The 248,055-nt window shown below is 51.3% G+C and overlaps 7 protein-coding genes and 1 long non-coding RNA gene across 13 annotated transcripts; 2 read left to right on the plus strand and 6 right to left on the minus strand.

Annotated features, from left to right (window-relative positions):
• Positions 1–4,383: 4,383 nt before the first annotated feature.
• On the plus strand, positions 4,384–10,985 carry LOC137755378 (uncharacterized). Its single transcript, XR_011071999.1, has 4 exons — positions 4,384–4,471; positions 5,006–5,114; positions 6,337–6,415; positions 10,166–10,985. It is a non-coding gene; the product is annotated as an uncharacterized lncRNA (long non-coding RNA).
• On the minus strand, positions 4,446–17,765 carry P2RX5 (purinergic receptor P2X 5). Of its 3 annotated transcripts, XM_068531520.1 has the most exons (14): positions 17,540–17,765; positions 13,858–14,008; positions 13,151–13,222; positions 12,791–12,866; positions 12,608–12,704; positions 12,269–12,349; positions 11,876–12,014; positions 11,246–11,382; positions 10,714–10,807; positions 10,499–10,564; positions 9,449–9,532; positions 8,396–8,478; positions 7,319–7,471; positions 4,446–5,855 (listed from the first exon to the last, which is right to left on the minus strand). In XM_068531520.1, the coding sequence occupies exons 1-14, from the start codon at positions 17,674–17,676 to the stop codon at positions 5,786–5,788; spliced, it is 1,440 nt and encodes a 479-aa protein (XP_068387621.1). In that variant the 5' UTR covers positions 17,677–17,765; the 3' UTR covers positions 4,446–5,785. The 3 variants fall into 3 exon arrangements, with proteins under 3 accessions (XP_068387621.1, XP_068387622.1, XP_068387623.1); XM_068531521.1 differs by lacking the exon at positions 9,449–9,532; XM_068531522.1 differs by lacking the exons at positions 4,446–5,855; positions 9,449–9,532 and having other exon boundaries at positions 7,315–7,471.
• An 18,475-nt stretch (positions 17,766–36,240) lies between these two features.
• Positions 36,241–105,125, minus strand: ITGAE (integrin subunit alpha E). Its single transcript, XM_068531525.1, has 31 exons — positions 105,043–105,125; positions 80,705–80,825; positions 73,134–73,225; positions 71,816–71,883; positions 71,347–71,464; positions 70,978–71,124; positions 70,449–70,564; positions 69,700–69,851; positions 68,540–68,693; positions 67,801–67,951; positions 67,227–67,294; positions 65,794–65,929; positions 65,103–65,245; positions 64,600–64,740; positions 63,697–63,933; positions 62,541–62,671; positions 60,755–60,885; positions 59,379–59,542; positions 57,838–57,966; positions 54,753–54,826; positions 51,417–51,549; positions 49,473–49,571; positions 48,878–48,957; positions 48,099–48,176; positions 47,515–47,578; positions 47,325–47,432; positions 43,874–43,930; positions 43,462–43,557; positions 42,198–42,293; positions 37,523–37,633; positions 36,241–36,564 (listed from the first exon to the last, which is right to left on the minus strand). Exons 1-31 carry the CDS (start codon positions 105,077–105,079, stop codon positions 36,469–36,471), a joined length of 3,528 nt encoding a protein of 1,175 aa, XP_068387626.1. The 5' UTR covers positions 105,080–105,125; the 3' UTR covers positions 36,241–36,468.
• HASPIN (histone H3 associated protein kinase) lies at positions 44,058–47,376 on the plus strand. The gene is made up of 2 exons (XM_068531526.1): positions 44,058–46,466; positions 47,244–47,376. The coding sequence occupies exons 1-2, from the start codon at positions 44,125–44,127 to the stop codon at positions 47,326–47,328; spliced, it is 2,427 nt and encodes an 808-aa protein (XP_068387627.1). The 5' UTR covers positions 44,058–44,124; the 3' UTR covers positions 47,329–47,376.
• On the minus strand, positions 99,993–131,209 carry NCBP3 (nuclear cap binding subunit 3). Its single transcript, XM_068531517.1, has 14 exons — positions 130,997–131,209; positions 128,960–129,025; positions 126,949–127,054; positions 118,121–118,246; positions 116,147–116,275; positions 115,859–115,935; positions 115,009–115,117; positions 112,551–112,650; positions 112,148–112,251; positions 109,991–110,285; positions 108,391–108,545; positions 106,731–106,892; positions 105,673–105,835; positions 99,993–105,205 (listed from the first exon to the last, which is right to left on the minus strand). The coding sequence occupies exons 1-14, from the start codon at positions 131,177–131,179 to the stop codon at positions 105,097–105,099; spliced, it is 1,884 nt and encodes a 627-aa protein (XP_068387618.1). The 5' UTR covers positions 131,180–131,209; the 3' UTR covers positions 99,993–105,096.
• Positions 131,210–138,002: 6,793 nt separating this feature from the next.
• Positions 138,003–165,330, minus strand: CAMKK1 (calcium/calmodulin dependent protein kinase kinase 1). Of its 3 annotated transcripts, XR_011071998.1 has the most exons (17): positions 158,471–158,554; positions 157,954–158,355; positions 157,004–157,051; positions 156,118–156,171; positions 155,520–155,571; positions 155,133–155,266; positions 154,659–154,695; positions 153,776–153,797; positions 152,457–152,545; positions 149,012–149,211; positions 147,098–147,151; positions 146,396–146,469; positions 144,616–144,703; positions 144,262–144,390; positions 142,101–142,204; positions 139,739–139,969; positions 138,003–138,996 (listed from the first exon to the last, which is right to left on the minus strand). XR_011071998.1 is itself a non-coding variant. In XM_068531519.1 (16 exons), exons 2-16 carry the CDS (start codon positions 158,311–158,313, stop codon positions 139,897–139,899), a joined length of 1,518 nt encoding a protein of 505 aa, XP_068387620.1. In that variant the 5' UTR covers positions 158,314–158,355; positions 165,216–165,330; the 3' UTR covers positions 138,003–139,896. The 3 variants fall into 3 exon arrangements, 2 of the variants coding, with proteins under 2 accessions (XP_068387620.1, XP_068387619.1); XM_068531519.1 differs by lacking the exon at positions 158,471–158,554 and adding an exon at positions 165,216–165,330 and having other exon boundaries at positions 138,003–139,969; XM_068531518.1 differs by having other exon boundaries at positions 138,003–139,969.
• Positions 158,556–185,012, minus strand: P2RX1 (purinergic receptor P2X 1). Of its 2 annotated transcripts, XM_068531524.1 has the most exons (13): positions 184,876–185,012; positions 176,078–176,225; positions 175,703–175,774; positions 175,175–175,244; positions 174,829–174,925; positions 174,445–174,525; positions 174,034–174,175; positions 172,267–172,394; positions 171,746–171,836; positions 171,260–171,325; positions 170,815–170,916; positions 170,612–170,705; positions 158,556–158,593 (listed from the first exon to the last, which is right to left on the minus strand). In XM_068531524.1, the coding sequence occupies exons 1-12, from the start codon at positions 185,010–185,012 to the stop codon at positions 170,640–170,642; spliced, it is 1,200 nt and encodes a 399-aa protein (XP_068387625.1). In that variant the 3' UTR covers positions 158,556–158,593; positions 170,612–170,639. The 2 variants fall into 2 exon arrangements, with proteins under 2 accessions (XP_068387625.1, XP_068387624.1); XM_068531523.1 differs by lacking the exon at positions 158,556–158,593 and having other exon boundaries at positions 166,906–170,705.
• Positions 185,013–191,920: 6,908 nt separating this feature from the next.
• Positions 191,921–224,460, minus strand: ATP2A3 (ATPase sarcoplasmic/endoplasmic reticulum Ca2+ transporting 3). Its single transcript, XM_068529692.1, has 21 exons — positions 224,343–224,460; positions 214,870–214,887; positions 214,501–214,583; positions 212,848–212,952; positions 212,528–212,666; positions 212,183–212,263; positions 212,007–212,092; positions 209,968–210,432; positions 207,919–208,007; positions 207,650–207,752; positions 206,271–206,402; positions 205,752–205,877; positions 204,448–204,666; positions 204,003–204,338; positions 201,948–202,168; positions 200,865–201,067; positions 200,301–200,386; positions 196,515–196,648; positions 195,920–196,037; positions 195,282–195,399; positions 191,921–192,012 (listed from the first exon to the last, which is right to left on the minus strand). The coding sequence occupies exons 1-21, from the start codon at positions 224,458–224,460 to the stop codon at positions 191,993–191,995; spliced, it is 3,000 nt and encodes a 999-aa protein (XP_068385793.1). The 3' UTR covers positions 191,921–191,992.
• Between the last annotated feature and the right edge of the window lie 23,595 nt (positions 224,461–248,055).

Below are 248,055 nucleotides of genomic sequence, written 5' to 3' on the forward strand. Positions count from 1 at the left end.
ATTTATTTTATTTATTTATTTTTGGCTGCATTGCGTCTTCGTTGCTGCGCGCGGGCTTTCTCTAGTTGTGTTGACGGGCTTCTCATTGCGGTGGCTTCTCTTGTTGTGGAGCATGGGCTGTAGGTGCACAGGCTTCAGTAGTTGTGGCATGTGGGCTCAGTGGCATGTGGGCTCAGTAGCTGTGGCTCACGGGCTGTAGAGCGCAGGCTCAGTAGTTGTGGCGCACGGGCTTAGTATCTCCGCGGCATGTGGGATCTTCCCGGACCAGGGCTCGAACCCATGTCCCCTGCATTGGCAGGCGGATTCTTAACCACTGAGCCACCAGGGAAGCCCACAGGGTAGCTTCTTTGAGGAAATAACATTACAATTAGGACGCAAGGGTTGAGTAACAGTCAAGTGTGGAGAAGGGGTTACTTGCAAGAAAGTGCATGTGTGAGGGCCATTGAGAACAAAGGAGTTTGGCCTGTGTCTGAAAAGTTAGAGAGAAGAGGCCCTGAGGTAGAGCACAGTGGGAGGTTTCGCTGCCAAACTAAACTTGGGTCCACTTGTCCATGAGCAGTAAAACCAATCTACTTACACTGGGTTGTGGTGAAGGAAAGTGCAGTGCTTATTGCAGGCGCAAAGCAAGGAGACCAGGCAGCTAGTGCGCAAAAGGCCCAAACTCCCCGAAGGCTTTCAGGGAAAGGTTTTTTAAGACCGGGTGAGGGAGAGGGTTGCAGGGTGCATGATCAACCTGTGGACAGTCTTCTGATTGGTTGCTGTTGAGGTGACCAGGAGTTAACATCATCAACCTTCTGGTTCTAACGGGTCTGGGGTCTACGTGCTTGTGGGCAGCATACAGTTAACTTCTTCCACCTGGTGAGGGTTTCATTATCTGCAAAACAGCTCAAAGGACGTGGCTCAGAATATTATCTATAGCCCTTGAGGAGGAGCTAAAGGTCTTTGACTTAGTTTAGCTATTATTTGCTTAGCTATTATTTTGTGTTGCTTGACTGTTTTCCTTTCTTTCTGTGTTTTCTCACTTCTCTGATTAAATTTCTTTGGAACTGGGGGAAAGCCTAGGAAGCTAAAGGTTTTCTACAGACAAGAGGCAGGTGGAGGACATTCTGTCCTGGGAAGGCGACATAGGGTCTTGCTCAATTACAGTTTGCCCTTGATACTAATAGCAATTCGGGGGAGCCTTTGAAAGTTTTAGCTAGGAGTGATGTGATCAGATTGGGACTTTAGAAAAGAATCAGTTTTAGATCAGAAGGGGATCTGAGAGCTTGAATTCAGGTCCCTTTTTACAGATAGTAGGTGACCTGTGACCAATAGCAGAGGCCCAGGCCTCCTGAATCCCATTTTGGGTTCTGGACCAGATGTTTTCACATGAAGCCAAGAAGCGGCTGAGGTGATAGCTTTGCCTCCTTCTCCCAGTGACCACCGCTGAACCCTTTCTCTGACCACCAATGAAGATGCTCACGTTCATGGTTTACACACCCCCACCCCCTCTCCCAACCTCCCCGGTCCTTTCAGGGACTTCTCTAAGTGGGAAGGGAGGGTTCAGTCCTGATGCAGAGTGAGTCCTGCTGGGGGGTATGGGGAAAAGTGAGCTGATTTACTTAACCATTCCTCTATTGTTGGGCAGTAAAACTGTTTGAAATGTTAGTATAAAAAAGACTGCAGTGCATGTCTTCACATCTATATCATTTTGAGGGAATTTAATAAGCTACTAGAAGATAAAAACTTGATTCCAAATGCTTTCCAGAGTTTTATCAGATTATACTCATTAAATGAAAAGGACCAGTTTTATCAGTGCCTTCCTAGTCCTTTAATGTTTGCTCATTTAAAGAGTTTCCTTTCATTTGAATTTCTTTGCAAGACAATAAGGAAAGTAATATATTGCTCACTATTTGTTTCTTGTGTCTGCCTCTCTTGGTCTTGCCTTCTTTCCATTTTCCTCTAAAACACCAGGTATCCATGAAAATATGAAGGAGAAAAAATCAGGACACACTTAAAGTTAACACCTTTTATTGTTTTATAACCAAATTAAAATGTCAGAAAATACATATATTGGTCAGGACCCAGAAAATGCTTGCCATCTCCCCCCTTTAATTCTATGTGCTGGCCTAAGGGGAAACAGCTGAAAGAAAGGTGTCTTTTGTAGAAAGCATTCTTGGGTCCACTGGAGAATATGCTCTGAGGAGAGTTGTACCACTTGGGGAGGTGGGGGGCAGGTTGGAACCAAGTGGAGCCCTTTTCCAGACATGCAAATTACCATTCCAAATGGGATGATTTAAGGACTTCCCAGGGCACTGCAGACCCCAGCTGGGGTTCTCGGAGACACCTGGAGGAAGTCACATTCCCCCCTTTATGACTGGTTCCCCAGGGGTCAGCTAGCCACTGAGAAAGGAACTGATGGGGTTGGGGGGCACAAAAAGGCATCCATGACTGATCAGTCCTGACGACCACTGCATCAGGAGTAAAGGGCACTTTGAGCTTTTTTTTTTTTTTTTTTTTTTAATAATTTTATTTATTTTTGGCTGCACTGGGTCTTCGTTGCTGCGCACGGGTTTTTCTCTAGTTGCGGCGAGCGGGGGCCACTCTTCGCCGCATTGCGCAGGCCTCTCATTGCGGCGGCCTCTCCTGTTGTGGAGCACGGGCTCTAGGTGCGCGGGCCTCAGTTGCTGTGGCTCACAGGCTTCAGAGCACAGCCTCAGTAGTTGTGGCGCACGGGCCCAGCTGCTCCGTCGCATGTGGGATCTTCCCAGACCAGGGCTCGAACCCATGTCCCCTGCACTGGCAGGCGGATTCTCCATCACTGCGCCACCAGGGAAGCCCGCACTTTGTTCTTTCAATGGCTGGTCCCTATGATGTCACGTTAATAGCACCCAATTTAAAACTTTCCCATTGGCCAGCATCATGGTACTCCAAAGGCATGGAATAGGTAGATGGCTTTAGGCCAGGGCTTGAACATAAGCATAGACAATTCTTGTGATACTGAAATGTCAGCATGGAAAGATCTTGAGAGGCTGGCATGATCATCTTTCTGATGAGGGTGCATCGAGGGAAAGGGGCTTTCCCAAGTTTGAAAAGTGCTCAAATTCCTGCTTCTCTTCTTCCCACTTCAAAGCCAGTTTCTGTAAGATTAATGAGCCTCCCACTCATTCACCAAGTTTATGCAAAAACGCGGGCGGGGGTGGTGCTGTGCAAAAGCAAGGGAACTGGCTGTGTGTGACACCATCCAGAAGCTTTGCTGGGGGCCACTGGCCAGTCTGGCTTCCTGAGCATGGGGCCTCTGACATGTAGGGGAGAGGCCACCTGGAAAGCTTTGCTGGACTTGAAGAAACAATTAGATTAAGTCCTCCGTGGCAGTAAGTTTAAAGGGGCAACCCGTAAAATTGAAGAACGTCAACTTGATGAAAGCCTCACAGAAGCTGCTCCAGTGACACCGTCTGCATTCCATTTCCTCAGTTGCGCTTTCTCACGTCGTTTCTACGTGTGGTTCCCTGACCTGGATGCTTCCCCCATCACCTAGTTAGACCGCTACTAACCTTTCTGACTTCAACTTGTGTGTCACTTCCTTGTGGAAACCTGGCCACTCCTCACCGAGGACTCTCAAAGCACCCCATCCCGTTTGTGATTGATGTGTGACCCCTAGACTCTGAGCACCTGGGCAGGGACCGTTTCTGTGCTGCTCGCCACTGTGTCACCAGCATTTAGTCCAACACCTGACACAGTAGGTACTCAATAAATATTTACTGACTGAAGGAATAACTGAAGGGAGACATTTCCATTCCAATGTAAAACAGCACAGCTGTCCCCGAGTGTTATGGCTGCTGCCAAGCGATTCCAAAAACAGGTTAAAAGAAACCAGACCAACTTCTAAGCGGCCGTGACCCCTGCCCTGTTTACTCCCAAACATATAAGTAACATGCTGTGTTATCAGATCCAAGGGTTAGCCTTAGAGAGGAAGTGAAACACCACAGCAAATCACCTGGGTTTTTCTCTTTCTCTTCAGACAGCAGGTTGGGCTTGCTGACAGGTCACCTAGCAGCCCAGGGGAGGAGCTGCTCGATCTAGAAGGGGTCCTGTTCTGGGGACCACGCCCGTGCCCCAGAGGCCGGCCTTGCCAGAGACCTTTCCACCCCTCCAACCCTCTTGTCCAAAGGCCCCAGTGGAAGGATGTTTACTCCCCGCTAGAGTCAGGGCAGATGCCCACACAGCACCCAGGCTTGCTGGGTGACGGGCAGCACTGCAGGCCTTGGCTGCCAGGTGGTTTCAACAACCGTGATTGAGTTCTAGATCCCTCCCCTTGCGTTTACGCTGGGGCTCCTCCGCCAGTGCAGAGGGAGAAGCGAGCCAGCCGGCTCCCCAGCCCAGCATATTCTCTCGCATCTGACAGAGGAGACTTGGTCTGATTGCAGGCGGCAGGAAAAGTTCATTTCCTGAGGGAAGGCGTGAATAACCCAGTGGATTCTCAGCAAGACAGGTGAGCCTCTTGGAATTGGTAACACAGGTTGCCTCAGGGAACGGGTGGGAGGGAAGCTTTTCACTTCTTTTCTTTTGTACCTCTTAAATTTTGAGTCATTTAAGTATGACCTAGTCAAAATATTTTAATTTGAATGAATTGAGCATAATGCCACTTTCCCGAGGGAGGGAAGGGGGGAGTCTGCTTGGTCTCAAGGTAGCTTGCAGTAAGTCTGACCTGGAAATTGACGCCACTCACCAAAGCTGACCTTTTCAGAACCAGGCTTTGTATATCTCCTCAAGCACTGCTTCTCAACCTTTCACGTGCACATGAATCACCTGGGAGTCTTGTTGAAATGCAGGTTCTGATTTAGGGGGATGAGGGAGGGGCCTGAGACTGCATTTCTAACAAGCTCCCACATGATGCAGATGCTGCTGGTCCACGGACCACACTTTGAGTAGCAGTGCTTTACAGCCACTGAGGGAGGGGGTTGAGGGCCAACCTAGTAACAACTGTTTCCACTAGACGATTGAGCGCCATTCGTCATCTCATTAGCCCTTCAGGTGGAGCCTTAGAGGAGACGGAGGGAAGCCGAGCAAGGACACTGCAAGCCCCACAGAACAGCAAGAGCCAAACCACACAGGCAGATGCGTCTCCCATCTGGGTGAGACGCTATCCCCTGAGCTTCCCGAGGCTCTCCTTCCTCATGGCCAGCTGCCTCCTCACAGGTCCAGTCCTTTCCCAGTTGCCTCCTTGGCCACCTTTAAATTTCACCCCTGGGGGCAAGGCCAAATGTCCCCTTGGGTGTTGGCCAAGGTCTTTCTCTGAGGAGCCATCATTCGCTCTAGGGATTTGTGCAGGTCTCAGCTAGAGGCTGGAGGAAGGCCGGAGTGCTGGGCCCAGCTGTCATGTCTGTCGGCTCTGAAGGGAGTTACATGCGTGCTCCCCTCCCTGGGGGTCAGGTCAGTGTCTCATTCAAGCATCTTTTGGACAGGGCCCAGCCCACAGCAGGCATCAGTGTTTGCTGTGTGAATGAATGAATAACTGAATGCCCTACTAAGTTCTTGGGAAAAATGAAAACACTTTAGGCCCCTGGCCTGCCCTCCACCCCTCCCCTCCCCAGGGCCTCTTCTGCATGAGCCACTGTGGCCACTGGGAGGCTCCCCTCCCCACACACACAACAAAAAGCTTGTAGCAGGATCCCAGAGCGCAGGAGAGATGGCTGTGCCTGGAAGCCCCGTCCCATGGGGATGACGATGACTCTTCCCAGTTCAGAGCTGTGGGCAGTTCTGCCCTCAAATCTTCACCAAATCTGCTGTCAGCCGACAGCTCTGGCTATGCCTCCACGGTCTGCAGGTTCTGCAGCTGCTCCACATTCACCTTTCCATTCCCCTGGCGGCCAGACCTGTGTGTGGGCGGATGGGGGCACTGAGGACGCTTGGGAGCCCTGCAGGCAGGGACGGCCTCCCTAAAGGCAGACTCCGCCTGCAGAAGCTCTGGCTGGCAGCGCGGCAGGCAGTGAGCGTTCGCAGAGAGCGGCAGTCTGAGGGGTCCCTGGCAGTCTGAGGGGTCCCTGGCCGCAGCCCAGGCACGGGGAGGCGCTCAGGCCGCGGCCTCTGGAGCTGGCCCAGCAATGAGCAGCCGCCGCGGCCCCACAGCAACAGGCGAGGCTGGCCAAGACCAGCAGGGCAACCGCTCTTTCCTCTTGCAGGGGAAGGAGCTCAGGTGAGCACCCACGAAGTGACAGTCGGGGAGCATGTGGGGGGCTGCTGGCACAGGCCTACCCCAGCAGATCTCCCAGCCTCTCCATCTTTCTTTCCTCACTCCTCTCCATCCTTTGCCTTCCCTCTCCATCCTGGCTCACCACTCTCTCTTTCCCTGCCCAGGCCCAGCTCCCCACTGGAGGCTGCCAATCGCTGAGTCAGCAGAGAATGGAAGCTCGAAGCAGAGGGCAGCCAGCCCCAGGTCAGTGAACGCCTCTGACGTAGTTGACGAGAGGAGAGTCAGGGAACCCTACTCACTGAGCTGGAGGTTTCCCTGTGTCCAGCCCCCCGGAACAAAAGGGAAAACAGGCCCAGAAAGGGCCAGGCACCTGCTCAGGGGCACATAGCAAGGCAGGGAAGCAGAGCAGGCCCGAGGGCTGCCTCTTGACTCAGCCCAGGGCTCCCGCTCACGCCAGGCTGTGGTCAGGTCTACAGAAAGCGCCAGGCTGCCCAGGGCTTCTGGGCAGTGCTCAGGGAAGGGCAGCCTGCAGGTCACCTGTCAGCACAGCCACCACTGTCCTCAGGCTAGGGCAGCTCCAGAATTTCCACATCAAAGAGGAGCTTAGGGGAGGCATCTGATGAGGCGTGGAGGGATGAAGGGCTCGGTAAGGCAAAATAACCTGATGGAGACCTGGATTCTAGGAACCCATTGCCCAGGTTCAAATCCCAGCTCTGCCATTTATTAGCTGTGTGACTTGAGCAAGTTACTTGACCTCTCTGAGCCTCAGTTTCCTCATTAGTAGAACAGGGAACATTAATGTCCACCTCATTAGGTTGCTGAAAAGAGTTCACATGTACAAAGAACTCAGAGCAGTGCCCAGCAGAGTAAGCCTGAGTAAATGATAGTACTGTTACTGTCTTAACATGCGCACAGCATAGCAAGCAGACAGGTTTGTGGTCACTCAGGGGTACTGGAGAGTAACAGGCATCGTGGAGGGGCTAAAGCACCACCAGCACCCCTCCCCCCAGAGTCCAGCTTGGATGGGCTCTGCTGGGTCCCTGGCATCCTGCCTTGTGGCCAGGTCACCCAGAGCAGGGAGCACAGTAGCCAGCTGGGCTGTCTCTGCGGGCCTCGTTCCTGGCCCTTGGCTGGGCAGCCCCTCACCTGGCGGGCTGGAGGAGCTGCCTGCACACACAGCCATTCTCCTTCTGGGCGCCGCCTCCATCCTGCACCTCTGGCTGCTCCGCCAGCCCCGCCGCGTCTGGGGCCACGCTCTGCTGCGAGGACTCTGCCATTTGGGCGAGGACCTCTAGGTCCCTGGGCAGGACATGACCCATTAAACCTGGCCTGTGGGTCCCACCTCCTCCCTGGGACTGGTGAGCCACTCGCCCTGCAGGGGGCACCCCTCTTCCCCCAGCAGCTCAGCAGGGGTGGCAGGTGCAGTCAGGGCTCAGCCTGAGAACCGGGGCTGGGGTTCAGTCCAGGCAGATGATGTGGGCTGGCCCTCCGCCCCATCCCAGGTTGGGGTGGGACTGAGGGAGCAGCGCCCGGTGCCTGTCCAGAGCCCACCATCCAAGGGCTGGGCCAGAGCCCCTTGCCCCTTCCTGTGCACTCAGCCATCAGGACTTCCCACTCATACTGTTCTCCTCCTCTGAAAAAAAAAAAAACACACCCACCCACCCACACACACCCACACACACACACACACCCCACCCCCCGCCCCCAAGCCCACTGCCCAAGAGAGCCTAGAAATAGGCCCCCAGAGTGGGGGGGGGGGGATCGTTTTTTTTTTCCTTCCCTTACCACTCCAGCTTCCCTCAACCCAAGCTCACCAGGACCACCAAGTCCAAGAATCCTAAAATTATAGTTGCTGGAAGGCACTGTATGTAAACAAACACTCTCATGTCACAGAGAGAGAAACTGAGGCCCAAGGCGGCCTGGGACTGGTCCAAAGTCACCTGGGGAGACCGTGGCAGGGCCAGGCCTGGAAACCAGGTCTCCTGCCCATGGCCTGGGTGGTCTGGTCTTCTGCCAGCTGCTCTGAAGTAGAATCCAGTTTTGTAGAGCCGGTACTCAGAACATTCCGCCTTACCCAGCCCTTCCAAGGGAGCTCCCCGTATTCAGCCCTGCCTCTACACCCCAAACGCCGACATAAAACCAGGGTAAGGGTTCTGAGCCAGCGAGGGGGAGAGGCTGACCTAGTGGGCTCCCCTAGGGCCGCTGGGAGGAAGCATAACTGACCTCGCTTCCTCATATTTCTTGTCTCGGTAAAAGTGGCTTTTTTTGATGAAGTAGATGAGTACCAGGTCGCAGAAGAAAGACCCCTGCAAAAGAGTTGGGGTCCCTGACTCAGAATCCTAGACTTCCAGAGAGCACCCGGCCACTTGACACCAACTACATCCCATTTGATCCTGCAGCAACCCCTGAGGGGGGCTGCGCTCAGAAAGAGGCACCTTTGTCCAAGGCCACAAAGCTGGTCCATGGTAGAGCCAGCCTGTGGTCCGTCTGACCCCTCAGATTGAGCACCCCGCACTACCCTGATCCCATCGAATCACACCTTCAGCCAGTGTCTGCTGAGCACTCACTCACCAGTGCCAGGCACTGCCCTGGGGTGTGGGAAAGAGCAAGAAAGACAATGAGACCCTCTGGGGACTCCCCCTCTGGTGCAGGAGACGAGCATATAAATTATGACAGAGTGACAATGTCCCATGATGGGGAGAGGAGCAGGGGGAGCAGAGAGAAGATGGGACTCTACTCAGCCTGGGGAGGGACATCTGGGCCGAGTCTTGAGGCTGAATAGGATTGTATATAAGGACAAAGGAAAAAACGCTCGGGAAGGGCACTGCAGAGGACAGGCTCGTCACGCCTGGGAACAGGGCCAGGAACAGAACTGTGGCAGTGCGGGAAGATCCCTCTAGTAGGCAGTGAGAGAGGGACTGGAGGGTATCTGAACAACAGGGACACCACAGCAGCGGTCAAGGAAAGATGAGGAGGCCTGAGCCAACCCAGCGGACCGACCCACTGACGCCTGAACACAAGCTCTTCAGACCAGAGTGGACGGCGCAAATACCGGTCTCCTCCACCAGAGGGCGACTCCACCCACTGCACAGAGAGGAGGGGGCGGGGGGTGGGAGAGGGTTGGTGGAGGACCACAGGTGAACCAGGTCCTCTGACCCTGGGCATGGCACAACTTCTCCCCCGCCGCCCCAGATGCCAAAAAGGTTATCAATTCCTTGTTCCACAGAGAACACTCCTCCCACCCCCCACCCAGCCTCTACCACTTTTCCCCGTTACCTTCATTCCACAAGTGTGTCCCCAGATGCCTGTGTTCTGATTTACCCCCATCATAAGAAAGTGATGTCCGAAGGTGGCCCCTGTCTAGGGAAGTGACCTATGCAAACATGCAGGGCTCCCCAACAGTGTTGCTGCAGTTAAGAGGAGTCCCTTGGGGCCCACGTTCATCCACTGACCACCTCTCAGGAGCATGGCCTCTTTGAGTCCTGCGACAGGACACGATGTTCCTGGTCTCAATAAAAAGTCAGTCCTAGGTCCTCCTGGAAGCCCCCATGGGGCTGCTGTGACCTCCCGGGCAGAGGAACCAGGGACAAGGCTGCCAGAAACCTTGGCAAGGGGCTTGCTGGTATGGGTGTGAGCCACTCTGATGACTGCCTTGTCTTTAAAAAACTTCCAGAAAAAGAAAGGGGCATGAAAGGTCCAGAGGAAGCCTTTCCCTGCCCTCCAGCCGTTACTTCCTCTCCGGTGGCCCCTCTGCCCAACTGAAGGGACAGACCTGGACTACAGCCCGACTTCCCTGCCTCTCATCTTTTTAGCCCCATGATTCACACCCGGGGGGGGGCAGTTTGGCGATGTCTGGAGACATTTTTGGACGTCACAGCTGTGGGGGAAGGTGCTGCTGGCGTCTGGTGGGTAGAGGCCGAGGACGCTGTCAGACACCTTACAATGCACACAGTCGCCCCACAAAAAAAGTGATCTGGCCCTACATGTCAACAGGGCCGCGGCTGAGAAGCCCTGTGTATAGCCGGATCCTGCCTCTTTCTAGCAGAAGTGGAGACAAGGCTGCGCAGGATCCCGGAGAACCCCCCGCTGCAGAGCCACAGGCAGAAGCCTCTCTGGCTCTGGAAAGAGAAACCCAGGCAGTCACGGCCACCTGGGGGCTGCTGGAGGGGTGTGAAGTCCCAGAGAGCCCTCTTCACCCCCATCCGCACTGACCTCCCCAGTTCTGGTTCTTTCTGGGGCACTGGGACAACTCCCCTGGGGCAGTGTCCCCCCTGCCCGCCCCCGCAGGTGCTCGGAGGGTAAAGGGGGTGGGGGAGAGGTACTCACCACACCCATAAGCGCCACCCCTGAGCCCACGTTGATGATTGTGGGGATGATGTTGAACTTCCCTGCCTGGAGCCCAGAGAGACAAGGTGGGGTGAGGAAGGCAGCAGGACAGCGGGATCCCCAGGGACTCCACCAGAGCCAGCCTGGGGTCCCCCCAGCATGCCCCACCCTCCCAGGACCTGCCCAGCTTCAGAAGGGGAGCCTCACCCACACACCTTGCCGTTCACCATCACATCAAAGCGGATCCCATAGGCTTTAAACAGCGTGCGGAACTCCACCCCAGCTGCGTCTCGGTAATACTTGGCAAACCTGGGGGAGACACGGCTCGGGGAGCCCTCGGCCTGCCTGGGTCTTCCCTGTTTGGCAACACAGGCTCCGCTGCCTTGGAGATTTATAACCCCACCCCGACCCCAGGACCCTGGCATTCAGCAGCCCCAGGAAAGGTTGGAGACCCCCTTGCTGATGTGAAATAAAAGATTCGTTCAGATCTTTGAGGTTCTTGCCAGACGTTCCCCAAGAGGCAAGGGCTTTCCCACTACTGCTGGGCCAACCCGGGCCACCAAGGCCTCAGCTTCAGGGCAAGTCCAGAGCCATGGCCGATGCTTCTCTCCCACAGGCCCCCTGGCGGCCTCCCTGCACCTCCCACTCTGACACCCGCCTCCAGGAAGGGGTGTCATAGCGCTGGCACCCAGGCAAGGACACGAAACGTGGACAGGGTCATAAGGTGGCAGACTTAGCCCCACTTACCTGAAGTTGTACCCAGAAGAGAGAGAGTTTTCTGAAAATCTGTTGTCCAGACGGTTAAAATAATAGCGAGGGTAACATTCAGAGGGAGCTCTATCAAGGTCACAGTCCCATTCAATCTGAATTCCTATCACACCACCCTTGATGCAAAAGAGACAAGAATCAGTGCACAGAACTTTCTGGAGATAGAAGCCACAGACCAGCTCTCCATGGAGAGCTCGGGCAGGGGGTTGGCCCCACTGGAGCATCCTTCCGGGAGGGAAGTAGAAGGCCCAGGGTTCACACCTCGGGGGTGACTGAGAAAAGTGTGTCGCTGACAGCCCATATCCTCCTGCTTCGCGCTCCAGGGAGAAGGGAATGACCCGAGCGAGCACCTACTGCAGGACTGGCACCTCACACCACAGCCAGGGTGCCAGTGGGGCTCCTGGCTCGGTTTCAGCTGATGCCCCAGGACTCAGAACCAGACGCAGGTGCAGCAAGTGTGGCCCTCACCGCGTGCAGCACAGCTAATTCTGAGACAGTCCCTGGGCAGGTGACTGCAGGGCCACCGCATCCCATGGGTCCTCCTCCACACCCCCTCCTCGTTGCAGAGCGCAAAGCTCAAGCCCAGAGCCCTCCAGCCCCACCACCCACCTGCACGGCTATCTCCTGGAAGTTGCTCCCCGTCCAGCTGACCACAGACCCAAGTCGGAAGATGGGACAGTAGGGGTCCTTGGGGCCATATTTACAGGACTTCAGGAAAGCTCTGTCCGTGGTGTCCAGCACATTTGTCCTGCGTGGAGGCCATGAAGAGCCAGTGAAAGGAAGGCGAGACTTGCTGTTCCCAGGCCAGAAACCGGGCCTGACCCACACTGAGCCCTTGACTTTAGCCCCTCCTCAGATCCTGACTGCTTTCCCACCCCCAACATCCTCCAGTAAGAAAGGACACAGCCCTGCCACCACTGCACGGGAAAGGGTGCCCCCTCATCACCCAGTGGGTCATTCCACACTGCGTCACATACACACCATGCACGCGGGCCCACGTACTTGGAGAAGTTGAATTTGGGGAAACGAATGAAGTTCTTTATGTAAACAGTGAAGTCTTCAGCTTCGCCCAGGAGTGGCTTCCTGAAAACCAAGGCAGGACAGTCTGCTCAGGAGGCCCTGCCCCGCCCTCTCCATGCCTGTGCTGAGGCTGAAGCCTGTCTGCTCCCTGGGTGCCCTGGAGCCTTTGCAGAGGACAGTCAATTTGATCCTGTCGGGGTGGTCCTGGGGCCTTTGTGGGGTGTCCTGGCTGCTCCCCCAGGACACGTCTCCACCATCGGGCTGGGACCCGCTGCCCAGGGCTGGGTAACTCCTCAGGGTCCCGAGGTTACAGCCACTCACGCGGGCCTGGACTTTGTCTCCACCGGGCACCAGGCGAAGATCTCACAGGTGCCCTTTTGCTCGCTCCCCGCCCGCAGGCAGCGGCCGGTCCTCACTCCTGCAGGGGTGGGAGAAGGACAATGCCAGGAACCTCCTGGTTCCAACTCCCCTTCTGCCCCCAGCCCTGTCTACTCCAGGCCTCACCATTTCCAGCCACAACCGGCTCCCCAGGAGGGCAGTCGCTGTCCTCACAGCACAAGGCATCCGGAATGCTCTCACTCTGCCAGGAGAGAAAGGGTGCCTGGCGGGGGGAGGTGCCTGCAGGGGCCCCTTCTCAGAACCAGGTCCCACCCCAGGGTGAGGCCAGGGGTTCCTCCCCTGCCTGTGGCGGCTCACCCCTTGAGAACCTGCTTCTCCCCTGAACAGTGCAGGTATGCACGCTGGTGCACACATCCCCCAGGGCCCTTGGAGGGTGTCGAAACCCCTGCCTCAGGAGAGGGGTGGACCCCAAGTACTGCTGGCAGCTCTCCCACCCCCTCCCCGGCTCTCTGCACCAAGACGCACCTCGGCACAGGTTTCCTGCCGCTGGTTGGGGGTCACGACCAGGTTGGTGATTACAAAGAAGACATTCTCTCCCTGAGAAACCAGAGGGAGGTTGAGGAACCCCCTCCTGCCACTGGGGTACCCCCTTCCCGGGGCTGCCTGGCAGGTGGTGGGACCTCTGCATGGGTGTTGCAGACACTGGGGCCACAAAATCAGTGGATCCCACCCACGAGCCCACTGACCTCGGAGTCCCAGAGCAGGTGTCCTTAGAGGGGTCTCTTCCATGCCCACAACCCCAAACCATTCTGACCTCAGCCCCCAGGGTCCAAGCTGAGATACAGGAGGAGAGAGAGGAGAAGGGGCAGTGATGAGATGGCCCGGCCCCGGCCCAGGGAACTGCTCCCAGGGACAGCGGCCAGTATAAGGGCGGGGCTGTCGGTGCCAGGGCACCCAACTCACACTGACCTGCAAGTTCTCTGGCTCCCATTTGGTCTCAACAGGCTCAGGGTTTGATGGAAACAGAGCAGCCCCGTAAGGCACAGCTGGGGAGGGCTGGGGTTTGGCATGGGGGAAGGGACCTGGGCAGAGTCTATCTGCAGACCCTGCAGCTGTCCCAGGCCAAGGGAGACAGTGAATGGAGGTCCCTGGGTCCCCAAGCAGTTTCCCATGTCACCCACCCGGATCCAGACCCTGCCAGCCTGGGCCCTTGTGCTGGGTGGGGCTCAGACCTGGGGTGGGATGACATAGTCGGCAACATCCCAGAGCCGCTCCCCAAGCTCTGAGGTGTTGGTGAAGGTCACACCCTTGACTTTGGTGACGATGCTGCTCTGCAGGGACGAGTCGGTGTCTTGGTAACACTTCTTCACCAGGAACACCCAACTGCAGGGAGGGGCAAGCAGGCGGGCGTCAGCCTCATTGCTGCCCTCAGGAAGTTTCCCCAGGCCCCCAGGGGGTGGAGGGGGCAGGCTTGGGGCTCCACCTTTCCCACCAGCTCCTGGGCAGGAGTCACAACTCCCTCTGCCGCCTGAAAGCCAGTCCTGCAAGCAGCAGAGGTGACAAGCAACCCCAGAAGCGAGAGGCTGCTGCTCTCAGGAGCCAAGGCCCTGCAGCCGGGCAAGCTAGGGATGAAACCGGCTCACCCGCACTTGCCATGTGACCTCGGGTGAGCCAATGAACTCGGGGGGTCAACACAGGGCTAAGTGCACCTCCTTCCAGAGGGGTGAGGATGGTTAAAGGACATGGTGCACAACCTGGAACTTATCGTGAGGAGACCTCAGACAGACCCAAACTGAGGGGCATTCTACAAAATTAGAGTGCAAAATCCTGTACTCTTTGACACCCAAAACACAAGCAACAAAAGGAAAAATAGTAAGTTGGACTTGATCCAAATTAAGAGCTTTTTTGTGCATCAAAGGACACTATTGACAAAGTGAAAAGACAACCCAGAGAATGGGAGAAAATATTTGTGAGTCACATAACTGATAAGGGCCTAGTACCCAGAATATACAAAGAAGTCTTACAACTCAACAATAAAAAAGACAAGTAATCCAATTTAAATATGGGCTAACGACTTGAATAGACATTTCTCCAAGAAAGACATACAAATGGCCAATAAGCCCGTGAAAAGATGCTCAACATCTTTAGTCAGGAAATGCAAATCAAAAACCACAGTGAGATAGTACTTCACACCCAATAACACAGCTCTAATCCAAAAAATGGAAAATAACAAGTGTTGGTGAGGATGCAGAAAAAATTGGTACTTGCTGGTGGGAATGTAAAAAGGTGTAGGTGCCGTGGAAAGCAGTTGGGTAGTTGCTCAAAAGGTTACCATATGACACAGCAATTCCACTCCTAAGTATATACCCAAGATAATTGAAATCATATGTCCACACAAAAACCTACACATGAATGTTCTTAGCAGCATTATTCCTAATAGCCAAAAAGTAGAAACAATCCAAATGTCCAACAGATGAATGCATAAACAAAATGTGGTGTATCCATACAACGAGATGATATTATTCAGCAATTAAAGGAATAATTTACTGACACAGGCTACAGTATGTATAAATCTTGAAAACATTATGCTAAGTGAAAAAGCCAGACAAAAAAGGCCACATGTTGTAATGATTTGATTTATATGAAATGTCCAGAATGGGCTACAGAGACAAAAAGTAGATTAGTGGTTACCAAGGGATGGTGGTAGGGGAGAACTGCAAATGACTGTTAATAGACACAGGTTTCTTTTGGGGGTGATGGAAACGTCCTGGAATTAGATAGTGGTGATGGTTGTACAACATTGTGAATGTACTAAAAACCACTGAACTGTGTAATTTAACATGGTTAAAATGAATTACATGCTATGTGAGTTTTACCTCAATCTAAAAATGGTTTTTAAAAGATCCTGCACTCTCCAAAAAAATGTCAGTGTCATAAGATACAAAGACAGACTCAGGAGTGATTCCAGATTAAAGGAGACATGACAACTGAACACAAGGCATGATTTCGGATTTTCTTTTCCTATAAAGGTAATTTGGGGGACAATTTATAAAAGGTCTATTGCATAGATGATAATATTTTTATGTTAATTTCCGAATTTTCATGCTTGTACTTCATTAAATAAGAGAATTCCTTGTTTTTAAGAAATACACATGGCAGTATTTAGGAGTCAAGAGACATCATGCCTGCAACCTACTCAACAGAAAAAAATTGCACATGTATACACACACATAGAAAGAGAAAGGGATAAGGACAACACAAATGTAGTAAAATGTTAACATTTGAGGAATCTAGGTGAAGGGCATTAAAAAAACTGTACTACTCTTAAAACTTTTCTGTGAGTATAAATTACATCAAAATACAAAAAAATACATTTTTAAAGGAGACGGCACATGTAAATTGCTTAGCACAGCGAGTGCCAGGCACAGAGGAGGAGCTCAATGAATATAACACATCAACTTATTACTGAGGTTACTGTTAATTAGAGATTGTCCAGGTCAACCCCCCTTGGTAAAGTTGGGAAAACTGCGGCAAGGGGGCAGGAAGCCACCTTCCTGAGGCCATGCAGCAGTGCTGTGGGATGCCCTGCCTCTCCCAGGCACCAACCAGGATGCTTCCACCCTCATCTCTGGGGGCAGAGCTGGCATGTCCTGGGCCCTAGGCTGTCCCATCTCCAAGGACCTCTGAGAGGGTTGTGACCCTTGAGCCAACCAGCCATTTTAGTAGGGACACGCTGGGCCTGGCCTGGACAGAAACATTCAGCAAATACTCAAGGGACAACCACCACCATTCATTCACTCATTCGTTTCACACCTGCCCCCTAAGCAGTTAGGGGACACCAGGCAGGCCCCGCCCTCATGGAGTCCCCAGACTGACAAGGGCAGTCAGCAGGAACATTAAGCAGATGATCCCCTGAATAAGCATGTAATCACATTGTGGGAATTCTGGGGAGGAGCATCGAGAGCCCAGGTGTGAGGGATGAGTGGGCGCCAACGACGTAGGGGAGGAACGGGAAGCCTGGCTGAGGAGCAGTAAGACAAAAGGCCCTCAGGTGGGGGGCAGCCAGGTGCCTTGGGGATGAAGCCCGGCCTCCGGGTGGGAGCGAGGTGAGGTCAGGGCTGCCCTCCCTGGAGGAGCCGCTGCTGCTCCCCAGGTCAGGAAGTAGGAGGGACTCAACAGCATTAACTAAAGGAATAAAAGAGGCACATCCGCATCCCAGTTGTCTGGTGTCATTTCCTCTCCACCTGTCCCCTCCCTGCTTGGGGGTGAGGCCTCTGAACAGTGCCTCGCTGACCCCAAGGAGCTGCCCCTCAGCTGATGGTGCCAGCTCCTGCAGGGCGGGGGAGGGGGGCAGACAGGAGAGCTGGGTGCCAGGGAGGGTACAGGGTTTCGGGGCAGGACCCCCAGAGAGGCCAGCCACGGGTGGGGCGAGCTAGCCAGAAGGGAGTTCTGGGACATGCCAGGCTCATGAGTTGCCCCTGCCGGGAGCTTGGCACTGAGCTCAGTGACTATAAATAAACCACCGGGGGCCTGGGCCAGCCCGGGCTAGGGCTCAGGGGGGCTGCCATGACAGCTGCAGCCCAAGCCCCTGCAGCCTCGCCCCCTTCCCAAAGCCCAAGCACTGGGGGCCCCAGCCCTGGAGGAAGGAACTGCCCACGGAAAGCCTCACAAATGGGGGGGGACCCAGGAACCCCGGCGCATCTCATCACCTCAAGAGCCCCTGGGGAGTTGAGGGCTCCCTCCTTACCCCCCACCCTTAAGTCCAACGGTACAAGAAGGGCCGCCTCCCCAAGCAGGGTCCCAGAGCCCAGTCACAGGGCACCCCCGGCGCCCCCAGGCCAATTCCCAGCCCCCGGAGGCCGCAGCTGCGGCCCCGGCCGGCCCTTCCCCCTCCCCGAGCCCCGGAGAACTCACACCACCAGGTAGGTCAGGATGGAGACCTGCAGCAGCCGGTAGAGCAGGCCCACCTTCTTGTTCTTGGCGATGACGTACTTCTCGGTCTTGTAGTCTAAGAGCGACTGGTAGAGCCCCTTGCAGCCCGCCTGCCCCATGACGCCGGCTCACCTGTCCCGCGATCGCGTCGCCACACGTGTGCCGCATGGAGTCGCCCCCGCCGCCGCCCGGCCCCCAGTGTGGGCACCGCTGCGCCCGGGTGCGCGGCTCACCGGGCCCCGGCCGGCGGTTGGCGAGGCCGCGGCAGCGCCGCCCGAGGCCAGGCGGGGGCCTCGGACTGCGACCTTGCCTCCTCCCCTGACTGTGACAGTGACACATCCGGACCGCCGCCCGGCCAGTGGCCTGCGAGGGCCCTCCCGGCGATCGCCGCCCGGGAGGGGTGCGGTGAGAAAAGGGTCTCCTTTGGAAGCAACGCACCCCCTTCTCCGCCCCCAAAGAAATCCCGGGGGTCCTCCTATTGAATGGCCGGGGAAACTGAGGCCAGGGAGGGGGACCTACAACACAGGAAGTGGAGGCGAAGACGGGATAAAGAGCATTGACAGAAAGATACAAACAGGTTTCTTGATTTTTCTTGCTCCCTGGGGCAACCCTCGCCCTCCCCTCACAGGATGGGGGCTGGGATGAAGTGCGCGTTCCTACTGCAGCAGCTGTGGCCCGTTTAAACCCCACACTCCGGGGCAGTTGCCAGGCAGGCCCCAGTGGCCAGAGCACGGAAAACTCTGTAGGGCAGGGAGGAGGGGTGGGGTGGGGATGGGGAGACAGCCAGCCAAGGCCTGGGATCTTAAAGATGCCTGGAGAGAGGGCGGGGCCAGCTGTGGAAATGCTCCCAAAGCAAGAGATGGACCTCATCTAAGCTGCTGAATCAGCAACCCCTCACGGACACAGTGGAATTAAATTAGAGGCGGTGGGAACGGAGATGAGGACACCTCTGAGAAGATCAGGTTCAGAACGTGGGACAGCCATCGAGAGGCGGGGTCCTGGGTGAGCTCGGTGTGCGTGTGCACGTGGGTGCTGGGCTGTGCACGCTCGTTTTCTGCATTTCACTGACTGCCATCCTGCAGTCTGACCGGAAGTGGTCCTGCTCCTCTCCCTAGCCTGGCTCTCACACAGGAACAAGTTCCCTTCCCTGAACCACAGGCTCTGGGAGTTGGGAGTTGGAAGGGACCCTAAAGTTCACCAAGTGTGACCTCCTCTCAAAGTAAAAGCCTGAGGGCAGCACGTCTCCAGTTTTAGTGAGCGTGGGTATCATCTGGAAGAAAAAATGCAAATTCCTGGGCCCTGCCCCAAATATTTTCATTCCCTTAAGACTAGGATGGGCCCTGCAAATCTGTATTTTGCTCTCAAGCTGCCATTTCGGAAGCACAGATTTTTGCAACTGTTCATCAATTTCAATTCAAATGCCATTTCCTTAAAAAAAAAAAAGAAGTCCTGTTCTTACTACCACCCACCAAAAGCGCCTCCACCCCAAACACTTTCTATCCCATTACCCCTTCTTATTCCCTTAGAGCCCCTGTCACTCTTGAATATGATCTTATTTACTTATTGTCTGTGTCCCCTACCAAGACCGTAAGCTCCAGGAGGGCGGGGACCTTGCCTTTGGCCACCTCTGCACCCCATGCCCACCGCTATGACTGCGATATAATATGCCAGTACATATTTGTTGAGTGAAACTCAGGCCTGACTTTTTAAACAGGGAGATTTCAGCTGCCACCCTGTTCCAGTCATGACTGGGGATTTTGGAAGCTGACATCATCCAGGGGGAAAGGCTTAGGAATTGTCACCAGGCCTCCCTTCCTCACTCTCCTGCCAGCCTCTTCCTCAGCCCTCCCCTCACACGGCTCTCCAACACTCAAGAGGAGATGCAGCCTCAATGGAGTGACATCACGCCTTATGAGGAGGCCCACCAACCTGCTCTCGTTTGCCCTCCAGTGTGGGCAGCCCCTCCTGAACCCCCCATGGCCCAGCCAAGACCAGGCTGCAGTTTCTGACAGAACTATCCAGATGCTTTACAGACCACGTGAGGGACATCCAAAGGGGAAAGCGCTGCTCTCAGGGCTAGGGCCAGACCCCTCCTTGTGGGCTCCCTCACAGCTTCTTAGGCTAGATCCAGACCCATTAGTGGGTCAGGACATCAGTTTACTGGGTTCCAACCAGCATATTCACAAAAAGAAAATATCAGAGTGTGTTTAAGGAAGTTAAGTGTAGACAGTTTGGTGAAATGTTTGTTTGAAGTATGTGTGTGCGTATAATGACGTGTAATATATTTCTTCTTGTGGGTCATGGTCAAAACAATGTGAAAAATACTTCCCTGGAGCTGCAAACCTAAGTATCTGCAATCTACCTCCATATCACTGGGGCCGGCTCACCTCCCAAGTTCAGGTCTAACTCCCATTATACCCAAAGTGGGAGAAGGGGTCTTTGCTTTTTTACTGGCCGCACATGAAGAAGTTCCCGTTACCAGGGATCGAACCTGCACCCCCTGCAGTGGAAGCGCCGAGTCTTAACCACTGGACCGCCAGGGAAGTACCAGGGTCTTTGCTTTTTACGTTTGCATTATGAGAAGTTCAAGTCAGGGATGTTTCCAAATCCAAGATGAATTCTCCACTTGAAAGAAAACTGCCTGCTGTCTTTGAGTGGTTTTTCCAGTCTCTACCTAAACCCGTCTCAACAGGCACCCTGTTCAAATGATCTTCGCCACCACTACTGTGCGAATGCTTATCAGCTTAGCAAGTAGTAAGTCAGGGGTCAGGGGTGAATGGCTAGTCCTCCAAGTAGTCAAAGCCCCCTTCCCTCTCCTCCCCCAAAGGCATCCACGTCATGCTTCATTATAATGAGTGTCGCCCACCTTAAAGAAAGGGGCTGGCAGTGAAGGGGTTGACCAATCTCATCTGGTTCGTAAGACTGTCTCGTTGGACGATTTAAGGTAGCTGCAGTGAAGTGATGGGGAATTATAAAATGAACTCAAAAAATATTCTCCAAAAATGTAAAAGGAAGCAAAAGAGAAATAAAATACAAATCTCATAAAATAACGTGGTCCTTGGAGGAGAGGTTCAGAGGTTACTTATACCTAACGAACGAGGTTCAATTTCCCACCCCAGAGGAGAGGAGGGCTCAAGCGAGGCCTGAGATAGGAAATCTGAATCTGTCTTAGGGCACAAAAGCAAGTCATCACAAGGCAAGGAGAGCCCTCCTTCAGAGCCCAAAATATCCTGGATGACCTAGAAGGGACAAGAGTGGGAGGGGCGTGGCATGGAAAGGGTTTCATGAAGCAATTTTTCTTTTGCTCTGAGGAGTCCTGCTTTGATAAACACATTCCATTAATAGACATTACTGGTCCATTTAAGAAACAGCATTTCTCAGGGTATATGCCCAGTAGTGGGATTGCTGGGTCATATGGTAGTTCTATTTTTAGTTTTTTAAGGAAACTCCATACTGTTTTCCACAGTGGTTGTTATCAATTTACATTCCCACCAACAGTGCAGGAGGGTTCCCTTTTCACCACACCCTCTCCAGCATTTATTGTTTCTAGATTTTTTGATAATGGCCATTCTGACTGGCATGAGGTGATACATCATTGTAGTTCTGATCTGCATTTCTCTAATAATTAGCGATGGTGAGCAGAGTGAAGTAAGTCAGAAAGAGAAAAACAAATACTGTATTCTAACGCATATATATGGAATCTAAAAAAAAAAAAAATGGTACTGACAAACCTAGTTGCAGCGCAGGAATAAAGAGGTAGACATAGAAAATGGACTGAGGACTTGGGGTGGGAGGGCGAAGCTGGGATAAAGTGAGAGTAGCATTGACATATACACACTACCAAATGTAAAATAGTTGGCTGGTGGGAAGCAGCAGCGTAGCACAGGGAGAGCGGCTTTGCGATGACCTAGAGGGGTGGGATAGGGAGGGTGGGAGGGAGGCTCAGGAGGGAGGGGTATGGGGACATGTGTATGCATATGGCTGATTCGCTTTGTTGTGCAACATCAATTAACACAGTATTGTGAAGCAATTATACTCCAATAAAGATTAAAAAATTAAAAAAAAAAGAAATAGCAGATATTAATGTTGCTTCAAAGAGTCAACAGGAAGAAGGAAGCCTGTCTCTGCAGGAAGCATTTCTGAGTCCTGTCTTAAGTGATGGGTTCTTACTCATTACTCAGTTCTCAGAATGTGACCTGGGGAAAAACTCCACTGCGGTGTCACTTTAAAAGAATAAACTGTCAAATGCTGGTTCACTGGGCACTGAAAAGGATAAAGATTCAAACTCAAACCGACCAAACCCACACAGCGGCGCCAGCACGAACGCGGTACACGGTAGAGAAAGATGGTCTTGCTCCGGCTCCTGCTGCCTGCAGGGTTTTCCCCACAACCTTCATGGAACAGCCCTCGTCCATCCCCACCTCTCTCTCCTCGAGTTCACAGGATTGTAGTGATGCACCGAGAGCAAGCAGGACATCCTCGCGTGAAACCCGAGAGTGGGCGCGGCGTCCACAGCTCCTGCACTCAGCCCTCCCATAGAGTCTTCCTCTTTGTTGCAGTCTCTATCCCCACCGGCCTTTCTGGCCTCACAAGCCCTTTACGCACACCAGCTTCAGGGGAACTGACTGACAGCTTTATCACATCCCGCACTTTCCAAGCCCTGTGCCTTTGCTCAGGCGGGTCTCTCCTCAGTACTTCATGGCTTCAAGGCTCAGCCTTTACAGGGCTTTGTCTCCTTCACAAAGGCCTCCTGGATCCCTCTCCTTCTCTAAATTCCCAAAGGACAGGATGTTTCAGGAAGTTACAGCTGAGTGCGTATCTCATCTGTCCTATAGGGCTATGAAGGCAGAAAAGGCTTTACCACTCTGCTCCACTGGGTCTATAATGAGATAAGTGGTCATCCAGAAGAGAACGGGGGATGGGGGGAGGGAGGGAAGGAGGAAGGGGGGAAGGTTGATTCCTGATCATCCTGCCTCTACCCATTAGCCTGCATATTTGAAGTGTCAAGAGTAGAGTGACTAAGCCTTTATTTTTGAGTGTATATTTCAACAGAGATAATTCTACTAGAGCATTATGTTAAATTTGTCTCCTGAAGCAACTTGTTAGTCATCAAGACTCCAAGTCTGTGCTGAGCGCTACCCACTGACAAAGTGTAATCAGATGAACAAACCCTGATCTCATTAACTAGTATCTCACAGGGTGTGGGTCTTGACATCAAAGATCACCCAGAGTGCTTGCCCCAAAAGCCAATTCCCAAGCCCAAGCCAGACTAGAGCATCAGGACCTTTAGTGGGTAGAGCCTAGGAACCTGAAGAGCTGAGCTCCACCTGTGCCTCTTCCCCAGCAACGCCTGTAAACCTCCACTACACCCGAGCTGCCACTCCCCTACACCCTGCCTGCCTGTAATGAAGCTTCTGTGGAAAAACATTAGACCTGAAGATTCCTCCTTAAACTAGCTGATGGCCTCGGGCAAGTTGTTTCCTCCTGTGCTGAACAGCTAATGGTGCCTGGAGTGACTGATAGACAGCTGCAAAAGTACAAAGCCTGGGGTAGAACAGATGCTTTTTCTTAAATGACCCAGCCTAAACAGAGTAGGTCTGTGAAGCTGGATGGAAAAATATGTTACGTATTTATTTTTACTACACTTTAACTGAAATTTAACATTTCCTTCAATTATGAATGTAGGCAACAAACCATAAGAGTATTAGCAGTACCTGTATCTTAACACCCATAGAAATTACAGATATTTCCCCATTTTTCTTTCTTAATAAAGAAGTATGTATCTCCATATCGTAAAAAAAATTTTTAATATTCTGATCACTGTTTCAATATAATTGGTTCTTTATAAACTTATATACTTAAAAACAAGCTGATGGATGGATAGATGGAAAAATACGATAAAGCAAGCATAGTAAAATGTTAATGGAAGAAGCCAGGTGTTCAGTGTAAAATTCAATTTTTCTGTATGTTTGAAGATGTTCATAATAAAATGGTGGGAAATTATCTGAGAAGGCGTCCCTAAGGCTTCAGCAGATCGCCAAACGGGTCTATGGCAAACAAACAAGTTAGGAACCCCTGACCTAGAGGTACTAGTGTCCTTAACTTGCTACTCTACCCGTGAGTTCTTCACCTAGGAGGCAAAGGACCCCAAGCCCCAGTGTAGAATCCAGGAGTTAGGCTGGTAGCCTTTCCTAGACTAGGAAATCAAAAGGTTTGCAGAACCAAAGTGGGCCAGTGGTGTTTTCTCCCACCCCAGCAGTCCAACGTTAAACTCAGACCTCACAGCTCTCAAGAGAGGAAAAAATTCCTGACCACATTCATCTTTGCTCAAAATTACACCTGCTCCAATACACAAGTGGCAAAATACTATAAACAACTTAAATGTTCATCAATAATGGTGTAGTTAAATAAATTATGGTACCTCCCAAAACAGATACACAGGACAAGAAACCATCCATTAAAAAGAATAAAATAGATTTCCAGTTCATATAAAATGATCTCCAAGATAGATTAGTAAATGAAAAAAAGCAAAATACAGAAGAGAGTATACATTATATACTACGATTTGCAATTTTAAAGGATGTTTTTATATGCATAAACTCTCTCTTGAAGAATGCACACAAAAAAGAAACTGGTAATCCTGGTTTTCTCAGAGGAAAAAAAAAAATGGACAACTGGGGGCCTGGGGCATGAGGGAGACTGATTTTTGCATTGTTTGAATTCTGTTATCATGAGTATGAACCATTACCACGTGAAGAGAATAAATAAATTCACTGTTCCTGAAAAAAATAAAAAGAAAGAAAGAAAAAATTACCCCAGGGTAGGACACTAGTCAAGCCCAGGAAACAAGGCCAAGAGCTCGAGAACATCTGTCAGTGCTCTGGGCAGGGCTAGCCCAGGCCCACTTCCCAGACCCTGGAGAGAAGATGCCTCCCCAGAGAGCACACCTTCAATCCCCCGACCACTCAGGACGGCAGCTGGTTATAGGTCCTAGGAGTTGACCAACCAGACCCAGAATCCAATCCTGGGGCAGAGGGAGGGGGAGCAGAGCCGCCAGCTGCCTCTCCTGGAGGCTGGCACCCTGGTCCTGTCTTCCCTGTGATACTTAGGAAGAGTTCCTCATTTAGACAGACCGCCAGCAATACTACTGCTTCCTAATGCCCAGCAGCAAATCTGCAAGACTCAGTTCCCCCGCTTCTGGAGAGCACATTGCTCTCTAATTCTAAGTCAAATCACCCTTACTTGCAGGATACAAAATTAATGCACAGAAATCTCTTGCATTCCTATTCACTAATGATGAAAAATCTGAAAGAGAAATTAAGGAAACACTCCCATTTACCACTGCAACAAAAAGAATAAAATACCTAGGAATAAACCTACCTAGGGAGACAAAAGACCTGTATGCAGAAAACTATAAGACACTGATGAAAGAAATTAAAGAAGATACCAACAGATGGAGAGATATATACCATGTTCTTGGATTGGAAGAATCAATATTGTGAAAATGACTATACTACCCAAAGCAATCTACAGATTCAATGCAATCCCTATCAAATTACCAACGGCATTTTTTACGGAACTAGAACAAAAAATCTTAAAATTTGGACGGAGACACAAAAGACCCCGAATAGGGCTTCCCTGGTGGTGCAGTGGTTGAGAATCTGCCTGCCAATGCAGGGGACACGGGTTCGAGCCCCGGTCTGGGAAGATCCCACATGCCGCGGAGCAACTGGGCCCGTGAGCCACAATTACTGAGCCTGCGCGTCTGGAGCCTGTGCTCCGCAACAAGAGAGGCCGTGATAGTGAGAGGCCCGCGCACCGCGATGAAGAGTGGCCCCCGCTTGCCACAACTAGAGAAAGCCCTCGCACAGAAACGAAGACCCAACACAGCCATAAATAAATTTAAAAAAAAAAAAAAAAGACCCCAAGTAGCCAAAGCAGTCTTGAGGGAAAGAAACGGAGCTGGAGGAATCAGACTCCCTGACTTCAGACTATACTATAAAGCTACAGTAATCAAGACAATATGGCACTGGCACAAAAACAGAAACATAGATCCATGGAACAAGATAGAAAGCCCAGAGATAAACTCACGTACCTATGGTCAACTAATCTATGACAAAGGAGGCAAGGATATACAATAGAGAAAAGACAGTCTCTTCAATAAGTGGTGCTGGGAAAACTGGACAGCTACATGTAAAAGAATGAAATTAGAACGCTCCCTAACACCATACACAAAAATAAACTCAAAATGGATTCGAGACCTAAATGTAAGACCGGACACTATAAAACTCTTAGAGGAAAACATAGGAAGAACACTCTTTGACGTAAATCACAGCAAGATCTTTTTTGATCCACCTCCTAGAGTAATGGAAATAAAAACAAAAATAAACAAATGGGACCTAATGAAACTTCAAAGCTTTTGCACAGCAAAGGAAACTACAAACAAGACGAAAAGACAACCCTCAGAATGGGAGAAAATATTTGCAAACAAATCAACGGACAAAGGATTAATTTCCAAAATATATAAACAGCTCATGCAGCTCAATATTAAAGAAACAAACAACCCAATCCAAAAATGGGCAGAAGACCTAAATAGACATTTCTCCGAAGAAGACATACAGATGGCCAAGAAGCACATGAAAAGCTGCTCAACATCACTAATTATTAGAGAAATGCAAATCAAAACTACAATGAGGTATCACCTCACACCAGTTAGAATGGGCATCATCAGAAAATCTACAAACAACAAATGCTGGAGAGGGTGTAGAGAAAAGGGAACCCTTTTGCACTGTTGGTGGGAATGTAAATTGATACAGCCACTATGGAGAACAGTATGGAGGGTCCTTAAAAAACTAAAAATAGAATTACCATATGATCCAGCAATCCCACCACTGGGCATATACCCAGAGAAAACCATAATTCAAAAAGACACATGTACCCCAGTGTTCACTGCAGCACTATTTACAATAGCCAGGTCACGGAAGCAACCTAAATGCCCATCGACAGATGAATGGATAAAGAAGATGTGGTACATGTATACAATGGAATATTACTCCGCCATAAAAAGGAACGAAATTGGGTCATTTGTTGAGATGTGGATGGATTTAGAGACTGTCATACCGAGTGAAGTAAGTCAGAAAGAGAAAAATAAATATCGTATATTAACACATATATGTGGAACCTAGAAAAGTGGTACAGATGAACTGGTTTGCAGGGCAGAAATTGAGACACAGATGTAGAGAACAAACGTATGGACACCAACGGGGGAAAGCGGTGGGGGGGGTGGGGGTGGTGGTGTGATGAATTGGGAGATTGGGATTGACATGTATACACTGATGTGTATAAAATTGATGACTAATAAGAACCTGCTGTATAAAAAAATAAATAAAATTAAATTTAAAATTAAAAAAAATTTTTGAAGAAAATGTTGATAGATTCACATAAGTGAATATATCTATAATAGATTCAAATTAAAAAAAAAAACTGCAATTCATGGAAATATTATTTTAGGAAAGATTTATATAGCTATGACAGTAAGCCTTCCTATTCAGGAACTTGGTGTGGCCTGCCATATGTGCAGATCTTATTTTGTGTCCTTCAGTAAGATTTCACATTTCTTTTATTTAGGTTCTTTAACATTTTGTTAAGTTTAAAATAGTGTGTATTATAAGCGGTATATTTTCCCCTGTCCATTTCTAACTGGCTACTACTCATATTAAAAATAAAAACAATAAGAAAAACATAAACAAAACCCAACTTATCAGTTTGTGTCTTACGTAACTTTATAACTTCTTATAAATTCTTATACCACTTTATAAATTCTCTTTTTAATTCTAGTAATCTTTTACTAGATTCTCATGGGTTTTTGAGACCTCTACAATTACAGACAAATTATGCTTTTCTAATATTACAAAATTATTTCATACCTTTATCTATTTCATCAGACCGGATCTCGACAAACAATGAATCACATTATTAAGAGTAAGTATCTCCTGTGCCTGATTTTAAGGACAGAGCCTCAGAAATTTGCCATTTAGTATGATATTTCCTAAAAATTTTTGGTAAATGTCTTTATCATTATGCAATAACTTCCTTCCCTTCCTAACCTACTTAGAAGTTCTATTAGGAAAAGTTGCTAAGTGTTATCAGATGCCTTCGTAGCATTTTTCATATAACCTAATTGTTTTTCTCCTTTAATTTGCTGTTGTAAAAAATTCAAGTTTTGTGGGGTTTTTTTGTTTTTTTTTTAATAAATTTATTTATTTATTTATTTTTGGATGTGTTGGGTCTTAGTTTCTGTGCAAGGGCTTTCTCCAGCTGCGGAGAGCGGGGGCCACTCTTCATCGCGGTGCGCGGGCCTCTCACTGTCGCGGCCCCTCTTGTTGCGGAGCACAAGCTCCAGACGCGCAGGCTCAGTAGTTGTGGCTCACGGGCCTAGCCGCTCCGCGGCATGTGGGATCTTCCCGGACCGGGGCACGAACCCGTGTCCCCTGCATTGGCAGGCAGACTCTCAACCACTGCGCCACCAGGGAACCCCTCAAGTTTTGTTTTAATTCAGACTTCATCTTTAATACTTGACAATGAGACTGCCCTAAGACCAGAAAGCGCCAGATGCCATCCAGAAGCGACTGGAAGGACACTACATAATGCCTCTCTTTGTCCTGATGAATGTTTTGGACACTGAATTCTGCTTTTGCAAATATGAAAATTGCCACCCCTCCTTCATTTTTGTTTGCATTTTCCCAATATCTTTGTCTATTTATTTCTCAAATTGCTTGTTATCTTGTTTTACAAGTGTTTCTTCAAATAATACACATTTGAATCTGACTTTTCAGCCCATCTGACAGTCTCTGTCTCCTGAGTTCATTCACGCTTAGGGAAGTAATCAATGTATTTGGTTTTATTCCTTCCATCTTAAATACAATCTCACTTTCCTTCTTCTTACTTTTGCTGAATTAGCCATTTTTCATCCCTGTCATTTTTTCCTGTTCCTTTTTCCTCCCTGTCATTCCTCTGTTTGCCTTTCTTTCCAGTCAATTTTGAAGTCCTACTGTGCTTTAAAGATCAGCTCATGCCTACATATTCCTGAGTCATCTTCAAATATATATATTCTATCAAAAGAAAATAATAATGTTATACAATATGTGGGGGCTTCCCTGGTGGCGCAGTGGTTAAGAATCTGCCTGCAAATGCAGGGGACACGGGTTCGAGCCCTGGTCCGGGAAGACCCCACATGCCGGGGAGCAACTAAGCCTGTGCGCCACAACTACTGAGCCTGCACTCTAGAGCCCACGAGCCACAACTACTGAGCCCAGGTGCCACAACTACTGAAGCTCACGCTCCTAGAGCCCGTGCTCGGCAACAAGAGAAGCCACCGCAATGAGAGTCCCGCACAGAACGAAGAGTAGCCCCTGCTCGCCACAACTAGAGAAAGCCCGTGCACAGCAACGAAGACCCAGTGCAGCCAAAATTAAATTAATTAGTTTTAAAAAATGTTATACAACATGTATTTTTATACTATATGTATCTTTAACACACATGCACCAAGCATCTATAGCTGCTCACACCTCCCTCAACCCCAAACAGGATAGAAGCTTTAGTTCTAGGTTACTGTTAAGTTTTTCTTTAAAGGATGACTCTTCTATTTCAAAAGTCCCTACTTAGCATTTATATGACAAAGTCCTAGTCACATTATTATTATCTATTTAACTTTAATAATACATATATTGCAAGGTTCATTGCTCCCATTATTCCTCTCCTTTTTGTCTTTCCCTATCTTGGGATTTCTGTTCTGAACCAACTGTCATTTGATAGAGTATTTCCCCAAGTGTTGTCCTCAGATAAGTACATGGACAGAATACTTTTTCAATGCCTGCACTTCTGAAAATGTTTATCTTGCCCTGACAAATGAATGATATCTTTTCCTGGTTATTAATTTTGGGGCCTTAGTCTTCTTCCCTCAGGATTCTACAAATGTTGCTCCAGGAATTTAACTGTTAGTGTTGCTGATAAAAAAAAAGTCTGAAGCTAATTGATTCTCTTTCCATTGCAAATAAATAATCTGTTCTTTGGGTCTCAATACTTTAAGATTCGTCCTTATCCTTGGACTTCAGGAATTTCACCAACATGTGTCTACACATATATTCTTACGTTAATCCTGCCTGGGACTCAGAAAGACAATTACTTCTCTACTTATTTCTTTTCTACCTCCAGACTCCTTTATTTCATGTTATGACTTCTGGATCTGTCTTTTGAATTTATCTCTAGATAATTCTATTCTACATTGTCGGGCATATCTTGAGCTTCCAGATGTGACTCAAGAAGTATCATAATCTTTACCTATTTAATTTTTTAATCAAAAATTAAATTTGTTGTATACGAAAGCTGTTAAGAGTAAATCCTAAGTGTTCTCATCACAAGAAAAAAATTTTTTTTTCTATTTCTTTAATTTTGTATCTACAGATGATGGATGTTCACTAAATTTACTGTGGTCATCACTTCATGATGCATGTAAGTCAAGTCATTATGTTGTACACCTTAAACTTACACAGTGCTGGATGCCAGTTATATCTCAGTAAAACTGGAAGAAAAAAATTAAATTTGTTCTGATTGCAAAAAAAAAAAAAAATCATCTCATTTCATGGGACAATACACGGTCTTGCCGACATTAAAAAAAAAAAAAAAAAAAGGAAAGTAAAGCTACAATTATATACCCATTAAGCAAACAAAGTAAAAACAGAGATCCCAGGCTCGTTCACGCTGCTGATAACCACGTAATGTGGTTCAATCTTTCTGGAAAGCTATTTGGCATTGAAGGGCAATTACCAAAATGTGTTTAAATCCACTTCTGGAAAAAGCTTTACAAAGTGTAATGACCTACACAAATTTAAGTTACTAATTTCCCCAAACACACATTAACCCAAGGTGTTGCCTTTCCCTATCCCCCCAAACCTGCATTCAGCAGCAGCATTTTGTCTCTGACACTGGCTCCTTGAAAATGGTCATAAATTATCACAAATGGTAGAAGTTATGATCCTGTTTATGTAAAACACACACAAAACAAAACCCAAAAACCCAGGTACTTGTATATGTACATATGTGACTATTTACAAAAGCACCGAATATGGTCTGGAAGGATACATGCTAAGCCAGCTGACCTCAGCTTCTAAGGAGGGGCACAGGATGGGGCAAGGTTGTGACTAAAGCACATTTTCACTTTTCACTCTGATCTCACTCTGAGAGTGTATCTATGTATTACTTACATGCTTTTCAAACCGTCCTTCCACTAATCAAAATAAAGTCAACTGGAGTTGGGAATTGTCTATTTAGGTGCATCCAGCTACCTCCTGAACTCTTGATATCTGAACAACTGCCCTTCCTGAAGTGATTAAGATTCCCTTGATTCCATTTACTAGAGCTGTTCTTAAAGTAATGGTAAAATTCTGGCACTATTGCAAGGTTATAATTAGGGCTAGGAGACCCCAAAATACCTACAGCCTGATCTTAACCAAATATCCCTCCTTGTATGGATATTAGAGAAAATGTGCACAGACTAATATACTAGTACAGATAATTTTAGACTGCTGGGCTTGGCTGAATGGAATGCTCCTTTCTCAATGTCTAATTAGGCCTGAATAGTTTGACCAATTTAGATATTCACATCTGCTTATTTCATCCCTCCAACAATCAAATTCAAAGTTCAGATGTTATCATGAGAGAGAAAGGTTATTTGAATCAGCACTCACCAGCCTGTAGCAGGGGAGATGAAAACAAGAGAAACCACAGGGGCACTTTCCCCCATGCTAGTGTGCAGCTGGCCCCATCTTAGTCCTTTTTTGGCCGGGACACTGGCCCTGTGACATGACCCACTGTCCTTGGATCTATGCAAGCTTTGGCATGTCCTGTTCCCAGGCAGAGGAGGGTGAACAGGAAATGGGAAAGGTCTGGCACTAGACGGGCATCTTTTAGAAGAAAGACAAGGCTTTGGCCCAAGCCACAGCACATGAATTTATGCAGTGTAACCATGTCTCCATTTAAGTCTCTTCCTCCTCACAGACCGGTCCCTTACGAAGTCTCCTGACTACAGTGACACTGGTCTAACCCAATCAGATCAGCCCAGCTCAGTCAGTCAATAGCTTACAGATGGTCAATATAAGTCTTGGCTGTTACAATCAAAGTGGGATCTTATTTGCTATAAAAAAAAAAGTATAAAAGCAGGGACTACAAATCACCTATAATAATGAAAACTTGGACACAACTCCTGAGCCCATCAACAGGGAAACACCTAAGCAAACTTACTTCTTTCTTTTCCTTCAAAGGCACACCTCAGAGATATTGCAAGTTTGTTTCCAGACCACCACAATGAAGCAAATATCATGATAAAGCGAGTCATACAAATCTTTGGTTTCCCAGTACATATAAAAGTTATGTTTACACTATACTGTAGTCTATTAAGTGTGTCATAGCATTATGTCTAACAGAACAATGTACATACCTTAATTTAAAAATAAAAAACAAAAAAATTACAATAGTAACATCAAAGATCACAGATCACCATAACAAATGTAATAAAAGTTTGAAATATTTCAGAAATTACCAAAAACGTGACAGAGACATGAAGTGAGACGTGAAATGCTGTTGGAAAAATGGTGCTGACAGACTTGTTCAACACAGGGCTGCCACCAACCATCAGTTTGTAAAAAATGCAGTACCTGCAAAACCCAATAAAGGAAAGTGCAATGAAACAACATGTGTCTGTAAATAAGATACATTAATAGATGTAGCAGCATTGAAAAACAGAGAACGGTATAATAAAGGGACCAACATATAAAGGAATTCCTGAAACAAATAAAGCAGACGGATTCTGATCCACAGAAGAGCTGATCGTGCCACACAGGCAAGATAAAGGGCTCCATGAGAAGTGGACGGGACCCCAACCAAGCCCCAGGGACCGCCCAGAGGCAGAGTGGCAGGGAGTGGGACCGAGGGCAGGCTGTGAGGCAGGCAGAGGGCATGCAAAGCTCCCATGAAAGTCAGGCCCAGAGATAACTGCTCAGAGCCCCACAAGTTCCAGCCAAAGACGTAAGGATGAGAAAAAGTATATCAGAAAGACTCCAAATTACCATTATGTGCAGATAGGATTTTGAAATCAACAGAAAAGCTATTAAAAAACAGAGTCCAGTAAGATGGCAGATAAGATAAATATTCAAAACAACCAATTAAATACAAACTCTATATAATCAGTCAGGGGGAAAAAAGGTATTTTTCAGAGTAGCAGTAAAAAATATAAAAATGTAAATACAAAATATAATACAGCTGGAAAATAAAATCTTTGTAAATTAAGACCTCTCTGAAGAAAATTACAAATCTTGTTGCAGGGTGTTTTAAAAAATCTCAGCAAGTGGAGAAATGCCATACTTCTTTCTTTTTTTTTCTTCTTCTTTTTTTGATGGGTAAGAAGTGGGTTTATTTAGAGAGAAACACACTCCCCAGAGTGGGGGCCGTCTCAGAAGGTGGGAGGCCAGAAATGCCATATTTCTAAGTAAGAAGATAATACTATAAAGATAATGATTCTCCCCAACTTAATCTGTACATTTAAATTAAAAGCCCAAAAGGTTTCTTTTGGGATTCTGAAAAACTGATACTACGAACTATCTGAAAAAACACAATCAATAATTAAAAAAAAAATAAGAATGAAAATTACCTATCAGATAATCAAAATTTACTGCAAAGTTAAAAAGAAGGCTGATATCAAAAACAGAGTACCATTTCCACACTGATCAGATTAGCAAAACAGTTAAAATTTGATGACGCCCAGTGGCGGCAAGGGCACAGAGTGGCACTTATTCTAAGTGGGACTGAAAACTGGTAAACTTTTTTGGAGGTCAAGTCACATCATATGTTGAAATTTTTTATGTTTTTTAAAATTTTTAATTTAATTTTGTTTCTAGAAGCTGCACCACGCGGCATGTGGGATCTTAGTTCCCTGACCAGGGATCGAACCTAAGCTCCCTGCACTGGAAGCGCAGGGTCTTAACGACTGGACCACCAGGGACGTCCCATATATCGAAAATTTAAATGCACATAACCTTTGAGTCAGTAATTGTGCTGAGAACTTACCCATCACTATACTTGAAAAGTGTGCCAGGATACCTGTTTAAAGATGTTCATCACACCTTTTCTTTGTAATAAAAAAAGAAATGGAAATAACCTAAATATCCACCTGTGGGGACTTCACAAGTAAACTCCGACACATCCACATATAACATAGTATATTATGGAGCTGTTAAAAAGAACGGGGTAGATCTGCAGGTGCTGCTAGTGAAAGACTTTTCTAAGGTCTATGAGATGAAACAGCAAGGGGTGGAACACTGCAAACAATTCAATCTCACTGAAAACGTTTATACTGGTATATGTGTAGGAATATTTTGAAGGAATATCTGAAAAACCATTAACAGTGGTTGCTTTTGGAAAGAGACATTTAGAGGTGGGAGAGGAGAGGGAGACTGCCTTTTCATTTTTTAGATCCCTTTCTGCTGTTTTGAACTTTTTATTTGCATAATGCTAAAAACTGTGGTTCCTTCCATTGTGGTACTGGCACAGGAACAAACAGAGATCAATGAAACAAAACTAGATTTCCACTAGTGTGTGTGTGTGTGTGTGTGTGTGTGTGTGTGTGTGCGCGCGTGTGCGCGTGTGTGCGCATGTGTGTATACACACTAGTATATATATTCTAATATATATTTGAATAAATGATAAACTGTTATTCATCTGGAAATAATAATATAGTTAGACTTTAGGTCATCAAGAAAACAGAAACTGGGATTTCCCGGGTGGCACAGTGGTTAAGAATCCGCCTGCCAATGCAGGGGACACGGGTTCAAGCCCTGGTCCAGGAAGATCCCAGATGCTGCGGAGCAACTAAGCCCGTGCGCCACAACTACTGAGCCCGTGTGCTGCAACTACTGAAGCCCGCGCACCTAGAGCCAGTGCTCCACAACAAGAGAAGCCACGGCAATGAGAAGCCTGCGCACCACAGTGAAGAGTAGCCCCCGCTCACCGCAACTAGAGAAAAGCCCGTGACAGCAACGAAGACCCAACACAGCCAAAAATAAATAAATTAATTAATTAATTAAAAATAAAAATAAAATAAATTAAAAAAGAAAACAGAAACTACTCTAGGTATTTTGAGCAGAAAGGGATTTAATACACAGAGTTAAGTTTCAAATTTGTTGGTAGGACTGGAAAATAAAAACAGGAGGGCTGGTGTCACCCAAAGGTCAAGAGTTGCAAGAAGCCACTACCACTGCCTGTCCTCATCTGCTGCCACCACGCGGTCAGAAGCAGAAGGAAGCCTCCTCCACCTTCTCGTCTCATGCAAGTGCCCCTCACTGGCAAAATCCACACCAGAAGTCCACTGCAAGGGAGCCTGGGAAATGGTTAAAGCCTTCCAGCCCCTGTGATACAGGAGAGCGAGGATGAGCAGAGGAGGTGGTTAAATATTTCAGTAAGTGGTGCTGTGAAAATCAGTTACAGGACTTCCCTGGTGGCACAGGGGTTAAGAATCCGCCTGCCAATGCAGGGGACACAGGTTCGATCCCTGGTCTGGGAAGATCCCACACGCCGCGGAGCAACAAAGTCCGTGCACCACAACTACTGAGCCTGCGCTCTAGAGCCCGTGAGCCATAACTACTGAGCCGACATGCCACAACTGCTGAGGCCCGTGCACCTAGACCCCGGGCTCTGCAATAAGAGAGGCCACTGCAATGAGAGGCCCGCACACCACAACTACGATCAGCCCCCGCTCGCCACAACTAGACAAAGCCTGCGCACAGCAACGAAGACCCAACGCAGCCAAAAAAAATAAAGAAAATAAAATAAAAAAGAAAATCAGTTATGCATCCGGGGGGAAAAAAAAAACTCAGGTTAAATTCCCTAATTCACACCTTATACCCACATAAATTTTAGAAATAAATCAAAATTTAGAAGAAATAACAATGAAACACCTGAATTAGATAAAGAAGACCAAGGGATCAGAGGGATTACTTTCTACATTATATATGTCTGCACTGCAGTGTCTTTCATTACCCATGAAAACAAAGACTGTCCCACTGAAGGTTTGAGAGTGGGGAGACATGGTCAAGTTTTAACAGCATGGAGCATACAAATAAAATAAAATCAGACACTAAGAGCAAAGCCAGCCTGTAACTAGGCCCTAATCTTGGTTCCACCTCCTCCTGCGGATGAGCGAGCGCTCTCTCACTGAGGCACGATGGCCCCCTGAGCAATTCACTCAGCAGGAAGCCAGGCGACGATCGGCACAGGATGTTAAGTAGCCACTACAAAACAAAGTCCTGGCCTTCTCCTCTCCCCCCTTGTTCCTGTTTTGGTGACCTCCGTTTTCCACTTTTTACATTTGTTCTGGGGGTGCTTTTTTGTGGCCTCATTTGAAATAATAGGCCACATCTTAGGATCTGAAAATGCCAAACTAGGAGCTGCTTTCGACCACCGTCCCCCAAGATATACTTTGTGGAACACTATTTTGGAAGATGTTAACAGAAACAGCAGGAAAAAAGCTCTCTTAGGCAAATAAGGCTGGGAAATGCTGTATAACTGCATAACCTCCTCTTGGGGGAGGGGGGGGGAGTCACAAAGTATATTATATTTGCATATTAAAGGCACATCTGTAAAGAAAACAGGTTTATTTAATACCAAATGTCTCCCAAGTTTCATTTTTGCACAATGCACAGACACTTTGGGGACAATGTATGGTTAAAAAACAACATTCCACAAAACAATGTGCTAGATTCTGCTCTCGATCATCCTAAAGGAAAAGTAATCCACAGGACACCAAGTCTCTAGAAGTCTCCAGGACTGGCTGGTACTCTCTCCCAATGGATGAGGAAGCTGGTCTAATTTTCTTCTTCCAGTAGGTTCTCTGATTTCAGCTGGGTCTTCCTTATTCTCTCCAAGTTCAGTTGTTGGTATTTTCTTTTAAAAAAGCCACACTAAAACAAAGGGAGGGAACCCCAATTACAGGCCTAACCTAACCATCTGTTTTAGAAAACCATCTACCTGGTTGTTGCCAAAATAGCCCCCATGCTCCTCTGCTTCCTCTGAATCTCTCCTGATAATCCAATCCTTCAAGACCCGTCTTAAATACTGCCTTTCCACGAGCCTTTCCTGTGCTCAGTCCCCAGTCAGAAGTGATTTTCCACCTTCCTCTGAACCCCCAGAGCACTTTAACATTTTTAACTTAACTAATTCTGCAAAGTACTACAGTTTCAGCTGTACTGGGTCATATATCTATGTAAAAGTACTCAGCCTACTGGGCTGAGGGTAGAAAGAGATCAAGTACAGCCTCCTACACATCAAGAAACTCACAACCTAGTGAGAAGAGAAATAACTGGAATATAGTGTGACGACTACCCCTTGGAAGGGTTTCTAGAGAGGAGCTCAAAGGAAAAGCATAAAGCTCAGCTCAGAGGACTCAGGAATCTCTGGGCTGAGTTTTAAGGGAAGAGTGAGAGCAAGTCAAAAAGAAGGAAAGGGCTTACGGGTGCAGAGAGCCTAACTGCAAACACAGAGACACGAACCTATCTAGTTCACTGTGTTGAGAAAAAAGCAAGACTTAAGGGTGGAGAAAGTAGAGGCCAGAGTGGAAGGTCTTGAATAGCAGTGAAAGAGTCTGAACATCAAAACAGGGGAAGGAAAGGAAAGGACTTAAATAGGGGAATGACAATCAGGTTCGTTTTAGGAAAATATCTCTGTACTCCAATTCTTCAATTAGATCTTTATCTTCTTCAGACAGAAACTGTCTTACTCATTTGCCTCAACAGGCGCGTGGTTGAAGGAAGAGGGAAAGGTGGTCACGAGGCCAGGGAAGCTGCTCTAGGTCAGGGGCTGGCTGTCCTAAGGAGGACTGTGCCCAACACCAGTCCCTTTATGAACATGAGTGGAACCGACCTTGACTAGGATGACTATAATCACGATCAAAACCAGAAGGCCACCAACACTGCTTTTAATAATGAGAGACAGAGAATACGCCTCCTCATCTTTCAGGAAGATGACAGCGATCTGGAACAAAACAAAGAGATCATCCAATAAGTCAGGTAAGGCAAAATGAGAAAAAAATTTCACGTTATTTTAAGGAGCAAAATGTGAGAACTTGGCAACATACAGCGTATTGATCAAAACTGATGACAGGGGACTTCCCTGGCGGCGCAGTGGTTAAGAATCCGCCTGCCAATGCAGGGGACACAGGTTCAAGCCCTGGTCCAGGAAGATCCCACATGCCGCAGAGCAACTAAGCCCATGCGCCACAACTACTGAGCCCACATGCCACAACTACTGAAGCCTGTGCGCCTAGAGCCCGTGCTCTGCAACAAGAGAAGCCACTGCAATGAGAAGCCCGTGCAATGCAACGAAGAGTAGCCCCCACTCGCCGCAACTAGAGAAAGCCCACACGCAGCAACGAAGACCCAACACAGCCAAAAGTAAATTAAATAAATAAATAAATAAATAAAAATACTGATGGAATTAAAAAGCGTACACACCAATGGTTTTTAGTATGTATATAAAAAAAAAAAAACTGATGACAGTAAGGCAAAAAGCTAAACATTTCCTGATGCAGCATCTAAAATTATCTGATGAGATTTCTGGTTTCTGCTTCCACATGTAAGGAGCTTGGAAGTCACCACTCCATACTAACAAGTAAAAAGCTGAACAAACTGAAAAATCAACAACAATTTTTGGATCCCGAAGAGAGCGGAGGCCACAAGGCAAATTGCTGCCCCCAAGAGTGGAGCGAGAGACAGAGAGACTGACCCAGAGAGCAGAGGCTCCCCAGCACCAGGGAAGGAAAACCTGAACCGCAACTGGCGGCTGCAGGCGCAGTGCTGACAACCCCGGGGCTTACAAGCTCCAGGAAACCCAGCCGCGGGCTGAGCTTTCCTCCGGGAGCTTGACCAGCTTCCCACAGTAAATACTGGAGAAAACACCCTTCATGCTTCCAGCAGGGGGAGGGGAAGAGGAACCATTTTGAAATAAGCCAGAGAACTCTCATCTTAACAAGGCCTGTCCTCAGGGGAAACTAGTTAACTAGTCTAACCTGCTGGGTAATATCAGAGGCTAACTGTCCTGGGGGAAGGGAAGTACCCAACTCAAGCCCACTCTAGCCATCCTGTCCCACCTAATGGGGTTGAAAAAGACTGAGAAACAGGGGTGAAGCTCACAGTCCAAACGCACAGGCTCATTAAAAGACTGAGGCCTAATCACAGAACGACAGCACACTGCCTCTCCCCAACACCTCACCACATTCATGAAGGTCCGTCTACAGCAGTTCCTTTTACCTGGTACAGCGTGTCCAGCTACCAAGAGAAAATTACCAGGCATACCAAAAAGCAAAAAAACACAACTTGAAGAGACAAAGCAAGCATCAGAACCAGACACGGTGAGAATGTTGGAATTATCAGACCAGGAATTTAAAACAACCATGACGAAGATGCTAAAGGGCTCTAATGGTTAGAGCAGTCGGCACGCATGAACGAAGAAAAAGAGCAGACGGGCAATGTAAGTGGACAGATGGAAATCCTAAGAAAGAACCAAAAAGAAACGTTAGAGATGAAAACCCGCCGTAACAGGAAATGAAGAATGCCTATGATGCACTCATTAGCAGGCTGGACATGGCTGAGGAAAGAATCTCGGAGCTAGAGATAGCAACAGAATCCTCGAAAAGCAAAGAAAACAAAAACTAAAAACAAAACGAAAGAAAAAAAAAAAAAAAACAGAGCACAGGAAAATTATCTGATGACCAAAATACTTTATACAAACTATTTTGCTCTCTTATCTAGGAGAGTTAAGTCTGCCAGGAGACTGTGACCTTCTGTTTGCGAGAGAGAGAGAGAGAGAGAGAAAGAGAGAGAGAGGGAGAAAGAGAGAGAGAGGGAGAAAGAGAGAGAGAGAGATTCTATATTAAGGAGTCTCTGACAGTTTAATAGAGGGTCCCAGCAAATTAAGATCCCTAGGTTTTAAAGAACACTGAAAGACGGAAAATCAAGATTTTACATCCAGGTATGCCCCAAGCTCACCATCTTCAAAATGATTTCTAAGTCCCTTCCAACTCTGTTCTGACAACTCTTTTTGATCTTCCCTAATGACTGATAGGACATTTTCTGACATGAAATACATGACAAAGATAAGGGTCTGCTCTTCACCAGACTAACGTCAGTGACACAGTAATAAATGCAAAATGGCATCCACGTGTACTATTGAAAAGCCCTTCCATTAGAAGTCATCCCAGCATTGCTGTCCAGAGGCCCTCTCCATCCCAGGGCTCAAGTGGAAAACCCAGGGGATGTGCTTCCCAAGTGAGACCCAGACATGGCCCTTCCAAGTTGTGCCCAGCACACAGACCATGGCCAGAAGGCCATCAAGACATCTCTGCCTGCCCAAAACACTGAATTCCCTTCATCCAAGTGTTCAAGCACCAAGGTCAGGGATGCTTTGGAGAGAATTTCTGTATGGGATGGAAGGCTGGACAAATTTACCTTTGAGGCCTCTTCCAATTAAGTCATAAACACTTCCAAGGGTTGACCCTCCAGGCACTGTTTAACTCATACAAGCTGAACTTAAGTTCTGGGCCTTGGGAATAGCGAGGGAGCAACGCAACAGAGAAGAAGAACAGGAAGAGAGCTGGTTTTTTCCTTCATGGAAGAGTAAAGTGGGGGGCAGCGGGGAGTATGGGGAGAAGACTTGAGAACCTGAGGTTTAAGAAAGTAATGAAAGTCCCAAGATGACAGTAATGTAACATGTCAGGTTTGAGTAGAAGTACTCCTATTTCTCAAAGCCTCTTCCCTTTTTCCTCTTCCAAAACCACAGGTTCTTAAAGTGCCCTAAAGGTGTCCTGGTAGAGGTGAAGGGAGAAGCAGGACACAGAATACCCCTGCTTGTAGCAAACACTCTTGGTGGCCCACCCAACAGCCATTCTCTCCTTTCCTAGTTTGTTCGGAAGTCATGACTGGTCTAAGCTGATCATGACAAAGTCATCCCGCTTTGCCAGTGAGCTTTGCCAGTGACTGACACGAGATCTAGTTCTCACTAATAAGTTATAAGGAGATTATCTGCTGGGAGTTTTTAGGAAAATTGTCCTCCTTGAAAAGGGAAGGCTGGAATTCCCTGGCAGTCCAATGGCTAGGACGCTGCGCTTCCACTGCAGTGGGCATGGGTTCAATCCCTGGTTGGGGAACTAAGATCCCACATGCCACACTTAGTACAGCCAAAAAAGAAAGAAAGAAAAGGGAAGACAAATGAGGAAAAACTCCTTTTGCTACTGACCTCTTGGCTTCCTATTTTGTATACTGCCGTGTGAAAATATATCGCTGGGAGAAGTGGAAAGTGGCAACTTTGTGGCAGCCACAAGGGAAGGCGTCCCCAGCACACGGACGGTAGAGCACAAGATTCAAAGGAGCCAGGCCGTTGACACCGGTCTGCCTCCCTCACTGGATAAACAACAGAGGCCTTTATGGCACATTAGCGCTAGTGTCTTGCAGCTGAAATGTAAATACTTTGCTTGGGGTCCTGAATTTTAAAAAAGGAAAATCATCGTGGGGACTCTATGCTATAGAAATAAAAGCATCAGTAAGTAAAAGGGGGAAAATTATACATAAATTATTTAAGAATGTGCATGTAAGAAACTGTTAACAGTAATTCCCTTTGGGAAGAGGGAATCAGGGGTGTGGAAAGGGGGAAGTAAAGGAACCATTATTTTTTATTTGGGATCTTTGTGTAAGGCTTGGATTTTCTTGCTTTTCTATTTAATAAAAAAAAATCTGAGCAATGGGATAACGGGGCACTTCTCTTTCTTCCATATCATTTTCTGTATTAGAAATACTTAAAAATAAAAGGAAATGTGTTTCCTGACATGTTTGGAGAACTGCGCCTTTCCCCTCTTCCAGGGAGGAAATCAGAGGACCTAATGTTTAGCGATCCAGCCTCACCCTCTTGACATTCCTTCCAATACTGAATCATGCCTAACTACAGAGCTCACAGATGGACCATCTCTGACGCCGGCAGCACATCTAGGTGAGTGTCAACAAGAATGACAATTCAGGGTGGCACACACAGTATTCGGCCCACAGATCACAAAGGTCAGTCTGACTTGCAGTCGTACTTCTGCAAAACGAATCCAAGGGTTCTAGTACTTAGTCTAAGACTTATAAAAAAATTATGCATTCCTGAGTATTGTAACCGTGCAACATTGTAACTAAACACTGATACCACACACGAAGAAGAGAGTTGTTATATACCCCCTCCCCAAAAGTTTCTCACCTAAGAAATTTAAAAAAAAAAAAAAATTTTCAAATCAAGGTATATATAGCTGTTGATTCCAGCCTAGTTATTTCAACTGAGACTTCCTCTGCTTAGGTCTGTTATTCAGTTGCCTCATTTCAGAGACAGAAAAACTGAGGCAGAAGCTGAGTAACTCAAGGTCACGAAGGCAGTTGCTGGCAGAGTCAAGATCAGAGGTGATAAGACTAAAACAGGAAGAGGGCAACAGCCAAGTGTCTGTACGGGGGCGCGAAGGCCAGGCACAGTTTTCCCAGGACATCACCCAGAAAACAAGAAGACAGCCAGGGATTACCTTAGTTCTATGGTTCTCTGCATTGAGCCCCTCATATAGAGATTTGTTGAAAGATATTTCACCAAGGATCTGCAGCTCAGTCACATCTCTTCGTAACTATAAGATGGGGAAGGGAAAGAAAGGAAACACATTTTAGACGTGGACTTACTTTTTTTTTTTTTTTTTTAGTTAACTGTTTAAAAAGTTTTTATTGGAGTATAGTTGATTTAAAACAGACTTACTGTTCTTGGACAGCACTCATCATCTGTCCCTTTAAACGTGTCCCTTCTCCAGTATTCCTCAGCAACCACAAAGTTACCCAAGCAACAAACCTGCAGTTATACCTCAACTTCTTTTCCCTTATCCTTTACTTCATGCCACACCCTCATCGACCTACCCACACGCCCCAAGTCAGTTGTTAATGATTCTTTTTGTTTTTTAGCCTCTCTTGCACCTGTCCCTTTTTCTCCATCCTCACTGCTACTTCTTCCGCTCAGATCTCATCATTCTCACCTGGATCATCACAAGATGTTAAACTAGACTTTAGTCCCGACCTTTGAATGAGTCATCAGGGAAGGCCTAAGAGGTAACATGTGAGTTAAATACAAGAAGAAACCACATACACGGAGATCTATGAGAAAAGCAGTGTCATGCAGAAGGAACAGCAAGTACAAAGAACCTGTGGCCAGAACAATATTGGCAAACTGGAGTATAAGAAGCAGGGAAAAGGCGAGAACTAGGAGATTTAAGTTGAAGAAGCAAGCAGAGACCAGATCACAGGGTGCCTTGCACACCACTGAAAAAGACAAATTTTAATCTAAGTGTATTCAAACTTTTTTAAAAAGCAGATAAGTGGCACAGTGTCTTCTTTTTAAAACATAGCTGTTATATGAAGAACGTTTGTAGAGGGCATGGCAAAAGCAGAGGCAAGAGCAGAGAGAAGGATACTGCAATAAACCCAGTAAGAGGGGTGGCCTGAACTACAACAGTACCAGTGGAGATGGAGAGAAGTGAATGGATTTAGAATATATTGGGGGTGCAGGGGGTAGAATCACAGAGCTTGCTGCTGGAACAGATATGGGGATGAAAGAAAAGGAATCGCAAGTAATTCCTAGAATTCCTAGTAAGTAACCCGAATAAGTTACCCTAGTTAGTAACCCTGAGTAAGTGGGTAAGCAACAGGTTGGGATAGGAGGTGGATCAAGAGACCTGTTTTGGACATGTTATATTTGGAGATGCTATTATCCTTCTTAGGGTAACAGCAGGATAATCAAATCTCAAGTACCTGTTCTGATTGACTCAAGGAGACGTCTGCAGCCACGGTTACATTTTCTTTATCCGAGGTGACGTTACAGCTCACTGAATGCCATTCTTCCACATGCTGGAAGAAGGTGTGTGTGAGTTGGCACAATTCCTCTTCGGGTGGAAAAGCCGGGAACTTTAACACTTGGCACACAGAGCACCTCAAGGCCCCGGAATAGAGAGTGTGAGCAGTTTCTGCGCTCACTTGGCTCGAGCAAAGCCGCAACCCTGGCAAACGTGACCCAGTGTAGAGGCTAAGGGGCGCCTTGGGACAGCCCTGCCTGTGCTTTCAGGGGAAACCTCGGAAAAGTAGAATCCGTGCGTCTCACGTCACCCGCTTCAGGACCTCTCCCTCCCTGCCGCCCCGCCCCGGCCTCTCGGACGACCGCGCTCACCTGAACCAGATCGCTCCCACAAACGCGCTCCGGACTCTGGGTGCACACAGTGTGAGCCTGAAACAAGACCCATTCCCGCGACGCAATAAGCAAGCCAAACCGCCATACTTATCCGCCCCCTCCCACTTCCCGCGAGACCCATCGTGATTTGCGGGCGCTAGGACCCGGCGGGCAGGCGAGCCGGCGCTCGGGTCTGCGTCTCTAAGAAGTCTCGCGGTGTTTGCATTTGAACTGCCTGGCGGGTGTCGGCGATGGCGGCGTCACTCCCGCGACCCGGCAGTCGGCTCTTTCGAACGTATGGGGTAGCCGGCGGCGGGGGGCCGCGGCGGCGTCCGGGCCAGGCAGCGGTGCAGTGGTTCCCGCCGCAAGACCGGAAGCGTTTCTTCAGCAGCAGTAGCAGCGACGCCAGCGGCGGCGGCCCCTCGAAGTCTGTCGTCTCCGACGATCCTGACGACCCCGACTTCCGCGGCAGCCCGGTGGGTCAGCGGCGGAGGCGCGCTGGCGGCCGACTCTCCAAGGACCGGCCGAGTCTGATCGCGACCCCGAGACGCCTGAGGCTGCGAGCGCGGTGCCCGCAGAAGTGCAGCACCCCCTGCGGCCCGCTCGGACCGCCGCCCTTCCCCAACGGCCACCCAGGCCTCCTGAGCCCGGACCTCAGTGTGTGCGGCCAGCCCAGGGACGGCGGCGAGCTGGGCACCAGTGCCTCCCTGTTGAGTTCTCCGGCCTCTCCCGGCCCCGGGTCCCCTGCCCCAGGAGACAGCATCTGCGCCGACCCCCCCGCCTTTCTGGATGCAGCCTCTGAAGCTCCGAGCGGCTTCCAACTCCCAGAAGCCTCCCTGGACCAGGCACCTCTCCCCTCTTCCCAGGAGGCAGAGGCAGCAGGAGGCAGGCTCACCAGGTTGGCCCACCAAGCCCGTGCCAGCCTCAGGTCAGCTCTCTGTAGCTTTTTGGACTCAGGAAGTCCTGAGGATTCTGAGCCTGGGCCAGACGGGAAGAATATGCGGGAGTCCTGCTGTGACAGGGAACTGGTAGGGAGGAGGCTGGAGAGCCCAGGTTTATCCAGCACGGGTAAGAAGAGGGCCACAGACCAGGACTCCGGTCGAGAGGCTGGGTCTCAGGAGGCTGTCCAGATAGAATACGGGGAGGCCCGTGGGTGCAAGGGTGGTATGGCACCTGGGAAAAGCAACAGGCCTGAGAGAACCGGGCCAAGCCGGAAAAGGAAGCATCAAGAGACAGCAGAAACCTCCCTCGGCCATCACCACCAGTTTAAAAAAGGCCAAAAGATGGAAAAAGATTCATTCGTCACCCAGGACCTGACTCGTTTACAGAATGCCTGCTCTTGGACCAAAGCCAGGGCCTCCTTCAGCTTCCACAAGAAGAAGATGGTGACCGCCGTGTCAAAAGTGTGCAGCGTCTACACCATTGCCAGTTCTCTCTCTGAGTCCCTCATATCAGAATATTCAAACCTTCCTGTCACAAACAGAACAAACAGTGCCCTGTACCCTTGGCACTTTTCCTCCATGTATCTGCTCACCCCCTTAAAGACACTACATGCCACAGAAAAAAAGGCATCCGATGCAGAAAAGGTTTATGGGGAATGCAGTCAGGAGGGTCCTATCCCCTTCAGCGACTGCCTTTCCTCAGAAAAACTGGAATGCTGTGAGAAGATTGGGGAAGGGGTGTTTGGTGAAGTGTTTCAAACAGTTGCTAACCACACACCTGTAGCCCTAAAAATCATTGCTATTGAAGGACAGAAGTTAGTCAATGGAGCTCATCAGAAAACTTTTGAGGAAATCCTGCCAGAGATCATCATCTCCAAAGAGTTGAGCCTCTTGTCTGATGAGGTATGCAACCGTACAGAAGGCTTCATTGGGCTGAACTCGGTACACTGTGTTCAAGGATCTTACCCTCCCTTGCTCCTCCAGGCCTGGGATCGCTATAACTCAACCAAAGGGTCTGCAAATGACCGGCCTGACTTTTTTGAGGAAGACCAGCTCTTCATCGTGCTGGAATTTGAGTTTGGAGGGATCGACTTAGAGCAAATGAGAACGAAGCTGTCCTCCATCGCCACTGCAAAGAGTATTCTGCACCAGATCACCGCGTCCCTTGCCGTGGCAGAGGCATCGCTGAACTTTGAGCACCGAGACTTGCACTGGGGGAACGTGCTCTTAAAGAAAACCAGCCTCAAAGAGCTCCACTACACCCTCAATGGGAAGACGAGGTCCATCCCCACCCGAGGGCTACAGGTCAACATCATCGACTACACCCTGTCACGCTTGGAGCGGGACGGGATCGTGGTTTTCTGTGACATTTCCATGGACCAAGACCTGTTTACAGGAGAAGGTGACTACCAGTTTGAGATCTACAGGCTGATGAGGAAGGAAAACAACAACTGCTGGGACGAATATCACCCTTATAACAACGTGCTCTGGCTACACTACCTCACAGATAAGATCCTGAAACAAATGACCTTCAAGACCAAAGGTAACACCCCTTCCTTGAAGCAAATGAGGAGAAAGATCAAGCATTTCCATCAGACTATGTTGAACTTCAGCTCTGCCACAGACCTGCTCTGCCAGCACAGTCTGTTTAAGTAAGCTGGGGTTGCTGACCACCCCCAAAGGAGAGGGCACAGGTCTGGAAGCCCCTGATGCCGTTTTTAACCTCTATCCCCACAGCAGGGTGGGATTCCTGTTCTTACAGGTTTCCAGTCAGCTTTTCAAACAAGAATTTTGTTTCCAAATGGAAGCTGAAATGTTTGTTGAAATGTTTAAACTTAACAAATATTCTTTAAAAATAAACTATACATGAGAACAAGTGTTTACAACTGAAAAGCCCTCTTTCTGTCAGCAGACTCCATTTTGTAAATTCCTTTCCACATTTTCCTTTTTGAGCCTTGACACTTTATGTAGCCTGAGCAGGAAAAAAAAAAGGAACGCCCAAGGCCTCAGCTGTCACACTGATCAGAGCCTGTCGCTGTAGGTGTTGTAAGGCTGGCTTTGACAGACGAGCCAACTGAGAGCAAAGAGTCTGTAGCGGAGCAGAGTCCTGGCAGACAGACTGCAAGGCAAGCGGGAAGGAAGATGGTAGGCAGTTTATAGGGGGACGTGCGAGAAATGCCGCATGTTTATCAAGCTCATTTGCCAGGCACAAAGAGAAGCAGAATTTATCGATGATTTTCAAATGGAAAATAAATTTCTCCATGGCTACTCAAAAGGTTTGAATTTTGCTTATTTTTTCATCAAGGGAAGAAAAACTGGAATGTCGCTTTAAGGGCTGAGTGGTTAATATTCCTTGTGAACATGACTTTGGTAATTTACTCCTAAAATGTGTTCCCAGGTTAACTAATCTTTTTCTACTCCTTTTCTAGAGTTCTAGTTTTTATACCTTTGAGAATCCACAGTCACTCTGGAAAGAGATGTGATGGTGATATAGAACCGCCTCTGTGTACCTGAGTCTTGGTCAGGTTCTTCACTCTTATGACCTGGAAACCTTGTAATTTAACTGGAACACAAATTTGCAGCTGGAACTCGGCTCCAAAGAGGTTCTCCCCATGTATCTGCAAAATAAATCAGAGTGGGAAGTCACGGCTGGTGTTGCTTTGCCACCTGTGGCTTTGCAATGACAAGCACGGCACTTACATTGAAGAGGAACTCTTTGTGGTGGGAAAGCCCCTGGCTTGTGTTCATGTACGTCACCGATGGTCTGCATTTGAGAGGACATGGGTTAGGCCTCAAGGCCCCTTTCTCATTTTAAAAAACCTCAGTGCTACCAATTGGATACACTAGGACAGAGGGCACCTGATCCTTAATAGGGATCAAAGCTGAATATCAAAATGTAAGGTGGTGGTAGGGCAGGTGGGATCAGGTTAGAATATTCGAATTCTGTATATTTGGGCTGGTTCTGTATCTAATTATAATGCCTTAGAGTGGCCTTACTTTTTTCCTTCCTTTCTTCCCAATCCCATAGCCCCTCTCTTCCCTCCTTAGCATCACATCAGTTCCCTTTTGTATCAAGACCAGTTGGCACTGCTCCTCCTTTGATTATGACCATGGGGTTTCTAGGACCCAACTGTAAGTGCCCTAGACGTCATTGGGCGCCGGGGTTCTAAGCAGCCTCCTCTCAGGGAAGGGCAATGCCCACATCTACCCTGACCACAAGTTCCACCCACAAGAGAAAATGCCTGAAGCTGTCCCGCAGGTGTGGGCCCCTTGGAAGTACTTACTTGGGAAGAACTGCAATGAAGGCATGTTTGAAATGAAGGCTGTGGGTCTTACTGACCAAAGACCTTCTTTCATTGGAACTAGGAAATAAGAATGTCAGTTTATAGCACACCTGCTTTGTACACATGGCTTCTTACCTTGGCTTCCTGGGATCACTGGGGGTCAGATAGAAAAGACTCTGGGAGATAAGCAATTAGAGTGCAGAAGACGCTCTAGAAGACCATACTTAGAGAAACTGATTTTAAAAGGGTTTCTCAACCTTGATAATATTGACATTTGGGGCCAGATAAGTCTTTGTGAGAGGCTGTTCTGTATATTGTAGGATGTTTAGCAACGTTCCAGGCCTCTACCCACTAGATGCCAGTAGCACCCGCCCCAAGTGGTGCCAGTCAAAAGTGTCTTCAGGCGTTGCCCCTGGGGGCAGAATCACCCCTGTTTGGGAATTTTCCCAACACCGTACCCGACTCTACCCCAAACACAGAGGTTTTGCAGAAGACAGAGCTTCTCCGAAGTTAAATGAACCAGAATTAGAGCTCCAGTCCAAAGCTCATTCTTCCAGACCATACCATAGTTTTACTTTGTCAGTAAAAGAACATTTTAAATATCTTCGGTAACAAGAAGGGAAAGCCAAGTCACAGCAGGGACACACATGCCTTCTCAGGGCTCACTGAGGTTCCCCTTCCTGGGCAGTGAGGGAGCCAGAGCCATTACGCACGCACATGGGAGGGAGGCTTCTTGCAGGGCCACAGGCTGGGCCTGCTGTGACACAGGCATTACTTACTTGGTGATTGTCACAGCGATGTCGGCTGTCCTGTTTGGAAAGGCACTCTCCTCCAGCTGCCAAACTAATGAAAAGTTTGCCTGTTTAAACAAACAAAAAAGGTCACTTGATTCCCCTTTATACCACTCACAACTCAAACTGCTTCCTACTAACTAAACAGACCTGGGAAACATAATTCATACTCCTCATGTTCTTGTAGCACAGCATGCTTCAAGGTCCGTTATTCCACGTTAAGCCTCACAATGTCAAGATGGAGTAAGTGGGGCAGACAGGATTATTCCCCTTTACAGTTGAGGAAGCTGCTTCAGAGATTTCCCACAGCACAGAGATTATCAGTGGCAGATCAGGGACTCATAACTTCAGGTCTGATGCTCCTTCCATACTGCCCCCAGCTTCACTCTGCTGTACTGGGGTGCGTCAACCATTTATCTGTGGCTGTATCCCTCACCCCCACCACTCCCTACTTTCAGGGCACACTTGGCCGCTCTGAGCACTCTAAGAGTGGAGACCGCAACTGAGATTCTAATGAGACTGGGAAGTAGAAGACACCAATCCCAGGGTAGTGAGAAGAGTCAGCCAATCAAAACAGACTCACAGATGACCTCTTGAGTATGGGGTGACCGATCTTGCAGTTCATGACCAGGACAGAAGCAGTTGGTTTAGGGTCATCGCACTGAATGTTTGGAGAAGGAGGCTGTTAACATAAAAGACGTTGTTTTTGTTTTGTTTTGTTTTTGACATTGATTTTAAAAGGCAAAAAAAGGAGCAGTTTCCTTACACCAATTCAACATGCCAGACGCCCTGCCAGGAGCCAGGGACACAAATAAATTAGACTTTGTCCTTGTCTCCCTCACAAGCTGGGCAGAAGGGCTCAATACTAGATGGTTGAGGAATTTAAATACAAGGCCTAAGGAGTGGTTCTGTGAGAGCAGTACAGAGAAAAGCAGTAGAGAAAGATGAGGTCCAAACAGGAGGATTCAAAGTCTTCATGGGAAAGGAGACATTTGAACTGGGCCTTGGACCAATGCAGATTTCATGTACTGAGCCAGGCAGGAAGGCCAGCATGAGCCCAAGCACTGCCATGCAGCCTTTTTCAGCCACGGTTCCTCATCCAGACCACTGAATACAGAAAATGACTTGAGTCATTTTCTTAATTTCTTAACTATTTTCTTAATTCTCCCAAGGATGTTGCATCTAGTTCCATTCTAGATGCTTAGGAGATCATGGCATTCTTCTCATGTATTGGACGCTGTCTTAGCCCAAATAGCCTCAGACCACTAGGGACACACTCGTAGTATGACGAAGCCAGGTTTGTTGGCTCATTACAATGAGGAAAACTGCACTGTGGTGTATCTCACCAAACAAAGGAAAAGATAGTTATTAAAGGATTCTGGGGAAAGGTGGAATTCGGGGAAAATGTAAACAAAGCAGTGTTTTGATAGGCCCAAAACAAAGCAGGGCTGTGTGTAAAAGGGCCACTCAGCATCAGGTCTGGACTGCAAAGTGGACTCAGGGACCCATTTCCTTGGAAACTATTAAGGTGAATGTGAAAAGTTATGTCCAGAAACATTTTATCTGAAGCTCCAAGCCTCAGATGGAAAATGAGAGTGCTTCTCTTTGTCAAAGTGGCTTAGACTCTCCAGGCAAGAGTAAGATGGTTTCATAATTACAGATAAAACTTCAAACAGCAAAGTTGCTGACTGCCTATGATTTTAGGGAACAAAATTTCTCAGTGTTACAATACTTTACAGCTGCAGGGTGTCCTTGGGAGAAATACTGTTTCCTAGTATTTTGCAGCTGGTTTTGAGTCTGTGCTCCCAAGCTGATGAAAAGCTGAGCAGACTCTTACTTTCCAGTCCAAGCTACTTCATTAGAGATTATTTCTCTCTCAGAACTCTAGTTAAGAAAGGCTGCAAGGGGACTTCCCTCATGGCGCAGTGGTTAAGAATCCACCTGCCAATCAATGCAGGGGACACGGGTTCGAGCCCTGGTCCGGGAAGATCCCACATGCCACGGAGCAACAAATCCCGTGTGCCACAACTACTGAGCCTGCGCTCTAGAGCACGCAAGCCACAACTACTGAGCCCGCGAGCCACGACGACTGAAGCCCGCGCACCTAGAGCCCAGCTCCGCAACAAGAGAAGCCACCGCAACGAGAAGACCACACACCGCACGAAGAGTAGCCCCCGCTCGCCGCAACTAGAGAAAGCCCGCGCGCAGCAACGAAGGCCCAATGCAGCCAAAAATGAATAAATAAAATAAATAAATTTATTAAAAAAAAAAAAAAAGAAAGGCTGCAAGAAAAAGGAGTGATTGGGCAGCAAAATAGCACCACTGAAGATTTTTAAAGCAGAGAATGACATGATTGGATCCACGGCATATAGTTGGATTAGAGGGGGGGATCCATCTAGTTAATAATCATTTACTGGATGGACCAGGGTGAGGCCGGAGGCAGAGTTAGGAGGTTGCTGTAACAAAGCAAGTATGCCGGAAGGGAAAGCCACGAGCAGTGTGGTTCCCAAACTGCTGTCATAGTTACCTTTTGTATCCTCTTAAACTGCAAGTTTCTGGGGTAATTCAAAGCCATGCTTGTCATGTAGGAATCTTCCCCAGAGTTAGTTAGGCTAATGTTCATGCTCAGCTCCTTTGTGAGACCCACCACCAATTCCTGCCTGCACAGGGTAGGCAAATAGATAAATGTTACCAGTTTAATCTGTACAAACCTCAGTGCAATACAACAGCACCTTTTTAACTAACTTCTTAGATAAATTGCTTAAAGGATACATTTAGCCTAGATTTTCTTCCCCTCAACATAAGCAAACATCTGGACTGCCATACCTCAGCTGCTGTGTGACATGACCATTTATGTAATGTTTACCATGTGTCAAGGACTGTGTTAAATGCTTCACACGCTCAGTCAATCCTCGTAATAACCCTATGAAATAGTACGGTTGCTCTCTGTTCTACAGAGAAGGGAACAGAAGCCAAGGGAGGCTAACTAGCTTGCCTGAGGTCCAGCAGCCTCAAAAGGGAGTTGGGAGAAGTGGGTCTAAATCCTCTTTCTACCACCAACGCACTGTGACCCTAGGCAACGTACTTTGTGACACAAATTCATCCATCTCACATACATTTACAGAAGACTTTCTCTGTGCCAGACACCCTGCTCGACATGGGAGAAACAGCACGCGGGGGACAGACGCTGCCCCTGCCCCTGTCTTGGCCTCAGCCTTCCCACCCACAAAATCATCCCGGCCCTTCCAATTTAAAGGCTGTGGGTTAAAACATGAATCTGTTCAGCCTGGAGAAGACTTGGGGACATGTAAGTGCTTCTTTCCATCCGCTGAGGCACCATGGGGCCCCTCAGTAATTGAGACCTACAGGGAAACATATTGACAACAAAGAAAACTTTCTAACCCTCTGAAAGGTTCAAAGATGGAATGTGCAGCTCTCGAGAGTAATGCGACCTGTGTCTTGTTGTGTTGTTTTTGTTTTTATCACAGCTGAGAAAAGGATAGATTGGAGGGCTAGAGGGGGCAGAGGCAGAGCCTGTCTGGGAGATGATACAGGCCTGAAATCAGACAGTAGTAGTGGGGATGGGGAGGGGCTAGAAACCAGAGGTGATAAGGCCGTGCTTGCAAGCAACACAAAAAAGAGAGAGGAGTCGAGGATGCCTCCTGAGTTTCCAGCTTGGATGACCGAGTGGGGCTAGTCACGAGGGAGAGAACACAGGGGGAAGACCAGAGGGCGGAAGTTGATCAGATGGGTTCAGTCCAGGGCATGATGAGAGGTTCCCAGAGGATAGGAAGGCAGAGATGTTGAAATGTCAGTAAGGTATCCTGTTCTAGAGCCCAGGAGAGAGATCTGAGAGTCACTGGAATATTGAGGGGTTGAGGGGTTCTCAACCTGAGGGCCGGGGCAGTTTCAGAGGGCCCCAAATGCAAACACCAATGTATGCAAGTGTGATCTTCTAGGGAGAAAGCTCTGTAGTCTCCCTTAGATTCTTTAGGAGATCCACGTCCACAAAAAAGGTCAAAACCATTGAGACATTTGGATGCTAAGGATTAGGTTCAATACTTCTGAAAAAAGAAGAGACTGCTGGCTGTGAACACTAGGGGGTGATGTAGGGCCAGCTGTTTCACTGTCTACTTCACAAGGACGTGGCTGGGCCGGCTTTCTTGGCTGTAATTAATTCCGTTAGAAACAACGGCAGTCTCCTTGCTAGGCTGGCTTCCAAAGCACTCAAAAGCCTTGAATTGGATCCTTAGTGACTGAGAGGGGCAGCGCTAAGCCATCCACATCTGAAACGCCAGTCCTGCAAATGTCTACGAGAAGGCTTACCAGGACTCAGAGAACAGTGCTCTTCCCCAGAGATGCCAACTCCGGCCAACTGGCCATCAGTGCCATGTTACACACACAGCACTAGGAGTCAGGGAAGGCATTTTAAGACCATCACACGTCCAAAGCCAAACTCATGATCTCTTCCTCCCCACCCTGCCTTCCAAAACAGTTCTTCCAAAAGCTGCCCTAATTCAGTTCTTGACATCACCATCATTCTAGAATGCAGTGTGGTCCGAAAGAACTTCGGCAGTAATGAAAATGACCTGTGCTGTTCAATACCACTAGCCATATGCGGATACTGAGCACATGAAATGGGCCTAGTGCAACTAAGGAACTAAAATTTAATTTTAATTAATTTCAGTTTAAATAACCAAGTGTGACCAGAGCCTATTGTATTGGACAGCACAGTTCTAGATGCTCAGGCTGAAGTGTTGAAAGACTTCTCAGACCCCTCTCTTTCTCTCACTCCCCACATCCAATCTGCCATCCAATCCTTTGGGCTCTAAGTTCAAAATATAACCACCTTCATTGCTACCACCCTGGCCTAAGTCACATCACTTCTCACCCGAGTTACTACCATAGCTCCCTACTATTGCCCTGCCTCCTCCAATGTAGGAGCCTACAGTCTACTCTCAACACAGCGGCAAGAATGATCCTATTGAAGTGCACGGTCATGTCATTCCTCTGACTTCTCAGCTCGCGGTAAAAGTCCTCATGGAGATGCAGCCACGTATGACCTTTCCTCCCCTCACGTGACCTCTCCCTCCCTCATCTACTGCAACTGTGCTGGTGTCCTGGCTCTTCCTCCCATCTCCAGGGCATTTGCAGTTGCTCTTCCTTCAGACACCTGCAGAGTTCATTCCTCCACCTCCTCTTGCATGCACCCAAAGGTCACCTTCTCCATGAGCATTCTCCTGACCACTCTATTCAAAACTGCCACCCCACCTCGCCCCGGCATTCCCTCCCACCTTCCCTGCCTTCTTTCTCTCCATAGTGTTGATACATCTCATCAACACAAAGTTGACTTACTTATTATCTTCTCCCCCTAAAAGCACCAGGAGGGCCGGGATTTTCGTGAGTTGCTTACTGATATATCTCTAGCACCTAGAGTGCTGGGCACAGAGGAAATGCTCCACAAATATGCAATGAATTAAGTAATTTGGTTAAGACGTGAGCCAGGGAAGAGGTTACCTCTAACTGAGGTGGTCCCAGGAGTGAGAGACACTGAGTTACGAAAATAGCGCTGTCCAGGGTGTCCAGCGACCTGGGTGGAAGGTCACCCAGTGATCATGTGACCCCACACAGGCCCTCAACTACTGAGTCTGTTGCCTAATCTATAAAATAGGAATACAAATGTCTGCCTTTCCTCCCTCCTTGGGTGCGTGGGGAAGCAAGAGATAATAAGTGCAGAAGCCCTTTGTGGGCCATGAGGGGAAGGGGGAGGAAGTGAGCGATCCGTCCTGGTGAGGGGTTTGCCCAGGTAAGCCTTACAGGAGGAAGTTAACTGCAGAAACCGTGACGACTGGATTCAACTCACTGAGAGAGGGTGGTGGCCAACTGTAGCTCAGCGACACAAAACAGCTTATTCTTGCAGGCCTTCTCGTAGGGCAGCTGTAACCAGACAGAGAGGGGCAGGATCAGCCCAGGGACCCCGCCATCCCCGCCTTGCTCCATGATCTTCTCCTTAGGACATTCCTGTCCCTCCTGCTGGCTCTGAGAAGTGCAGGTAAAGGTTGACAGGCTGGGGTTGTGTCCACATGGCCATGAGAGCTGTGATTGTGACATTCCTTGGCTTGTCAGGAATGGGGATGTGCTTGGTCCTACGACACAGGTACCATGCGTCAGGCCACTGGCCAAGGTCAAAAATGGGGTGACCTTTGTGAAACGGTGGGAGTGCCTGTCACTTTCATATTATGCTAATTAAGCAGCAACACTCACAACTCACTATTCTGAACATTTGGGGGAGGAAAACCCAGGTGAAGAAAAGCTTCCTTAGTCCTCTTAAGTAGAGCAGCAACAGCAGGGGACAAAAGGGGGTACATAACCAAATATTGTCAAGGTCTAGTCCCGTGAGGTCCTCTACCCCCATGGCTAGTCTTCTCTGTAGGTTAAATATTCCCCCTTGCAATCTTGCCTACACCAAACAAATTCAGAAAGTCGCACTGGGTCCAAAAGGCCCAGTCAAGGTTGAAAAGCTCCAGCTCAGGCTGAAAAATCAAGTTTTCTAAAGGAGCTGGTCTATTTTTTATTCTGAAGGAACCACAGCCAGCTCTCTAACCGGGGAATCTCTGCATTTATCTTCCCAGCAGCCAGTGACCATCGCAGCAGCTTTATTAAACAGCAGCAAGGACTGTTTCCATGACCTGGAGCTAGAGTGGGAGCCCAGAGCTAGAAAGAAAACCTTCTGCTTCCCAGAGAAGGGAGATGCAGTTCGCAGAAGTCAGAGCTTGGCGCTCTATCTGACTGGGTCAACAACTGGGGGCAGGCTTTTTTAGTTTTGTTTTTAATACAGCCGAGCAGCCTGCTCTCTTTCAGCAGGATCACAACACCCTAAGCTCCCAGCTAGAACTCATTCTCTGGAAACATCTATGTGCCTAACCTAACACCAAATCATTTCTCCTCATCCATTTTATCAGTGGGATAATTTTTTTTAAATCTCTTTGCCAAACCATCAAACTAATAATTGATTAAGGTAAGAATCCTGAATGGATGTTAAACAGGATATATGCATAATCTCAAAGCATCTCCCCATAAGATACTTATTAATTACAAAGGGAAATAGCACCAGGAATGGAACAAATTAACATGATGTGCCTCGGATACAATGCACTTGGAGGGATGAGACTTCATTTCTGGGATATTCCTGCCCAAAATGCATAACCTGAATCTAACCATGAGGAAACATCAGACAAAGTCAGGCTGAGGAACATTCTACAGTATAACTGGCCTGTACCCTTCAAGAATGTCAAGGTCATTAAAGACAAAGAAAGATTGAGAAATTATTCGAGATTAAAGGAGACTAAACAAAAGTAATGAATTATCCTGATCCAGAAAAAAAGTTTTTTCTTTTGCTAAAAAGGACATTAATAGGACAACTGGTGATATTTGAATAAAGTTTGTAGATTATAGTATTTCATCATTGTAAATTTCCTGATTTTGATCATTGTACTGTGGTTATGTAAGAGAGTGTCCTTGTTTTTTAGGAAATACATACTGAAGTATTGGGAGTAAAGAGGCATCATATCTGTAACTAACTCTCAAATGGTTCAGAAATATAAATTTCTGAGACTACATATGTATATATGTAAGATATATATGAGATTTTATATATATAGAGAGAGAGAGACAGAGAATATAAAGCAAATGTGATAAAAGGTTAAAATGTTAACCTTTGGGGAATCTGGATAAAGGATGGGAATTCTTTGGACAATTCTAACTTTTTAGTAAGCAAAATATTTCAAACTAAAGTTTTCTTAAAACAGAATATATATAATTAGTGATAACCTACTTATTGACAAAACTTTATTATATTAGTTCTCCCAGTCTTTTCTGAACCATCTAAGTGTCAATGCCAAATTTTAAAAAATTATTTAGAAAATTAATATACTATATAAATTTAAAATAAATTTGCCTAAAAAATTAAAATGAGAATCTGCTCATCGGGAACCTGATTCTCCCTCTTCCTGGGCAGACGAGCAATAGGAACAGTCACCCTGATAATGTTGTTCTCTTATTTCTATTTACCATTTGTGATTGATGCATTGGGTGTTAACGAAAACTGGAGCTAAAGGCTTATATAACTGAATTAATATAGAGCATTCTTGTACAAATATTGGACAGTTGTGAGTGTCCTATGATTACCTAGAAATATACTTCTGCTACCTGAAGATTTTCTGTGCCAGCATGAACTACTCTTGGCTTATTTTTATTTTTGGAGATTCAATGCATTCCAGCTAACTGTAATTATTACTTTTCAATGCTCATGTTATCACTTCTTTGATCCTGCTGATTTTTCTGTACCCCATAAGACTGTCTAAATGAATACTGACAGAATACCCCAGGGGGCCAGGGCCTGAGTGGGAACAAAATCTCCTTAGATATAGAATCAAGAAATTTTACTGTTTTTTTTCCCTCTCTGATTTCCTGTAGTTATGAGAAAAGTTTTTTGTGACACTATCCATCTGCTAGGGTATAGGTCTGGTGGGCCATTCAGCCTGAAGGCCTGGGCAGGACCTGGGCAGGCAGGTATGCCAAAGGGCATCCTCTCTGCAGCGCGGGGCAGGTGGGCTCCAGTCCAGTCCCCACACAGGACCCTCACCACACCGTTATCAGAGACTCTTGCCAAGGTGGGCAATGTATTCATATGCTTCATTAAATATGTAGCAGGCACTTTTTGTGAACATAAAAGAACTAGCCTTGGGGGTGGTTTGGAGACGTGTATTACCCACCAGTGAGGTCCTGGGCAAATTAACACCATCTCAGGAACTCTATATCCCCATTTGTACAGTGAGGGGCCTAAATGCTGTCTGAAGACCCTCCCAACTTTAACATTCTTTGAAGATAGGGGAGCAGGTACTTTTAGGGGGATGGATCCCAGGAGAGTCTGGTCCTAGCTGAGTCACCTGGAAGATGGCAGAGGGCTCAGCATAGAAGTCCAGGATAGGCTGGGGATGGTCCCTCCGGCCCTCGGGGGTCTGGAGTTGGTAGCTGACCTTGACACTGATGTTGGAGAAGCAGTCCTCCTGACAGAGCTGCAGAGTCACCAAGGAATGCAGGGTTGGAGTTGGATGTGGGGGAGAAGATGACAAGGAGAATACTTTTAACTTTGATGTAGTCACAATAAGAAATAAACAATGAAAGTGGTAAGCCAGGATTCCTAAGCCTCTTCCAAATAAGTCAGGCTGCCAAGAGCACTGGGAAAATCTCCCTTGATCTGCCCATGGCCTCAGGCATCATAACTCCTTATGGTTCCTGCCCCAATCACAAAGGGATTCTGGCCATTGGGAGTTAAAAACTGGCCCCGGCTTTATTCAGAGTACAAAGGGGACCCACGAAAGGGAAGAGTCATGGTCACATCTGTGTTTACAAAGATCTCTCTCCAAGCAACACGGAGGATATACTAGAGAAATAAAAACTGAAGACCAGGAGATGGCCTGGGATGCTGTTTGCCATTCTCTTTGTTTATTGAGCCTTTTTGCCAGGTGGGAGCTTTGAACACCTGAGAGTAGGTGAGCACGATTCCCAGGTGGAAAAGGTAGTTATGCTTGTATTTAAGGAAGCCATAGATTTGCTAGAAACTCGTTCTTAATCCATTTAACAATCAACAGACGTGGGAACAGATGTGTAGCAAGAAGCATAATTTACGAGTTTATTGGAATAAATGATCCTTTTAGGTCCACAACTCTGGGTCCTGTCAGGCTCTGGGTTCTGACAAATACATTTTTCATGTCTCTAGGCACATTTGTCAGGAGTAAACTTTTGTAAATCACAACTTTTGTCTTTCTATTTCTACTTTCTCTCATTCAGGTTTTCTGATGTTGACTCACGCAAGGGCCCTCTGCCCCACTTTTATTATCAGGTGAGGGAGGGAGCCCTGTTATTCCCAATTTATTACCAAGAAAAATGTCAGCAATTAGAGAATTTCCCTTTTTGTCCAGTTTCTAGGAAGCTCAGAGATCTACTTAGTGTTCAATTTTGGTAGGTTTCTTTTTTTTCTGGCCACTCTGCACAGCATGCGGGATCTTAGTTCCTGACCAGGGATCAAACCCATGCCCCCTGCAGTGGAAGTGAGGAGTCTTAACCACTGGACCGCCAGGGAAGTCCCTCAGTAGGTTTCTTTAATTTGGATTTCTGGTACCATAACTCCCACCTCCCATGCCATCATGTGGTTCTTTTTTTTTTTTTTTTTTTTGGCCGCACCGTGCCGCTTGTGGGATCTTAGTTCCCTGACCAGGGATCGAATCCGGGCCCTCAGCAGTGAAAGCACAGAGTACTAACCATTGGACCGCCAGGGAATTCCCCCATCATCTGGTTCTCAATCTATTATGATTATTTCAGTTGCCTCATTTGTGTGTATGGGTATGTGTGTTTCAGTGCATGCACCTCAGTTCTTTTCTCAACAATACAGACCCCTCTAGACTTTTCTGGAAACTCCTCCACTTACCTGTCCCTCTGTGGGAACCAGCAGGAAGGGCTCACAGAGACAGGGGCCCGTGCCCCACTCCCTAAGGGAGCTCTGACACAGCCTCTCATCTGAACACTGCAGCCTTTTCCTCTGCTTCACCACATCCACGTCCACAGTGAAGTTCAGAGAGGTCTCTTTGAGGCCTGGGAATGAAGACCAGGTCTTCCTGATGAGACTGGGACGGGCAAGCCCCAGACAGAGGGCCCTCCCATGAGTCCCTCCTGAGTGGTGCCCCCACGTAGGCACTTCCCCAAGTTTCTTCTTCATTTCAAAGGTACTTTTCTCATGTCTTCTGGCACCCAGCTAGGGTCCCTCAGTGCACCAGCCCCAAACCTGGAGCAGCACATCCCAGGGGCTGAGTCAGTCTTCCCTAGGGGAAGAAGCGCTTGGGGGGACGCAGGGATTGAGGGGGAAAATGAGGAGGAGCAAAAAGTCAAGGAATGGAGAGAGAAACCATAGAGTAAAGCCTGAGGATAACAGAGCTGGAGGCACCTTGTAGACTACCTGGGCCAGCTCCCTTACTGTGGAGAAAAGAAACCAGGGCCCAGAGAGTGAAAGACGCCCTCCCAGTGTCACACAGCCACCCAGCAGCTGCCATTCGGGCTCTGTGGCCTGAATCTTTCAGCCTATACAGCTGGAACTGATAGGCCTGCCCTTTCCTAATTAACAGATTTGATCATGGACTCTTGCAGTAAAGCCAGCCCACCTGGGAGAGCACATTCTGACCTGCAGGAAGCAGGGAGACATCTCCAGGATTGTTACTGAGAGATTAAGCCCTGGGGACGGTTGCTGGGGGATTGTTCTGGCGGGGATCTCTTGGGTTGGCAGTAAGTACCTGGGTTGTGAAAGCCATGCCTTCTGGAAGTTCTCCCAACCAGTGCCAACTAAGGGGATGGGAAGGGAGGCCAGGCCTCCGGCAGGTTATCCAATCCCCCTGGGCCAGGGAGACACGGTGAGCAGGGAAGGGGAGAAGATGTAAATCAGGGAGAAAGAGGACAGGCACTTCTCAGGAGCCCTACACACATGCACAGGCGTGGGCACAGTAGGTGGAGATGGAGAAGTGCCGGCCTTTTTCTGAGTCTTCTTTCAGAAACTCAACCCTTCAACCCAAGGAAGGGATCCAGTGCCCCTTTTCCCAACAGGGTCAGAGAGACCCCTTCAGAGTGTAGACTTGACAACAGATCACCCTTTTCTGGGGCGGTTCCCATTAAATTGAACCTAAGGTCAAAGGAGCTAAAGTCTAATGGAGGGATTTCATAACACCCTGCCCCCACCCAGCCCTCTTTTCCTGCCCCCCACTGAAGCCAACAGGGACTGACTACAGCACCGGACGGGTCAGCTAGGTTGCCTGTTACCTGACTCAGCAGCTGGCGACACATAGCTGACTTCAAAACACAAATTCACATTCACGCTGCTGTGGAAGCCAACGGGCAGTGCCTTGGGGGTGAAGGTCATGGACAGCTTCAGACGAACCACAGGTCTTGAGCTGAACAAGATAGCAAAGAGGACCATGAGAAGGGACCACAGGACTTCTGAGACCACAGGACCATGAGAAGGGACCACAGCCCATCAGTGCCTGGGCTCTTTCCTTCATTCAATGAATATATATTGAACACCTCTCTTATGCCAAGTGCTATTCTGAGTCTTCAGGGTACTACAGGGAAAGAGATAAGGCCTGCTCTAGTGGGAAAGCAGACAACAAGCAAATAAACAAGAAGAAACAGGAAAATCCTATGTACAGGAAATGCTATGATAAAAATAAAATAGGATTGGGACTTCCCTGTCGGTCCAGTGGTTAAGACTCCGTGCTTCCACTGCAGGGGGCCCGGGTTCGATCCCTGGTCAGGGAACTGAGATCCTGCGTGCCGCGCAGTGTGGCCAAAAAAATAACTAACTAACTAACTAAATAAATAAATAAAATAGGATAAGGTAATAGAGACTGGGGGCTACTTAGCTGGTGGTCAGGGATGGCCTCACAAATGAGGAGACGTTTAAGTTGAGCTCTGTTACCGAGAAAGAGCCCGCTCTGTGAAGATCTAGGGGAACTGCATTACAGGCAGAAAGCACAGCTGATACAAAGGGCCTGTGGTAGGAATGAGTTTGCTTTGTTTGAGGAACACAAGAGTCAGCATAACTGGGGCGCAATTAGTGAGACAGAGAGTAGACAAGTGGCTGGGATGGAGGGGTCTGCAGGGCCAGGCCATGGTAAGGAATTTCGATTTTACTCAAGTGGGAACCACTGAGGGGTTTTGAGCAGCAGAATGAAGGGGTCTCTCTGGCTGCTGTGTGGAGAACGGAGCACAGGGAGTGGAAGCAGGGAAGGACGCCATGGCAGTGGTCCAGGCGAGAGGTGACAATGTCATGAACTACTAGGAAGTACTTTGGAGGCAGAGCCAACAAAAACTTGTTGATGGGATGGCAGGGAAAGGAAAAAGAGGAATCAAGGATGACTCTTGGGTTTTTATCCTGAACAAATGGCACCCTTTGCTGAGATGGGAAGCCCGGGGAGGGGCAGGTGGGTAGAATGAAGGGTGGGTGGGAATGAGTGGTTTTTTTTGGCCGCCCCATGGGGTTTGGGGGATCTTAGTTCCCTGACCAGGGACTGAACCCACGCCCTCTGCAGTGAAAGCACCGAGTCCTAACCACTGGACCGCCAGGGAAGTCCCCTTTTTTGTTTTGTTTTTAGACATGGTAACTTTGCAATGCCTGTGTTGAATAAACAGCCGAGTCTGGAGCTTCGCGGAGGGCATAGGGCAGATTGGTGCCCCGCCAGATTATTTATAGCCATGGGACTTGATCACTCACTTACGGATGGAGCACAGAAGCTCTGAAATGAATAATAGTAATAATAGCAGCCATCACTGAGCACCGTGCTAAATACTTTGCATAGATCCTCTCAGTCCTCATAACTCTGTGAGGCAGGCGCATTGTTATTCCCATTTATAGATAAGAAAATTGGGACTTAGAAATTCTGCCCAAGGGCACACCGTTAAGAACAAGCTGAGGTTCAAACCCAGTTGGGCAGAGCCGGTGCCCTTAACCACTGCACTTACTCCCTCCCATCAGTGCCTGGTGTCTTCATGAGGTCACTTAGGGCAGGGCAACCGGGTGAAGCTGCCAGAAGGCAGAGCAGACCCCTACCGGAGCACAGCCGCCTGGCCCAGAGCGCCCACAGTGATGTCAGCAAGGCCGTCGCCACTGAAATCTAAGCCACCTGCCACCGATGTGCCGAAGTACTGGAGTCCTGGGGCCACCACTGAGGCTCTGATCCTCTGTGGATCGAGAAACACAAGGTGTCAGGGAGGGAAGGGGGTTTCCTTTTGGTTTAATTCAATCAGCAGATTAGCCTTTGTCCCCACCCCAGGGAGCCCTCAGCTGAGGAACTGGAAAGAAAACGTCAAGGTTCTCCCAGAGAGGCTTGAAGGGGGGTGGGGCTTGACAGGGAGAGTAAGGAGAGCAGGGGGTGGGGAAGAGTAGGGTCGTCCCAGGAAACAGTCAGGGGTCAGTGCAGTGGGCACAGGGAGTACTGGGCACGAGCAGTCCTCCCGTGGGGCTGAGGGGAGAGTGGCTCTGAACTACGTTTCAGAAACACCACTGAAGCCCAGAGCGGACGATGGGGAAGAGGAAGGAGCCAGGGCAGGGGTGGTGGGGATGGAGAGGAGGGGCTGGGTTTGGGAGAGAGCAGGATCTTTAGGAGGCAGAGGCCGACAGGCTGAGCTGAGGTCTGGGATTAGCCCGGTTTCTGCTGTGAGCAGGGGAGGGGGAGGGCCCAGAGGAGCAGCAGGTCTAGGGAAGAGGATGCTTTCAGCTGGGCATCCTGAGAGTGAGACGCTGGAGGCCGTCCAGGGGAGGGGCTCAGGAGCAGCTGGACACACAGGGCTGAAGCCTGGAGAGAAACTGCAGCTGGATGTGAGTGAAAGTGCCCATAAAAGATGTAGCGTGGAAGTTGGCAATGGATTCCTGGGGGGTGAGAGCTAGGCTTGGGGTGGGGGGAGGGGCTGGGTGGGAGACAGGAGCCAGAGAAGGGACAGAGAGAGGAGAGAGGACCTGAGGCAGGTCCATGGTCAGGAAAGCCAAAGAAGGAGGGAGTCACAGGTCAGGAAAGTACATGGATGTTGCCTCCAACCTCTAGCCCCACTGGCAGGGTCTGAGCTGAGAACCTCCAAGTGACTTCTGTCCTTCAGCGCCCTGGGACCTGCCTGGCACTTAGGACTGGAGCTGGCTTGGGTCTCAGGCCATCATATCTGGGGAAGGTCAGAGTCCCAGAGTAGAGGCAAGAGAGAGCCCTGCGGATCACCTGTGGCTGGTAGGTAGAGAGGTCAGCCAGCTGGTTGGTAGAGTGTCCATTGTAGATGTACACGCTGCCGAAGCCTACACCATCATCTGCCCCAAAGTCTTCCAGGGGGGCCCCGATGGCCACATCTATGAGCTCATCCTGACTGATATCCCCCACTGTCGCCATGGCAAAGCCAAATCGCGCATAAGTTAACCTGGGGTGCCCACTCAGTGTGCGTACCAAGGAGAAGGAACCATCCTGTAAGGCAGAGAGGCAGCTCAGCCCTCAAGACAGGGATGCGGGGTGCCCACCCCATTGCCACCCCAGGAAGCACGCTCAAGGACTTGTTGATTCTGATTTTCCAGCAGGGAGGGAGTCTGTGGCTCAGAAGAGGCAAGAGACCTTCCCAAGTTTGCACAGTGAGTGAGTGGTGAAGCTGGAGTCCTCCTGCCTTGCAGTCCAGGACCAAGAGCTGCACCCCTCTGCTCCCATGATTGGGGTACTGGACTGGCAATCAGGAGGCCTGGCTTCTCGCCTTGGTTCCACCACACACTTGCTCTGTAAACTGGAGCAAGTCTCAACATCACTGAGCCTCAGCTTTCTCATCTGTAAAATGGGAGTAACAGCTACCTCCCATAGTTACTGTGAGAAACAAGTGAGATCACAGACAGGATGTGCTTTGTCAACCGTGCAGCTATTTGCGATGTCATCATCACCAACATGAGATGATGGGGTGGGGAAAGTAAGAAAGTGGGGGAGGGGACGGAGGGGAGCAGTCAGCCCACCAGGCTGCCATCCACCCTGAGCTCCCATCACCGCCCTCTGGTGCAAGGCAGGGCCGGGGCGCTCCCAGCCTCTGTCACCTCAGCCCCAGGCTGAGCAGCCACAGCCTCAGCCAACTTGCGAAGATGGTGACTCTCCCACCTGCTTGTTCACACGGTACACATAGACTCTGCCCTCCTCGCCTTGAACGTGGTAAAACGGGGCAGCCACCAGCAACAAGTCTGTGGTCCCATCCATGTCGACGTCCACAGGGCACAGCTCAGAGCCAAAGTAGGACCCCATCTGCAGGCCAGAGAGAACGCAGCTCACGGGGAGTGCCGGGGAGGCACGTCCCCACCGCCAGACCCCTCAGCAAAGCTAGACCTCTGCTCTTGCTCTTCCTGGACCACCAAATTTGGGTCAGACCAGATCAATCTGTTCACCAGAATAACACAGGAGACTGGGTGAACAGCCTGATCCCCCACGACGGGGGAAACCAGCTGGCGCTCAGACACACAGAGCCGGGGCGGAGGCTGAGTTCTGCCTGAGTTCTGCCCAGGCTGGGTCCCCAACCCACTGTGTGCCCTGGAGCCCACCCCTTTCCCTCTGGGACCTCCAGATCCCCATCTGTAATAACGGGGGTGGGGGTCCTTCTCCAGCAGTACCTGCTCGCCCTCCAGCACTGGTACAAAGTTGGTCTCTTTGCCCTCCTTCCGGAGCTCAAACACAGCCCCTCGTTGCTTGTGCCGTGGAGCCCCTGCCACATAGGAGAGGCCACAGGCCTTGTGTAGCACAGCCACCGAGTAACCTGTGGGGGGTGGGGAACTGTGATCAGGACCTCCCACCGGGCCACTCCTTTGCCCCCCCTCCCCCACCTTCTCAGCCAGGACTTCGAAGCAGCTTGGGCAGGGAGGCAGAAATGGAGAGACTATCCTTCTCATCCTTTTAAAATCATCAGCGGTGGCTCCACTTACCCATGAGGCTGCTCACACACATGTGCCCCACTACATAGATGGGATAGACACACACGATCATACATACAGCTTCACTCAAAATACACTCCACACACATTCATCACCCACGTTCATCACAAACGCAGTGCATGAAGACTGAGGAGGGGTGAAGGGTCACCCACCGCCATTACTAATGGAGAGGCCCTACCTCCCTAGGCAGCTGCCGGGCCCTGGCGCTTTGGTACCAAACAGGCCTAATTCTCAGCCTCAGGCTCCCTAAGTGGGGCCTGTCCCTCAGTCCATGTGACCGACCTGGGCCCTCCCCAGCTAGGAAGCCCACTGCAGCCTGTGTCCCTGTACAGGCCCCGCCCACACCCAGGTAGCCTCCAGGCCCCGCCCTCACCCAGGTAGCTGTACTGCACAGCCTTGGCATCCACTGCCGTCTGGTTCAGGAAGCGGCCCTTGCGGCTGCTCATGTTGTAGAACAGCGTGCCCCCCGACCAGTCGAAGGCCCCTACAGCACCGAGCAGCACCTGCCCCTGCAGGGGAAAAGGGTTGGCGGCCATCTGAGCGGGAGGGACCCAGGGCCAGCCAGGGTGGCCTTGGGTCTACCTGCCAGCACAGCAAACCTTGCAGGGGGGATGAGGGGCATTCAGTGCACCCGGACAGAGACGCAGGAGGAAGGTGAGAGGCAAACACTGGGTTCCTGCCTTGTACCCATGACCCTGTCAGGGCAGCTGTCCTTGCAGTACCAGCAACCCCTGGGGCAGAAATCCAACCCGGGGCCCAGATGTTGAGCATTTAAAAAAGTATGACTGAGGGACTTCCCTGGTGGCACAGTGGTTAAGAATCCGCTTGCCAACGTAGGGGACACAGGTTCGAGCCCTGGTCCGGGAAGATCCCACATGCTGCGGAGCAACTAAGCCCGTGCACCACAACTACTGAGCCTGCGCTCTAGAGCCTGTGAGCCACAACTAGTGAGCCCTCGTGCCACAACTGCTGAAGCCTGTGTGCCTAGAGCCCGTGCTCTGCAAGAGAAGCCCCCACTCGCCGCAGCTAGAGAAAGCCCGCGTGCAGCAACGAAGACCCAACACAGCCAAAAATAAATAAATTAAAATAAATTAAAAAAAAAAAAAGTATGACTGAGCAAAATGGGGCTCATGTCCTCCGAGGCTGCACAGCCTGAGTCTGGCACCCAAGGCCCACCTGTGTCGAGTGACGTGCTAACCGCGCTTCCACCACACGCAAGGACGGTGTCCTCACTGCCCGTATCCCTCCCCGTCTGTGGGGAACAGGGCCTCTGGTGGGGAGAAGTACCCGGCTTGGTAGGCAAGCCCACCCAGGCCTGGGTGTTACCAGTCTGTGTTAAGGAAGCTGCTTAATCCTTGAGCGCAGGACGAAATGACCTCCTGTTATAAACAGGGCCATTCTCTCCTTGACCTCAAAGGTCCAGGTTAGGGCGAGCACACAGAAATGTTTTCCTTTGTCCTAAAATGGCTCTTTCATGGGACTTCCCTGGCCGGCGGTCCAGTGGTTAAGACTTTGCCTTCCAATGCAGGGCGCACAGGTTTGATCCCGGGTTGGGGAGCTAAGATCCCACATGCCTCGGGGCCAAAAAAACAAAGTATAAAACAGAAGCAATATTGTAACAAATTCAATAAAGGCTTTAAAAATGGTTCACATCAAAAAATCTTTACGAAAAAAAAAATCTTAAATTGGCTCCTTCAGAGGCCTCACCACAGGAGGGCACTGAGAGCCAGGGGACCCTGAGTCCCTGGGAGTCGCCAGGGCCCCTCCTCTGTGGAGAGCCTGCCTGGTGCTGAGTCGGCCACGTACCTCGTCCAGGATCTGGGCACTGAACCCGACCTGTGCCAGCTGATAGTGGAGGGCATCTCCGACCGTGCCTGGAAGCCAAGACGCCCAGTGAGACTGCTGTGGGCCGAGGTGAAGGGAGAAACCAAGTCGGGGAAGGGTCCGGCTTGGCTTCCTCCCAGAGGGAAGGATGTTCTGGTAGGATGGGACGAGCATCAGGTTGGAGTAGAGATCTGGGTCCTGCTTTAGCAGCTACTGGCAGCATAGCTGGGAAGAGGGCCGTCCCCTCCCAGTTCCTGGGCCTCAGTTTCCTCACCTGGGAGCTCCTGGGAGCAGGAATCATGCCCCAGTCATCCTTCTTCCTCCAGCACCAGAAAGAGCTTCTCATCAGAGTTTCATGGAATTTGGGGGAAGTGAGGAAGGCTGGGGATATTGTTGCCTTTTTAGAGATGGAACAGCTGAGGCTCAGAGAAGTGACAGGAGTTGCCAGCGTGCCACATGGAGGGAGGACAGGAGCGGGGCTGGAGCGCGGGCCTCGGGCCTCCTGCTGAATTGCCGAGGGCGCTGCCACAGGGCGGCCAGGGACCTGGAGCCTCACCTTCCACGCTAATGATGCTCTGCTGCAGTTTGCTCAGCAGCCCATCCAGCGCTGAGTAGTTGGTCACCTTGAAGGCATGGTCCTCATCGGGGTCCGAGGCGATCAGCTTCAGCTCGTTGTACGCCCTGGTTTTATTAAATGCATCTCCCACCTGCACAGAGGCCCTGGGTCAGTGGGCCAGCACCACAAGGGCTCTCCAGGCCCGGAGAGAGAGCTGAGCCCCTCCGTCTGGCCTTCAGGGCCCCCCATCACCTACCTCCTCCTTTCCCTGCTCCCTGCTCTCCCACACACTCTACGTGTGTTTTCCTGAACACACCAGGCTCCTCACCTCTGCCCGTGCTATTCCCTCTGCCTGCAGAGCCCTTCCTGCCTCCCCTGTGCCCTAGGTCAGCTACTCCTCTTTGTCCTCCAAGACTCAGCTCAGCACCAGCTCCTCCTGGAACCTTCCCTGACATCCCTCCTGTGGGCTCCCAGGGTGTCCACTGCTCTCCCCATCACTGCTGGGCGAGTGAGCTGTGACCACCACTGGGAAATGAGCCGTCTGGGGGAAGACCCTGAGTGGGGTGGGGGGGTGCGGGGTGCATGGGACACGGGGGCTGAAAGAAGAGAAGTTGGTGAGTGTTTGTGACCGCAGCAGGGTTTGGGTAAGCTGCTTACTGAAGCCCTTCTAGGAGCCCTGGCTCCTCCGCACCCCAGGCTGTACAGGGTCACGAGGTACCCCCCAGCTCCTGGTTCTTACCCCAATGGCAAAGCGCTCAACACCCTGCATCTTTGTGGAGTCGATGACAGTCGTGAGGCTGAGGGGGTCCCCGAATATGTCCCCATCAGTGAGCACCACCATGACCTTGGATGCCTTTTCTCTGGAGCCATGGCTTGGTGTGAAGATGTTGTCTCTAAATCGGCGAGAGTAAAGGGAGAGAACTTTGCCAAAGGGATGACTGAGTCCTGGGGAGATTTTATTCACTGACCTGTTTTAGAATTGAAGAGGATTAAGGAGCCCTCCTGGGAGAACAAAGGCCCAAAGAGGGGTGGTGATGTCCCTGGGTGCACAGCTGCGCGGGTGGAGGTGAGGCTGCAACACAGGTGTTCTTACCCCTCACCTGCTCCCAACAGAAAGGTGCTGGGCAACTAGAGAAAGCCAGTGCACCGCAACGAAGACCCAATGCAGCCAAAAATAAGTAAATAAATAAATTTATTTTTAAAAAAAGAAAAAGAAAGGTGCTGGACAGCACTGGAGTCTGTTCCTCGTGTGTATGTGTGGGAATAATAATGATATTAAAAACAGTGGCTAAGATTTACATAGAACTTAGGTGCCAGGCACTCTGGTATGCACCGTACATATTTTAAGGCAAGTACTATTGTTATTATTATTATTATTATTATTATTATTATTATTACTGGCCACACCCTGAGGCTTGCAGTATCTTAGTTCCCTGACCAGGGATTGAACCCTGGCCCCAGCAGTGAAAGCGCCAAGTCCTAACCACTGGACTACCAGGGAATTCCCTATTATTCTCATTTTAAAAGTGAGAAAATTGAAGCATAGAGAGGTTAGGCAACTCGCCCAAGGTCTCACGAGTACAAACCGTAGCTGGGATTGAACCCAGGGAGCTGCCCACTAAGCCCCTCTGATAAGCACTGTGCCCTACTGCTGCTCGCAGGAGGAGTCTTTGGAAGAATTTTTGGAGGACTGTCTTGGGGTGTCATCTATCAGCCAAGGCTGCGTTGGAAGACCTCACAGTGTCCCCTTTCAGCCAAGGAAGAGCCTGAACCCTGACCCTCTCCTCTACACAGTCTGTCCAGCCACCTTCTCCAGGTAGGATGCCTCAGAGCCTCTGGGCAGGGCCGTAGACTGGCACTCAGTAGGTGTACAGGTAATTCTGTCGCCCTCACACTCACAGGACGTGCTGCATGGCAGAGGCAGTCTTGGTGACACTCCCCACTTGAGTGATGTTCTGGACTCTGGCGAGGGAGGCTGTAACGTCTTGGCTGTCCTGAAGGTCAAGCTCTGTCTGGATGACTTCCCCATATTGCACCAGGGCAAAGCTGCACTGCAGGGGAGGGGCCGAGAGGGAAGGAGTTTGGCAGAGTTGCCCAAGGCCACCCCTGCCCCTTAGATGGCTCCGCCTGGAAGCAGTGGAAGAATCCACTCATTCCTCCTAGTCTCTGGGCAGGAGGAGATGCTCAGGCAGAGGGAAATCTCTAAGCCAGTGGGGTGGAGGAAGGTGTGATAGTAATGGCTCCCAGTGAATCACAGACTTCTTCTTGAATCCATGTCCCTGTGTAGTCCCCCTCTTCCACACTGACTCCGGGATAGGCCAGGTGACTTGCTTTGGCCAATGGGACATCAGCAAATGTGATATAATCAGAGGTTTGGAAAGTGCTTGCCATGAGAGAGTTGGACTGGGCTGCTGGAGACACATGGTCCAGACAAGCGAGGGCATCTTAGGGTCCAGTCGAGCAACCAGATGTCTGCAGCTGCAGGAATAACTCTAGGCAAGACCAGCAAAAGAACCACCCAGCTGAGCCCAGACCGAACAGCTGACCCATAGAAGGAGAGCAGATCACTGGTGGATGTTTTGAGGCGGTTTGTTCACAGCGGTAGATAACACACAAGCTGTGTGAGTCCAGCTCTTAGGGAAGCCCACCTCAAAGCACTTCTCATAGATGTTCTTCATCATGTTGGAGATGAAGTCTTTGGCTCTCTGGAAGTCTGGGGGATCAATGCTTCCTGAGCCATCCAGGATGATGGCGATCTCGGTGCCTGGGCCAAAACAGGGAACAGGTCAGGAGTGGGCTTGGCATCTGGGGCAGGAGTGAGGGCAACTCGTCCTGCCCTGAAGGGCACCCACCCAGTTCAAGCCCTGAGGGCTCAGTTCAGGGAGGGCATCGGTGCCATTCCCAAGAGTGAAGCCTCTGTCTCAGAGGCAGAGAGAGAGCCAGAACCTGCTCAGGCTCTGACTTGCTGCGTGAGTCACTCCCAGCACCCCCACTCTCTGGGCCTCAGTTTTCCCATCTGTAAGATGGAGAGAGACAGGGCTGGGACTGGCCAGGCCTGTAGAATCCAGCCACTGCTCTCCATCTCTTGGACCTAGGCACGCCTCACCCCTAGAGGTCGCCAGCCTAGGGAGTCAGCTCTGACAGCTCTAGGAGCAACCCAGATTTGCCTCTTCTCACCAGCTGCCTCCTCGTCCTCGTCCTCTGTCTCCTCCTCCTCCTCCACCTTCAAATCCCGGCGCTGCCTGGCTGTGTTCTCCGTGCTGCCTTTTTTGTTCCTGGAGCAGTCTCCAGCATCCACAGGGGCATCAGGGTCCAGTAATTTTTCTTTAAAAAGTACACATGGAAGAGCTCAGAGTCAGACGGCCTCCTCGTTCACCTCCAGGTAAGCCTGCCCTTAGCTCTGCCCTGGTTCCTTCACATGGGGCCTAAGCCTGCCTTGCCCTCTCTGGGCCTCTGTGTCCCTCCGCATCTACCACGGGCTGGCGCCTCTTCTTGCAGACCCCAGGATATCCCTTCAGAGCTGTCCAACGAGGGTCCAGTCCTTACCAAGGTCGGAGAAGTAGACCTGGGCACGGGGACGGAGGTCAGGGGCCAGCAGGATGCAGTTGCCTGTGAGCTCTGAGCTGAGGCTCTGGGGCCACCGGGTCGGCACTTGAATGCAGATCTAGAGGAGGGGGAGAAAAGGAGGGGAAAGCCCGGGTCACCCCCAGCCCAGGCCCCCTCGTTGCAGCCACACCCACACCCCCACGTCAGAACCCAGTGGCTCAACCAGGCAGGGGACGCAGGAACAGCTTGCTCACCCCTCACCAGGGGTAGGAGTCGCTGCCAGGGTCAGTGTGCTGGGTCACACAGAGTACCCAGCTCAGAGCCGCTGTCAGCCCTGGGGCTGCCGGGGATACCGTTGGGCTCAGCCCTGAGAATAACACGCCAGTCAAGACTGGTATCCACACGGTCAACCACAGGGGTAGCACCAGCTCCCCAAGGCCCTCCACCCTCTCTCGCCACACATACTCACCAAAACACCATGGTGGTTCCGGACAACTGTCACTCCACGGTACCTCCTCTTTGGGATGGGGACATTCTCTGAAACAGTGAGGCCCAGGTAAGGAGGGAGGAATGCTGGGAGGCAACCCAGGAGTCAAGGTCAGAGGGCACAGGGCCATCTTGGTCAAAGCCCCATGAGGAAGAGCTGGCCACTCAGAGCATCCTCTGGAAGCTGGATGGGGGGGCCTTCAAGGACAGGCCTCTCTCCCAGGCTCATTCGGTGTCTCAGTCAACATAAGCCCCGTGATGTCTGCTCTGTGCCCGGCCTGTGACAGATGGTGATAGGGATCCAGAAACACTGAGACCTGGTGCTGGTCCTCCAGGGGCCCCTGGGCTGGTGGGCAGGCAGGCAGAGAAGCACCAGCTGGCAGGTGTGTGCAGCACCAGGGAGGAATGGCAAGAGGCTGAGGGAGTGGCCCTAGAATCCAATGAACTCTCCCCTCTCAAAGTCCCGTCTCCGGGGAATCTTACCACCCCACATCCCCAGGGGCAGAAGTGTAGCTCCTTCCCCTCCCTCCCCACTGTGGGCCTCAGGCGACTTGCATTTTTGAGTCCCAGGACCACTCAGTCGCCCTGCTGGACCGTGTGCCCTTCTGAGGCAGAGATGGAGGCTGTTCAACACAGCGTCTCCCACAGAGACCAGGACCCCACCTGACATGGCCCAGCGGTCGTCAGCAAAGTGGGCCTTCAGCTGGGCTGGGCGGGATAGGGAGAGTTTGGTCACCGAGCGAATTAGGTCCATTCCTTTGTTCATTCAAACAGCATTACTGAGCGCCTAATATACGGCAGACCCCATGCTAGGCGCTAGGATGGCCACAGTTAGATTGCGGGGTGGCGGTGGGGGGGGAAGGGTTGGGTTCCATTGAGGCGTGGTGAGTTGCGGTAGGTTGGGTTTTGGAATCGGGTGGAGTTGGGTTTGCATCTGCGGTGCTGCTCAGATGCGTGACCTTAGTCATAGTGGAAACCAAAGGACTTCTCTGAACTGTAGCTTTCTCTTCTGTAAAATGGTGTGGTTTTGAGGATTAAAAGTCCACGAAGCACTTAGCAGTGTCAGGTGACTCCGTAAGCACTCCATCCATTTTAGGTTTCATTTTTGTTGTTAGGATTGGGTCCGGAAAGGTGGGTTGGGGGTCAGGGTTGGGTAGGGATGGGATTGGGCACCAGGATGGAAGGCTTGCTGTGGCTGGTGGTGGAGTCTAGGGCGGAGAGACCGGAGTGGTTGGGCTGGATGAGTGGGATTCCTAGAAAGGAGGTCCTGGGAGCATTCCCGGGAGCAGGGACTGACTTACCTACTGGCTGGCAATGGAGCTGATCCTGAATGAGGGAACACTGATACAGGGGCCCTGCCGTCCTTCTGGTTCTGGGGCTGGTGACCAGGAGCCTGAGCCAAAGAGTAGGCAGCAAAGTTGAGCTGGTCAACGATTCCCTTTTCCTCCCTACCTGCCCAGACACAGTCCTTCCATTCCAGGCCCACAGACCCACAGGTTCCCTGTGGGGAAAACTATGGAGAAGACCAGACCTGGAAAGGCGGGCAGGCTCCCAGCCCAGGATGGTGGATCTGCATTACGAGGGAGGCATGGGCTCAACCTTCGCACAGCTCCAGGCAGGAAATGGCTAAATGCATCCCCTCTCTGCCTGCTGGCCCACCTTGACAGAAATGGGGTGATACTGGTGGTAAATAAAGACTCGCTGCTCCTTGATGGCGGTGGGGGGAACCAGGAAGCCACCAGCAGCACAGTTGCTTCTGTTGGTCGCAGTGCTGCCTTCCTAGTGGCTGCAAGGGCGCCTGCCCCACCTGGCCCCAGTGACAGCACTTCCTGAGAAGAGCACACTTGTGCCCCTCTCCTAGGGGCAGGTCAGAACTGGAGGTTCTGGGCCCCTCAGCCTGGTTAAGGCAGCCTCAGGAGACGTGATTCCCAATGGCAAACTCTGCCCCCTGCCCAGGGAGACAGCAGAGAGCCAGCGTCAGCCTAAACATTCTCAGTGTGCATGCTGCCCAGGGAGGATCAGGGCTGCCCCGAGACAGGGAGAGAGCTCCCCATCCTAGGAGCTGTGAGTAGGGGGTGTTGGGGAAGGGGCCCGAGGCTGAGCTTGGTAACAGTGAACCAAGTCCAAGGTTTTATGCTGAGGGCAGTAGGAAGCCACAGAGGACTTTATAAAGGGGAAGCTTTATGAAGGGGAAGCTTTATAAAGGGGAAGCTTTATAAAGGGGATTAGACAGGTCACGATAAGTTACAGTGGTTTGGGGGCCAGGAACGAGGTCGTTTCCACTTCCTCACCTCCCGTTACTTGACATTTTAAAAAATTATGAAATATATCATTCACTTATCTCCATGGGTGACAGGATAATAATAAAATCTACACCTGTGTGTGTGCCCTACCCAGCTTACCCCACCCCAAGCTGACTTCCACCCCTGACAGGGTTCCTGTCAAGGTCAGCGGTGGTCCACACATTGCCAAATCCAAGGGACACCTTTCTGCCCTCATCTTTCTCAACCTCTCAACAGCCTGGGGCATAAGTAACCATCTCTCCCTTGAATCACTTTCTTTTTGATTCCCCTGACCTCTCTCACTACTCCTTCTCAAACTCCTTTGCTTGCTCATTCACTGTCTGACTTCTAAATGTCACTGGTGTCCCGGTGCTGGGTCCCTGTTTTCCTCGCCCACACACTCTCCCTGGTGATTGATCCCCTCCAATCCCTGGCTTCAATACACCTATCAATGCTGACATTCCCACCTTTATATCTGCAATGCTAGCATCCCTCCACCAGAAGCCAGACCAGCACAGCTCTAGAAAGCAGAATGATGACCTGCCCCGCCCAGAGAAGTCCATGTCCTAATCCCCAGAGCCCATGAATACGCTACTTTTTATGGCAAAAGGGACTTCGTAGATTAAGTTAAAGATCTTGTGTTGGGGAATTTATCCTGGATTATCTGGGTAGGCCCAATGTAATCACAAGGGTCCTTATCAGACCCTTTAAAAATGGAGGAAGGGGCCACAAGACAAGGAATGCAGGCAGCACCTAGAACCTAAAGGAAGTGAGGAAACAGATCCTCCCCTTGAGGCTCTAGAAGGAACACAGCCCAGCTAATGCCTTGATTTCAGCTCAGTAAGACCCACTTTGGACATCTGACCTCCAAAACTGTAAGATAATAGTTTGTGCTGTTTTAAGCCACTAAGTTTGTGGTGAATTGTTACAGCAGCCCTAGGAAACTAATAAATAAACAATGCCCATTGTCTAATAGGCATCTCAAACTTAGAATGTTCGAAACAGAACTATGGTCTTGTTCTCCCTTGCCTGAACTGAACCGTTCCATCTTCCCTGACACAATACATGGCACCACCAACCACTATGTTCTGAAGTCCAAAGCCTGGGGGCACCCTTGCTTCGTCTTTTCACTCATCCCCTTCATCAAATCCATCAGTAAACCCTGTTGGGTTTTCCTCCAAACTATATCTAGAGAGCATCTCTTCTCTCTGTTTCCCCTGCCACCGTCATCTTGCCTGGTGTGTAGTAATAGCCCCCCGTTATTTTTTTTCCGTTGTTTGTTTTTTAAATTTGCTCTTGGGACTTCCCTGGTGGTCCAGTGGGTAAGACTCCGAGCTCCCAATGCAGGGGGCCCGGGTTCGATCCCTGGTAAGGGAACTAGGTCCCGCATGCATGCCGCAACGAAGATCCCACGTGCCTCAGCTAAGACAAAGCATAGGCAAATAAGTAAATAATAAATAAATATTTTTTAAAATAAAATAAAAAATAAATTTACCCTTGTAAATTACACCATGTCACTCCCCCGTTTCAGCTGCCTCCCATGCACTTAGGCAAAGAGTCCACACCCCTTGCCGCAGCCCACGGGGCCTTGCACGATCTAGCACCTCCCCACGGCTGAGACTCCCCTCCTGCTCCTTTGCTCTCCAAGCTCTAGCCCCACACTGGCTGGCTTCCGTTCCTAGGCTGCCCCCAGCTCTTTCCTGGCTCGGGCCCTCTGCCTTGCTGTGCCCCCTCTCTCCCCAACCTGGCTCATTCTCCTTCCTTGGCCTCACTTAACTGTCACCTCCTCACAAATGCTTTCTCCAACCAGCCTCACCTCACAAGCCAGTTACTCTGCTTTGCATCGTCCCATTTATTTCCTTCCCAGAACTTGTCCCCGTTTGATAGCACCCTGTTTACTTGTTTACTGTTTATTATCTGTCTCTCCCCCTAGACTGTAAGTTCCCCAAGGATCTTGTCTCTCTTGTTTGCCATGTTATCTCCAGCACCTGGAACAGTGGCTGGCACAGAGCAGGGGTCTGGTAAACATGTGTTAAATGACGACTGAACAACAGCCAAGGCAGCACATGAGGGGGCTAATCTGGGGCAAGGCTGAGGGGCAGAGGACCACGTGCAGCTGAGCTCTGTGGGCTTGCAGCTGAGCCCCTAAATTAGGTCGCCTGCTCAACAACCTTGCCTCTTTCCCCAGACCCCTCCCAGCCTCAGCCTCAGCCCTGGGCCCAGCACCTTATTCTCTGCTCCCCCGCAAAGGTGGGCTCAGAACTGGGATCCAACCCGACCACGTCTTGGTGGGGTAGGTGCAGGCCTGGAATAGCCTCAGCTCTCCTTCCTCCTTTAGGCCTTGGCCCAAGCTGCTTCTTCCGCTTGCAATGCCTTTCAGCTCCTTTTCCTGCAGAACAATCTTCCCAAGCGCCAGCTCCTCAGGAAGCCTTCCCAAAAGAAGGAGCACCTTGACCCCCTCCAAGCCCTCCAGGAAGCCCTCACTACTGGACACCTACACTTATCCCTGGCTTTTGTTCCCACCTAGACTGTGAGTTCTGGAGAGACTACCATGTACAGCTGCACAGGCTGTTCACTGCAGAACCCAAGGTTGCCACCCATATCACAGTCACGCAATGCCGGGGGCCCGGGGCCCTGTCTGAGCTGCCTCTGCCGCCCACCCCTTTAACCACCTCCACCGTGGTGGGTGGTCTCTTGATCTCCAGGTTTATCGACTGAGTGGCTGGCAAACTAAACTATAACTGAGCTCACCATCAGCTGACAGCCCCAGGGACCCTATTACACCTGGGCTGAGTGCAGCCCAGCCCCTGGCTTCACCCAGCTGTAACTAATCTCTGTCCTCAGAGTCTATTCCCATACCGCCCAGGGGGAAGGCCTTCGTTATATTCCACTCCACCCCACTGCAGCGGCCAAGTCCATGATGCTGCCAGCCCTCGCTGTTACATCTTACGGAGAAACAACATGAGGGAGAGAGAGGCACGTGTCATCCTTGCACGAGGAGCCCAGCCTGTTCCTCTGCGGCCGGGGCGGCCAGAAGCGCGTTTCCTGCCCTGTGCAGCAGCCCGTGGTCTCAGGCTCCAAGGTTTGAGGCAGGAACCCAGAGGTGCCTCCCACCACATCCTTCTCCCCTGCACGTTCAAACCCGTGAGACCCTCTCTGCTTCAGCAGGTGTTCGGGGAGGTTTTCTTGGGCCCAAGTGGGCTCTTCACCCCCCCCGGGGGACTCGGAGCCTTCTGCAATGGGTACTTCAAAGTCCCCTCCTCCACTGTGGCCTTTCAGCTTGGCTTTTTTTTAATATATAAATTTATTTATTAATTTTTGGCTGTGTTGGGCCTTTGTTGCTGCGCGCAGGTTTTCTCTAGTTGCGGCGAGTGGGGGCCACTCCTCGCTGAGGTGCGTGGGCTTCTCATTGCAGTGGCTTCTCTTGTTGCGGAGCACGGGCTCTAGGCGTGTGGGCTTCAGTAGTTGTGGCACGTGGGCTCCATAGTTGTGGCTCACAGGCTCCAGAGCTCAGGCAGTAGTTGTGCTGCACGGGCTTAGCTACTCCACAGCATGTGGGATCTTCCCAGACCAGGGCTCGAAAAGGTGTGCCCCGCGTTGGCAGGCAGATTCCCAACCACTGCGCCACTAGGGAAGCCCTCGGCTTGGCTTCTGAGGGAGGGGGGTTAAAGTCTGTTGGGTCTGAAGCTGGAGTGGTGAGGGCCCTGCTGGGGTACGGGAGGGAGGGGGCTGGGCAGGAGGTGGTCACAACATGGCTGAAACCCGGCCTTGACCTTGACGAGTGGGGGGAGTGCAGAACGCTCACACATTGCAAACCTTGGTACAACTGAATGCTGACCCAGCATAGAAGCCACGATCCAGCAATTCCACTGCTGGGCACCCTGTGCCTGATAAAAAGAAGTGCATTCACCCAGTGAAAGAAAGTGCAGAGCTGGGCCGGGGGTGGGAGCGGGGGTTAACTCTCGCCTGGGATGCACATGGAAGGGAGCACATGCCTGCAGGGGGCTTATGCGAGGCGCGTCCTGTTCTGCCTCTTTTTTTTTTTTTTTTTTTTTTTTTTTAAACATCTTTATTGAAGTATAATTGCCTTACAATGGTGTGTTAGCTTCTGCTTTATAACAAAGTGAATCAGTTATACATATACAATATGTTCCCATTTCTCTTCCCTCTTGCATCTCCCTCCCTCCCTCTTGATCTGGACGCCGCTTACGTGCGTGGCTCACTTTGTGAACATTCGCTGAGCGGCACTCTGATGACGTGCAGTTTTCTGTGCAATAATGCAGCAATGAAACTTTACCAAGACAAAACACAGCAATGCTTACCTTTAATTCTTCTTCCTGTAGCCAGAACATTCCTAACAACCTTCTCACCACCCTTCAAGCCATTCAGGCTCCCTAAACCTTTGTGCCGGGTGACAAAGCATGGCCCACCTGCCCCATCCAATGTCTCATCACGCTCAGTTTCAGCCACCGACACCTTCCCAGCCCCCCAACCTGGCTCAGGCTGGCTTCCAGACTTCTGACCAAGCGGCTCGCAGCCCCGACTCCCCCTCCCATGCCTTCTCACACTCATTCCTATTCAGTCCCTAAGTCCCAGTGTCGAGGCACATCCTTTGGCTGAAGGACACACGTGCCTCTATGTCCCCAACGCACCCTGGACGTCCCCACAGAGCAGTCTTCACTCCTCCTGTCATCGACCAACGTGTCTGTTTCCCGCAAGAGCCTGGGAGCTCCATGAGGGCAGGGACTGTGTCTCCTTTAGTATCTTATCCCCCTAGCTTTGCCTGGCACTGAGTAGATGCTCCATGAATACTGATGAATGAATGAGTGAGTGAGTGAATGGGCCCTGCCCTCACCACTCAAACTTAAATCTAATGGTCACCAGCCCCTTCACTGGACAGCGAGGAAATCAAGCACGGGGTCTGAGCCCACTTGGCTGGCGTGGTCATGGCCCAAGTCCAGGGCTATGAGGCTGCCTCGGGAGCCACCACTGCCCACCCATCTGCCACCAAACAGAGCTCCACTCAGCCAGGAGCCCTGAGTGCCTCACCTGGCTCTGCCCCAAAGCTATCTGGACCCTGGGCTCATGGCTCAGGGGTGCCGGGTCTGAAGGAAACCCCTCACCGTGGACCAGAAGCAAAGCAGCGGCAGGTAGGGGGTAGGGTAGGGAACCAGCCAGGGGCAGCTGGGCAGTGGAGCAAGCACAGAAAGAGCCCTGCCACGAACAAGACAGGGAGAGGAAGGGCTGCTCTAGAGTAAGGGAGACTAGAGAGATACAGCCACGACACGCAACACAGGAACCTTGACTGAACCCTGGCTTCAAAATGAGCAGCTCTAAACGTCATCTTGCTGACAACAGGGAACGTTGGAGTGTGTGTCGTGACCCTTCACTGCAGAACTTCTCCTAAAACCAAAGACATGTCTCTAATCAGCACACCACCACTACCTCCATCTGATAGAACCTACATTTGATTTACTTGCTTCTTGTCTATTTCCCCTGAGCATAAGGATTTGTGCCTGCTTTGCTCACCACTGTTCCCTCAGGGCCTGGCACACAGTAGGTGCTCTTGTATAAATGCCTGCGGAGTGAATGGCCATGGTATAAATAATTCTACAACTTGCCTTTTTCATTTTACAATGTGTTTCGAGACTGATCCGGTTCATAACCACTGCACTCAATTTGTTCATTTTACCTGCTTTCAGTGTCTCATTGGATGATTCACACCTTATGTCTTCCATTTTTCCGACGATGCTTATTTCAAAACAATGTCACAGTCAGTATCTCTAGGTGTGCCCCAAAAGTTCCCTAGGGTTGGTATCTGGGGGTGGAATCTCTGAATCAAGGGCCGCGTGCATCCTCAGCTCTACCTGATACGGCAAAATGATTCTCCCAGGTGGTTAAACCAACTCACATTCCTACAAGTTCCTGTTTCACCACATCCTTACCAGCAGAATGCTATCAGACTTAAAATGTTTTACTTATCTAATGGGTGGGTACAGATGAGAAGTTTAAAATACAAAGTAATGCGTATTGATCTTAAATTTGGCCAGAAATTGTGCCAAACACTTTATGTGCATGAACTCAAATACCCTTTGCCACAACCCTGTGAGGTAGGAAAATATCACCCCCACTGCAGAGATGAGAAACTGAGGCTGGGGGTTGTGTGCCTTGCTATAAACACAGAGCGAAGCTGTCACCGAACCACGGCGACCAGATGCACAGCCTCCTGGTAACCACCACGCCCACCTGCCTCATATTTTCCATTTAAAAGAAATATTTTCCGTCACTGTCCAAAATTTCTATGTTGAGCACGTTACTTTTGTAACAGACAAAAGAGCCTTGATAAATTTTATTTTAAAAGTTTTTTAGCCTCCCCTCCCCCACCCCCGGAGAGGCCAGGGTGAGGAGAGGGGCCGGGGCTGGGAGAACGGGCCCTGAGCTAACGGCCTCTCCCCTGCATGCCCTTCTGAAAGGGGGTTCTCCCCAGGCTGGGGGGTGGGGTGCCGAGGCCTTGTCTGGGGGCCTTCTCAGGCTCCCGGAGGGCTCCTCAGTCCTCACGCACACTGCCCCGTGCGCCAGGCCCCACTCACCAGGTCTGGTTGGTGCTGGAGTCCTGATGCAGAAGTGAGCTGAGCACGTAGGGGACGTCTCCCTTGGGAGTCACCCAGGTCCGGACCATGTCCACGTTGAAGGCGGCCAGGGGAGCCAGGCCTGAAGAGAAAAGAAGAACATTTAAAAAAAGAGGCACCGTTATTCCATCACATCCTGCAGTGCCACTATCCCCATTTTACAGATGAGGAAAGCAAGACTCCCAAGGATTTTTTTTCTTTGGATGCACCGCATGGCATGTGGGATCTTAGTTCCCTGACCAGGGATCAAACCCATGCCCTGTGCAGTGGAAGTGCGGAATCTTAACCACTGGACCACCAGGGAAGTACCCCCCTACTAAGAATCTTTTTCCATGGGAATAGGACTGGAATGCAGGCGTGTCTGACCCAGAGCCCCTGGTCCTCCTACTAAACCAAGCTGTGTTGGCACCAAGGCCCCCTCCTCCAGGAGGCCTTCCTTGGTTCTGTCCCAGAGCACTTGCTACCTTCTCACACCTCCCACGGTGCACTTTCTATACCTGCCACGGAGCACATGCTCATCACCGTGTCATGTACCAAAGTTAAAATAGACTATGGGCCCCAGGGTGAGGGTCTGCATACATTCTGTCTACGTACCTGCCCATCCAGTGACCCAAGAGAAAACACGTGTCCTCAAAAATACCTCAGAAAAAGAATGTTTATAGCAGCTTTATTTGTAACAGTCCCAAACTGGAAACAACCCAAATGTCCATCAACTGGGGAATCGATAAACTGACATATTCAGACCATGGAATACTACTCAGGAGTAAAAAGGAACGAACAATTGACACACACAGCAAGATGGGTGATCATGAATATCATTATGCTCAGTGAAAGAAGTCTTACATAAAAGAGTATCTACTGTATGATTCCATTTACATGATGTTCAGCAAAACTAATCTATAGCAAAAAAAAATATTGCCTGGGCTGATGCGGGATGGGGATTAACTGGGAAGGAGCAGAAAGGAGCTTCCTGGAGTGATAGAAATATCCTATATCTCTATAGGAGTTTGGATTACAAAGGTGTGCATTGTCAAAAATACATCAAATGGTCCACTTAAAATTTGTGTTTCACTGTAGGTAAATTTTACCTCAAAAAAAAAAAGGAACCATAAGGAAATACTGATCTCTAGTTGATATGTATGATGAAATGTTTAGGGATGAAGTGTGCTGATGTCTGCAATTTACTTTGAAATGCATCAAAATATAAGACGGCTTGATGGATGGATAGATGAATATATATGGATGGATATAAATAAACATATTTTTATATATGTCAATTACAATTGTCAACATTTTGTTATATTTGCACTATCACACATATTTTACATATATGTAATATACAAAAAAATACATATTGTAAAATCTATACATTGTAAAATCTAAGTGTTGTATGTGGTTGTCCACTGCACAAGTTTTTCAAATTTTCTGAACGTTTGAAATTCTTCACTAAAAATTTTGGGGGCAAAATTGATATAGACAGATTGTCCCCCAAAGAGGCTGTGCCAATTCATATTCCAAAAACAGAATGGAAGGCCTATTTCCTCACAGCATCGCTTGAGCAGACTGTGCGGACCTCCTCATCCTTGTTTTAAAAGAGTATCTCATCATTTTGTTCCCAAACTATTTTTCAGGGCTTCCCTGGTGGTGCAGTGGTTAAGAATCCGCCTGCCAATGCAGGGGACACGGGTTTGAGTCCTGGTCGGGGAAGATCCCACATACCGCGGAGCAATTAAGCCCGTGCGCCACAGCTACTGAGCCTGCGCTCTAGAGCCCACGAGCCACAACTACTGAAGCCCACGTGCCACAACTACTGAACCTGTGTGCCACAACTACTGAAGCCCACGTGCCACAACTACTGAACCCGCATGCCACAACTACTGAGCCCACGTGCCACAACTACTGAGCCCACGTGCCACAACTACTGAAGCCCGTGCACACCTAGAGCCCGTGCTCCGCAACAAGAGAAGCCACCGCAACGAGAAGCCCGCGCACCTCAAGGAAGAGCAGCCCCCCGCTCACCGCAACTAGAGAAAGCCCGTGTGCAGCAACGAAGACCCAACACACAGCCAAAAAAAAAATTAATTAATTAAATAAATTTTTTTTTAAAAGCCCAGCTCGTTAAAAAAAAAAAAAATTTGAAAAAAAACCTATTTTTTACATTATGAGTAAAGTCAAGCCTCTTATTATAAGTTTGTTTCCTGCTTATTCATATACATTACCCATTTTTATGAGGTCTTTATTGTTTTCTTACTAATTTATATGAGCTTTTTGTCCAAAAGAAATTGTCAATGTGTTAGAGACTGTTTCTCACTTAGCTGTTTGTTTGACTGGCTTATACTTTTCCCCACATCTACATTTATTATGTAGTCAAATTATTTTTCCTGTATGACTCGAGTTTTGTGTCATGCTTCCCCACTCAGAGATTATTTAATTCACTCATGTTTTCTTTGATATTTTCTTTGTTTCATTTCTTATGCTTGAGTCTTTGATTCATCTAGACTTTATTTTTCCATATATCCAGCTTTACTTTTTCTCCCCCCAAAATGAAATTGTCTCAGCGTTACTTCTCAAATAGCTCATATTATCCCCGCAGATCTGAAATACCACCTTTATCATTCTCAGAATTCTCATGTGCATTTTGGCGTCTCCAGGGACTCAGTTCTGCCCCATTGACCTTACTGTCTCCTGCTTGGACACATTCGTTAGTCTCCTGACCTTTCTCTTCCAAGACTTCTCCCTCTGGGTACATCCTTTCCGTACCAGTTGCCAGAAAGAATTTTTAAACGCATGCTGCTCCAGTGCTTAAAATTCTAACTTCTTGGAAATTAAGCAATGTACTTCTAAATAACCTAGAGCCAAAGATAAAATCATAATGGAAACTTTAAAATATTTTGAACCGAATGAGAATTAACATAGGACAAATCAAAACTTGTGTGATACAGTTAAAGCAGTGTTTAGAGGAAACGCAGAGCCTTAAATGCATATGCTAAAAAAAAAAAAGAAAGGCTGTAAACCAGTTATCTAATATTCCATCTCAAAAAGCTAAACGAATAGCAAATCAAGCCCAGAGAGAGTACAGGAAGAAATAAAGACATGAGCATACACCAGTGAAATAGAAAACTAACCTACAGTAGGGAAAATCAACAAAGCTAAAGTTTAGTTTTCAGAAAGAGTAATATAACTGATAAAACCCCCTAGCAACACTGATCAAGAAAAAAAAAAGGCAAACACATAAATTATCAATATGAATGAAAAGAGGACATCAGAACAGAGCCTAAGACGTTTATGAAATAAGAAGAGGATAGTATATATTTTATGCCAGTAAGCTTGACAATTTAGGTGAAAAGGACAAATTCTTTGAAAAATAAATTTACCAAAACTGACAAAAGAAGTGAAATCTGAATAATCCCAAATTTTAAAAACTGAATCCATTAACTCCAGGCCCAGATGGCTTCACTCGTGAGCTCTCCCAAACACGTAAAGAAGAAATACCAATCTTACATGAACTGTTCCAGAGAAGAGAAAATGAGCAAACACTTTCCAATCATTTTGTGGGGCCAGCATGACATTGATATTAGCACCTGACAAGAGTGACACATGAAAGGAAAATTAGCAATCTCTCTCTTGAACGTAGATGCAAAAATCCTAAACAAAACATTAGCAAATCAAACCCAGGGGTATATAAAAAGCATAATACCTTACAACCAAGTGGAGTTTATTTCAGGAATGCAAGAGTGGTGTGACGTTCGAAAAGAATCAATTTATTCATCATGTTAACAGAAAAAAGAGGAGGAAAAAAAGTCATATGATCATTATGATAGAGGCTGAGAAAGGTATTTGATAAAATACAATACTGATTTGTAATTTAAAAAATTCATAGCAAACTAGGAATAGAAGGGAATGTCTTTAATCAAGAATATCCACAAAAATCCTTCAGCAAACATCATTCTTTTTTTTTAATTTTTATTTTTTTAAATTTTTGGCCATACCACGTGGCATGCGGGATCTTAGTCCCCCAACCAGGGATAGAACCCCCGCCTCCTGCGGTGGAAGTGCAGAGTCTTAACCACTGCACTGCCAGGGTTATTTTATTTTATTTTTATTTTATTTTATTTTATTTTTTTATTTTATGCCACGCAGCTTGTGGGATTTCATTACCCCGAACAGGGATTGAACCCACACCCTCGGCAGTGAAAGCGTGGCGTCCTAACCAACCACTGGACCACCAGGGAATTCCCAACATCATTCTTATTGGTGAGTTATTGAAAGCTTTCCCCCTAAAATCAGAAAAGAAACAGGGATGCTCACTATTACCACCTCTATTCAACATTTTACTGGAGGTTTCACAGCAGTAAGAAAAAAGAAAAAATACAGAGCACAAAGATTAAAAAGGAAAAAAATAAAACTGTCATTATTTGCAGATGACATGATTAAATAAGTAGATTGAAAAATCCAACAGATCCACAAACACTGAGAATTAATGAGTGCCTTAAGCAAGGTCATGGGATACAGAGGCAAAATACAAAGAACCGTTGTACTTCTGTGCACCATCAATGATCAAATGAAGAATGAAAAATTTTAAAAGACACCGTTAACAAAAGCCATAAAAAAACCAAGTGTCTACACCGGGCTTCTGCCTCGAAAAATTATGTGTCCCAACCCCAGAGAATTTGATGAGGGGTTTTATAATAATATATAAGTCCTCTATTCTTTATACACTTAATAATTCTGAATATACTCGGTAATTATTTACTGAGACTCTCCTCTCGAGTTTATACATCAGAGATTTAACCTTGTTGGGGTCCAGGGCAGGCAAACCCAAAGTATTTCTCAGTGGGATATTGATTATTTTGAATTAAAATTACTTAAGAAACAGTTGGTGCAAGAGGAACACTTTCGATCCTCCTCTCTGTTTCCCTGAAAGCAGGAAATAAATCCCTTATATGAAAGGTACCCTCCCTGCACGTGGTAGAAGGATGCCCTTATGGCCAAAGAGTGGGAATTCCGGCTGTGAAGTCTGTATAAACAAACCTTGTCACTTCTTTAATTTACTACCCAAAGCCCAAACTCTGTTTAGATTTTTCACTAATTATTAATTAATTAATGAATTTCACCTAAAACCTAAGTTTTTTTTGTCATGTCAGTTGCTCATAAATTTATTGTTTCTTTGTCTAAAAAGTATAAAAGCTGCCTGCTCTGGCCACATCTTATATTCTGTTTCTATGAGATCTTTGTGTGTATGAATTAAAATTTGTTTATCTCCTATTAAAAAAAAAAAATCAAGTGTCTAAAAGTAACTCTAACTAGAGATACGCAAAACCTCTACACTAAGAACTATTAAAAGACTGGAAAGACCTACTAGAGAATGGACTTGAGGATATGGGGAGGGGGTGGGGTGAGATGTGACAGGGTAAGAGAGTGTCATGGACATATATACACTACCAAATGTAAAATAGATAACTAGTGGGAAGCAGCCGCATAGCACAGGGAGATCAGCTCAGTGCTTTGTGACCACCTAGAGGGGTGGGATGGGGAGGGTGGGAGGGAGGGAGATGCAAGAGGGAAGAGAAATGGGAACATATTGTATATGTATAACTGATTCACTTTGTTATAAAGCAGAAGCTAACACACCATTGTAAGGCAATTATACTTCAATAAAGATGTTTAAAAAAAAAAAGACTGGGAGAGATTAAAGATCTAAAATGAAGGAACAGATGATGTTTATGAATTAGAAGATTCCGTGTTATTGTCAGTTATCACTATATTGATCTATAGCTTCAATACAACCACAATCAACATCCTAGCAAATTATTGGGGGAAGGGTGATGTTAACAAGCCAATTTTTAAAATTTATATGAAAATGCAAAGGGCAAGAATAGTCAGGCACTCTTGAAGAAGAATCACAAAATTTGGGGACTTATCATTTATCAAGATTATTATAAATTTATAGTTATTAAAACAGAATTATATTGGCACAAGGATAGAAAATAGATCAATGGGACAGAGAGTCCAGAAACATACATAGGCACCTGATTTATGACAAAGGTGACAGTGAGGAACCGTGGTGAAAGAATGCTCTTTTAAATAAATGGTGCTGGGTCACTTGGATATCAATACTGAAAAAAAAAATTAATCTTGACTCTTCCCTCACATCATACACAAAAAGTCAGTTCCTGATGAACTGAAGATTTAAATGTGGACTTAGATAGACCATATATCTAAATGTGAAAAATGAAACAATGAAGCTTTTAAGAGAAAACAAAGGACCTTGGGGTAGACAGATATTTTTTAAACAGGACACAAAAAACACTAGCTATAAAGGAAAGAATTGATAAGCTGAACTTCATTAAACTTAAGAACTTCTGTTTATCAAAATACATCATTAAGAATGAAGAGGCAAGCCACAGAGAGAGAGAAGATGTTTGCAATACAAATATCTGACAAAAGATTCATATCAGAATCTGTAAAGAGTTCCTACAGATCAATAAGAAAAAGGCATGTAAGCCAACAGAAAAAGGACATTTCACAAAAGAGATTATCCAAATAGCCAGCAATCATATGAGAAGGCACCATTAGACTTCACAGAAAGGCAAATTGAGATCACCATGTGATACATACCACTACACAACCACCAGAATGGCTAAAATGAAAAAGAAAACACCAAGTGCTAACAATGATGTGGAGCTACTAGAACCCTCAAATACTGCTGGTGGGAATGTAAATCGGTACAATCACTTTAGAAAACCGTTTAGCAGTTATCAACTAAAGCTGAGCATATGTATAACTCATGACCCAGCAATCCTACCCTAAGGCAAAAACCCAATAGAAATGTGTTCATATATTCACAAAAAGACATGTACAAGAATTTTCATAGCCTCACTATTCATAGCAACCCCAAACTGGAACAACCCGAATATCCATCAACAGTAGAAAAAATATGCTGTGGTATATTCACCAATGGAACACTCTACAGCAATGAAAATAATCAACAACAAGGTGGGTTGGATCTCATAAATACAGGAGCAAAACAGAACATACTGTATAATTCCATTATTTCAAAGTTCAAAACAGGCAAACTAACCCATGGTATCAGAGGTCAGGAGAGTGGTTACTCTTGGGGGTAAGGTAATAACTGGAGGGGGCCATGGGAGGTACTTCTGGGATGTTGGTAATGTCCTCTGTTTCTTGAAATTGGTATCAGCACGTGGATTTGATGTAATCTGAAAATTCACTGATCTGAATTTGTCCATTTTTGCATGTGTTGTCTTCAAAAAAGTTTACACTAAAAAATAATAATTGCGGGGAGGAGGGAGGGATAAATTAGGAGTTTGGGATTAACAGATACACACCACTATATATAAAATAGGTAAACAACAAGGATTTACTGTATAGCACAGGGAACTATGTTCAATATCTTGTAATAACCTATAATTAAAAGAATATGAAAAGAATATATATGTATATGTATGTATGTATAATGGGATCACTTTGCTGTACGCCTGAAACTAGCACAGTACTGTAAATCAACTACAGTTCAATAAAAAAATAATAATTGCAAGTGTCTGAAGCACACTGAGTACACAAAAATTCCAGGGGTTCATAATGATACTTAAAAGACAGAAAGAAAACAAAACACTGCCTTTTTCACCATTGGAAGTAATGAGGGCATTATGCCCTTACTCTGAAAATTGACTATTAAAGGGAAAGCATTAAGCAATTTTTTTGCCTTTCCTGTATGCGCTGCATTTCAGGGTCACCAAATGGTCCTAGCTGACCACAAAAAGTTCTTTACAGAAGAATCGTTACTAATGAATGTGGAAGGAATAATACAACCATAAAAACACAATTTTGCAAGTCATAATGAAATACAACAATTAAATCAGGCCATGATCATCAATAGATGAAACTAGTTAGATGAAATTTTGATAGCGCACTTCACAATTAGGCTGACCCCCCCAGCCCACTAGTTCATCTCAGCGCAGCTAAGAGTGGGCCCCCCAGGCATGTGCGCCTCCTAGTATGACCCCCTAGGAAGAATACTGGGGCCCAAGATACTGCATTTCTAACAGCTCCCATGTGATGCCCAGGCTGCCAGTCATCAGACCACACTGAGAAGCAACTCTCTAAAATACGTCGGCAAAGGAAACAGAAAAAAGGGAGTGAGATAAATGCAGGACGTATGGCAAAATCCTCCCGATTGTTTAGAGGATGCTCGCCAAAAAATTTAAACCTGAATTTAATGAAGGCATTAGCCCTAACTTCCAAGTTTCAGGTGATGTAGGGGATTGAAGGACCAACCACATCGAGAGGAAGCAAACGCACAAACCCTGAAGATGTTCCGCAAGACAAGCAACTGAGCTCTGCAGTAAAGTGAAGATTTGAAAAAGACACACAAACCTCAAAAATGAGCAAGGGGGACACTCTAGACTAAGAAAGGCATAGCAACCACACGTGATGTGTGGGTCTTGTTTGGCTCTTGATTTGAACTGTTAGAAATAGACATTTTGAGACAGTCAGGAAGATTTGAGTTAAGAACTGGGTATTAGATGATACCAAAGAATTACTGTTAAATTTGTTGGGTGATGACATTATGGCTGTGTAAGAAAACATCCCCAAGTACTTCAGAAATGCATATTGAAGTACTGAAGGGTGAAAAGACTGATGTTGGGGATTTTCTTTCAAACAATGCTTCCGAATCATTAATGTGCAAATGAATCACCCAAGTATCTTCTTGAAAATGCAGATTCTGATTCAGTAGGTCAGGGAGTGGGGCTAAGATCCTAGTCTAACCGCCGCTAAGTGATGCCAGGCTGCTGTTGGTCCCCAGACCAAACTGTGAGCAGCAAGGCTTTAAAATACTTTGGTAAAGGAAACAAAAAGGGACAGTGAAATACATAAATGCAGCAAGTGCGGCAAGATCTTGATAGCTGTGTCATCTGGGTGATGGGTGTATTGGGTTTATTAATATTATTTGCTTTATTTTTGTACATGCTTAAAACTTTGTTAAAAACCAACCTTCCAGGGACTTCCCTGGTGGTCCAGTGGGTAAGACTCTGTGCTCCCAATGCAGGGGGCCTGGGTTTGATCCCTGGTTGGGAACTACAATCCACATACATGCCACAACTAAGAGCCCGCATGCCACAACTAAAAGATCCTGCGTGCCGCAACTAAGACCCTGTGCAGCCGAAATAGATAAAACATTAAAAAAAACCCCAAAAACCAACCTTCCAAAGGCTGAAGGAGCAGGCACCCTGTGAGAGGGTAGTGTCCACTCTCTCCTCTCAATTCCCAGCCCCCCTCCCCAAGCCTGGCACAAAATAGGCATCTGTACTTTATTCCTTTCCCTTTATACCTCTGCCTTGCCTGGAGTGATTGGTGGTGACTCATAAAAATATACCATGTGCTAAAATAAAACTTGTTTTAAAATAATGGGGCAGGTCAAAAAAACTAAAAAGGGAGAACTACTCACTTTTTACAAGGGGCGACCGGAAGGCATTCTTTCCCCTTTTTACCATCTGTGTGACTTAACGGACATGAATTGAAACCCCTGTGATAAGTCCAGTCTCCTCCCCCGGCATCCATGGTACCTCCCTGCCCAGCCCAGTGCCCCCCCTGCCAGCTCTGCTCTCTGGCTCCTCGATACCCCACTTCCTGAACACCATCTGCATACCTCCCACCGCAGGGCCTTTGCACAAGTGGTTCCCTCTGCCCAGTGTGCCTTCCTCGTCACTCTCCCACCTCTGCCCCATCCTTTGGGGCCCTGCCCCAGGAGCCAATCCAGATTCTCAGCCAGAGTACCCCAGTGGTCCCTGAGCTCTCTCAGCATCCTGTGGGGTCTCTGTCTGGCTCTGGCTGAATCGTGTCTGGGTCAGAGTGATCTGTGATAAAGTCTGTCTCCCCAAAACTGTAATCTGATTTGAGTCATCCATGACACACCCCTAACCACAGAGTCCGGCTCAGCACAGTGCCAGGCCCAGATGAGGTGTCCTGGAAACATCAAAGAGGGCCAGAGATTCCTGATCCCCTACCCCACGCCCCCATCCCCATTTTTGGTTTGTTCAACGGAGGGATCTTGGTGCAAGATTCTTGAGGGGTGGGAAAGGGGAGGAGATAAGCAGAGAGACCATTACAGCCACCTTCCTGGACCACCTGCTGTCTTCCAGGTACCATACTCAGGTGCTGAGGCTCAGAGAGGTCGGGTGATTGCTCGTGGCCCATCAGCAAATTGAAATTTGTGTCTGGGGCCCAGGTCTGCCTATTTCTAAAGCCTTTAATAAAAGCTGGAGGCACTGCGGGGGCGGCGGGGGGCGGGAGGGGTATGGTGTAAACAGAGACCCGGCTCCCTGTCGTGCCAGCAGCTCAGAGCTGGGGCAGAGCTCTGGGTTATCGAGCTGGTAATTAGGTCAGTGAGAACACATTTATGTGTGCGTGTGTTCAGGAGTGTCACCGGGTCCGCTGAGCTTTCCCATAAGGCCAGCCAGTGCCTGGGGTCCACCAGGCGTGGGCCGCCTTGCTGGGGCAGACTTCCCCCAGGCCCCTGTCGTGGCCCCTCTGCTCGGACTGTGCCTCCGTCAGGGGACCCCCTCTCTTCCCACTTCCCACTTCGACTCAGAGAAGAGAGCATGAGCCCAGGAGGGAGACAGTCCTGAGTTCAAATCCTCGCTCTGCCACGGAGTCCCTGAAGGACCTTGGGCTTGTCACTTCACCCCAGTCTCCCCATCTGTGATGTGGGACCGTGCAGACTAGTGGGGCAAGGGCGGGCGCAGCATCTGACATCTTGCAGGCTCAGTATGTGGGTGCTAACGTCAGTGTTATAACCACAAGGGAGGCCTGTCACGTTCTCTGACAGCCTTGCCCTCCAGCTCAAGCCCCCCTCTCGGGCTGCCAGTGGTGAGAGCCCTGCTGAACCAGAGTCTGTCGCCACGCCGCCCACAGGGCCGCCTCTCCAAGCTGTCCCGGCCACACAGGCCTGCTGAGTCAGAGCCCCCTCCATCCTGTCAGCCACCACTGCCCGCACCCACCCCCTCTCTCCCCCATCACGCCGGGCACTTTACATACACATTCTCACAGTGCTGTTCTCGGTTTAGCAAACTGACCCCAGAGGGGTGGATGCAGGGCAGGGAACGGTTTGCACGCACTTATACAAGGAGCCGGGCCACAGAACTAGGACCAGATTCAGCCGTCCTGACGTCCAGTCCAGAGCACCCAGAAAGGCCTGCAGGCCGCCTGTCCTGTGGGGCAGCTCACCCTCCACCCACCCACCTGGGTCTTCCATGTTGAGCCTCATCGTCTCAGCCCCAAACCTCATACCTCGGTCCCCCACCCTGGCCCCCTTCACAGGCTACGTAATAACCATGGCCGACAGGTCTGGAGCAGCCAGGGCTGTGCTCTGTGCTAAAGTGCTTGTGGATTTTCCTCTTCAACATTTCTCGTAAGTGTCTCCCCCTCCCCATGCCCTCCGGCCCCAGCCCCCCCCAGGGGACCTCGGCAGCGGCTCCTCAGGGGCCTGTCTGCCTCCCCTTTCTCCAGGACTCCGCCTTCTACACCACAGGCACGTCCCATTGTCACCTCCGGGCTAGGGGCCTGCTGGCCTTCCCACTGCCCTCAGGGTGTGGCCTGAGCTCCCGCAGCCTGGCACTCTGGGCCCCCACACTCTCCACCAGCACCCTGACCACCCGCATGGCCCCCAGCTTCTCCCCAGGCCAGCCTCCCAGAGAAGGTCGGAGGCGTCTGGCTCCTGCGTGGACCGCTCTCCACACCTGGCTGGCCCACGAACGCTGTGCTCGTCTCACCTCTGCCTGGGACGCCCTTTCCCCATCCCCTGTGTGTCACCTGAAGGCATTCTCAGTGGGCCCTCCGGCTGGGGACAGAGGGTCAGGGTCATGGTGTGCGTGCGGCCTGTTTCCCCCTTGGGCCCAGCGTGTCCCGGTTGTGGGGCGCAGGCAGCGTCAGAGCAGACAGCCTTCTGTCCCCACTCAAGCCTCACCCTGCGTCTCCTTAAACACACTCCTTACACCCGGGTCTCTGTCCATACTGTTTCTCCTGCACAGAAAGCCTCCCTCTCGCCCCGCACCACCTGTCTGCACTTGCTACGCACCTCCCCCATCCTCAGGGCCACCGCGGACACTACAGTCCCCCATCCTCAATGGCCAAGGTTTCCCATCACACACTTGCACTCAGGTCTGGGGTTGTGCCCCGGGCAGAGGCAGGTCTGACACCTCCCCACTCCCCCAGCAGGACCCAGCAGGGCCCCAGGCCCCAGCCTGAAGTTGGTGCAACAGCAGAGCCGGCCCTGGACTGCTGGCTTGTGTACCACTGTAAGGTTTTACAGGCCACTAGCACAGTTCCCTTCCTCACACGAGCGATGTAGACGCAACCTCTGAGACCCTGGGGGGGAGAAGTGAGTGGTTGTGGTCACAGAATGAGTCAGGGTGAAGACTGACCTGGGAACAGCAGGCTGCATGGTCGCAGGATGAGATGGGCAGCTCCAGGGTTTCAGTGTGTTTGTATCTGCATCTGACTGTCTCAGACAACTGACGTTATCTCATCTGCTCCCACTGATGAGAAGTGGGCATCACCACAGTGGGTGCTTGGGAAGGGTGGAAGGTCAGGCCAGGAACAGTTTGGATTCTCTCCAGCCTAGGGAGGTGCAGCCAGACACAGGATGCAGGGCCCTGGGCCTGGGGTCACTGTCTGAGGGGTTCCTCCACCCTCCCTGGCATCTCCTCGTCACTTTCTCAGACTCTCTCCAGCCCTTAAGACTCAGCACCAATCTCACTTCCTCCAGGAAGCTCTTCATGATTGGTCCATCCCTAAATCTCAGGACCTCACAGCTTGGAGCAGGACTGTCACAGTTCCACTTCTCCCACTCAGACTGGAGCTGCTGGGGCCCTGCTCTTACCCCCAGCCCATAGCATAGCCAAGGTGCGGGGTAAGTGATCTCATTGCAAGTCTGCTCCATCTTGCTCTCTGCTGCCCGTCAGCCTGGGGAGTGCCTTAGCCTCAGAAGGGGTTTGATAAATGTCATCTGGATTGACATTGCTGAAAAAGGTGCTGGGGTGATAACTGGTCCTTCCAGAGGCCACAGAAGACAGAGACAAGCAGGAGACCAGAGTGACACCAGGGTTAGTGTCCCAGGCCACGGGGTAGTCTAGAGCTGGGAGGCAGGGAGAGGCTTGGGCTTGAGCCCCGTTTCTACTAGTACTTGCTTGTAACTATGGCCAGTCATTACCCCTCTCTGGGCCTCAGTCACCTCCTCTCTACTGGGATGGGGTGGACCAGGGTACAGACACAACTTGGTGATGGGGGATCAAAGCCATAAGCCATAAAAAGCGTGAGACCTTCTCCACACGCCGCATGTAACTGAAAGTAAAGGGAAGTCTAAACTGCAAAGTAAGGAAAAGGAAGTTCAACAAAGTTTTGATCTTTCCACGATGACTATTTTGATGTTTTTTAAATATCAAATATTAAAAGGTATCCAAAAATGTACGCTTTGCTCGTGCCCCATGCATGTTTGGCCTGCCTCTTGGGTGATCTGGCCCCCTGGTGGGTGCTAATTCTGAGCCCCCTCCCAGCCTGGCCTCAGCTCTCAGCCACCGTCTGGTGTTCACTAGCTGGCCCCCACCCATCCCTTAGGGAGAACTCAGGCTCCCAGCAGCCCTGACACTACACCTGCCTGATGTCCAGTCTCATTCTTCTGACCAGCTCCTGGCCAGCGCAGGAGGCCCCCGGGAAGCCCGCCAGATCACTACACAGGACCACCCTCGCCTCAGGCTTGATCTGAGCAGCGCCCAGGGGCTCACTGGCCACGCTTATTCTCATCCCTGGGGCCTGGTAGCTGGGTGTGCTCCTGGCTTGGCTTGCCCCAAGGGGCTTCCATAGGAGTTTTAAAGGCCATATGGGACCCCAGGCAGTGGAGAGGGAATGTCCCCTCCCCCATACGGGTTCTCGTAGGGGCCCTAACATCAGGAACAGGAAGCAGGCTCCCCCCACGCGTTCGCCGCACACAGGGTCCTCACCCTCCTCAGCTAAACCAGGGGGCTCCGCTGGGCGGGTACGCCGCACCAGCCTCCACACTCTGGGGACAAGCTTGGCACAGACCTGAGGGGCTGCCTGGAGTGGGTTCCAGGGGAGAGGGCCTGCGTGGGGAGGGGAGCTGGCGGGAGGAACAGGAGGCAGAGCCCTGGAGTCCAAAGCCCCATGCTGTCAGCCAACAGAGCCTCAGAGGTCCTTCCTAGCCTGGGGGTCTAACCCACGGAGCAAGACGGGCTTCCAGGTGGGGAGTCCCCAGACTTTCTCTGACCTCGGGCTCTGAACCCCACCAGACACACAGATGGACAGGCTGTGCAGCCCCTCGGGGCAGGGGGTGAGGCTGACTTACTGGTCATGCAGAGCAGAGCGTGGAAGAGCCACATCCTGGCTGGAGCAGAGGCAGCGGCGTGGGCCTCGACTTGCTCAGCTTCCCTCCTCAGCTCCAGGGCTCGGGCAGCCAGGAGGCGGGGACAGAGGTGCACACACAGGCAAGGACCACAGGCAGACAGGCACTTTCAAGTAGACACAGACGCTCCACTTGTACACGGCTGGCTGCGTGGCTTCCTCAGCAGTTGTGGGCTGGGTCCTGGGAGCTTAGAGACACCTGCCAGCCCTGCCCCATCACCCACGCTTTGGTGGAACAGTGAGCCGAGGTTTGGCCTGGGAACAGGGCTGGATGATCTCAGCAGATGTGCGAGGTGCAGGAGCAGTATTAATCCAGCCGTTTTTTATCATCCATGTGGGTGGCTCCCAGCCCCATGCCCTGCCCCGGAACCCGCCACTACACACCTCACCCCAGCGCCCGGCCCAGGGTCCTTCCTACAGAAAGCACCCTCATAACTCGGGGCTCCGGCACTCCGCCTGCACACGCGAGGCCCTGAGACTGCGGAGGGTCAGGTGAGTGGAAAGACCCACGCGCTGCCTGAATCGCTGCCTCAGTGCAGCTTTGGCTGCATTCTCTTTAACACCTGACTACAGCCCATGATGTGGAACTAACCTAACAGAGCTCTGGGCTACCAGAACAACGGAAGAAGTGAAACTCCATGCATCTTTCAGCACACCTTTGATCCAACCCAGCAGCCCAGAGGACGCACTGCCAACGGCCCGCAGTCATATTTAAATGCCAACTTCACGATCTGTCCAATTTTCCCTGTGTGACCACGTCTGTCGCAGAAGGAAGTCTCTCCCGCACCTCTGCTTCCCAGACTGTTGGCCGTGCAGAGCTGCGCTGTCCAACAGAACTCGGCGATGAGGGTCTAGAGCCGCACGGTCCAACATGGGAGCCCCTAGCCACATGTGGCTACTGAGCCCTTGAAATGTCACCAGTCACTGAGGAACTGAATTTTCAATTTTATTTAATTTTAATTAATTTACAATCAAAAAGGCAGGGGACTCTATGTCTCTCTCACATGAATGTCTGCATCTCCAGGGAGAGCACTTTGAAGTGTTAATATAAGTGTTAAAACACAGCAGACAATGGTGTTGACTTAATGACTAGATGAAAATCAATTTTATCTTGTTTCTCACAGTGAAAGCCTGCTTGGCCAAAGTTCTGTAAAGACTGATGTCACTTACAACATTCTTGCATTGTTTGCTTCGGTCTGACAAAATACCTCCAACTAGCACGATAGTTCCCTGATGTTACACGGTTGTTTGAATAGAGATTACGATTCACTGTTTTTCACAGTATATACCATCCAACAGAGAAGTTAAACAGATGAAAAAGCAAAGCTCCAGGTCTGATGAGTCGTCTGCCAGATCACAACGAAGATCATCCCAAGTTGGCTTAACCTCGTCATAGGCCAGGGTGCTGGTTGTCTTCCCACACTCAGGGCTCAGTGACTCTTTCCCTCCCTGTTCCCAGTGCCAGGGGCACTTGGCAGAGCAAGGAGGGGCTCCCCTCCCACCACTGGCCCAGAGCGGGAGAGAACAGACCCAGGCCGCAGAGCAGAGCAGCAGTAAGGACAGGCTGGAACCCACGACTGCAGCCTGCTGGAGGTTTCTGAGAGAAAACAGGACTTTAGTTTGGAGTGTGAACTTTAGGACATCTCTGGAGGCCGGGCAAAGTTGATGAGTGGATGCTGGAACAGGTGCAGGGCCATTTTCTGCATCTTTGGAGACTTCCAGAATGCTGACTCATCCTGCATCCATCCGAGATGTATTTTCCAAGCTTGTTGGTGCCAGCACAGCAGACCCCTAATCACGAGCACGCAGGGGCCCTTCAAGCCCTTCTGACAGTAACTGCTGTCCCCACAAACCCAGACTTAAGGTCCCAAGTCAGAGCCAGACTATATAATCCTCCCGGTTCACAGAGCCTAATGCAAGGCTGGGCATTTCAGTAGCTACATCCAAAAGCAATGTGAAAATGGCTTCTTAGCTCATTTTACTTTAAACAAATGTTAAGGGACCAACTTGAGGGAATTCTACAACATAACCGGACTGAACACTTCAAAAACATCAATATCATAAAAGGCAAAGAAAGGCAAAGGAATTGCTCCACATTATAAGAGACTAAAGACAGGATATTAACTGTAGTGTGTGATCCTGGATTGTATCCTGGACCAGAAAAAAACATTATTGCGACAGTTGGCAAAATTGAAGCACGAACCACGGATTAGGTACTACTGTACTGATTAAAATTATACATTTCCTGAATTTGATAACAATACTCTGGTCATATGAGAGAATGCCCTTGTTCTTAGAAAATGTACACTAAAGTATTACATTTAGGGAGTAAAGGGACGCGATGTATGCAAATAACTCTCAAACAGTTCGTGGTTGGTGGGGGACAAGGGGGTGAGGAGGGAGGGAGGGGAGGAAGAAAAGAATGAATAATGAAATGTGGCAAAATGTTCTTTGTTCTACCCTCGAGACTATTCTGTAATTGTTAAATTATTTCACAATAAAAAGTTTTAAAAGTTAGGGGATGGAGGACACATGTTCAGCCTGAGCTAAAAGGACTAACTGCTTTGTCTGGAGAGTGAGTGGAGAGCACAACTCACCAGGGGATGGGGGCTGTCCCCACAGGCCTGCCTCATCGCCCCCAGACACAGGAAATATTTCTAATTACCCACTTGCCTTCTGAGTCCTAGGAGGCTGGGAGGAGGGCATTTGGAAGAGTGAGGATGTTACTGAGACTAGACACGGGACTGCAGTGGAGGACAGAGCTGGCAAAGGGGCACCGGAAAGACTGAAAAGCAGTCGTAATCACTCCCATTGACTGAGCGTCAGGAGGGGACGCAGACTCAGTGCCAAGGGCCTTCCACGCAAGCCCTCATCTGATCCTCACAGCCACCATACTCGGTTATCCCGATTTTGCAGATGAGGATGCTGGCTCAGAGGTAGAGCTTAAGTAATTTGCCCAAGGCCATATGGCTATTAAGTGGCCGAGGTGGACTCAAATGGGTCTGTTTCCTCCAGAACCAGGACTCTGAACTACAAACCCTACTGCCTTCAGACCCATGGATCAAAATCCCTCCCACTCTGTGAGCTTTTAAAAAGCAGTGACCTCATTCCACAAACACATACTGGGACCCTTGCATTACTGGGTGCCATGGACTGAACTGTGTCCCCCTCCCCAAATTCATATGTTGACACCATAACCCCCAATGTGACTACATTTGGAGATAGAGCCTTTAGGAGATAATTAAGATCAAAAAGGTAGGGTCCAGGACTTCCCTGGTGGCGCACTGATTAAGAATCTGTCTGCCAGTGCAGGGGACACAGGTTTGAGCCCTGGTCGGGGAAGAACCCACATGCCATGGAGCAACTAAGCCCGTGCGCCACAACTATGGAGCCTGCGCTCTAGAGCCCGCGAGCCACGACTACTGAGCCCGCGTGCCACAACTACTGAAGCCCACACGCCTAGAGCACGTGCTCCACAACGAGAGAAGCCACCGCAATGAGAAGCCTGTGCACCGCAACGAAGAGTAGCCCCCGCTCACCGCAACTAGAGAAAGCCCGTGCACAGCAACGAAGACCCAAGGCAGCCAAAAATAAATAAAATTAAAAAAAAAAAAAAAGGTAGGGCCCTAATCCAATAGGCTTGGTGGCTTAAGAAGAGGAAGAGACATCTCTCTCTCCAAGCGCACGCACCAAGGAAAGGCCATGTGAGCACACAGTGAGATGCTGTCTGCAAGCCAGGAAGAGAGGCCTCGTGCGAACCCAACTACTAGCACCCTGATCCTGGACTTCGACCTTTAGACCGTGAGAAAATAAACTTCTGTTATTTAAGCCACCCAGCCCATGGCATTTTGTTAGAGCAGCCTGAGCTGATTAAGACACTGGGCTACCTCCTAAAAAATCTCCCAAGTAAAACACAGAATGGTGCGTGTGCGCACTGGGGAAGGGGGGCCGAGCAGGGAAGGGAGCAAGGGAGAGGATCTCCTTCTCCCTTCATAACGCAGGGCTGGGGAGGGGGTGTTGCACTGGCTCATGGAACCAAGGGTGCAAGGGCTTAGGCCTCTTGCTTGCCCCCAACTCCTTCCCGTCCAACTTACACTCCTGATGCTCCTTGGGAAAGCTCAGCAAAGATCCTAGAACTCACATTAGCACTAGAAGGAAACCTGGAGGTCATCCCACTTGAGCCCTTCATCTGACAGGCAGGGACACTGAGGTCCCAAGAAGCGAAGGGACTCGCTTGGGTTTTTTTTCAAGTCTGCAGATGAGATAGAACGAATCCCCAAGGCTCCGGGCCCAGCCCCAGGCGTCACCCCATTTGACCTCCCCACAAAAGACATTCTACCTGAGCAAAAAAGTGCCGTCTCCTGCTCACGGGCCCTCTGAGGAACTCCTGCCACTAAGAAGAGGTGACGCATTAAACACATGATAGCCCCAGGAAGGGACGGGAAGGCCTCGTCACCTCTCCTGTCGATGGTGTGGTCTCTTGCTCTAACCAACACTGGTCCCGAGGCAGGGGTGACACAGTCTGAGGTAACACAAAATCTCAACTACTGAAGACTCTTGTCATCCAGAGGGGGGCCTCTGGAATTGCTCCAACAAAACCAGGTAAGAACCCCAGGTGCCGGGTGCTGACTTTGGTGGGTTAAAGACCACCCATACCCTAGAGTTGTATTTATAGCAGAGCAAAAGCCCACTGCAATGCCTCACAACTATTAGAAATACGCTTTTGAGCCAGCATTTCCCTAACCGCTCCCAGGAACATCCAAGTTCTGCGAAACGTTCATAGCATTTCATTTTTTAAAAAAAGGCTACAGTATTATTTTTCTTCTAAGATTTATTTTATAAACATGTAAGAAAAGTTCTACATTATTATTGGTCAGACTACACAACAACAGTCTGCCTTGAAGCCAGTATGCTGTTCTCAAGATCATCAAAGACATTCTGTCCTTTTAGTTCTTCAAAGGAAAAAATGGTTTGACTTCTAATTTACTTCTTATTGTGTAAGATTTAAAAGCAAATACTTGTACATCAACTTATTTGTGCAGCAATTAATTAATCTGTGAAGCCGTCATTTGCTGTTAACTTTAATCCAAATTGCCTGTTAGCATTTCACCACAACTTTAAAACCGCTCCGCGTGACAGTGGGAAGCCTACTTTAGGCAAACGAGCTGTTGCCAGGAACGAGTTCTGTTTCTTTGTGTCTTCTTTGGGCTGCTGTCACCTCCTCACCAATTGGATCAGATGCTAAGAATCGGCCCAGCAGTCTCTCTTTGGGGCCTCTGATCCATCCGCCGGCTTCCTTTCTTGGTCTCCTGGGTGCAGATGAATGCTTTCTAAAAAATATTCTGGATTATCTACATGACTCTCCAGCAAATTCTTTATAAAGCCAGGTAAGCTTCAGCTCAGATATAGCCAGATCATCAAAATTTGAATTTCATGGAGGTCTACTTGATGAGATTCTTTCTTATGCAAGTGCAATTTATGCACTTGTGAACAACCGTCCTCTTTTTTGGAATCGGGTAGTCTCGGCTAGAAGCAGACTAGCCTGCAGACAAGGGTGCCAGAGCTGGGTTGGGTTCCCACAATTCATTCATTTGCCAAACACTTTTTAGGCACCATTTACCCTGGACTGGCCTGGTAGGAGGAACAGAGATAACAACACGAAGAAGCCTGCTCACAGGGGCTGCTAGCAGGGAAAACAAAACATGAAAATAAAGTGTTGTGTGTACAAGGCAGAACCACGAGGACTAGCCTGTAAGAGGATGCCGGGGCTTCAGAGAATGGAGCTGTTCCGGCAGCTGGGGAATTTACACATCCAGCTATGTGTATAGGGGATCTGCCAGGTGCCAGGCACGGCACTCGGACTGGGGAACCCCATGACCAAGCCAGATGTGGCCCTGCTCTCACGGAGCTCACAGTCTAACAAAAAGACAAAGTAGGAAGAGGGAACTGCGATCCAGTGTACCGGTGTGCTGACTTGAGGGGGTACAGAGATTTGGCATTACATACATATTTCACTTAGGCAAACATAACGGCATTTGTCTGAAAAAGTTAGGAAAAAGAAAAAAGACAAGGAAGACAATTTTAAGCCATCTGGGCCATTCCATCTGCCCCTCCGCTCCCGGAGCAGACAGGCGTGGGGGCCTGAGGTGAGCCTGTGCCCCTGCTGCTCCTGTGGCCTGTCTCGGTTCCCAAGAGCCTCTTCAAAAGCGAACTGCTCGCCTCAGTGTGAGTCTAACACCTACAAATAAGTGTTGCTTGCATAACACGGCCCTACTTGCAGGCTAACCACTTCTCCTGGTGCTCAGCTAAAGAGACTGTGACCTATTCCCGCACAGGCAGGAACCAGCCGCACTGCACCTCGCGATAATGGTCTTCAACACGGCGCCTTCCTCAGGGTGTCCGAAAGGAGTTTTGATTACACTCAAGTTTTATCCTAGGCATGACTTTATAACCTAACCCTGGAATGTAACAAGACTCCTTCGTGGCAGTACCACGGGACACATAACAGGGCCAATAACCTGGCTCCGGAAGTTGCAGGTAGCTTCCTGGAGAGGTTTGTAAGTCCTTGAGGATGAGGGAGAGGAGAAGGCAAAGCTGAGGTGGGATGAGGAGAGGACCAGCGGGGTGTGTCACTGGGAGGAGGAACAGCACTGAGCAAAGTCTGGGAGGCTGGTGAGATCAAGATGCCTCCAGGAAACCAGTAAGCAGAAAGTAGGGGAGGATGGGGAGAAGAGGCTAGAGATACTGCCAGAGGCTAGATCTTGACCAGCCTTGTGAGCTATCAAAGGAGTTCAGAATTTATCCCATTGGCAATGGTGATGCTTTTAAGCAGGAGCAATAGGAATAACCTTCTTACGAATGTTCATCCTGAAGCACATGAAAAGATGCCCAACATCATTAGTCATCAAGGAAATGCAAATCAAAACCATAATGAGATACCAATTCACATCAAAAAATAACAAGTCTTGACAAAGATGTGGAAAAATTGGAACCCTCATAACGTTGCTGGGGGGAATGGAAAATGATGCAGCCACTTGGAAAAACAGTCTGGCAGCTCTTCAAAAGGTTAAAGATAGACATACCAGAGGACCCAAGCAATTCCACTCCTAGGTATATAACCCAAGAGTAATGAAAACATGTCCATGTAAAAACTTGTACATGAATTTTCACAGCAGCATTATTTATAACAGCCAAAAAGTAGAAACAACCCACCGGTCCATCAACTGATGAATGGATAAACAAAATATGGTATATCCATACGATGGAACATTACTCAGCAATAAAAAGAAACGAAGTACTGATATATATTACAACATGGATGAACCTCGAAAATATGTTTAGTTAAAGAAACCAGTCACAAACAGCCACAAAGTGTATCATTCCCATTTATATGAAATGTTCAGAATAGATAAATCCATAGAGACAAAAAGTAGTTAGTGGTTGCCAGTGGGGAAGAGGGAATGGGGTACTGCGAATGGGTACAGGGTTTCTTTTTGATGATGAAAATATTCTAACATTGACTATGGCAATGGATGCACAACTCCGTGAATATACTAAAAGCCACTGAAGTGTACACTTTAAATGGGTGAACTGTATGCTATGTAAATTACATCTCAATAAAGCTGCTAACAACACCGAAAGTTCATCCCAGCTGCAGTGTGCAGAATGGAGAGGGAGAGACAGGGGAGAGGAACCAGTAAAGAGGCTGCTGCGGGGATGGAGTGGGAGAAGACAGTTTCTGACCTAAGGCGAGGGACTCATGGGGTCAGGCTAGAGGAGGCCAGGGGAGGAGAGGTTCCATTGTGTGCTGGGCTCCACAAGCTCTCCTGGGTAGTTGGCACCTCTCCCAAGGCGGAGAGTGGAAAACAGAAATGAGGTATCTGTAAGTATTATCAAGCAGCAAAAACGTATCTAAAATCTCATATGTGTAAAGACTAAACCGACTGTCCATCTTTGCTCCCCAACTCCCAAGAAAGGGCCTGGGCTTCCAGAGCACGTGTAAGATGCTGTAAGATCTGGGTGCTTGAGTGGGCTGGAGAGTGAGAGGCTAAGGCCAATAACTTTGGGAAATAAAACTTAACGTCTTTAAAGGTAATTTTCTGGGCTCTGCGTGTTTGTGAGCACTGCAAGGCTGCTGAAGTAGGCATTTTTCTTGGTCACATCAGTTTTAACTACACACCACTGCCCTTCCTGAAAGTCTTCCTTGATCCCTAGCAAAAGACTGGTGAGGGCTGAAAGGCCATGGGACAAGTGGGCCTGAACTACTGGTGGGAAAGGGTCATGACTGGGAAACACAAGGGAAAGTCTGAGAAGGGGAGTTTTCTGAACACTGCAGAGAGCATGTCAGTGGGGACCCTGACCACGGGGACCTCTTTGTCTCACTAGTGGCCCAGAGACTGGAATGGGGTGGGGGTAGTCCCGTCCACAACCTCATGCACACCGTCAGTTGTCTCGCTGACCCTCCCTGCACCTGCCGCAGACAATGGTGCTGGCCAGCCCGCTGCAGCCACCGCTCTGACACAGCAAAACACGATTAAGACGCACCAACGAAGCCAGCAGCTCTGGTACCAGCCCATTCATTTGCTAGAAGGGGAAACTGAGGCCCAGGCCTACGGAGCAGAGCCAGGGGTCGGCGTCTCTGACTCTACAGCCCCTGCACTTCTCACTTGACCAACCGCCCAGACCCTGGCCCCTCCTCAAGAACCTGGTTCTCAGCTGTGTGCTTCATGGGCAAAGAGCTGAGAAACCTCAGAAACCTTAGGTCTCAACTGGCAGAGAAACCCGAACCAGCTCTTTCCTAGAATCCCACTAGGAAGCTGAAACATATCATGGTTACATGCTCTCATCTTTCTACAGGGAGGGAAAAAGCAGGTTAACCAACAAAATATGGACAACACAGTTCTTGTTGCAACTCTCAAGTCTCCCCGCCTTTCTTTATTAAACAAAGCGTTCGTTCCGCCCTCCATCGCACCACACTGCAATCAACTAATCATGTGACCATTAACTCAGGCACGAGCAAAGATCTCTAGAACCCTGAGCTGCACTGGGTGCTGGACATTCCAGACAGGTGAGGGGTTGTAACACCGCACAAGCAACACAGGCTTTATTCTCTTTAACTCCTAAGCTCTGCTGAATTGAAGTAAAACACTATTTTTAAGCCTGCAGAGGAATACAACACTAAATACTTCAAAATAAAAATCAGACAGGAAGACAAAATAATCTACCACCTTCTCATGGTAAACTAATCTGAAAGGAGTTTAGAAATAAATGAACTAAAATTTCTATAACTATTATCTTATTTGCCAGTTTTGAAGAAGTCTTCAAGTGCCAGAACTTGGAGACAGAAAGAATAAATAACAGTGTATCACTTCTGAAGTGATAATAAATGACAGGTTCCCATCTCAGGTGGATGGGTATTTTTCCCTACAGCGGCCAAAAAGCAAGTTAAACTCTATGTACAACAGACAGACTATACACTTAGGATCATTTAAAAATAATGAGGCTCCCCTCTTTGCCTTCTTCCAAAGTATATAATATATATTTAACAGCACATAAGAAGACACCACTTGAGCTTCCCTCGTAGCCAACAGGAAGTATTTTCACATATAAAAATTAAAAATTTTAACTTTTAAATCATTAATATTTTTTAAACATAATACAGACTTAAAAATTGTTCAACATTAACCCATGACCCCACCCCTAGCACAAAAATCCACCCCAAATCCCAAAGTCACAGTTTTTTGTTCCTAAAAATCCCACAGCACTGAACTTGATCTTCACTTCAAGCTGATCGCTAACAAGGCCCCCTAACAGAAATCCCCAGGGAGGAACGAAGGGCGATCGACGCTGCGGCTCTTATCTACCTGGGCGGCACGGATGCACCTCTGAGGTCAGGTCCATGAGATTCGGCCCCCACACTAGGATCCTGGAAGGGTGAGCTGGCAGCTTCCCTCATCTTCCCCCTCGAAGGCTGTCCAATAAGCACCTGGGAATTGACTTTTCTTGGGAAAAGGGTGCTGGTAACAGCTGTCAGGGCCAAGGCAATAGTGAGAAGTTCAGTCCTCTGCTCTTTGGATGAACTGTGTTAAAACATTTCTTTCAAAAGACACAATGTTAAAAATATTAAGAAAAATGTCTACAAAATCTGGAGGGCTGCCTTTTCCTCAAAGGGTAAAGCTTGTGGGGTGGTGGGAAAAGAACTGAGGGCCCAGAACTATAACTCTGCAGCAAAAGATTAGATAGATGCCCTTCAAAACATGTCACATTCTTAAGATGTCTTGCTGAAGTAGCAAGAGCGGAGGGTGACTGCGTGAGCAAGAACGGGAGGGGCGCCAACTCCCGCATGGGGGGTTCCTACTGTGCACCCCACCCTGCACAAGAATGTCAGGCTTTAGGGCAGCCGCCTTGGGCCCCAAGGGCATCAGGACTCTGCCTCTGAACCAGAGCTGCTTTCCCGACTAACTTCAATCTGGAGAGATGGTAAGTTATCTAACCGGCTCTTCTTTTGGCGAGACTGTTCTTTCTCCTTAATCAGAGCCCCCCATGCCCTTTGCAGCTCGGAGTCATCTTCCTCTGTGCCGGGCGCCCTGTGATCCACTTTCTTCGTGTTCTTTTCTTTGGTCTTGGGTGCAGATCCTAAGCGAGTCCATAAACTACCTGTTTGGGTGAGAAGGCATTTCAGCTCTGGCAGTCGATGCTGAGAAACAGGGGCACTGGCAACACCTGACGTGCAGGAAGCACGGGGCGGGGGGCGGGGAGGGGGGCGGCGGGGGGTTGTCCGTGGCACCTGCAACCATGGTGCAGCCTTGGGCAGATCCTCTCCTTTCCCTGGCTGCAGTCCCCTGCCTGCAGACTGAGAGAACTGGACCCAACGGGAGATTCTCTCAGCTCGGGGATATGTGCCCCCCGACCCCACCCTACCCTGTGTTAGGCACATCAGAATCACCTGGAAGGCTGCTTATACTACACCTGCCCCTGCCTGGTGAGACTCACCATCCCGTCCGTGTACAACTTCATTCTGCCAGGACTGGGCCACTCCCAGATCTTCCCAGCCACAACATTCTGCAAACTGATGGGCCTGCTACACTGTCAACTTCCCGATTCTGCCCACTCTCCATTAATTTTTCACATATTAATATTTAACAAGAGAGAAATACATGGAATTTCATAAGATAGCCACTCTGTAAGGCAATTAAAAGTTTTATTTATAAAAGCTATAACAATGTGGAAAAATGACTATGATAAGATGCTATACGAAAATAGTAGTATATGTATATGGGCAAAGACTGGAATAGCATGAAACTAAAAAGTATTTGTGTTAAACAGAAAGAATCAGGGGTGAGTTTTTTTTCCCATTTTCTAAATTTTCCACACTGTTACCATTATGATGATGATGATGATGATGATGACGACGACTATAATGAAAGAGGAAAAATAATTTATTTTTGTCATAGGCTATTTCCTGCCTTCTGCTAACAAAGTATTTCTGTGCTACACCCATTGTCTCTGCTCTTACCAATTCCCTTCCCCATCAGTTTTCAGCATTACCAACCTGATTTCTTCTCCCGAGTATCAGAGTAGAGGCCTTTAACATCTTGCCTGGGAACACCTAGCCTACTATGTACATCAGAAAAGGGCTCTCTCCGAACGACTGGGTTACTACTAAAAGCCTTTTCCGGAGAATGTGGTCTTTTTCCTAATCGCTGGCGTATATCTAGAAAAAGAAAAAAAGTACTACCGTGACCACGTGCATATGCTTTGCTATCTGTACTGTCAACCTGAGATCTCTGCAGGACCTGGTACCAAATCTCCCCGAGATTTGGACATGTGCTGGACATGGGGCCCAGCACAACCAGGCTTCTAAGAGCCTTCCCTCTACAGAGTCTGGATTCTCTGGGAAAATTCAAATGAGAATCCCCAGGGGCTCGCAGGGGTAAAAAACCTTAGCTGACTGCTCCAAAAAGGAACTTCTGAGGCAGAATTGTCTGCTTTGTGTTTTCTGTAGTAGAATCAAGCAGAGCAAATAATTTACGAACATTTCGGCTGACAAGAAATACTGCAAGCTCCCTGAGGACAGAAGCCGCAATCTCTGAACATATAAGAAGCTCTCAATAAACTATTACGTTGAACAATACATGTAATGAGACTGACAAAAAGCAAAGGATCAAGGGAAAATGTCCCAAATCAAATGTTTTTCCTCCAACCCCCGCCCCCCCAGAAATCTGCCTGTCCTCCTGAGCTCCCTCTCACAATAACAGCAACCACAAAAACACATTTATTAGCAAGTCCCTGGGCTGGGTTTTCACCCACCTTGCCTATGCTCTCTGAGGACAGCACCCCCATCTTTCAGCCCCTCAGGCCTGAGCCCCTTGGCTTCTCTCCCTTTCCTCCCGCACTTCCCAGTGCTGAGTCTTCTTCCTCTCCAAGGTTGACACTGTCATCAATTCTGCCTCCACTGTCCCTGATCTAGTTCAGGCCCGTGTTACTTACTTAACTCTCTATCACACCCTACGCCGCCACGAAGTTATCTTTCTAAAATAGATATAAGATCAGGTTACTTCCCACCTCAAAAAAATTTGGTTTACCAACTGAGATCCTACTTCCGGTCCGAGGCCTCACTCCACAGCCACGTGCTCTGAGAAGCATCCCACAACAGATCCTGCCCCAACAGACCCACCTCCCCTCTCTGCTCCCACAGCCCACTGCTTGCAGTGCCCTATCACAGCACTCACTCCATTCTGCTTCAGGTGGAATTACCTGAATGTGTGCCCTTATGTTTTCCATCTGAGTTCTATGATGACTTTGCATCCCCTGCAAAGACTTCTAACACTCCCAGCACCTAGCCCTGGCACATAGCAGGCTTGGCCAAGTGCCCACTATACGCGTGTTTGCACATATAAACTAACCAGTTCAAACTCTTAACCATTTATACAACAACCCGACTTAATTTCTATTATCCTTATGTACAAAGTATACCAATGACATACAGAGTAAAATAATTGTTTGGGACAAAAATATTGAAAATGAGTATTGCAAAAGTCTGATTAAATTTCATGTCCTAAAGTTCCAATGCCTAACACAAAATTTAGAAGTGATGAATCAGGACAACTAAATTGGTCCGTAAATGACAGTGTTTTATCCAAGAACCTATCCCTGTCTGCATTTGCTTTCTGGAACTCAGAATGAAGCCCAGATACACAACTCAACAATACCTGTTTTAGTACTGCTGCCAGGTGGCCGTGGACGTGTGTGTTGACGTTTTTCATCTAACAAATGTCGGACATCTGCAAATTTCTCAGGTGTTAATTTGTTACCAATTCGGTTTTTTATATTGCTTGTAGATAGAGTATCTGCCCTCATGGAGTTCCTTTAAAAAGGGGGGTGGAGGAACAGTAAACCAACTTGAACTGTGGGATAACACTCATACAACAATCTCATACACTCTGGAAAAACAATTTAAGAAACCCGATCTAACATGGCCAACGTTCACTTACAACACCATAAACCAGTAATTATTTGCTTACAAAAGCCACGACCAGCCTGCTGTAAAGAGGCTGCTTGGGGCGAGCAGGCCCCTGAGTCTTCCAGGGTGGTTTCCACACACGGCATCTGCGAGCTATCGCAGAGCACGTACCTGCGAGCCCCCTCCTCCTGGGACAAACGCTAAGTAGAGGCCTGCAGAGGGCTGGAGGGCTGGTTGTTGTCTAGACACAACAGAGTCTAAAACCCCTTTCGTTAAAGGACAGACGTCTCTGTCAAAGACCTCTCCCACCACGTCAGGGGACGAGTTCCATTATTCTGGCAGCATTTGCCACTGGAAAGTTCTCTGAAAACTAAAAATAAGGATGTGAACAAGGCCATACAAACCAACCAGCTTAAAAGTTTTTTCTTCCCTTTTCCCAAACACACCATCAAGAACTCTTAGAGAGCACCCCAGCCTCCAGCCCTCTCTGATCCATGCATACGCGATCTGCCCTCAGGAATCTGCTCAGCTCCACTGGTCATCAAAGAACGCATATTAAAATAACTGTATTTTTTCGTCCATGGATAGCAAAAATCAGAGTGATAATACCTAAGGTTGGTGAATTATGTAGGCAACAGGTGGTAATTTGAGTAAAACCTTTTTGGAAGGAAATTTAGCAACATCACATTTTAAAACACGTGCCTTGTCTTATGCAGTAACTAGAATTTATCTAGTTGGTGCAACAGTAAGAAAACAGAAATCCAGGGAATCCCCTGGAGGTCCAGTGGTTAGGACACCGCACTTTCACTGCCGAGGGCCCAGGTTTGATCCCTGGTTGGGGAACTAAGATCCTGTGAGCCGCATGGCGCAGACAAGGAAAAAAAAACAAAACAGAAATCTCCGTCAATAAGGGATTGGTTAAACAAACAATGACACTTCCAAACAATGGACTACATACAGTTGAAAAAACAGCAGATGTCTACACTATATTAAATGGAAAAAGCATATGTCAAAACAATATAACTTAATTTTTGTACAAATATATCTATAATTTCTCTATGTGTTATGTATACACATAAAACTAGCAGGAAAGTAATTCACCCAACTGCTAACAGTCGTTCTCTTAGAAGAGGATGAGATTACAGGTGACTTCACTTTCTATATTGTCTATAGTTTTTATAACAAGGATCACCTCTTGTACATTAAGAGGAAAAATCAGACGCTACAAAGGACTGAAATTAGAAAAGATAAAAGTGGATATAAAATTAAGAGGTATTAAGAAGAAGTCAGTAATTGGTATTCGAATCAAATTAAAAGCTAGCACTGATAAAAAGAGAAACTATTTTTACCTGATATTTTTCAACTGCGATTCCACTTCGTCAGCATACATCGTCATTTTCATGCTCTTCTTTGGTGAAGGAGTGGAAATCATTTTCAGCTCTAGATCATAGTCCATTTCATCCGAGTCTGAGCTGCTGGCACTAGACCGCCGAGATGTGCTCCGCTCCCGGGTCTGCTTGAGGGCTGGGAGCTCCTCGTGGTACTCCACCACCACCCTGTCATCAGCATCCATGTCCTGGTCCTCCTCTTCCTCCTCCTCCTCTTCCTCCTCTTCAATGGGTTCCTCAGGAACATTCACTAGTCCTAAGGAATTTAACCAAAAAACATTAGGAAAAGCCCTAAAACTAACAAATCCAATTTTCTATTCTACGTCAGTGACCTTTTTAAAAGATGGGATTCCCATCGTTAGAGTTTATTGGGGCATTATCTATAATAGTGCTAATCTGGTTACCATTCTGATCCCTGCAACAAAGAATGTCTAGGTAAAGTATGAACTAGCAGCCTGATGCAATATTACAAAGTTGTCTAAAATACAGACCCTCATCATTATTCACAGATTCTGTATTTGTGAATTTGCCAATTTTATTTGTAACTCCAGAATCAAAACCCATGGCACTTTCGTGGTCATTTGTGGACATGCATAGGAGCAGCAAAAAATTTGAGGCACCAGCCATGCATGTTCCCAGCTGCGGGCAAACAAAGCCACATCCTTTTTGTTTCATCTCTCACACTGTAAACAAGTGTCTTTTTTGCAGTCCAGTGAGTGCTAATTTTTAACACTTTTGTGGCTTTTATTGGTGATTTCCCTGTTTAAAATAGCCTCTGAGCATAGTTCCAAAGCTGTCTAGTGTTCCTAAACACAAGAAGGCTGTGATGTGCCGTATGGAGAAAATACGTGTGTTAGATAAGCTTTGTTCGGGCATGAGTTACACTGCTGCTGGCCTTGAGTCCAATGTTAATGAATCAACAGTATGTAGTAAATAAGGTGTCTTTAAGCAGAAACACAGATCAAACAAGGTTATATATTGATCAGTTGACAAAAATGGTGTGATTAGAGTCTCTGAATGGTTTTCAATGATCACGATGACTTTCTAGAACATAACCGCCATGAATAATGAAATGTACCTTTAAAGGTCACGGAAAAATGCTTGTAAGTGGAATGCTTGAAGCAGAATATAAAATATATGTCCACAACAGTTATTACAGTATTTATTGTGAAAAGAGACAAAGGAAAAATGTAAAATGAAATCAGTTGTTAATCTTGGAGTGCTAGAATTAGAGGCAATTTGTTTTTTTAATTTCTTTAGTATGAATATAAAGATTATATAATGAAAATATCTTAAAGTAACTGAAATTGGAAAAGCCTAACTGTGTATCAGAAAAGTATGTGCGTTAACATGCAGATTTCAAATATACAGGTTTGGATATTCACATTAAATTAAAATGTAGAGATTTCACCTCTCACTGTCCCTATTACAATGATAAATGTGTATGCGTGTTATTCTGTGTTTGTATGCTGACTTGGCTGGTTCTACAAAGCATATAGAAGATTTTCACAGATCAGATTCAATATAAAAACAAATCTTTATAAAACATAATGAAAATGGTTCTTTCACAATAAGCACCAAAAGGAAGGAAGAAAGGAAGGGAGTAAGGGAGGAGGGGAGGAGGGGAGGTAGGGAGGGGGAGAGAGAGGAAGAGAAAAAGAGAAAAAAGAAGGAAGAAACAAAATGAAACCCAAGTCATGATGTCGCACTTTACTGAGGCATTCACGTGCACAAGCCAATAAGCACAGAACGCTAAACACAGCAGCTTATTTTCATCAGACAAAGGAACGATAAAATGAACTCATCCAACAAAATAATTAAATTTTTTTTTCACGCAGCTTTTGATATTAATAGGAAAATTAGATTCCTAAGAAAAGTTTTAATTTTTCCTACAGCTTGCCTTTATTGTTAGAACAGCTTTTATAAAATCATTTGACCTCTTTGTATGGGCAATTTCAAATTAATTGTGACTTGACTTACTTTCCTATATGTTGGCAGAGGGTGAGGGCAAGGAAGAGAGGATGATAAAGTTTGGAACCTTAAGAGACTGTATTAAGAATAAAAATATGATTTCAGGAGCCAAACATGTGTCTACCCAAGAGCTGAGCAGGCAACTACCAGAATGTCGGTGTTTATAGGATGTCAAGCCAACGTCGTCCCCAATCAGGGCTCTCTTCTTGATCACATCCCGCTGAATGCGACGGGAATGGTATCTTCGCTTCCTGTAACATTGCCAAAATAAGCACATAATCAAAAACCAACAGGAAGGGCCTTGAAATCCACTAGTTAATTTCAACTACACCCTGACACAATGTTAGGTGCTGAAACAGAGATATTTCACAGGAAACTGAAAGTCAGCATTCTCACACCATTTACCACAGTTAAAAATCTTGAATTCTTTCTTCTTGTCTTCCTTCATGTCCACACATGGTGTTGACATTCCACTGCAGAATACCAACTGAAGGATTATGAAAAGCTTACGTACTATTTAAACTATTGTATTTTAAGGTTTTGGACTCACCAAGAATTACTAAGAATTCCTTTCATGCCTCCGTAATTTGGATTCCCATATTTCATGTAATACTGACTTCTTCTCGCTGCTCCAAGTTCCTTTTTGTCATCTAAAAATTAATTACAACAGTTACCAAGGATTTCCTGTGAGTGTGAAGACAATGTTGAATGGGTTTAAAAAAAAAAAAGAATGTTTTTCATGGCTGGGATCAGATCAGCACAATCTGCCAACAAAAGGGAAAGATGCACTATAAACACTCACTCTCTGAATGCCTCCTAACGCAGTGCCTTGTGGAGGGGGTGGAGTAAAATTCAGAGATGAGGGAGGTTAAGCTGCTGTTAGGGAGCTGACTTCATAGAGAAAATACCACTAACAACAATACGATATACTAGGTTCCAAGAAGCATAGGAGAGCATCAGTTATCACCAGTGTTCAGGAATCAAAAAGGCTCTTAGAAGAGGTGGCATTTTCACTGCCCCCTGAAAGATGATATTCATTTCTGAATGACAACACTCCAATAACACAGAATCAGGGGCAAAGAAACAGATTATACATAGGTCCATATATTTGGCAAACCATTTTTTTTCCAGTTTACCGTGATGTTCCTCAAAATGGCTTAAGGAAAACAGCACAGCACCATATAACCAGAATGCACACAAATGGTCCCTCGAATAAGTAAATGAAGAAAAGACCCCATTTATCAAGTTAAAATGACAGGTAACAGGAAGAAAAGGTGGTCAGTGAGCACACATATTTTCATAATATAAAGGTCTCTTGACAGCTCCCTGAGCACTCACTGAACGCAACGGATGAACACCAATGAGAATGTACCCAGTGCTAGAGATAAATTTGGTGGCACAAACCAGAATGTGCACCCTACAAAAGACATGCCCACCAGCTCCTTGGAGAAATGGCTGATTCCAGATCTGGGGCAGGGAAAGTACAAGTTGAGTCTGGCAAAACAAGATGTTTTATTGTGCCATAAAGTAAGAAAGAACTCAAAGAATCATGAAGGCGTGTCAAAAGAACACAGTTTGAAGAGGCTCTACTGGCCAAATCCAAAATAATTTGTGAATCAAAATAATGATAGAATGGATGATAACCCATTGAATAAAACTCCATGAATCTAAACTGATATAAGTAAGTAAAAAAGATAAGTAAATACGTAAACAAATGGGTAAAAAGGGAAAGCTCTTCCTTACAGCAGACTGCCAACTAATAGATGAGAGAGTTAAAAAGTCATCAATGGATCTAAAGCTACTGCATGGAAGTTGGATGAGGAACAGGCTATTTACATAACCTCAAAGCATCTCCCCACAAACCTTTAAATTATAAATGGAAAAAGAGTAACTTTATAGTGGAGAAACCTGGCGATCATTACCTTAACCAAGTGATAAAAGCTAACATCCTCAGGAAGGGGATAAATAAATACAATGTGCCTCCTGATATGATGCACTGAAAATGACACAATGTCACTTCTGTGGTATAAACGCACAACCTGAATTTAATTAGGAGACATCAGACAAACTAAGGGGCAGCCTATAAAATAATGAGCCTGTCCTCTTTAAAAATGTCCCAGTCAAGGAAAACAAAGGAGTAGTTCCATACTCAGGGAGACTAAGGCCACATGGCAGACTTAAACACCCAGTCCTGGAGTGGATCCTAGTTCAGTGGGGGAGTAGGATACAGAATAATCCAAATGTATTTGATAATCATCACCATTGTCAGCAGCAGCAGCAGCATGAACTGTTAACACTTACACAGCACTCACTGTGTGCCAGACAGTTTTTTTTTCCCCCAGGTAGTTTTAATATACAGAGCTGGGAGCTGGTACAATCTGAATGTGGACTCCGAATTAGGTAACAGTATTGTATTAATGCTAAGTTCCCTGATTTTGATAACTGTGTGTAAAACAAAGTCCTTGTTCTTCAGAAATACTTACTGAAGTATTCAGGGGTGAAGAGTTGTCATTTCCAATTAACTCTCAACTGACTCAAACCACCCCCCCCCACACACACACACACATTATTAATGCGTACGAAAATCATTATGTGTAAAAAGCCTTATGAATTGTTAAGAGGCTTTTAATTTAATTCTTTAGAGAATTAGAGTTGAATGGTACTACTAGCAATGTCCAGGAAGATATTGCTGTGATACATAAAATACAATTTTAAAGTTTTCATAGTTCAGATGATAAACTGGCTGAAAAGCACATGGGACAAACCAGCTTTGACAGAAAATAACTTACTTTAGCTAGAAACCACAAAAGTATACAAATAGCTAATATTCACTTTCAATGTCTGAAATTCCAACTCAGGCAGCAAGTCATTGATTTTATAAGCACAGAATATTATAGTTTGAAGGATCTTTGAGATTACTTGACCTAAGTTCTGATTCAAAAGAGAAGGTGTCACTCAATAAAAATCACTTCGATTAAAAATAAAAATCAATACCAATTATCATTTACCTTTTGTAGCAAATCTCATGAATAATCTATTTCCTTTAGCAAGTTTGTTAGCTGGACGAAGATCATTTCTTAGCAGAGACTCTTCTTCTACCTGAGACAACGTGTCCAACTTAAGAAAAAAGAGCATTTCGACATAAAAATTAAAGCCTTTTTCATATTCATTCAGCAGCAAAGTTACCATTGATTAAGAAAGCAATCTACCTTTAATAATACCCATCAGCATTACAGCACCAGTTCCTCTGCAGGATGTCTAAGTCAGAGGTCTTCCCTGACCACCTTGCCTAAAAGAATCGTCTCCATCATTCTCTATCTGCTTACCCTTCTTTACTTTTCTTCACAGCACTCATCACCTCCTGACATTCTATTACATATCTGTGTATCAGTGTATTGTCTGTCTTCCCCACTAGAATGGAGGCTCCAACAGGGCAAGGACTTTGTTCTGCTTGACGCTATATCCCCAGCACCTAGAATTTGGTATATGGTAGGCACTTAATAAATAATTTTTAAATGAATACACTTTAATATTTCCAACAATAGTACATACGCCATTAGGAAATATGCCATTACTTGCTATTCCTTAATTTTACTGATTCGATAGCATTTCAAAGGATTTCTCAATAAAACCATTTCCTTTCATACAGAAGTGTGAGTACTAAGATCTCAAGATGAATCATTCATTATAGCCACACAAACTTAAAGGCCAAGAGCCTGGTGCCCCCTCAGGAGGTGTAATGGTGAAAGCCAGGGGAAGAACACAAAGTACTGTATTAAGTCTTTAAGGCTTAAATACCAAGACAGTAAGCAATTGTTTACAGTGAAACCTTACAGACACTTTTGCCCTCTCACTGACCTCTACATCACTTGCGTTCTCATCTTCAACTTCTCCTTCTTCAGCCTCATCGTCATCGGAACTGTCGTCTTGCTTGTCTAAAATGGAACATGAGGGACAAGATGAATCTTAACTCCATCTCATACATGCTAAGTCTAATATTTTCTCCTCCTCTTTGCTAATGATCCAAAGCATCATAGCTTATTTCAGAAATAACTGGCGATGAGATACTATATAACGCTGCACAGAAACTCAAGTTGTAAAGGACAGGACTTTTAGCCCCAAAGTCCCTCCTTTGCGGTCAGTTACCTTTTTTACTTTTCTCAGATGACTTGTCCTCATTGGCATCCTTGCTTCTTATCTTATCCAGGGCTGGCAGGGAACTCATATTGATAAGGGCTCGTGTGGCTGTCATTTCATCCAACCAAACCACGTTACCTAAAATAAGATAACACGTTACATCACATCCATAAGGTTAAGTTTCTTGAGAACAGAGACTACATCATATTCATTGCTAAAGTCTCATTCAGCTATGGACTGGCATCAGTAAATGTACACCAACTAATGAACGGAACTATAGAACCTGGTAGTAAAACTTCTTTGATAAAATCAACCTAGAGCTGCATTCCCAAACTGGGTCCCACAAAATAATGGTCAAGTACTCCATGAAAAAGGGTTCTGTATATTAAAACTGCCTGGCATACAGTGGGTGTTATACATAGGTGTTAGCAGTTCTTGATGATGATGATGGTGAAAATTCTCAAATAAACTTGGATTACCCTTTATTCTACTGCCCCCTACATGGAAGCCCTCTGCTGTTCCTTGTTATCCAGACATGCTAAATGATGTTTCCCTACTGTGAAGTGTGGGTGATGATGGCATCCATGGGATATATAGAATGGAGGCGTGACAGCCACCTGGCTTTGCAGCAATCAACTTAATTTGCTTCTTTAAGAGAATTTAGCAAGAAAAGGTTTTTGAGAAGTTTAACTTTAAAGCAGCATTTCTCAAACTTATGTTACTCCTGTATCTCAGTTTGGGAAATGAAGGTCTAAAGATTCTCATCTTTGTTAATAATATGCCACATGGTCTTGAGCAAATAATCTCCCAATTCTGTTTCTCAGTTTCTGATGTACAATACGAGATAGTTGAACTGGATGATTCTAAGGGTTCCTCTGACTCTAACATCCCTTAGCTACAGTTTTAATTAGCTAAATCAGGCGTTAGCAAATCCAGCCCACCACCTGCTCTCATTGAGTCATTCATCCATCTATCCATCACCCATCCATTTATCTATTTATACTTGTACCGGCTTTATTTAGTTATAACTAACGTACGATAAACTACACACCTGCCACCTGTTTTTGTAAACAAAGTTCTACAGAGAACAGCCAGGCTCATTCAGTTATATTGTCTATGGCTGCTTTCACGCTACAACGGCAAAGCTGGGTAGATTCCACAGAGACTGTATGGCCTGCAAAGCCTACAATATTTATCATCCAGCCCTTTATAAAAAAAGGCTTGCCATCCCCTGATTTGGATGGTCTAAGTTAAGAAAAAAGAAAAAAGGAGAAAAACTTTTACTCAGTCATGCTTCTTCTTCTTTCAATGAATTAACATCTAAGAAAGCAGCCGGGAAAGCCAGGTCAGCACACTGGCAGAAAGTAAAGCCAGACTAGAAGTGAGTCAAGACAAGAAGCCAGCAGAGTGGGTACCAAAGGTCAGGCCAGACTTGGAGAGGGGCCGCAAGTTAAAAATTACAGTTAGCTCACAAGTGGAACAGCCCCCAGATTAGGGCCAGCAGATGAAGCTCCAGAAAACACGGTCCAAAGCAAGCAGAGATGAGAGGTCTGGCACTGTGTCAGAGGGCTCTGGTCTAGTTCTAGGTCAGAGATAGCCCTCTGGAAAGCTGTATGGCAAGCTGCAATGACAAAGTCTAAAGCCCTGAAAATGCAGCCCCAAGTCTATGCAGTTGGACCCACCCCTTTGTTGGGAAACTGTGGGTGTTAAGAGAGGCCTCAGTCACGTACCCCGGACTCAGCTGCCAACAACCAACCTCCTAGAGGCCTGATCACCACCTCTGAGCTGACCTAGAACACGCATGGAGTATGACCTGGCAGACTGGTTAACGCACTCTGGTTCTCAGCAGTGGGCAACTTTTCCTCTCCTGGGCTAAAGGCAGAGGTTAGCCATAGTCTGGCCAAAATCATTCACCATTTGAGATGGCAAAAATTCTTTTAAAATCATAAACAAAAGCATATTCAAGTAACTTGGGTTACTTACAGGAGGTATCATCCAACCACTCAATGTGGGCCGGAGGATATTCTTTAAAATAGGAAAAGACATCCTGGGTACTCATCTCATCTACGCCGCAAATGTAGATTGTCTCCAGTCTCACTTTGGGGATTGCTAGAAAAACAAGACACCTGCTGTTGCACAATCCACCAGGAGCCCATTGTAACAGTTCAGATAATAGGTATTTTTCAAAAGAAACATGCTGAAAGAGATGATAATTATTTCAAAAGAAAATGAGACTTGACAGTAAGGTAAACTATTTTAATTTTTATCACACAGCAATAGCATTAAACAAATGACTATTCAGAATGGGCTTATTAGGCTGAGAAAGATTAAACAAATGGTGTTGATAATATACATGATACCTCCTATCAAAATGACCTGTAATAATAAAAGCAATACAGAATTCAACAGGATTATTCATTGAACTTGATACACTGATTCTAAAATTTTTTAAAGATATGTCAATGAGAAATGTGCGATAGTCAAGACAGTTCTGAAAAGAAGAAGAGACACTGCCCCTAGATGTAAAGCAAAGTATGAAAGTAGAGCAAAGAAATCCTACAAATCAATAGAAAATGACAGCCCCAAATAAAAATGGGCAAAGGATATGAGCAGGCAATTCACACAAAAAGAAAGAGAAAAGGCCAATAAACATGAAGAAATGGTTGACCTCACTACTATCAGGATAATCCACCTTAAAACAAGATATCAGTTTTCATTGACCAGGTTTTTTTGTTTGTTTGTTTTTTTAATTTATTTATTTTTGGCTGCGTTGGGTCTTCGTTGCTGCGCACGGGCTTTCTCTAGTTGCGGCGAGTGGGGGCTACTCTTCATTGCGGTGCGCGGGCTTCTCATCGTGGTGGCTTCTCTTGTTGCGGAGCACAGGCTCTAGGCGCGCGGGCTTCAGTAGTTGTGGCTCATGGGCTCTAGAGCGCAGGCTCAGTAGTTGTGGAGCACGGGCTTAGTTGCTCCGCAGCACGTGGGATCTTCCCGGACCAGGGCTCAAACCCGTGTCCCCTACATTGGCAGGCGGATTCTTAACCGCTGTGCCACCAGGGAAGCCCACTGACTATGTTTTTAATTCATGTCTTTTAGTATCAATTGGATGCAGTGTGGAGGAAAGAGCCGCTCCCTCTGCTGGTGGGAGTGTGAACTGGCACAGCCACTCTGAAGGGCAACTACGAGTGTCTATTACAAATGTAATTTAGCACATGCCCTATAGGCATAGGAATTCTCTTCAGTATCTATCCTAAACACACATGGGTTCACAGAGTGGTTCACACAAAGATGTTTGTTGCAGCACTATTTTAATAACCCAGTAGCTATCAGAGTAATAAATTATGGTTTATCCACATTAAATGAATCATGGTTTATCCATATTATAGAATATTAAGCAGTTAAAAACAATGAGATAATTTATTATATACCATGGAAAGATTCTAAGACACATTACTAAGTGAAAAAAAGCTGCAGAAAAATACATACATTAAAAAAATTAAAACATAAATATCACCATATATTTTCTAAGGGTATACATTTGTGTACACAAATACATAGAAGAAAGTCTGGAATAATTCACTCCACACTGATAAGACCTGTTACCTCTGGGAAGGAAGAAATGTTGAAGGCTGTGGTCTAAAGGAACCTCAGCCTTACCAGAATTGTGTTAATTTTTTACTAAATACTTTAAGCACATTATCTCATTTAATCTTTCTAATTGTGAAATATGCAAATATATCAACAAAGAAAAAATATTTTTTAAATACCTGTATATCCACCACCTAGCTTTACGCCTAAATTCTTAAAAAGATTTGAGGCAAATAAAACACTACATATAAAACTAGGGCCTGGGCTTCCCTGGTGGTGCAGTGGTTAAGAATCCGCCTGCCAGCGCAGGGGACATGGGTTTGAGCCCTGGTCTGGGAAGATCCCACATGCCGCGGAGCAACTAAGCCTGTGCACCACAACTACTAAGCCTGCGCTCTAGAGCCCGTGCGCCACAACTACTGAGCCTGCGAGCCACACTCCTGAAGCCCAGGTGCCTAGAGCCCATGCTCTGCAACAAGAGAAGCCACCACAATGAGAAACCCATGCACCGCAGAGTAGCCCCCGCTCACCTCAACTAGAGAAAGCCCGCACACAGCAACAAAGACCCAATGCAGCCAAAAATAAATAAATAAAATAAATTAAAAAAAAAAAAAAAAACACCCTAGGGCCTGTGTAAGCTCTCCACGTCTCTTCTCTCCCCGACTTCTCCAAAGTAGTTCTGTCAAGAAGTCAGCATCTGGGACTTCCCTGGTGGCGCAGTGGTTAAGAATCCGCCTGCCGGGCTTCCCTGGTGGTGCCGCAGTGGTTAAGAATCTGCCTGCCAATGCAGGGGACACGGGTTCGAGCCCTGGTCCGGGAAGATCCCACATGCCACAGAGCAACTAAGCCCGTGCGCCACAACTACTGAGCCCACGTGCCACAACTACTGAAGCCTGCGGGCCTAGAGCCTGTGCTCCCCAACAAGAGACGCCACCGCAATGAGAAGCCTGTGCAACCCAATGAAGAATAGCCCCCGCTCGCCGCAACTAGAGAAAGCCCTCGCGCAACAACGAACACCCAACGCAGCCAAAAATAAATAAATAAAATAAATTTATTAAAAAAAAAAAAGAATCTGCCTGCCAATGCAGGGGACACAGGTTCGAGCCCTGGTCCAGGAAGATCCCACATGCCGCGGAGCAACTAAGCCCGTGCACCACAACTACTGAGCTCGCATGCCACAATTACTGAAGGCTGCGCGCCTAGAGCCCGTGCTCCGCAACAAGACAAGCCACTGCAATGAGAAGCCCGTGCAACAAAGAGTAGCCCCTGCTCGCCGCAACTAGAGAAAGCCCACATGCAGCAATGAAGACACAACACAGCCAAAAAAATAAATTAATTAAAAAAAAAAAAAGAATTCAGCATCCATTACTCCTAAATATGTTTTTATATGTCATATATTTTATTTAAAACAAATGAACTTGGAAATACATGTGAATACTTTCAGATAAAAAAGTTTTTTAATTTTTTTTTTTTGTCATTTTGAAGAGTAAAAGATAGGTTTAATGGGAGCCCATTAGGTGTGGCCAGAATAAATCAGGTAAGTATCTTCCTGCCAACTCAGATTCATGAAGACAGAGATACCATCAAGACTTATGAATCCTGGGACTTCCCTGGTGGTCCAGTGGTTAAGAATCTGTGCTTCCACTGCTGAGGGGATGAGTTCAATCCCTGCTCAGGGAACTAAGATCCCGCATGCTGCATGGTGCGGCCAAAAAAAAAAATAAGATTTATGAATCCTTAGCAAGTCCTTATTAGTGACCAGCAGTGCAACAATGAACAAAACCCCAAATGAGATGAACGTCCGCACTGGACATGCAGAGTAACTCTACCACGCAGGATGGGAAACTGAAGAGGTAGCCCAGGGGACCTTCTCAGTTCTTCAAGCTAAAAGCCATGATTTTGGAGGAAAAAGTCCTATGGGAAGTAAAGAGATGGTTTTGAAGAGGGTAAACAACAAGGAGAGCTCCTGGTGAGGGTAGAGGAATCAGACTGAGGAGCAGGCAGAAGAAAATCTTGTAGGAGATGCTGATATGAAGGATTTAATCATATATGAGACAAGCTCAAGATCTGATGGAAGCCTGCCAATGTCACTGCTTAAAATAAAACAAAGCAACAAAGAAGGCGCCTAGATTTATGCCCAGATGATGAGAAAGGACTAATTGCTGAGGTGGCAGTGAACAAATGAACTGGGGAATGAGAACTGGGCATTTACTGAGTGTTGACTACAAGCAAGGTGGTGAGGGAATCATCTCGGATTTTCCAGCAGGAAAGAAGACAATGAATGACAGGTCGTAGGACACAAAACTCAAGTCTTTAGGAAAGCAGATTTCTGAAAATCCAGAGAAAAAGTAGCCAGTTTCAAAGCCTCAGATTAGAATGACCAAAAAATTTGGAAGACACTAAATACAGTAACTCAGAGTATGAGAGGTGATCCCAAGAAAAGAGAAAGCAGCAAAGCTTAGGTGAGCACAACTCACCAAAGAACACATATGGGAGACAGATAAAGGGTAAATTACCAATATAAGAGAATAAATGTAAGAAATGTACGAATCTGAAAGACTACATCAGGCTCTATAATAACATGGAAAATGCTGATGACAGACTGTCAAGTGAAAAGGAAGAAAGCAGTAGGACTACAAAGGGAAAAGCAAAAATAAAGTCCATACCCAGAAAAGATTAGAAGGAAATGCACAAAATGCTGACAATGACTGCATTTGGGTGGTGCACTGTGGGCAACTTTTCTTCTTACTTTACTTTCCAAATTTTCTTTGGTGGACATGAATTGTTTGTCTAACATCTAACGAAGAAAAGGTTACAGTCCAGAGCAAATAGGCTCATCAAAAATGCCGATGGGGGACTTCCCTGGTGGTCCAGTGGTTAGGACTCGGCGCGTTCTCTGCCATGGCCCCGGGTTCAATCCCTGGTCGGGCAACTAAGATCCCACAAGCCGAGCGGCACGGCCAAAAAAAGAAAAAAAAGCCAATGGTTGTGTTTTTTTTTCCCAAGTGTTTGGAGCAACATTGCTTTGGGAAAATGATGCAGGAAAAAGGGCAGAACTGTTGATCTATTTTGCTGTACTACTAAAGGACAGTAGAATAGCTATCATTAAGTAAGAACTAAAACCCAAGATAGGTGACAAGGGCTTTAGAAATAGTTTTAATAGATTTAAATCTTCTAATCTAGAATTACACCCCACTGTACTAACCAAAACACAAAGCAGTGATTTCAGAATTAGGTAGTAATCTCTAGAAAGTTGCAGGGAAGGAACGAGGTACCTTAAAGCCTTGAGAAGGACTAATTCTGTACTGATTATCAGAAAAGAGGAAAAGAGAAGTTCACAAACGATGCAAAAGATTGTCATTCTCTGAAATTTTTAAAAAATAGCTTATCAGACAGAATCTCTGATCCCTTAAGAAACCAAGTCTTTCCCACAGGAAATGACATGAGTTCACTAAGAAGCAAGCCAGCTAACCTCTTTTCTTTTTTGATTGGATTAGCAGGCAAAGAAATTCAAAGAATACCACAGACACAGACTCAAGTTTATTAAGGCATGTAATCTAGTTCCCCATGACAATAAAATGATAGGTGGGCCTGATAACAGAATAAGACTATACTTCATGGATCTGTGTGTCATGGCATGATACGGGATCATCCTGTTTGACATTTACCAACAACTGGATAAAGATGCAGAAGCCATGCATACCAAAGTGAGGAGTGCAGCTAAAATGCTGAAAGGCAGAGTCAAGACGAAAATTAACTCCGTAGCCTGAAATGGAGTCTTGAAATCAAGATGCAATTTAATAGGGATAAATAAAAAGGCAACTTTCTAAAATGTCTCAAGTACAAGATGAGAAAGACTGTTTTGATAGGCGCAATTCCTGAGGGAAAGAACTGGTGCTTTGGTTGACTAGAAGATGACTACTATGAAATGGCTGGGACAGAAACCGTGGTCAGAGTCCTGCCATGCATTGCACGAATCCAACCAAATCTGGAATCTGTACCTCATCTGATGAAGGACATTTAGAAACTCGGAAGGGTCTAAAGGAGGGAGACCAGAAAGTCATGTCATATAAGAAAGTTTAGGGAATGGGCTGTCCATTCCTTCACCTGAAGAGTTACTGTGTGAATGAGGAAAGGACTTAATGTTGTTCTAAGAGTTACACAATAACTAATAGACAGAAATTACTAGAAAGCAATTTTTGTTCAACATGAAGAAGTATCCAAAAACAAGACCGTGGGGACTTCCCTGGTGGTCCAGCGGTTAAGACTACGTGTTTCCATTGCAAGGGGCACGGATTCGATCCCTGGTTGGGGAACTAAAATCTCACATGCCACAGGGTGCGGCCAAAAAAAGAAAGAAAGAAAGAAAAATAAATAAACAGTGTGCATGCCTTAATTAAAACAAAAACAAAAACAAGACTGACTGCTTCATAAATAGTTCTCATGCCACCACTAGGAAATGTTCAGGCAGAGGCCATGGGGAACTTTGCCAAAAGGCCTGCAGCACTGGGCAGGAGGTGGGATCCAGATGACCTCTAAGGTCCCTTCCAACCATGAGAGCTTTGATCTTGGAGATAAAGAGAAGCTGCTTGACACTGTCACTCAGAAGTAGCGAGTTACTCCTGCTGAGGACTGGTCTAGTGCAGCGCATCCCAAACCGCATCCCTGAAGCTGGCAGAGAGGTTAGGAACACAGGCTTCAGTCAGACCAGCCTTCGAATCCCAGCCTTGCTACTTACTACCTGTGGGACCTTGGGCAAGTTTCTCAACCTCTCAGCACCTTACTTTCCTCACCAGTAAAACAGAAGTGACAAATACTTTCCCTGCAACAGGGTTGTTGGAAGGATAAGCTAACCACATAGCAGAGTGATTGGCACATAGTAAGCATTTATCAAATGTTGTATTTTATTACTGTTGATATTAATAAGAAGAAATAACTTGACACCTACTGTGGCTGCAGGAATCAAGATGCTTACTCCAATGTCCCCATTCTCCCAAGAGGCTGGACCACTTAGATGACTGTTTGGAAGATGGAGAATGCCAGATAATAATAATAACTAACATTTACTATATGCCAGACACCACTCTAAGAATCATAACATTTTGTTAGAGCCTCCCAACCACCCTATAAGAACTAACGTTAACCTGCCTTTCCAGATGAGGAAACTGAGGTTCTTAGAGGCTAAACAACTTACCTAAGGTCAAAGAGCTAGAAAGTGACAAGTCAGGATCTGAATACAGGCAGTCAGACTTCAGAACCCATGCTCTTAACCACAACACCAGTGGTTCTCAATCCTGACTGCACATTAGAATTACCTGAGGAGATATAAAAATAATAACTATCTCTGAGATCTGTCCAAACCCATTCCCCCACTCTAATTTAAATTGATCTGGGAAAGGCAGCAGGGTTCTCTGGAGTTCAAGAACACACTCCAAAGCCATGCTGCCTCCTGGATCAAAAACAGCTTGTAATGAGCAACTGACATTCCAGGCAGATCTACTGTTTTTAGGAGAATCTTTAAAACCATGAGATGGGATTACTTTTCAAAAAAACATTTCTTTAAAAACTAAAATTTAACCCCGAAAGTGATCATTTTCAGGAAGGTATCCTATTCCCATTTTACGACAAGGAAAGTGAGACCTAAAAAGGTTCACTAACTCGCCCGCATTCACTAAGGAACTGAGACTAGATCCCAGGAGGGCTCAGCACTCTAAAGAGCCCCAACACAGGTGGGAAGAGAGGCTGAAGTGGGTAATTAGGGATGCTTCACAGAGGCAGTGACATCTGAACCAGACAGAGCATGGGACAAGGAAGGGCAAATCCACAGAGTGACAGGCATGAGCAAGACCAGAAGCAAGATGTCACAAGGAATGCTTACAGGACTAGAAGTAAACAGGTGGGGTGCTTTCAAGGTGGAGTTGTAAGAGAGGCCTCAGACATCTGCTTGGGTCTAGACTGTGCAGGCACATGAATGTCAAGCTGCACAACTGGCCTTGGCCTTCATAGGACTTTTCCTGAAACAGAAATCCACTCAAGCAGATGCCTGGACGCCTGGCCTGTAAGGGAAGCAAGGTCATGTTTCCAAATTGAACTCATTATGCAGAAAAAAGGAGTAACGCAGCACCCAGAGTTGAGCTCTGCATCCGAGCTACTCTGTCCACTGGCATGGAATGAGGTTTGGGTCTCTGGTATCATATCACATATTGTAAGGCAATAGAGCAAAGTAGTTAAGAGCAAGGCTTTAGAGTCAGATAAACCTGGGTTCTAACCCTGACTCTACTTTTACTAGCTGTGTAAACCTGGGCATTTATTTAACTTCTTTGCGCCTGTTTCCTTTGTAAAATAGGGATAAAAATACATTCCTCATGGGGCTGTCGTGAGAAATGAGTACGAAACAAATATGTAACCTGCTAATTAACACAGTGCCTGGTAAGAGAGCAAGCTCCCAACAAACAGTCGCTATTCTTTCATTCATTCAACATGTTTTTATCAAACAAGCAAGCCTAGAGAAACTCACACAGCAGAGCACAGACCTTTAACATGCATTCAGAAGGCTGCCTATTAAGCCCTTCACAAATCCCAAATTTGCAAATACAACAGAGGGCGATCATTTGCATTTATGGAATAATAAACATGACTGTGAACTCACTAAAAGGGTAATAATAATTTTCCCCTCTATTTATAAATTGCTTGCGAAAACTGGGGTAGATTACTAGATATGATAATTCAGGGTGAGTTTCAGGAAGCATAATACTTACCCTAACAAAACACAAAAATAAAATAAAATCACAAGCCTGTATCAACCGAAGTATTAATGGTATACCCCCCCCCCCAATCTGACTCCCCTAAAAGAGAGTCTCACTGTGATACACTCCCACTACATTTAAAGGCAAAGAAAAGTTAACACTTCTATGTTAAAAGCAGAAAATGAGTAAGAGTCCATAGAAGCACAGTTCTAATCTCAGCTCTGCCACCAACTAGGTGACGTTCTCTGGGGCTTCTCAGAGAAGACAATCTCCTTTTTTCCAGCTCTAACATCTGAGACACAGCTAATGCAGCTCAACTTTAACAGGTCACCTCAGAAATGGGGAATTCACAAGTTCCTTCCTTTGGCAGTATTTGGATGAGGACTGGACATGCAAGGCAAGGCCAGAAGCATGAGGCCATGGCAGGGAAAAGTGATTCTCTGGGAAAATGTGGAAAAATTCCCCCCAAACACCCTGTACCTTTCTTCATCATGTCTCGGTCCAAGGCTACATTTCTTTGGGCAAGATTTACTTCTGATCGAAAATGGAAGCGCTTGGCTCGCTGTTCTTTCTTTTCAATTGCTTCCTAGAAGGTACAGAAAAAGCCAAAGAAGTGAAACATGGAGGAGGAAAGTTAAATCACAAACACAAAATGATGCATCAGTGACAAGTAACTTAGAAGAAATAAGCAACATTGTGCCTTTAATAACTATTGCAAAGAACTAGATATTCACAGTCAATGATTGGGAGGGTGTACACTAATAGTGCTATAATTTGTAATAATCTCTACAATGATTCAATGCCTATCACTGTATCTGGGACATAGTAGGAATTCAATGAATATTTGTTGATTCAGTGAGTAATGAATAATAGTTTGACATTTATTATTAGGAATCATGCAAACAAATTGTAACTAAACAATCTTAACACTCCAATTTTCCAGGTGCAGAAACTGAGGCACAAAGAAACTTAAAAGGTTTGCTAGAGGCACTTCAGCTAATAAGAGGCAGGTCTTCTGATCTCAGTGCTATTTCTAGAAGCCCCACCACCACCCCCATTTCACAAAGTCTGTGTGCATGGTAATCACACCTATCACATTATGTCTGCCTGAGCAGTCCACTCCCTAAAGCTTTTTCTGCATTTGAAAATAACATTGAAGCAAAGAAACTCTCTCCTCTATTCTAAACTTGTGTCCACGGAATTGCCAGTTTTCATCTATAAGTGACAAGAAGCATTGATGCTCTCTAAAAAACAAAACAATCAGTTTCCTACATTTTTTTCCAAGAGGTAAAATAAATCCAGGTCCAACTATGGGTTTCTGATAGCTTTTAGGAACCTTCACTAATTGTATATTGACTTTGCCACACTAATTGAAGGTCTGACTATAGAAAGCTTGTGGGGATTGGTAAAGCAGCAACACTTCTGTTATTTCCCAACAGTTATGCTAATTTCCTTCACTTAAGTTTTCCCAGTGGAAACAACTCATCTACCTTCCTTTAGTAAGACTGAAGTACCAATTCTTGGCTACCACCCTTTCCCCCATATATTTGTTTCATATAATGGTAAACGGTGTAGGCTTAAGAATACTGTACACTTCTTTTTCAATTACAATAAGAAAACATCTTCACTTTATTCTATTTTCTTGTCAAAAAAGATGATCAGTTCTTTCTTTTGGGCTTTAGGCAATCAGAGACAGATTGAGACCCAGATAAAACACAAAAAAGTAAGCATGACATACTTATTTTTATTTTTGCTTTCATACATCCAATATAGTAACACAGTATTATTTATTCAGAATTGTAACTTAAACTCTGTTCGAAACTTAATTGCACACATTAAAATCAGAAACAATGTTTAAGCTGAATATCATCAGCAATTAAAGCAACAAATAAGTATCAACTGTTTATTGTAAAGAAAATAATATGTTTGGTTCTGTGAAGAGTTACAGTGAAGCTGGTAATCTAGTAACAGCAATCACTAGATAAAAGGCAATACTCCCAGGTACTGAGAATAATTCAGTCCACTTGGCCTTCAAAGTTTAGCCACACACACACATTCAGGAAATCCAATTTTTCTAGGCCTCAACCAGTGAGGAATAAAGACATTTACTAAGGGCCTACTATGTGCAAGGCACTTTCATGTTTTGCTTCATTTAAAGTGGAAACAGTTTACACATTTTTAAAGAATGGACAGCATAAAAAAAGCACTCCAGTGCAGAACTTTTTCTTGGACATGGTTAAGCACAGGCATCTAGGTACAGTGATTATATCTTCTCATGGATTCAACAACACACAAATGCTGTCTGAATGTTTTCAGGATGCATGAAGGCATCACTGTATAACACAAAACTTAAACCTAAAAAAAAAGTTTCAGTCCAACAACAAAAGAAAAAAGGAGGTAAAGAATAATTGCTGTTCTACAACTCCTAGAGCTTTGTTCATTAAGTTCACCCGCTTCTCAAAATGAATAAATTAATCATGGTCTGTCTTACCTTGGAGGTGACATCAATTCCAGTGATGAAGCTGCCAGCCTTGTTTTCATATCTTCTGCTTGTGTCCTAACACGAAGGGGATGGGTGAGAATTGCTAACGAGCAACTGATGACAAGCACATGATAAACAACAGCCTGACAACCAATTCCTTCTGGATAGTCGTTCTTTTCAGCAATCCTTCCCCCGCCCTGACAACCCCATATTACGGGGAAGCCTGTCCCAGTGACTCCATGTAGCAATCAACCACTCTACCAAGAAGGCTTTTCTAGGCCTATCCACAACCTAAAGTAATTCCATCTACTGAAGGTATCCGTGTAAATGAAAATCTAAAGGCGTTCGTGAAAAATATCCAAGATGAGCCACAGTCACTTATCTCCTCAACCCAGACTGGACAAATTCATTGTGCCAGGCCACCAGATGAAGCACAAGTCTTCACCAAAATGCAGAAAGTCAGGACTCACCTCGACCTTCTGGGGAAAACACAGCACAGTGCAATGAAAATAGGATGGGATTTGGAAGCCTGGGGACTCAAATCGCAGCTCCGACGTTCACTGATTACATGACACTGTACAATTCCTTTGGCCTCTCTGGGCCTAGGTTTTCTCTGTGGTATCTGCCTACCTTTCTGACCTCTTTTAACTGCTCTCCCACTTGTGCTACAGAACTTTACCTTCCTCCAACAAAACAATCTTGTTCCCATCTCAGAGCCTCTGCACTTACTGTTGCCCCTGCTGGGAACGCTCTCTTCCAAATCTGCACATGGCTGGCTCCTTTTTGTCACTTAGGGTTCAGCTTAAATTTCACTATCTCAGAGGACTTTCCCGACCATCCTATGCCATTCTGCTTCCTTCTCTGCACACCCTCCCTGCCCTCTGCACGCTTCCATCCCATTAACATGCTTTATTCTCTCCACAGCACTCACCACTACCGTAAATTATTAGTTTACTTGTGTCCCCCCAACTGGAACATACACTCCAGGACACAGTCTGGTCTTGATCTTGGTCAAGTGCCTAGGACTGTGGCTGGCACTAAGTGGGGGACGCAGTAAGTACATGTTGAACTGAATGAATGAAGGGATGATAACACCTACTTCACAACCTCAGTGATATTTTAAATGATATAATGTACTAAATGGTAAAATGCCACTATGTTAATTGTTGCCAGAGTCATTATAATTTACTGTCTTTAGTGCTCTTAACGTTCTTTTTTTTTTTTTTTTTTTTACCTTTTTCCATAATCTTAATTTAAAAGCAAGACTAACAGACATGTGCTAAAAAGTAGTCCCTGTTAGGTGAGAAATTAAGTACATGAGAGGAGCCATGCAGGCCTGAGACCAGCCCTAAGAACCGGACACAAGACCACCAAACCACAAGCAAAAACACGTCTCAGCATCCCCATTGTGATAAAAGAGGGACCAAGGACCACTGCTGGTTCACTGATGTTGTGTTTTCATTAAGGGTGAGATGCTGGAGCCACGGTGTAACAGCGGAGCCGCGCGGGGACAAGATGACCCCCAAGTCACAACAGAAACACTGAGTTTCTGCAGCTGACAAGCCCAGCTCTCCCAAGGGAAACCGCGAGTGCTATGTTTAACAGACACCAGCTCCACCAAAGCAGGACCCACAAGGAGACCGGGATGCCCGCGCCACTCGACAGTTCTTTCTGGGCCGCTCCTGGTTCTGTTCCCGCCCGGGGCTCGCCCTTTATCTCAAGCCCCCAGATAAGCCCAACCCTTCCTCATTCACCCTCTTGCACAGACTGACTCGCAGGGGCAGCGAAGGGGGTGTCCTCAACTACCCCCAGCTCTTCCCCACCTCCTCCAGCCCCCTCAACACCCATTTCCGGGCGCCCCAGCGTCCTTTCTCTCGCTCCCCGTCTCTGCTCAAGCCTGGCGCCCCCGCCCCCCGGGCGCTCGCCCCCCTCATCCCTTCCCCAGACTTCCCCCGGCCCCGGCCACCTCCCCTTCCGGCCCCCTCCGGCGCGGGACACTCGCTCAGCGACCTCCTCCTCGCCCTCGCCCCCGCCCCCCGCCCGTACCGGGATCAGTTCCTTCAGCGAGCGCCGAACCGGCACGACCTCCAGCTCGCCCTCCTCCACCTCCATGGGCTCCGGCTCGCCGCGGTCCAAACCTGACTCCGCTTCAGGCGACGGGGGCCCCAAGGCCGGCCCCGCTGGGACCTCCGCCTTCAACGACACTCGCAGGCCCCGTACGGCCGCCATCGCCGCCCGCCGGCCGCACCACTGAGAGCTCGCCCCGCACACCGCGGGCTAGAGCGCCACTGCCACGGGCCACAGAGCAGCCGCTACCTAGAGCGTCGCCTGCTGCGGCTAGAAGGCTCTCTGCAGCGCCGACGCCCCCTGGTGGTGGGAGGAACCCTGGACGGCTGGAGCGGGATCTGGTGAAGAGGAGGCGGGACCGAGTGGGAACGGAGGCAGGGCCTGCTGGAGGGGGCGGGGCCTGGAGCAGTTCGCTACAGTCTGGGCTTAGAAAATAGCTACACCTTGAGCAGTAAGCTTGTAATCAAAGCTAATCTTACTGAATTATCATTACCTGCCAGTGACTGTTCCAAGCGCTTGAATCCTCACAACAACCCTATGAAGTTACTACTATTACTATCCCCATTTCACATTTGAGGAAACTGAGGCATTGAAATTTACCCAAGGTGACAGGCTATTTAAAGGACAAAATCCGGATGCAAGCCTTGGCAACCAGAATGAGCCTTGGTCTATCACTTCTGGGCAAGTCTGTGGGTTTACAATGCACTTGCCTTGACAACCTTTGTCTCTTTCAAGTCTCCCAATAGTTGGCCCATTTTACATACCGCAAAATTGAGACTCCAAGAGGGTAGTGAGCTTGAACGCCAATTTCGTGTCTCCCAAGGGCTCGGTCTACTGGAGACTTCTGAGTATGGTTTCTTACGGACGTTTCTAACAAGAACCTGGTTGGGAGAGAGGGAGTGTCCTCTAGGCTTCCAGAGGGCGCCACTGGTCAGTTTTTGCTTTGAGTCCTGATTTCGCACCTTCCTCCCTGTGTTACCTTGGGCTAGTTCTGACCCCTTTCTGGTCCCGTCTTCCCATCTGAGGAGGGTGGAGGTGGGATCCTAGGGTCTCCAAGGCCTTACCAGCTCTGACAATGGAGAAGCAAATAATTATAAACCAAGGGAGAACATGATCAATATCAGACACACCTGGGTCTCAAGCTGGCTGGCTCTGCTCCTTACACCACATGTGACCTTGAGCAAGCTACTTAACCCTTTGGGATTCAATTTCTTCATCAGTAAAATGGGTCATTACCCACCATGGGAGGTTGTGAGGCTTAAATGAGATAATTATATGTAGATACAGGATCAAACAGAAGGGGTACAGTACATCATAGTTTTTTGTTTGTTTGTTTTTGCTTTTCTAAAAATATGGTCTAAAACAGAGCAAACACGAGATGGAGCTCTTTAGAGGGCTAGTTTTCCTTGATGAAAGGGACACATAGTAGTTACAAGATTGGGTTAAACGCATGGAATGCACTTGCATGAATTTTAAAGAACATTTCAAAGAAAGTTTGTGCTTAGCTGGCCAGCTTTGGGCCACAGTCACAGACCGTGCCATTACATGTATTCCATAGGCCTGAGGGGGTGGGGCATGGGGAGAGGAGGAAGCAATCCCTCCTCAGCTATGGACATCAGGAGGCCAGCAGAGAAGGTTGGGCAGGCCCCTCTCCCTGCAGGGTAAGAGCCTTGAGGACTCAGGCATTGCAATTCAGCACAGTTCAGAGGAGAACCACCTCCCTGGGGGACCTCTGGCTGGCACGAGAATCAGGAATCCAGAGCAAGCCAGGGCATCCAGCAAACACCAGGGGTCCTAGACTCCTGTCAGAAAAGCCCTTGATGACTGTACCTTTCTGTTCACCTAACTCACCCCCACCACCCCTTCCTTTCCTCAGTGCAGCCTGCTGAGGTGAGGTCACAGCACTAGTAGTGGCAAAGAACAATTTTCAAAAAAGTTAAAAAACATGACTCCCAAATATTAAATGAACACGTCAAAGCTTTTAATCCTCATTAATGAATGAGGACATCAGTAAGATTTTATAAATTTATTTACTTATGTATTTATTTTTGACTGCATTGGGTCTTCATTGCTGTGCGCGGGCTTTCTCTAGTTGCAGCGAGCAGGGGCTACTCTTCGTTGCGGCGCACGGGCTTCTCGTTGCGGTGGCTTCTCTTGTTGTGGAGCACGGGCTCTAGGCGCGCGGGCTTCGGTAGTTGTGGCTCACAGGCTCTAGAGCGCAGGCTCAGCAGTTGTGGCGCACGGGCTTAGCCGCTCCGCGGCATGTGGGATCTTCCCGGACCAGGGCTCGAACCCATGTCCGCTGTATTGGCAGGCGGACTCCCAACCACTGCACCACCAGGGAAGTCCCCAGGAAGATATTAAGACTAGTTCAAAAGAGAATTTGAGCATGAATACCAAGTTGGTCAATCAGAGAAATATTGAAATGAATTTAACCACAGAGGTTAATGCTCTACAAGGCAAGAAACTGTAACCTTTGGGGTTCCCTTTTCTACCAGACAGAAAATATTTGCATTACTATTGGACAAGAATTATTTACTCAAAAGAAATAAATTTTAAAAAAGAATTATTTGCTTATTGTGAATTTTCTATAAATTAACCTCTGCCCTTACAGAGTTGTAAAATACCCTAATCAATAGTAAATCGGAAGTCAAACCAAGGTACGCATCCCTAGAGAATGAGATGATCCCAGGTGGAATAGGCATGTTAGATAGCAGCTGGCACTATACTGAGACAACATCAGTGTGGCTCTTTTTCCTTTTCCTTTTTCTTATTTCCAATGTCTGGATAATTTTCTATTAATAGAAGAAACCAGGAGAGTGGAATACTGAGACAGACTGGAGAGTTTCATAAAAGAAGTGATCAAGTGTCACATACAGGACTTCCCTGGTGACGCAGTGGTTAAGAATCCGCCTGCCAATGCAGGGGACACGGGTTCGAGCCCTGGTCCGGGAAGATCCCACATGCCACGGAGCAACTAATCCCATGCACCACAACTACTGAGCCTGCACTCTGGAGCCCGCGAGCCACAACTACCGAGCCCGCGTGCCACAACTACTGAAGCCCACACGCCTAGAGCCCGTGCTCCACAACAAGAGAAGCCCCCACTTACCGCAACTAGAGAAAGCCCACGCACGGCAACAAAGACCCAATGCAGCCAAAAACAAATAAATAAATAAACAAATAAATAACATTTTAAAAAAATACATAATGTCATATATCCACCTTTAAAAAAAAAAAATGTACCACACTAAGGCAAATGTTACTAACAGGGGAAACTGGGGGGCGGGAGAGGCGGGTGAGAGGGTACATGGGACTCTGTACTTTCTACTCATTTTTTCTGTCAACCTAAAACTGTTCCAAAAAATAAAGTCTGTTTGTTAAAACAACAACAACAACAAAACCTTGACACCCAGACTACATCCCAGACCAAAATAAATCAGAATCTCTAAGGGTGGATGAATTTTTAAAAGCTCCCTAGGAGATTTTAGCATGTAGCCAGGTTGATAACTGATGTCTACGCTGAACTGGGAATGGGAGAGGGCAGACTACAGCTGGGAGCCCTCGCTCAGCTTTCGGGTGCATTTCCCAGGGAGGTGGGTGGATGTTGGCGAGATTACCTGAAAGAAGACGAGAGCACCTGAGGGCATGTGGATCCTCTCCCGTGAAAGCTCCGTGCCTCAGGGCTGATCCCCTGCACCTGGGGGAGACCGAGGGCGAAGGAGTTTAACTAGCCCCTTCCCATGTTGCGGTTCCCCACTGTTGTGGCTCCATTCCTTCAGTGTGGACCTGCGCCTAGGCCATGGGGAAGGGAGGGTCTTGGGGAGACCGAAGGACGGGGTGGGGAGGGGTTGTCAAAGGGCTCCCAGTGCGGAGAGCATCAGCCAATAGCGCAGACCGTGACTAGAACAAGCAGGGGCCAGCGCTGCTGCGGACGGGACTGAGCGAGCCAGGAAGTAACAGGGAAGAAGGAGTCCGCGCAGAGGGCAACTGAGAGAGGAGCCAGGAGGGGTTCTTCCTGTGTGCCTGGGAGTGTGGGACAGCAGCCTTCAGAACGCCAAGGGGGTGGAAATTGGGAAATAGTTAAGGGAAGACCTGAGCTAGTTTGCAGGCTGAGGAGCAGGGAGGGAAGACCAGAAAAGGCCAGAGATATACAGGCCAGGGAAGAGGCTTACGAGGGATCAGGTGGAGAGAATGGGGTTCCCAGAGGGAAGGTCCCACTCTTGCGATTCAGTTGAGAGATGCTTTCCCAATGGTCTTCATCATGGCGGATCAGTGAGTGGACAGATAAGTTGTGAAAGTGACTCAGCCGGTAGGGAAGGCTGCAATCCCTGGGCCCTGTTTCCAGTCTTATAGGAGATGAACCAGACACCAGATCACATGCCAAGGGTGCCTCTGGGGCTGTGGACCAGGGAAGGCTTCCTGGAGGAGGTGACTTGGAGATGGTGGGGGCCTAGGCAGCGGGGAGAGCATGGAAGTTGACCACAAAGCTGGCATGGGCTAATGATAAACTGTCAGCCCGACCTGGGTGGGAACTGGCAACTGCCCTGGAGAGTGAGGGGTCCCAGACTTTGTTCCCTGGGTCATGGTAGCTGGAGAAGTGGATGTATCTGAGACCTCAGAGGGCAGATCCAGGTCAGTCTGTGTGTGTGTGTGTGTGTGTGTGTGTGTGCGCGCGCGCGCACACAGGAAGGGACCAGGGACAGGAGGTGGCCATTTAAGCCATGGACACCCAGTCCATCAGGAGGCTGAAGCAGTGCAGGGAGCGGCCAGGGCTTTGTTCTGCAGGTGAGACAGAGGACAGTCTCCTCCCAGCCCCTCCTGGTCTCCTTCTGGGCCTCAGTTGACCCCCAGGGCCCAGTACCACCCACCGCATGGGCCCCAGCCTCCCTCAGTGGAACCCCAGTGGCCCAGGAGGCAGCCCCATAGATAGGCCTGCTTGTTTGCCCAAGGGGAGGTTGCGTAGGTGTGCCAGCCTGTGGGGGGGAGGGAATCCATAACCTGTGAGGTGTTTATATGAGTCCCAGTGCATCTGGGTGTTCCCCTGGGAAAACTGGAACCCTCAGTGGCCCTGACCACCCATCCCTCCTCTCCTTCAGGCTGACACCATATAGGATGATAGAGGTTGGGGAGAGCAGAGACCAGGCAAAGTTCCTGTGGGATCCGGAGCCCAGAGACATTCTCCACGAGGAACCAGGACCTCCCAGGGCAAACCTCGGATTGCCCCGAGCCTTCAGCTGGACACCCTGGCCTGGGCTCAGCTCCCCCATGTAGTTAGGCCTGGGAGTGCAGCCTCCATCTCCGATCTTCCCAGGTGTCCTTCCCCATGTGCAGGGCTCTCGGGTTTTCCCAGCCGCTGACGTGGGAACCTGGGCGGGGCTGTGGGCAGGAGGCCTGGGCTCTGGCCTGGCTCTTCCCTAACTCGCTGTGTGACCCTGAGCCTCAGTTTCCCTACCTTAGTGTGCCACGTAGAGTGGTCGTCCTCGTGGCGAAATGACATCGTGGTCCTATTCGAAGCTCCTGTGCGTGACAATCTGTACTGTCAAACCCAGGCACAAGGTTTGGTGACCAACGCCTGGGATGAACCAACCTGAGGATTGTTCCGACTGCAGAATAGGCCTCGGAGGGTGGGGCCGACACTGATGAACAGAGGCAGGGATGGGGGACAGCCGTGTCTGGGAGGAGTGGGTGAGTCTGAAGAGCCGTGGGGAGCAAGGAGTGGCTGGAGGGAGGGTGGGCGGGGCATGGGCCAGGAGAGCGTCCAGGGAGGCCTGCGAGACTAATGGCAATGGCCTCAAACCCCAGGCCGAGCACTGAGAGGGGTGGGCGTGGTCAGGTGGGTGCCCAAAGACCTCTCTGGCAGCTTGTAAGAGGATGGATTGGAGCACTGAGGACCAAGCCAGAGACCGGTAAGGAAGTGAGAGGTGGTGGGTCCAAAATTGAGGGACAGCGAGGGTCGGGAGGGAGTGGCATTTGGGGAACTTCTGCCTGGCTGCCAGGACCCCCTCCTGCAGAGGGCTTGGTGTAGCCCTCCTGGGACCTTTGCAGGATGACCAGGAAACAGGCAGGAACAGCTTTGGTCTCCATTTCTCAGATAGAAAAACTGATCACCATGATGGGCAGCCTCTGGCTTGATCTCCTTCTGGTTGGTCTCCAGTAGCACCTGGTGAGGAGCTCTGCAGATGAGCAAATACCAGTCATGCAAGACGTGTTGAGCTTCTGGTCTCTAAGGCTGGCTTCAGGCAGCCCCAGAGGCAGAAAGTTCTTTGGGTTTTTTTTTTTAAGGGTCTCATTTGCTGAGTACTTACTATGTACCAAGCACTACGTCAGATGCTTGGCACAAATACCTCATTTAACCTCGCAAGAACCCCATGAGGAGGTGCTGATATTGTCTGCATTGTACCAATAAGGAAGCTGAGACTCCTCTGATGACCTGCAAAGGGCACACAGCTATTAGATGGCAAAGCTTGGATTCGAGATGAAGGCTATCTGACTTCAAAGATGACTTTTCTCATCATGGCCATAGAGAGGCCTCCTATGAGCAGGGAGCTGCCGGGTCCAAACAGTTGATACCAGTGCCCAAGGCTAAGGGGGCACTGGGAGGACACTGGCCCGTATCACAGGGACTCCTGTGAGGCTTCACTTGGCACTTCTGCCCCATGAGGAGTAGCACTGGCTCCCAAGGACCAGACCTTGGCCTCCCTGGGCCCCTGCAAAACAGGCAGGATGCCCTGATGGGCCACCCACTGGCTCCCAAACACCCTGTTCTTCCGAAGGAGGGGCCACAGGACCTACCCAGGAGACTGAGCCACATCCTGGACTGTAGTCCCTCACCCTCCAAATCAACCCTCCCTCCCTCCCTCCCCCACCCCCAGAGCTCCTCCCACTATTGTCCTACTCAGACCCCTGCAGAAAAGTTAGCAAAGCCAGCTGGTGGGAAAGAACACATCCAGATGCAGAAAATGTACATACCAAGTTTTGGGGGTTTGTTTTGTTTCGTTTTGTTTTAACTCAAGAAAGGGCTTTTATTGTTTTTAACTCACTTCCTAGGAAGTTAATTTTTAAAATGCTCTTATGGAGTTTGTCCATCCCTTGTGCTACATTCAGAGACAATGATCCAACCCAAAGGCTCAGTGAGGGGGTGAGCACGGGCAATGAAGCCGGGCCCACCTTTGAGCCCTGCGAGCGGGGAGCGTGTCCCTGGAACCCCTACCCTCCAAGGCCCCAGTGCAGAGAGGCTCAGGGAAAACGTGCTGATCCGTGAATGGCCTCCCATGAACTCTATAAAAGTGTTCTTAAGAACAGTACCCAATTATTGTATAAGCCCTGGGTTACAATGCCTTAGTGCAGAGGAGCAGGGAGAAATGTGGACCCAGTGACAACTGGCCGCGTTCTGCTCAGAGCCTTAAATAAACATAGACACTATATTACAGATGCACGTGCCGGTGCAAGACATGCCGTGTGCAGCAGATGGGCACGCACGGGCGTGCGTGCACGGAGAGGCGATGTACAGCCGCAGGCACAGACACACGCGGGACGCGGCCTTCCTCCAGCCGCACCTCCTTCCCTTCCGAAGAGAGTACTCCCGCAACAGGAACCCCGTGAGGGCGACTGAAATCCTGCGTCTGGCCCATGTTTTCAGGGCAGGTATTTGAGTCCTGCTTTATTTTCCGTTGGGGGTCAGTCTCTTCAGCATTTGGTCAGTCAAGGCCAAGCCAGCCAGCCAGGCACTGATCCCAGAGAGAAGTCGGCTCCAGCTCTGAGCAGGCGGGATGACAACTGTCCTGGGGCGAGCCAGCGACAAAAGGCCCACCTCTCCGTGGCCACCTGCCAGCGTGCACACCCCCCAGGGTTCCTGCTCTAGCGAGGCCTCCAACCTGGGCAGTTGGTCCTTCGTCATTGGAACACGAGGGCAGCTTCCGGGACCAGATGGGGAGGCCGGTGCTGGATCGAAGACTGGATTTCGGTTACTTCAGCATCTGCAAGGTCACAGCCCTGTGAGTCCAGGGCCCTCGGTCGATGTCAGCCCTGGTATCTCTGGCAGCCACGGCTCTGGGGAGCCACGGGGGGAGGGAGGGAGGCGGGCAGGGAAGGGTGGTGCTCCTGGTTCGGGCCTCTGCTCAAAGCCTCACTCAGCCCATCCTCCAGAGTGTGAAACACAATCCGGGAAGGCCAGTCCAATCCACTTGGCTGCCAAGTGATGGTGGGTATGCTGGGAACCACCCAAAGCTGGAGGAAAGCTCGATACGTGTTCCCAGGCAGAGCTTTGCACCTGCCTCCCCCACCAAGTTACCAAAAAAAAGATAACAAAAACGGAATCTGGATTCTCCAATACTGGCCCCCGCCCCAGTGAGGCCCAGGAATACCCACCAAGGGCTCAGAGCCTCCACGTCAGTGTTCTCAGTAGACAAGAGCTCTGGCAGCGCCCCCCTGAGGAGGGCAGGGTACACCCCTCCTTGTGCAGGTGGCAGCTGAGCCACGCCCGCCCGGCCTCTGCAGTGGTAGCAAACGAGGCTTCCACCTGCCATCTTGGTTTCCTGCCTCCTGCCCCTGGGCCTTGCCAACCAGCCGGTGAGGTTTCTAAGGCACCACGGGCACCCAGTTTCCCCAAAGAATGGGTCCCGCTAGGGAGAGCCAGGACGAAACAAAAGGCTTTGTGGGAGCCCTACCCCCCCCAAACCCCAGGTGACACACATTCCGATCCTGTCCCTGGACACGCACTTGCGGAGGTCATGCAGCACGACAGGGGAGGAGGGCCGGGAGAGGGGCCGCAGTCCCCAGCCCCCTGCCCGCAGCACCGGCTGTTGGCAGGAGGGCAGTGGGCCTTTGGAGGCGCAGGATGAGCGTGCTGCCAGGCGGCCCTGGGCGCATGCAGGGGCTCAGGACGCAGCCTCATCTTCTTGGACGCCAGGGAGCTCCGGGCTTTTGCCTCCTTCACCACACCCGTCTTTCCTGTTCAGGGGACACCAGAGGCAGAGGGACCTCAGGGGTCAGAACATGCACGCACGAGGACACTCACACACACAGGCATTTATATCCACGTCTCTCAAATCCCCCCTCACCTACTTTCGAAGCTCATCTCAGTCTCACCCTCCCGCACTGTGGTCCCTTGCTGGTTTCCTCACCCCTAGTCTCAGCCCACAACCCTCCAAGTCTCCCTACTGCCTGGAGACGAAGTCTAGATTTCCCAGCCTGGCTTCCGGAGCCTCTCCAGGTCTGACCTTCCTGAGCTGACTTCCCTGCATCCTCAAGGACCAGCCAGGTCACAGGCCTCCTAGGTTGGCCTAGATCAGCCCCCATGGTCCTGGGTCGACGGGCTTTGGTTTTGCATTTTCTCTTCTTTGTTCACAGGACAGATTCTACCTGTCGGTCTCAGGATTCTGTCACATATCCAGTAGATTCCTGTATCTGCTTTTTTCCCCTAAGACCTTTTTTTTTAAACATGATCAATGAGTGGATGTTGATACCTTTAAAAAGGATCAATCCCATTTAAATCTACTGTAGAGTTTCAACAATTATCCCGAAGCATAAAAAACAGAGACAATCAAGGACAAATGTTGGGACTCTGATGAGGTAAAACCTGCTTTTCAAAATTAAACTTGAGTCACAGAACTATAGAATGTTATAGCTGGGAAGTATTAAGCCCAATCCCTTCACAGTCCAGATGAAGGAACTGACCTGTCTCCCCATTAACATGTCCATGAAAGGACAACGATTGCCTTGTTCAGTTGTACTCTTGATGCCCAGCCCTGCGCCCTGCGTGGATGCGTCCCTGGCCTGTGACTGGCCTGAACCACCACTAGGGGGCGCCGAGTCACAGACACTGAGCTGGAGACCAGCCGTCCAGGTTTGCGCCTCGTGGTCCTAGTTTCTGCCTGTTGTCCCCGGCATAGTTAGTAATAGCTTCCTCTTTCGCTCTCCAGAGTGGCTCCATTTGAACACAGAATATGTGGTCCCCTACACTATGCCCAATTCCAGCATCGCAGCCCGCAGATCTAAAAGAGCCCAGGGAACCCCTTCCCTAGGCCTGGCCACCTCACAGAAGAGACAGGGAACAGGAAGTAAGCTTTGGACAGTCGAGGCCTCTCCCAGGCCCCAGAGCTCACCCCACTTAGGCCAGGGGGTCTGTCAAGAGGAGGGCAAGAGGTTGGCACATGGACCTCCCTGGGTGCAAGCAACCTCTGGCAGGGAGCAGACACCAGCTTGTCCACTATGATGGGACCCCGTACATCTGAAGAGGGTGGTCTCACACAGACGAAACCCACATCTGGGCCCCTGGACGGCACAAGTGAAACTGCTCCTTCCCCAGAGGCCGACGTACCTGGACGGCGGCCGCTGCTCACCTCCCAGGGGGGCACCTCTCCTCCGCAGAGCGGGCTGGCTGGCACAGCCCGTCTGTCCCGCAGCTCCCTTCACAGGCTAGAGGAAGGCGACCCAAGTCCCAGGACCACATTCTGGTCCAGGACCCCCTTACTGTTTTCTCTCTGCAGGTCTGTGCGCAAACTCCAGCAGGCCTTGTCAGCATCCCAAACTTTTATTTCAGTGGAAGAAGGTGGAAACGCTGAGGGCAAGGCCCACGGAGGTCTGGGGAACTGCTTTTCTGCCCTCCCCCGGGAGGTGGCGAATGTACCTGCCGGGCTCTCAGGCGGGAGCCTGCAGCACTGGGTGTTCCTCTTCCCTGGCCCATCATCGTCGTCACCAGTCTGCCTGTCCTTACTCGCTGAGCAAGCATTTATGAAGTGCTGACTGGGTGCACGGCCTCGGCAATGGCCGGATGTACAGCACAGGCCACTCAGGAAGGCAGCTGACCCACCCCGCCCCCAGACCAGGAAGAGTCAGCAGAAGTGTCCTTCCCTCCACACACAGACCAACCTTCTACAAAGAGGTCTGCCTGCAAACCTCGACTAGGCTGCCGTGGGCTGAGAACAGAGGTGCAGACAGGGCCCTGCTCTGAGGCCTGGCCGAGTCCCCAGGCTCCGGGCTCAGCCTGCACAGCCTGGTGATGCTGAGAGTGAGGGGAGGGGCCACAGGCCTCACCCCACCGCAGGGAGCACCCTGCAGGCCTCAGCCCACCAGTACTTACGACAATAAGCTTCCCGGGGCAGACATGGATCGCTCTTCCCTCCGCGCCTGGGGCTCAAACGGGTTCCCAAAGGAACGCTTTCTCAGCATGGACTTAACCAGGATCTGGGGAAGACACATCAGCGTGAGGGACGCAGGCCCCCGGGTTCCCACACGCACTGGCAGCCTCCACCCTGCCTCCCGGACGGGGAGGCTGCTGGGTGGGCCCTGCTGAAGCTCCCTTTCCTTGGGCAGAGCAAGGAAGAGCATCCCAAGCAGAAGAAATGGCAAGAGCACGGAGGGGAGGTGGTTGAGGGTGAATTCCGGGAACGGCGAGGAGCCCGGTGCATCTGGTGCGTGGCGGGCACAGAGGCCAGGAGCAGACCAGGAAGGGTCTGGAATGCCAGGCTGAGGGCATGGGGAGTGCAATTAGGAAATGCCTTCTGGCTAAACAGGAAGGATGGAGTCGAGAAGAGGCTGTCCCAGGGGCCAGAGAGGAGCTGCGCAGTGGCCTGGGGGGGGTGCCAGGAGGGGACAGGCTGCTGTGCCCGAGCTCTCTGACTTTGTCCCTCCTCCCGCTACAAGGACAGCTCCATCCTCCTGCCCACACGCACGCAAATTCTCACACACCAGCATAGCATCGGGGTGCCTTCACTTCTTCCCTCCTTCCTTCTTCCTTCCAACAGAAAGTATTTACTGCGCGCCTACATATGCCAGACACTATTCGAGGCACCGGGACCACAGTGAGACAAAAATTCTTGCCCTCATAGAGTTTATATTCTAGTTGCAGGGACAGGCAATAAATAAGACAGATCAGTAGAATATATGTTAGTTAGTGGTAAGGGCTCAGGAGGAAAGAATAAAACAAGGAAGGGGGATAAGGTATGACAAAGAGGAGGTTGGAATCTTCGATAAGGGTCCGGGAAGGTTCACTCACTTCTCACTGAGAAGGTGACTGTGGAGTGAAGACCTGAAGGGATGAGGAAGCAGCCCTGCGGACATCTGGGCCAGAGGACCCCAGGCGGAGGGAAGGGATGTTCAAAGGCACTGGGGCGGCAGCTTCCGTGGCAGGTGGTCGGAGTGAACGGAGGGAGGAGAGGAGGTGGGCAGGGGAAAGGGGGGCAGGCAGGCCATGCAGGGTCTAGCAGGCAGTCAGGCGTGTGGCTCTTACTGAGCAACATGGGAGCCTGAGTGAGCAGAGTCTGAGCTGAGAAGGGACATGACCAGGTCACTGGACCACCCTGGCTGCTGAGTTGAGTGTTAACTGTAGTGGGGGCAAGGGTGGAGGAAGGGCAGGGGGACAACCTGGGAGGCGATTCCAGTGGTTTAGAAAAGAGAGTATGGTGGTTAAGACCAGGGAAGTGGAAATAGGGACCCTACGGGAGCTGACAATTCCAGGGACCCCACACAGCCCTGGAGCTCTGTAGAGCACAGGACTTTAGCCCGCTGGCCCTACTGGACCCAGTAGGGAGGCATGAAGTGCACAGGCCAGACCCCATGCCAGGCACAGGCCCCAGCTCGCTCTCCTGGCCTTGTGCTCACCCCGACTCACTGTGAAACCTCAGCGCAGGGAAAGCCATGGCTCTCAGTGTCCCCCCCCAAAAAAAACAGATGGCCATCAGGGGCTACGTTAATAACTTCCAACTGTTAACGTGGTAGATGTCCAGAGGAGGATGCGAAAAGCTGGAACATGAGAGGAGAGCGGAGGGAGCACACAGGTGGTGTCTGCCTGACATGCGGGGGGCCCCGGGACCACGTCTCCAAATCAAAGGCAACCTAGGCCTTTTCCCTGTCATGTCCTTGGCACCTAGTCCAGTGCCTGGAAAATAGCAGAAGTTCAATAAACGTTAGGAAGGAAGAAAGAGAGGGAGGGAGGGAGGAAGGAAGGAAATGCTTCTCCGGTCGGTCGTGGTGAATGTTGACACTCAGTGAGGGCAGTATACTTAAATCATTCACTCTCCTCGCCACACCTCCTGGTCTCCCTCCCACGAGGCTGAATAATGTGACCTTGTTCCTGTGGGCCTCTAGCGGAACGGTGGCCTCAGGGGCCCAGCATCGGGGCTGGCCAACCAGGAAGCCCTCTGCCCCCCACAGGGCCCAGCACAGAGCTAGTCTCAGGCAGCAGCCTCGCCTCCCCCTCCGGCCCTCCCAGGAGTTGGTGCCTTCCACCCCCATCCTCTTACCACCGTGGTCCAGCTGGGGATGAGCTTGACTGAGTTCTTCACCTCCTCCTCGGTCACCTCCACCGCGGTGCAGTGCTCCTCCTCCGAGGGAAGGGGCTCCTCCCCATTCTTGGTCACCCAGGGATGCAACTGCGGAGCAGAGGGCAGGGAGGGTCAGGGCCACAGGCGACCGACGTTGGCGAGCAAGGGACCCAGGCATTCCACCAGCAGTCGCCTTGAGGGTCCAAAGCCCAAAAACCCCAAACCCCAACCCAATACACAGATGTCCCCGGTGTAAGGCTCCCCAGAAGGGGAAACCGAGGCCTGTTTTCTGTGGCCCAGCCCAGCCCAGCCCAGCACCTCTGGTTCCCCAACCTTGATGTCTGGCACCCCAATTCTTGTTTCAGGGTTCTTGTCTAGCATCTTCAGGATTAAGTCCTTGAGCTCTTCGCTGACCTTTGGCCTAAAGAAGGGGAAGGAAGGAGATGAGGGAGAGACAGCTGATGGTCCTTTGCTTCCCACCTCTCCATCCCACCCTGCTCCAGGCTTCCCTGATCAGTGCACAGCAGGGCAGAGACACCGCCGACCCTCCTTCTCAGAGAGCAGGAGGGACACCCCCAAAGGTACCAGGGTGGAAGGAGAGAGTTCCAGAACAAGCATATGGATATCCTTCTCCCCTGAGTATGAAGTAAAGCAGTCTCCCTCAGGGGGCAGAGGTCACAGACACAAACGGGGTCCCATGGGTGCTGGACACCCCCTGGGAGGCAGAGATGGCAAGGATAATGCAAGAAGAGTCGCTTTATGGGACCCCCAAGAGGCCTTCGCCCCCACTCACCAGCTTATCTTCTCCTCTGCCTGAGAGGCGGCCAGGGAAGATACCCATTTGACAGAGAAGGAAACCGAGGCTCACCGCCACCCAGAAGAGGGAGGGCAGGGGTGAGACTCAGGGGGAGGAGAGCAGGACTCAGCCCCGCATCAGCTTCGACTGTCTCTGCTTAAACTTCAGGCTTCGTTGCTACTTAAATTCTTGGGAGAAGGAACCTACTCTCAGGGCTATGACCTTGGCTCCCTCTGCTGTCCTAGATACTTAATCCCTTTTCAAACTCCTGGGCTGGGGAGAAGGATATACCGCAGCGGGGGCGGGGTGGGGGGGTGAGGTGGGGGGAAGGCTGGGAGACAGGCAGTCACGGGAAAGGGGAGGAAGTCAGTGCCGTGGGGATGGCGGCAGGGAGCGGGGAGCCGGTGGCAGGTGAGCAGGTGGGGGGACCCAGAGGTCCTTGAATGCGCGGGCCAGGGCGTGCCTCTTCTTGTGGGCTTTGGGAAGCCTTGGAAAAACTTTCAGCAGGCGGCATGGTGAGATCTGTTGCGCTTCATCAGGGTCACTCTGGCCTGACTGCGGTAGTTGGACAAGGCAGGGGCCTGAACGAGGCAGGGGGTGCCGTTGGCAATGGAACCAAGAGAAATGTAAGAGATGGACTCAGCACGGCTTGGGGCCGGACAGGAAATGGGTGCAAGGGGCAGGGACACCGAGGACAACTCCCAGGTTGGTTTCCGACCTGGGCACTCTGCGCAGATGGTAAAAGGGCCCTGAAAAGTGAGGCGCTAGGGGACTCCGGCTGGCTGCCATGGTAACTGGCATCATAATTGGAAGAACCGTGGATGGGTGGGGAGGCCTCTCCAAACAGTCCTTCTGGGCTCAGAGACCTCAGTCACAAAGGAAGGGGCAAGGGGGAGGGAGTGGCTTCAAATCCCAGACCCACTGAGCCTCTACTTTTCCATCTGTGAAACGGGGGAGCGCACTGGCATCGTGAAGCTCCCCCACCCCGTGTGGAGAAGGTGGAGGTTCCCCGCGGGTGCAGGGTCTGCATGGGGTTGATGCCACTGGCCTCCTGGAGGCCTTCAGTGAAGCAGCAGGATGAATGTGTGACCTGGGGTCATCCCTGCCCCACTCCCAGCCTCAGAGTTCCCATCTGTTCAATGAGATCCAACCCAGATGTCTGAGACCCCGCTCACATCTCCCTCCATTTGCTCCCAGGGAGCAGCACCCCAACCTCCAGATCTGCAGGCTGGGGTGGGGCCCGGAAAGGACGAAAGCTCTGCTAAAACCCAGACACGCCTCCCTGGGGGTGGGCGGGGCCCGTGGTGGACAACTCACTCCTCCGGGAACACGATGGCCTCATTCTTGATCTTGCGGTGCAGGGCCAGGATGAAATCATCGATGAATGGGCACTGCGGTGGGGAGAGACAAAGGATGCGGGGCCCAGCGCCTCAGCTCGCTGGGGGCAGCTCCGGGCTCCTCGTGAGATGGGGGGGACCTCGTCTAACTTGTTCAGGTCCTAGCCCACAGGAGATGCTCAACAAACGTGGGCTGAATGAATGAGTGCATGACAACCACTCGCAGCAAGGCCTGCACTGCCGGGGCCTGACGTTTGGGAACATGTCCCCTGAGATTCCCTCCTGTGCCTCAGCACGGTCCCTGGAGTGGGAGCACCTGCGGACAGGGATCTCGGCACGTCAAGGTTGGGTGTCCGGCCTGACCCAGAGCAGAGGTCAAGGACAATTTGTTGAATGAATGAATGAGTGAATATGTGAATGAATGAATGGCACCATCTATACCTCCCTTGGGATGTCTGCTGTCCCAGGACTCCTGCACATGAATCCATCCCCCCAAGGGGACACGAGGAGAACAGAAAAGTCCCTTTTCCTTCCGTCTTCTTTGAGCTGGGTGGGCTCTTTCAAAAGTCACTTTACTTAAGGACCCAAAGGCAGGGCATGCATCTGTCATGCATCCTGGCCCATGGTGCCCAGCCCATGGTGCCAGGGCTGCCCCAGCTCTGCCAGCCCACCCAGCACTCACCTTCCCATAGACAAAGCAGTACAGCGTGACCCCTGTGGCCCACACGTCCAAGGCCTAGAAAGAAACAGCTCTTATCAGTCCCCCAAAAGGAATTGACACCCTTTGGTCACCCAGCTTCAGTGGGCCACGGGAGAGGGCAAGTGGGGAACCTCCTTCCTCAGTCATGTATTCACTCAACAAACACTCTCAAGCCCCTGTTCCATGCTGGACCCTGTGCTGAGCACTGGGGACACAGGGACAGCCAGACCAGGGCCCTTGCTGTCAAGGGTTTCCAAGTCTCCTTGGAATGGGCCCAAACCAGACATGTTTCCAGCTCAACAGGTACAAAACCCCCTTCATCTACAGGGTCGCATTTGCTGTACGCACGACACAGACGCGCCCCAGAAACAACAGTATATGTTGAACTTATACTCGCTAAACCAGCTCTGGCTTCGAGAAGTCATCCCTCTTCCTGGTGATCCACTGGAAAAGCCACCATCCACCTTCTTTCTGACACCAGAACAGCCCCTGGCCCTCAGCTACCTCCACAACCCCTTGGGGCTTCCCTGCACCCTTGAATGTTCCCTCTCTCTACAAGTTCCTCCTCTGGAACCCCACCTCCTCTCCTGGTATCCACTTTCTCTCTTATGTGAATGATTCTCAAATCTTTGCCTACGTATTCCTGCCACAGATGCCTCATCTGAATCCAATCAGGGAACACCAGACAAATGCAAACTGACACCATTCTACAAAATAACAGGACTGTTCTCTTCAAAAATGTCAAGGCCAAGCCACTTTTCCAGATTAAAGGACCCCAAAGAGACGTGACAAGTGAATGCAGTGACTGACCGTGAATCAGATCCTGGACCAGAAAAAGAAAAGGCATTAAAGGACAGTATGGGGACAACTGATGAAATCTGAATAAGGTCGATTAGATAACAGTCTTTTATCGATGATAAATGTCCTAACTTTGATAACTGTACTGAGGTTATGTAAGAGAATGTCCTTGTTCTCAGAAAATATCTCCAGAAGTATTTAGTGATAAAGGGGCATAATGTCTCCAACTTCTATAAATATAGGGAGAGACAGTGAAAAGGTAAATGGGACAAAATGTCAATAATTGGTGAATCTGAATAAAAGACATAGGGGAGTTTTTTGTATTATTCTTGCAATTTTTCTGTAAATTTGGAATTATATCAAAATTAAAAGTTAAAAAAAAAACAACATCTCTATCTACAGCCATCTCCTGAGCTCCACACTCACACACGTGTCCAAGTGCCTCTCGACCATTTCCTCCATGGCAGGACCACAGTGGGGCAGCCAATACTTCACAGGGTAGAGCAGGATGTGCCCGGGGACACACAGAACCACAGTCCCTGTTCAGAAAGCTTTGCCACTGCCTCTGTCACGTAGGACAAAGCCCAGACCCTTAGGACTTCCAGACCCTTTAAACTCTGCCCAAGCCCCGCTGTGCCCCTCAGTTCTCTTGTCTGTTCTCTGGGCTCCACCTCCTGCTCAAATTCTCCCCATTCTTCAAGGCCTAGCTCAAAGGCTGCCGTATCCAAGAAGTCAGGGGAACCTCTGATGTCCCCCCAGACACGAGCTCTCCTGCCCTGGCACCATGACCAGAAGGGCAGGGAGCTGGGCCGTCCAGGCTCCGTCTGTTCCACAGCGCAGCCCAGAACTCAGCACAGAGCAGCTGGCGGGAAGTACCTGCAGGGAAGACTTGGGGCCGTTTTGCTGGAGAACGAGAGGAGGCCCAAGTTGGGGGAGTTTGTCGGACTCCAGAAGGAGGCAAACGTGAGGGAGGGGACCATGTTCGGTCCATCCTGAGACATGAGGACCCTGGCACCCTCAGGTTGGAAATGGGACCCCGTGGCACGTACTCCCACCCCTCCACCTGAACCCCAACCCAGCCCGGGTCCTGGGAGCCACCTTCCCACTGAAGCTCTGGCCGGACTCAGAAATGGCCTCAGGGGCCATGAACGCTGGGGTCCCGGCCGTGCTGGACAGCCGAGCGTCGTTCCCCTCAAACTGGTTGCTGACGCCGAAGTCGGCGATCTTCACGTGCCCATCGTCCCCCAGGAGCAGGTTGGATGGCTTGATGTCCCTGTGGATGATCTTCTGGTAGTGCACTGCAGAGAGAGGCAGCTCGAGCGCTGGCCTGGGGCCCTGCCGCCCAGACCCCCCACCTGCTCTCGCCTGGCCGTGGAGGCTGCTTCAAACTCCAGGAGAAAAGGAGCTGGGACTTCCTGTCCTCCGCACACATGCAGCTCTCGAGGACCTCGGAAGAGGACTTCAGGGCCCCCTGCTCAGCTATGCGGTGAAGACACTAACCTAGGCTGTTAGTAACAGAGCCAGGACTGGACTCTTAGGAATCTTTGGACCCCAAGTCCAGTGCTCTCTCCATGGCAATCAAGGCACCTGCCACTGAGGGTGGACGTCAGAGGAAACTGGGGGAAGGGGTCCTCCATAGGCCATCCCTGGCCCTCCCATGTGAGTGTTGTCTAGAGGCTTGAAGCCCATCAAAATCTTTCCCCAGTTCCATCCCCCCACCCAGCCTGTCACAGCCGTCCCTGTTCCTCGGACTGAGGGTGGGATTGTGGGGTATCCTGCAGAGGTACCGCCTCAGCCCTAGGGACTCTGGGCTGATGCAGTTTTGGAGAGGGAGGGCACCCCAGGCCTTGGGACTGCCGGGATCAACGTGGCCGGGGTAAGGGTCTGCCCTCTCTAGTAGGCTGAGCGCCCACCCTGCTTCCTGGGTCCAGCACTGCCGGGAAGAGACGGGCAGCTCAGGCTGAGACGGCCAGGGATGTCCCAGCAGAGAAAAGGCACTGACCTCATCCCACAGCCATCCACTTATGGGCTCCCTGCTCAACAAATACGTTCCCCTGGACCAACAGACCCCAGGATGTTGGAGAGGAGGGAAGATGGAACGGGAAGGAGGGAAGGGGAGGGGGAAGGAGAAGGAGAGGAAGGCTGGGGGCAGAGGGAGTGAGCATCATATATTAATAAGAATAACAACAGGACCCATGGCCCTGTAGCGATTGCCTCCTATGTGCCAGGTACACACAAAGCATTTGACACACACCCATCAGAACACAGAGGCTCAGGAGGCTGTGTATTTGACCATGGAAAGTGGGCTCAGATTCTTATCTCAAACCCTGGCATCTCACTTGAACTCCCAGCTCTTTATCCACATGGATATCCCATAGACATCTCAACATATACCTCAGTATTTGTCAATCACATATTTAATTGAGAACTTGATTTCTCTTGTCTGCAACCCCCGCCCCCCCGCCTAAACACACACACACACACACCACCACCGCCAAACAAACAGAACAGAAAAGCTCTGCTCCTCTTCTAGTCTTTCCAATTCAGTTAATGGCCATATTATCAGCTGCTCAGGCCAAAAATCTCAACTGCTCTCTCCTTCAGACCCCACATCCAATTCAGCAGCAAGTCCTAAGGACTGGACCTGTGAGATATATTCCAGATCCGACTGCTTCTCCTACCTGCATGGCTGCACTTGCCCCGTCTGTAAGAATCAGGCCTGAGCCTCCCCGACCACAGGGCCTTCCCCGGGCAGCCTCAGCTCTCCCTTCTGGGGGCCAGAATCACAAGGCGGGTCTTCAGCACCGGGTGCCACCATTTGTCTGCCTGTCCAGTCCCTGGTGCTGACCGGATCACTCCAGAAAGCCCTTCATCATGGTTAGCTGGGTCTTGATGAGGCTTTACCGAAGAGCCAGATGGGATTAGCTTGTTTTTTCTGCTTTTTTGTTTTGTTTTTTTTTTGCAGGGAGAGAGGATGGGAGACAACAGGCCCAGGACAAGAAGTGGGTGGAAGCCGAGCTGGTATAGGGTTGTGTCTGCTGCCGACCACACCAGGGTGAAATGCCCCCTTCTCACACCTCTAGGCCCTTGTTAGGACTTTCTGCAAAGCGCTCCCCTCTCTGTGCCTCAGTTTCCCCATAGGTACAAAGACAGCATTAAAATGAAGGCACTGGAGTGGCTCAAATGAGATAAAGACAGTCACTGCAGGTCAAACCTCAGCTGGTCCTCACCTGTCCCCCTAGGGAGAGAATATGCTTCTGATAAACCAAGCTGAGATTTCAGAGGGATGGGCTGTGTCCCACTCCCCAAACCAGGCCAGAACCCTAGGTGCCTGCGGGCCCTCTTCTCCCCACGACCAGTTAGTCACCCAATGCTGCCCACCCCACCTCGTTCACATATGCTCCCCGCTGCCACTGCCCTAATCCAGGCCTCACCATCTGTCAGTTGGGCTGTAGAACCAGCCTCCTCCCTGACCAGCTGGTGGCCTCTTGCCCTCCATCCAGCCACCATACGCTGCCAGACAGAGCTTTCCAAGACACAAATCCTATCACTCTCTTCCCCTGCTCGAAGCCCTCAGGGGCTCACAAGGCTGACAGGATAAAGTCATGAAAGTCCTCTATGAAGGCATTCCCAGCCCTCGCGTGCAGCCTGGACAGTGTTTACAGCACCGCCTTTCCGTAACCCTGGCTCCCAGGTTGGACTTAACCAAATCGAACTTCTCCCAGTCTCAAATAGTACTCCCCTCTGTGCCGCTGTCATGCAGTTCTCTCCGCCTGGTGTACTCCCTCCCACCATGCCTCAAACTAGCCAACGAACTCCTACTCATCTTTCAGGACCCTGCTCATAAGTGGCCTCCTCCAGGAAGCCACCCCTGGTCCCTTAGTGCTCTGACAGCCCCTGTGCCTCCCCAGCCTTGGCAGGCACTGCTTAGGTTCCGGTCCCTCCCACTAGGCTGCAAGATCCTTGAGATCACTTCTGGGTCTTTGGCATCTACACGCCCCCAGCTGGCACTTAGTAGGTACTCGTAAATGGATAAATGAATGAATAAATGAATTCCACAGATGATAGAGGCTAAACTAACATCCTCCCTTCTGAGCTCTCATCACCTTAGGACCCCTCACAGTAAACCGACTCTGCTACCACCCACCGGCTCCATGACAGGACAGACTCTTCCTCGAGCCGCTGGACATAAATTCCTTCCCACAGCTCTCAAGGCCCAGTGGAGAGGCTAAGCTTGGCTAAGAATTCAGCAGAGGTGAGATACATGCTGAACATCCAAGGCGCAGGCCGACGCGGTGATGACCAGGCGCCGAGAAGGACCTGGCGCATGCCCAGTGAAGTCTGCCGCCACCCTACCTGTTCAGGGAGTTTCGGCCCCGCCCACAGGCCCATTTCCCCACCCCCAACTAAAGATGATTGGTAGATCAGCACTGACTGACAGGAACTGCTCAGAGGCTGCTCAGCCTGGGCTCCGTCTCCTCTCGTGTCCCCTCCACTCCCCCCGGGTCTCCAGCCCCAGGGGGGCAGGCAGCCCCTCACTCACAGTACTCAAGACCCAGGATGATGTCCCTCAGGTAGAGACGAGCTTGCTCCTCGGGGAAGGGCTTGTCGCAGGGCACTTCCATGACCGGCCTATGGGGAGGGCGGGGAGGAGGGATGTTTAGCCGGAATCAGGATGAGTAAAGGCAGAGATGTCAGGTGGAGGGGAACAGGGGCTGGGCCGTACAGACCCCTCGGGACCTTTTGGGAGCCGTCTATGCTCGAACGGGTCCCTAAAATCCAAGATAGTAGCTTCTTCCCCCATATAATGAAAATTTGAAAACACGCATAGACGCAAATATCCCTTTTCAATCACTACAATTTCAAATTAGCTTTATCTTAATTTCTGATTGGCTTGGTATTCCTTCTTCTGATTCTACTTAATTATCTATAATCAAACAGTTGTGAAGATGACATTTAGGGCAGTGTTTTCAAACTGTAGGTCCAGGACCAAGAAGGTCATGAAATCAATTCAGTGGATGCCTACTGCTTTTTTTTTTTTTTTTCCTAATGAAGTAGAATATATCAGAGTACATCACATGTAATACACTGTTTTATAAAACTTTGGCAATGTAAAACTTGTATTTCTTACTTTTTAATGGAGGTCAAAAATGCTGAAAGCCCCTGAGTCTTAAAAGGACACCACTCCCTGCCCCTTCCCCAAACTGGTCTTTAGGTAGCCTCCCAGGCAGAGAGACAAGTCACAGCCTGTATTCAAGGCCTTGGCAGTTAGGGCCCCCAGTCCACCCAGCCCCGTGCCCTTTACTGCATGTCTGCTGTTCTGCACATACCCCGAGAAGGTCAGACAAGGCAAACATGAGTTACAACCCTAGATTTCATCAGTGACTTGCTGTGTGACTTTGGGCAAGCCACTTACCCTCTCTGAACCTCAGCTTCCCTTCTTGTAAATGGGAGTGAATGGGGTCCCAGCCACCCAACTCACAAACTTGTAAAACTGAAAGAACTCTTTGTGATTTGAATACAGATGAGAGTTGTGTTCCATCTCTGTACTTTTGCTGGAGAAATATTCCTTTCTTCTCCCTCTTCTCCATCAAAATCTTCTTTCCAGTTCTTCAAGGCCTGGCTCGAAACCCACCCCCTCTTCCTGAGGCCTCCCTGGCTATTCCAGTCTCACTGACCCCACCGGCCTTCAAAGAATCATCCTCTTGGTCTCTCGTTCTGCCCCCACTTCCCAACCCAGACCACAGCTCCCTAAGGACAGAGCCTGGAACTCTTTTTTTCACTAGAGTAGCTGACCCCAGGACTAGGGATACAGGGAGAGAAAGGAAGACTTGACCTGCCTGATCGGGATGGGGAACTCACCCCTTTCTCAGGAGGTCAAACACTGAAAGAAAAGAGAAGAAAAGAAGAGTAGGTAAGGTGCAGCCAGGCTGAAAAAACAGCCGATGCCAAGGTTCCTCCCTGTTCTGGAGGGTGGGAGAGGGGGCAGGCATCCAGGCATACTTGAGGGAGGGATAGGACAGGGGTCCCAGGGTATCAGAGGAAGTAAATGAGAGTGGGTCGACTATGGACCTGCCTCACTAGATTCTCAGGTGCCGAGTGAGGACCATCAACATAGACCCCTTTTATAGGGGGGAAACTGAACCTCAGAGAAAGGGCAGGAATTTTCCTACAGGTCATAGCAGACAGGCAGGTAGGAGAGGGAGTGGAGGCTAAAGACTTGGCCTCTGATTCCTAAGCCAGTGTTCCTTCTGGCCCATTCCCTGAGAGCCGCTAAGCCCAGCCCTGAATCAGGCACCAAGGACTTAAGTAATAACAACAGCATACTATTACTAATAATAGCTAATGTGTCTTGTATATAATAACTCATTTACTTCTTACATCAACACTATGAGGTAGATACCATTATTATCCCCATTTTACAGGTGAGGAAACTGAGGCACAGAGTTATCAGATGGGGTCTGGGAACCCACATCACATAGCCTACTTCCTGTATCTATCTGATCCACCATCTCTCCGATCAGTGGAGTGGGGGCTTGGGAATATTTGTTGACTCTAACTGGATATTCTGAGCCTGGCTCAGCAGGGCTGGGCAAGAGAATCTGGGCCTTGAGAACATGTGTTTCCTCCCTGCCCCCAGGAGGTCAGTGCATTGCACACGGCCCAGCTGAACGTCAAGTGTGTCCCCGGGGAGCACTCAGACCCACGGGGGTAAGCTGCTTTGGGGATGAGCTGGGTCACTCACCTAAATAGAGATTGTCCTCAGCTGGGTCATCCAGGACCTGGTGAGAGGGAGCAGACATGAAGGTGAGTCTTGGGGAGTTATGGGGTGGGCATCCCAGGCTTCCTCATCCTCACCAGCCCCAGGACCCGTAGTGTGCTCCGCAGCCACCCTGGACGATGGAGCAGGAACTATGCAGGCACCAGGCAGATGAGGCCTCAGAAATCACTGGCCCCGACGTGGGTTCACCACATGGCACCCAGCCCCTCTTCCCCTCCTGCCTCCCTCACTTCTTGCCTCTGGGGCAGCTCGTCCCCCTCCATGAGAACTTGAGAACATCCCAGACCAGCCTGAACTGACCCCAGAAGCCTCCCGGCAGTCCCCACCCCAATTCTGGCCCTGCCCTTGGCATATTTCCCTCAGCAGGACCCCTGGGTCCGTGCCAAGCGCCCCCTGCACCAGAGGCTACTCCACAGGCCTCACTGACTCACCACCTACCTCGATCAGCTTGACCACATTCACGTGGTCCAGCTTCTTCAGGATGGCAATCTCCTGGTACACCCGCTCCAGGGGCAGCAGCTGCTTGGCTGGTCCTCCCTGGGCAGCCTGGGACCCTCTAGGGGGAGGGCGACCTGTGACCAGGAAGGGGGGGTCCAGCCAGTTGCAGAAGGCTGGGCCTCACCACGGCCCTGCGACCAGCCTCAAGCAAGAATCTTGCAAGACCATGGCCTTGGCCTCAACCCCCCAAGCACAGTCCCACCACCAGGCCTTTGCTCACGCTCTCCCTGTCTACCCCCAGTCCTAACAAAAACTAGCCTCCGAGGTCTCCTCCCCCTCTGCCCCCAGGCCAGGAGCTCCCAAGCCCAGGACCAGACAGATACGTACGTGGAAAGCCATACTGCTTCAGTAACTTCTTCTTGGAAAGAACTTTCATTGCCTGAGGAGGGAGGGGCAGACATGTCACTTGTGTGAAGCCACCAGGGGTTAGAACAGGCTGGTTACATGTGGACTGAGGTCCAGAAAGGCACACGAGCATCTGCCACTGGCACTGAGGCTATGGACTGGCTGCAGTTATGCTGGGATAGGAGGTAGCCATACCTGAACCTAGGCCTTACCCCTATTCCCCCCAACAAGCCTTTCTAGAGCTCTCCCCTTGGAGGCATCCAGCCTCTGCTTGCATATTCCCAGGGTCAAGAAGCTCATTCCCAAGAATTCCCTGGTGGTCCAGTGGTTAAGAATCTGCCTTCCGATGCAGGGGACGTGGGTTCGATCCTTGGTCAGAGAACTAAGATCCCACATGCCGCGGGGCAATGAAGCCCACGCACCACAACTAAAGAGCCTGCATGCCGCAACTAGAGGGAGCTCACTCCGTTCACAGGCAGCCTTGTCCTCTGTCTTAGCCCAGCTTCTGCCCACCCCCCAGCCTCCTAGGGCCCAGCTCCTAGGGCCCAGCCTCCTAGGGCCCAGCTATCCCCAGACTCACATAGTGCCTGTCTTCACTTTCGTTGTAGGCCAGCCTCACCACGCCGTAGGCACCCTGCAGATAGACACAGGTCAGCCCCCACTGGACAGGACAGCCTCCCCCAGGACTAGCCCAGGAGAAGGAGAGCCTGAACGGCTCCAGCCCCCTCCTCCCGCTTCCCATCTCCACCCCTGCCACCAGTGGGCATAAATTTCAGGCGGGCAGGGAGAGGGCTCCTATGCCCTGGTCACTGCCCCGGCCGGGCTCAACACAGCTCTATGCCTTCCCCAGTCCCTTCCATCAAAAACTCTGGGGAGGGGACTTCCTTGGTGGCGCAGTGGTTAAGAATCCGCCTGCCAATGCAGGGGACACAGGTTCGAGCGCTTGTCTGGGAAGATCCCACATGCCGCGGAGCAACTAAGCCCATGTGCCACAACTACTGAGCCTGCGCTCTAGAGCCCGCGAGCCACAACTACTGAGTCCATGTGCCACAGCTACTGAAGCCCACGCGCCTAGAGCCCGTGTTCCACATTAAGAGAAACCACCGCAATGAGAAGCCCGTGCACCACGACGAAGAGTAGCCCCCGCTCACCACAACTAGAGAAAGCCCGCGCACAGCATCGAAGACCCAACACAGCCAAAAACAAATAAATAAATAAATTTATAAAAAAACAAAAAACAAAAAAACTCTGGGGAGTCAGGAATCAGGAGTCATCTCCCACCCCCCACCCCCGGTGTTTCCTATAGAGGACAAAACTTTCCTCATTTCCAGGCTAGGACCTTCTTGGCCCAGCCTCACATTGCCAGAGGAGGAGAGGGGATTTTGCCAAGCAGAGGATCTGGACAGGCTGCCTCCGCAAATCCCCCAGACAAGTTCCCACTGCTCCTGGCCTGCCCCCAGGCCTACCTTGCCAATCTCACTCTGCAGCTTGTACTGGTTCAGCTGCACACAGTCCTGGTGGGGGAAAGAGAGAGGACATCAGGTAAAGCTTGATCCAGAAGCAGCACCGCTCCCACTCCAGGAGCACGTCCAGGGCCCCATCCTGGCCCCAGGCCCCTTGCTCCCAGACCCTGGGTCTCACCAACCTTTCAAGTTTACATAGGCAAGTGAGGTGGTGCCAGTGCCAAAAGTGATGCCGAAAGTGACAAGGAGACTTGGACAATGTTTGAAAACATGAATGATGAACCACGCCTATGCTTTGCTCCCTAGGAAGTGGCGGAAAAAATGCACTGATTCCTACCTGGATGCTGGGGGCTGGGAGACCCTGATGGGAGAAACCCATGAGCAAGTATTTCCAGAAGCAGCTGAATGAGGAGACTGCATGGACAAGAAAGATGCGGAGAGCCTTGGGGACAGGAGACCAGAGCCCTGGCTCAGGCGTGAAAAGCTCAGCTTCTGAAGCCTGTAGATTGCTCGTACTTGGGTTCCCTTTCAGATCTAAGTGGCAAGGACGGAGCCCAGAGGCTGGTAGCATGCTGGCAGCTTCTGAGTCAGAGCAGACTCTAAGAGGCAGGGTTAGAGGTGGAAGGCTCAAGCTGGGGAAGACTTGGGGGACAGGAGGACGCACTGTCTATCTTCAGATCTCTAAGAGGACTTCTTGGGGGAACAAGGGAGGGACCTATTTCCTAGGCCTGGACTGGGGGTGGGAATGGTGAGACTTACAGGAGGCAGCAATTGGCTCAGATGAAGTTCCCCTGGGTGGGAAGAGACCAGGTAGTGAGGTAGTGAGCTCCTCAGCTCTGGGGGTACGCAAACCAAAGGCTAGACAGCTGTGTGGCAGGGATGGGAACTGCAAAGGGTCTTCACTGAGGACTACTGAAAAGCTCGTGGGCACCCCCTAGCTCTGCCCCACCAACCTCTGCGTCCGAGATGGCCACGTGGTGGGACTCGATGGTGGGCCTGCGCCACGCCCGTGGGGAGATGTGGCTGGTAGGCCCTGTGGCGTAAGGCCCAGCCTGGGCCTCCAGGCAGCTCCCCGCTGGCCGCTCCTGCAGGGAGAACTTCCTAGCCGAGAGGCTGGGCCGGGCGGCGGGGCATCTTGAAGTACCGCCGGGGATCACGGAGGCAGCTCTGGCCCGTGATGGAGGGTCCACACAGTTCTTGGTGGGCTCTGGGCTCTCATCCGTCTCCTCCAAGTGGGCCACATCCATGGCTGCCACTCGCTCCACCAACTCTGCCCGAGGGTCCGGGCAGCAGACCGCTGGGCCCCCCTCCATTGCCACAGTCAGGGGGTTCCTCTGTGCAGCCTTATTGGGAACCTGAGAAAAGAGGGCAGAGAAGCCTTCAATCCTGGCCACAGAGCAAGAAGGTCAGATTTCCAGGCCCTTCTCCCATCGTAGCCACAAACTGTGAGTCCCACCTCCATGTCTTTACCTGGCCTGTTCCCACTGCCTGGGTTGCCAGCATCCAAACTCAGGTCTCCCTACTAACTAAAGGAATTCCAGGAACTCATCTGGCTCTGCTGCACACCAGCCCTCTAGACCTCAGTGTCCGCATCTGTAAAACAGGCACAGTCACATCAGCCTTCCTGGCTTCACAGGGAAGCAGGGAGAATCTGATATTCTGGAGTCAGGACAGACAGACATGGGCAGAACACTGGAGGCCCAGCAGTACTGGGAGAAACAGAGCCCCAGGTCAGCTCAGGCTCCCATCCAGCAGACAGCCCAGTGACTCACAGCCCCACCCCCTGACAACAGAGCATTCCAATGCTGCTGCTGTTGCCGCCTGGAAGCTGAGCTGGGCTCCTGATTCTCCAGGCACCCCCCTCCACCCGTCACTGCTTCCAGGAAGACTTCCCTGGGTCTCCAGCCTCTCCCACCCGTCTCACCTCCTCCAGGAGACCTCTCCAGGGCCACAGCGCAAGTCTCCCACTGCTCCCTTCCCTGCCCTAGCAGAGCCGACAACCCAGGACAGGGTCCATTAGAGGAGGGGGCTGCTACTTTGGTGACTGTGAAGACAGACTTCACTGCACTTATTTCTCCTGGTTTTTCCTTCCAGTTTATTCATGTGGCTAAAATGTTCCCCACATCTGTTCAGGCTGAGGTGCTCCCCCTGGCCTGGCCTTATATCCACCCTGGCCCTATTGCAGTCTGAGCCCCCATCTAGGCTCCAGGCCAAGGACTAACTCCAGCTTGAACCCCAAACCAACCTCCAACATCCAGCCCCAGCCCTCACACTTGACTACAACTCTGGGCTGAACCCTGACACAGGGCTGAACCCTGATACTCAGGCTGGGACTCCATTTCTGCCCCAGGCTGAGCACTGGCCCCACCCCACTCGATGCCCCTCCCCTTTCCTGGACCAGACTCAGCATCTTCTCAGGAAAAGGAAGTAAGTGGACTCCTGACCCTCTGCCCTTCCTGTCTGGTGGTAACTTGTGCTGTCACCACACAACAATTTTGAGAACATGGTCTCCGTTACACCCCTTATTCCCCCATCACCTTGCTTTGACAGATGTCAAGGAGGCAGGGTTCACTGGAGTCCACTGGCCACAGAGGAGCCTGGGCTGGGTTCCAGTCCTGCCTGCCAACCTACTGTGGGCCCTGGGCAGCTCCTTCCTGACTCTGAGCCTCAGTCTCCCCATCTGTACCACAGATGCAGGACCTTCCCAGATTCCTAGGGCCACAGCAAAACTTGGAGATGGATTGTGGGTAAGGGTGTGCCAGATCCCCTGTGACTGGCACACAGTGTATTGTATGAGTGGAAGCCTGGTGGAGCTGATGTTGGCATGCAGAAAGGAAGGGAGAAGGGAATTTAGACTGGCAACAGGAAAAGACATGGACACTGGACCTAAAGGAGTGAGGGGAGTGGGGGTTGGTGAGGCTAGAGCATCAGGGAGGCCTCCCTGGAGGAGGTGAGAGTGGCAAGTAGGAGTAGAACATTGGGGAGGACTCTCTGAAGTAGGTGAGGAAGGGAGTAGGGCTGGAGCATCATGGAGGCCTCCTTGGAGGAGGTGGAATGGGATTAGAGCATCAGGGAGGCTTTGGGAACCAGATGGCTGCAGGAAGGAAGAAGCCAAGGCTAAAGGGAGCCCTACAAGCCTGGCCCACCCTGTAGGTGGCTCACCCTGCCGCCCCTCCCCCTCACTCTGTAGGCCCTTTTTCTCCCACCAGAATATAAACTCCACAGGTTAGGGCTCTTGTCTGCCTCGTCTCCATAAGATTACTGGCGTCAGCAGCAGTGCCTGGCACAGAGTAGCAGTAAATATTTTTTGAATGAATGAGTGGTTGCCATAGTGATCATTACAGTCCTGGCCCCATTAGACAGATGGAAAAGCAGAGAGGGGAGAGAAGACCCCAAGGAGCCTAAGCCCCAGCCCATGGCAGGGAATGAATGGCAGTGTGCGGAACTCCTGTCCTCTTGTCCACAGCAGTGACCGAGGGGACTGAGAGTCACCACAGGCAGAGGCCACAGGCTGCCCTAGCCCATCAAATTTGCATAAGATTTCCCTGAGGCTGTTACCCCAGCCACAGGCCATCCTCCTTCAACTCTCTTTCCCTCTTTTCTCAGATTGGGAAAGTAGGGCCCAGCAAGGGGCAGGGATGGGTCTGAGGTCACACAGCAGGTCAGGGCAGAGCCTTCCTGCTCCAGTTTGGGGCCCTGTTACCTGGTTGAGGACCCAGGCTCTGAAGCCAGGCTGCCAGGCTACGCTCCTTCCTGGCCATGTGCCCATGGGCAGGTGACTGCACTCTGCCTGGGTTTTCCCCATCTGCAGAATGAGGTTAACAGCAGTATCACCCGCCCGCGGGGCTGTGAAAAGGAGTGAACACCCTTCCCGGGCTCAGAACCAGCCCTGCCACTAACGAAGCCCCGTAAAACGGAGTTGTGCTGCTGTTGTTGTGATTGCCTGGGACACGCGGTGGCCCAGATGGATGCGCGGGCGGCACAAGACAGCTGTGAGGGCTGACGTCAGGCCCTCCACCCTCCCTCCCGCCTGGATCAAATTCAGGTGACTAAGCACGTCTGTGCAAGAGGCGCCCCGGGGAGGCCCCAGGTTCCTGCCTCGTGTCCAGGCGACAGGGCCGTGTGTCCGCGTGAGAGAGTACATGTAAGCAGGGCTGTAGGCTCGGGGTGACAGCGTGTGTGGGGGGTGGGGGGCGGGGGCGGCGGAACACACACAGGAGGGCATCTGCACGGAAACAAAAATCTATGGGTGTGGTCTATACTCGTGGATAAGTGTGTTCACGTGCATTGTGTGCCTTTAGGTCTTTGTGTACGTGTGCCCCAGAATGGGCGGTGGGGCCTGCGCCCCCGGGGGCCATAGGAACCTGATCCCACAGAGTCACGTTTGAACTTCCCACATGGTCAACAGTCTACCAGCCTGGGGCTGCCTGCTGGGCTGGGCTGTGTGTCTTGGGCAGGACCCACCCCTCTCTGGAGGCTCACCCAGGGGGTCTCTCAAGGCCCTCCCTAAGCTGAGGCCTCCGTGCACACTACGTAGAAACTGACTCAGCAGGTGGCTGGGAGCCACATGGGCAAATAGAAGGACAGACAGGCTGGCACCCAGGCCCAGGGCAGAGCAAGGACTCCTATGGGCATAGGGAGCCTCCCAGGGACCAGGCTGGTCCGCAGCCGAGAATGGCCAGGCTCAGGCCCTCCCTCACTGAAAACTGCCACCCCAGTCTGTCCTCCCAGCCTGTGGCTGTGCTGTCTGGACAAATCACTGAACTTCTTGGAGCCTCAGCTTGCTCATCTGTGAATTGCACAGATAGCCACCATCGTGCTGCCTCCCAGGGCTATGGGAGGAAATGCATGAGACTGTGAACGTTGAAGCGGATTGTGCCTGAGCGACGTGGAGCTGGGACAAGTCTGTGGCACAGCTACCGAGGGCGAGCCCTGATGTACATACAAAGCACAGCCCCATATCTGCCCCCGCTCCCAGGTGGCCTGGCGCATTACCCCCTCAGGCTTCTCCTCCCAGGCTATGTCCCTCATCCGCAGGTGTCTGGCTATTCCCAAGGGATGCAGACCCTGGCTCCAGACCCTGCTTGGCCAGGCCTCCCCCTCAGGATGTGCCTCATCACCTGGGTCCCTCGGAGGAGGCCCAGCGCAGGACAGAGCAGGGGTATCCTGCTCTCATCCACGCTGGTTCAAGCAGCCCCTCCTGGGATGACTTCAGGGACTAGTCAGGCCGCACCCTGAGTTCTGGAAGGCTGCTGAGAACCTCAGGACAAGGTTGAGCAGGGGACCAGCTATCATCTAGGCAAGACAAGCTGTGGCCCTGGCTGGCAGAGGGCAGGCCAGAAGGGAAAGCTGTAAGGAGGTGGTCCAGTCACCCGGGCCAGACACAGAAAGTGGCCTTGACATCACTGGGCTGCCTCACAGGAGCCATGTTTATGCTCCTGACAAGTGTCTGGATGGCCCTGACAACGGGTGGCCTCTGTGGCTCCCACCCCCACCCGGGATGACTCAGTCCCCTCGAGGGAGGCCCAGGAGTCTGGTGCCAAGTCATGCTCGAGGACGCCTGCTGTGATGACACACCCCGCCCCCCCACTCCCAGGGAGGTCCCAGGCACCGAGATGGGCTCTGTGCCTGATTCAGCACGGCAGCCCTCAGCACATCCTGAGCGCCCTTGGCTGATGGTCTCCAGGCCTCCCCCTCTCCCTCTGCCCCTCCGCATCCTCCATACCAGGTCTGCGCCTCCTCCCCTCCGTGTTCCCTGGCAGCTCGGTTCCAACGAGGCTCCAATTCAACTCAGCATTTCCCCGAGTCTGCTCTTCCTCCTCTGTCCCCATTGCTGAGACGAGTGCCCCCCCCCCCACCAGTTCTCCCAGCCCAGAAACCCAGGAGCCCTCCTTATCAGCCATCTTTTCCCTTTTGCCCATCCTTATCCCCCCTAATCCCACACTTACTCTCCACTCTGGCTGCAAGTCCCAAACTGCAGACTCTGTTCTGCTGCCAGGCCTTTGTCCAAGCTGTGCCTTCTGCCAGAACACACCTCCCTCTCCTTTGCCGCTGGAGGGCAGTTCAGACATCTCCTTCCTGATCTCCCCACTGCTGTGCTGGATGAGGTCACTGAGCCCAACTCCTTAAAAAGTCCAGACGCAGACCTCCACTTTCCTTCCCCCCTGTTTCCGCCACACAGGCCACCCGCCTCCAGGCTCACACCCCAACCCCACCACACCCCATCCTCCAGACCAGTTGCTAGAGGGAATATTCCTAACATGCAAATTTGGTCTCAGTTCTTCCAGACCTGGCCTTCCGGGATCTTGGAATCTGGAGGACAGAAGAGCAGGAGACCTAGACTCAGACTGGGGCTCACAGGCTAGGGAGCAGCCAGGGACACAGACTTCTGGGACGCAAACCCAGAGTCATTCATTCATGCAAGAAAAACTCATTGAGCACCTGCTGTATGTGCCCAGGCACTGTGCTAGGTGCCAGGAAATAAAGCAGCGAACCAAAAAGACCAAGTCCCTGCTCTGATGAAGTTTAATTTCTAGTGGGGCAAGAAGCAACAAACAAGAAAGCCAGGAATTAATAGACGGTATGTCAAACAGTACATGCTATGGAGAAGAAATACAATCGTGTCAGGGGAATCAAGAGTGAGGCACTGGGGGGTGCTATTTATACAGGGCAATCAGGAAAGGCCTTTCTGATGCAGGATTTGAGCAGAATCTGAAGGAAGCGAGGGAGCGAACAGTGTGGACATCTGGGGAGGGCATTTTAGGCACAGCAACCGCAAAGGCTGTGAGGTGAGACGGTGCTTGCGCTGTCTGAGGAACAGCAAGGAGGCCGATGTCACCAGAGTGGGGTGTCCACGTGTGAGAGCAAGTGGACCTGATGGCAAGCAGAGTTACACCTGGATGACAAGGCCCAGTCATTCACTGTGCCTGGCCTCAGGGATGGCTTCCTGGAGGAGGTGGCATTTAAGCTCTTTCATGATTGCTGAGTACGGGTTTCAGAGGAGAGGATAGAAGTTCACACTGTGCATGACAGAGAGCCACTTCCTGGCTGGGGCTCAGGGCTTGGCTTTGGGGGTCTTTTTGGACAGAGACCAGGAGGCCTCGAAAGCCAGAGGAAGGTTTTGAGTAGGGGAGTGACTCGATTTGGATGAGGTTTTAAAAAATGATCCCTCTGCCTTCTGTGGGGACTGCGGGTAAGAGGCCAAGGAAGGGGCAGGAGTCCCCAGAGTCTGTGGGCCTAGGACACGGTCTGGCACACAGTGGGTGCTCAGTCTGTATGCACTGAAGGAAGGAGTGAGGGCTGTGGGGGCAGCCAGTGCACCCTCAAGGACACAAGCTGTGTGCTCCTCCCACCCCCACCCCCCCCCCCCCGGCCCACTTGGCAGATATACAGCCCCATAGGAGCCCACCGAGGCACAGTCCTGTGACCCGGGACGCAGCCTTCTCTACACACCCCTGCACCCTCAAGATACACACAAACACACACACACACACACACCCCACTCCCGGAGCAAGCGCACGCCGATGTCCGCGTGACCCGCCCGCACACACCACTCCATCCTGTAATGCACACAGGCACGCTCCTGTGCCCACGTGACACACGCACACCCGCCTCCAAACACCACACACAGGTCCCTGTGCACGTGTGCACCCTCCGAGCCACCAGTTCTGTGCCTGTCGGGCCGCCGAAACCGCAGCATCCACCTCCGCCGCCCCTCTCCACCCCCGCCCCAACCAGGGAGGAGTGCGCAGCTAAAGCCACGCGCGTCGCATCTGTCCCATTCATCCCCCCGCCCCAGCTCCAGCACGAAGACTCGGAGGTGGGCAGTGTGGGAGAAGCGCTCCGCGCAGATCCACACGTGGGTTCACCTGTCTGGGCCCACTCCGCATAGACACGGCCTCCCACCAAGAGCTGGGGCGGGGGTAGTGCGCCAAGTATGGACGCGGTCCCGCAGACCAGAGCTGGGAAAGGGACGCAGACGGCGGGGCGCCCTCATAGATGCGGTCCCGGATGCCGGCGCAGACAGAAGCAGGCTCCGGGAGGCACCTCATAGACTGGGCCCCGCAGACCGAAGGGGGAGGATCCCCTCATGGACTAGTTCTCGGCTGTCCTCGTAGACGCAGACCATCCTTCTCGCCTGCAGGCTCCGAGCAGACGTTCAGGCGTTCGTCCCCTCCCGCTCCCCTGCCCCGGCCCCCTCCCAGCCGACCCCTACCTCGGCGCCCAGCGACAGTCTCCGCGGCCCTGAGGATGGTCAGGCTCGCTCCCGCGGCGCGCACCCCGCCCCGCCCGCCTATCCAGGGCCGAGATCACGGAGCTCAGACCGCCGGCCCCTGGGCTCCAAGCGGCGCTCGCTCCCCAGCCAGCCGCCGCGCTCGGCGCGCGCTCATTGGCCTGGCCGCGCGGCCCCCCTCCGGCACCGCCCAATCAGAGCCCAGGACTCCCGCCCGGCTCCTGGAAGGGAGGGGCCGCGGCGGGCGGTGGCTCTGGAGGGGTACCTCCCCCTGTGGCTGGACCGGCCTCGTCACGCCCCCATCGCCCCGCGGCAGGGTACCTGGGGTTCCCCGAAATCCCTCCAGGCCGCGGCCTGGGCCCCTAAGCTGGGCCTGGAGGGTACGGTTGCTTCCGCCCCAAAACCCTTTGTCCCCCAACCATCTCGGCCTGGCAGGGGCAAGGGCGCACCCCCTGCCCCCGGAGTGGGGGGCGGGGATGAGGCGCAGTGAGTACTAGGGGAGGGGCGAAGCGAGATCAGCAAAGAGATGGGGCCCGGGCCCAGGGCCAGGGAGGAAGGCCTTGAATGGTAGACTCAGGAGTTTAGCCTTCTGCTGCGTGGGGGGTAGGAGAAATGGGAAGCGGTTTTAACAGAATGCTGGGGTCATAGTCGGATTCTCATTTGGGGAAGGGCTCTGTGAGCAGGCAGCAGGAATGGCGAGCTGGGGCAGGACGTCTTGACCTTCGCGGTAGCCCACCTCTCCCCTGGCGAGCTCATCAACTCTTGGTTCAATTACATTCTACACTTGTGTATCTATCCTCTGGCACCTCACCCCACCACTTGTCCAAGACAGAGCCCCATATCACTCCCCCAAACCTGGCCTCTTATGTCCCTGTCTCAGTCTGGAGCCAGACACCTGGGGGGAGTCATAGCCTACCGCTTACCTGTTCCAACCAGTAGATCACCAAGTCCTGCCCATGCTGCTTCTTAAATATCCCTGGAATCCATCCACTTTTTTCTGCTTCTCTGCCCCTCCCTTGGCTCAGGTCACTATCTTCTTGCACCTGAATTGCTACAGCAGCCTCCTCATTGGCCTCCCAGCCCCGTGCAGCCTCATTGCCCTCCCGCAGGGCCCCCACCCTCTTGCTTTTCTCCACCTGGTGGCCAGAGTAATATTTTAGAAACACAAGTCCAACTGGTCAGCTCCTGCTTCGGAATCTTCCATGGCTCACCAGTGCCCTGAGAATAGATCTAATCAGGCCCTCCATGACCTCAGTCCTAATCACCTGCCTCACTCCTTTCAGGACTTGGTTCAATGCCCCTTCTGCCAGAAACACTCCCCTATGAGCTCACTGCCCAGCATGGGTTAGCAAGTCCTCTTAGGAACTTCCTTGAAGTGAGCATCTGTTTACCTGCCTGTTCCTCCTCTGGACTGGGAGCTGCTTGAGGGCAAGGACCATGCCTGATTCATCCAGCACAAAGCCTGACACGTTGCTTAAAAGATGTTTGTCGAATGAATAATTAATTGGATATGGCTATTAGGGGGTTGGATGTGTGTGGTCGGAGCTCAGGAAAGAGGGCTGGGCCAGTGAGACAGTTTTGGGAGCTGTCCGAAGGGACCCATAGTAGGGCCATGGGAAAGGCTGAGATAACTTTAGGGTAAATAAACAGGGGCTGAGGACAGAACACTTGCTTTTAGGGGGAAAAATTTCTGTACCAGGTAGGATCAGTTTTGACTTAGATAACAGAAATTCCATGTAAGAGCCTCAGGGAAGACAGTCCTGGGCTGGTATTGTAAGCAGATGGGGTAGGGGGTCCCCGAGGAAAAGAACCAGATGTAGCATTTTGACATAAGAGAAGCCATTTTTGGCCTAAGCCGTTTTTGTCATCTAAGCCTGGCCACAATGCTTGTCCTTGAACAGGTCTCAGTAATTAATGATCATAAGGGAACAAAAGAATGCAGGAAGAAACAGCTGTTATCAGGTGGAGAAATAACAATAGCAAAGATAATATAGCAGTTGTAAAGACTCCCAGTTCTCTTTGAGTACTTCAGATTAGCCTGAAGTACTTTCTTAAAAGAGCTGTTTTGCAGAATTTAAACCCCCTTCAACCACCAGATCAACTAGAACCTGAGGGATGATGTTGATCTTTTCTGACCCTTCTGTCAACCTTTGCCCCAATTCTATGATGTGTACACTGCCCAAGCCTCTTCACGAATATGCATGTACCCGTAGCTTAACACTTCCCCAATTTTGCCATTCGGGGAGACACTGCTTTGGGAAAGATCCCCAGTGTTCTCCTTACTTGCCTCAAGTAATAAGTGCCTCCTTCTCCCACTCTTTGGCTTGGTTGGGTCTTTTGGCTCAACACCCACCAGCAGGTGAACCCAGTTTTGGGGTAACAGTATGGCAGCTGTGCTCCACAAAGACCTCCCAGATGTGGCTCTTTCCACTCACTACTCCAGCCACTTCTGGATTTGACTCTTGTTCTCGTGATTCAGGATGGTGGCTAGAGCTCCAACCATCACATACACATTCCAGGCAGTGGGATGGAGACAAGGATGAAGAAGAAGAGAGCAAAGGATCTGCACCAGCTCTCTTTTAAGGAAAGTTCCCAGAAGGCGTCACATGACACTTCCACATACATCCGATTAGCTATAACTTAGTCACATGACCAGACCCAGAGGCAAGAGGAGGCTGGGAAAATGCAGCTTCCATTCTAGGCAGCCACATACCCAGCCAAGAACCTGGGGACAGCTAGCTGACTCCGCCATTGAAAGAGAGGATAGAGGCAGGGGCAGAGCACTATGGTGTGCCAGGCTCTGTGCTAGGTACTTTACGTATCTTATCTTACCCCAACCTGAGTAGAGGCTATTATTATCCCTGACTCACAGAGGAGGCTTGGAGAGTTAAGCAACTTGCCCAAGGACACACAGTGACAGAGCTGCAATCGAAAACTATCTTATCCCTACACCCCAGGCTGGCTGGAAAATCTGGAGAGGGTGGGTCCTAGGAGCTGCTGGAAGGAAATCTTTCAACAAAGGAGGGCTCACCCAACAGTGTCAGAGGCTGACAGGCCGAGCAGGATATGGGCTGAAGTGTCTGCTTGGATTTGGCAACAAGGATGCCACTGGTAACCTTGGCAAGGGCACCTAGAAGTGGGGGTAGAGGCTGGAGGCCAATTGTAGAGGGTGGGACCCAGAGGGAAGTGTAGACTGGTCTTTCTGGAATGGTGGTGGCAGTGAACGGAGAGCAGACAGAGCAGCAGGGAAATGTGGGCTGCGAGGAGGCAGAAGAGGAGCGGGAGAGAGGAGAGGCGGCCTCCAGGCTGGGTGAGGTGTGATTTCCAAGGAGGAATCCTCTGCTCACTCGGGAGGGAAGGGGACAGGAGGTGCACAGGCAGGTAGATCTGGAGAAGGATGGGAGGGAAGAAGAGGGAGTTCCTGTCTTGTAAAATCCGAGGGATGGCTCTTGGCGGGGAAGAGGGCAGGAGGCCAAGGGCCTGAGGGAGAGGGGAGGGGCTAGCTTGTGATGTTCAATATGGTAGCCACTAGCCAGCCACACCTGGCGAGTTAAATTCAAATGAATAAAATAAAAAATTCAGTTCCTTGGTTGCATGAGCCACATTTTAAATATTTAACGTCCACATGTGAATACTACATTGGACAACACAGTTAGAGAATGTTCCATCACTGGTGTTGGACAACACTGGTCTAGACGGAGCATGGTGATGGGGGTGCCCAGAGACCCTGCTTGGCCGGAGGGTCATGGCCACAGCAGGGTCCCTGGAGGATCCTTCCACACTGTCTCCAGTCAAGACCTCCCTCCCCTCTTTGGGATTCCATCCGATCTCCCAGCCCCTTCCTCACCCCTGCTTTCATGAGGCCACTCCTGGGGTCTCTGCTTGTCCCAGTGCCAGGCCTTTCAAAGCGGGGGGAGGGGCACGTGGAGGATTGGGAAGAGCTCCAATGATCGGGGCTGTGCCAGGACAGCGACCTGTGGATAGAGGAGAGCTGACGCCCAGCACTGCCTCTGCATAAGGGTCAGCTCACCACCTCCCACGGAGAGACCCAGAAGGATCTCAAAGATCGCTCAGCTTAGCCCCGTGTTTCACAGCTGCGGACACTGGGTTTCAGAGAGGGCTGGGAAGAAAGGGCAGAAGGCAGAGGTTTGAACTCATTCGCCAATCCTTTTATTATACTCCAGCCCTTGATTTCCCAGACCTTGTGTTCAGACAGAGCCGGGCAGGCCTCGGGAGCTGGGGCTGGCTCACAGGCAGAGAGCCCAGGATTCGGCTGAGGCTCCCACCCTGACCAGAGGTAGCTGAGTAAGGATTCATCACTAGAAGGGGCTGTCCTGACCTGACACGCTTGAGGAGAAGCACATCCCCACAGAGGCGGGGTGGCATGCACCATGAGTCTGTGCCTGGGGGTGTAGGTGTGTTCAGATGGTTGTGTTTGCAGGGCCCAAGCTGTTCAAACACACAGTGTGGATGGGAGGGGGGCTGTGCGTGCGGGTGAGTGTGCACGTAGGGGGGGAGTGCATGAGACACCGTGAGCACACCACACACCTGCTCAAGGCCCGCACCTGCCAGGGGATGCCGGCCCCAGCTAAGTCTGATACCTGATCAGGAGCGGTTCTAAAACTTAGGTCCTGAAAACGACCTGAAGGGTTTGCTATGCTTGCAGACCATGTGACCAGACGTGGAGTTTCTGGTTCAGGAGGTCTGGGGTGCACCCAGTTGCTGGCACTGCTTTTCTTTTTTTTTTTTTTTTTCCTTTGGCCTTGCAGCTTGTGAGATCCTAGTTCCCCGACCAGGGATTGAACCCAGGCCCCTTGGCAATGAAAGCGCAGAGTCCTAAACACTGGACTGCCGGGGAATTCCCAGGTGCCAGCGCTGTTGATAAGCATCCCAGGGAAATCTGGGGCCAGTAAGAAACAGGGTTCAAGCAGAGCTCCAACAGAACTTTCTGCGATGCTGGAAACGTTCCATGTGGTTCAATAGGGCAACCACAGCCATATGTGTGTATTCAGCAGTTGTAATGTGGCCATTTGAGGAACTGAAGTTTTAATTTTATTCAATCTTAATTAATTTAAATAGTCACTGATGGCTAGTGGCTGCCATATGGGAGAGCAGAGGTCTGGAGACATGAGGGAGTAGGATGGATGGACAAGGGCCCAGAGGGAGAAGCATAAAACCCCGGGCCAGGAGTGAGTGAGGCTGGGGTGAGGCTCCCTTGGGGGCTGCAGAGTTGGAGCCAGAGCCCAGAATTGTGCAGGTCTCTCCCAGAGTCCACCCTGAGCTTCCGGCAACCTGGTGTCTGCCTGGCTGAGAGGGTGGGGGCGCTCCTGGGGAGACCCCTCCGCCCTGGCTGAGACCCCACCAGGCTCCCCGCCTACTGTGTCCAGTAGGAGTGGGGGGCGGAGGTCAGGACGTCTTCATGTTCTCCTGCAGGACCAGGGTGGAGCTGGTGGCTGCAGGGTCGTGCTTCCCCTGTGTAAACATTGGGGGGATGGAAGTCATCCCCGGGGAAGCAGCTGGTTCCCGGCACAGACACGCAGGCCTGGGGCCTCTGAAGGGCTGACTCAGGGAGTTCTCTTACCGTCCCTGGCCCCATGTCCTCCGCGTACTTGAACTTCTTCTGCTTGTAGTAGTGCCTCCTGGGCAGGATGTGGAGCAGCAGCAGGTCACAGAGAACCGTCGCCTGAGGGCGGGGGCGGGGCGGAGAGCGCAGGGGATCTGGGGGCAGCGGCAGGACCCTCCACCCCCCCCCCCCCAGCCTCTGCTGACCGCGGGGGCCAGGCTGAGTCCTCTCCAGACCTCAGGTCCCGGTGGGGACGAGGCACTGCAGGCCCCATCCCACCTCTGTCCCGCCCCAGCTCTGGGCCCCAGTTTCCTCAGACATACTGTGTGTGGGTCTAGGGAGGTGGGGTGGGCTCAGTAATAGGGAACAATCTCGGTCAGGTCTGGGGTGGGAGACTTGTTGCTGAGGCGTGGAAGGGGAGGGCCTGACCCCAGCGCAGTGACCCCGTGTCCTCAGCACTTACCACCCCAAAGATGCCAATCCCAGAGCCAATGGTGGTCATGGTGGGGATGATGTCAAACTTGCCAGCCTGGTGGCAGGGCCCAGGGGAAAGAAGGGTTAACAGTCAGAAGGGTCTGGTGGAAAAGGCCTTCCTCAGGAGCCCTGAGACCAGGCCGGGGGCCAGGGGCCTTCCCCACCCCCCACTGGTAGCTGGTCCCACAGCCTGCTGCCCACGGCTCTGGCTCTGCATGGAGACCCAGCTGCTGGTCAGGAGCCCTGGGTTTGGACCTTGGCTCTGCCCTCCCTGGACACAGGGAGACAGTGAGGGAGGTGTGGTCACAGGCTGGAAAGCCCTGCCCTCAACAGCACCTGGGTCCCCTCTGTATCAGATATAGAAGTGCTGAATGAGGCCCAACCAACTTCCTGTCGCCTCTAACCACAGACACCCAACAAGCACCGGCAGGAACCGAGAATGTGTCTCTGGCTACCCCTCACACTGGACACTCACCTTGCCGTCCACGAGGATGTCAAAGCGAATCCCAAACACCTTGAAGAGGTGCCGGTAGTTGGTCCCATTCTCCACGAAGTGCCTGGCAAACCTTGGGGAAGGGGAAAGGTTGCAGGAGAGGGTGATGGTCTTGGGTCTTGGGTCCAGAGCTCCCAGAGCATCAGGGATACAGGAGCCCTTAGAGGTCCATGAGGACAGCCCCATGCCCCCCAACATTATATAGAAGGGGAATCGCAGGCCTCATTCCAGGAATACTGTATTCAACCGCTGCCCTAACTCCTGACGTCGGCAATTTCCCCAGCCCGTCCTGGCCAGGTGGGCCTCAAGGGAACCGAGAGCCAGGGGCAGGGCTCAAGCCTCTAAGCTCATGCTCCCTGCTTGGCCAATTCCAGGAGAGTGGGAGTTTCCTAGGATCCACTGCTCCCCTCCCGGGGACACTTGCTTGGCCTTAAGGGGTTCTGGGAGTAGAAAAGCCCGCAGGACCCCAAGGAAGGAGGCACTGGTGGGGGCCCGGCAGGCACCTGAAGTTGAAGCCTTGAGACAGGTTTTTCTCTTCATACAGCCCGTGGAACTCATAGACGGGTTTGCAGTGTCGCACATGCCAGTCCAGGTCACAGTGCCAGTCGATGGTGATGCCTACCACCCCGCCCTACCAGGGACACAGGCCCTCAAGATCCAGGGTTTAGGATCAAGAACTCCTGCCTTACAGCTGGTGCAGCTGTTTTCTGTTTGTTTGAGAAGAGACACTGAGAAGCTGCTTCAGGGTTGAGGTCCCGTCACCCTCTCTGGTCCTGCCTCCCACCCATCACATTCCAGCTTTCTGACAGTTTCTAGAATACACCAGGTTCTTCCTATCTCAGGGCCTTTGCACATGCAGTCACTCTCCCCCCGCCCGCCACCATTCCCCACAAGGCTGGTTCTTTCTCATCCTTTGGTCATTTCTCCTGGGAAGCCTTCCCTGACCACCACCCCCAGTCTAAAATATGCCCTTGTGATTCCCTCTGTGTTTTCTTCTAGAACACGTGTCACTTTGTAACCACACATTTATTTTGTGTGATTATTAACGCATCTCTTCCAAGACTGTCAGCTCCACAAGGGTGGAGCTGTCTGTCTCATTTGCACTGATTCCTGAGTCACAGCGCAGGAGGCAAGTAAATAGCTGTTGAATTAAAGAGGGAGTCTGTAAAGACATGGGCTGGGAAGAGAAAACCTGAGAAAGTGAAGCTCCTCTGGGCAAGGCAAGGATCAGGGATAGGTGGGCTGAGCAAGAGGAGAGCTGGGTGTGGAGCTGGGCAGCTAGGCGGGAGGCTAGATGCCTACAGACAATGGTGATGGGTGAGAAGTTCCTACTGGGGGTGGCAGGGAGATTTTTAGGAACAGGGGAAACTAACGTTCAGCTTTCTGGTCCTGTATGTTGCTACCGTGTAAACCCCCTCCAGGGGTTGGCAAACTGAGGCCTCAGGGCCAAATCTGTTTACACATTGCCTGTGGCTGCCTTTGCCCCATAGCAGCTGACCTGGGTAGCTGGAACAGAGACCATGTGACCTGTGGCCCATACTTATTCTCTGGCCCTTTAAAGTTTGCCACCCGTGTTCTCCATAAAGGGCACTGTGGGTGAGTTGTTTTGGTGTGTGATGTCACAGAGAGGGGCTGATTCCATCCCTGGATCCCACAGGAGTGTATGATAAGGATCACGAGGGAGCACGTACCTAGGATGCCTTGGGCCAGGTCACCCTGAAGTGCTGTCCCGTGCCCTCAAGACAATCCCGAGAGACTTGTACTATTATTGCTCCCACTTTACAGGTGCAAAAGCTCAGACACACTGAAGGTAAGAGACTTGTCTGAGCCAGGATCTCAACCCAGTCACACAGGTCTGTGCTCCTTATAAGGTTATCATTTCTCTGGGAATCCCATGTGACTGTGTGCATCTCAGCCTCCAGAATTCCCAGGAAACCTGGGCAGGCACAGGATTTCTCAGGGCCATGGGCCATGGGATTCAAGCTGCTTGTGTCTAATATTTAAAAAACAGTGGGCCCTCGGAAGACACCCAGGTGACATCTGCCTATGGCCATTCATTCTGGGCACCTCCTCTGTGCCAGGTCCATGCCAGGCCCTGCTGAGGACACAGGCCTGAACCACAGGGGCCCCCAGTATTAGAGGATAGATCTATATATATGCTCGGCCCACGCTAGGGACTGGGTGGGGTGCGGGGGTTAACTGGGCCTGAAAAGTCTTTTTTGGCCTGATGATCTGGGGGCCCAGCCCTCCCCACTCGCCTGGCACCATACCGTCTCGGCCAAGGCGCTAAAATTCTGGCCTGACTCTTGTACCACGTAGCCGAGCTTGAAAACTGGGCACAGTGGGTGCAGGGTCTTGTGATAGAGGCAGGTCTTCATGTAGGCGGCATCTACCTCCTCCACCAGGTTGCGCCTACAGGGGCAGAGGGCACTGATGGTGGCAGCATGCCAGCTGGGAGGGCACCCACCATGCCCAGGAGCTCTGGGGACCCCTCCCGGGCCCTAGAGATGCCCCTTCCCTAGCCCTTGGAGACTGAAGGCAGCCCACCCCGGGGGCCCAGCCCAAGCTTCTGCCTCCAGAAGGAAATCAGCATGAGTGCAGGGTGACAGAGGTGACAGGTTGAGACCAGCTGGAGCAGCCTCCGAGAGCCGCCTGCATGTCTGCCCGCTTTCCCCACAAACCTGGTGACCTTGAAGCGTGGAAAGCTGATGCTGTTCTTGATGAAGAGAGTGAAGTTCTCGGCCTCTCGGAGGAGGGCAGGGCTGGAGGAGACGGCACTCACTCACTGCCCCCTCCCCAGGAGTCCTTCGTGTGCCTACCAGAGCTGGGCTTGGTGTATGGGGCTGTGAGAGCCTATGGGATCTTCCTGAGTCATTGGAGGGGTGGGCATGCTGTAATGTGGACTCTCAGACCCCTTGAGCAGAGGCTGGGGCGTCTTTGGCCTGAGCTGCACAGATGGGGTGAGGGTGGGGTTGGAAGAAGGGGGGACAGAGCACAGATCCAGATGCCCCTCTAGTCTGGGCTGGGGACCCTGCTCCCAGCTCCCTGGAAGGACAGGGCATTACCATGGGATGTTGTCATCCACCTCCACGGGGCACCAGCCAAAGATCTCACACGTATGCACGATGTCGTTGAAGGCCACACACTTGCCTGTGCGGATGCCTGGAGCAAGGGTGCAACCCCTGGGTGTCCACCCCAAGCTGGGGGTGCAGAGGAGAACCCCCAGACCCCACTCCTAGGAGCCCCCATTGATGGGGTGCCCAAGAGCAGAAGCCTGGCTGGTTCTGGGACAGGGGAGGCCAAGGTCAAGGTGGCGGGAGGAGAGAGAGCAGGAAGGACTTCCTGGTGGAGGAAGCCTGGAGCTGACAGGCTGTGGAGGGGGACAGGGGGACAGGAGGAGGCCGACCTTACCTTGGGCCTTCCTTTCTGCCTTTCCCGGGGTGCAGCCACTATTATTCGTGCACGTGCCCCCTTCCGGGTTCTGGGGAAGGGGAGAGCTGCTGACCCCAGGCCCCCTGGGTAGGGTCCTAAGAAGATCCCCCCCACCGCATGGCCCTAGGGTGTGGGGCAGAGTCTCAGACCCCTTTGGAGTGACCCTTACTCACAGCCTCCTTCCCCCAGTCCCCCCCCCCCAGGGCCCTCTGGGCTCATGCCCAGCTGCCCCAGTGCTGCTGTCAGCCAGCAGGGGTAGGGGAGGGTGGGGCTTGGGGGCTGGGCAGGCACTGAGGCTCAGCATCCTGCTTGGCACACAGCTGGGAGGGAAGCCTCAGCAACTGCCAGTGGTGGGCCATTACTGTGTGTGAACTTATGCCTGAGATTCCACCACTGTGGTGCCGCAGGAAGCCTATCTGGCTTCCCCTCCAATGCCCAAGGGGACCTCCTCTTCTGTGTTATTTTTCACTGTGGGTCCAAGAAGGGGGGATGGGCAACAGTCCTCACCTCCGCACAGTGGCCTTTGGCCTGCCGGGGGGTCACGATAAAATTGGTCATGACCACAAAGGAGCTGTCCCCCTGGAAGTGAGAGGCCGGGGGAGGGGAGGGCAGGGCTCTGAGCTGGGAGAAGAGCCCCAGGAACCCAAGCACTGCCCTAGCAAGCCCCCAGAACCCACATGACACCCAGCAGCCTCCATAACCCATGACACCAGACCGGGGTGATGTTACGAGGCTGCTTCCACCCCCCCGTTCACAGGGAATCTGAGGCCCACAGAGAGAGAGGAGCTAGGCTGGTCCCACAGGGAGGTGGGACAGAGAGCCTAACCCAGCTCTGAGCCAGCAAGCCCTGTGGGCGGAAGGTGCACCCCCGAGTCTGCTCACCTGGGCCGGGAAGACGTAGTCAGCCACATCCCAGACCTGGGGGCCCAGGCTCGGGAGTTTCGTCACAGCCAGGCCCTTGAGTTTCACAGAAACGCTGCTGATGAGGCCACTCGAGGTCTGGTAGCCCTTCTCATAGACGAACACCCACCTGCAGGGGGATCAGGGGGGCAGAGGGGCCAGAGTTGGCCGGGGCCATTCAAGGATGGCATGAGGCTGTGGGCCACCGCCCCTTCCGGCACCAGCTGGACGTGTCAAGTCCTTTCCCTTCCCCTCCCCAGATGCGCCTCTGAGCCACTCTCCGTTCCTAAAGCTGCATCTTGGACTGGAGGCTGGAAATCCTCACCTGCTCCCCCTGCTGGCCTGCGCCTGGAGTTCCACCATTCTTTTCACTATGAAAATACTGTTATTGGTTGGCCAGGGAGCAGAGCCCCTGAAGGTCTCTTTCAGAGCCTTTTCCAAGAGTAGCATTCGTTGGAGGCCAAGCTGCTTGGACTCCAATCTTCATCCCTATCTCCTTCCTTCCTGAGTTCTTCCTGCTGAGAAAGAGCAGAGTATGATGATGGCCAAGAGCCTGGCCTTTGGTGCCCAAGAGTCTGGGCTTGAATTTCACAGGCTGTATGATCTGGGGGTAAACTAGTCTCTGTTTAGGGCAAGTCCCTCTCTGTTTCAGTTTCCTTGTAAAATGTAAACAGTAATAGTACCAATACTACTTATGTTGTGAGTTAATGCCTGTGAAAGCACCTGGAATGGAAACTGGCATGGGCTAAGCACTATATAGACATTAGCTACTATTATCTCAGCCATGCTGGGAGCTCTTGGGGAGGGGGACTGACTGGAAGGGAAACCAGAGGGGCAAGTGGCCCTTTGAAGGGCTCACAGCATCTGGCCCCAGATGAGGCCCTTGTGGGTGTGGGTCAGGCTGGAGGCTTCCCAGGTTTCTCAGGAAATTCTGGCCTTCCCCTCCCAGCATCTAGAACCCCTGTTCCTCTGGGTTCTCCACTTTCAATCTGGGAGGTTTAGTGGGGTCAACCTCCCTCCTAGGCCCACAGTGGGGGGCACATGATCAGGGTTTGCCAATCAATGTTCCATTGCCCTAGCAACAGCAATGGGTCTAAGGATGGGCTCACAACCCCGAGGAGTTTCAGCAGTGCGGCCAGAATTTTTCTGGGAATTACTGGGAAAGAGACATTCTCTCTGTTGGGTAGCTAAGCAAGGTGTGGTTAGTCATCTGTGTTACCTCACGGAGAGAGCAAGCCTGAGAATGAAGCCAACTTAGAGAAAAGCCAGGCCAGTAGATGGAGAGGGGCAGACTCCTGACAATGATGCTTGAGCACCTGGATCCTGCCATACCTGAAGCATGTTGAAAAGTCACTTCTGGACTTTTCAGTTATACAAGCTAATAAATTCTTTTCCTTTATTTAAGCCAGTTTGGGTTTGGTTTCCGTTGCTTACAAGTGAGAGTTCTGGATAATACTTCTCTCCAGGGTGTGGTCCCCTTCCTTCAGGAAAGAATCTTGGCGATTCATTGTAACTCTGTGTGTGTGTGTGTGTGTGTGTGTGTGTGTGTGTGTGTGTGTGTGTCCATGGTATCCATCAGAGTGTGTAGCTGTGTATCTCCAGGGCAAATCTGTGAGCACACTTGTGGCTGTGGCTGACTGTGGGGAGGTGTGTTTCTGCCCCTGTCACCCCTCACCCTACCTTTAGCCCACCCGTCCAAAGCAGAGCTCAGAGCCCCTCTTCTGTCCCTCAGAGCTCAGGACCCATGACAGAATTCTCCAGGCCTCCTATTCCCAGTCATCGCTAGCTCTCTGGGGGCTGTCTCCCTGCTCCAGGCTGCAGGAAGGCAGCCCACCAATGTCATCCTCTCCCCTCCTATAGTCTACTCCTCTCCTTCTCCAAGCCCCCTCGCCCCCCAAAGCCTGGTGCTGGGGCCCAGACAACCCCTCCCAAGCTTAAGCGTGGTCACTGCTGCCCCCTGCAGGTCTCAGATGGCAACAGGTGAGGCATGACAAAGGCTCCCGATCCTCAGTGTCCTGAGCCTGCCTGCTTCCCTCCAGCCCCATCAGGGAGGGTGGGGCATCACCTATCCCCCCACTCTCCTTAGGTTCCTTCCTCCAGGAAGGCCTCTGGCTCCACGCCCAAGTTTGAAGTTGCTGTTGAGGGGGATGATGGGGAGCTGCTCCGTATTCTGAACACCCTGCAGGAGAGAGAGGTCCCCGGCCTGCCTCTTGGGCGCCCCCCATCCCTGACATCCTAGTAGCAGCATTTCTCTCTTGCTCAAAACCACCTCCTCACCGTATAGATAGAAAAACTGAGGCCTGAGGGAGTGTCCCTCCCGAGTCAGAGGCAGACCCAGGCTCGAGGCTCCCCAGCCCAGGACCCCGGCCCCTCCACTGAGCAGCCTGGCATCAATGTGTCTGCCAGGAGCCACACGGAGGCTGGGCCCTGGGGCTGATGTAGCCATTCCAGGCTGTGTCCGTTCCCAGGGGCTGTCAGTCCTGTGGCCCAAATCTGACATCAATGACCTTGGTTCTGATAATACCAGGATGACCACGGCGCCAGGCCTGTCCCTCCAAAGCCATGCTCACCTTGACCTGGTCTTGTGGCCAACACCCCAGAAAGGCCACCAAGGGGGCCTGATGCCAAAGACACCGGCATCTTCAGAAGCCCCTCCCCTTCCAGAAATTCTCTTTCCCATTCTCTCCTCCTCATCCTCAGTAGTCTCTCTTCTTCAACAGCCCCTTGTGGAAGAGGTCACATGGTGGAGTGGCTGAGAGTGTGGCCTCTGGAGTCACAGAGGCCGAGGTTCACATACCAGCACCGCCACTCACCAGCTGTGTGGCTTCAGGCTGAAGACTAAACCTCTCTGAGCACTAGATGTCTCAGTAAAAGGAGGTGAAGGCACCTACCTCAAAGATGCTGATCGTTCAACAAATATTTACAAGCAAGGCCCTACCCCTCACTGAGCCGTGGGCTGGGCTCCAGGAAGAAAAAGAGTCTAGGTGATTGTTTGGAGGATGTTCCCATGAGTTCTTTTTAAGGAAATTAACACGGTGCTTGGCATGCAGCAAGCACATAATAAATAATCCTATTTATTTACGGTCTCTGGTCCTCCTTCACCAATTCCTCCTTAAATGTTGATCTGCCCCCATCCTCTGGCTTCCATTCTCAGCCCAGGCAGAACCCTCAAAGGCACACTTTGTCCCCGATTTTTTATCTCCACTTCTGCACTCTCCTCCGAGATTCAGTTCCACACATTCAGTCATTCAACAGATATTTATTTATCGGACCCCTATATGCACCAAGGAAAAACAAACCAAGATTCTGCACTCAAAGAACTTATATAGGGGCTTCCCTAGTGGTCCAGTGGTTAAGACTCCGCGCTCCCAATGCAGGGGGCCCAGGTTCGATCCCTGGTCAGGGAACTAGATCCCACATGCCAACGAAGATCCTGCATGCCGCAACTAAGACCCGGCGCAGCCAAATAAATAAACATTAAAAAAAAAAAGAACTTATATAGATGTTGACTCTCCAACCGTTTGGTGACACAGATTCCTCCCCCCTGCCCTGCCTACCCTCCCACCCCCCTCCCAGACATCTCATAGGTACCGCCAACTTAACTTGACCCTTTGGAAAACAGTCTGGAAGTTCCTCAGAAAGTTAAACATGGAATTACCATTTGACCCAGTAACTCCACTCCTAGAACCAAATACCCGAGAGAACTGAAAACATGTCCACACAGAAACTTATACACAAATGTTCACAACATTATTCACAAGCAAAAAGTGGAAACAACCCAAATGTCCAGCTAAGTGTGGAATTTCCATACAATGGAATATTATTCAACCATTAAAAGGACTGAAGAACTGAAACATGTTACAACCAACGTGGATGAACCTTGCAAACGTGGTGTTAAGTGAAAGAAGCCAGACACAAAAAGGCCACATATTGTATGATTTTATCTACATGAAATGTCCAGAAGAGGCAGAGTAAGGGGTAGGGAGGCACAACGGGGAGTGATTGCTAAGGCGTATGAGGTTCCTTTTGGAATAGTGCAAATGTTCTGGAATTAGATAGTGGTGATGGTTGCACAACTTGGTGATTATACTAAAAACCACCAACTTGTGTATTTTAAAAGGATGAATGTTATGACTTGTGAAATCCATCTCAAAACAAAAATTCAACTGGACCAAACTGAATGCCTCATCTTCCCACAGAACTTGCTCCTCTGGTGCCCTCATCCTGAAGGATGGCGCCATACTTACCCGAACCCCCAGGCTCACAGCCTGGACATGGCACCCTCCCTCTCATGCCCACATTCTTTGCATCCCTCCATCCTTCCCATCTCCCCTTGGCTTTCATCAAAGAACCCAGAGGGCTTCTTGTGGGGAGGCTGAGACACAAGAGGAGCTGGGGCAGATGCCGGGGCAGCTCTGGCGTGGGGCAGGGAGGACAGGTCGTGTGGCTGGTGATACAGGGTATAGCCTTGGGCCACATGCTATCGGGCAGAGCATCTTTGGAGAGAGGCAAGACCAGACTCCGGGCCCAGGAGGGACTGAGTTCGGAGCTGGGGCCCACACTGGGGCTCAGAGGTTAAGCAACATGCAGTCTGCAGACAAGTCAGGCTGATGATTTATGTCTTTAAGTGTTTTGACTGAATCACCAACCTCTAAAACCAAGAGATGTTCCTTTCACCCATAATTTCCAATTTCCCGCCGCTCTTGAGAAGTCAGGAACTCTGGCCATGCTGGGCACATGTCCTGATGCAGCAACGGTGGGCAGAAGCTGAGCTGTGGCCACCCCCAGTGTGGGGCCCGCTGGGATGATGACCTGTCTTCCATGTTCGCTGCTTCTGCCTTGGCCTCACCCTCTCCTCTCATCACTGCTGCCTCTTCACAGCTGTTCTGCCTCTGGCCTCCACCCCCTACCCCAGCACCTGCCTGCCCTGGGCCTTCCCCTGTTAGACACCCTTCCATGGCTCCCCACCACCTGCAGGAGAAAGCCCACGTCCCTCAGCTCAGCATTGAGAGGCCTGAGCCAGTGGCCCTGCTCACTCTTCCACCGCCTCTCCCTTGTCTCTATTCATGCTCCCTCAGCCTAGCCCTAGTGACTCTTTGGGTGTTCCTTCCCTGCCCCAGGACCTTTGATCACACTCTGCTTTCCAGCAGGAGTGGCTGGACCAAGGTGGGTACCCAACCAGGCTCCACCAGTCAGGACATTCCCTTTCCCTGGCCACAACGACTGGTTCTGGGATGGGCACATGACCCAACCACAGCCAATAAGAGCTGGACCTGGGACTTTGGCTGGAACTCTGGAGGAGAAGACACTTTTGTGCCCCAGGGCTGCTGGTGGCCATTTTTCCACTCTGAGGGCAGAGAGCCTGCCTGAGAATGAGGCCTCCACAGAGGAAAGCAGAGCCGAGAAGATCCTGGCTAGCTTCCTTGGAGAACCCAATGGGACCAACCTGAATTCCTCATCTTCCCATAGAATGTGCTCCTGCACCCTCATCAGGGAGGATCCAGCCAGGCCTGAAGCCCACATTGATTTTTCAGTTACACAAACCAGTTAATACCTTCATCCTTCCTTTTAAATCCATTTTGATTGGATTCCTGTCCCTAGGAACCAAGAAGTTCCAGCTAATTCATCCTCAGCTTCTCTCTCTCCCCCTGCCCACTCTGTACCCCACCTCTGTCCCAGGGAACCTGACACAGGCCTAGGCACAGAGAAGATGCTATGGAAGTGTCCCTGGATGTGTCTCTCCCAGCAATAATTTGTATCTCTCCTTATCTCTGATTGGTGCACTCCAAGATCAGAGGCATGTGATTTCATGAGCTCTGTGTAGGGGCGCACAGGAGGCCCAAGGGAAAGCCAAGAGCAGGACGGCCTGGACTAGAGACCCCAGGCCTTTGCTCAAGGCTGGTTCCACCACTGTGCCACCTCCTCCAGGAAGTCTTCCCAGGCTCCCCTCCCCAAGTGGCATCCATAAATCCCCTTGAGACCCCCCTGTGTGTGCAGCCAGAGCCCCCCAGGCAGGGACATATCCCAGCACACCTCTTGTATGGGCCTGCGAGGTCATGGATGACAGCCCACTGCCTGCACACCTCCAGCTACAGAGAGCTCATCACCTCCCAGGAGACAGCTCTAACGGCAAATTAACCGTCCCAATTTGAGATAAAAAGAGTGACATCTTAGCTCAGGCCGCCAGGGCCTCAGGTTTGCTCCCTTCACTTGCCCTCAACTTCCCGGAAGATTGTGACTGACAGAGAAAACAGCCTCAGTTTCCCTCCTCGGAGTCTGTTCGGGTTCTCAGCATCTCAGCTTCTCTGTCTCTGTCTCAGTAATTCCCTCTCCATATCTGAGCCTCAGGGCCTCTCTCTTCATCTGAGTGTTGTGTTCCAATGTCTGTCCCTCTGTCCAGTTCTGTCTCTGTGTCTGCCCACCCCCTATCTGGACTATCTCTCTGTCTCTGGGGTTGGGGTGTCTGGCTCTTCTACGCTCCCCTCTGTACCCCTGCAATGCCCACAGGACCAGAGAGTCTGACAGACAGTGGGGGCCTTGGGAAGGGGGGGTGGTAATTAAAGAAAGGCCATCCCTCCTCAGGAAAGGGCAAATTATTGAGCCTGCGGACAATGTCTTTGGAGGGGGTCCCCTAACCCCTGCTCCGTGGAACAGCTGGGAAACCGAGGTCTGAAATTGTAAGACCAAGTGCAGGCTGGGTTTGGTCAGCAGTTGCGGGCGCCTAGCTGAGCGGTCAGTGCAGCAGTGGGCAGTGGCCAGATGAGGGCACCAGAGACAGCAGGAGTGGCAGCCCCAGCTGGAGTCTGGGCGTTAGTGGGTGTTTCCAGGGACTCTGCCTTCCTCCCTCTGCTCTGTGACTTGGGCAGGTCAGTGCCCCTCTCTGAGCGCGTTTCCTTTCCAGGATATCAAGACCAACTTTGGAGTCACACAGCTGGATTCAAATCCTGGTTCAGCCTTTTTCTAGCTGTGAGAACCAGGCTAAATCATCCAGTGTCTCTGAGTCTCACCGACACTGAGGAGGCCACGTCCATTTGGAAACTGAGCGCACTGTCTTGGGAAAGAGGAAGGGAAGGAGGGAGGTCGTGAGGTCCCCATCACTGGAGGCATGTGTTCAGGACTGGATGGTGGCTTGGGGCATATGCTGCAGCTGGGGGTGGGGTGGGAGGACTGTCCCGTTCCCTCTGACAGTCTGTGACCAACACACAAAAGGAGGTCTGACGCCGCTCCCAGTGCTGATCCGAAAGCAGAAACAGGGAACCATAGGGGCCACGGTGAGGACAACATTCTCCCAGCCTCTTGGTGGGAGGGATGGGCTGAGCCTGGGTGGGCAAGCTCTCTCTTCCCTGGAGGGTCAGGAGTGTGGCTAATGGTGGAAACACATCGGGGCCCCATTAGAAGGGTTCTCAGAGCCCTTGTGAGGAGGGAAAGAAGAAGGCAGAGTCAAGGCTGGGGATCAGGAGGCCCCAGTTCTAACTGGGCCTGGATGCTGACTTGCTGTGTGACCTGGAAACCCCACTGCTCCCCGCTCTGGGTCTCTTTCCCTCACAAGCTCAATGACACCGCAGATATCAAATTGGTTTGTGAACAGTAAGGAGGCAGAGTCCGAAAGGTGTCGGAGGGCTGGGTCATGGCCCTGGCTCCACCCAACCAGCTCTGAGGCCTCGGGGGTGGGATGGATGGGGCAGAGGGTAGGTTGTTTTGGATGCCAGAGGCCCTGGGGGAACCAGGTGGTCACTGGCCTCCTGGTCAGCCCGCCCTAGTTTGGTCTCATAGCAAAAACGGGGACATGGATACCAGAGGGGCAGAGCTGCTGGGTGCCCCAGACCCCCCAGCGGGGGCTGAACCCCCTTCAGTGGCCTTGAGGCCTCCAGGACCCCCCTGTGGAGTCACTGTAAGTGGACGTAGTGTCCCTGACACGGGGGCGTCCAGCCCCAGGGGCACCCCCAGGAGCCACACCCGATAGGCTCGTGCCCAGACACACGAGGGCACGTGCAACCCACACAGAGCCCTGGGTACGACGCACACGCATCCACACACCACACACACGTGTAATCACATAAGCACCTACCCAGACAGCCAGACCAATCTCAGGAAGATGGCCTTTGCACGGGTCCCAGAACAGCAGCCCACAGGGGAGTCCCACCTACTTCTGCCCCTGCACCCCTGGGATGGTGGGACAGGTCCCCCGATGCCCAGAAAGGAGCTGTCATCCCCAGGACCAGAATGGACCTCCCACCTCTGCGTGACATGCCACCCTTAAGGCACCAGGTGTTCTGAATTTGAAGGTTTCTCTGCTCAGGTTCTGGAATAGACCAGGATGCCTTTACTTTAGGCAGGGCAGGTGAGAGCAGGGCCCGTCCCACTCTGGCCTGTAAAGTGGGGTGCGGCCTCCATCTCTCAGGAGCTGCGTGGCTTGGCTGGGAGGTCAGAGGTGGAAGGGCTCTGGCTGGGGCTGGCTGGGGCCTTGGCCTCTGACGCCTCCCACCCCTTGAGGGAACCGTTAGCAGTGAGTCAGTTCCTCAGAGCCCAGAGGCTTTGCCTCTTGTTCACCACATGACCGGAGGCAGGGCTGCCCCTCGTCCCAGTGTCCCCATCTAGGCGGCGGGTTAGCAGGCTTCTCTTCCTTCTGAATGGCACCAGAAGGGCTTGTCAGGAAGCATGACAGGCCATGGAGAGAAAGAGGGGCTCTTTGGGGTCATGGGAAGCATCGCAGAGCCTGGAGGACAGGCCCGGGTTGGGGGCTGGTGCAGGAGGGCAGCAGGGAGGGGGTCCAGACTCACCCAATGACGTAGACCAGAACCACGAGCTGGATCAGGCGGAAGACGACGCCCACCTTCTTGTTGCGCACAAGCACCATTCGGGGGGTGTCGTACTCAAAGAAGAAGGCGGCCAGCTCGTCCTGGAGCCGCCGCGCCATGGTGGCCCAGCTGGGGGCTGAGAACCGAGCCCCCTGCACGGCCTTGGCTCCCGGGGTGAGCCAGGCGTCAACACCCACGTCTACAGCGAAGCTCCTAGGGGTTTCCCAGCCCCTTAGGAAGAGCAGGGTGGGACAGGTGGTGCCAGAGGTCAGGAGTCAGAGGTCAGTTGTCAGCATTTGAGTTGGGAGGGAGAGTCCTTGGGTGGTCAGAGCCACTCTTGGCCCCTGGCAGGCAATGAACTGTGGACCAGCTGTGCCTGTGGACAAATAAATTCCCAAAGATAGATGGGGGCGGGGCCGGGGGAGCCACCCAGGCCCGGCCCCACTGCCCCTCCTGGCTCTGGCTGGGTCCTGCTGGGCCTCCGGAAACGGGAGCTGTTGGCAGGAAACCATGGGCCACCCGTCACAAGGCAACGATAAAGCTGTCAGCCCCCCACGAGCTTGGTAGAACAGAGCTGGGGGCTCAGGCCAGGGCCTGGGTGGAGTAGCCTCAGGCTGGAGCCCTCCCCAAACCAGGGACCCATCTCGTATCCAAACATCCTCCCCACCCTACCTTGGCCCCCAGGTGGAAAGCTCAGTCCCTGGGAGTCTACAGCCAGGAGGGCAGAGAGGAAGGAGGGCTGCTTCCGGTCCAGCTGCCTGACACTTCCTGAACCTGTGGCAGGACCCCCACCCCGCCCTTATAGACCACCTTCCATCCACCCATCCCTTTGGGTCTGAGCTTGGCCCGTGCCCAATCAACCTCAGTGTCGGGCTGGCATCTCCATCCCCCCACCTCTCTTGTCCTGGCTGCCCCTCCACTACCCTGAAACCAGCACAGGGTGCAGGAACCCAGACACGGCGAGGGTCGCGTCTGTTACACATCACTGTCGGGCTCCCAGAGCCCAGCAGGGAAAGCCTGACATCAGACTGCCTCAGTGAACACCCCTGGCTGTGCTGCTTGCTGCGGGGGCCTGGGTACCTTGCCTCACCTCCCTGAGCTTGCTTCCTCATCTGTGAAATGGGGCAATAATGGGACTTTCCTCATAGGTAGAGGCCAGGGAATGGGTCCTGACAACACTGAGGACAGAGAAATTGAGGCCGCTCCTGCAGCCCCTGCCCTCAACCCCAACCCAGGCCCTGAAAGCAGGGGTCCTGGGGGCTGGGCTGGGGCAGGTCCTGTGTTAACTCTCCGAGCATCAGAGCTGGAGGCTAACTCCCAACCTCCCTCTCATTTTGCAGGTGAGGAAACTAGAGCTCAGAGAGGAGAAATGAATTGCCCAAGCTCAACCTGCACGGTACAGGAAGCCCCCGCTTGAAGCAGGAAGGTCTCCCTGGCCCTCCCTCCACCCAGGCTGGGTGTCCTCGGGGCTCCCTGCCTCCGCCCGCCCCGTTCCAGGCTGCCCCACCCTGAAGGCTGATGGGAGTCTTCTTCCTGGCAGGCCTTTAGCTGGGAAATCACTCTGGGCAAGGAGCCAGGCCCTGGGGCTAGGAATCCCAGCCTCCTGTCTGAGTAGAGCTGCCTTCTAGACAGCAAGGGGCCCCCAAAGAGGGCCCCTCCAGCACCCCAGGCCAATCCCCCCATCAAACAGATCAGCCTCACCCAACACAGAGTTCCCGCCAATCTCAGGCTCAAGGGTCTGTCCGGTGATGCCGCCTTCAAGAGGGGCTGGTGAGTACCACGTCCTGGCTTTTCTAAGGAAAATCCAGAGATGCTGGGAGGCAGAGCGGAGGTAGCCACATCCCCTTGGCCTGGTCTTGACCCCAGACAAATGGGCCTGTCCTCTTCCCAGCTGACCTCATGGCCCTTGGAATAGCAGGCGCTGGACATGAACTGTTTGCAGTGGGGGTGGGGTGGTTGCTGACACTGTGTCTGAGCCATCTCTGTGCCCCCCTCCACCCACCCTTCTCAAGACAGCACATCACACTTGGGAGGGTGGCAGGCAGTAAATTGGGGGGGGGGGGGGAGGAAGGGGAGGGGGAAAGGAAGGAAGGAGGGAGGGAGGTGTGGAAGGAGGGAGGGAGGGGGGATGAAGGAAGGGAGGGAGAAAGGGAGGAAGGGAAGGAGGGAAGGAGGGAGGGAGGGAGGAAGGAGGGAAGGAAGTCAGGCAGTCCTTCTCCAGTCTGTGTCTGTGCCCTTCACTCCGTCACCATGTTCTCCTTCTCCCCCGCCTCCTCCTCCTCTTCCTCCTCCAAGGAGCTAGGCTTGCTGACAGACAGATGGACCAATGGACAGACAGACTTGCTTGGAGCACACACATGTGCTCCTGTTATAGCCTCGGTTCTGACCCTGACACTCAGAAAACAGGATGCCCCGGAGGACAGTCTCATTTGGGGATGTTATCATAACCAAAAATGTGCCCAAAACAAGAAGAAATAAAAGCAATTACATTTCTTTCCCCAAATACCTTTTCTTGTGAATCACTCTGCGAGAGTAAGACAGGCAGCTGATAGGGTCAATGTCCCTTTCACTGGTTCTAAAGTGCATCTTTCCATTGAGGCCTGTGCTTTCCTGCCCTTGGCCCCCACTTCAGCATCCCCAAGGACAGATATCCGTGTTCGTTCTAGGCATTTTGGGAAGTGAAGGAAACCTAGAATTCTGCAGGCTTTTCTTTACAGCAGCCCCGTGATGTAGGCTCAAGAATTGCCATTTTACAGATAAGGACACTGAGGCTCTGGAAGCTAAGGGCCTTGGCCAAGGTCACACAACGATTAGCTCCCATATCTGCTGGTGGCCGGGAAGGAAGCTCCCCAAAGTCTGAGATCTTGGCCCAGAGCCCACCCTAAGACTCCAGCCCTTCAGAGACGCCAGACCTGCCTTATAAGCCCAAAGGCCGGATGGCCTGAGCGGGTACTGGGCCGGGCCTTGTAGGGAGGCAAGGCAGTGCTGCCAAGCTTGGCCCCGGGATGGCCTCCCCTGCCTGGCTAAATTTAGCCACTCTGTGAGGGTGGAGGGGGCCTGTGTGCCTATCCTGGAGGCCAGCCCGGGCCCTCAAGGAGGTCGGCACAGGCTCCAGTGGGTCTCCTTGGCCACTCAGGGTCCCAAGGTTTCAGGGGCCACGCCTCTGCCCGGAGAGGAGGTCGGTCCAAGCTCCCACACCAGCTGGTCCGGCCTCAGTGTCCACACAGCCTCTCAGACGCTGGCTGGAACAGGGCCCTGGACTGGCCTAACTGGACAGTCTAGGGGAGGGCGGGGGAGGGCGGGCATCCATGGGGAGGCCACTACGGGGGTCCCCAGGCTGGCTTCTCCCCACTGCCCAGATCTTGCATGGCTTCTCTGGCCTCTTCGTCCCCTACTAAGGGCCTCGATCCGGCTGGAGCCCCTCTGCCCGAGTGTCCGAGGCATCACAACCCCCTGGTTCTCCTCCATGCTTTTGGGCCGTCTCCCCTTGGTCCTCAGCCTCTTCCTGCCCCTGGAATGTGGGGACTCTTTGGGGCTGGCCTGGGCCACTGCCCCACAAACACTGCGCACACACCTGGAGGCCCGCCCCCTGCCGACGCTGAAGCCGCTACACCTACAGCAGCCGCGTGCCCGCCACCTCCTCTGGCTCCCACCTCTTTTCTCTTTCTTCTAAATCAAACTGCACTAAGGTAAAATACACATGCAATAAAATGTACCCATTTTAGGCACACAGTCTGATGAGTCTTGACAAATGCATGGAACTCCCCTCCCCAATCCCTCACCCTTGAATGTTCCCTCCTGCCCCTTTGCTGTCAATCTTCCCCAACTCCCAGCCCCTGGCAATCACGGATTTGCTCTGTTGCTACAGCTTTGTTTTGCCTTTTCTAGAACTTCATGGAGGTGGAATCACTCAGTATGGGCTCTTTTTGGTTCTGGCTTCTTTTCCTCAGCAGCAGGGTTTTAAGCATCATGCATTCTGTTGCATATATGGGTACGTTGCTTTTTATTGCTGAGGCATATTCTGCTGTATGGACATGCCAGTTTGTTTATCCTTCCCCTGTTGATGGACATTTGGGCTGTTTTCAGTTTGGGGCTACAATAAATAAGCTGCTGTGGACACAGGTTCAGGTCTTTGTGTGGACACGTCTTCATTTTCTGTTTTTGCCCTTCCATTTCTCCCAGTGCAGCCCTAATGGGCATTCATCCCTCCTGGGAGGGGTGCAGTGTGGGGGGCCGTAGGAGCACAAAATCCTGGCCTCTGGAGGGGGCAGGGGGAGGCCATGGGCATCTTGGTCACTGCCATCCACGAGCCAGTGCGAAGCGTGCAGGGGCTTTCCCCGGAATTCCCTCTTGGGTCAGCGGCCGTGAGGTAGGAAACCTCTGTTTACCTTGGCCCATCGGGCTCCATGCTGTGGGCTGGACAAGGCCGGACTTGGGCAGGGCTGGGTGGGGATGGAGGCAAAGCAGGCCTGGCCACGTGCCCCAGAGGCTGCCAGGAGCGCTGGAGCTCGCCTGCCTCCTATGTAAGCCCTCCAGGCCCATCTTAGCGCCGCTCGCTGCCTGTCAGGATGAGGGCCAGCTTGATGGTCAGACTTTCAGAGGGCCTCAGGCTCTTTATCTGTAAGACGGAGCCCTACGCCCTGCCGGGCCCATCTTATGGAGCTGGTTGAGGACCCGGAGAGGAGGTAGATGAAAAGGCTTTGTGATCTGAGATGGACCTTGTTCAAGGGGGAATCCTTCTGCCCATCCCCGGCTCCTGCTGTGCGCTGTGTGTCACATCGTGTCTCCTAAATAAAGCCTGGGAGCTCCGAAGGGTGGGTCCTGCCTGTCTCCTCTGGTCACGGCCTGCTTCCTGGACGTGCCACCCTTGCATTACACGGGGCCCTGTGCTCAGAAGGGACCTGCACTTGGTGTATTGTTCTGCTGCCACTGTTAAGAAATTCTTAATTTTTGAACAAGAGGCTCCCCATTTTCATTTTGCACTGAGCCCCACAAATTATACAGTTGGTCCTGCCTCTGGCCCTGTGGGCAGGGCCTGAGTCCCCTTCCGAGGGCAGTGAGTTCTCCTTTCAGAGGAGGAAATGAGGGAGGCAGGGGAACACGGCTCTTCCCTTTCCAGAGCTCCCACTTTTGGAGGGCAGGGTCACCTGGGCGAGTCAGGAGTTAATGTCAAGCAGCCTCACAAGGCCCTGGGACAGTGTGAGCCCCAGGAAGCCTCGGGGAGGTGCATTCGAGCTGGGCTGGGAAGGACAAGAGATGGATGGTACCTCAGGGAGACGCAAGACCCCTGGAACAGCCAGGGCTGGGGGCCCCTCTGTGGGGAGCAAGTGACCCCTGATATTCAGGCTTCAGACCCAGCCCTGCCCCAGAGAGTGCCGTGCCCCTCCCAGCCTCATTTCCCTGTGAATCGTGTGTAAGGGGCTTTGATCACATGCACAAACTTTCAAGTGCTGTACACAGTGAGGAGAAGGCAGTCAGGCCTCTGCTACGGGGGCGTGGCTCCCCGCCCCCTGTCTGAGGATGAGATCTCCCTCCGGCTGGCTGGCGTCGTCGGAGCCCCAAACCTTCACTCACCGCTCCTGGGAGAGGGGGCACAGGTGGTGGGAGCCCCCAGGGAGACACCGAGGGGGCAGAGGGGGGGCCGCTCTCCAGGAAACACGCTGATGGCCCTTGTTGCCCCAGACACTCAACCTTTATTTCTCTACCAGACTGCACGTCAGCAGGTGGGTACAGGGCCCTGCTCCCTCCCCAGACCTCCCTTCCCCCAGCAGGAAAGATGCAGAGAATCTCTGGGGGCTCCAGGAAAGTCCCACCCGACTCTGATTCTCTCACTTTCGAGAGCGGGGAGGGCGGGAGTGTGGGCGGAGAAGCCACTGAACGTGGAGCCCATTTGTCTGCAAGGCAGGCCCAGGGGGCCTTTTGATTCTGGGACCAGGACAGGGATGTGGGTCTCGATTTACACATAAAATAATCACTTTGTACACTCTCCAGGAGGGGCGAGGACGCGCGGTCGTTTACTCACTGCTTCTTCTGCTCTTAGCTAATTTTCGCTCGAGGGGCAAAAGCTGAGTGAAGAGAACACTTGTGTCCCGCAAACGCTCTTTTCCCATCATCGGAAGTGAGCCACTTGCACGTTCGTCGTCACTCCGGCAGGGAGGGAGGGAGCGGACGTGCCCTTGGGTAGCTAACCATCCTTCGGGACGTCCTTTCGGCCCATGGGTGTGGGGACTCAGGATCACGCAGCCGTGCAGACCTCGACGTGGCCAGGCGCTGGGTCAGGGTGGCAAGGCTCAGTGGTCAGGGACCCGAGGATGGCTCGGGTCTCAGGTGCCAGGGACACAGAAGGTGAATCCGTCCTCCGCTTGGCAGAGCAGGCAACACCAAGACGGCGTGTGCTTTGTCGGCTTGGAACAGAGAAACCTGAGTCTGGGGGTGCGCGGAGCTGAGGCAGGCAGGCTGGCCATCTCCCAGGAAAGGGGGTCCTTGCTCCGCCCCCCTCCCCCGCTCCCGTGTCCCTCTCTCTGAGCCTTCCACCCCCTGCACACATAAACACAAACAGGCGCAAGCCCTTGGGAGCTGACTCCGTGGAAGCAGAGTGGAGGGGGCCGTCCGCCCTCGCTGTGCACAGTTGGGCCTGGCTGTCCCCCCTTCACCCCGGGCCAACCAGGCCCCAGCCCAGGCACTGAGGGAGAGGTCAGAGTGGCTCCCAGGAGAGCTCTGTCTATGCAGAGACGCAGGTCGCCAAGGAAATGCCCTGCCTCCAAGGAAGGGGAAGCGGGCTCCTGAGCGCACTTGTGGATCTGGGGAGGAGGGCTCTGCTGCCAGCTTCTGGGCAGGCCCCTCCCGGGCTGCAGCTCCTGGGCCAGAGCTTCAGGGATGAACTGCCCAGGAGAGCCCTAGAGACCTGAATTACAGAGCCCCCAGAGAGATGGGAGTGGGGACAGAGACCCCGGTACGGGCCTGGAGGTGGCCGCCCCGACCTCAGCAGGGCCCAGTGAGCAAGCAGGTGAGCGTGCAGGCAGGGGGGGTTCGGGGGGGCGAAGGCTTGGGCACCATCACTCTGAGGTACACACTGGAAACTCCACTCTGCTCCCGGCACTCACTTCTGGCCCTTTTCTTCTGGAAGAAAACCCGAGAGTGTGTTAAGATGTACGTATGAGAGCACACATCCAGACTGGTTCCTTCTGGCCCCTTCTGTCCTCCTCTTTCCCTGGGATAGCCCCACTCTCCCACGGTATCCCTCGGTCGGCCCCCAGCCCCGCTACACCCCCTGGATGTCCCTGGCGCTTCCATCACCCCACATATTCCATCACCTCCCTCAGAGCATCTGATGCACATTCTCCTCTTGGTTTCCAGTTTAGGGAACCACTACCTACCATCATGAGGTCCAGAAATCCTGGCCATCCTTTACTCCTCGCCCATCCCACATACCAGGCCTGCTATTTCACCATCTTCATCTCTCTTCCTCCGCTGCCCCCACCAGGACTCAAGGCCTCTCAACAACACCCTCCTGTCCCTGGCACCACGCTACAGACCTAGTCCATCACTCCCTTCAATGGCTCCCCAACTGCCATCAGAATAAACTCCAAACCTGCCTCATATCCTGAACCCTCCCAGATTGGTCCCCATTCAGTCTCTCCAGGCCTCCCCTCCCTTCAGCCTGGCCCACAGGCCTCCCCTCCCTTCAGCCTGGCCCACAGGCCTCCCCTCCCTTCAGCCTGGCCCGAAGGCCTCCCCTCCCTTCAGCCTGGCCCGCAGGCCTCCCCTCCCTTCAGCCTGGCCCGCAGGCCTCCCCTCCCTTCAGCCTGGCCCGCAGGCCTCCCCTCCCTTCAGCCTGGCCCACAGGCCTCCGCCTGACAGCTGCTCAGCCACACCTGGGCAGAGCCAGGTGGTGGGGTAAGAGGACCCTGCCCCCGACCTGCCGGGACTGACCCAGCATCCATAGTTCTTCCCAGGACATATCTCTCGTAAAGCATGGGGAAGCCACAAGCATCAGGCCTCAGCAAAACTTCCCTAAAAGGCCACCAGGCTGGCCTGGGAACGTAACAGGGTCCCCTGTCTCACCCCCGCCCTGTCTGCCTTTAGGAGGCCCGAGGGACTGCGGCTGCACAGGGCATAGCTGTCTGGGCTGCCAGCGGGCACACTCCACCCCACCTCTCAGATGTGGCCACAGATACCCAGCCTGTGTCCGTCCTGCGGGTCCCATGGCCGCTCCTGAGAGCAGAGCACCACCCTTACAAGCCGAGCTTCACCAGGACCATAGTCAACATCTCAGGTTAATGGTGGAGGTGGAGGCATCTTCCGGGACCAGCTCACCCTGGGCTGGGCCTCAGCGTCTCCCTCCCAAACCAGCTTAACAAGCCCCACCAGCCTCCCTGCCCTTAGTCTCGCCCCCATCTACCCTCCATGGTCACCCCAGTCCCTCCCATGCTTCCACCCTTCTATGGCTCCCTCTTCCCTGAGGATAATGTCCAGGGTCCTTACCTTGGTATCCGAGGCCCCTGCCACACTCTGGCCTCAGCCCTCTACCCTGCACTCCAAGCCCCAGCTCCACTAAAGAGGCCAAGTCTCGCGAGCCCAGCCTCTTCTCCACCAAGTTCAATCCTCCCCTTTCAAACCTCTGCCCAAACCCCACCTCTTCTAGAAACCACCCCCAACCGTGGCCCAGTAGGGGCTGCTCCCTCCCCAGTCCTTCCAACCTACCCGGTCCTGCTAGGGGCCTGCTCCCCTCCCCCACCCAAGCCAAATCCTCCATCATCCAGTAGCCAGCACTGGAACAGTGCCCAAGACATAGGCTTCTCCCATTGGCTGAGAAACGTTCTCACTTTTCAGCTTTCTCGAGAAGACACGGAACCTCTTGGCTAGGGAAAGCTCTTAAAGACGAAGCTGCCCACATCCCCCGGAGGATGTGGGGGACTTTGCAGGCGAGTTAGTGTGGTCAAGGTTGGCCGGCAGCCTTCCTGGTGGACCAGCCCTGTGCTCCAGCCAGAGCTGGGGCTCCTGCAGATGGAGTTTCAGATGACAGAGCCATTTCCCTGCCTTCACTGCCCCAGAAGCACCCAGAGGGTGGGCCCAAAAGAACCATGCAGGGGGCAGAATGCCTTGTCTGGCTTGGCTCCCCCTTCCCCCCCGGACCTGTGGACTCCAACAGACCTTGCTTTGACCGAGCAGCACCCACCTCTACCCTCGGCTGAGCCCCCTTCCTCCCCACCATGTGTCTGGTCACCCTCTGGACAGACCTGTAGTGGGCCAGTTTCTCCAGAGAGAGGAGGCCAACTTGTTTTGGCCTTTTTAGTAAGACAAAATATTGGCAGTGCCTGGGAGGGCTGGCCAGCATGGGAGATGGGGGCTGCCCTGGCCCCTGCGGAATGGCAGGCACATGATCTGTTTATGGGCCCCCACCCCGCCCCGGCACCCTCCCCTGGGCCTGGGATACATTCCTGCCAGAGGTGGCCCTCAAGGACCCAGCTGCTCCAGAGCAGGCCTCAGCCATCTCTGGGCCTAACCAGGGGCTCTCAACAGCAGCCTGGCCACAGACCTAGAGCCTTGGCTCAAACTCCCAGGAACAGGGACTTTCTCACCCCTGCCTCCTCCCTCTCTGGGCAGCTCGGGCAGTGAGAATGATGCTACCTCCCTGGCCCTTGGCAGGGTCAGAATCACCCACGCTCTGAGCCCCTGGCAGAGGCAGGCAGGTGGACACCGTGCCCCAGCCTGCTCCTCCGCTCACCGCCCCCCACCCCAACCCTGCCATCTGTCCTCCATTTCCGGGTTAAGGCAGACCCAGAGCTGTGAACTCAGAAACAGAGAACTGCCTGGGAGACTGTGCTGAGAACGCCTGCATAAAAACAGGCCCGGGGCTTCCCTGGTGGCGCAGTGGTTGAGAATGCGCCTGCCAATGCAGGGGACACGGGTTCGAGCCCTGGTCTGGGAAGATCCCGCATGCCGTGGAGCAACTAAGCCCGTGCGCCACAACTACTGAGCCTGCGCATCTGGAGCCTGTGCTCCGCAATGGGAGAGGCCGCGACAGTGAGAGGCCCGCGCACCACGATGAAGAGCGGCCCCCACTCGCCGCAACTGGAGAAAGCCCTCGCACAGAAACGAAGACCCAGCACAGCCAAAAATAAATAAATATTAAAAAAAACCAAAAACCAAAAAAACAGGCCCGGTTCAGAGAAGTCAGAGGCCAAGGCCCAGAGGAGGGCACAGCAGGCCTGGCTGTGCAGGGCTGGTAGCAAGCGAGGGGAGCGAAGCCGCGTGGCTCTGAGCAGTGCTCCCGCTGGCGGCCCAGTGAGCCCAGGGCCCCAACCCCTGCAGCCTGGAAGCAGGGGCGGGCGGGGAGGCGGGCTGGAGGCGAGCAGGGTGGGGAGGGTCTGGGGCCTCTCACTCACCATCCACATGCTTCCGGGACAGGTACTTGAGGGCCTCATCAAGCAGGACGACAGGCAGAGATATCTGGAGCACCACCACCCACTGGCGCCCGCTCAGTGGGGTCACTTGGAAGATAAGCTGGGGCAGGGTAGTTTTGGTTAAAGGAAGGAGTGCCCTGAGCCCCCCAGATCCACTGCTTCATACACCCAGGCTACAGTGGACTCTTCATGAGCACGTCTGAGATGCCTCTCAGGGTCCCACCTCCAGATCTGTGTCCCCCTTTTTCCTCTGCCTGAGGTGCCCTCCCCTGCCCTCACCCAGAGGACTAAATCCTTCTGTTCTGTTGGGGAGTGGGAGGGATTCTGCACTGGGAAAGGGCATCGGCTTTCCTCCTGCCCCAGCCTGGGGAGATTCCCCACCTCTTCTGTTCCCCAAGTCTGGGGGCAGGGTCCCAAAGTGGGGGACACATCTGGAGGACAGTGGCTGGCCAGGGTCCCCACACAGGCTGCAGTCACAGAGCACCATCAGACCTCCCCCATCACAGCCCCCAGGCAGTTTCCATCACGAACAGGCCCAGAAAGGCCTAGCATCAGAGGAGAATGAGGACCCTGTGATCCCAGGAGCCCGAGAAGGTGAGCAGGGCTGGGTGGAGACTCACGGGCAGGGGCGGCACAAGCAGGATGAGGAAGTGCAGGGCCATGGACATGGCCACAGCCGCCAGCAGCCAGGGGTTCAGCCAGGGTGGCATCCGCAGCAGTGACTGGTTCTCTGAGACGCTGCCAAGGGCACAGGGCGCTCACCTCAGGCCAGGATGCGGGCAGGCCCCGCCGTGGTCACCCACCCGCCCCCCCATGTGGGATGCAGCAGGTGGTCTGGGCCTCGGCATTGCCCTTTAAGGACAGGAGAGCTTTTGGGAGGCCAGTGCCGCCAGGAGGTAAATGTCGCTGCTGCCCACTCAGCCCCCAGGGGCCTATGCTGGGTCTTGGACGCCCTTTCGCTGCCCCTCAGACCCAATCCTGGCCCCTCTAATTCCTCAGACCTCCATCACGTCTCCCTTTGCCCCCTGGATCCCAATTTTGGCCCCCATTGGTTCTCAGAGCCCTCTTCTGGACCCTTCTGACCCCCAGACCCCAATCCTGGACCCCCTAAACCTCAGACCGCACTCCTGGACACCTCTGACCCCAATTCTGGGCACCACTGACCCTCAGCCCCCATCCCTCAACCCCCGCTCCAGGCCCCTCTGCCCAGCCCACCTGTTAAGGGCGTTGCACATCTCAATGGTCACCAGCACAGACAAGGCCATGGTCGTGGGGAAGCGTGACTCAAAGACCTCGCATTCAGTGCCGGCAAAGAGCGGGTTGTCCTCTGAGCACTTCAGGAAGTTCCTCTGAGGGCCCCCAGGTGGGGTGGGGTGGTGGCGGGGAGAACAGCGGTCAGGGGTGGGGCCAGGGCGTGGGAAGAGGGAAGCCTCACTCCGCCCTCACCCTCGGCTCACATCTGAGGACTCAAAACAGCCAGCGCTGCTGCGGGGAGGGTCCAGGGAGGGGTGCTCGCTCTCCCAGGATGGGGACAGAGGGGCTGCACTGGGCCAGGGAGAAGGGCAGACGGTTCTGGGGCAGGGGGGTGGTGGGACAGAGGGGGAGCAGCTGGCATTAGGCTGGGGATGGACGGCAGGGGGCTCTGGAATCAGGGGGTCGGGGGGGCCTGAGTATCCGAGGTACAGGAGTGCGGGCGGTGATTAACTGAGGCCACCGAGTAACATGAGTAAACGCACATGAAAACTGATCAGTAAAATTATACTTGAACAGAATTCACCTTTGGTGGGTAGAAGAGGAAGGTTACTGGGGCCCTAGTCATGATTATTAAATAGGATTCCATTCACACCTCCCTCCACTTCTGCTGCTGAAATCGAGCTCTACCAGACCTGCCCTTTGCTTATGACGTGGCCTAACCCATGGCCAGGTGCAGGCTTGCTGCATGGCTTCTTCATAATTAACAGCGAGCTCTTGGGGCTCAATAAGGGAAGTGGCCCTCGCCCCTGCAGCCCCAGGGGAGTTTTCTTCCTGCCCATAAACCTGGCTCACAGAACCTGCTGTAATAACATGCTGAACTGAGGACACGCGTGAGAACTTCCGTCTTGTTCTCTTCCGCACCACGGGGATAAGCATGAACGTTCATAACCGTTAAACAGCTCTGTTCTCCAACAATACAAATCTGGCCTCTGGAATCTCATCTGAACACAGTGATCCTTTAAGCTAAAAGTTCAGAAATGGGGGTGGGGCCACGTGCTGTGAAAATAACCCTCAAAGAGAAATCTGTAAAGTGACCAGCCGTCTGACTTCCTGTCCAGGAAATCCATCCCTCATTTCCCCCAGGGCAAAAATGCAGGTAAGGCGATTCTGTCAGCCAGAAGGGGCTGCTGGCACTTCCCTCTCTTGTGCAGGATGCAAAATTATAAACGACTATGGCTTGGCTAGATTTCTTATTTTAACAAAGAGATGGAGAGTCTTATTTAAATGAACAGTGGGAATTTCTCCAAACACCAAGCTCCAGTATTTGGGACAAGTGCACGTTTTTATTTGGCACTGATTACAGGGCAGAGAAAATGTCCTAAACTTTGAACCCACCCACTGACCAAGAGGACCAAATGCTCTTGCGAGTTGTGTCACCACTATCAGACCTTAATGGTAAGGACCTTGCACATGCATGTACCCACAAATGCAGTGCACACACCTCCCACTCGGGCATGTGTGTGTTTGCATCCCTATGCTCGTGCACGGGAAGAAAATACAAACAGGATCACATGGAGGTGTTTCAATAGACAAACACTCTGCCCAGTTCAGACCTCCTGGGTTTCAGCAGTGAGCACCGGCCACGCACGCATTGTGCCCAGGTCGTGGGTCACAGTGTGGCCTCCTACATTGTTTATTAGAAGGTGCTCAGGGCTGGAACTTCTCTGCCTCACAGATTCACGGTGAGCAGCCCCCGAGGGGTGGGGAGGCTGTTTCTTTGGGGGAAGCCACTGTTCTGCGTACTCCTTCCCTTTGCCTCCCTGGCTATTTCCTATTCACCTTCACCTGCAAGGCCCCCTCTGGGTTTCATTAACTTTACACTTACATAGCTCTTGCTATGTGCCAGGTGTTGGTCTAAGCACTTTGTAAGTACTGAATCATCTTAGCCCTATGAGGCAGGGTCTATTATCCATTATATATGGATGAAGAAACCAACAGAGAGGTTAAGTAGCCTGTCCAAAATCACACAGCTAGTGTGTGATGGAACCAGGGTGGGAACCTGGGCAGCCGGGATCCAGGATCCACTCTGCTGCTTTTATTCAGTGTTCCTCCAGGATCTGGGCACTTCTCCTGAAATTCCAGCACCTGGAGCTGAAAGTTCTATCTTAGGTCTAACTCTTGACCATATCTGAGTTCCACAGCCACCTGCCTTTTCTCTGCTGAAGCACTTCTCACCGTGAAATGTGACTGCCCATTTCCATGGCTCTCTCCCCCACCAGACTCGACACTCTTTGCAGAGCCTTTCCCGGCTCGGTCACTGCCATCGCCCTAGCAATTTGTGCCTGGCACAGAGTCAGTGCCTAATAGCTGTTTCTTGACCAAGTGGATAAATGAGAAATGGAATGACCTGAGGACAGTTGGGAAGGTGGCACCAAGGGGACTGGGGACTGACTGGTAGTGGGTATGGGATATGTATCTAGCATGACCCCAGGGTCATGGGTGACCTGCTTGGGTGACCAGGCAGGCAGTGGAACCGAGATGGGCATGGAGGAGGGGATTGTTTGGGGGAAGGTGACAGATTTTGACTTTGGACTTGGTGAGTGCACAAGGGCTGTGGGGCATCCCAGAGGAGGTATCCAGCTGGCTCTATGGGATTGGGCTCAGAAGAAAGGTCGATATGGGGGGAGGTCTCTGGAGATTTGGGATCCACAGCACAAAGGATGGCAACAGAGACAGGGCAGGAAGGAGGCAGCAGCAGGATGGTTGGCACATCCCCACTCTCCAGCTGCTGCCCCCACAGGAGCTACAGGAGCAGGTGCCTGAGGCTGGCCTGAGCCATCTGCCAAGGGCTGCAGACCACCAGCCTTTGGGACAAGGGTCTGGGCCCATGCTCTTCATTGCTGCCAGGAGGGAGAGCCCCATGTGCTTGAGGGCCGGTGGATGGAGGAAAGCATCTCCGGGCTGCCTCTACCTAGGTGTGAACCCCTGAAATAGCCCTCACGCTGCCCTCGGGGTGGGGAAGACTGTACTCCTCTGACACTCCCAAGAGTGGCCAGGAAGTCAGGGTCCCTCTCTTGAGCTCTTCTACCTACAGGAAAGTGGCAAAGTCAGGCACAGTCAGAGGAAGGAAATTCCACATCCCCGCCGCTCTCCCCTTTAAATGAGAAACCCACAACTGGCTTTGCCGGAATTGCCGCGAAGGTTCTTTCAAGCAAAGGAGATGCACTGGCTGCTCAGACAGAAGGACAGACTGACAAGACAGCAGCTGAGGTGGGGCTCCCTGCCTGCTTCCAGAGCTTTGCTGAGCTAAGCCCGGCCCGTGGTGTGCACCTGCCAGCCAGGTGACTTCAAGAGGTCAGTGGGTCCCTTCCCCGAGAAACACGTTGGTTATGAAAGTGGGGAGCCTGGCAGATTCCTTCCCTCCACTGTCGATTGCTCCAGTTTGACCCTCTGCCATTTAGGGGCTCCTACCTCTGAGCCCTCAATTGTTCGGGGAGTTTCCCAGTAAAGGTAAGACACTTCTGGGCAGTTAAGCCCCTTGGTCCCCCTGTAACTAAATGATTGGGGGAGGAGGTAGCCTCCTCTCCGGCTCGGGGGCTGTGCTGCCGTCTCTAGGCTTCCTGTGGCTTCTGAGCTCATCTCTTTAGGTGGTGGATGTCTATGCGGGGAGTTGGGGGGTGGGGAGGGACAGCCACTGGCACCCGTGGGGTTCTGGACTCCTTTCCCCTGGAACTCCAACAACAACTTGGGCTGTGAGTTCTACCTCCCAGATGCCCCCAACAGGCTCCCTGGCCATCCCTTGCTCACCAGCTGGTAGAAGGTGACCTGAGGTCCCTCGGCATCATACAGGAACCACCAGGTGGCAGCAGCCACTGTGGCCAGGCCAACGTACACTGTGGGGAGGGCAGGAGAAAACTGGCTATAGTGGACACCTCTGGTTTTCTGGCATCCGTTTCCCCTTCCTAATAATTTGCTGGATCTCTGTCAGGGAACCACTCTCTCCCTTTCTGAGCCATGTGGTTTGTACACTACTGCGGGAGTAATAGGACAAAAGGCTCTTTCTTCTGCTTTATTTGAGGTTGTAACGGGGCAAGTACGAGGGCTGGAGCTGCGGCAGCCATCCTGCCACCCCAAGGGGCACCTGCATGAGAATGGAGCTGAGGCAGAGCCAAAATATGCCAATGATACTGTCTGAGGGCTGGGTCCAGCCATGCTTGAGGCATGATCTAATCTCTTCAGTTACACGAGCCCACACAGTTTCGCTTGGCATAAGCCAGGCTGAGTCATACTGGTCTGTAGTTTGCAAGTGTAACTGATACAAGGGTCTTAGGAAGCTCCAGGAACCGCAATGAAGACTGGGGCTCCACTCACCTCCAACAGCCAGATATCGGAAGAAGAGCCAGCCACTGATGAGGGCCTCCCGAGGGTTCCGGGGCCGCTTCTCCATAATATCCAGGTCTGGTGGGTTGAATCCCAGGGCCGTGGCAGGTAGGCCATCCGTCACCAGGTTCACCCAGAGCAGCTGCACAGGGATCAGGGCTTCCGGCAGGCCCAGAATTGCCGTGACAAAGATGCTGGAACCAGAGTCATGGGCTCTAGCCCCCAGCAAATGGAGGGTCCAGCTCCTACTCTTACCCCAGGCCCGGGAGCTCCCGCACTGTCTCCACAGCAGCCCCGCCTCACACTGGGCCGCCCCTGCCCCCCCAGTCCCAGCTCTGGCGCCTGGACAGACCTGCCCTTTAGGCCTCTCCTCTTGAGGACACAAGTCCTCTTTAGGACACACACACACACACACACACACACACACACGTGGACAGTGCATGCCTGAAACATATACACATTTGTTCACAGATGTGTGCAACAACCTAGCACAGCTTACACAATCCACAAACACAAGCAAACACCTACATGCTTGCCCCGACGTGCAGAGATGCAGAATTCTTACATAGCCAGGCAAACATGTTCACCGTTCTCCACAGGGATCACTCACATGTGAACCTAAGTGTGTACACAATTACACACTAGCACAAATCCTCATGTGAAAAGATGAACAAGAACTCACATGCACACACGTACACACACCTCTCACTCAGGCACACACCCTATGTGCACACACACACACACACACACGCACGAACACATTACTGCCCAAAGGTGAGGCAAGTTCTCCCATCTTGCAGGACTCTGAAAGTGGGAAGAAGGTCACGGCTGGAGGGATGACAGGGGACTTTTCAGGCACCACCAGGGGCTGAGGTGCATCAGGGCCTCTGGAGAATGATGAGGCGTCCCCATCCCTCCCCACCGTGAGGTGGGACTCTGGAAGGCCCCAGCCTTCCAGGGCAGGGCACGGGGTCCCTCCATCCCTGCAGCCCCACCCCAGGAACAGGCATTTCCCCAGTCTTAGGGATGCAGAGCTGGTCCAGAGGGCTGGGAGGAGGGAACACAGGGCCTCACCAGACGACCTCGCCAACATTGGAGGAGATGAGGTAGCGGATGAATTGCTTCATGTTGCTGTAGATGGCCCGGCCCTCCTCCACTGCAGCCACAATGGAGGCAAAGTTGTCATCTGACAGTACCATCTCTGCCGCTGACTTGGCCACGGCTGTGCCGGAGCCCATGGCGATGCCGATCTCCGCTTTCTTCAGGGCTGGGGCATCATTCACCCCGTCTCCAGTCTGAGGGCCAGGTTAGGTGGGTTCATGCCTGAGAAACTTCCCTTCCACCTCCCTGACTCCCCTCAACTCAGCCTATCACCAAGTTTAGGGGATGTCCCCGAAGAAGCAGACAGCTGGACAGAACAAATGGTGAGGTCATGAGCCTAGAAACTGATCTGGGGATGAGGCTAAGGGGAAGGCAAGGAGTGCAGATAAGGACAAAATTGAGGAGAAGATCGAGTCAAAGATCAGAGAGGATGGTGAGGTGGGGACAGGGATGAGGGTGAGTCAATGCCGAGAGCAGGGATGAAATTCAGGTGGGATGTGGGGTAGAAGATGAAACTGAGGTTAAGGACAAAGTTAAGCTCAAGTCAGGAATGAGGTGAAGGTCATGGCCCAGGTCAAGAGTCAGTTAGGTGCTGTAGTCAAGGTGAAGGCTGGAGCCAAGGTGAAGGGCAGGGTCAAGAATGGACTCGTGTTCAAGATAAAAAAATTAGATTAAGGTAGAGGTCAAGTCAAGGCTATGGTCCATATCAGGAATGATGTCATGGTAGAAGTTGGAGTTGAGGTCAAGGTCAAGACTGAAGGCCAGATCAAAGTTGAGGTCAACATAAAGTATTGGATTGGGGGGGGGGGATCAATATCAGGGATCAGATCAGGGCCCAGGTCAAGACTGGAACCCATATCAGGGTTGAGCTCAGAATAAAGAATCAGTTTAAGATGTCAAGGTCAAGGTCAGGGACCAAGTCAGTGTGATGATCAAAATAAGGTCAAGAACAAGTTTACAGTTGTAGTCAAGTCAAGGCTGGTGCCCAGCTCATTATCCAGATCTAGGCTGAGCCACAGGTCAGGATTAAGGTCAAGGTAAAGGACTGGGTTAGGCTGGAAGTCAAGATTATAAACTGAGGCCAAGTCAGGGTTGGGTTGAGGTTAAGAATCAGATCAGTGTTGATGAAGAGGTCAACAATCAAGAATGAGACAGAACAAAAACTGGGTCCAAACCAAACGTCCATCCAGAGGTGAGTGGATAAAGAGACTGTGGATGGGACTTCCCTGGTGGTGCAGTGGATAAGACTCTGCACTCTCAATGCAGGGGGCCCGGGTTCAATCCCTGGTCAGGGAACTGGATCTCACATGCATGCTGCAACTAAGAGTTCGCATGCCACAACTAAGGAACCCTGGAGCCGCAACTAAGGAGGAGCCTGTGAGTCGCAACTAAGGAGCCCGCCTGCCGCGACTAAGACCCGGCGCAACCAAACAAAGAAGCAAATAAATAAATAATCTTTAAAAGAGACTGTGGTATATTCATGCAATGGAATGCCACCGAACAATAAAAAAGCAATCATGTAACTGATACCTGCAACAACATGGGTAAACTTCAAAGGAAAGAAGCCAGACACAAAAAAGCACATGCTGTATGATCCCACTCATATGAAAATCCAGGAGAGGCAAAACTAACCTATGATGCAAAAAAATGGGAAGGAGCATAAGGGAACTTCATGGGTTGATGGCAATGTTCCCTATCGCGTGTGGGGGAAAAGTGCACTGATGTCTGCAACTTACTTTGAAACACATTTAAGATAAGATGGATGAAGGATGGGTAGATGGATAGGTACGTGATAAAGCAAATATAACTATGTTATTTATAGAATATAGATAGTGGATATTTATAGGCATTCACTATAAAAATCATTTTGATTTCTCTTTGTGTTTGAAATTTATTGTAATAAAATGTTGGGAAAAATAAGAATGAAGCAGAGGCAGCAGTCGCCCGGGTTGCTCTTCCCAAGGCCTATGGCAAGTGCTTCACCACCACCCGCGCCACCTCCCCCAGGCTCCCGTCTAGTGGCCTCACCATGGCGGTGATCTCGTTGAAGGACTGCAGGTTCTCCACGATGCGGGACTTGTGGGCAGGCTCCACCCGGGCGAAGCAGCGGGCCGTGCGGCAGGCGTGGCGCTGCTGCTCGGGGCTGAGGTCATCAAATTCTCGGCCCGTGTAGGCCTTGCCCGCCACGTCCTCTGTGTCCTTGAAGATGCCAAGCCGGCGGCAGATGGCCACAGCCGTGCCTTTGTTGTCCCCCGTGATCATGACCACACGGATGCCCGCCTGGCGGCAGCGTGAGATGCAGGCAGCCACCTCGGGCCGCGGAGGGTCCAGCATGCCCACGCAGCCCACGAAAGTCAGGTCCGTCTGCAGGGAGGGGGCAGATGCGAGTGGGGCCTGGGCCCTTCCTCAGCCTGCCACCTGCCCAGCGCTGCAGGTGGACACATGGCTCCCAGCCCTGGGGCCCAGCACCCACCTCGTACTGCACAAACTTGCTGCAGTCATCTAGCTGCATGTCCTCCTTCCTCGGGGGCACATCCCGGGTGGCCAGAGCCAGGCAGCGCAGTGTGTCCAAGCCTGAGCCCCAGTCCCGGATCTTGGCCAGGATCTGCTCCCTGGAGGTGGTGTTCAGGGATACGGTGCGGCTCCCCACACGGACTGAGCTGCAGCGCTCTATCACACTCTCAGGTGCCCCCTGCCGCGTGGGGTAGGGGAGGAGACAAGTCTGTCAGTCAGGACCCCTTCCCTCCCTCCTGCTTAACTGAGGAAATTGAGGCCCAGATACTGGGAAAGGTCACCCAAGGGGACACAGAACAAGGCACAGACCAGAATCCATTCTTTGGAAGCTCAGAGAGGGAACCAATTAGGCCCCACTGTGAGAAAGCCCAGAGGGAAGGGGGCTCACACAGGGTGTGACACCGTGTGAAGCCACGCGGAGGCACCCTCCCCTCACCAGCCTGCAGCTGAGAAGGCCTGCTGCAGCATTTTGGGGGACGGGGTGGGAATGGCAGCCCTCCTGCAGGCCCTGCCTCCCTGCCAGCCTGCTGCTACCGGGATCCCAGTTCTGCGGGGTGCTCGGCAGCGGGACCAGGAACAGAGCCCTGCTGAGGGTGTGTGGGGTGTGGCTCTGAGAAGGTGGTCTTGGGGGTGCCGGGCTACTCAGCGGCCTTGGGGTCTCAACCCGGATCTCGCCCGAGGCCTGGGAAGAACCTCTGAATCCTCCATCAGTGCCTCCTCCCTCTCCTCAAAGGGCACTCCAAATGCTAGGTTTTTTCAGCAGCCCAAGCTCCCAATACAGAAGCTTGTCATTTCAAAAGACGTTAAACCCCCCGCTGCACATGAAGACGTGAACGGGGGTCTGGATGGGAGCTGGTTCCTTCCCTCCTTGGGACTCGGTTTCCAAAACACAAAGCACCGAAGTTGCACACCAACCACCTCAACATTTCCCATCAGAAGCAAAAGGGGTTCCAAGACCTTCCAGCCTGACCGGCTGTTCAGATGGGGAGCCCGAGGCCCACATGGGGGTACGGTGACCGCAAGGTCATGTGGCGAGGCAGTGCCTCTCAGCCCAGAGCTGGGACCACAGGGCAGGGCAGGCCTCAGCATCTGGCCCTGGCTTTATCTGCCCCACACGTGGATCCCACTCCCAGTTCCCCATGGCAGGCTGACCACCCTTGTTCTGGAGTCGTCGCTTTGACAGAGGGCCTCACGCCTCCCCCGGTCTCCCACCGCTGCAGGCTCTGGCTCTTCAGAGGCCCCAGGCTGGTCAGGCAGGCCCACCTTCACAAACATCTTGCTGCCCTGGGCCGCCAGGCCAGGGTGGGTGGGCGTGCAGTACACTGACATGGACTTCCGGTCTCGGGAGAACTCCAGGGTGAACTCCTTCCGCATCAGCTGCTTGATGACCTGCAGGACCCAGGTGGGTCAGGGCGTGAGGGGCAGAGCCAGCAACTCTGGCTGCTTCCTCGCCAGCTGCTCAGCCCCATGAAGAGCCTCTTGATCCCTGCACGATGTTGTCTACCCTCTTCTGACCCTGGCATTCAAGGCCTCTCTCCCCCTCTCCAGCCCCAGAAATGCCCCAAAGTTGCCATTTCCTGACCATGCTGTGTAACTCCCGACTCTGAGTCCTTGCCCACACTCAGCTTTTCCTCTCTTTTCCCCCTGGACCAGTCTTACTAGGGGTCTGAGGGCCCTCCTCCTCCCAGAAGCCTCCCACGACTTCATTCCCTCCCCTCCCTTCTCCAGATGCCCCAGAAGCCCCAGCCACGCGGCCTGTGGCCGAACCCCCAAGCTGCTCACCGCGTTGCAGGCCCCAGCTCGCTCCACCCGGGACAGGGCCTGCAGGTCTGTGTCAAAAACATTCATCTTCTCTACCAGGCAAGTCAGGGCCGTCTCCGTGGCCTCTCCCACCTTCTCATACATGCCCTTCGCCTAGCGGGGCCCAGGTACAGGGAGTGAGGGGCAGGGCGGCCCCCAGCCTCACCTCCCACTCGCTCCCTGCCCCCTGGAGCTCCCTTTGCCAGAGTTACCTGTAACCTCCTTTGCACCAGGCCTGTGGGCCCTTCCCAGCCCAGCTGACCTGGGAAGCATCTGGCACTGATGCTCACCTTCCCTTCTGACCCTCCCTCCTCCCCTGACATCAATGGCCATGCACCTTTCCTGTCCTCTGAATCGCTCTCTGCTCACACTTCTCCGCTTCCTTCACCAGATTCCTCTTTCTAAACCTGCTGTCTGGGCCCTGCTCCTTCCATCCCCCCCACCCCCACCGCTCCCTGAGGCCTCATATGCCCCTGGCCTCTCCCATCCTTCACGGGCTCATGGCGGCCAGGGCCCACCCAGCCCACTGCAACCTCTCTCCTGAGCTCCAAGCCCACATGTACAGCTGCTGCCTGTTGGACTTTGTTCCCTGGGGACCCTCAGGCTACCTCTCCCCATCCCTATTTTGCCACTCCCATGACAGTCCCAGCCAGGACAGCAACTACAGGCTACCCTGACCTCCTCCCTCTTTCACCTAACCAGTCACCAAGTCCCAATATCTGGGCTCCAAACTCTCTCTCCAACCCATGCCTCCTCCCCTCTCCCTGAAGCCCCAGCCAGGACTCAGCTGGCACCTCTCCGGCCTGGATGACCACAAGGGGCTCCTCGGCTCCGGTCTTGCCCAGTCTGTTCTGTCCTCCACACAGAAGCCTGGGTGATCTTCTGTGAATGCAGATCTGGCCATATCACTCTCCTGCTCCAAACCCTTTGGTGTCTGTCTACTGCCCTCAGCTGGGCATCAGACTGACTTGGCCAAGTGCCCCCGCCCCACCAGGCAGGAGTGGCCTCCCACATGCTCCAGCCACAGGGAAGAGCATTCAATGCCCGTTTCTGGGCTGTGCCTTCTGCTTTAAACACTTCTTAGTCTTGTCCCCCAAACCTCTTCCCCCAGGCACCCCTGGCCCTTCTGCCCTTTACATTACAGTCTCCCACAGCCCAAGAGCCCCGAGCAGGGTTCCAGAGCCAGTCTGAGGAAGAAGGAGGGGTGGCAGTGTGGAGTGGACAAGGATGGCAGTGGTCCTGGGGTGTGGCACTCCACAAGGGCAGGGACCTCCAATCCTGCGAGCTTTGATACTCTGGGAGAAAGGTCTGTTCTGAGCGCCTGGATACTAGGGAGGTCACGAAAGGGAGTAGGGGCCCACCTCGTTGTAGTCCAGCGCTGAGTCATTGCACAGGGAGCAGATGGTCGCCAGCTCCACCAGCCCGTCAAACTGCCCGCAGCACACAGGCCACTCCCCCAGCCGCCTGCGGAGCCAGAGCTGTCAGTACGGTGCCCTTGTCCCAGCCCCCGGGCAATGCCCAGCCTCTTGGCCCCCAAGAGGGCTCGCCAATGACAGCTCTCAGAGCTGTCCTACATAGCTCCGCCCACCAGGAAACCCCGCCCACCTGAGCCCCCTCGCCGAGCACTCACACTTCGCCCTCCGGGGCATACGTGGTGCCCGAGATGGTGAACTCGTGCAAACTGCAGGTACCCGCTTCGGCCTCGGCTACCACGAACATCTGGGGAGCACAGGGGCGTGCTCAGGCAGGCCCTCCTCCCTGGGCAGCCAGTCTGACTAAAGCCTGACCCCAGGGCGGTGTCCTGTGGGTCTCCAGAGGAGCCACCGGCCTTCCCTCCCCCAGGGTCTTGGAGGTGAAGTGTAAGAGTACTGCGTCCAGGCTGAGGCCGGGCCTCTCTGCCCTGCCCAGGTGTGTCCAGTTCGGGCTTGTCCTTTGCTCTAGACCCATGAGGGATTTATGGCAGATTCTTCAATGTTCTGGGGCAGCTGCCAGCTTGACAGGGCCCTGAGCTGGGACAGGAAGCCTGGGTCCTTGCCCATCTCACTATGTAACCGCTGGCGGAGCACCTAAGCCTCAGTTTCTCCACTGGTAATGGGGAGAAAGTGGGATCAGAGTGCAGCTGCCCCTCCTTGCCCTTCAAGGGAATGAGTTCCTGACCTCCAAGGGAGGAAACCTACATAGCATCCTGAGGCACAGACCCCTGTCCCCAGAGAGTGAGCTCCTGCCCACAGGGCCCAGCCCCTACCTGTGCCCCTGAGGGACAGGGGGCTCACCTCTCCCAGGGCAGCCCATGTCCTCATCTGTCAGCCAGCTCTGCCAGGGAGATAATTCTTGCTTCCTGGAAACTGCCTCACTGCACATTCCCAAGCCAATGGCCAGCCCAGCACCCAGCAGGTGCTCAATAAACATCCCTTCCGTTGCACTTTCCTCCCTGCCCCTGGGGACAGCCCTCCAGCCAGCAGAGCCTCTGAGAAGTCAAGTTTCTTAGCCCATCATCCAGTATGTAAGGCCCCTACGACTTCCCTATACTGTGTTTTTCAAATGTTTATTTCAGAATCCCTAGTAGGACTGTTCAAATGAAGTCCTACTAGGGATTCTAGCAGTTCAGGGGCTGCAGGGCAGTAAAGCGTGCTGGTGCCCCCAACCCCATGGCAGCCCCTAATGGGCTTCTGTGGGGGACTAAGGTCTCAGATATAGAGCCTGGGTTTCCCAGGCCCAGTGGGCAGATTATGGGAGCAGGGGTGGGAGAGGAGTGACTGGGGCACCTAGGGAGTGGGAAATCCGAAAGCTTCACTGTCATGTCACCCACTCCTCTACCCCAGGGGCCTGCTGGAGTCTCAGCCAGACTCCCTGAAGCATGTGGGCAGCAGCCCAGGATCTGGGATCAAGTGCCAGGGAATGAATAATTCCTGCCTGGGCCCTTCCCAGGTCACTGGAGCCGGCGTATCTGGTGATAGGCGTTGACCACAGAGAGTCACGGTGGTGAAGGATAGAACCTGGGTCCAGTCCCTGGTCCAGAAGATCCCACATGCCGCAGAGCAACCAAGCCTGTGTGCCACAACAACTGAGCCTGCACTCTAGAGCCTGCAAGCCACAATTACTGAGCCCTCGTGCCACAAATACTGAAGCCCACGCGCCTAGAGCCCATGCTGTCCAACAAGAGGAGCCACCGAAATGAGAAGCCCACGCAGCACAGCGAAGAGTGGCCCCTGCTCGCCACAACTAGAGAAAGCCCGCGCGCAGCAACGAAGACCCAACACAGCCAAAAATAAATAAATAAATAAATTTCTAAAAAAAAAAAGAAAAAGAAGAAAAAAACAAACCTGGGTCCAGGCCCAGCTTGGATCAGATGCCCAGGCTGTACTTGACCCTCCCCTGTGTCCTTTATGGTTACCTGGCAGGGTTTGCACACCCAAACTTCAGATGGGGAAACTGAGGTTCACAGATGGGCAGTGGCCTGCCAGGACCCTACAGAGTGACACATGGGTCCTAATGATGCATGTCCAGCCAGGCTTTGCTGCTCTGCCCCATGAGAACCTGGATCTGCTCCCCACCATGGGGCAGCACGCAGGTTCTCTCCTCCACCTCTGGCCAGAAAGGAGTCAGGGAGTGGCCCAGAGAGGGAGCCTAGCCTGCCAAGCATCACACAGCAATACCCAAGCTGGCTGCAGCCACTCACCCGGCAGACCGACATCTGATTGGTGGTGAGTGTGCCCGTCTTATCAGAGCAGATGACCGAGGTGCAGCCCAGGGTCTCCACAGAGGGCAGACTCCGCACGATGGCGTTCTTGCGGGCCATGCGCCGTGTGCCCAGTGCCAGGCATGTAGTGATGACAGCCGGGAGACCCTCAGGGATGGCGGCCACAGCCAGGGCCACAGCAATCTTGAAGTAGTAGACAGCACCTCGGAGCCAGGAGCCGCCGTGGGCCGGATCAGCAAAGTGACCAATGTTAATGACCCACACAGCCATGCAGATCACGGAGATGGCGCGGGACAGCTGCTGCCCAAACTCATCCAGCTTCTGCTGCAGGGGCGTCCGCTCTGGCGCCATGGCCGCCATCTGACTCCGGATCTTACCCAGCTCCGTGTGCAAGCCCGTGGCCACTGCCACACCCATCGCCTTGCCTGATGCAATGTTGGTGCCCTGGCCGAGGGAGGGATAAGGAAAGGGCTGGTTAGCACCCCAACTGGGGCGCAGAACCCCTGATCCCTTCAGGCTGGGGTTAGGGCTCTTATTCCCCTCCTTGGCTTTCTTTTTCTCCATACTTAGTGCTCCCAGAGGTATGCCACTATGTAGTCTCGAGTCATTACTGTCATCGCCGTGATAGTGTCAGCTCTATGAAAGCAGGGACTTGGTTCAGTGCCACATCCCCAGTGCCTAGCATGGGGGGCCTGGCACAGAGGAAGCACCAGCTGATACTGACAGTATGATCAACCAGCACAGCACAGCACCAACCCATCAAAATTCAGCTCATAAACGACCAATACAGCCACACAGGAGTGTGGCTAACCGTGATCTCAGGTAAACAGTCGGTAAATATTTACTGAAGAATCCAGAAAATTTGAGCTGAAGTCCATCCATTCCCAAGGCCCCAGTAAAATCCCCAAGCCCTGGTGCAAGTGCCGGCCAGCCTTGAGCCTCTGTGTCCTCTGCTGTAAAATGGTCCAACAGAGGCCCGAGACACAGCTGCTCTGCGGAGGCTCATAACTCGGTCCCCTTCAGACAGGTGCACTATGCTGAGGCTGGAGGGAAGGTGGGTTCTGGTGGCCTCAGCGTCCCTTCTGCCCTGAGCCATGCAGCTCCTGCCCCCCCTTACAGGACCCTCCGCTAAGGAAATGACCTGCAGTTAGCCAGGGCACCCTCCTTAGAAAGCTTCTAGTGACAGCTTCTAACGCCTGAACATGCCCTTTGGTGTCCCCTCCCCACCCAAGGCAGCTTGTCCAAAGCTTCCAGGCACCTAGGCAGGGTGCTCTCCTCAAGAAGAGCTGCGGGTGTATATCGCTTTCTCCATTTCTGTTCACTTCTGGGGAGACTTTAATAACTTAGTGCCCAGGGCCACTGCCAATTGGCCTGACACCTCCTTGTGGCCTCCGTGGGCAGCCTGTGAGCATCACTGGTTAAGTCCCTCTAAGGCCACAGGGGCTGATCCCTCCCACCAGAGCTGAACCCATCACTCTCCCTGAGACGAGCTGGGTGGCTTGGAATCTTGCCTTGGGGATCAGTTTTCCTATCTGAGAAATGGACTGTTCCTGATATCCTCCACCATTTTGGCAATGCTTCTCCCTCTAGAGGATTCTGGTGAGGCAAGAGAGGCTCTGCCTCTCTCCAGTTTAAGGCAGGATAAGCCTAGCAGGTAGGAGGAAAAGCTCTAGAATCAGGAGTCTGGGTCCACATCCCAGCTCTGTCACTCGCTGGCTGTGTGACTTGGAGCAACTTACTTAACCTCTCTGTGCCAGCTTCCTTGCTGGAAAATGCAGACAAGAGTACTTATTTCAAAGGCGCTGTGAGGATTAAATAAATTAATACAGGTAAAGGGCTTAGAACAGGGCCAAGCACACAGCCTTCAGTAAACACTGCTACTATTAGTACTATAAGTTTGTACGTATTCTTAATAACTGAGGAGGTTCTTTCCCACAGGGCTTTAGCTGATTAATCTAAATGTTATTATCTTTATCATCATCGTCCAGGCAAAGGCCCCAGGCATCCCAAGCACTTACAGAAAACAGCATGTTCTTCTTGTCCTGGTTCACAGCTCTGGGGTCGGGGATGGCATCCGTGTGCTTGGTCACAGACACAGATTCACCTGGATGCGGAATCAGAAATGAGAAGCCCCACGTGAAGGCACCTCTGTCCCCTGGCCTAGCCGCCCCCGGTCCCGGCCTCCAGGCCTCACCGGTCAGGATGGATTGATCCACTCTCAGCGTGGTGGACTTGATCTCGATGAGACGGAGGTCGGCGGGCACTTTGTCTCCCACTGTGGAGGGAGAATGGCTTGGCTGAGGGTGGCTTTCGGTGCCACCTCCCGGGAAAGCCAGGAGGGCTCCCAGGAACCAAGGCTGGGGCTGGGAGGCAGAGGCCTGAGCTGTCCCCTGGCCTACAGTCCCCTTATCTGTCTGATGGGGTTTTGGCCAAAGAGCTTTAGAGGAATCCAACAACTACCCCCTCTGCATATATAATCAGAGAGAGAAGGATGGGCTCATCCGCGTCACATAATGAAAGGAGAAGACCCCCAACGCACCTGCCACTTCCACGATGTCTCCGGGGACGATGTCCCGGGCGCGGATCCGCTGCACGCCCTTGCGGTCCGAGCGGATCACCTTGCCCATCTCAGGCTCATACTCCTTCAGGGCCTCAATGGCACTCTCAGCATTGCGTTCCTGCAGAGGCAGGAAGGCTGTCTGTCCCTGCTGGCCCCAGCAGGCCACCCCCTTGGAGTGACACCCTTAGGGCCCGGGATGGATCTGGAAGCAGAGGACCTGCAGGATTCCAGGACCAAATGGAGGTCACACCTAGCAGCTGGGAGACCCCGGGGCCCAGCCCCACCACCGAGCCTCCCACCTGCCACACGCCCACGATCGCATTGGCCACAAGGATCAGCATGATGACCAGGGGCTCCACGAAGGCAGTTGTGGTCTCCTCATCCTCCTCGAACCAGGCCAGGACCTGCCGGGATCAAAGCTGGTGAGTTTAGGCTATGCCGTGGGCCAGGGTCTGCTTGCCATTCCCTTTGTGTGCTGGGTCTCTGTCTGCTCCCGTTTTGGGGGAAATACCCCTGGGGAGCCCCGGACCTAGAGAGGTCTGCTCTCGGAAGGCCTTGGCTTAGGAAGTCCAGCCCCTGCAGGTAGTGACCACCAGAGCCCACGTCCCACCCCACCCACTTTCAGGGACGTGGGGCCGCTGTGCGACGGCCAGCAGGAGGCGTCGCCACCTGCCTGGCGGTGGTTCTCGGAGCAGGTGTGGTGCCCAGACCAGGAGCAGCAGCAGCGTCACCTGGGAACTTGTTAGAAATGCAAATTCTTGGCGTCCATCCCAGACCTCCCGAGTCAGAAACTCTGGGGTGGGGCCCAGCAGTCTGTGTTTTAGGCAGCCCAGGTGATCCTGCTGCAGGCTCAAGTTCACGGTTCACGGACCAGAGGACCATGATTCCAGCCAGAGCCCAGGCCTGGAGGCGCGAGACCTGGTTCAAGTCCGTTCCCACCTCTTGGCCCAAGTGGGTACTTGTCATCCTCTCCAGGCCTCAGTGTGTTCATCTGTTCCGTGGAGAGGGTACCAGAACGCTTTTGGCTCAGCTGTTTTGGGCACCTGCCTGGATAGACTTTTCTTTTTTAAGAGTCCTCCGTTTCCAAGGAACAGTGAGTGGCCAGGAGGGTCAGACACAGCTGGCTGGGCCCCTCCTGGCTGGGGGGTCCCGGAGCAGGAGTCACATGCACCCTCAGGGCTCCATTCCCTGCACGACCGTTGAGTCTCTGCTGCTCAGCCACTGGTGTTCCCCTTCCCCACCGCTCCACTCTGGCCCCATGGCCCTGCAGGTCCAGAAGGAGTCTGGGCAGGGCGGATGGGGGACAGCAACGGGGAGCAGCCTCCACGAGGAGGCTGCAGGAGGTTAAGGCCCGAAGTCTGTCTGAGGAGTCTGGAAGTCACAGAATGTGACTCATAGCCGGGGTGATTTCACCCCCCAGGGACATTTGGCAACATCTGTAGGCTTGATTGTTACAAGTGGGGAGTGCTACTGGCATCTGGTGGGCAGAGGCCAGGAATGCTGCTAAAAATTCTACAGTGCACAGGACAGCTCCCACCACAAAGAATGATCTGGTCCAAGAAGTCAGCAGGGCTGATGCTGAGAAACCCTGTGCTAAGGCAAGGAGGGGCGGGGTCAGGCCTGTGCTTTCGCAAGCTCACTCTGACAGCCAGGGGGCGGATGGGAGCAAGCTCGCTCTGACAGCCAGGGGGCGGATGGGAGCAAGCTCGCGCTGACAGCCAGGGGGCGGATGGGAGCAAGCTCGCTCTGACAGCCAGGGGACAGATGGGAGCCGGGAGTCCAGGGCGGGGGGGCTGCGAGGGTTTGGGCAAGGGCAGGGGCCAGGCAGGGGCCCAGGGAGGCCCACAGCTGAGAAGACAGCCCTGTGGCCCAGAGCCTGAGCCTCTGAGCACTGCCCTGCCCTGGTCCCCCTCCCGGGTTGCCCGATGCCATGAAACGGGGGCCCTACTTACGAAGGAGACCAGGGCCGCCAGCAGCAGGATGCGCACCAGGAGGTCCTCAAACTGCTCCAGCACCAGCTCCCATAGGGACTTCCCTGGGGACGGGAGCACCGCATGAGGCCTGGGCCCCTGACCGACTGACCTGCTTGCATGCAGAGCTGGGGCGGCCTCAGGACCACCTGGCCCACTCCCTCCCTACCATTTGAAGAGGGAGAGCCAGAGGCCCTGAGAGGCACAGATGGGCAATGCCGGGAGTGGGGGGAGGGTGGGATTGCTCAGCAAGGCCCCACCCAGCCGGGGGGTGGGGAGGACACAGCCTGACAGTGAATGGCCCACGATGTCGTCTGGTGACCTCATAGGCCGCCCTGGCCCAAGGCTCACCTTCCTCGGTCGGGAGCTCTGCAGGATCCAGGCAGCCACGGGAGCCATGGGGAGACAAGAAATGACTGGGTTATAGAGTGGAGTCTGAGCAGCCCCTCCCCATGTGCCCACCGGGACCTCCACGATGGACAGGACACATCACCCCAGTTCTCTGACATCACAGAACGGATGGTTTGAGCCCAGATGCTTCCACCCCTCACCCTCACCTCACTCTGGTTGAGGAAGGTCTGGCGTGGCCTGGCTCACCCTGGGACAAGATGGGAGCCAGAAGTGGCCTTCTAGACCCTCCCCCATTGCACAGAGGGGTAACCGAGGCCTGGAGAAGAGACGGGACCCCCGAGGTCACACAGGGAGTTGGTAGTTCTCACAGCTCCCTGCACTGCTCTTTCTCAGATGCCCACCTGGTCCTGTTCAATGTCCCCCACCCACGGCAGGGTAGCCCCTCCCTCAAATTGAGAACATCAGCTCAGGCCACCTCTGACACACCTGCTTCTCCAGGACCACAAGGACAAGGCCCACAGCACCGCTGTCCCTCTGAGCCCCACCCCATCCCAGGCTCCCCCTGAGCACGACCCCAGCAGCCAGCATCCCGGGCACTGAGAAACCCGCCGCAGTTCAGTTCCTAGAGGTTGAGTCTCAGCTTGTCCCCTCCCAGGCCCTCCGCTCCAGGCAAGCTCAGTGAGGACCCAGCCGGCATGCCCAGGCCCAGACCATAGAACATTTTGAAGAACCATGTTTCCAAACACCACCAGGACCTGCTGTCACTTTACAGGCTCCACTTTTATCTCCTGTTTCCCGAAGTACCTATGTTACAGGTGGAGCTGGCTGCCCCAGTACCTGAAGTCTTGGACTCTTCCCAACAGCCTAAAGGGGAGGCAGGTGGGAATTCCGACCCCGTTTCGCAGGTGCAAGAGCTGAGGTCCAGAGTGGATTCGTGGCTTGAACAAGGTCACACAGCCAGCAAGGGTATCTGTGGGTCTGTGGAAAGGGGCCCTGGACGGGCTTCTCCCTCCTCCTGCCGAGCTCGGGACCTGCCCACGGCTGTCTGAGGCCCCTCCCAGATCAAGCCTAACTGAGCCTTGCCTCCTCCTGTCTACCTCCCGGGCCCCCACCCCGGGTCGCTCGGGAGCTTGTTAGCATGCAGAATCCGAGCCCCACCCCAGGCTGGCTCTCCCTCTCTCCTCCTCCCTGACATGGGTCCTTGCCTCTGTTCACCTGCTTTCAGCTCGAGCACCTGCCAGCATTTTTTCCCATGGGCACCTCTCCCCTGACCATCTGTTTCGAAGGTCTGGGGTCTGCACCTGGCAGCTGAACCATGGGGGGTAATAAGCAGCCCACTGGGCTGCAGGAATCCAGGAGGAACACATGTAACCTAAAAATACACTTTCTAGCATTTTCTCCGAAGTCCTATTTTAGGCAATGGCTGACATTTTCCGTGGAAAATGTAATCTCCAGTGTCCTGCGTTGAGATTAAAATCAAACAGACTTTTTCCTTCTGATCTATTTAGCTGAGGCGAACAGGAAAGGCGGGGGGAGGGCCAGGCCTGGTTTCTGGGCCAATTCTCCAATGGAGCTGGGTCCTTTAGAGGTCATCTCAGCCATGCCCCAGCCTCATGGCGCACATCAGCCTGCTTCTGCCATGCTCGACCCAGGAGATTCCTCAACCCCTCACCTCTGCAGGTGTCTTCAGGGTTCCTGACCTAAGGGACAGTGTATCCGTAAGTCTCACCTGAATCCCTCCTGCTGTCTCCCTGACCCCTCCCTCTATCTGGCATGTAGCCCCTTGACCACCATATTCCTCAGGGCTTTTTTGCTGGGTAGGAGCGAGGCCTGGGGTTGGGAATCATGTTATGGGACACACATACCAGCTCTAGTCCCCCCTGCAAGCTGCCCTCTGCCTGCAGGTCTCACCAGTTCTCCTTTCTCTCCCCTTCCACCTGGATCTCCCCTTCTGCTGACCCACAGCTCGATCCAGAGTCCACTCTTGGTGGTGGTCATCATGCTGTTCCCCAAATACTTCTCATTCTCCCCACCTTGTGGGCACACAGTAGGACTGCACGTCCCAGCTTCCTGTGTGAGTTGCAAAAAGAAGGATGTATATTCGGGCTGGAATGTTGAACTGCTGGAGAAGGGCGCCGTCCAATGGAAATTTCTGTGATGATGGAAGGGTCCTATAGCCGCACTGTCTGATACAGTAGCCACCAGCCACATGTAGCTACTGAGCACTGGGAATGTAACTAGCGTGACTAAGTAGCTGCAATTTTTTTTTTTTTTTTTTTTTTTTTTTTTTTTTTTGCCACACCTTGTGGCTTGCAGGATCTTAGTTCTCTGACCAGGGATTGAACCCAGGCCCCCAGCAGCAGAAGCACGGAGTTCTAACCACTGGACCACCAGGGAATTCCCTACATTTTAAATTATACTTAATTTTTATTCATTTAAACTCGATCAGCCACACAAGGTTAGTGGCTGCCCTATTGGACAGCACAGTCTGGAGCTCTTTGACCCTCTGCTACATCAGCCAGCACCTGTGCAATGGTGTCTGCTTTGTGAACCTGAGTCACAGAGTCGGGAGACACTGAGCCCCCAGATGAGCTGCACTGAGGTACATATATACAGTGTGAGCAAGAAATGACCTGGATTGTTTCAAGCCACTGAGACCTGGGGGTTGTTACTGCAGCATAGCCTAGCCGATCCTGACCAATGCCCCCTTCTCCCCAGACCTGGCCTCTGCCGCAAGGCTCCCCTTTCACCCCCATCCGCTGCCCCTGGGGGAGGCTCAGCCAGCCATGAGGTCACCACAGATGCCCTGCCCATCCCTGAACGAGGGCCATCCCTGCTCATGTAATGCACATGCTTCCGGCCCTGCCTGAGTAGCTGGCTCCCCGTGGGGCCCCGAGCCTCATTTGGAAGACGGAGTACCCACCCCCACCCAGAAGGGCTGCTGTGAGGATCAGCATTAGTAGCATTAATATTAATAAGTCACATTTATTGAGCACCTACTATATACCGAGCAGTGTGCCAGGTGCTTTACCTACTTCATCTCGGGAGATAAACGGGAGGGCGTTGTGTGCCCAGCAGATGAGAAGGTGCTCCACAGACAGAATAATCACTTCCTCATGTGCATTACTCTCTTGTGATTCTCAAATAACCCGGAAAGGAGGATACAATTATCCTTCCCATTTTACAGAGTAGAAGTACAGAGAGGTTGAGTGACTAGTTCATGGCCACACAGCTGGGAAGTGGCAGGGAAGCGTTTTGAGCTCAAACCCCTGCTCTGGACCTCCTGCACTCACACCTAGGCTGTCCTGCCTTCCCACCCCAGTGGTCCCCCCGCCCGTCTCCCCCCAGCCAAGGTCACCTGAAAGAACGTAATATCCCATGTCCTGATTGTTGGGCTGGATGTCCTCATCCCATCAATCGGTTCATCCTTCCATTGTGGCCCTAGAGCCATCAGCCCAATCATCCCGGCCCAAAGGCTCTTCCTCACGAAACAGGTGGTGTTTTGGGGGTTACTAGGCCGTATCTGCTCAGGCCTGATCTGCTTCAAACTCCAATCCTGCCAAGACTCTGAACAACCCAGTTCTCCCCTCACATGAATTAGTTCCAGTGCCACGGTGGGGGATCCAGGGGCTAGGAGAGCACCTCCTCCCCTTCCCAGGCATCCCCGGAAGATGCTGGTTCCCCCTTGCTATCTCCAGGCTGCATGTGGTGGGGCTGAGCCAGTTCCCCTTGAAATGATGGCATTGGGCCCTCAGCAGCACCAGATGCCCCATTTGTTAAGTGAGAATGCCCTGGCCCTGCCCACCTCTTGGTGCCATCTGCCAGGCTGCATGGGCCAAGTCAGTAACAGGAGGTGCTGCCCCTCCCAGACCCCAGCTGGGCCAGCCTGGGGGCATATGAGCCCCCACTATTCTTGTCTGGACCTCTCACATGGTGGCTTCTCCTGGCCGAACCGTGCTCTGGGTCACTGTTGCCAGACTGAACCAGCCCACGTCCACAGATGCCCGATGCGGAGCTGGCCCGGAACGGCCTGGGATGTGATTAGAGAAACTCTGCAGCTTAGAGCAGAGAGCCTGGTCCAGAGGGCTGGGGTTCAAATCCTATACCTTGGTAGTTCTGTGGCCACAGGCAAGTCACTTTAACCCTGGCTGTGCCTCAGTTTCCCCATCTGGAAAATGGGGGTAATAATAGTAACTACCTCATAAGGTTGCTGTGAAGATGAAATGATGTAATATGTATGAAGAACTTAGACTAATGCACAGCACATGGTGAATGCTCAGTAAACATCAGCCATAACAACAGTTAAGAGGATGGAAGCTCCAGTGTCCCTAGCACCTGGGACAGCGCCTGGCACACAGTAGGTGCTCAATAAAACTCTGTGAATGAATGAATGACCCTGCCCTGCTCACAGACCTTCAGTGGCTCTCCTGGACCTACAGGATGAAGACTAACCTTAACAGGGCTTTCAAGGTCTTCCTGGATTTGCCCCAACCCACCCTTCCAGAATCACTCTCATATCTTAGACGTCTGTCCCTCCCTCTGCCAGCCAAGTGAGATGCCTCAGGATTGCTACTACATCCCCTGGTTTTGCGAAAGCTTTCCCCCTCCACGATTTTGTTTCGCCATTTTTTCTGTGCAGGGTACCTCCCCATTTCCTCATCTGAACCTCCAGGAAGGCGTCTCAGAAAAGCTCTGCTCTCAAGGGTCATCAATGTTGCCTTCTGCTTCCCGCCCCGGAGCACCCCCCAGGGCAGGCAGGGGCTGAGTCATCCCTGGGTCCACACAGAGCCTCACTGAATTGTTTATTCGGTTGCCCCATGGTTCAGCCCTGGACCCTGGGCCCACGGCCCAGAGCCCAGGAGAAGGGGGGTGCAGGGCCAGGGCTGCCCCCAGGCTCCACACACCACCTGCTCCCCTAATCCCCCCTCGACTCCTTCCTTCTCACAACACTGGAAACTGGTATTTCGGCTTCTAAGTGTTGGTTCCAGTTGGGAGAGGCGAGTGCTCACCAAGGTCTTCCTCAAAGGTAAATTTACAGAGCAATTAAATCCTCACTCACAAAGTCAGGGAGAGACCTTGGCTGGCAGACCCCACCCCGCCCACCTGGCCTGCCACCGTCTCCAGGCCCCACCCGGAGTGGACAACCTCTGCCCTGCTGCAGCCTTACTGGCTGACCAGGCCCAGACGCGAAGTGTTTGCTGGGCATCCTCGGTGCTGTGGGCAGACCCAGCCCCGCCTCAGGGAGCTCCTGGTGCAAGGGCTTGGGGTTCTGCAGGGGCAGGGCTGGTGCTGTTCCTGAGAGGGGGCACTAAGGCTGCCCAACAAGGGTGTGAGAAATGGGGTGAAACCTGAAATACCCGCCTCAGATCCGAGTCAGTTCACATCTGCAAGGCCCTTGGGGGATCTCAGGGGCCTGTCTCTGCCCTACTGACAACACTGGGGCCAAGGAAGCGGGTACCTGGGCTGAGGGCAGGAGATAAGGTCAGAGTGGAGACCCCACCGGCAGGAATCTAAATCCAGACTATCCCTCCCACCTGGCACCCCTGGAACTCTGGTACCCACTGTACAGATGGGCAGGCTGAGGTCCAGGAAGGCAGGCTCCAGCCCCTGTCACAGCTCCTCCCCCAGCTCCCCTAAACAGAGACACCGCCCCTCCCCCGCAGAGACTTCCTGGGACCTCGCCTGACTTCCACATCAGTGGGCTCTGGGGTGGGGGTGGCTTAGGTGTTGGCCCGCCCGCCTGGGGGGACACCCCCAACCCAGTCCTGCCTCCTGCCTAGGCTCACGTCCAGCAGGGGTGATAGGCAGCCCATCCACGGACATGAGGAGATCAGATGGCTCCTGATTATAGGAAAAAATGCCCAACATGACTGGCAAACAGAGAAATGCAAAGTAAGACTATGAGAGACCACTCTTCTATGAGATTGGCGTCCAATAACACACTGTGCTGGTGAGGTGGTAGGGAAATGGGCAGGTCAACTGGTGCAACTTTATGGAGAACAATTTAGCAACAGCAGTCAAAATTTAAAATACACATGCCCTTTGACCCAGCAATTCCCCCTCTAGGAATTTATCCTTTGGAGATATTCACAGTGTGTGAAATGACATGGGGACAAGGATGTGCCTTATAACGCATGTGTGATAACAGAGGCTTCGAACAACCCCAGAGCCCATCAAAAGCTCGGGTGAAGAAATGCTGGAACAGCCACATGATGAAACTCTGAGCGGCCACTAGGAAGCCCAAGGATGCTCCACGTGGAACCATCTGCAAGAGTGACTCTGTCACGTGGAAAGCCGGGGCGAAACAGCCCCCCAAATCCACTCCCTTTCATGTAAAAAAGATCATCGATCACAGACCCAGAGGTGTGTGTGCACAGAATATCTTGGGAAGGAGATTCCGGGGTGGCTGGGAGTGGGTGACTGGGGACAGGGCTGGGGAGAATTTACTATATACTTTTTGTACCTTTTGAATGTGGTACTGTGTGCACATTTTTATTCAAAAAAATAAGTTGAAGGGATGTAGAAAGGCCCCTCCAAGAAAGCTGAGTCCTGGGCACCTCTGGGGTCTGCAGAGAAAGGCGGCTCACAGGAGGCCAGGAGTCTCCCACTTACTGCCCTGTTGGGGCCTCAGAGGACATGGCTACTTGCTGGGGTTGGGACAGATGCGGGGGAGGGAGGTGCGACTCCCAGTACACTCACTGACTGAGGCCCCTCCCCCAGCTCTGAGGAGTGGGGAGGGAGGATCCCCAGCCCCTGCTTCCCCTCTTCCTGTGCTGGCAGAACTTGCGAACTTCAAGACTTAAGCAAGTGACTTCCTTGTGGTTTCCAGCCTAACGACCTTGCAGGTGCATAGACTCCTGGGGTGGGGGAGGACACTAGTCCCTGGGGTGTTCCCTCCACCTGCAGGTCCCGCCCCCTCCCCCCCACCCCCGTTTCTGGCCCAGAGCCAGGCCCAGCTCCTTCTGCCACAAGAAGGGATGGCTTGGTGTACGCAAACACTCACAAATGTCTGGCATGGGTCCTATCGTAGCCTCACTTATGATGAGCAAATAGAGGCACCGAGAGGCAAATCGGTTTATCCAGGATCGCACAGCTATGAAAGGGCAGAGCTAGGGCTCACAACCCTGTCAGCCTCACCCCAGAGGCTGCGTGGGTAGAGAACGCGGGACACCCGCACCTCCTCCTCAGGCCGGGGCTCGGCTGGGGGAGCACGAGGCAGGAAGGGGCAGCCGGCTCCCTTCTCCTCACCTGATGACTTCCAGAGCCCTGGAATGCTTCCCGAGGAAAAAGCCCTTGGGGGCCCCGCGGGGGCCCGGGGGCAAGGCTGTACTAGCTCCTGTCTAGCTGACCCCAGCTCCTAGCACAGGCCCCAACACCAGGGTCCCAGAGTCTGCAGAACCGATGACCCCCTTGAACAGACGGGGGAACCGAGGCCCAGAGAGGGGCAGGCAACCAGTACCAGCTCTACCACTTACTGTGTGACCTTGGGTAAGCTGTCTAACCTCCTGGTGCCTCAGTTACCTCCTCTGTAAAATGGGGATGACAACAGCTGTTTTCATCGAGTTGTTTTGGGGAAGGAATGAGACAAGAGGTGAAAAGTGCTATAAGACCAATGCCTGGCACGTAGAATCAATAGGTAGTCAGTGAACAGGAGCTTTCATTTTTACTACCATCGAAGCACAGAGGAACCAGAGGAGCCCAGGAATGGCCCCCCAACTTTTCCTACCACCCTCCCCAAAATGCACATCCACCTCTCTGGACCTACACACTGCACCAACATCCTTATTCATCACCCCACACAGATGCTCAGCCGCCAGAGCACCCCCAAATCCTCTCACCTAGACAAAACAACATGGGGGGAACTAGAGGCTCCCTCCTTCCCAGCCACCTTCCCCTCCTCATGAAGACATGGGGGGCCAGAAAGGAGAAGGGTGTTGGCCAGGGTAACGCAGGGCAACATCTGTGTGATTCTGGAGGCGGAACCAAGGGCTGGATCTCCAGCTTCCCTTGGGAATCAGGACTCCCAAGCTGGAGGCCACAGCAGCACAGAAGAGGCGGTGGAACCCCAGACCTGCTGCCCCGACCCCCAGCCCCACCCATGGGCTGGGGGACCAGCCCTGATGCCCTGCGCTCCTGCAGTGAGGACACCCTCCCTGCCAAGTCACTAGTAGGGGATATTAAATAATATTTATCTCCCTAGTTCCTCCCACAGCTCAACTAAATATAGCAACTAATTTTTTCGAAAAAGGATTTCTGCTCCAGAAAGATAATATTTATATAAGAGGTGGTTGTCATAAACCAATACAAAACCCAAAGCTCCCTTTCTGACAGCTCTTCGTAATTTTCAAGCCAGCCCTGAGCAGTGAGACACACAGGCCAGAGAACCTTCCTTCCGGCTGGCGGGGAACCCTGAAAGGGTGAGGCCCCAAGGGCGTCGGTCCAGGCTGCACTCTGGGGATCGAGGCGACATTTCTCTCTGGACCCCTAACACTCTGCCCCGTGCCCTGGGGGTGGGCCAAAGGGGTGGCAAATCCTGCCTGCAAGCGACCTGGGGAGGGACCTCTACATCTTCTACCATCTCTGGGTCATATCTGGACAGTACCGGCACTTGCCGTGCTTTTTGGCAGGTGGAGAATCCCACACTCCTTTGAACATGAGGAAGAACGATACCTTTCCCTCCCAAACAGCAACAGCATGAAGGCTCCCTCCTTGCCCAGAGATGGGCAGGCGTGGCTCCAGGTCACCCAGGAAGGAAAGGCCTCCCCAGGCAACTCCCTGAGTGAGGCCTTGAACCTGCCACCCCCAAGGAGGTGGGTCTCCCGCCTCAGCAGTTCAAAGACCCCACCGACTCCGCCAGCCACATCCGCCTGGGGGTGCAGAAAGAGGAAGGCCTGGGGGTGGGGTAACCAAGCCTGCCAGCTGACAAGCTGCACCTTCTGGGCGTTTTACTGAGCCCTCGTGGGAGACCCTCGGGGTCAGCTAGGAGGCTGGGCCTCAGAGTCCCCGGCTGGTCCCTCGCCGGCCGACCCCGATGTGTGCACCTGCACGACTCCGGCGGACTGCGGCGGCGCGGGGATGCAGCGCTGAGCGTCGATGGGGGTGGGTGAGGGCCTGCAGGAGTGGACTGGGACGCGGGTGGACGTGGGAAGCCCGGAAGGGCCGCACGGGTCCCTGCGCCCGGAGAGAGGAGAGCGGGGCAGGGGAGCCAGGCGTCCGGTCTCCGAACCCGGAACCCGCACCCCCCCTTCCCCTACGAAGGTACCGCGCAGCCCCGCCGGGAGCCCCAAGGGCATCTGCAGAGGTTTCCGGAGCCCTCGCTTCCTGCCTGCCCGCCCGCCCGCGGGGGCCGATGGCTGGGAGGGGAGAGGACCGCTCCGCAGCCGCGGTGCCGCGGCGGGGGTTGGGGGGGGGGCGCAATACGGAGACCGCGGCGCACGCGGCCCCGGCTGCCCCCGCGTGGCCCGCGCTCTCACCGTTAGGACCATAGCGCTCCCGCGCGCCGGTCACCTGCTCCGGGCTCAGGCCGCCCTCGGCAGTCACCGAGAAGCGGCGCAGCACGTCGGCGGCCGGGAGCAGGTGCGCCTCCTCCATGCCGCCCCCCCCGGCAGTCTGCGCCGTCGGCACAGTCGCGGTCGCCTCTCCGCGGGGATACTGCGCGGGGGGCTCGGGCCCCGACGGGCGCCGCGCGAGGCCAGGACCGCGCTGGAACCTTCCCCGACGGCAGTGGCGGCGGCGGCCCCTGCCCGCGCCAGGATGCTGCGCCCCGGGCTCCCTCCCAGGGGCGGGGCAGCCCGGGGCCCGCCCCCGCACTCACACCCCTTCCGGCCGCCCTCGGAGCCCTCCGCCCCGCCCCCGCAGGGCCCCGGGGCGCGGAGGCTGAGCTGCCTGCCCATTCCGCAGAAGGGGGAACTGAGGCCGCCCACGCGGAACGCGCTGAGCTTGGGGGAGCCGAGGGAGCGTGGTCCGGAAGGGCCTCGACCACTGTCCACAGGGCAGAGAACTGGGGAGGGCTGCTGAGCGCGTGTCTCTGAGTTGCCTTCTTTTGAGCCCTCTTGGGTCCTGGGAAGTTGCAAAACGGGGATGTCCATAGAGGGGCTTCCTACCCCCCTACTCGAATTTTGCAAAGTGTGACCCTGAGGTCTAGAGGGAACCCAAAAGCCTGTGAATAAGCAAGACTCCTCTGGAGATTACTTGATGTTTTCTTCTTTTGATGTTTATGCTTGCTTTATTGTTTCCCTAAAGTCGAGCGAAGAGCGGTTATTCCTCACACAATCAGAACCTCTAACAATGACCCAGGATATAAGAAAGTAAACCAGTCTTGCTACCTTACACTCACACCTTCACCCCAGCAGGAAACGTAACTGCCAGGTGGGATGAGGGTTCCCTGGAGAAGTCTGAGGGTGTGGGGTGGAGGCCTCTGACCAGGCCCCCAGGGAGAGTGACCCTGGCGCAGGGCAGGGGAGGGAAGAGGAACCCCTACTCCGGTGCCCCCTGAGCTCCAGTCTGTCCAGGGGTACCAGGAGGAGGGCTGCAGGTCAGGGAAGCAAACTGTGGGAAGGCAGAAACCACTCACCCCGCCAAAGGGAAGAGCAAAAAAGAGCAATCTGCTCGCGCCGCTCCAGCTTGAGAGACCCAGCCAGTCTCACCCACCCACCATCATACCCCTACCGGTGGCCTCTGCTGCCCAGAGCTCTGGGATCCACCTTGGTGGCCCAAGGTCAGAGATTCCAGGACTGAGCCCACTCAGCCGGCTGTTCAAACCCCAAACCCTACAGTGCCTCTGCAAACAGAAAGCCTTCCGGGAGACTGCAACTGCAGACACACAAGCCCCAGCTTCCAGCCTGGCCCCCCCTGCTGACCCCTACCCAGTGTCCCCCCAGTTCCTGATCTCTTCCTCCCAGGATGGGGCCATGGTCCTCCTCCTCTCTCTCCCCTTTGCCATTACTCCTTGAATATAGAGATATGGAGTGAGGACTAGCTGGCGGAACGGTCCAGTCCTTTGCTGCTTTTGACAGGTCACCCAGACCGACGCCAGGGGCATCAGCTGGGGCTCAGCCTACTGCCGTTGAGATAGGGGAATGCTGGTTTTCTGGCTGTGGCTTCTTGCAGCCCGACATTTTAGATCTCCAGTCCAATATTCCCTGTATTTCCACCCTCTCCCTTTCTTCCCCCACCCCTGTAGTCCACAAAGACAGCCCTACCTGCATCTCTAAGTTGCCAGGAAAAACGTTAGCCAGGGCTAGGCGGGGACAGAACCCTACAGCTTTCCACTAGAGACCTCTCTCCCAGAGACATGAAGCCCTAGTCACAAAAGCAACTGGAAATCCCTCTCCCTCCCCCACTTACACATCTTGGGGTCTGACTCCCGTTTGTCAGCCCCAGGGACGTTAACACTAAGCCTCTCCCACTCCACCCCACCCTCAGCTGTCAGTTGGTGTTTGCTCGAAGGTAGAGCCAGAAGGCCTGCCTGTTTGCTCTGGCAGCCTGGCCTATATTCCCTCTCTCCAGCCCACCCACCCCACCCCACCCTGCTTCCAAACCACCACAAGCAGGGCCAGCAGCTGCCAGCAACTATGGCCCCCACCTGGCAGGTTCACACATCTGTCAGCATGCCCACCTGCTTGGCTGCCCCCATGACAGCTTCTGGGCATCGCTCCAAGCTTCCACAGTCATTTCACACTCCAACTACTTGCCCAGTTGCTGTGTGCCCCCCCCCCCATTATGCCCTCTATCTGCACCTAGACATACAGCTGGTAGCCAGGGGGACATGGTCACAGGTATGCTGTCCAAAGGGCTGGTCTATCCTCCCCACCTTCCAGCTGCCAGGTACTGAGAGCTCTAGGCCTGGCACCCAGTCCCAGCTCTTTCTAAATCCCCCACAGGACAGATGATGGCAGAACTTACCACCTCTTTGGCAGGAGGCGTGCCTGCCAACCTCACCTGGGGGGGATGCAGAGCGGAGCACAGGGGAAAGGTAGGTCTTTGCCGGAAGGATTTGGACACATGAAGAAGAGGGTGTCACAGGCAGAAAAAACCACCTCAGTTGAAGGTGGGAAACCTCAGCCGTGTCCCAGAGACAGTGACTCAGTCGCTCAGCATGGCTGCATCATCAGGAGCTGAGCACAGGGTCAGGAGGGTAGATCAGAGAGGCAGGGCTGGGACACTGAGAACACTGATCGACCATTTAATGGCCTGGCTTCTTAAGCAATGAAGATGCGAGGTCACATTTGCTTTCTAGAATAGCTTCCCCCTGGAAGCTGGTATGGGGACGGGATTCAAGGGGAGAGGAGACGCTGAAAGGACCCCACAGTGGTAAAAAATGAGGAGGTGTAGACCAAGGCAGAGGGACCTGGTTGTGGATTAGGTTCAGGGATGAGAGGAAGTGAGGGGTGACAGCTGACTCCCGTGTTTCTGGTGGGTGAGGGGTTCAGCCCTGAGGTCGGGGAGGAGTGGGTTGAGGTGGGAGTGCATCTGGGGCCAAGTGGAGTGGGAGGGGCCTGGAGGACTCCACGTGGAGGCGGAAGAGGGTTTCTCTTGCAGCTCCCCTCTCCCTGCCCCACCTTATCGCCTATCGTCACTGCCCCCGCTCAGGCCCCACCTTCTCTCTCAAGCTCTCCAACAGCTTCCTTCCTGGCCTCCCTGCCTCCAGACTTACCTCTGTATATCAAGATTGCCTGCCTGAGCTGGTGATTTCATTACTTCATCCCTCTGCTCAAGACCCTTCCTTAGCTCCCCATTACCGGCAGGATAAAGTCCAGACTCTTCAACCCAGCAGTCACAGCCCTTTCTTTACCAGTCGGCTCCTACTCATATCCGAGCAAACCGGTCTCCTCAAGATTCTCCAAGCGGGCCTTGCACATTCTAGCTTCAGCCCTTTGTCCAGGCTGTTCCCCTGGCCTCAAGTGCTCTCCCAACTCCTCTCCCTAAAATGTCTCCCCACGAAACTCAGTTCCTTGGCTACCCCAACCCTGTGTTTTCATGCTCTTCCCTGCACGCTTCTGACCGACTTTGAATGAGGCCCCATAGATCAAGGCCTCTCTCCCCATTGCACACAGGGGGAAACTGAGGCCCAGGGAGAGGATGGGACTCAAACAGGGACATGGAGCCAGGGAGGCCAAGGCAGAGCTTCAGCTGGAACTCCCAGGCCAGGTGTCCTGTTCCTCCTCTGCTGATGGCTTTCCTAGGTGTTCAGCTGCTGGGATACCTCTGCTGGGCCAGGCTGGGGAGGTCTCCTCCGAGGCCAGGGAGTGAGCTTAGGACAGCCTGGCCAATGTGGGCTCCAACCTGAACCTGGGGGAGGGTCTTGAGCAATAGTTCAGGGGACAGGCGCTGGGCCAGAGTTTGGGAGGATTGGAGGCAGGAGGACAGGGCTCCCACCCTGTTGTTGTCCCAGCTTCCCCCCTCCCTGATTCCCGCCCTCCCTCCCTCCCTTCATCCCTCCCTTTCGAGTCCACTGTCTCAGCCTCACCCCACCCACTTGGACAGACCCCGTGAAGCGGGGGCAGGGAAGACTGGCCCCCAGCCGTACAGAGTGGGAGACCCTCCTGTCGGCTGACCCCCTAACCTCAAGTTCTTTTATTTCAGTCTTGGGGACCCCTGGGCAATTTCTGGATGCACCCCACCCCCCAGTCCTCCTGGGCCTAGGGCCCCTACTGACCTGGAGCCACCCTCCCACCCTGCACCTCCAGCCTCTCCCCGTGCCCTAGGATGGGGACCCCCACCCTCTCACCTCCCCTCAGTCCTGCCCCTCAGGGGTATCCAGCTTCCCTGGCCCACACTCATCCTCATCACTTCCAGCTGCCCATGTTGTCCCACTGGGGCCACATCTAGTTCCCTGTACACAGTAAGAAGTTTCTTGTCTCTGGATCTTTGCTCACTCTGTTCCCTCTGCCATCCTCTGGGGCTCGTTCCTGCTAGACCTTGAGGCCCGGAAGCCATGGCTCATCCCTGAGGCCAATAAGACTCCCATCACCCATATGATCCCATCAAGCCCCGCACCCTGGCGTTCACTGTCTGCCCTGCACCCCCGTCGGTAGTCACCCTTGAAGGCAGACTCACCTCAGTTCTCAGGAGGTGTCAGGGAGGGTGTTTGAATGACTGAGTTAAGGCAGGAAAACTCCGGAGCCTCTTCCTGGGAAGGGGGCACACCCGGCTTTCAGGGACCTGGGGAGGTGGGGCTTTGTCAGCAAGTGGGACAGAACAGGCACCCAGGGGCCTGCGGTCCTGGACACCCGGACCATTGCATTTTGGCCAGAGGGGGCTGGCCTCCTTTCCCTGCATCCACCTCTGTGGGACCGCCCTGCACAGCATCGGGGCCGGGGCCTTGGGTCAGGCTACTCACTCTTCAGCTCCTTGAGGCAACTTCCTGTCCTTGTCCCCTTATCTCCCTGGCCAGGCTGAGGAGAGGAAGTTGTCCTCTCCCTCCCAGTGGTGGACAGAGACACCCCCCTGGACCTCAGGAAGGGGGGAGCATATCACGTGAGGGTGCGCCTGCTTCTTGCAGGCCTGCCTTCTCTTGGTGCTGCTACTAGAGCCCTCTTCCTAAGCAGCCATGCTGCTACGCTCCTGCTCAAGTACCTTCCATGGCTCCCCATGGTCTCCCCAATTAACATCAACTCCTCAGCCCCTTAGACTTTAGTCACTTTGACCTGTCTTCTCCTTCCCTGCCTCTGCCCGTGCTATTACCTGTAGTAGGAAGCTAGTTCTTCTCATCTTTACCTGTCTAAACCCTCCTTGCTCTTTAAAGCCAGGCTCAAATGCTACCTTCTCCGAGAAGTCCTCTTTGACCCTTCGAGAGCCAGTGACCGTGTGCCTCCTGAGTGGCCCAGCTTTTGTGTGCTCCTCCCTATTTGCCTGAATTTTCATCAGCAGCATCCAGGCTGTGCATCCCTCCAGGACAGGAGCTGCACCTGAATCATCACAAGGTCTCTACAGGACGGCCCAGTGCATGAAGGTCATTATAAAGTTGCCCTCTAGACTGGGGATCTCCTGAGGCTGAAACTGTGTCTATAACACTCATCATTGCCTCTCAGTGCCTGGCATCTGGTCTGGCACTTACTAGACTCTCAAAGATACTGGTTAAATGAACAAGTTCTTAGCCAATGCAACAAGAGAAGAAAAGGAAATGGGATACAAATACTGGAAAGTGAAAGATTGAGTAAGTATAATCACATCCAGGAGCTGTGACAGTCTCACCATGGATATATCAAAGTCAGCACTCCCATTGTACGGACAGGGGTTTAAGGCCAAGAGAGAGGCTGGAATTTGCTGGAGGTCACATAGAGGGTTGGGTTAACTCCTAGCTCTGTTACTTTTTCTGCCACAGTGTCTGGCACAAGCACATAGTGCCTCGGCTAGTCTTGGGCTGTGCCTATCAGCACCTTGGCCAGTGAGGTGAGAAGCCCTGCTTGGCAGGGAGGAGGTTTCGTTCCAGGTTCCAGGCCATGCCTGAGCAGTCTGCTTATAGGGCATCAGCTGGTAGTGGGTTGTAAGAAGTTAAAACACAAAACCCCTATTTGCCTTGTAAATGGTTACACCTGACCAGGCTTGTAAGACTGAGGCACAACTTGAAAAGGAATTTGAGACCTGGGACTGGCTCCCTGGTATGGAGAAAGGCCTTTGGCCTGGTGGTACCTGAGGGCAAGGCTTTTCTTGGTTAGTCCCTCAGCCTGGAGAACCATCCCTGCCTCCTGTGCGCAGAGAGCAGGGGCTGCTGGTTCAGCCTTACCCAGAGGGCACCCACAGGCCTGGGGCTGGATTAGTGGGGCTGGTCAAGTCGTCAAGCGAGGCTGGCTCCTTCTCGGCACAACCCTGGCCATGGGAGTCTGAGAAAGCCCCCTCCCCTCTGGACCCAGGGTCTCTGTGCAGTGGGGGTGGGACAGAAGAGTGTCTGGAGTTCACAGGATCCATGGTAGGAACTTGCTTACAGGGCCCACCCAGGAGCAAAATCAGGACAAAGTGGCAGGAGACTCTCCTCTGGGGAGTGGCAGGTGTGTTTTTCCCCAGAGGGAAAAACTCAGGTCTCTACTTGTGGTCCCCTTGCTGCCTATAGTCACAGGCTCCATGTCACTCCTGGCCTGTTCTTTACCCTCTCAGGGCCCAGCTGTCCTGACTTTCCCTCCTCAGTGCTCTTTTGGGTCTCTCATCAGCGGTGCCAGGTCTCCGCCCCGGTGTTCCCTGTGTGGCGGCCAGCCCAGCTCCCTGGGGATATCCTGTCACTGTGGCCCAGAGCCTAGGCACTGCCTCTTGCCAGGTCAGCTCCAGTCCTCTGGGTCCCTTCCAGGTCCCCAGGTGGGGCCCAGGAGCCCAGAGAGGTTAGGGAAGTTGGCAAAGGCACCCAGATCCCCAGCGTGGCAGACCGGGCACGGTGCCCAAGACACCTGACGCCTGGGCCGTGGCCAGCCTCTGGGCAGATGCACCGGCAGATCTCCCTACCCCACTGCCCACTCTCTGGGTGACCTTGGCATGTCCTCTACTTCTCTGGGCTCCCTCCCTGAGGCCATGACTTACGGCCAACCCAGCCCAGGCCCTGGCCTCCAGTAACCGGGCTCCATGAAAATGCCCAGATTTGCAAACTGGGTTCCATTTGCCTTTCATTCCCTGGAGTCACACACCCCCTCATTTGTGTATTCAAATCAGCCCAGGCCCTCCTGGGTGGGTCATTCACAACCAGCTGCTGGGGTGGAGGGAAGGATGGGACCTGGGCATGGCATCTGCCGTGGACACCTCACAGCACTATCTGCTCTGAGGGTATAAAGTAACAATAGCCAGGCACTGTGCTGAGCGCATTCTTTAATCTTTACCAGCAGGTTCTTACACCCCTTACACTTATACCCCTTACACCCCTTATACTTATACCCCTTACACTTTAGAGCAGGTTCTTACACCCCTGCTTTATAGAGCTGCACAATGAGGTAAGAGCCACACAGTTGATACATAGGAGAGCAGAGCTTTGAACCCGGGCCATCTGGCCTCAGAGCCCAGGCTTTTAACCACTGTGCTATTCTGCTTGTGCTGGGTCCCTAGGCAATGCAGGGCTAGTTTCCTAACCTGGCTCTGACTCAAAGCCCCTGCTCATGACCACTGAGTCATACAGCCTGGTGAAAGCTCTGAGGAGGGGCCAGGGTCCCCAACATGCCGTCAGCATCCACTCCAAGGTCCCTGAGATGGCAGTCACCCTTGACTGGGGAAAGGACCCCACCTGAAAAGACCATAGGCTTTAGTTTTTAATCTCAGCTCGCTGCGTGACCTGGGACAAGTGACTTCACCTCTCTGAGCCCCAGTTTTCTCATCTGTAAAATGGACAACATAGTAGACCTAAACCCACAGGTCATTCTGAGTGCTAAGTGAGCTGGTGTATCTACAGTGGCCAGCATGGGCCTACTGGGCTGTAGATCCTCAGAACCCATCTTTTACTTGTGTCCACTTCCAAGGACCCAGCCTGGTTCTGCCCTGTCTTCCCCAGGACACTCCCCCTCTGGTCAAACTGTCTGTGACCTGACCAGGAAGCTGGCCAAGGGCAATACCCACCCAGATCCTGGAGGCAAGACGCCAACAAGCAGGAACAAAGAATTTTCCATGGCTCCGCAGTTAATGAGGAACTGACACTCTTCTGGGCCTCAATTAGTCTTTCATCCTCCTCTCCTTCTCTCAGATTTCCATCACTGGTGATATTTACATTGGAATTCTTCCCAGGACTTCAGGAACCCAGCATGGGCAAGTGGAAAACAATACAAAAAAAGAGATAGGTGTATTTTTTTAAAGGTAGTGTTGGCAAGTTTGCACTCTTGGTTATAAAACATATTACAAAGCAGCAAGTATCAAAACCAAATGATTTTGTGTTTAAATCAACTCAACTGGGCTTCTGTCAATTTTCAGACATTGCTGAAATACAAAGAAGAGAAAGATGTGGTCCCTTCCCTCAAGAGGGTCACGGCCTGGCTGGTACATACCTAAGTAGCAGATACTTAAGCATGTGTAGTAGTTAAGAGTATGCTCTCAGGAGACAGACCTGGGATTAAACTGCTACTAGTTACCAGGCATGTGATCTTGGACAAGTTACTAAATGAGTCTCAGTTTCATCATTTGTAAAATGGGAGTGATAACAAGACCCACCTCAGTGGACTGTTGTGAGTTTAACTGAGAAAATATATGGCATTGATAGCTGGGTACCCAACATAGGTGCCCCCATTTTGTTAACAGAGCCCTGACTTCACTCCAGGTAGCAAAGACTTTGCCCCAGCCCAGTGCATGAATCATGAGTGATTTAAGCCAATCGCAGGCTAAAATCCTCTTTGCCAGGTACTGGTTTTCTCAGTTTCCTGGCTGCTGAGGATGGCCATGTGACCCACTTATAGCCAGTGAGGTATAAGGGGAAGCCTGCTGAGGGCTTCCTGAATAAAATACAGAGTATGAAGGCTTTGCTTTCCCTGCTTCCTCCCTATGAAGAGTTTTGATGCCTGGAGCTGCAGCAGCCATTTTGTGGCCATGAGGCATTCAGCTTAAGGATGAGAAACCTACCCTGAGAATGGCCATGTGAAAGGAGGTTGAGTGGGGAGGCATTGCTGAGCTGCAGAACAGCCTGAGATCGCCCACATCCAGACTTCTTGTTCTGAAAGATGATTTTAAAAGTCTTTATTCAAAGCAAGTGGGAGATGAGTTATGTAAAAGATAAATGGTGTGGGTCACTCCACTTGCCTTTCCACTCAGTGTGTAAGTGGAATGGAGCTGTGAATCTGCTGGGCCCGAGTATCTCTCAGGACCTCAAGGTGCAAAGGTAGCCTTGGGTGTGGGCTCCACTGAAGAAACCAAGGCTGCCCCATGCCTGGCTGGAAACCACCGACAGGTGATGGCATCTGGCTCCCCACCCCTTCCTGGAGGGTTTCAAGGGTAATTTCACTCATCCCCAGTTTTTGCCTTATGCGCCTGGGCCGTCCGTGCATTTGAATCAGAACTGCCGGAGGTGCCCATTACCCAGCTGGATGGAAACCAGCAGACAAGGGGCTGACCCCCCACCAGAGGTTGCCCAGGGAGAACAAAGGGAGGAAAAGGGAGAAACATAGCTCATTTAGAACCTAAGTGATTAATTAGTCTGAATTCATGAACCAAGGTTGTTCCCTACAACAGGCTGCCTGTGACCTCACGCAGGTCTTAGCCCAGTGTTAACACAGGCTCTGGGGTGAACAACTTGACATCTCAAGAGCTGGCTGCATTTTACATTAAGTGCCAGTGAAGACAGGGAGGGTCTGGGATTTGTGATAAAGGGGGGCGCCCAACCAAGCTGAAGCCCATTTGGGGTCTCGGTCCCCAACACTTTCGAGTGGTTAACTTCCTGGGTTGTAAATATTCTGAATTGGGTTTTTTTGGTTGCTTTTTTTTTTTAACAGGAGGCAGTGTGGTTAAGTGGAGGTTAAGAGTGCAGGCTCTGCTCTCTGTTTCGCTGTCTGAGAAACGGGAATAATGCTAGAACCCACTTCATCCATTGCCACGTGGCTCTGAGCATGGGGCCTGCCCTGAAGGACAGCCTTCGTGGTGTCGCTCCACCACCAGGCAGAGAAAGGCATTCAGAGCACAGACCAAGAAGCGGTTAAGGGACCCAGTGCCCGATGAGGTGCTGTGGCTCTGTCCCTCACCTTAAAAATGATAAAATAGTGGAACCCAGGGCATCTGACCTGGAAAGACCCCTGAGTCATCTTCTCCTGTCTTCTCTCCTTGCACAGGTTGGACTCGAAGCCCGGAGAGGCCAGGGACTGTCCCAAGGAGAAACAGCGAGGCCATGTAGAGGGGAAAGGGGTCAGAGTCCTGAAGAAACAGGGAATGTTGTCAGCAAGAAGATAAATGAGGACAGATGAAAATGATACACGTTTGTGTGATGACATTTTCTACCATAAATGTCAAGAGAACAGCCACAGAATGGGAGACACAGAACAGCCACGGACGGGAACCACCTGGGACGGCGATGCTGGTGGCAGCAGCCACACGCTCTTGCTCACGGATGGCAATGCTGGGACCTGGCACCAGCTGGGCCACCGCCCACAGTGGAGGGAAAACCCGTCCCCGCAGGTGCACATGCAGCAGCCTGTTGCTGGGGAAAGCAGAGACTCTTCCTTGCAATGAAAGAAATGTAAATTATGCATCCCAAGGGTAATCTACATGCCTATTAAACTAACACAAATTAGAAGAGAATAATAAATCCCAGTCCTGTCAGGGACCAGAGGAAACAGGGGCACTGGTAGGCTCTTGGATGTGTTCATTAAAACATGGTCTTGTCTTTCTGGAAAGCAAGCCAGCCCCACGCAGCACGGTCTATACCCTTCGATCTGGTCTTTCTAACCTGAGAATGTAAACTCTCCCTGCCCCACCCCCCTACTGCCACCCCCGTGCTCACTGCCCAGGAGGCTGTTGGAACAGTTTTCCCAGTCCAATGCCAGGCTTTGTGTGTGTGTGCCCTCCTTTGTTTCCTGAGCTGAGTCTGCTCTGGATCTTTCCCTCTGACCGAGGGCCCAGCCCAGATCTCAGTAGATTCGCATTGTGATGCCCTGATGTCAGCCCCAGGGTTGAACAGTAAGGTGCCGACCCAACTCCAAGTCTGGACACCATGGACCCTGCCGGCCAGCCCAACCCATGGGCACAGCCTGAGGAACCACACGCCCCGTCAACCCCCAGCCAGCCTGGACACAGGGTCCTGGGGGATGGGGGGACCCCAGATGCCTGGGAAGCCACCAGGTGCTTCTGCTGCCTCTTCAGTAAACTAGGCCATCACAGAACATCCTTGCCTGGGAACCTCTTGCACTGCCCCCTCCCTTTCAGAGAGAAGGGCCGGTCTGCCCTCTGGAAGGGAGCCCCCTGCAGGCTGCAGGGCTGGTGTGTGGCTTCTCCAGAACTCGGCCGGGCTTGGGTGGGCAGGTAAAATGGTTGGGGAAGCTTCTGCCAGCTGCTGGAGAATGTATCTGGCCTTCCCAGGAGCAATTCTAGCTGTGGCCCTAAGCAGGGGCAGCGGTGCCTTGCGGCAAGCTGACAGTATGCAGCCTGCCAATGACTGCGAGTCCACCATTAGGGCTTCCTCTGTAAGAGTGCACCCTCTGGGAGGAGAGGTTAAACAAAGTACCCTCTGACTTTCCGGGGACTTGGAGGGACCAGGTGAGAGGAGGAGACATGGAGGAAGGAGGGGGCTGGAAGGGGAAGCGGAAGCCGGGGCTTCCTCGAACACAGCAGCAGGGCTGCAGGCTCAGGTCTCAGCCAGCTTCCCATTTGCTGAGTGACCTTTGGCAAGTCCTGCCTGTCTTTAGCCTGCCTGATTTTTTGAGGTATCCCCTTCTCCAGGGGAACTAAGGGCACCTGCCACAGAATGTTCATGCCTCTGCCCAACTCAGGGACAGACGCACAGACATGTGATCAGACAGTCGTCCTGGCCCCTCACCCTCACATCCCCCACTGCCTGCCCTTCCCCCCCAGGCTTAGAGAGTGGATGTGCCTGGCCTGGGAGCTGGGAGATCCCCATTCCACTCTGCACCTGGGACCACACCTGCTGTGCAAATTCTGGCAGACCCCAGCCCCTCTTTGGACCTCAGTTTCCCCTCTTGCACAGTGGCTGGGGGATGGGGATGTATGGGAGGGATCAGGTGGTCTCCAAGGCTCTCCGCCTCCAGTTCCAGGTCTGTGACGTTTTACACTGTTTTAGGCAGAAACGTTTGCTCAGAGGAAACCTTCCACAGAGCGTCAGTAGCGGGCGTGGGGAAGGGGCTGGGGGTGGGATGGGGTGGAGCCTCACTTGCTCCGCTACAACCCCTGAGTGGACAGAGCCTGCCCAGCTGCTGGGACCTGGGCAGTCCCTGCCCCTCTGGCCTCAGTCACTTTGCTGGCAGAGCGGGGGCTGGACAGGATGGTCTCACCAGCCCTTTGAGTTTCCCTCACTTCACAGCCTCGAGAAACCTCTCCAGGTGCACCTTGGGCATCCTCATGCCTTGGGACCAGGCCCCTGCCCTGCCCCAGCCCCCACACCTCCACCAACCCTCGCCCACTGGGGTCTCTCCTGGTTTGCCCCCTCCCCTCTGATTGGGCCTCCTGGGTCCCCTCAGTCCCCTTAGTCTAAGCGAGGAGTGAGTGATGTAGGCCAGCAGGAAGCCAGTCACGTGCCTGGGATCTTCCAGAGAAAAGGAAAGGGGCATCCGGAAGGTCCCCAGAGGTCCAGAAGAGTCTGAACTGGATGTGGTGGACAAATCTGGTCTCTTTTCAGTTGCAGGGGATACAAGCCCAATTTAAAGGCTGAAGCACAAATGGGAAACTATTGGCTCATTTCTGTGAAAAGTCCAGGGGATGGAGATGGCTTCAGAAACGGCTGCATCAAGGGTTCTCAAATTATGAATTGGAGAATTTGTCTCTCTCTGCCTCTGGGATGTTTCTTCTGTGGTGGCTCCATTTTCAAGAGGGTTCTCTCCTCATGGTGGTAAAATGGCTGCCAGGAGCTCTACCTAACATCTCACTTGCATGGTCACCCTAGAGGAAGGAGATTCTCTCTGCCAACAGTTTCATCAAAAGCCCCCGATTTGAGTCTCCTATCCTGTGCTCCCATGGGATGTGGGTCCTGTGCCCCTTCCTGAACCAATCCTTGTCATGCTCCAGCTGGCTCTATGGAGTCATATGCTCTAAACCCGGGAGATGGGGGGTGGTGAGGAGGAAGAGGGAAGAGGTCAACACAAGGGCTGAAGGGGGTTCCTCAAAGGACAGTCAAGGTGCTGAACCTGGAAGAAGGGGTGCTGAGCAGGCAGGAACATGAAAGGCCACCACCACTGCGGGAGCATGCCAGGTCAGGGACCTCCTCCACGGGCACTAAGAGGGGCCAGCTCTGTGTGAGCTTCTGTGATGGTCCCAGGGGGAAGGGAGGAGGCTCCTGGCCAGCCCCGGGCTCCAAGGAGCCCCAGCAGTGGCACAGTCCTCAAGGAGGAGGCATAAGGGCACAGAGTGAGTGCTGAGTGCAGAGCAGCCCAGAGACGAAGCCTTATGGATGACGGAGGGCTGAGGAGGGCCCGTGGCCTTGGTGGACAAGTCTCTCTCCTGGGAGGCTGGGAGACTCTCGAGGGAAATGCCATCTGATCCTTATTCTTAGAAACAGGAAGTGATAGCTTCCCGAGAGCAAACTGACCTCATCCCCAGGCCCCGAGCCATCAGGGGTCCAGCCACTTCCAAAGGCATGTGGTTACAGGTCACACGAGGAAGCATAACTAATAGATCCACATCTTGCCTCTCTTTCCTCTTCTAGCCTCAAAGTGAATCATCATCCCCTTAAATAAAGGTACCCCTTGATCAGGCCCTTAGTAAGGGAGCACGGGTGGCGTGTCATAAACTTGATCCATCCCACTGAATCTTTCTGACTTTAATACCTTTCAAGTGTGACTGCCTCTCATGTGCTAATACTGCCATGTGCTAATTACCTCCTTGTGTTAATACCACCATGTGCTTATGCCTCCATGTGCTAATTATCTCCCATGAGCTCACACATTCTGTGTGCCAGTGTCTTCCAGGTACTAGTTTCATTCTGGGCTTGTGAAGGGCTTTAAACAGCACAAGTTAGCACTCGGAACTACACTCAGTTTTACCTGGGTATTGACGGCTCCTTGCTCTGAGCATCAGTCAAGGTCAGAGTCTGGACCATGAAGGGTAAGGGCTGTCCCCAGAGTCTCCTGGAAATGATAGTTCAGAAAGAAATTCCTGCTGTTCCTCTGCCAGCCTTTCTGGCTGGGAGAGCAGGGAGCAAGCAGAGCAACTAGAGCCGAGAGGCCAGGGTGCTGCCCTTGGCCCTGGCCCTGGCTCGCTGGGTGACCTTGGGGAACTCCTTGAGCTTCAGACCTCCTCGAGCCACCTGGTAGGCCCTCTGGATCTGTGCTGGCAGATTCCTGGCTCCAAGGTGAGCCTGGGCCAAGCCACAGCCTCCCTCCTCTGGCTTCCACTGCCACCTCTACCCGGCGGTTCCCATGGCGGCAGCCTCGGTCCTCTGTTTACTCTGCTCTCTGTGTGTGATTTTTCCACAACAGGCCATTGAGGACACAATGCCAGCTTCCCCCCAAAGAGGTGCTGCAGAGCCCACGCCCACAGCCAAACAGCGGATGTGACTCTCCAGCCCGGCGGTGGGGGTGGGGCGTGCGTCTCAGACTCCCACGGCCCCTGGGCCTAGACCTCAGCCTTCTGAGAGTGGTGCAGAGAGCCCGGGTCAGATTGGGGTTCCATCCCCAGAAACATGCGTGAAACCTACAGCAAGTCACCCGCCCTCTGAGATGACTCCCAGGCTGTAAAAGAGGTCATGTGCCAGCCTGGGGGCCTCTGTGAGGCTCCAAGAGCCCACCGCCGACAAAGGGTCTGCCTTAGCTCCTCCCAGAGGCAGCCCCTGCCCGGCATCCCCAGGCACGAAGGGTCGGGGACTCTGGGCAGCAAATGCTTCCTGCTGCAGCTGGCTCCAAGCCAAGCACTGCCTGGCCACGCTCAGGTCAAACCAATAGTATGGCTTTCGCCCCGGCCTCCGGTCCCCAGCCAGGAGCAGGCCCCGGGTGAAAATGCCAAGACACAGATCCTAAGCGTCACTGGGTTTTGTGCTCATAAGTGTATATACCATCATTGTAAAAAACTAAATGTAGAAATAATTGGAAAACAAGTGTCCTTAAACTTCTTGGGTTCCTGGCATAAGACAGTAACTGACACTCAGCATGCAGTATGTGCTAGGTGTAATCTGAGCACTTTGCCTGACCTTACTCCCTTTATCCCCACTGAGGTTTTCCTCCTTTGATGGTTTACCTGGGCTCAGAGAGGCTAAGTGACTTGCCCAAGGGCACATACTTGTTTATGGTAGGTTCAGGAGCTGAACTCTAACAGTCAGGCCCCTGAAATTCAGAAGGCTGATCTCTGTGCGAGGTTGCCTGGAAACGCTGACGTCTATTGTTTTGAGGTGCGGGGTGGGACCAGTTATTTTTCCAGGAGCTTAGAACAGTCCACCAGGCACTCTAAGCCTGGCATCCTCTAAGGATCCTTATCCTCAGGGCCATCCAGGCAGGGTGGGTGAGGAGCCCTCAGCTCCAGGCCTTCTGTCTCCTGCCTCAGCCTTACCCCAACCCCAGACTCTGGGCCCTTTGGTCACGGGTGGGCTCCCCCTCCCTCCCAGCCAGCCTGCCTCCGGTCCCCTCATTTCAGTGTCCTCCCACCTTCTCCAGCTTATTTCCCCACTTGCTTTGTCGTCTTGTCCTATCTTTACTCATCATATTCCTTTCTCCTAGTCTGTCTTTCTTCATCTTCCAAGACCCAAACCATCCTGGCCTGAGCTGGGTCTGGCATTTAGTAGACCTGTCCTTTCCGAAATGGTGTGAGTGTGTCCTCTCTTCAAGGTTCTCAGGGGGCCTGGGAGACACCCAGCCCAGGGGTCTGTGTGGCTGGGACAACTGGATATTCACATGCAACAGACTGAAGTTGGGCCCTTACCTCACACCATACACAATAGTTAACTCAAAATGAATCAAACAGTTAAAACTATAAAATTCTTAGAAGAAAACATAGGGGTAAATCTTTATAACCTTGAAATTTATAATGGTTTCTTAGATATGACACTAAAAGCACGAGCAACAAAAGACAAATAGATAAATTGGACTTCATCAAAATTAAAAACTTTTACAAAGGAGGCAAGAATGTACAATGGAGAAAAGACGGTCTCTTCAGCAAGTGGCACTGGGAAAGCTGGACAGCCACATGTGAAACAATGAAGTTAGAACACACCTTCACACTATGCGCAAAAATAAACTCAAAACGGCTTAGACTTAAATATAAGACTTGACACCACAAAACTCCTAGAAGGGAATATAGGCAAAACATTCTCTGACAGAAATCATAGCAATATTTTCTTAGGTTAGGCTCCCAAGGCAAAAGAAATAAAAGCAAAAATAAACAAATGGGACCTAATCAAACCTATAAGCTTTTGCACAGCAAAGGAAGCCATAAACAAAACAAAAAGACAACCTATGGAATGGGAGAAAATATTTGCAAATGATGTGACCGACAAAGGCTTAATTTCCAAAATATACAAACCGCTGATACAGCTCAATATCAAAAAAAACAAACAACCCAATCAAAAAAATGGGCAGAAGACCTAAATAGACATTTCTCCAAAGAAGACATACAGATGGCCAACAGGCACATGAAAAGATGCTCAACATCATTAATTATTAGAGAAATGCAAATCAAAACTATGGGTTGGCCAAAAACTTCGTTTGGTTTTTTCTGTACGATGGCTCTAGTAGCCCTTAGTTGTCTTTCACTTCATTCGAAACAACTTTGTTAGATTGTATTGTGACAACTGTCATATCAGTGTGCATTTTTTAAAAACTTATCAAAATTGGTGAGTTTTTGTGTAAGCATTTTAATATTGAAGATGGAAGAAAAAAAGTAACATTTTTGGCATATTATGCTTTATTATTTCAAGAAAGGTAAAAACGCAACTGAAACACAAAAAAAGGTCTGTGCAGTGTATGGAGAAGGTGCTGTGACTGATCAAACATGTCAAAAGTGGTTTGCGAAGTTTTGTGCTGGAGATGCTCCCCGGTCGGGTAGACCAGTTGAAGTTGATGGCGATCAAATTGAGACATTAATTGAGAACAATCAACGTTATACCACACGGAACATAACTGACATACTCAAAATATCCAAATCAAGCGCTGAAAATCATTTGCCCCAGCTTGGTTATGTGAATCGCTTTGATGTTTGGGTTCCACATAAGTTAAGCGAAAAAAACCTTCTTGATGTATTTCTGCATGTGAGTCTCTACTTAAATGTAACGAAAATATTCCATTTTTAAAACGAATTGTGATGGGCGATGAAGAGTGGATATTGTACAACAATGTGGAATGGAAGAGATCGTGGGGCAAGAGAGATGAACCACCATTAACCTCACCAAAGGCCGGTCTTCATCCAAAGAAGGTGATGTTGTGTATACGGTGGGATTGGAAGGGAGTCCTCTATTATGAGCTCCTTCTGGAAAACCAGACGATTAATTCCAACAAGTACTGCTCCCAATTAGACTGACTGAAAGCAGCACTTGATGAAAAGTGTCCAGAATTAATCAACAGAAAATGCATAATCTTCCATCAGGATAACACAAGACCACAGGTTTCTTTGATGACCAGGCAAAAACTGCTACAGCTTGGCTGGGAAGTTCTGATTCACCCACCATATTCACCAGACATTGCACCTTTGGATTTCCATTTATTTCGGTCTTTACAAAATTCTCTTAATGGAAAAAATTTCAATTCCCTGGAAGACTGTAAAAGGCACCTGAACAGTTCTTTGCTCGAAAAGATAAAAAGGTTTGGGAAGATGGAATTATGAAGTTGCCGAAATATGGCAGAAGGTAGTGGAACAAAACAGTGAATACGTTGTTCAATACAGCTCTTGGTGAAAATGAAAAACGTGTCTTTTATTTTTACTTAAAAACCTAAAGAATTTTTTGGCCAACCCAATAAAATGAGGTATCATCTCACACCAGTAAGAATGGCCATCATCAAAAAGTCTACAAATGGGAATTCCCTGGCTATCCAGTGGTTAGCACTTGGTGCTTTCACTGCCGAGGGCCCAGGTTCAATCCCTGGTTGGGGAACTAAGATCCCACAAGCCGCGCAGTGAGGCCAAACAAACAAAAAAAGCCTACAAATAACAAATGCTGGAGAGGGTGTGGAGAAAGGGAACCCTCCTACACTGTTGGTGGGAATGTAAATTGGTGCATCCACTATGGAAAACAGTATGGAGTTCCTTAAAAAAATTAAAAATAGAGTTACCATATGATCCAGCAATCCCACTGCTGGGCATATATCCAGAAAAGAAGAAAACTCTAATTCGAAAAGACAGATGCACCGCAATGTTCACAGCAGCATTATTTACAATAGCCAAGACATGGAAGCAATCTAAGTATCTATCAACAACAGATGAATGTATAAAGAAAGTGTGGTATACATTTATGAAGGTATAAAGAACAATGGACAGTCCCTCCCATCAGGAAACTTGCACAAGCCTCTTAGATAGCCTCATCCACCAGAGGGCAGAAAGCAGAAGCAAGAAGAACTACAATCCTGCAGCCTGTGGAACAAAAACCACATTCATAGAAAGATAGACAAGATGAAAAGGCAGAGGGCTATGTACCAGATGAAGGAACAAGATAAAACCCCAGAAAAACAACTAAATGAAGTGGAGATAGGCAACCTTCCAGAAAAAGAATCCAGAAAAATGATAGTGAAGATGATCCAGGACTTCAGAAAAAGAATGGAGGCAAAGATCGAGAAGATGCAAGAAATGTTTAACAAAGACCTAGAAGAATTAAAGAACAAACAAACAGAGATGAACAAGACAATAATTGAAATGAAAAATACACTAGAAGGAGTCAATAGCAGAATAACTGAGGCAGAAGAACGGATAAGTGACCTGGAAGACAGAATGGTGGAATTCACTGCTGAGGAACAGAATAAAGAAAAAAGAATGAAAAGAAATGAAGACAGCCTAAGTGACCTCTGGGACAACATTAAACGCAACAACATTCGCATTATAGGGGTCCCAGAAGGAGAAGAGAGAGAGAAAGGACCCGAGAAAATACTTGAAGAGATTATAGTCAAAAAATTCCCTAACATGGGAAAGGAAATAGCCACCCAAGTCCAGGAAGCACAGAGAGTCCCATACAGGATAAACCCAAGGAGAAATACATCGAGACACATAGTAATCAAACTGGCAAAAACTAAAGACAAAGAAAAATTATTGAAAGCAGCAAGGGAAAAACGACAAATAACATAAAAGGGAACTCCCATAAGGTTAACAGCTGATTTCTCAGCAGAAACTCTACAAGCCAGAAGGGAGTGGCATGACATACTTAAAGTGATGAAAGGGAAGAACCTACAACCAAGATTACTCTACCCGGCAAGGATCTCATTTAGATTCGATGGAGAAATCAAAAGCTTTACAGACAAGCAAAAGCTAAGAGAATTCAGCACCACCAAACCAGCTCTACAACAAATGCTAAAGGAACTTCTCTAAGTGGGAAACACAAGAGAAGAAAAGGACCTACAAAAACAAATGCAAAACAATTAAGAAAATGGTAATAGGAACATACATATTGATAATTACCTTAAATGTGAATGGATTAAATGCTCCAACCAAAAGACACAGGCTTGCTGAATGGATACAAAAACAAGACCCATATATATGCTGTCTACAAGAGACCCACTTCAGACCTAGGGACACATACAGACTGAAAGTGAGGGGATGGAAAAAGACATTCCATGCAAATGGAAATCAAAAGAAAGCTGGAGTAGCAATACTCATATCAGATAAAATAGACTTTAAAATAAAGAATGTTACAAGAGACAAGGAAGGTCACTACATAATGATCAAGGGATCAATCCAAGAGAAGATATAACAATTATAAATATACATGCACCCAACATAGGAGCACCTCAATACATAGGCAGCTGCTAACAGCTATAAAAGAGGAAATCGACAGTAACACGATAATAGTGGGGGACTTTAACACCTCACTTACACCAATGGACAGATCATCCAAACAGAAAATTAATAAGGAAACACAAGCTTTAAATGACACAACAGACCAGATAGATTTAATTGATATTTATAGGACATTCCATCCAAAAACAGCAGGTTACACTTTATTCTCAAGTGTGCACGGAACATTCTCCAGGATAGATCACATCTTGGGTCACAAATCAAGCCTCAGTAAATTTAAGAAAACTGAAATCATATCAAGCATCTTTTCCAACCACAACGTTATGAAATTAGAAATTACAGGGAAAAAAATGTAAAAAACACAAACACATGGAGGCTAAACAATACGTTACTAAATAACCAAGCGATCACTGAAGAAATCAAAGAGGAAATCAAAAAATACCTAGAGACAAATGACAATGAAAACACGACGATCCAAAACCTATGGGATGCGGCAAAAGCAGTTCTAAGAGGGAAGTTTATAGCTATACAATCCTACCTCAAGAAACAAGAAAAATCTCAAATAAACAATCTAAACTTACACCTAAAGGAACTAGAAAAAGAAGAACAAACAAAACCCAAAGTTAGCAGAAGGAAAGAAATCATAAAGATCAGAGCAGAAATAAATGAAACAGAAACAAAAAAAAAAATAGCAAAAACAAAGATCAATAAAACTAAAAGCTGGTTCTTTGAGAAGATAAACAAAATTGATAAACCATTAGCCAGACTCATCAAGAAAAAGAGGGAGAGGACTCAAATCAATAAAATTAGAAATGAAAAAGGAGAAGTTACAACAGACACCACAGAGATACAAAGCATCCTAAGAGACCACTACAAGCAACTCTATGCCAATAAAATGGATAACCTGGAAGAAATGGACAAATTCTTAGAAAGGTATAACCTCCCAAGACTGAACCAGGAAGAAATAGAAAATATGAACAGACCAATCACAAGTAATGAAATTGAAACTGTGATTAAAAATCTTCCAACAAACATAAGTCCAGGACCAGATGGCTTCACAGGTGATATTCTATCAAACATTTAGAGAAGAGTTAATACCCATTCTTCTCAAACTCTCCCAAAAAATTGCAGAGGGAGGAACACTCCCAAACTCATTCTATGAGGCCACCATCACCCTGATACCAAAACCAGACAAAGATACTACAAAAAAAGAAAATTACAGACCAATATCACTGATGAATATAGATGCAAAAATCCTCAACAAAATACTAGCAAACAGAATCCAACAACACATTAAAAGGATCATACACATGATCAAGTGGGATTTATCCCAGGGATGCAAGGATTCTTCAATATACGCAAATCAATCAATGTGATACACCATATTAACAAACTGAAGAATAAAAACCATATGATCATCTCAATAGATGCAGAAAAAGCTTTTGACAAAATTCAACACCCATTTATGATAAAAACTCTCCAGAAAGTGGGCATACAGGGAACCTACCTCAACATGATAAAGGCCATATATGACAAACCCACAGCAAACATCATTCTCAATGGTGAAAAACTGAAAGCATTTCCTCTAAGATCAGGAACAAGACAAGGGTGTCCACTCTCACCACTACTATTCAACATAGTTTTGGAAGTCCTAGCCACGGCAATCAGAGCAGAAAAAGAAATAAAAGTAATACAAATTGGAAAAGAAGAAGTAAAACTGTCACTGTTTGCAGATGACACGATACTATACATAGAGAATCCTAAAGATGCCACCAGAAAACTACTAGAGCTAATCAATAAATTTGGTAAAGTTGCAGGATACAAAATGAATGCACAGAAATCTCTTACATTCCTATACACTAATGATGAAAAATCTGAAAGAGAAATTAAGGAAACACTCCCATTTACCACTGCAACAAAAATAATAAAAAACCTGGGAATATACCTACCTAGGGAGACAAAAGACCTGTATGAAGAAAACTATAAGACACTGATGAAAGAAATTAAAGATGATACCAACAGATGGAGAGACATACCATGTTCTTGGATTGGAAGAATCAATATTGTGAAAATGACTATACTACCAAAGCAATCTACAGATTCAAAGCAATCACTATCAAATTACCAATGGCATTTTTTTACAGAACTAGAACAAAAAATCTTAAAATTTGTATGGAGACACAAAAGACCCCGAATAGCCAAAGCAGTCTTGAGGGAAAAAAACGGAGCTGGAGGAATCAGACTCCCTGACTTCAGACTATACTACAAAGCTACAGTAATCAAGACAATATGGTACTGGCACAAAAACAAAAACATAGATCAACGGAACAAGATAGAAAGCTCAGAGATAAACCCACACACCTATAGTCAACTAATCTACGACAAAGGAGGCAAGGATATACAATGGAGAAAAGACAGTCTCTTCAATAAGTGGTGCTGGGAAAACTGGACAGCTACATGTAAAAGAATGAAATTAGAACACTCCCTAACACCATACACAAAAATAAACTCAAAATGGATTAGAGACCTAAATGTAAGACTGGACACCATAAAACTCTTAGAGGAAAACATAGGAAGAACACTCTTTGACATAAATCACAGCAAGATCTTTTTTGACCCACCTCCTAGAGTAATGGAAATAAAAACAAAAATAAACAAATGGGACCTCATGAAACTTCAAAGCTTTTGCACAGCAAAGGAAACTACAAACAAGACGAAAAGACATATCTCAGAATGGGAGAAAATATCTGCAAACAAATCAACGGACAAAGGATTAATCTCCAAAATATATAAACAGCTCATGCAGCTCACTATTAAAGAAACAAACAACCCAATCCAAAAATGGGCAGAAGACCTAAATAGACATTTCTCCAAAGAAGACATACAGATGGCCAAGAAGCACATGAAAAGCTGCTCAACATCTCTAATTATTAGAGAAATGCAAATCAAAACTACAATGAGGTATCACCTCACACCAGTTAGAACGGGCATCATCAGAAAATCTACAAACAACAAATGCTGGAGAGGGTGTAGAGAAAAGGGAACCCTCTTGCACTGTTGGTGGGAATGTAAATTGATACAGCCACTATGGAGAACAGTATGGAGGTTCCCTAAAAAACGAAATATAGAATTACCATATGACCCAGCAATCCCACTACTGGGCATATACCCAGAGAAAACCATAATTCAAAAAGACACATGCACCCCAATGTTCACTGCAGCACTATTTACAATAGCCAGGTCATGGAAGCAACCTAAATGCCCATCGACAGATGAATGGATAAAGAAGTTGTGGTACGTATATACAATGGAATATTACTCAGCCATAAAAAGGAACGAAACTGGGTCATTTGTAGAGACGTGGATGGATATAGAGACTGTCATACAGAGTGAAGTAAGTCAGAAAGAGAAAAACAAATATCGTATATTAACGCATATACGTGGAACCTAGAAAAATGGTACAGATGAACCGTTTTGCAGGGCAGAAATTGAGACACAGATGTAGAGAACAAATGTATGGACACCAAGGGGGGAAAGCGGCAGGAGGTGGGGTGGTGGTGTGATGAATTGGGGGATTGGGATTGACATGTACACACGGATGTGCATAAAATGGATGACTAATAAGAACCTGTTGTATAAAAAAATAAAATAAAATTAAAAAAAAAAAAGAATGGAATATTACTCAGCCATAAAAAGGAATGAAATAATGCCATT

The sequence above is a fragment of the Eschrichtius robustus genome, chromosome 20 (assembly GCF_028021215.1).
Source record: "Eschrichtius robustus isolate mEscRob2 chromosome 20, mEscRob2.pri, whole genome shotgun sequence".
In the NCBI taxonomy this organism is placed as follows: domain Eukaryota; kingdom Metazoa; phylum Chordata; class Mammalia; order Artiodactyla; family Eschrichtiidae; genus Eschrichtius; species Eschrichtius robustus.

Excerpts from the sequence above, each read along its gene's own strand:
- P2RX5 (XM_068531520.1), bottom strand. The coding sequence starts at position 17,676 with ATGGGGCAGGCGGGCTGCAAGGGGCTCTACCAGTCGCTCTTAGACTAC. Across the intron at positions 13,223-13,857 it reads ACTATGTCATCCCACCCCAG|GGAGAGAATGTCTTCTTTGT; the intron begins GTCTGAGCCCCA and ends CTGGTTTCTCAG. Across the intron at positions 10,808-11,245 it reads TCTTCTGGGTACAACTTCAG|GTTTGCCAAGTATTACCGAG; the intron begins GTAAGTGGGGCT and ends TGTCTCCCCCAG.
- HASPIN (XM_068531526.1), top strand. The coding sequence starts at position 44,125 with ATGGCGGCGTCACTCCCGCGACCCGGCAGTCGGCTCTTTCGAACGTAT. Across the intron at positions 46,467-47,243 it reads TGCCAGCACAGTCTGTTTAA|AGTTCTAGTTTTTATACCTT; the intron begins GTAAGCTGGGGT and ends CTCCTTTTCTAG.
- ITGAE (XM_068531525.1), bottom strand. The coding sequence starts at position 105,079 with ATGGACCTGACCTCAGAGGTGCATCCGTGCCGCCCAG. Across the intron at positions 67,295-67,800 it reads GAGCATCATTAGCGTGGAAG|GCACGGTCGGAGATGCCCTC; the intron begins GTGAGGCTCCAG and ends CTTGGCTTCCAG. Across the intron at positions 62,672-63,696 it reads TCTCTACCTACCAGCCACAG|AGGATCAGAGCCTCAGTGGT; the intron begins GTGATCCGCAGG and ends CTCGATCCACAG.
- NCBP3 (XM_068531517.1), bottom strand. The coding sequence starts at position 131,179 with ATGGCGGCCGTACGGGGCCTGCGAGTGTCGTTGAAGGCGGAGGTCCCA. Across the intron at positions 115,118-115,858 it reads AGAACGCAAGTGATGTAGAG|TTGGACACGTTGTCTCAGGT; the intron begins GTCAGTGAGAGG and ends TTTTTTCTTAAG. Across the intron at positions 105,206-105,672 it reads TCTCGCCAAAAGAAGAGCCG|CTGTTACCAGCACCCTTTTC; the intron begins GTTAGATAACTT and ends TGGCCCTGACAG.
- CAMKK1 (XM_068531518.1), bottom strand. The coding sequence starts at position 158,503 with ATGCTGGCAACCCAGGCAGTGGGAACAGGCCAG. Across the intron at positions 158,356-158,470 it reads AGGCAGTGGGAACAGGCCAG|GTTCCCAATAAGGCTGCACA; the intron begins GTAAAGACATGG and ends CTCTTTTCTCAG. Across the intron at positions 144,704-146,395 it reads GCCATCGTGTTCCCGGAGGA|GCCAAAGGTCAGCGAAGAGC; the intron begins GTGAGTTGTCCA and ends CCCCTTCTTTAG.
- P2RX1 (XM_068531524.1), bottom strand. The coding sequence starts at position 185,012 with ATGGCGCGGCGGCTCCAGGACGAGCTGGCCGCCTTCTTCTTTGAGTAC. Across the intron at positions 175,245-175,702 it reads CCAAAGGCCACTGTGCGGAG|AACCCGGAAGGGGGCACGTG; the intron begins GTGAGGACTGTT and ends CCCCTTCCCCAG. Across the intron at positions 171,326-171,745 it reads ACATCCTCGTGGACGGCAAG|GCTGGCAAGTTTGACATCAT; the intron begins GTGAGTGTCCAG and ends CCCTGCCACCAG.
- ATP2A3 (XM_068529692.1), bottom strand. The coding sequence starts at position 224,460 with ATGGAGGAGGCGCACCTGCTCCCGGCCGCCGACGTGCTGCGCCGCTTC. Across the intron at positions 205,878-206,270 it reads GAGCTGGGGCCTGCAACGCG|GTCATCAAGCAGCTGATGCG; the intron begins GTGAGCAGCTTG and ends TGGGTCCTGCAG. Across the intron at positions 202,169-204,002 it reads TCAACGAGATCACCGCCATG|ACTGGAGACGGGGTGAATGA; the intron begins GTGAGGCCACTA and ends CCTGGCCCTCAG.